Here is a 288,358-nt window from a genome sequence, read left to right as displayed (position 1 = left end):
ACCCAATACTACGTCATTATTATTTGTTTAAACAGTCTATTATCCTTTAAGAAAATTTAAATAATAAGAAAACACTCTTAAATATTTACCTGCATAGGCACCATTTCCAGTGATTTTCATGTCTATGTGTAGATTTGCCTTTCCATCTGGTATAATTTTCTTCTGCCTAAAGAGCTCCCTTTAACATTTATTAAAGTTTAGATAGAGATAAATTATTTCAATTTTTAATTCCTAAAAGTATTTATTTTGCCTTCATTTTTAAAATACATTTTAGCTGGGTATAGAATTCCAGGCTGACAGTATTCTTCATTTTCAGTGGTTTAAAGACTTAGCTCCTCTCTTTTCCTTTTAATTTTTTTTAATAAGAAATCTGCTGTCATTCCTGTTCTTCTTCTGCATCTAACAAGTCTTGTTTCTCTGGCTGCTTTTAGGGTCTTCTTTTTAACACTTGTTTTCAGCAATTCCATTATGATGTGCTTTGGTGTGATTTTCTTTATTTTTCATATGCTTAGCATTTGTTGAGATTATTGGATCTGTGGATTTATATTTTCCTTCAAATTGGGAAAAATTTTGCCCAAATGGCATCCCATATTTACTTCTGCTCCCCACTCCCATCTCCTTTTGGGACTCTAATTACATGTATATTAGGCTGCCCGAAGTTGTCTCACAGCTCAGTGATGGTCTTTTTCTCTTCATGTTTTGTTTTGGGTAGTTTCTATTGTTATGTCTTTAAATTCACTATTTTTCTTTCTGCAATGTCTAAACTGTGGTTTATCTCATCTAGTTTATTTTTCATTATGGTTTCCATCTCCAAAGTTTTGATTTTTGTCTTTTTTATATCTTCCATGTCTCTATTTAACTTTTTCAGCCTATAGAACACAGTTATAATATGTGTTTTGATGTTTTTGTAACTCTAACATCTCTGACAGTTCTGGGTCAGTTTCAATGAACTTATTTTTCTCCTTACCATGAGTTTTATCCAGCTTCTTTGCGCACCTGGTAATTTTTGATTAGATATCAAAAATCGTTAATTTTACATTTTTGGGTGTTGTAAATTTTATATTTCTATACAAATATTTTTGAATTTAGTCCTGGGATGCAATTAAGTTACTTTGAAACAGGTTGTCCTGTTGAGACTTTGGTTTTGATTTATTGAGTTGGGATCTGAGTGAGCTAATTATTTTGCATCACTGAGGCAAGACTTGATGAGTACTTTACCCAGTGCACTGTTAATTATGAGGTTTCCCAGTCTGGCTTGTGGGAAGTAGCACTATCTTCCACCCTGTGTGAGCACTGACTATTGTTACATTTAATCCCTTCGAGTGGTTTTCTCTGGAACTGGGTAGTTTCTTCACATGCATGCACTGAGTAGTTCTCTGCTGATCGCTTGAGGATATATCCTCTGCAGATCTCTGGGGTTCTTTCACTTTGCAGCTCTCTCTTCTCTGGCACTCTGTCCTGCAAACTCTAACCATTTTGGTCTTCCCAGACTCTCAGCCTGTTACCTCAACTCAGCAAGTTCACTTGCCTCCACCTAGGTTTCTGCTTTTAGAGCCGCCATCAGGAAACTCTCTTAAGGCTGTAAGCTGGGATAGTCATAGGCTTATCTTATTTTCACTTGTCAATAATCGCTGTTTTTTATGCCTGAATTCCAGTGTTATGAAAGCCATTATATTATTGTGTCTAGGTATTTTTTTTTTATATTTTCAGGCTAGAGGGTAAATTTGGTTATGATTTCTCCATCTTTGGCAGAAGTAGAAGTTCCTAAATTCAGTTTATTTTGAAAATTGGTTTGACTGGCTGCCACATCTGAAAAAGATACCTGCGAATATATAGAGATCCAAATGAATGAAGTCCATGCTTATTATATCAGATATTGATTTTTCTATTCCATCCATCAATTACACAAAGTTTTTTGTTGAAATGTAGCTATCATATTTCTATCTTCCAAGATATCAACATAGCTCTTAAAAATAAATATAAATGTTACATTTTTATATTTCAAAAAATGATTCAAGTCCATCAAAACTATTTATTTTGAAATATTTTGGAAGAACTTAAATGAACCTCTTGTCATATTTTTAAGTGTGCAAATATGAAAGCTTTCATAGATGACACATATCATTTTCAGCAACAAAATCACAGTTATGCAAATATTAGCAGATAGCGGTTCTCAAAGAGTACTCTGCATGAGTTCTTTTTAAAAGCAAGTAGGTTCTCATTCTTCATTAAAATCTCACCTTTGCCTTGAAGGAACAGGTTAAACCTGTTTATTTAGGGAAACATAACTTATGGGTAGCATATTCCTGAGAGTCACTTGTTTTCACTGAAAAGGTCAGCTAAATGGGTTTCTTGTGGCTTTAAACATCAGTGGAAAAGATTGTAAAGATTTGTCTGCATTTTCTGGATTCTTAGATTCTCAATGTCTTACTAATTGTGATGGCTCCACATTATCGTTAGCTAACATTTCAAGGCAGAAAACACACATACTGTGAGATTTGAAGAGCCTGGATAATTTTGAATTATTTTGGCTTCCCTCTTGTCATATCTGATTACATCTTCATTGTTTCTACCTCTTGATGTGCTTGATAAGGAGCTCAAAGTAGGAATGAAAGTATCTGCCAATTTTTATTGTTTGCCTATGAGTTATTGGTATTACGTTTAGATTGAGGTGTTTTTTTTATTTTACAGGATGGCATGAGGTCTCTGTCATGAAGCCATCCCTTTCACCTCCTATGCCCTTAGAACTTCTGCCCTCCCCCAAGGATGCCTCAGTTTCTGCATGTGGCACATGCCTGTCTTACATACAGAGTAAATTAGAGCACCTGCATCTATCGATATATATGTTAGCAAAAGCTTAATTTCCTATTTTTAAGTTTAAAATATATAATTAAAAATTTAATCCACCTCTCACAACCCAGAGAGGACTAGATTGGCTTTAGGATGTGGTGCTTATTCGGCTCTATTAGAGAGCTACAAGAAAGAAGAGAATTAGATTCCCAAGGCCATAGCGATGGAAGCAAAAACAGACCACTCAAGCAACTACTGCAACAATTAAGAGCCTGTAAAAAAAAACCTACCCAGGACTGAAGCAGTAATACTAGGGACATTTCTGGAAATGAACAGATGTACAGGGATCATACTGAAAAATGTAAGCTATGTAACTACTGGAAAATAAAAACAAATCCCTTGCCACTTCAAGAGGAAAAATCAGGTTGAGACCAAGATTATGTACTGTCTCACATCAGGAAACCCATAGACAAAGATATTAATTGATTTACTGATGAAGCTCAAGTTTGGCTATCAGCAGACCTTGTCATTCAATGAGGCATGCAGTGATGGATAAAAGCATCAAGTAGTACCTTTTTTAAAATAGGCTTTTATTTTGGAAAGAATTGAAGATTCAATAAAGCAGGAACTCTTTCACTCAGCCTACATGCATTCTCCTGACCTATAAGTGCTACATTTTCTGAATCTCTAATTTTAAACCTGTCCCATTAGGTTCAACATGTATGATTTTGGTAATTCCTGCAAATGTACAAAGCTTGCTTTTCAATACATACTGAACCTCAGACTTACATCCCTTCCATACTAGATTGTTTTAAAGCGAATGTGTGAAGGATGAACAATGGATGAAACCCATTATTCTGGAAACAAGATGGAAAATTCTGACCCAGAAGTATTTTGTTTACAACTGACTGATCACCTTCCACATTGAAATACTCTGTGTTCCTCAAAGGAGCCACTAGAAAGCCCAAGTCGATGCAGTCAAGATGGGAGAAGTCAGGAGGAACAGCCACCATCCTAGGCTCTGTGTATGTATATAAAGAGATCCATACGGCATGTCTCTCTTTGAAGATTGTATCCTTGAAATCAGCCTCCATCTGTGAGGATCATGATTCCAAACACACATTCTAACTGTATTGCCACAGCTCAGAGGAAAAGGTGTATAATGTCAACAGTCTGCACTGTGCTGCCCAGCAACTTGAGCAGATGGCCACCAATGCCTCTTCCTTCTTTGAGAAAAGCATCTGAGCTTCATGATGTCGGATAAATATTCTAGCAATTAAAGTGTCAAGATTCTAGAAGCTCTCATTTCCTTGCAAGTAAACTTCGATTTAATCATTAAGTGAGATGTTTTCATGTGACAGAAACATGTTGTCAGAGGATCCCAGAAAAATCCAAACATTGAAGATAGAATGTAGACACCAATGGATTTTTCACTTATTTCTGCTTTTTAAAAATTAGTACTTCTTTCCTTTTTTTACTTCGTGTCATAAGAAATCCCCATTAGAACTATTGGCAAGATAAGAGACTAAGAGAAAATTAAAAAGTACTTATTGAATTTTAAGAAATCAACAAGAATCTATCCTATATCCAATGTAAGCACGTCTCTGAAGTAGTGCTATAAAGCAATAAAAATAGAGTTTACAAATCAGACAGACATTCAATTTTCATTTTATTATGTTTTTAAAGATGAGTCTATGAGCATATGACACACGGTTGTTGATAAAATGATATTTAGATGAATATATATATTTTATTGTGTACTAAAATTTAAATTAGCATTTCAAACTCATGGCTTCAGAAATATTTTGGGGGGCAAGGTTAGTTTTTTTAAAAAAGGAGTTAGTTTGAAAACTATTTAAAAACAACTATTAGGTAAATAGTTGCGTAAGTAATACAAAAATATGGCAAAATAATGCAGGCGGTATGTGAAGAGCTGAAGTTTGAGAAACATTGCATTATACTGCTTATTTGCCATGTGCATAACTTACGGTCTTTGTCAACAAAGATCTTACAGGCTGTTTTAGGCTGGGTTCCCCAGAAGCAGAGCCTGAAGCAGGGATTTTTGTACAGGTGATTGATTGATAGGATACTTTCAGGTAAAACCTGCAGGGGAGCAAGGGAAGTGGGAGAGGGCAGGAGAAGAAGCTGGGCAAAATTGTGGTTTTAGGAGAATCTTAGCTTCAGACTGATCCCGCAAGGAGTTTTGGTGTATAGATGCAACAAATAAGTTGCCCTGCCCAGAGGCAAGGAGACTGAGCTGTTGTAACCCCACTTTAGTCTGTCATTGGCTATAGGCCACTTAGGGGAACAGCATAATTTCCCAGGCATCTCCTGGCAAGGTAATAATCCTCTGGAGAAGAAGGCAACAGCCATAGAAACTGGAAGATAAACACACTGCCCTGGTAGGGGGAATCTAAAGGGGACACCAAGAGTATCTGCCGTGCATTCTTACTCAGGAGAAAAAAGTATTCAAGATGATAGTAAACACCTAAAGTACACTGAGATAGCCAACTGATAGATTACAGTCCAGGCAAATCTTGAAGGCAACTGGCAACAATGACGACACATCATTTGTGGGAATTCCTAGCAGAAAAGGAAGCTCATCAATTCTCATGGTCATCTTGACCCTCTCCATATTGGTGGCATGTTTTCTGTGCCAGCCTTCCTGGGTCTAATGGCATCAGATGATTTTCGCAGTGTTGTAACATGCCGTACGTAGGGGACTGGCCTTTTCTCATGGGTACCTGGCCTGAGTACTCCATGGATGTGATCCTACTAGCTTCTATTCTGAATTTTTGTTCAGTCATCACAAGAAAGAAATATTTCCTCTTCATTAGAGAGTCTATTATATAGGGATAAAATGTGCAGAACCAATTAGATGGATGGCAGGCACTCAAGAGAGAAAGATTATGTTTCAACTTGCAAGAGACCTGGCTTCCGGCAATGGCTTGCTGACTTTAAGACGTCAATTCATTGCAGTTGACCACATATTTCCACCTAACATCTCATGAACACAAACCGGATGCATCTGATTAAGTGCTCTCAGCTCTGGTTGTAATAAGTGACTCACTGGCAGCGTGCCTCCTTAGAGCTATTCTGGGAGCTGGGCTTGGAGTTGCTGAGGTTTGGCATGCTCACCTCAGAGGATCTTTCAGCTGGGCCAGGTGGCTGGCAGCATTCCTCTGCATTCTTTCATTCTTCTCCTTTTAGCTCCTTTTTTCCCCTCCACTTTTTCCTCTGTGCCATGCCTTGCTCAGCAGACCTTGCCTCTCTTTGTTCTTCATGGATGCTACATATCTCCTTTTGGCCTGGCTGCCTAATTTAGAGCAGCATGGAGAGTTCCATGCCAGGATCAGCTGGAGCTCTTCTTCGAGTGAGAATGTTTAGTAAATTTGGTCAATGACAGTCTGTTTGTGTCCCTGACAATCAAGCCTGCACAAAGTATTTCCTGTTGGACATAATGATACACAGGTTAGTGATTAACCATATAGCTTCTTAAGCCAGACTCATTGCATCTTAGCCATGTCACTTATTGGCTGTGTTACTTTGAGCAAATTACTTACTTCCCTCTGCCTCAGAATGGTCATCTATAAAATGGGAATAACCTACTTCATAGTAGATTATTTCTTCTATGCATACAAATGGCTAGAAATAGTTCCTGGTACATAGAAAAGTGTTGATGAACTATTATCAATTTTCATTACTAACATTATTTATAGAGCTAATATAATTTATATTATTTGTAGAGCACTCCTATTCTAAGCAACTGAAGGCATGTAATATCTTAGCTGATGAATTCTCATCATAACCCTGAAATATTATGTTGTATCTTACCATTAACAAAAGTAGAGCATGAAGAAGTCTACCTTGTCTCACATTAAAGTATTAATTTTATGCAACAATTAAAAAGATGAGTTTGATTTTTTTCTAGTGACTTAGAAAGATGAACAAGAGACAAAATTGAGGAATAACTGAAAGTCACAAAACAATATGTATAACATGACTATATCATCCCATTTTATAAAACAAATTTATATATATAATTATGTATGCGATTATATTCATACAGGTATTATAATATGGAGAAAATTAGCAATCTTTCAATTATTGGTACAGGAATTATCCTGTGACAAGGGACAATCTTTGTTGAAAAGAAGCTTTGAGAAGATCTCTGTATATCACGAAAGGGTCAAAATTCTCAAAGAAGGGAGTAGAGGTGCAGCTTGATCAAGGTGGGAGAGTGCGCAGGTTCTGGGCCCAGAGTAGTGTGGGGGAAGGTCAAAGAGAAGTGAACCTCTAATTGGTGGTAGTGGTGGTGGAAGAAGACTTAAAAGAAATGCCTGATGGAGAAGAACCCATCAATAAATTTGACACAGCTCCCTAATAGTGGATAGAATGAATTTCCTTTGTGTAGACTATGGAAAAAGGCTACGTTCAGCTTTCAAGTTGGAAAGGGGAAGAGATGAGGTCTTTACTTGGAGACAACCAGCATCTGAGTTATATGTACAGATATATGGGGAGATGTACATATGGGGATACACACACAGAGAGAACCCAAAAGTTGGAAGAACTTGTCTCAAATTGTCTGTGGGAATCTCATCTCAATGTGTTACTCATCTCAATGTGTAGGAACACATCTCAATGTGTTACTATGGGAAAAGGGGCATCTGATTGTGGTGGAGGGAGGGTTTTCTGTTTAAACTCTCTTACTCTCTCTGCCTCTCTTTGTATCTATCTATCCCAAGGAGCATATATTCATGTTTATATTGGTAAAACAAGCAAACAAACAGCTTATTTCCATGCCTCGTTGTGTCTTTCTCATGCTCTCTGAGCCCAGGGTGTCACTGTTACCCTTACTACAGTTAAAAGAGCTGAGGAGGAGCTGGGGCGTGGGGTGAATGTGTGTCTGTTTTGGGTGCCTAGCATGGGGGTCTCTTGCGTTCCTTGCATTTTCTGCTAACTTTTATAAAAGATTTGACAGAGAGGTAAAGCAACTGATGTTCTGTAATCAACAATTATGTGCCAGGCACACTCACTTGTGTTTCACTGTTAACATTCTTATTAACCCCCTGAGTTAGTCCTTGCAGGCTCCATTGTACAGATGAGGACATTGAGCTCAGAAAGATTGGATTGACTGCTAAAAGTCATTCAGCCGGGCAGTCCTGGAGTCACTGTCGAAATCCAACTGTTCTGTTGTGCTTATGTTTTTTTGTTTTTCACCCTGGTCTCAGTCCTCTTCCTCTCACATTGGCTCCCAATTGCTTACAATCCTTAAATTCCCAACTCCACGTGGTGACTCCATTTTCTAGTCCTCTATCTGATTTCATAGTCCCCTTTTTCTTCTTGTTAATTCCTACCTGTTGCCCTCTTTATTCTTCACCTGCTTCAATCTGGTCAATTTCTTTCTCAATTGTTCTGTAGTTTGTTTTGTTTGTATTTTAGTCTAATTGTCATGTGGAGAGTTTCTTTTCCCCAGTCATCTCTAGATATAGTCTCAGAAACTAGCTCTTTGAGGTTAGTACCATGCCTTGTTCACCATTCCATTTCTGGGGACATCACACTGCCTAGTAAATCAAATGTTTTCTTAAAAAGATTGGATGGATAAAAGGATGAAAAAATGTGGCAGAGCTGTATCAGTGTCCATGGTTTTCTTCAGAGCAGAACCACTTCTTGGGCCACTTTTCACTCCCTCTAAGTGCAAACTCTCTTCCTCTCCCATAACCTTTTCCTTTAATTCTACCCTCAAAGTTTGCCTCCCTTCCTTTCTCCCCACATCGTCCTGTGAGAGCTGAAAAGCCATGTGTCCACAATGGCAGCATTACTTGCTCCTTCTGAGAAAGCCTTATCAAAGGAGAATAGCATCCAGGTGGTTCCCCAGACTTCATCCAATGAGAGAGTTGACAGATCCATTAATAAATAAAACTAGAGCATTTCCCATAGCTTTACATTTGTGGATGCCAACTATATTACGTGAATAGCTGACTCTTGACATTTTAAAACTATAAAACATACGTCCTTGTACCATATTTGTATTTCACTTAGGAGAATGTGAAATCTCTTGAGAACAGAGAATCAAGCCAAAATTATTACCATCCATTAACCCTGATAGGAAGAGAATGCCATCTATCTGCAGGAATACGCTGAAATCCTGCCATCTCGTGGGCAGTGGAGACATGACATTTGTTGATTTTCTAAATTCTAAAAACTTGGAGTGGGTAACAGCAAATTGCCACAAACTGCAGGTTTTAGAATCACTCTTCTTCACCACAATGCAGGGTAATCTGGCCTATTTACTGTCCTACTCCACCCTCGCTGCTCAACATCTCTGGGAAAAAAAAAAGATTTTACTCTTTCCAAAAATGTGTTTGTCCCATGAAAAGCTAGATCCTCAATCCACCTATTCAAAAGAATTTTGCTGCCAGAAGGTGCACAGTAGGCTTTTTCCAGAAACACGTGAGATATTTTGGTTTCTTTGAATCTTAGGAAACAAAAGCAGGCAATCGATTTCTTGTGTGTGGTTTCCTTCACTTTTCTTCCCTCTGTGCACTCTCCATTGAAACATATTTCTAAACACAGATATCAACCAGGATCCTAACGAGCCTTTCGTAGGCATGAAGGTAAACAATCGCTAGTCAAGTGATGAGACAGAGATTTTTCAATGAGACTACGGAAGGCTAGATGAAACGACCCTCCTGGATCTCAGCAGATGCAAAATCTAGGCTTAGTGCGAATCTCCCTGCTGTTTTAATCTCTTTGTTTGTCCTAGTAATGCCCCCAAACAGGAGGAACTTTTCGCTGAAAGCTGCTGCCACACACAGCCCCTGCAAATGTACAAAATGAAGGGACACAGAAATTACCGATTTGATGTCCGTGCCAGGAGGAAGGGGTACAGTGACCTGGTTGCCTGCAAATGCAGGGGGTCTGCTATACATTTTTCATAATTTAATTGGAGATTTAGTTCATAATTTGATTGGAGATTTGGTTCACTTATGCTGATACCCTAGAAATTGGGTTATTACTAATTCTTTAATATTACAATTGAATGAAAATGAGCTATTTACCCTTCTAATCTTTAAAACAATCCTAAATCAGGTCAGAGGAATCAAAATTTTTCTAGGTGTTTCATATGATTTAGTAGCAGTTATTCGCATCTCTTTTCCATGCTTATAAAAGCAAACTCTTAAGTACAATTATAGAAATTGTGAAACTGTTCTGAGGAAATTTGTTGTCTTTTTCTTCTATAATTTATAGCAGTAATGATGGGCAGAGGTTAGGCAAAATCAAGGCACCAGTGAAACATATTTTGTGCGTAGGATCATTTTTCTTGGTAAGAAGTCCAATTGCTGGTACTGGTTGTACTTTGCAATAATGACTCATTCTTGTGAATCATAATTCTGTAAACACCTGATTGATGCAGAACTTTCAAGAAAGAAAGTTTCTATGACATTAGAGAGGGTATACTTTGTTGTCTCTCAAGTGAGGTCCTAGGGTCCCTGTGTCAGGAGAGCTGGTGTGTTTATGTAGACTCCTGAGCCTGATGCCAGAAGATTCCTGGCCCCATGCCAGATCTATTGGACCTGACAGTTTGGGAATGTGGCCCTAGACTCTGCATTTTTGAGTCAGGTCAGTTGATTCTTATGCTCATCAATATTTGAGAACCCTTGCTCTAGAACAGCATTTCTCAACTTTCTAGAGATTTTTAAAAAATGATTTCTAAAAAATGAAACTTGGTCCTATCCTGAAATGCTGAAACAATCGGCCTGGAGTGTGGCTTGGACATTTAGATTTTTAAGAGCTTCCCCGGTGATTGTAATGTGTGTCCAACGTTGATAACCAATGCTCCAGGATAGGGATTGGCAATTTTTTTCTATAAAAGGCCAGATAATAAATATTTTAGGCTTTGTAGGCCAGATGGTCTCTGCCGCAGCTACTCCACTCTGCTGTTGTAGCTTGAAAGCAGCCATAGATCATATGTAAACAAATGAACGTGGACTGTGTTCCCAAAAAACATTATTTACAATAACAGGCAGTGGGCTGAATTTGGTCAGCAGGCTAGAATTTGCTGAGTATTGGTCCCCCACTTAAGCCAGATGCTTAAGACCCATCCCAGGCCTGCAGAGTCAAGAGTATGCATTTTACTATCTGTATGCACATTAAAGTTTGGGAGATGCTACTTCAGGAGACAGCATGGTGTAGTAGGGGTGGAGCAAGTATTTGTCATTCTTTATACCATATTCATGGCAAATATTCTAATAAGTCATGGTACCCTCTTCAGCAATATCTACAAATGACTTCAGAATCATTTTTAACACAGCATTTCATGCAGTATCACTTATTAGCTCTGTAACATGGGGCACAGCAGTTAACTTTCCTCTTTCCTCATCTATTAAATGAGATAGTCTAGAAGATTTCTAAGCTCTTCATTTTTTTCCTAATATTCCATAATTCTGACTAAAAGTGGCCTAAATAATTGACATATATTAGCAAAAAACTTAACTTATTGAAGTAGAAGCCAGAAAATATCATTTACTGTAGAAATCAAGGAAAATATTCTAGTGCCCAATCACTAGAGGAAATTAGACAGACTGATTTGAATAGAAGATGAGATGCAACTCCTGTCTCCCAGAAAACACCACGTAACTGTCAGGAGGGAAATAAAAAAGGATATTGGAGAGCCATGTTTTAAATATCAAAAATGAACTGTTACAATGGATCAAAGAGAAAAGGAAAATGCATACACAGGTGAAGGACACATTCCCCAGAAATGAGGATAGAATTTGAATATGTTAATTTAACTTAAAAAAAGGCTTTCTCCACAAATATGAAAGAAATTCGCTGCCTCCACATTAAAGGGTGGCTGTTACGAAGCTCACTGATTTATGGGTCAGTAAGCAAGCACATTCCCTTCTCTTCTGCTGTTTGCATTAGAAACCAGACTACACAACACTCCTTTCAGTTTTAGTTCACTTTGACCCAGGTCAAGGCTGTGTGGGGATTCCAGGCAGACTAAGCTTTGAAGAACCCACATGTTTGCTCCAACCTAAGTGCTAAATTTCCAGATTTAGTTGGGGCCAGTCTTAAAATCGCTGTTACTTTCATAGGATGGAGTGTTAGAAATTAAAGGACCTTTCAGTCAAAACAGAACTAAATTTGAATCCTCTCTGCCATTTACTATTGCTGGGACTTGAGCCAAATCTTTCATGACTTTGGACCTTCAGTTTCCTTAATTGTAAAACAATCAGGTGCCTTGGGATGTTGTGAGCATTAAAAGGGATGAAAAGGATTTTTTTGCCCAATCTGTAGTACACATCAATAATTATTAGTTTCCTTCCTGGGCTCTTTTTTTCAGCTTTTCAGAGAAATGAAACTTGTTTTCCCTGGTCATTACCTAGTGATGAACATATTATTTATACAAATTTATAAATCCAGCAATGATGTAAAGAGACCATAATGCCTATAAGTAACCGGTTTCATGAATGAGCAGAAATTTCAAGACCAACCTCAACATGGCTTTATGTGTATATGAATATATATATGAGCTAACATCTGCCACCAATCCTCCTCTTTTTGCTCAGGAAGATTGGCCCTGAGCTAACATCTGCGCCCGTCTTCCTCTATTTTATATGTGGGACGCTACCACAGCATGGCTTGATAAGTGGGCCTAGGTCTGCACCCAGTATCTGAACTCGAACTTAACCACTATGCCCTGGGCCAGCCCCATGGCTTTATTTTTCTATTCTAATCACTGCTTTCAGGTTTGCTCTGTCTTGTCTGTCTTCCCTATCCCTTAATCTGCCTTGGGTGATTCCACAGTTTTCCAGTCACTTGTAGGTATTATAAGAGCATCATTACTTTTCCTGCATGAAAATTTCCAATCAAATCCAAATAAAAACGCTAATCTCACCTTCAGTTCAAAGCTTGTCTCCTTCTCCCAATTCAACCGTGACTCGTGGCTTGGGGCCCCACAGTGGAGAAGGAGGTATGATTGAGGCCACACCTAGCACAAAAGGCACCTTAGCATGAATTTTTAAAGGTGACCCTCTTGAGTCAGTCCCCAGTCAAGGTGGGTTAAAAGAAGGGTTGTTTGGATTTCAGCCACTGTTGGGCCCCCTGACCTGGTACCTTTGTGCACAATCCATGTAACTGAATGGGGCGGTGTTGAGTGCATTTTCTTTTCATGTTATTTGTCCTGGCTCTTTCACTCCTCCTTCTCCATTTTCTCTTTTGCTTCTTGCCCCTCTGAGTAGAAGGAAAAGTGGATGACGTATTTCCAGAAAAATGCAACTGGTGTAATTCAGCTGATGGCGCCCTGTGTCTCATAAGTCTAAACACTGCCTCGCTGATGAATTTTTTGTGCTTCTCATGCACAATTCCAACTGAACTAGTCGCCTCTGAGGATTCTGACTGAGGTGATGCATATTGCGTAGGTCCTCAGCCTCCAGCACCCAACTCCCAGCAAGACACCCTCAGCCTCTCTATGCTATCATCTCATTCTAGCAGGATGAACTTCTACTGGGGTCCTATCTATCTTCCATCGGTCTATGGGAAAATATAATCTCCTTTTCTTGACAAATGGCTGGAGTGCAGTTTGACCACCTGTTGTCCCACTCACATTTCCCCATCATCACAGAGAGCCCATTTTAGACTTCCCTAGGTAAGAGGTAGGTGCCACTCTCTTTTTCCACCTATAGTCAAGGGGATACATCCTGTTTTTCCCAAGAACTCTCTCACTAAGCTCCACTCTGGTGTCAGACAGAAGCAAGCATGAAATTTCTGCAGCTAGGGACTTCTTTCATTTATCCTCATTTTCTGCAACAATTTTCCTCATTGACTTGTGATGGGATGCGGGGTGGGAAGGTGACCGTCTCCTCTCCTCACAGAGAAAAGAATGACAGTAACACTCTCTCAGTGTCTTTCTCTAGTGACTTTCCTCTAGGCCCATGTGACTGAGCTGACTCTACCCTGACTACAGGGAGATGTGAAACAGGCTGTCCAGTAAGGATCTCATATTTCCCATGGACACAGTGATTGCTTAAGGGGGAGAGGCACTATCCTAAACCAGGGCCATCAGAACTAATCCTGGGACTTGGACTGAAGCTCTATTTTTCTACTATGTTTGCTGAGAAGATAGAGCTATTGGTAGTCATCTCGCTACCATAAAGAGAAAGCTTACCTGAAAAGAAGGTCAATGAAGAAAAAAAACAGAAGTAAGAGATGAAGAGACTCTTGACAATATCATATCAGCACTTGGATCCATACACATAGTAGCTAAAACTCCTTATATTTTCCAGTAATATTAGTTGTGGCTCACATGGACCTCGATGGTAGCATTCACTGAATTTATTGGAGTTTTATCTAGGTATATGTTTATTTCCCTTACGAGACTGTAAGAAGGTCAAGGGGCTTGTCTAACTCATCTTTGTATTCTTCATTGACCAGCACAGTGCTTCTCACTTGTTACGTAATCAATGTATATTGAATAAAAATGTTTAAATTTTAAAATATTGATTTGAGTAGCACCAAATGTCCTCCTCTTTCAAAATTATCATATTTAGAGTCACTTTTCTGGAGTGAAGAAACTGATTACCTAAAAGGTGATGAAGATGTACAGGACAGCTATCTATGTTAAACTCACTTAAGGCAAACACATGGGACTATTACAGAGGGACATAGTCTGTCATCACTACTGTCACTCTTCCTCCTGCCAGGGGAGTGAGAGCTTCTTAAAGACAGTTTGATCTCTGTATCTTTTCCTGCTCATAAGTTGGTGAATAGCATGGAAGAACCTAATATTCTACTTCTTTGAATGCGTAGGACCGTCGATAAGTCTGAAAACTCTTCCTTCCCCACCCACAACACACACATCAATACTGATGAATGTAATCTAATATTGTTAACCATAGTCTAGAAAAGCATTTCAAATGGTGGAGTAGAGGAAGAGGCTCTGAATATGGAAGGGTAGCTTAAGACCCTGCATACTCGGGAGAGCAGCAAAAAGTATCAGGAAATTAGAATTGAGGGATGAATCCTAAAATTGGTCATAAATAACCAGAAAACTTCCTTTGGAAATCTTTGTGATAAGCACTTCCTGAATGGTTTCTAGAGATGCAGCTGGCATTCAATCCATAAACAACAATGAAAGGTGATAAAGAGAAAGAGAAACCAGAAGCTATGAGCTGCTCTTAGCTCTAGTATCTGTTTGGATATTGAGCTGTTGATGATGATGAAGAAATTAACTCCTCCATGTGAGGTGGAGTGGGGATTACCTTTGTTCAAAATAAGAACAGAAACTGGTCTTCAAAATGCTCTCAGCAGAATGTCAGCTCCACTGCCTGCCTGGCTAGCCTCCAGAACACACAAAACGTGAGCACTGCAGGCACTTATGGAAAATTCAACTACCAACTGACTGGTGGTTACAGCACACTCCAGTCACCAACTGGTGACATAACACGGTCCAAAAGCTCTAGGGAGACATTTCATAGAGACAAAGCTAAGGAAGAGATTATTTATCAATTTTGTTTCATTCTCCAAGATCTGTCCTTGTGTTTCACTAGATAATGACCAATCTTAGTTTCCAGTAGAGATGTCTTTACTTGCAATGCAATTTATGACCTCAGCTTTTATAGAATTTGAGATGCATTTGTTTTACATTTCTATCTCTTGCAACATCACCATTGAAGAATTCACCATTAATTTAGCCAGTAGGCCTTACACACTACTTTTTGCAATAAATCATTTGTAGACTTCAGTTACAAAAAAAAAAGCATTTCTCCAGAAAATTTTACTTAACTATAGTTATATAAACCTGAGAAGTATAACCCAATATGCTTTGTGTTTTACTATCTAGAAGCTAAGAGCTAAATGTAGTGCCGCCTTGACTTTAATTTCAGATGTCCAATCTGGAATACTTTCCTTCTTCCTTTTATTTTACTTCTTTCTCTCTCTTTTTCTTTTAATTTATTTTTATATTCTTAAAAAGTTAAATATTGGGGCCGGCCCAGTGGTGCAGCAGTTAAGTTCACATCTTCTGCTTTTGCAGCCCGGATTCGCCGGTTTGGATCCCGGGTGTGGACCTACGCATCGCTTGGCAAGCCACGCTCTGGAAGGTGTCCCACATATAAAATAGAGGAAGATGAGCACAGATATTAGCTCAGGGCCAGTATTCCTCAGCAAAAAGAGGAGGATTGGCAGCAGATATTAGCTCATGGCTAATGTTCTTCTTCAAAAAAGCTAAATATTGAATACTTTGTCCTATATGTATTTTAATACACTTTACTCAGAATTGAACAGAAAAAAAATGTGATTTAAACTTCTCTGCTCTTCTAAAAACAGTTCTTAACTATTTAACTCATTATTGAATGACTCATTCATTCACTATTTTCAGAGTACCGGCTCTGTGCCAGGCAGGGTTCTAGTTTATGAAAAGATAACAGTAAACAAAGTCCCTGCTCTCATTGAACTTAAATTCCAATAGAGTCATTTAGTATAGTAAATAAATAAGCATCCTATAGGATGATAAACACTCTTTCGTGTCAAGTCAGCCAATTCAGAACAAAAGTTTTGTTATTTTTGAAGATGGCATAATGACATAATGGGGGAGAATATAAGATAGAGCATTGAAGGATGAAGACGTCTTATTGATCTCTTTCTGGTTTGATCTCGGAGTAGCAGTAAAGGAGTGAAAGAAGTAAAAATGCGATGACAGTGGCTTTGGGCAATGGTGGTAACAGAAAGAGCAGAACCAACAGTTGTAGGACAGAGGTTGCTAAAGAGATGCTGGCTGTGTGAGTGGGAAGCCCAGTTGCAGAACTCGTGGATCATGAATACACTTGAGTTTTATTCCAGCCTCTAGCCACACGATTGAAGTGTAATATTAATATCCTCCTTTTCATTAGTAGAAGCAGCACTGCAAATCAGTTGAGCCTTTTAGAAGGTGCTGGAAGCCAGCATGACCATTCACACTGGGTAATAGAATGGTAGGTATCAAAGGTTCCATGAAACTTTAGAACTCCATAAATGGTGGTTTAATCATTTTGTATCATTTTAAAGGTAGGTAACTCAGGTGTTATCATTTCTGTTTTATAAAAGAACTGAGACCCAGTTATTTTTAACTTGCCCGAGGTCTTAAAGTTTGTTGATGTCAGAGCTGGGCTAAGTTCCTTTTTCCCAGTCCAGTGTTTTCTGTATGTCATCAAGATTTGGTAAGTAGGAGGTGGGAAGGTTGCCAGAATAAAAGCAACAAAAATGTGGCTAAAAGCTATTTTAAAGTAAAATTTAAGAAGATTTAAATTTGTAAATTTTGTGTCAGAAGAAGTGTTGTAATCAATCTATTTTTAATTTCCCCTATTCGTGTTATCCTCCGGTTAGGTTCATCAGTGAGAAATTCAATGCACAGCCACAATAAAAATAAATACTTGCTTTTCAAGGAGGGCTATCTAACTGGAAGGGGTAGCAAAAATATTTGGGTAGATTGTTGGGTGGGTTCCTTGATTTCAGGTCAGAATCACTTCTTTAGATGACTGAGCTAAAATAATCCTACAAGTCCTTCTTGCTCTTACTTCATTTCTTTCCATTTTAGTTCACCAAGGAGACTCTATGAATGATTGATAGTGGAGAGAAAATATAAACTCTTTCTACATTTGATGTGTAAGTGTATTTAAACGTGTACTTTGGACTTAAGGTGAAATCAATAACAACTCAAGTGTCCATAACACCATTGACTGATGATTAATCTTCCATCAGCTGTGCTATCAGAAGACTTTTTTATTAGAGGCCATAATGAATCAATTCTCTATCAAAGAAGTGATACAACTTATGTATTGAAATTGCCCCAAATTTGGTAAAGATATGAAATAAACAGAAGAAAACCTGTTTCTCCTGTGTCACACAACTATGTTCCAACACATCTGTCCTCGTAGCCTCCATCTAGAAGTATTATGTTTTACTTTTTGTTACAACAACTGAAAATAAGCTAAAATCTGACTCACTGCTATTGTAAAAATACTGACTGGTCTGACTTTTTCAGTTAGTTGATATAAGCGGCTACTTATGAGAGATAACAACAGAAGGGGAAATTAGTATTTATGAATACTTGCTCTATACCTTCATTAAGCCAAGTGTTTTATATATATATGATTTCATTTGACTCTCATAGGAAATGAGATCAGTAGTTGCTATTGTCTCTGTTTTACAGCAGTAGACCTGAACTGTCAGTGTAGGTTTACAGGACTGTTGACCTCATACCTTATTGCCTCCCTAAAAAGGGGGCCTGCCCTCTTCTGGACCTAATGCCTAAAATTTGCATTAGTTGTTAAGATGAAAGACCACCCAGAAGCACCAATGCATCCATTGGTTCTCAAAATGTAGTGTGCATCAGAATCATTTGGCGTGCTTGATAAAAATGCAGATTTCTGTGCATCTTACTATAGATTTGATGAATCATAATCATGGCATGTGGAATTCAGGCATCTGCTTTTTAAAATAAGCACACAGATGATTCTTATTAGCTGATTCACATGTGACATTTTGAGAAGTAGCCACATTATTTCAAATATAAATTACTTGTGCCTTAGAGGACATGGAACTTACATATATTTACTAGGAACATGTTTGGTCAAGGAGAAAGTAGAACTAACAAGAGGATATCAGAAGTGTGAGGAAGATGATGGAGAGAATTTACCACAGAGAGTAACAGAAACACATTGGAGAGCCAGCGCTGATGGCCTAGTGGTTAAAGTTCAGCATGCTCCACTTCTGCGGCCAGGGTTCAGTTCCACGGCTTAGAACCACACTGCTCATCTGTCACTAGCCATGCTGTGGTGGCAGCTCACAGAGAAGAACCAAAAGGACTTACAACTAGAATATACAACTATGCACTGGGACCTTGGGGAGGAAAAAAAAGAGAGAGAGACAGGAAGATTGGCAACAGATATTAGTTGAGGGTGAATCTCTCCCAGCAAAAAAAAAATAGAAACACATCTGAAAGGGGCTTGCTATTTTAGAGACAAAGTTAGTCCACTTTCTATCTTGCCTGGAGGTCAACTCTTCTATCAGAGAGTTGGCAATTTGCATTTTCCCATCCTTTTTTGTAACCATCGATATCTTTTATTTATTTTATTTATTTTTTAAAAAATTTTTGAAGGAAGATTAGCCCTGAGCTAACATCCACTGCCAATCCTCCTCTTTTTGCTGAGGAAGACTGGCCCTGATTTAACATCCGTGTCCATCCTCCTCTACTTTATATGTGGGATACCTGCCACAGCATGGCTTGACAAGTGGTGCATAGGTTTGCACCCGGGATCCGAACTGGCGAACCCTGGCCCACTGAAGTGGAACATGTGAACTTAACCGCTAAGCCACAGGGCTGGCCCTGCAACCATGGATATCTTGATAACCATGACCAAATTTCTACTGGAATAGCTAAGAGTTGTTTGATAATTATCTCAATTTTCCATATGACACTCTAGGTATTAAGGAAGTTTGTATGATGACAGGAGATTGCACTAAAGCAAAGGCAGCATCAACCTGGATTTGGACTCTATGAACAGGCAGGAGTTTTTCATTTTCCTCAGGCAGCCCCACCCAGGACATGGCCGTAATGCACGTGGCTGTGAGAATGAAATGGTTAAATGCTGCTACTCTTAAACTTCTGTATCCGGAGGGCATCCTTAATAGCTTCACACAGGAGATTATACAGCATTTATGTTTCTGGAAGAAATTTCTTTTTGTCTAGACCCTAATCAGGAAATTATTCTCTCCCCAAAAGAGCACACCATTAATATAATAGTGTGGGTATCATTTAGCTATGAAGCCCTCACTTAGTGTTAAGGGATTTATACATATACATTATCTCATTTAAACCTGACAACCACGCTGTGAGGTATGTATTAGCATCTCTCATTTTATAGATGAGGAAATAGAGAGGTATGGAGGATAAGAAAGTTTGTTCCTAGTCACATGCAAACATAAGTCTAAAGCGCATGCTCCTGACCTGACGTAATCTTGAAGGATTTAACTTGGCTCTCCTGACTTCATCATACGCACACATGGACACAGGACTCAAGCATAGACATCAGAACTCAGCACAGAGCTGCAGTACTGAGAAAGCTGATAGTGAAGTCCTTCTGGGATAATAGGCAAAGCAAGAAGCTGGCATTTTCCAGAGCCTACTGGAGGAAGAAAAGTTTTATAAAACTATTGATGATAAAATCGTGAAGCAATTAAAATGTTACATACTGAGAATCTTTTACAAATTGGTAAAGGGGCTGATACAAGAAAATGGTGTTGCAACGCAGACCAGATGAGAAGAGCACAGAAACCTGGAGAAAATTCAATACTACTTAGAAAGCACAGGAGAAAAAAACAAATGCAAATTGGACAATAACTAACTAAGCTCTTCTCTCTGCTTTTTATATTTGTACTCATTTCTGATTTATTAGGAAAGAGCAATTTATTTCAAAACCTCACTATGTATATATACTTAATGCTTAACATTCTTTTTTGCACACCTATTTAATTCCACATGCAGTTTTTTGAACACTGACTCTATTCAAAGCCTTTAGGAACGAAGCACTTTGAAGGAAACGAAGCTTGCAGGCAGTAGGAGAGTGAAGATATATATCCATGTCTATATCTATATGTATACAAGTGAGATTTTGAAATAAATCGATACCTATATCTAGATATCTACATCTATCTATCTTTCTATCTGTCTATGTATCTAAAGAAATGAATGTAACTCATCTTTCTTAATGGGGTTTTAAACTTCTCAATCTTCCCCAGTACATCACTATTTTTATGCTAGCAAATCCCAAGTTAATGAACTCCTCCAGATAATGCTATCAAATGGCTGGATTGTTTATTCCCTACTTGGCTATTGCAGTCTAATTCTAATACCAGCATAGACAAAATCAACATCTAATGAAATGTTCTTATAACAAAGTTTATATCATTCTTTGGTACGAGGATCTATGTATGAGTTTTGTCTTGCTGCTGTAACAAATTACCACAAATTTAGCGGCATGAAGCAATACAGATTTATTATCTTGCAGTTCTCTAGATTAGAAGTCTGACATGGGTCTCACTGGGCTAAAATCAAGGTGCCAGCAGGGCTGCTTTCCTTTCTGAGGGATGTTGGGGAGATTCGGTTTTGTTGCCTTTTCCAGCCTTTAGAGGCTGCCCTCGTTCCTGGACTCCCGGCCCTCTTCCTACACCTTCAAAGCCAGTGAAGTGAGCCTGAGCCCTTCTCATGCTGTAATCCCTTTGGTTCTCTCCTCTGATTCTCTCTTCCACTTGTAAGCAGATGTCCAATTATATTGGACCACTTGGATAATCCAGGATAATCTCTCTATTTTCAGGTCAGTTGATGAGCAAGCTTAATTTCATCTGCAACCTTAATTCTCTTTTGCCATGTAATACAACATATTCACAGACTCCAGGGGTTAGGGTGCAGACATTATTTTAGGAGCCAAAACACCATAATATGTTTTTATATTTTATACTTGCATGAGCTTCAAATATCTGAGAATTATACAGACTAGTTTCCTCATTGTGAATCTAGTTGAGATTGTATATATTTTTAAAAGACTAGTAAGAGAGATTCCTTAAAATGGCAGATATAGTATCAGGACTCTCAAGATCAAATAAAAGATTCTACTGTCTCTATATATCTACCCCAGCTCATCCAGTCAATTAACCTCTAAAAAACACTATCATTTCTTTTAATGAATGGTACACAAGGTAAGGATTCTTAAATGACATTTGCGAAAAATATGACATAACGTTTCTGGAACATGATGTTTGGTAAACATAGTACCCGAATACTTTTTCTTATCTGACACATAATATCTAGTAAATTATAGAATACAATACAGTAAAAAATTTGACTTAATTACTTTTTAAAAATCATAGATTTTAAAATTCTCTAGAATAGCATCATTCTCATATAAAGGAAGAGAAATTCCATTACCTTATCTCTTATTCTAGGCAGAAAGTATATGGTAGGGTAATTTCCAGCATAGAATAGAGGAACAGAACAATAGTTAATCAAAGATCCAAAGAAAAAAGCAACTCATTAAAACTATAAAATTAATTGATTTTTAAATTATGCTCAATATTCTTTTTTGCACTCCTATTTAATTCCACGTGCATTTTGAGCATGACTCTATGCAAAGCCTTTTAGTAATGAAGCACTTTGGAAGAAACAAAGGTCACAGGCAGGAGGAGAGATGGACATATGTAAATGATTCTGACATGAACCAACTGTTATAAATACCATGACAGAAATAAAAATTCCGCTAGAACACAAACTCTTTGAACGCAGCAGTTTTTCTAACCCCAAAGCCAAGAAATATGCTCAGAAATATGAATAGAATGTGCTATAGGACTATAAACAAGGAAACACAAAATTCCATAGAACAGTTCGGGGTGGGGGGGCACAGGGCTTTAGGTACCATGATTTCTGTAAGTTTCACACCTTAAACACTTAAGACTGATAACAGCATCCTTGAAATGGGTTTCAGTCCCCCACCCTTAACTTTTGAAAATGTTATTATCCTTTCCTAACACTAGGTGGCACTACGAATGCAGGCATTGGCATAAAACATTGTTTCAGAGGTTTGAGCCTACCTACTTAAAATGGAATTCATTTACCTCTTCTCTGAGACTCTCCCTGAGTTAGCCAAAGCCAGAGAAAGAAAAGTACTAAAGGCAGTAATACAGGTGGCGATGTTCAAGAAGAGGCATCCTATCTAATACTTGGGTTTTAATCACTCTTTTTTTGATTAAAGGTACCATTGGAAAATTAAGTTTTCTTAAGACTGTAAGTTCATCTTATAGACCTCATTTTATTTTTAACATACAGTAATTTGGAAAAAATCCTGTTTTGAACTTAACATATCAGATCAAATTTCTTTTTCAAACATCCAACATCATTATATATTTAATCAGATCGCCTTGGACATTTTAAACTACAAGGACAATTTTAATACATCTGGATTATCTCAAATGTTTAATTGCTTAAGTCACATACAGATTTTATTTTAAGTACCCAAATACAGATGTAACAACATCTTGCTGAGCACCGAACTTTTAAATCAAATAAATCAGTCTTACAAACATAGTAGATCAAATCTTCTAAGCATTCCAAATAGCCTGAGACTCAGACCACACACACGACATCAGAACGATTGTCTACTAACTGGACCAGGCCAGCGATGCTGCTGTGGGCTCTTTGGCATGGTCACATTTTTGACTTTCATGTGAGCAGGAACTTCCTAAAAGTCTGTCTTTGCCTCCGAAATTAACTAATTACTTACATTTATATGACTGTAACCCAGTGCCTCTCCCCCAAGTAACCAGTCCCTTAAATTCAAAGGGGATTTTCAGGCCCTTGAGTTTATAATCTCTTTTCTGTAATTATGATGTGGTATCTTCATTGAGGCCTGGTGTGTGCTGATGGAGTTCAGAACTCCTTCCTCACACTGGGGTTCCATCTCTTTTCGTTTTCATAATTTATGTGCTTCACTCACCCCTACTTTGTAGTCTTTTTGTTGACACCAACCTGAACTTCCTCTTTATCGTAAAGCAAGGGAAGCACCTTTGTCTAAAATAGTGTTCCTGACACCAGATACTGGAGTAGAGACATGCAAGTTTGATCAAAACTGTGCCAGGCATCAAGTCACAGCAGTCCGCCATGGAATATGGCGACAGCCAAATGAATTCCTCTCAATTTCAACTTGCCTCCACTTTTGCTTGCGTGTTGTTTGCCCACCATGAACAAAAGCATCAGAGAATTTTATTTGATGCCAACATTATCAGGGTCTATCAGACATCATATTCACTCAACTCCATAGTCTTACAAGAAGGAATTGCCAGTTCCTCCCTTGACTTGCCCAAGGTCAAATAGCTGGGCAATGGCGGAGCTGAGACTGGACCCCAGGGCTCATTCTCTTTCTCTGCAGCACCACCGTGTGTGACGTGGGTTTATAATGGGGGCAAACTTTGTCTTATTTAGTTATAGGATGTTATGGAATCATTGTGTCTGATCGACTTATTTTGTAGAAGAAGAATCAATGACCTCAAGATCAAATAACTAGTGACCTTAGAAAATGACTAGATCTTATGGACTTCAATGATAGTTATGACTGGTTGAACAAGTGCCATATACCAGGGCTGGACCTGCTGTTTTCCATGTATAAAGACAATTCTGTAAGGAAGATATTATTAGCTGATTTAACAAATGAGGTAACTGAGACTAAGATGTTAAGTAACTTCTTCAAGGTTAAAAAAAGAAAAAGATCAGGAATGAATTTCAGAAATGTCTACTCCCAAACCAGTATTATTTCTTCTGCACTGGAAGGTCTCTTCATTGCTAGCATTTTTGTTTAGTTTTAGTGTTTACCTGCTTTTTTAAAAATATGAGACTTACTAGGATTTTACAGTTCACTAAGAGTTTCAAAATAGCTTTTGAAGTTATCATCTTTTATCTAGGTATATTACTGATTTTAAATCGAATTTCAAGTGACTGTTGCTCAGTGATTTCTATGACATAGGCTTCTAGATGGGGCCCTACAACAATGGTTTCTGTTTGTCTCCCTGTAGGCAGAGTGAGAAAGAATTTTGGGGTTCTAATACTTCCAGAAAATACTTTATCTTAGGAATACAGCCTCTGCAATTAACAGTATGTGCTGTCGGGAGCCCAGAGGTGGGTGGTCCTGGGCAAATGCAGCAGGGCTGATATGGACTGGGGTTTGGTTCAAGTTTCTGCTTCACAATGTGTGGTATGTTTGCTTTAGTCTTCCAGCTTGCTGCTTCATATTGGAAGGATACACTTGCCAGCATCTCTACCACACTCCAAACAAGGAGAAGGTTCCTTTGTATCAAGAAAGCAGAAACTTTCCAAGGAAGCTCACCCAGCAGACTTCCACTTACATCTCTCTCCACTCCCATGAGGCCACCCTTGGACAGGTTACTAGAGAGAAGAGGATTGTGGGTAAGTGTTGGCTTAGACAAAACACCAAATGTAATTTACCAAAGATCTCTGGAATTTAGAAAAAGAGTAGGCAAGGGGTGAAAATTCAATGACAAATCCTGAAAAGTATAAGCCCATTTATATTCTCAGGATTTCAGCAGAGCCAGGAAATACTTCAGGGGCTGCCATCCTCCAGAGCACTATGCCAAGCTGGGGAAAAAGCTAAATCCACAAAGTGGGATCGTCTACGTCTGTCTCACACAGGGATTAGTTTTAAAGTATGCACTCTTTCTCTTGAAAATCCTTTAGAAATGAGTCAAATTAACCATTGACATTGATTCTCAGTAAGTCCAATGTAGCAAATTTCTACTCCAAGTTTTGGGACAGATCTCCTATTTTTTTCCCTTTGGTTGACCACCAGATGAAATAGTTGGCTTTTATTTATGCACATTTTTGTATGAAATAAAGTACATGCTTTTGATGAAATTATAATTGCACTCAAGAGTCTCAAAAGATGAATAGCACATGTGCAGCGACTCTGCTAACTCCTTACCAAATACCTGTTTTCTTCTTTCTCCTTAAACAAAATCTTACCGTTGCTATTGCTGTTGTTTTCATCCTCTCAAATTCTGTGCAATAAAGGGTAGCCAAGTGACTCATTTCTGCCTAAAGATTGCAGCTGTTGAGTGGTGTGTAGAAATTGATCGTTATTATTTTAATTTTCCTAATTACTAGTTTGATCACATTTTTCTAGATTTATTAATTACATATTAGTTTGCTAGGGCTGCTGTAACAAGGTTCCAAAAACTGGATGGCTTAAACAGAAATTTATTGCCTCGTGGTTCTGGAGGATAGAAGTCTGAGATCAAAGGGTCAGCAGGTTTGGTTCCTTCTGAGGGCTGTGAGGGAGAAACTGTTCCACGATTCTCTTCTCTTCAGGGGGTTTGCTGGCAAATCTTTGACATTCCTTGGCTTGTAGATGCATTACTCCATCCCTGCCTTGATGTTCACATGGCATTCTCCCTGTGTGTGGGTCTGTGTCTAAATTTCCCACCCTACTTCAGTATGACCTCTTCTTTTTTGGGGGGGCGGGTTGTGGGGAAGATTAGCCCTGAGCTAACATCTGTGCCCATCTTCCTCTACTTTATGTGTGGGACACCTGCCACAGCAAGTCTTGATAAACTGTGTATAGGTCGGTGCCTGGGATCCGAATAGGCGAATCCTGGGTCGTCCAGCAGAGCGTGCAAACTTACCTGCTACACCACAGGGCCAACACCCAATATGACCTCCTCTTAACTAATTACATATTCAACAACCTTATTTCCAAATAAGGTCACATTTTGAGGTACTAGAGGTTTGGGCTTCAACATAAAAATTTTGGAGAGACACAGTTCAACACATAATAGGCCACTTGGATTTCTACTTTTATAAAGAACACATTGAAGTCTATTTTGCCCATTTTTCTTTTGGGTGGTCTTATATTTAATATTGATTTGTAGGATTTGTGTATATATACCAGATCTTTGTTCAAATTGTGTTGCAAACATAACATCTCTTTCTATGGATTATCTTTTAACTCTCTTTAGAATTGCTTTTTTCTTAATGAATGGGATATCTTTAATTTGAATGTGGTTAAACTTATAGGTCTTTTCTTTATACTTAGTGACCTTTGTATATTGCTCAAGATAAATTCTCATAGCCTGACTTTGTGAAGAAATTTTTTTATATTATCTCCAAAGAATTTACAAATATGCCTTTCACTTTTAGGTTCTTTATCTACTTGGAAGTATAAAATTTTTTTTTATGTGGTCAGCTAACTGTCCTAGTTCCATTTATTGAAAAGCTTGTCAACTCCCCCATTGATATGTCTTGCTGTCTCCAACATGTATCACATCCATGTACGTGTGGGCCTGTTTTTGAACTCCTAACCTTTTCAGGAGTCTATGTTGCCTATCTCTGTGCTAAAAGAACACTGTCTTGATTACCATTGCTTCAAATAAATTGTGATATCTGATAGAGGATATTTTTTGTCTAATATTTTTCTTCTTTCAGAGCATCTTGCCTGTTCTTAGCTTTTTACATTTTCATACAAATTTTAGAATCATATAAAATTTAGAATAGAATTATGTGGAATGCATAGATGAATGATGGTAAAATTGATATCTGTATAATATTGTGTCCACAAACACAAGATATATCTCTCTTTTTATTTTAGTCTTTTTTAAACATCTGTCAATAAAACTATAATTTTCTCTACAGCAATTTTGTACATCTTTTATTTATTCCTAAAAATTTGATATTATTTAATACTACTGTAATTCCAGTTTTGTTATTATGAATAAATATTGCTCTGAACATTCCGCTCCCTGTTTTTGGTCAATATAACCATTCATTTTTGTCAGGTGTGTAGCCAGGAATACAATCCTCGGTCATGAGACATATGTGAATTTAGCCTTAGTAAATAGTACTGAATAGTTTTCCAAAATGATTGTAAAAATGTGCACTCAATAACAGAAATATATAAGTGTTTCAGTTGCTCCATAATTTTGTTAGCACTTGGTGTTATCTATTATTTCATTTTAGCAATTCTGGTGTAAATTAAAAGATGTCTCATTGGGTTGTAATTTTCATTTCCGTAATGACTAATGACCATCTTTTATGCACTTATTTGATATATCTATCTTTTCTTTGCTAAAGGAGCTGTTCAAATCTTTTGCCTATTTGGAGGGAAGATTGTTTCTTACTATTGAGCTTTAAGAATTCTTTATATATTCTATATAAAAGTCCTTTATCAGATAGATGTTTGAAAGTATTTTCTCACATTGTGAGGCTTGTTTTTTCATTTTATTGACCGTGTCTATCACAGAGGAGGAGTTTTTGACTTTGATGAAATTTATTTTCAAATTTTTTCAATGTTTTGGTCTTCTTATGTGCCAAGAAAACATTGCCTAATCCAAAGTTACAAAAATTTCCTCCTATATTTATTTCTAGAAATTTTATATTTTCAAGCCTCACACTTCAATCTATGATCCCTTTCAGGATAGTTTTTATATATCCAGCAATATATGTGTCAAAGTTAATATTTTTGGATTTGGATTTTCAGTTGACTCAACAACATTTGTTGAATTACCTTGACGCTTTTTTGAAAATCAATTGAACATATATGTGTTGGTATATTTCTAGGCTCTCTATTCTGTTCCATTTACCCACACATCTATCTTTTAAGCAATATCACATCTCTTGATTACAGTAGATTTATATTAAGCTTTGAAATCAGTTAGCAGAGGTTCTTCAAATATATTCCTTTTCAGAAATTGTTTAAACTATTCTAAGTCTTTTGCTTCCCAAATAAGTGTTTGAATCTGCTTGGATTTTGATTTTTTTTTTTGAGGAAGACTAACCCTGAGCTAACACCTGCCAATCCTCCTCTTTTTCTGAGGAAGACTGGCCCTGAGCTAACATCCATGCGCATCTTCTTCTATTTTATATGTGGGATGCCTACCACAGCATGGCTTGCCAAGCAGTGCCATGTCCGCACCTGGGATTCGAGCCAGCGAACCCCAGGCCACTGAATTGGAATGTGCACACTTAACACACTTAACTGCTACACCACCAGGCCAGCCCCAAGGATTTTTATTTGTTTATTTTTATTGTAGTAACATTGGTTTATAACCTTACATAAATTTCAGGTTTACGTCATTATATTTCGATTTCTGTGTAGATTATGTTCATCACCGAAGACTAATTACAATCCATCACCATATACACGTGCCTGAGCACCTCTTTTGCCCTCCTCCCTCCCTCCTTCCTCGCTGGTAACCACCAATCCAATCTCTGTCTCTCTGTGTTTGTTTGTCGTTGTTTTTATCTTCTATTTATGAGTGAGATTATACAGTATTTGACTTTCTCCCTCTGACTTGTTTTTCTTAGCATAATATCCTCAAAGTCCATCCATGTTGTCACAAATGGCCTGATTTCACCATTTTTAATGGCTGAATAGTATTCCATTGTGTATATATACCACATAGTCTTTATCCATTCATCCCTTGATGGGCAAGGGTTGCTTCTAAGTCTTGGCTATTGTAAATAATGCTGCAATGAATATAGGGGTGCATGCATCCTTATTCATTCATGTTTTCATGTTCTTTGGGTAAATACCCAGCAGTGGAATAGCTGGATTATACAATCCAGCTGTTAGTAGTAGTAGTTCTAGTATGAATTCTTTGAGAAATCTCCATACTGGTTTCCATAGTGGCTGCACCAGTTTGCACTCCCACCAGCAGTGTATGAGTGTTCCCTTTTCTCCACGTTCTCTCCAACACTTGTTTCCTGTCTTGTTAATTATAGCCATTCTGATGGACGTGAGGTGATATCTCATTGTAGTTTTGATTTGCATTCCCTGATAATTAGTGATGTTGAACATCTTTTCACGTGCCTCTTGGCCATCTGCATATCTTCTTTGAAGAAATATCTGTTCAGATCCTTTGCCCATTTTTTAATTGGATTGTTAGTTTTTTTTGTTGAGATGTATGAGCTCTTTGTATATATTGGATATTAACCCCTTCTCAGATATATGGTTTGCAAATGTCTTCTCCCAATTGTTAGGTTTTCTTTTTTTTTGATAGTTTCTTTTTCTGTGCAGAAGCTTTTTAGTTTGATGTAGTCCAATTTGTTTATTTAATTTTTCTATTGTTTCTCTTGCCTGGTCAGACATGGTACTTGAAAATATGCTGCTAGGACTGATGTCGAATAGCCTACTGCCTATGTTTTCTTCTAGAAGTTTCATGGTTTCAGATCTTACATTCAAGTCATTGGTCCATTTTGAGTTAACTTTTGTGTATGGTCTGAGATAATTGTCTACTTTCATTCTTTTTTCTTTCATTTTTTTAAATTGAGGTCATAATAGTTTATAACTTGTGACGTTTCAGTTGTACATTCTTATTTGTCAGTCATCACATGAGTGTGCCCCATCACCCCTTGTGCCCACCCCCGCAAAGCTCTTCCCCTGGTAACCACTAAACTGCTCTCTTTGTCCAGGTGTTTACCTTCTACATAAGAGTGAAATCATGTGGTGTTTGTCTTTCTCTGTCTGGCTTATCTTACTTAACATAATTCCCTCAAGGTCTACCCATGTTGTTGCAAATGGGACGATTTCGTCCTTTTTTATGCCTGATCTTTATTCCCTTGTATATATTATACCATATCTTCTTAATCCAATCACTGGTTGATGGGCACTTGGGTTGCTTCTACATCTTGGCTATTGTGAATACTCCTGCAATGAACATAGGGGTGCATAAATCTCTTTGAATTGTTGTTTTCAAGTTCTTTGGATTGATACCCAGTAATGAGATAGCTGGGTCATATGGTATTTCTATTTTTAGTTTTTTTGAGAAATCTCCATATTCTTTTCCATAGTGGCTGCACCAGTTTGAATTCCCACCAGTAGTGTATGAGGCTTCCCTTTTCTCCACAACCTCTCCACAACAACAATTTTTGCTTGTTGATTATAGCCATTCTAAGAGGGGTAAGGTAATATCTTCATGTAGTTTTGATTTGCATTTTCCTAATGATTGGTGATGTTGAACATCTTTTCTTGTGCCTATTGGCCATCTGTATATCTTCTTTGAAAAAATGTCTGTTCACATCCTTTGCCCATTTTTTGGTTAAGTTGTTTGTTTTTTTGTTGTTCACTTGTGTGAGTTCTTTATATATTTTAGAGATTAATCCCTTGTTGGGTATATGATTTGCAAATGTCTTCTCCCAGTTGGTGGGTTGTCTTTTCATTTTCATCCTGGTTTCCTTTGCCTTGCAGAAGCTCTTTAGTCTGATGAACTCCCATTTGTTTATTTTTTATTTTATTTCCCTTGTTCGAGTAGATATGGTATTCGAAAATATCCTTCTAAGACCAATGTCAAAGAGTATGCTGCCTAAATTTTCTTCTAGGCGTTTTATGGTTTCAGGCCTTGATCCATTTTGACTTTGTTTTTGTATATGGTATAAGGTAATGGTCTACTTTCATTCTTTAGCATGTGGCTGCCCAGTTTTCCCAACACCATTTATTGAAGAGACTTTCTTTTCTCCATGGTATATTCTTTATCTTGGCTCCCTTGTCAAAAATTAGCTGTCCATAGATGTGTGGGTTTATTTCAGGGCTCTCAATTCTGTTCCATTGATCTGTGTGTCTGCTTTTGTGCCAGCACCATGCTGTTTTGGTTACTATAGCTTTGTAGTATATTTTGAAAGCAGGGCATGTGATGTCTCCAGCGTTGTTCTTTTTTCTAAGGATTCCTTTGGCTACTCAGGGTCTTTTTTTCCATACAAATTTTAGGAATGTTTGTTCTATTTCTGTGAAATAGATGTGTGAAATGTGTCTCTGGAAAATGTTATTAGAACATTGACAGGGATTGCATTAAATCTCTAGATTGCTTTAGGAAGTGTGGACATTTTAACTATGTTAATTCTTCCCATCCAAGAGCACAGAATATCTTTCCATTTCTTCCTTTCTAATTTAGATCCCTTCTCTTTCCCCTAGTCTTCCTCATGAGTACCCAGTAGAGGGCCATGGAAAAGAACTAGCATATGTGTATAAATTCCCCCATTGTCTGAGTTCTCTGTTTATTTCAAGCTGATATGCTAGCAGAATTCAGCTTCATAAATAAGACTAGATTCCAATAATCAAAATTTACTTTCCAATCAGTGTAAAAGCATCTGTAACAAGAGTCATTTCTCTTCTCTCAAAATGTTATTTTCCTAGTATGGGAAATTATTAGGGCTGATTTTATATACAGGTTTAGTGATAACAATACTCATTCATTCATTCATTTAAAAATTATTCATTGTCTGCCTATTTTATGCCAGGCATCATTCTCACTACTCAGGCTACAGCAACACCAAAATGTACAAACAAACAAATCTATTTATTCCAGAAACACACATTCTAATGTGCAGATAGGCAATAGAAAAGTAATTACCCACATATTAAGTGATAGGGGATATAAAAAAAAATAAAACACGGAAGGGGAAGCAGGAATCAGGAGTAGGGTAATTTGCAATTTACAAAGAGTGGTTAGGGAATGTCTCACTGAGCAAGTGAAGTTTGAGTAAGGACTTGAAATAGCTGAAGAAGCAAGTCAAGACTGAATGGGAAGGAGGGAGCATCCCAAGGATAGAATGCAAAAACAAGTGCCCTGAGGCAGGAGGGAGCCACTGTTTTCAAGGAAAAGCACAGAGCCCATTGTACCTGGGGCAAAGTAAGTGAGGAGAAAATTAGTAAGAGATGATATCAGAGATAAGGGTGAGAGAGAGAGAGAGAGAGAGAGAGAGTGTCTTTATGTGTCATAGCTCCCATAAGACCTTGTAGTTCATTATAAAGGTCTTGGATTTCACCCTAGTTAGATGAGGAGTCATTGGATGATTTTGACAAAGAAGTGACTTGATCTGAGGTACATTTTAGGGGGATCACTCTGACTGCTTTACTGAGAATAAGCTGTAGAGGGTCAGGGAGAATGGTTAGGAGCTTAATGCAATAATCTAGGGAGAGAGATGATGGTGGTTTATACCAAAGTGCTGGTGATGGAAGAGGTAGGTAGATTTTGAAGTCAGTGCCAACAGGATTTGCTGTGGGGTATGGGATAAAGGAGTTGGTTATAGGACATAACAGAAAGAGAGGAGTCAAGGATAACTAAAATTTTGTCTAGTGCAAATGGAAAGATAGAGTTGCTATTAACTGAGATATGGAAGATTGTGGGTGGAGTAGATGTAGGGAAGAAGTTGAGCAGTTAGGTGTTGAACACATTTTTGTTAAGAATTTTATGAGATATTCCATTGGAGCTATAAGTAGAATATGAAAATCTAGAGTTTGCAAGGGAGGTCTGGACTGCTGTGGGAATAATCAAAATAGAGATAAAGTTTAAATTCAAGACCATAGCCTGTAGAGTTGAGCGTGTAGAGAGAAGAAAACAGGTGTAGAGAAGAGAAAAGCTTAAGAACCTTAGGGTAATCTAAGGATAAAAATTAGGAAGAAGAAGAAGAACCGCCAGAGATAATATGGCCAGTGATTTAGGGAGAAAAGCAAGAATGTGTGTCCTGGAAACCAAATGAAGAAAATGTTTCAAGCAAGATAGACTAATCTTAAATTGTGTTAAGCAGTGCTGATAGTTCAAGTAAGCTGAAAACTGAGAATTGGCCATTGTTTTGACTTAGCAATGTGGAGGTCATTGGAGAGAGGATTTAGGAGAAAAAGGGAGAGAGGAATTAGAGATCATGAGAGCAAACAACCTCTTGGGGAAGTCTTGAGAAAAACAATGAAGTAGAGAAATAATATTTTATGGTTGTAGAGTGTTTAATAATTTTCAAAGTAGTTTCCCACTTCTTGTTTCCTTTGAAACTCTCCATAAGACAGGGCAATGATTTTCCATTTTATAATCATAAAATTGAAACTCAGGAAGGTAAAGTCCCTTGGATATTATTATGGGGCTAAGAGGTGACAGAGCTGGGAACAGAATCCATTTGGATTTCTAGTCCAAACTGTTCTAGAATGCACAATGCAGATGCTATTCATGGTGAGAATAAATTCTGCTTACTTACTGGTTCTGCTTGGGGCCATGATCAGGTGGGTTCCTTGTACAGCTCAGGACATTAGTTGATGCTTTGCAGGTTGATGAAGTAATTTGTTTGTTCAGCTCTAGGAACCCTGTGGGTGTTCAATATGTGTTGATTCATTGATTGATTCTCAGAGGAAAGTTGCAAATCCCAGCATGTTTTCTTTATTGAAGAACATAATCACAATTCACACATAATCACTATAATCACATATTTACTCCTTAAACTAAGATTCTTTTGATTTTCTCAGTGACAACTGGGGACCTCATTTTAGCTGATGCTTGTAATGCAGAATCATCCAAAGGGCCATTCTTGTCATAATTAGCATATAAATTTAATTTAATGTTTACGGCAGGCAGAGGAGATTTTTCAAATACGTAATATTCTTCCTTGGCCTCATGAAATTTCTTTTTCTAGGAAACTACATAGTTAAGTCCAAATTAATAGCCATCAGATATGGAAAGGATATTTTGCCAGAGATATATGTAAATATGCATTTATGCTCCTCTGCAGTAAACAAGGCATTTAAGAGAGTTTATCAGATCACCAAGTGAAATTTCTGGCTAAGCTTTTGTGTTGCTACGCTCGAGCATGAAGAGAGGAAGCAATATATTCCTGGAATGGAGTGGTCAGTAACACAGGAAAAAATGTTTTAAAATGATAAATGATAATGCTATAGAAAAATAAATGGAATTATCCCCAATCAGACACACACACACACACATACACACACACACACTCGCGTGCGTGCTATTAAATAAGGGGAATAAAGAGTTAGAGAGAAATACATGTTGAAGTCCTGCCACAACCCTATAGCTTCACAGTTACTCAGATGTGAGGAACGTGAGACCCACAGTGTGGTACAGGCTTTTATTCTACTTCAGAGAATCAAGGTAGCAAATATTTCAGGTGGAATTGCACTATGAGTCAGGTCAAAGAACTCTTCTCAATTTCTAAGTAGTTGGAGAACCAGGAGCACAGATTTTGCAGGCACACAAGTTCAGGAAGAATTCCTGACCATGAGTGATGTTCATGACACATGACACTTAAAGGGGAGACAGATGTTTGCTTGAAAGGGTTGCTAATTTCCACATGGAATCTGCAGATGTAATGTTTATGATGATTATATAGTCATGTATATAAACATATCATATGATTATGTATTTTTCTGTTATATGTATCTCTTTATATTCACAATACTGGTAGAATGGGCATAAGTTTCATGTGCAAGAATTGTCACATTTTTCTTTTCCCGAAATTGATTTAAATCCAGCTCTAAACTGCTATGCCATCAATTTCTCTTGATAAACCCTGAACAGTCCTCCAGGGTTGTGCCAAGTTCCCACGGTTTTATGCAAAGCAAATATTAGAGAAGCTGCTTCCAGTATGGGGTCCACACCGGTCCCTACTCAGATGTCCATTGTTTATAAGCCCTCATGGTCCTTTGAAGTCCAGAGCTCTGTTGCTCCTGTGTAGTCTGTGGCACACAATCTTTGCTGGTACTGAAACTCAAGTACCTAGAGACACAGGGCGCTGCCACAATGCAGTGAGTTCCCATTCCTTTCATCTACTGTGCTCCATCCTCTTTCTTCCATGGGGAAAGCTGGGTTCTTTCTTCTCACCCTCACGCTTGCTCTCTTCATGCAAAGATACTTCTCCTTCTCCCCTCCACATTCTGGAAGCATATAATAATCTCTTTAATGAGTCTAGGCTTTTATAAAGCACAAATGGATTGGCCTCATACAGCTTCTATCATCTACTAGTTCAATTATAAACTACCAGCATGGGGGCAGAGGAGGATAAACTGGCACAATGGCAAGGTAGAGAAAGGAGAACGTTGCAAGTCCAGTACATTAAATGTTCCAGAAATGCTTGGTGAGATTACCAGAGATGAAAGGGATATCCTACAGGCCAGTTCTGGGCTATCTATGGCAATAATATTTGACTCAAAGGCCTTGTATTTTTGTTAATCCCCTCACAAGAACCTTCACTATAGCTTCCTCTTACTTCCTTAGTTTTTTGGTTTTAATTTTTAAGGGGGGAGTTAGAAGAAAAGGAAGAATTCCAAGGAGGTGGAAAGTGAGGTGGGAGAAGGAATGAGAAGGCTGCAGAGTTGATGGGTCCAGTTGCTTGCCCCTAGAATCCTAGAATGCTGCCGTTCCGGCGGGGAGATTGGAAAGTCAGCTTGTATTTCTTCCTTTGGCAATGCCTTTTCAGATGATAAGCGGTAAGGAGCAAAGGAGAAGTGGAGAAAATGAAAAATGTTATAAAATTAGAGGACTAGGAGATAAAGAATGTGTTAACCTCTCTAAATCTTTTGAAAAAAATTGCTGTGAGCTGTCTCTCTCTGTACCCTTTCTTTTCCTGCTCCTACTTCTCTTCCTCCTTCTCTCTCTTCTCCTCCACACTCACACACTCACACACACACACACACAATCTCTCTTTGCTATTATCCTCTCTGTTGCACTGCAATCTGCTTTTATTCTCCCTGCTTTCTAGAATATTTCAACTGTATTAAGTACTCACAGTTTTACTGTAATATATTTCTGAACATTAAACTATTAAAATAAAAATTTTTGTTAACCTGTAGAATTCAAAATATGTTCTCTATTTTCTATGCTTTTGTTTTAACCAAATCTTTAACCAAGTGGGTGAGAAACACAAGTATAAAAACCCAAATATTTCTGGATTTTGTTTTATTATCTTGTAGATAGATAAATTGGCATATTTTCTTCATGTGGAAAAGAAAACTAACCCCAAACTAACATTGACAAAAGGCCAAATGCAACTGAGGGAAAGGCAATCCAGTTGATCCTTAACAAAGCATTTTCTTGTTGGTATGTATTGGGCCACTACAATCAGAGATAAACCTGACTGACTTTAATTTATCTTTGTTTTTTAACTAGAAGGAGAGTTTCCAACACATTGCACTCAGAAAATTTTGTAACACCATTATATAAACATTTTATTCTTTGTTTTTCTTAGTACTTGCTTTTCCTACTGCAAACTGATTTATTAATTTCTCTAAACACTTTTTTAAAGAAAGAGACCTTATACAATGTGTGAAATGTTCAACATGAAAAGGTAGGAATGCAATTTTATGATAAACTATAAAGAAATGTAGGCCAAAGTCAATAGGGCATAAAAAATTTATTGACGATCATGATCCATTCTGGTACAGAAGGGCATTTTTATTTGGCAACCATAATGTATGTTCGTCTTAGTTTAAATAGCATTTTGAACAACACAATTGAATAAAACTGTGGTGGTTGGCAGTATGATGATGAGGAAATTGGCCAGGTAGGTGGGGAAAAGAGTAGGTGCAGATAGTTGGATGGGGTGGGAAAAAGAACATCAGTGGGAGGGAGGGTGAATTATCAGCTAAGAGAATCAAAGTTATGGAGTTGAGTGATTTTGTACTTGCTTTATCCTCTACCACTTATATAAGGAATTTCAGGCAGTTTACAGAGAATATATGACATATACTAGTGCAGCAATTCATAAAATATTTGTAGTAAAAAGCCAGCTTGCTTGCTTGCTGGCTTGCTTTCTCTCTCTCTCTCTCTGTCATTCCCCTCCACCCCCTTCCCTCTCTCCCTCCCTCTCACCCTTTCTTCCTTCTTTCTTTTCTTTTTTTTTTATTTTTTTATTTTTTTTAAAGATTTTATTTTTTCCTTTTTCTCCCCAAAGCCCCCCGGTACATAGTTGTATATTCTTCGTTGTGTGTCCATCTAGTTGTGGCATGTGGGACGCTGCCTCAGCGTGGTTTGACGAGCAGTGTCACGTCCGCGCCAGGATTCGAACCAACGAAACACTGGGCCGCCTGCAGCGGAGCGCACGAACTTAACCGCTCGGCCACGGGGCCAGCCCCCCTTCTTTCTTTTCTTTCTCTCTCTACCACAGGCTGCTACTTTGGAAGAAAAAACAAGAATGAATTATGAGGAAAATGAAATATAGAGAAAACCTCAAAGCTGGCTTATTCCTTTTTCAGTAAGATGAGTTCACCAATCACATGCTTAGATGTCATGGCAATGTCAAATTGCTCTCAATTCTAAATGCTTACTTTCAGTTTCTGTACTTATTTTGTCATAAACCATGGTTTTAGTAGCACTATACTATTTAAACATAAACTAAAACAAACAGAACAAAGCAAGCAAACAAACAATAACCTGCAGCACCTAGAAAGACATGTATTAGAACAGGAAGTACACCTGCTGAGTTTGTTCTTGTACTTGGTCCTTGGCTCTGTTTGCATTTATATGTAGTAGTAGTAGTCACTATTTTCTGGATTTTAATTGATAGAAACATAAACTAAACTGGCTTCAGTTGGAAATGTATTAGTTTACATGAATCCTGGGAAGAAAAGAGTTATAACTGATTTCAGAGATTCTTGGGACCTGACAACATGCTTATTACATAACCTCCACTTTCTTTTGCTCATCTTTCCTAAACAAGCCTCAGAGTTTATTAGGGGAGGGGAAGCAGGTGTAAGAATGAGAGCCTGACAATTAGGTCTTGCCCTGTGGTGTAATGGTTAACTTTGGTGCACTCTGCTTCTGCGGCCCAGGTTCATGGGTTTGGATCCCAAGCGTGGACCTACACCACTTGTCAGGCATGCTGGGGCAGTGACCCCCATACAAAATAGAGGAATACTGGCACAGATTTTGGTTCAGGGCAAGTCTTCTTCACCAAAAAAAGAAAAACACTGGGAAAAAAATGGACTTGATTAGATAGGAGCTTAGCCAGTGTTTGACTAGGCTTGTGCTACTAAATAAGGGTATAATGAATTAGAGTGAAGTGCATGTTGACAGCCTCTACTCCCCTATAGGTTCCTAGTTTCTGATATGAGAAGAACTAGCATCTCACATGTGTCTGTAGAGGTGCTAGAGGTTTTGGAGAAAGGATGGGATCGTAGGCTTGTCAGGGGTTCGGTGTGGAACAAGAGGTGTGCGTAGCATAAGAATACAGTGTTGGGCTGCTGTGGCATAGTGATAGCCAGAATACTTGGCTGAATGTTAAAAGGAACTGCCAATTTCCAGGAGAGTGCTACCACTGTCCACTGTAGGTCACAGACAAGGATCTAGAACAGCAGTTACCAAGCAAACAAGGAGATGACTATGGTCCTGCAAAGGTAGTCACAAAGAAGAGCACTCTGCCATCCTAATCTCTTCTCCTTACCCTAGATCCAGAGAGGTAACGAGTCAAGAAAAGCAAGAGCTCCTCTGCTCAGAGCTATGTGAACAGCAGATGCCAAGACAGCTGATGGGGTGGAGTGAACAGCTGAATTGGGTTTGAGGTTAAAGTGTTCAAGTAACAGCACTGAGTCTCAGAAGCTAAATGAGACCAACTGGTCAAAAGAGATTGATCAAAATAAATAAAATCTGAAATGAAAAAAGAGAGGTTATAACTCATATCACAGAAATAAAAAGGATCATAAAAGACTACTATGAAGAATTATATGCCAACAAAATGAACAACTTAGAAGAAAGAAGTTAATTCCTAGAAACATATGACCCACCAATACTGAAGCATGAAGAAATAGAAAATCTGAGGGTTGGCCCCATGGCCAAGCGGTTAAGTTTGTGTGCTCTGCTTTGGTGGCCCAGGTTTTCACTGGTTTGGATCCTGGGTGCAGACACGGCGTTGGTCACCAGGCCATGCTGAGGCAGCATCCCACATACCAAAACCAGAGGAACTCACAACTAGAATATACAACTATGTACTGGGGAGCGTTGGGGAGAAAAAGAAGAAGAAAAAAAAGAAGATTCTCAACAGATGTTAGCTCAGGTGCCAATAAAAAAAAAAAAGAAAGAGATGGAAAATCTGAATAGACTGATTACCAGTAAGGAGATTGAATCAGTAATCAAAAGCCTCCCAAACAAAAGCCCAGGACTAGAATCTTCACTTGTGAATTCTATGAAACATCCAAAGAAGATTTAATACCAATCCTTATCAAACTTCTCCAAAAAATAGAAGAGGAAGGAATGCTTCCAAATTCATTCTATGAGGGCCAGCATAACTGATACCAAAACTAGACAAGAAAAGAAAATTACAGGCCAATATCCCTGATGAACATAAATGCAAAAATCCTCAACAAAATATTAGCAAACCCAATTCAACAATAAGTTAAAAGGATCATATACGCCATGATCAAGTGAGATTTATTCCAGGGATGCAAGGATGGTTCAACAGCCATAAATTAATCAGTGTGGTACACCACATTAACAAAATGAAGACTAAAACTCATGTGACTATCTCAAAGGATGCAGAAAAGATATTTGACAAAATTCAACATTCATTTATGATAAAAAGTGGCTACAGAGGGAACATATTTCAACACAATAAAGGCCATATATGACAAACTCACAGCTAACATCATATTCAATGGTGAAAAAGTGAAAAGTTTTCCTCCAACATCAGAACCAAGACAAGGATGCCCACTCTTGTCATTTTTATTCAGCATAGTATTGGAAGTCATAGCCAGAGCAATTAGGTAAGAAAAAGAAATAAAAGGTATCCAAATTGAAAAGGAAGAAGTAAAACTGTCACTATTTGCAGATGACATAATATTGCATATAGAAAACCCTAAAGACTCCACCAAAATACTGTTACACCTAATAAATGAATTTAGTAAAGTTTCAGGAGACAAAATCAATATACAGAAACTTGTTGTTTTTTTTATGCACTAAAAACAAACTCTGAGAAAGAGAAATTAAGAAAACAATTCCATTTAAAGTTGCATCAAAAATAGTAAAATACCTAGGAATAAATTTAACCAAGGAGATGAGAGACATGGACACTGAAAACTATAACACATTGATGAAAGAAATTGAAGAAGATGCAAATAAATTAAAAGATATTCCATGCTTTTGGATTGGAACAATTAATATTGTTAAAATGTCCATACTAGCCAAAACGATCTACAGATTCAATACAATCTCTATCAGAATTCCAATGGCATTTTTCACAGAAATAGAAAAAACAATCCTAAAATTTGTATAGAACTACAAAAGACTCCAAATAACCAAAGCAATCTTGAGAAAGAAGAATAAAGCTGGAGGCATCACATTCCCTGATTTCAAACTATACTACAAAGGTATCATAAATAAAACAGCATGGCACTGGCATAAAAACAGACACACAGATCAATGGAACAGAATAGAGAGCCCAGAAAGAAACCCATGTATATATGATCCATTAATTTATGACAAAGGAGCCAGGAATATACAATGAGCAAAGGACAGTCTCTTTAATAATTGATGTTAAGTAAACAGGACAGCCACATATAAAAGAATGAAAGTAGACCACTATCTTATACCATACATATTAATTAAGTCAAAATGGATTCAAGACTTGAATGTAAGACGTAAAACCATAAAACTCCTAGAAGACAATACAGGCAGGAAGCTCCTTGACATCAGTCTTGGCAATGATTTTTTTGGATTTGACACCAAAAGCAAAGGCAAACAAAATAAAAAATAAGTGGAGCTACATCAAAATAAAAAGCTTCTGCACAACGAAGGAAACCATCAACAAAACAAAAAGACAACCTACTGAGTGGGAGAAAATATTTGCAAATCATATATTCACTAAAGGGTTAATATCCAAAATATATAAAGAGCTCATATAACTCAATAACAAAAAGCAATCCAATTAGAAAATGGGCAGAGGCTCTAAACAGATATTTTTTTTCAAAGAATACATACGGATGGCCAACAGGTACATGAAAAGATGCTCAACGTCCCTAATCATCAGAGAAATGCAAATCAAAACCACAATGAGATATCATTTCACACCTGTTAGAATGGCTATTATCAAAAAGAGAAGCAATAACAAATGCTGGCGAGGATGTGGAGAAAAGGGAATCCTTGTGCCCTGCTGGTGGGAATGTAAATTGGCGCAACCACTATGGAAAACAGTGTGGAGTTTCCTCAAAAATATTAAAAATAGAACTACCATATGATCCAGCAACTTCACTTATGGGTATTTATACAAAGAAAATGAAAACATTAACTGAAAAAGATATATGCACCCCCACGTTCATTGCAAGTTTGAAAATGAAAAAGACATTATAAAGAAGACATGGGAACAACCTAGGTGTCTACTGACTGATGAACGGATAAAGAAAATGTGGCATATATATATATATACACAATGGAATATTATTCAGCCATAAAAAATGAAATCTTGCAATTTGTGACAACATGGATGGACCCTGACAGCATTATGATAAGTGCAATAAATCAGGCAGAGAGAGACAAATACCATATGACCTCACTTATATGTGGAATCTTAAAAAAAACAGAAAAAGCCAAGATCATATATACAGAGAACAGATTGGCGGTTGCCAGAGGTGGAGGGTGGGGGATGCACCAAATGGGTGAAGGGAGTTAAAAGGCACAAATTTCTCCTTATAATATAAATACGTCCTGGGGATGTAATATATAGCTTGGTGGCTATAGTTAATAATACTACATTGCATATTTGAAAGTTGCTAAGAGAGTCGATCTTAAAAATTCTCATCACCAGAAACAAATTCTCTAAGTACGTACAGTGATGGATGTTAACGAGACTTATTGTGGCGATCATTCACAATATATACAAATATTGAATCATTATATTGTACATCTGAAACTAATGTAAGGTGGTATGTCAATTATACCTCAATTAAAAATATATATGTAAAAAAAAAAGTGACTGAAAACTTAGAGAATCAGGCTGAGATACTGCCCAGGAAGATGCTACCTAGCAGCAAACAGTGGCTCAGAAACTATTGGAAAAAGAAAAACTTGCTTTATATTTATAATGTACAGGTTCAGACACCTTAATAATATGGTTACATGGCCAATCACTGTGGCCGCTTGTTGAAAGACTGAGAAAGGGCAATCATAGACGTGGAGAGACAAGTTAAGGCACTATTTCAGTGTGGTCTGCATGAAAGATGATTGTGCCCTGGACAAGATTATAACAATAGTTATGAATCGGTGGAATGAGTTTGTATATTTTGCAGATAGAATCGATAGGACTTGCTAAATACTAGATGGGCATGGAGGAGGGACGGGAGGGATCCCTCTTGGTTTTCCAGCTTGAGAAAGTGGGTGGATGATGCAGCCTTGTCAGGAGGTTGGAAAGGCTGAGGAAGAATCAGGTCAGCGTTGAGCGGGGCTGCAATCAAGTCTTGGACCTGCTAAGTTAGAGATACCAACAAAGTATCTAAACGTGGATGTCAAGTGTTCAGCTAGATATTAAATTCTAGAGCTCAGAGGTCTTCACCTGTGGGTATAACATAAAACTGCAACCTTATCTGGAAGGAACTGCAGGTAGTAGTTTGAAAGTAGAAAGCAGCTTTATACTTCCCCCAACGTGTCTTTTTAACTCCTTTCTGTTAAATTGTTCTTTTTCTCTCCCTGAATGGAGACATCTCATGTTTTTTCAGGTCCGCATCAGACAACATAAAAATCCATTATATTTTCCAAACTATTGAAGCTCCAGATACTCATCCAATTTGAAATCTCTTCTCTCCCCTAGCTGTCCCATATTTGGACTCTGAGCCTCACAGCGGGGCATGCCTTCAACTCTCCAGTAGCCTATGATTGTTCTGGGTCTCTGCGGGATTCCAAGGGGCTTGGGGGACAGAGGAGAAATAACTGGTATGACTGAAATGTGGCATCGGTGCCCTCAGGGTGGGGTGGAAGTGAACAGCTGGTACACTCTGAGACAGTTCCTGCAAAGGTCACCTCACCCCTGGCAGGAAGACATCCTGAGAAGGATTTGTTTCAAGACAGCTCATAAAGTCCACATTTGACAACTGGAAAACATCAATCTTTATCCTGAGTCTATGAGCTTACAGGTCACCCTACCACAACCTTCTTTTCTCTGTCTCTGGAGCTCTTGTCCTTCAAGGGGGTCTCATACTAGTCTTTGCATGTTTCAAAACTTGTTTGCTGAACTCTAAATGGTCCTTACAAATCCTGACTCACGTATTTTAAATGACAGGGGAGTAGCCCCAACCTCAGGGCTGGGTGGAGAACATGGGGAGAAATGTATACACACTGACAATTTCCTCCAAAGAAATCCCTCCTATTGACCACTGCAAGCTCCCAGTGGATCTATGGATAGGTTCTGAAGGCCGACAACTGGCCAGTGCTGGTCGTGCTATTCCATAATCCCTCAGCTCAACCTCCCTGCATGGTTTAGCATCTTCTCTAGGAGGTGGAGGTCCTTGTGTCATATTGTGTTGTTATCAGTCTTTGGGGCCCCTGCACAGCGATCATGGTGTCATGTAAATGTAGGCATCATCTGCACAGAGATATCACTTAAACTATAGGACGGCCTGAAAAAATTTAGAAAGAGAGAGAAAAAATAGAGGGGCCCTTCTAAGGGCTCCAAGGAGCTCCAACATTCAGAGGTAAGTTAGAGTAGGAACTTGCAAGGAGTTTAGGAGAGAATGACTACAGAGATGAGGAGAAAAAGAGATGGTGCTATCCAACATGTTGAAGAGTAAAAGGCCAAGTGTTATTGCATAGATCCTTCTCTACCAGAGATGATGTTTGTTTTTGTTCCTGTTGTTCCTTGACAGACATAAGTCCATTAGTTAATGTTGAGAAGTACTGTAATTTATAACAAGATTAAAAGCATTGGCAAACCAAAATATCATGAAATGACCTTTTCAATAGAAGTAAATTGCTTTTAATTCATTTGGTCAGTAACAAAGTCTAAACAATGGAAAGCACCAAGGAGCCCATTTCAGTTTTAAAGCTTTTTGGGGCAAGGAGGAGAATTTAAATAAAAAGCAAAAATAAAAACAAAAACCAAAAACCAACCAACCAAACAAAAAACTATTAGGAAAGCAGCAAGTATTCATTTTCACTCTCATCTCTAAATACTAGAACATAACCACTGGCTCTTTCATTTGGTTTAAATAGTTGACATTTGAGCTGAGACTTCCATTTCTAGGCTAAAGTAGAATAAGTATATTGTATACAGACATTTTTTACTGTCCAAATACAATTAAAATGAATAATCTTAAAAAATGTTTGGCATGAGTGAATACAGAAATGAATTAAAGAACATGTGTAATATGTACCATACCCCAAACAAAATGAAAAGTTTGAGAATGTATGGAGAGCCAAATTAATATTTCTCCATTTGCACTCCAAACAGGATTTCATGTTCTAAGGAATGTGGTATAAATTATCCTAATATAGCCTATGCTCTACAAAGCTTTTAATCATAAATTTTGTTTTGATTTTATAGTTCAAATTATTTGAGCTTATAGTGGAGACAACTATTGTATATATAATTTTAAAGGGAGATTTAGCTGTTAAGATTAAGGATTAATTTCTACATTTGTTTAGTTGCATTCTCTCTCTAAAATCATAGTCTCAAAACTAAGACAAAAGGACTTGAACAATATTTTATTCATCACTGGAACAACAATTATTGCCTGTGAAGCCATTTGGACTGAAAGATAGTTCTTAGCATTTTCTAAACTCCAGTAAACAAATTTAAACATTGGAATCTAGAAATTTTAACTAATGCATCAACTCTTTTTTAATGAATAGTCATAATTAGGATTTTGCCTAGTAGAATGGGGCTTTCTGGCGCAAAGATCTGCTTTCTTTACCATGTAAAGTAGTAATTATTTCCATTCGAGGTTATTTTTAAGTTGTTTGCACCTGCTTTCATGTTTGTGAAAATCAGTTTTGGCCACAGAAAAGCGTGACCTAACTAGATAGCTGGCATAAAAATCACTAATGATTTGTTCCGATAAACATGAACAGAAAAAAGTGATTCCTGTTTTCTTTAAAATCCCTAATTGTAGAAATTCACATTTAAAACTTCCTTATCCTTTGTTCTCAAATCACTCATTTGCCAACCATACATCATGGTTTATTTCTGCAGATTTTCTACATGTGTGCTGCACTGGGACCAATCATCCAGAAAGGTTGGCTAGACTTTCAGTCTCGGCAGAGTAGATCCAGGCACAAGTGGTAAATTTGAGGAGGGTTTGCTTGGTGCTGAGTCAACCTGGATGGTTCAATTGCCAGGAAATGGGGAAGCAAAACCACGTCAAAGAGTTGTTTATTGGCAATGGGACCAGGGTCAATGTCCCCTAAAGTTGCCAGGAGACACTACAGTTTCAAGTCAAAGGGAGTCAGGAACAGTATATTGCAGGCTCCCATAGCAGCCAAAAGAGCGTGGGTGGAAGGTCAGCACTAAGGAGTTCTCTCCAGGAGAACTCTCAAAGGAGTTCTCTTTGAGAAAGAGCAGCGATTCTCAAAGGGTTATGGTATCTTCTGTTTACTTTTGGTAGTTTTAGATAAATTTTTAAATTTTCATAGGTAATTACATGGGCATAACAAATTACTCAAAAGGTATAAATGAGTATATCATGAAGGGTAATTACCTCTTCAAGCCTTCAGTTCCCTTCCCCCGAAGAAACCACTGTACAAGCAGCCTGTGTCCTCCTTTCAGAGAAAGTCTCTGTATGCATGAGTACACATGCATGTGCCTAAAGACAAATTTAAAATAGACAGATTGTATCATATTGGTTTGCTCTTTCTTTTCCATGTAACAACATGGGTTGGAAGTCATTCCTTATCAGTACATAAAGAGGTTATTCCTTTTAATGGCTTCTGCTGTCTTTTAATTCTAGTAGTTGGAGGCTGCCAGCTTAACTTTATTTCATCAAACTCATTTCTCTTAAAGAATCTTTGCCTTAAATCTAAGTTAAAATGTATGCATTAAGCATCTACAAAAGTGTCTGGCATGGTACAGGATCTTCCACTTCTCATTATGTGGCATTGAGGAAGTTACTCAATTTCTCTAAACCTCAGTTTTCTCAGCTACATGATGGGGATACTATCAACCTGGCTGATAAGGCCAGCATGGCTGGCTGTCTATCAAATGTGTGCTCTCTCTTTCAGAGTATAGATCTTCCTCACTTACTATGGGGTTACATCTCCATAAGCCCCATCGTAAGTTGAAAATATTGTAAGTTCAAAATGCGTTTAATACACTTAACCTGCCAAGCATCATAGTTTAGCCTAGGATACCTTAAACATGCTCAGAACACTTACATTAGCCTACAGTTGGGCAAAATCATCTAATACAAAGCTTATTTTATAATAAGGTGTCGAATATCTCATGTAATTTATTGACTACTGTACTGAGAGTGAAAAACAGAATGTGTGGATGGGTACAGAACGGTTGTAAGGGTATTGGTTGTTTACCCTTGTTGATTACGGGGCTGGCAGGGAGCTGCCACTCGCTGCTGCTGTCCAGCATCATGAGAGAGTATCGTACTGCATATCACTAGCTCAGGAAAAGATCAAAACTTAGAATTCAAAGTATAGTTTCTACTGAATGTGTATCACTTTTGGATTATCATAAAGTCTAAACATTGTGAGTCGAACCTTCGGTAAGTTGGGACCGTCTGTAGAGAGCTATTTCTGAGAAGAGGTTGTCCAGCCAGGACTGCGTTTCCCAGCTTCCTTTATATCTAGTGTTACCATGGAACTGAATGTTGCCAGTACAAGTTGAGAAGAAATAGGAATATGTGTCAATTCAAGGCCAGGGCAATTAAAACTGTAACTATACACTAAATCATATCACTGGGGTAAAGATTAAATTAAATAACATTAGGAAAATATTTAAGGCATAGTAGTGTTAAGTAATAGCATCTATTATTATTAATATTGTAACCCATATATGGCTCTCCATGTTTTGCCTGTACCAACTTTAATACTTGGTCATTGCTCCAGAGTCAAATGCACTTCACAGAAGCATCACAAAGCAATGAAAATTTTAACTGAGGGAAATAAAAGAGCGAATTTACTTGCAGACCTCATAGTAAACAACTTGATAATAATCTTCATTAGATTTTTTTCTCTGAGTGATTCCATAGATACCAGTCAATACATGTCTTTCTGTCTTGATGTTTTCTGCATAAATCTGTAAATTTTTCTCTATTATCCCAACAAATTCATATTCCACCCAGAACTTAAATACTCAGGATAACTGGACCCACCCTCCTTAAAAGGCAATTTATCAATAATCCGTTGTTACTCAACTTGCTTTTTGAGTTTCAGCTCTTAGCGAATCATATTACTAAAATATTCACCTAATAGAAGTGATTCTTTACCTAGAAGGGGATTTTTTCTGCTAAGAAAAACAAGATCCCGGCCTTCCCCCAATTTCATTGGAATTACAAAGGGATTTCTCCTTTGACTCCTAGTTGTCTCCAGGAGATGTTTTCTATTAGGAAATACTCTCCTCTCTCAGACTAGAGAACATAGCCCCAGTGAAGGCTCTCAAGGGAAGCCTTGAGTTACCCCCTTAAAGGCAGCATCTGCCAGGCAGCCTAACTTCTGTTCCAATACAGTCTTTTTGATATTCACTCTGACCTTTGCTTGTGACTCTGTCTTGGCTACTTTTTACCTTCTTCTATGAATACAGCTTATGGACTCTTCCCCTGCATATGCTGAATTTGGTCCCAAGAACACATTCCTCCTGCCTTTCCTGCCTTAGGAGATTCCACCAATGTATTCTTCCTCATCTTCACCTCTCTAGACTTCCATACTAGAATTCAGCCTCAGAGCCTACCCATTTCACTGAACCTCTGGAATACTTGACTTCAATCCCTGCCCCTTGAACATCACCAGCCACCTTTATGTGTAGTTGATGAGTCTTGATTCTTTCAGCAAAGTTACCACCCAACTAATAGCCAATGAATCTGGATCTATGTTGCGGAATACAAAAGGCAAGTGGAAAGATATACACTATATCTGTGACTCATCCAGTGCAAGTGTGAAGAAAACTCCTTGAAATTGTTTCATAAGACTCATAACTTGTTTAATAACTGTCTTCCCCAACATACTATAAATTCTATAGGAAATGAACCATGTCTGAATTATTCCTGGAAGTATCCTCCGAATACTTGGGTTATTAGGGCCTCAATAATGATTGCTAAATAAATAAATGATACAGATAACCTAGAAGTAAAAGATCAAATGCTCAAATATCTAATTTACAAAACAAAACCGATATTCTGTATTTAAGAAAATATAACTAAGTAGTATCCGATAATTACTAACTTTGGAAATTTAGATAAGATATTCTTTGGACCTCACTTTCCTGATCGCAAAAATGAAGCTAATGGTAGAGTGAAAGAAATTAGAACATCATAAAAGTGCTGTCTGAATGTTAGAGATTTTTGTTTTTACTCATTTTGTCAATATGAGGTTACTAATCTTGTTGTTACAGTCTGATATGAATCACCTGGAAGTCTATTGCACTATAACAAAAGGAATGTGTTTCAGTGACAACTTTATAGGAGCTCATTTCCTGGCTTGCTGTCCTTGACTTGCTGGGCACAAGAGGCAAATCACTTATTTCCTTATTTTAATCTTTAAAATGACAATAATGTGTATCTCCCTCCCAGTTAGGTTGCATATATTAATTCAAGTGCTTCTAATTACTGTGTATCAGTTCATCTATTCTAAGATTTTTCTTGTCTGTGGAGCAAGAGAGTGTCCATGGTTAAAAGAAACAGGTTAATTATTTTGATGTAATTGTTATCTATGTTTCAGATTTTAAGCCTGCTGTTTTAGATCAAAATGTAGAAACAAACAACTGTTAAAAACTATGGAGTTTATCTGATGCAGAGATGAAAACTCAGAATTAAATAGTTTCATATTCTGTTCTTGTTTTTTTAGGATATGCTTTTTGGTGAGGTTGATTGGTCCTAAGCTAACATTTGTTGCCAATCTTCCTCTTTTTGTTTTTTTTCTCCCCAAAGCCCCAGTACATAGTTGTGTATGCTTTTGTAAGTCCTTCTAGTTAATCTATGTGGGATGCCACCACAGCATAGCTTGATGAGTGGTGTGTGGGTCCATACCTAGGATCTGAACCAGTGAACCCCAGGCCCTCGAAGAGGAGGGTGCAAACTTCACCACCATATCACTGGGCTGGCCCCCTGTGCTTTGTTCTTGCTGTTAACAAATCCTTGCTATTAATCCCACAAATAACTATTCCCTAATCTAAAAATAACATATGTATGTTGTCACAATATATTTAAAGCAGAATCTTGTAAAGCAGCAAGTCATGATTTTTATCTATATAAGGTATGCCTGAGGATACTTCCAGAATTTAATAAGCAGCTCTAAAGTGAAGGTCATCTCACTATAAAGTGAAAGTTTAGATCAGTAATGGGCAATGTCTTCCAGGAAGCACTCAAACCTCAGGCCCTTCTTATCCCAGCAAGGTTGCTAGAGAAGTTCACATCAGAGGAGCGCCGCCCTCTCCAGGACAGCGGCAGCTTTGTGGAAAAGGGACCCCCTAGTCTCCTGAGACTAAAGGTTGTTCCTTCCGGAATGCTTCTAGGTAATGGAGAATAATGAAAGCCAAATTCTCAGAAGTGTTTCTGGAAAGCTGGAGATCCAGGAACATAGCTATGTGACAGCTGGAGGCAGAAAACTAGGCAGAAGCTTTGGACAAAGGTCAAGGGCATCGGAATCCCTGACTCCAACACAGGGGAGGAGGGTGGGCACCTCAACTCTGAGCTTATCTGCAGGACACGCAATTCTCATACTGTCCAGGGACTTAATGATTATTTAATATGTGCGGAGATTTTCTTAAATATGTCAGTAATCCCATGTGAATAGTCCTTCCCCATAAAAAAGAGATGCTTAGTGAAATATGCCACAGAAGGGCACCAATTTTGAAATTGGCATCCCAGGCTTTATGCCATGGAGTGACCACAACAAGGCTCCTACTCATGTAAGCAGCACTGAGGTGTCCCATGGAAAACTGGGGAATAAGGGAAATAATTTTACCTTCTGGGAGTTAAACTAGTAAAATCTTCACTGGTAAAATAATGGATATGAGAAGAAATCAATAGATTTTCCATAATTGGATGTTGGAAGGATTTTGAAAAGTATTTTATCTCCAAACTGGGTGTGGAATTTTGCTTGTAATTTAGTATCAAGCTGCCTAATCAAATTCATTGTATCCTCTCCAGGAAAAGGAAGAAAAGAGAATAAAGAAGAGGAAAACAGAAGTCAGATCTTCTTTTCTGGGTATATGGTGGATTTTAGATATACAGAGAAATCCCTCCCATTGCATAAGCACAACTGGTACATATTTCTCAATTTAATAACAAAATAATGTAAAAACATAACTACAAATTAAAAAGAATGAAGTACAATTTGCCATGACCTATTCCAGATGAAATGTTCTTTCGTGCCAATTTTATATTATTTAGAGTCCTAGAGAATATTACTTTGCTCTCCAGATATACAAGAAAGAGGGTGATCTGAATGGGGAACATAAAGTTTCTGGTCACAGGAAATAGATGTTTACCATGGAAATTTAATAGTTGTCTGATGTACGTACTTCAATCTCATTAAATTTGAGAAATGCAAGTCAGCTGAGCTCAAGCAATTCTAAGAACTGAAGCCTGAAAGTCAGACCATGGTTTACTATAAAGTCAAAAGGTATTGCTATCGTATCAGGCCTCTTTCTAAGCAGGTAACTAGAGTTCTTTTGGTAACACCCTCACCTCATTGCCCCTCCTCTTTTGTTTATTTATTTATTTATTTTTTAATTTTTTAAAAAATTGGCACCTGGGCTAACAACTGTTGCCAATCTTTCTTTCCTTTTTTTTTTTTTTCTGCTTTATCTCTCCCAACGACCCCTGTACACAGTTGCATATCCTAGTTGTATGTCCTTCCAGTTGTGGGATGTGGGACGCCACCTCAACGTGGCCTGACGAGCAGTGCCATGTCCGCACCCAAGATCCGAACCCTGGACTGCCGCAGCGCAGCGCGCGAACTTCACTACTCGGCCACGCAGCCACCCCGCCCCTCCTCTTTTTTCAACTTTATAAACGTACGAGTGGTATTCAGCTTCTACTACATGCACCAAATACCTGACACAAACGTTCAAGCTCACATATAAATCACCAAACTGAACTGAGACTCTTGCTCTATTCTCTTTCCTAGAGGAACCCAGTTTGGGAAATATTCTGATGGGGTTCAGGGCAGACTGCCCCAGAATGTTCCCCTTTAGCATGCAGATAATTTTGAACTGAAGACAATCAAGGCCCAAGAGACTCAAAAAGAGCTTTTTATCTCTCCCTTAACTGCCTAAAAGAATTTAGATATGAGGCTTGTACCAGGAAGAGAGCTGATACTAGAGATAACGCGGGTTTTTTACTTATTTATTTTTTAATTTTAATTTTAGTTAATTTTTATTTGTTTTATTAAGATAACATTCATTTATAAAATTATATAAATTTCAGATGTATATCATTATAATTTGATTTCTTTGTAGATTACATCATGTTCACCACCCAAAGACTGATTACCATCCATCACCACACACGTGTGCCTGATCATCCTTTTCCCTCTCCTCTCTCCCCCTTCCCCTCTGGTAATACCAATCCAACCTCTGTCTCTATGTGATTGTTTGTTGTTGTTTTTATCTTCTATTTATGAGTGAGATCATACAGTATTTGACTTTCTTCCTCTGACTTATCTCGCTTAGCATGATACTCTCAAGGTCCACCTATGTTGTCACAGATGGCAAGATTTCATCTTTTTTATGGCTGAGTAGTATTTCACTGTGTATATATACCAGATCGTCTTTATCCATTCACCCCTTGATTGGGCAATAGGTTGCTTCCAAGTCTTGGCTATTGTGAATAATGCTGCAATGAACATAGGAGTGCACGTATCTTTATGCATTCATGTTTTCATGTTCTTTAGATATATACCCAGCAGTGAAATAGCTGGATTGTATGGTAGTTCTATTATTAAGTTTTTGAGGAATTTCCATACTGTTTTCTACAGTGGCTGCACCAGTTTGCACTCCCACCATCAGTGTATGAGAGTTCCCTTTTCTCCATATCCTCTCCAACACTTGTTATTTCTTTTTTGTTAATTATAGCCATTCTGATGGGGGCATGAGGTGATATCTCACTGTAGTTTTGATTTGCATTTCCCTAATAATTAGTGATGTTGAACAACTTTTCATGTGTCTGTATATCTTCCTGGGAGAAATGTCTGTTTAAATATTTTGCCCATTTTTTAACTTGGTTGTTAGTTTTTTTGCTGTTGAAATGTATGAGTTCTTTATATATTTTGGATATTAACCCCCTATCAGATTTATGCTTTGCAAATATCTTCTCCCAATTGTTAGGTTGTCTTTTCATTTTGTTGATGCATTCCGTAGTCCCATTTGTTTATTTTTTTCTGTTGTCTCCCTTAGCTAGCCAACACATTATTTGAAAATATGATGCTAAGACTGATGTCAAAGAGCATACTGCCTATGTTTTCTTCTAGAAGTTTTATAGTTTCAGGACTTACATTCAATTCTCTAATCCATTTTGAGTTAAATTCCTGTATGGTGTAAGATAATGGTCTACTTTCATTCTCTGCATGTGGCTGTGCGGTTTTCCCAACACCATCTATTGAAGAGACTTTTCTTTCTCCGCTGTATGTTTTTGCTCCCTTGTCAAGAATTAGCTGCACATATACGTGTGGGTTTATTTCTGGGATCTCAGTTCTGTTCGATTGATCTATGTGTCTGTTTTTGTGCCAGTACCATGCTGTTTTGGTTACTATAACTTTGTAGTATATTTTGAAATCAGGGAGTGTGATGCCTCCAGATTTATTCTTTTTTCTTAGGATTCCTTTGGCTATTCAGGGTCTCTTGTTGTTCCATATAAATTTTAGGATTCTTTGTTCCATTTCTTTGAAAAATGTCATTGGAACTTTGATAGGGATTGCATTGAATCTGTAGATTGCATTGAATCTGTAGATTGCTTTAGGAAGTACGGACATTTTAACTTTCATTCTTCCAATCCAAGAGCATGGAATATCTTTCCACTTCTTTGTGTCTTTCTCTATTTCTTTCAACAGTGTCCTATAGTTTCAGTGTACAGGTCTTTCACTTCTTTGGTTAAATTTATTCCTGGGTATTTTATCCTTTTTGTTACAATTGTAAATGAGATTGTAGTCTTAATTTCTCTTTCTGCTACTTCATTGTTAGTGTATAGAAATGCAATTGAGTTTTCTATATTGATTTTTATCCTGCAACTTTATTCATTTATTATTTCTAAAAGGAACCATTGGCCTTAAATGACCAGATGTACTTAGTAGATATATATAGAACATTCCATCCAAAAACCACAGAATGCACATTCTTTTCTAAGGCACATGAAACATTCTCCAGGATAGATCACATATTAGGCCACAAAACAAGTCTCAACAAATTTAAGGAGATTGAAATAATACCAAGCATCTTTTCTGACTACAACAGTATGGAACTAGAGATCAACTACAGGAAGAAAACTGGAAAAGCCACAAATACATGGAGGTTAAACAAAATGCCACTGAACAACTATTGCATCAAAGGAGAAATCAAAAAATACTTGGAGACCAATGAAAATGAAAATACAACATGGCCAAATTTATGGGATACAGCAAAAGTGGTTCTAAGAGGCAAGTTTATAGCAATACCTCAACAAACTAGAAAAATCTCAAATAAACAATATACAGTGTACCTAAAGGAACTGGGAAAAAAAAGAACAAACAAAGCCCAAAATCAGTAGAAGGAAGGAAATAATGAAAATCAGAGCAGAAATCAAGGAAATAGAGACTAAAAAAAAATAGAAAAAATCAATGAAACTAAAAGCTTGTTCTTTGAAAATATAAACAAAATTGAAAAACTTTTAGCTAGACTCACCAAGAAAAAAGAGAGAAGGCTCAAATAAATAAAATCAGAAATGAAAGAGGAGAAATCATAACAGACACCTCAGAAATGCAAAAGATTAGAATACTACAAAAAGCTGTACACCAACAAATTGGATAATCTAGAAGAAATGGATAAATTCTTAGAATCATACAACCTGCCAAAACTGAATCAAGAAGAAATAGAGAATTTGAATAGACCAATCACTAGTAAGGAGATCCAAACAGTAATCAAAAATCTCCCCCAAGATAAAAGTCCAGGACCAGATGGCTTCCCTAGCAAATTCTACCAAACATTCAAAGAAGACTTAATACCTATCCTTCTCAAACTCTTCCAAAAAATTGAAGAGGAGGGGGAGCTTCCTAACTCAATCTACGAAGCTAATATTATCCTGGTATCAAAACCAGACAAGGACAACACAAAAAAGGAAAATTATAGGCCAATATCACTGATGAACATCCATGCAAAAATCCTCAACAAAATACTAGCAAATAGAATGCAACAACACATTAAAAAGATCATACACCATGATCAAGTGGGATTTATTCCAGGGATGAGGGAATGGTTCAACATTTGCAAATCAATCAATGTGATGCACCACATTAACAAAATGAAGAATAAAAATCACATGATCATCTCAATAGATGCAGAGAAAGCATTTGACAAGATACAGCATTCATTTATGATAAAAACTCTGAATAAAATGGGTGTAGAAGGAAAATACCTCAACAGAATAAAGGACCTGTATGACAAACCTTCAGCTAATATCATACTCAATAGAGAAAAGCTGAAAGCTATCCCTTGAAGCAAAGGAACTAGACAAGGATGCCCACTCACACCTCTCTTATTTAACATAGTATTGGAAGTCCTAGCCAGAGCAATCAGGCAAGAAAAAGAAATAAAACAGATTCAAATTGGAAAGGAAGAAGTGAAACTGTCACTATTTGTATATGACATGATTTTACATATAGAAAACCTTAAAGAATCTGCCAAAAAACTTTTAGAAATAATAAGGGAGTATGGTAAAGTTGCAGGATATAAAATCAACATACAAAAATCAGTTGTATTTCTATACACTAACAACAAAACAGCTGAAAGAGAAATTAAGAATACAATCCCATTTATAATTTCAATGAAAATAATAAAATATCTAGGAGTAAATTTAACCAAAGAGGTGAAAGATCTGTACACTGAAACTATAGAACACTACTGAAAGAAAGTGAGAAATACACAAAGAAATGGAAAGATATTCTATGCTCTTGGGTGGGAAGAACGAACATAGTTAAAATGTCCGTACTTCCTAAAGCAATTTACAGATTCAAAGCAATCTCTTTCAAAGTTCCAATGACATTTTTCACAGAAATAGAACAAAGAATCCTAAAATTTATATGGAACAACAAAAGACCATGAATAGGCAAAGGAATCCTGAGAAAAAAGAATAAATCTGGAGGCATCACACTCCCTGATTTCAAAATATATTGAACAAAGCTGTAGTAATCAAAACAGCATGGTACTGGCACAAAAACAGACACAAAGATGAGTGGAACAGAATCGAGAGCCCAGAAATAAACTCACACATCTAGAGATAACTTTTTACATCAGAAAGGTTTACCTGGGGGATGGCCCCGGGGCCGAGCGGTTAAGTTCGTGTGCTCTGCTTCGGAGGCCCAGGGTTTTGCAGGTTTGGATCCTAGGTGCAGACATGGCCCCACTTGTGGGCCATGCTGATGTGGCATCCCACATGCCACAACTGGAGGGACCCACAGCTAAAGATACACAACTACGTACCGGGGGGGGAGGGCTTTGGGGAGAAAAAGGAAAAATAAAATCGTTTTTTTTTTTAAAAAGAGAGGTTTACCTGTATGGCAGGGCAAACATTTGTTTACCAAACATTTGCTCTTCCATTCTTCCTGTGAATTGTCTTCCTCCCCTTTGAAGGCCCAGACCCCTACCCCCTTCTCCTTAGCTCAGGATGGTATATAAGCCTCCATTTCCTGTCTGTTGGGCAGGCTCTAATGTCTTTGAGGGACTCCCATATGTACAAAATTAAATTTGTTTGTTTCTCCTGTTAATCTGTCTTACGTCAATTTAATTATTAGAGCAGCCGAAGAATCTAGAAGGGAATAAGAGAAAAGTTTTCCTCCCCTTCAGTTCTCAACTTCTCTAGGGTTCATAAAGAGCTAGATGACAAGAAAAGGCTTCCAGTTTACATTCAAAATCTGCCCATGGAATATTGGATGACATAAAGCCACCTCTATTAATCCCTGCCTGATTCCATTGCTTTGCCCGCCTACTACCGGCTTATCAAGGTTGGGAACCTTGCTGTCATTGTTTGAGATTTCAATTCTAGTCCACTTCCCAATCTATTGGAATTTAGCACACTGTGCCCTTGAAGCAACTCCCCCATCTCACAACAGAGACACTGGTTTTAAGTTCGGGCAGTTAGTCCAGACTTTCTCATTCATTCCTCATGGTGCTTCCTCTCAAGAGCATGATTATCCTTACCAGCCTTTGCAGCTGGTAGCCTCAGTGAGGTCACGGCAACCCATCAGTCAGGCTTAATAACTTGGAACTTCAAAAAGAATGAGTCTACTTCATAATGCCATTCTTCCCTGAAGGCCCCATTTGCATCTATTTTCAATTCATGGATACAAAGAGCTATGCAGGAAGGAGGATCTTTTAGGTTCCCTCTTGACAGTAACTAAATCTCAGGCTGTTGATAAGCAAAAACAAACTTCACAACAAACAAATACATAAACCAACTCCTCCCCTTATAGTGTTTCCCTAAAACAATGCTTTGGTTTCTTGCTACATAATCCAAAAGGCCTCTCAAGTAATTCATCCTGGAACAGAGGGAATCTGCCCCACTGATGTCTCCACTCCTAGAAACAGAAAATGATGAGAAACTTTAAATGTTATCTCCAGCTTCTACCCCTCCAAAAAATAATTGAGTTCTGATCGCCATCCAGAACCCTATTTCATAACTTACCTAATGCAATCCTCACAAGAACTATATAAAACAAGCGTTATTATCCTCATCGTACGGGTATAACAACCTACAGTTCAGACACACAGCTATTAAGTGGCAAAACCTGGATTCCAACCTAAGCTGTTCCTGATCTTCTCTATGATGCTGATGCCTCAATTAACCCCTGGTAGGAATTAATTTTTCAAAGTGCTTCTCCTACCCAGCCAGGAGCTAAGAGAATGAGACATCAGACAGGTACATTAGATAGAGGTACAAAGTGAGGGAAGGGGCACAAATGGAGATGAGTCATGCAGGTTTTCCACCTGAAGAACACAGACTCAAGGTGTCTTTGTAGCTGAGAATATGGTGGGCTTGGGCATCTAGGAGGAGGTGCAAAAGAGGATGAAATTCCTAAATAAGCAACTGTCAGACAGATGTATTTATTTATTCAGCTCCTACCAGCTTTTTCTATTGCTTGTCTCCTGGTCCAAGATTCTTGCTTCTGTATTTTGACTTTAATAATACCTGCCTCTGTCCCTCTTTCATTGGACCACTCCCTAGGCTTTACCATCTACATATTTTCACCTTGGCTTGTCCCACCAGGTCTATGTAACCCCAATCCTTGCCAAGGTTCTCTGATTGGGGTAGGAAATCAGTTAACAACAGACACATATGTCCATAGCTCTTTGTAGAATGCTGTAAGGCTAGATTCATGCTATAATATAAGAGCTTCTTTTCAGGTGTCCATCCCTAGTCTCTCCCACAAGCCAGGATCAGCATACTCGAAACCCTCTAAATATCTAATTTGTCCTTTCTTGCTGTGCATTCATCAGACTACACAATACACAACAACACAAATTTTTTTATATGTTAAAAATGTTTTAAACTAGTTTTGATAACAGATCTTCTTACTTGGTTTGCAGAATCTTTTTTCCCCCCAAATCCCCCCAGTACATAGTTGTATATTTTAGTTGTGGGTCCTTCTAGTTGTGTGTGTGTTTTTTTGTTATTTCTATTTATTTATTTATTTTTTTGCAGAATCTTAACCAGGGTCTACTTAGTCTAGAACTTCTGAAGAGGTTCTTTAATTCGAGCCTTTGTGATGAAAACAAAAATATATAATCTGAGAAAGACCATCCTTTGTTGTGAACTCAGGAATAACTACATACATTTGCACATATTGCACAATGGTATTTTGACACTACTTTCCAATTCATCCTTGGTAGGGAAATAACAAAACCCTTAGTTTTTGGCAGATTGGCTGTGAGAAGCAGCTCTCTGCTCCTCGGTTCCAGATTATTTTATTACAGAATCCAGATTCTGTTGATGTTTTTCTGTCAGTCTCAGGTGAGTCTTTCCTGTTCTCAGCTGTGACAATCACTTCTTTGCATCCGAATTAAAGAATTCTCAATTCCTGTATTAGTTACAAGTTTACTTCAATTATAGATCTTTAAGCTCCTAAAATGTAAAGGAAATTGCTTTCTTCCAAGGGTTTTGGCAAACACCTAGAAATAACTTTTTATTTATTTGTTTGTTTTTCCCACTTCTGAAATTCTGAGCTCTGTGTATATTAAAAAGCAACATTTAAATTTTGGTGTTTGCTTTTCAGTAAGCTCCAGCAGTAATATCTCCTGATAATTATCATTAGCTAAAGAAAAAAAGAGAGAAAGGCAAAGTATGTGTGCAATGTAGAAAAGAGTACCTTCAGCAAGGCAAGCTAAAGGTGACTGCGTTGGCATCAGGCTTTTATAAAAATGAGCCCCTTGTGCAGTCAGCCCTGTGGTAGCACTAATGTGTCAGGGCACAGCAGGACTGACAGCAGCATGGCTCCTGTCCCCAGTCCCAGAGTTTGACAGAAATGACAGCATCCTTCAATTTACTTTCACGCCTTTCTGTCATCACTCTTCATGAGCAAGCTGGCTAAAATATTATTCACAACCACTGGAGAAAAATGTATATCTTGGCCACATTCATGTAAGAGATATAACTTTGTAGAGTTCAACCATTTATTCAATTTTGCACTGCTAATTTTGTTGCAGATGGACCAATTTTCCTTGACAAGCTTTTCCAACCATCCCCAGAATACATGTATTAGCTTTATGTTTTATTTTTTAAAGGACAATATAATTTTTATTTTCTAATTAATGCAATACATATATCTTTATTATAAGATAAACTAAATAAACTAAAACAGCAGAAATAATTCTACCAGCTGCTTTATCTACCAACAGTAAAGCTAAATACCTCCCCAGATGTAACTGCTTTCATTTGTTTGCTTTATATCCTTCATACATCTCCTACAAAATCATATGTATTTGTGTGTGTGTTCACATAGAAATTCTAGTGGTTGGCTTTTTACATAAATGATATCATATTTTGTGTATTGCACCTTATTTTTGTGTTGAAAATATTTTTATGTCAGTATACATGGATTTTTTGCAGTTTTAAAAGATGATGGATAATATTTCTTATTTTAAAATGTATTCTTTACATGGTCAAATAAATAAATTGTATTCGGTACATAGTTCCTTAATACCATGACACAGTTGGAATCACTGAGGCACATACACAGATAGTGACATGAAAAGATCTCTCAAGTATAGTGAGAAAAAGAACAATTTGTAGATTATAATTCAATGTATAAAATTTTTCTTAAAAGATGTTTTTGGGTGTCTGTGTTCATGTTTGAATACATTAAAATGGTGGAAGAATATATCCTAAACTGTTAAAGTGGTTGGTTTTATGTAAGTGTTGACCTTAGCTTTTGGCATTAGTGTGAGCTTTCATCCTTATCAATGTCTTATATTAAGTATTTTAGATAGAATTTTGGAGATACCTAGCCATGGACAGGTACCAGATAAAATATTAAACCAGAAATTACTATATATTTATTTTATGCATAATTATACACTTTCTTCTATTCTACTTACTTTGTTCAACAAGAATGAAAATAGAGCTCCATCTCAATGCCAGGCACTGTGCTAAAAGCTATGGAAAATGGTGAATAAAATTGCAATATTTTTCACCTTCTGCAGTCTTCCCTGAGTGAGCTCCCTATGTGAACACGTTGGTGGCTGTCACTAAACTTTAGAATTTCTAGTGGCTGGTGAAATATTTTTACACCTTCAACCTCTACTCACCCACTTTCCTACTTCACTATTTTCTCATTCTAGTCCACAGTAATAATATCAACTGGATTCACACAATTACCATTTCGTTTAAGAATGGTTTCTTCTTTCAATCCTGTATAGGAGACAGAACAGCTAGGAAAATGACCCTGGTGAATATGGTTTCTTAACATTTTTTTAACCACAGATCATATGTCTGCTTATTATCCTAGTTTGTGAATTTTAAAAAATTTTCCAGTTAAGAACTGTTTTCATGAATCATTAAGGGAAAGTTAGAAAGTGAAAAACCATGTGGACTTTCCTACATAAATAAATTTAGCTTTTCACATTGACTCTGGTAGGGTGATTTTTATTATTAATGTGTTATATCAGGTCCCATAAATTGTCAGAATTTGTGAATGTGTTTCTAATTTCCTGCTGGTTTATTGGGTAAAGATCATCTGATATCATCTGAACAGTATTAACTTCCAATAAAGTCTTTCACTAATCCTTTTGAATTTATTAATTTCTTCAACAAGCTTATATAACTACAGAGGTTAATATATTGCATTCACTGTGAACAGATAGTGTGTCTCTCTGTCTTGCAAACTACTCCTTACTCAGAAATAAGTAAAGGCAAAAGCAATAAGAACTCAACAAGAATTCCAATTCTACTAAGACAATTTAATCTCCAGTGATCTGGAAAAATAGTTTAAATAGAGATAGACTCTCGAAAACTAAATTTAGTTCACGGTTTATGGTTCAAAAATCCGCTCAATTAGAAACTTGCTTTTGTAGCCACATATGGACATTCACTATCTTCTCCTTTCCCTTATAAAGGGGGTTGTAATTACAACAACCCTGCCCACCGTGGCAGAGAGGGGGATTCAGGGTGAGACTCCTATGCAAAAGAGATACAGAATACTAGCCATAGCTTACTTTTCTCTAAACATGCTCATTCCTGATATTCTTGTCATCATGCTCAGAATAACATCGGCTGTAGAACTGAGAATGGGAAAGAAGAATGGAGGGAATCAACCTGGGTTAAGGCAGGGAAATCTTACTAAGAGAGATGAACTGAGCTGTGTTATAAAAGCAGTGGAGCATAATAATTAAGAACATGGGCTTTGGCTGACTTCAGGTGTGTAACAGTATGAAATGGCGCTCAACTGTAGAACTGCCCATTCCCTTTTATTAGTGTTTGCAAGGCATATCTTTTTCCATTTTCTTTATTCAGTCTATGTGTGTCTTTCTATTTAAGGTGTATTTTTTGTAACAAAAAAAAATATAGTCATATCATTTTAATCCAATCTGACAAATTTTGTCTTTTAATTGGAGTGTATAACACATTTACATTTAATGTAATTACTGAGATAGTTGGATTTAAGTCTGTTATCTCATTATTTGCTGCCAATTTGTACCATCTATTTGTTCCTTTATTCCTCCTTTCCTGCCTCCTTTTGTATTAATGAGGTGTTTCATTTAATTTTATCTTCTCTATTACTACACTTTTGGATTCTTTTAGTGTTTTCCTAGAAATTGCAAAACGCATCCTTAAATTATTAGTCTATCTTAAATTAGTAATTTTACCATATCTCAAAGTATGGAAGAAACTTGTAACAGCCTAATTTCATTTATACTCTCCCATCTGTTTATTATTATCATATATTTTACTTGCAGATATTTTCTATCTCCACAGGACATCTCAATGTTTTTAGTTTTTATTGGTCAATATTCATTTATTTTTACCTATATAGTTACCCTATCTGAAGTAGCTGATTGCTACTTGAATTTTTTTACTTCCACCTGGAATCATTTGCCTTTTTTAGAAAATTTTTCTGCTGGCAATGAACTCTCTAAAATTTTGTTTGTCCAAGAATCATTTATTTTGGTAAATACAGAATTCTGGTTTGGCACTTTAAAGATGTCATTCCATTGTCTTATGTTTTTGTTAGTTTATGTTCAAAGGTTACTGCTTATTCTTATTGTTTTTTTCCTTATGAATAATGTATCTTTTTTGTTTTCCTGGATGCTCTTAATATTCTCTCTGTACCTTGGTTTTCAGTGAATTGACTGTCATATGCCTAGGTGTAGTGTTCTTTTTATTTATCATGCTTGGGATTTATGGAGCTTCTTGATTTGGAGGATTACTATCTTTCATCAGATTTACAGAATTCTCAGCCATTATTTCTTCAGCTATTGCTTGTATCTCATTCTTCCTTTTTTTCTCTCTCTCTAGGACTCCAATTACATGTGTGTTAGACCATGTTCTACATTTCTCATGCTCTGTTTTGGTTTTTCCATTCTTTTTTTTTTTCCTCTGTGATTCATTCTAGATATTTTCTAATGGTATATCTTTGAATCTTAATCCTGTCTTCTGATCTTTCCATCTGCTGTTAAACACATCAAATGAGTTCTTAATTTCAGGTATTATATTGTATAATTTTAAAGGTTTTTTTGATAATTTTCATACATTCTTTTTCTCTGTTAAAATACACAAGTAGATAATCTGATAAATATTTTGTATTTTTATCTATTTTTGTCCATAATTTCCTCTACTGGTTTATCACAATAATCCTAGAAATTTTGAAGTCCTTGTCTACTTAATCCAATATCTGAGTCATCTGTTGGTCTACTTCCATCAACGTTTATTTCTTTATTATTGGTAATTTTTTCAGGCTTCTTGTCTATCTAGTAATTTTTATTGTATATGTTATAAACTGAATGTTGTGCCCCTGCAAAAATCATATGTTGAAGCCTTAACTCCAAGGTGACTGTGTTTGGAGATAGGGCCTTTACAGAAGTCATTAAGGTTAAATGAGGTCATAAGGGTGGGGCCCTGACCTCATAGGATTAGTGTCTTTGTACGAAGAGATACTAAAGAGCTCTTATCATCTCTCTGCAGGTGCAAAGAAGAGGTCATATGAATGAAATGACAGCCATCTACAAGCCAAGAGGAGAGCCCTCAGAATGAAACCTGCTTTGCCAGAACCCTGATCTTGGAATTCCCAGCTTTCAGAACTGTGAGAAATAAATTTCTGTTGTTTAAGTTACCCAGGCTGTGGTATTTCGTTATGGCAGCCCAAGCAGACTAATACAGTATGCTTGACATTATAGATGATAGTTATAGAGGCTCTGGATTATGTTATCTTTCTCAACATTGTTGAGTTTTATTTTGGCAGGCCGTTAATTTCCTGGTGGATTAGCCTGGCCCTGTCGAGGCCTCATTTTAGTCTCTGTTCAGGGGAGGAAGTGGATTTCAGATTTGCCGTTACTCCTTGATCATTGCCCTGTCTCCTAAAGCCTGGTCCTCACTCCTAGAATATGGCCTTTTGGAGGTCTCAGTCAAACGCCCAGGATGTCCACACAGTTCTTTGAACTCTGGCTGGGCTCAACTCCAGTGTCTCTCCGAGGACTCTGAGACTTCGAGGACTCTAGCTTGCAGACCCCGGGCAGCTGTTCTTTTACTAGGTCTCCCAGAGATGCACCAGAAAATATGCAGCCCAGGAAATGGCCAAGGTTCCAGGAGCATTTCTATGTAAATATCTGGAGTTTTCACTCTGTGGCTATCCTCTCATTTTAACTTCTGAACCCAGCTGCATTAGTAGCTCTGAACTCTCATCTCTTATTATTGTCTGGGCTCCACTTTCATGGACCAAGACCTTTAAAATGCCCCCAAGGAGAAAATTTGGGTGAATGTGGGGCTAAACCCAGTGCATTTCCTCTGTCGGGGATTGCTGCCCTGCCTTGGGTGTCTTGCAGGGCTTCCAAACAGCTATTTTGTATATTTGGCATATTTTGGCCAGCTTTTAGAGTTGTTCCTAGCCAGAGGGAAAGTCCAATCATGGCCAAAATCAGACTTGCCCTTGCCTAATATCCAATTAAATAAACAATAAGAATAATAAAATATCCTTCCAGCTCCAAGTCAAAAAGTAATCATTAGCAGCCACACATCGAGAAATGGGGTATGATATCTTGCCAGTAAGAAGTCAAATGATATTGACTAAAATAAATATATGGTTAAATATAAACCATATAAATATATAAATAGCCATATAAATATAAATATATGGTTAAACATAATGAATTCAAATCTGAGTTTACGTAATAAATTTAACTTTAGAGAGACTATTGGATAAAATACCTTGTGAAGTGAGCAAACATCTAAAGTTTAGCCATCTTTTACAGTTCACTTTAATTTCTTTATCTTCTGCTTGACTATTTTTTAATTAAAAATAGCATTTACTTATTTATTAAAAATGGTATGATAGCTTGCAGCCCAGCCCGGTGGTGCAGTGGTTAAGGTCGCAAGTTTCGCTTCGGCTTCCCAGGCTCGGATCTCGGGTGCAGACCTAGGCCCTGTTTGTCAAGCCCTACTGTGGCAGGTGTCCCATATATAAAGTAGAGGAAGATGGGCACAGATGTTAGCTCAGGGCCAGTCTTCCTCAGCAAAAAGAGGAGGATTGGTGGCAAATGTTAGCTAAATCTTCCTCAAAAAATAATAAATAAATAAAAATAATATGATAGCACTTAGCATAGTTATACACCATTTAACATACCTATTGATTCATCTATGTTCTACAACATCTGGAATGATGGTTTTATTATAATAACAATGGTTATTTCCGGATAGCGTGATTTTGGGGTGATTTTCTACTTCTTTGTATTTTTTCTACTACTTGAATTATTTACAGTGAACACTATTAGCAACTACAGACACACACACACAAAATTCCAGTTTTTAATGTGTTTGGGGTTATACTGATTCTTCATCTACTAGTTTTGTGTTAGAAGTTTTGGCTTAAGCCTGAAACCAGGCTAAGAGACTGGAGTATGACAGGATCTCTTTCCAGGAAAATTGATGCCCAGCAGGTAACTCGTGTGTCACTGTAAGTGCAAAGTGTCCTCTGTCCTTCCTACTGACCCATGAAGCAGGTGGCATAGGGCAGACTGGCTCCTTTTTGCTGCTCTTGGGACAAAGGAAACACTCCCATTGAATATAGGCTGTATCCAGAAGCCCTAGCACAATGGGGGTGAGGCTCTGATACAGCTACTGCATCTCTCTCGGTATATAGCACGTCAAGAACTGCAGGTGTGCATGCAAATGCTTCCCTAGTTGAGAGAGGGGTGCCAGCCTACATGCGCTAAGTAGGAAAATGGAAACAGATTCTGTAGACAAGATCCCAAATAACTGCCACAAAAGGGGACTGGCTTGGAAGTGGGCATTTCAACTTAGGTCTATGTAAATAGGATATATATATATATATACATATATATATATATACATATTTATAGATATTTTTATTCAAACCATCCATGAACACAGGATTTGCTAGGGAAAGGAGGTAACATGGGAGATCTGAACATCTTAATGCCCTAAAATTCAATAAAACTGGATTTCTCTAAAACTCTATATAATCAACCTCGGCAAGTCTTTCCACATCCCAGGCTTCAAAGACTTCTTGCATGTTGAGACACTAAATCTCTTCCCCAGACCTCTTTCCTGAGCTTCAGACCCATATGTTCAACTTCCTACTGGCTATTCTATCCCAAATTCAGCACATAAAAAAAATACCCTATCACAATTTGTTCTTTCTCTTCATTCATTCAATGACTGTGTTTTTTAATACCCACCATGTGTCAGGAATGATGGTAGAGGCTGGAAATACAGAGATACATATGCTATATCCCTACATTCAGGAAGTTCAGATTTAATAGAGAAGATTGAGAAATAAAAATGAGTACAAGGCAAACACGATGATAGATCAGGATGCCATCCGACATAGAACCAAATCATGTAATCCAGGTGTATGTCGGGGAAAGGAGATAGATTAGCGATGGGGAAAGTCATAGAGGATAAAACGTTTGACCTTTCCCAAAGACTTAGCACAGCGATTCCTGCACAGCTGGGCATTTCCTACCTCTGCCACACATCTAGCTACTGCATTTAGCCTGGCCCACGACTGAGGCTGCAGTGGCTCCCCAGGTCAGCACTGGCCCTGGAAACTGCTTCCCTGGTTACATCTCGTCCATCAGGGACACACTCACTGCAGACTGTCACTCAGCCCTAGCCCCTGTCTGCTCTATATTGCAATGGTTTTCTGAAGGTCACCTGGTATCTTGGTGAGAAGCCCCTGGTTTTGAAAGAAAAAAAAATAGTATAGGTATTTCCCACTCCTTTGATCAGAAGTGTCATAATCTTTGGGAAATCATTTAACCTCTCTGAAACTCAGTTCCTCATCTGTGAAAGGCTAATCATTATAATAAGAGTGCTTACCTCAAGGGAGGGTGTAAATATAAAACGAGATGAGAGACGAAAGCAGGTCTCACACAGCACCAATGTTAAGCATCTTTGTTAGGTTTTGAGGATGATGGAGCATGACTTCGATTCAAATATTTAAATGCTGATCCTGTAGGGAGAATGTGAGGCTTTTGGAACTCTCTCAAATATCTAACTATAAATTTCAATTGAACTTAATGTTTATGTCTCTCCTAGCATCTCTCAGCTTCCAGTCCGACCTGGGTTTCATTCCAACCATTTATTAGCTTTGGACAACTTATCTTCTCTTTCAGTTTTCTCTTGAGTATTATGGGGATAATTAAACACACCTCAAAAGGCATGTTGTGAGGATCATCTGAAGTAAGGAGTAAAAAGCACCATGTAGTGATGCTTTCACATGCAAGGTTTTAACCAAGGAAAGAGGTCTTTATGCGAGAACGTAGAGGCCGGGAACAGAGCAAGAGAAAAGGGAAGCCTGTCTCTCGGGTGCGACACCGAGAAGGCACATATTCCAGGCTCTTCTGGTGGAGAGGTAACATCGCTGGAGGAGCCGGGCCCGGGCCCCAGTAGGGGGCGCCGTAGCGCCGCACTGCAGCATCCTGGTGGCGGAGCGCAGCCGCCAGGGCCAGGCTGAGCTCGCGTCCTGCGGCAGTCCCTCGGCCGCTAGTCGGAGCGAGCGTGAGCGAGGACACCCCCGCCGGGCCGCCCCCACTTGCTGCGGGCACTGCAGCTCCCACAGCGACTGCAGCCCAGCGACTCGGATACGCAGCGTGCTCCCTGGGCTGCGCAGCGTGGGAGGGTTTAGCGGTCCCGGGGGACTGGTTCCGAACTTGCAGGGGACCGCGGCTCTCCCGGGCCTGGAGAGTGTGAACAGGTGAGTGTCACGCACGTGCCCAGGTGGCTCTTTCAGGATGACTTCCTGCAGAGCCTTCCGAGCCCCTGAACGCTCGGCCTCTGGGTCAGTCCTCCTGGTCCCTGGGTCCTCCCAGGGCAGCTTTGGGGTTCGCTGAGAGGGAAGTGTGAGCGCCCGCGCCCAGAGCTTGACAGCGTCCTCGGAGCTGAGACCGAGAATGCCCTTTTGACTTAGGCTGCATCTGCTCCCTGGGTGGAGGGCAAGTGACCTGCAGTCCACAATGGACTTGTTTGTTTACCATTCCAGGATACCTGTTGCTTTCAGAGCAACGTACAGCCGGAGGTCTTGTACAGTTACCCTCGTCACTGGGGATGCTACGTTGTGATAAGATGAGGAAGAATTCCTGGTAATGAGACAAGGAAAACTTGATTTCAGAGCTAGAGAAGGGGCGGCCCAAAAAGAATCTCATTCCCACGACCAGACTAGATTCTTCACTTCCTAAACAGCTGCACTTTATTTTGATGAGAGCATAAATACAGAAGTTAGAAAAAATATTCCCTTATAAAGATGCTTGCTACCCCCACCCAAGAGAAAGATTGAAAGCATGGACCTTGATAAGTATAATAGTGTTGGGGATGATTTATTATGAGCAAAAGCTTTCTTTAAATAAATTGAAAAAATCAGGTTATTAGTGATCTAAATGTCATAGATCTAACAGATTGTAAACTCGAAGGTAGCCGCTTTTTTGTTTGTATATGCTTAGCATAAGTGTAGAATGAATCCAGGAATGCATTAACAGTAACACAGGATTTGGAAGGTGTGTTCTTTGTTTCTTCTTCTTTCTTAGCTTTATTTTAGTTCCTTTATGTTTAGAAAAAAAAAAAATCACTGCACCGTCAATCTCTTAAATTTCTAGGTGTGATTTTAGCTTTAGGGGTAATAGGAACTCAGAAGTTTTTGTCCTGATAAAGCACTGTCTATACAAAAAGTGAATGTCAGCTTCTAGACCCAGGCAGAATATTTCTGCACAACAACATTAAAACAAATGTTTTCTTAGATCCATCTTATGGAATGTCTCAGATTATGAATTATTTTGAACGTCAGAAATTTGGCAACAGGTCACTTATTAAGACAATTTACATATTTTTCTTTCTTTGTCAAATGTAACTTTGCACATTTTCATGTGAGAAATAAAATGTTGAAGGATATGTGTCAGTTTTGTGTCTTCCTTTAAGTGATTTTTCTAAATATAACATGAGATTGACAATAACTCACTGTATCATTAGGTTGTAAATGAAAAAACTAACCCACACAATTTTTCTTTCTTGTGTGAAATTCCTATGCCTCTGAGGCCATTTGGGAGTTACTGAAATATTTGACTTAAATGTTTTTTAAAAATCACATTTGATAACTACTTTCATGAAGCATAAATCAGATACTAAATTACTTGGATTTTATGAGCATGGGAATGGACAGTTTTACGTGAAATAACAAATTATTGTTTATATAAGCTCTAGACACTTGCATGTTCAATGTTTCAAAGAAATTCTTGCCATTCTAATTTAGAATTTATATAGTTAATATATTTTCATATATTATGCTTCTATGATGAAGCACTGAACCTTAAACAGAGGCCTTTTCTTAATGAATGCATATAAAATGACAAGTAAGGAAATCCTTTTATCTTCAGCCAAATTATGGGACTGAACAAATTGCAGATGTTAAAGCTTCTGGTTTTTGTACTATTAATGATTACTAAGAAGTTTTTTCATTATTGGAGATGAAGTAAACAATAGCTCATGTTAATGTTGACCTTTTCATCCTTCAGAGGAAGCTCTGGCACTTTGGAAATCAGCAAATACGAAATTGGTTAGGTACAGGTCTATGACTTAGGTGCATAGTGAAAGAACAATGACATGCTAATGTCTTTGTAGAAATACTTTTTCAGAAAGATTTTTTAACTTTTTTTTCTTTCACTTGAGAGGCTCTTTTTGAAAATGTGTAGATGACAAAATGCTGGCAGGAGCAGTTTACACGTTTAGATCACAGATTTGTGTTTCAAAAATATCTTTATAGACTGGAAAAATGTATGAAATGAAGACCGATGTGGTTTAGTTAAAGAAGGATAAAAGTCAAATCTTGTATTGAGGTTTAAAACGTTGATTGCAGAAGTTCAGAATGGAAGAGTCTGCAGTTCATGTGAACCATATGAGCCGTAATAGGAGTGGCTGTGCTATAATATGACCACAGTACCTGGGTAAAGAATAGGGAAAATCTCATTGAACTTTGGCTGGCTCAGTTCGTCAGGTCACAACTCAAGTGGTGAATGTAGTGGCTGCCATGTTTTTAGAGTGATTAAATTGGCAAGGGCCAGAGGAGAGAGCTGCATGTGGTGAAGAGAGAAGGTGAGGGTCAAAAATCATAAACAAGAACATACATCCCATGAAGAACAAGGGAAGATGCTTGGCCTCGTTTTCCTAGAAAGTAGAGCCTAGGATGGGGCAAAGCTTCCTAAGAGCTGCTAGGTTACTTGAAGGCTTCTGAGTGAAAGAAAAGAAAAATCTGACTTAATGTCGTCGTCCCTGCCTCCCCCACTTTGCCCGCTGTACCTGGATGTGGTAAATTCAACACAGGATGATTGCTGGATGATTGTCTCATCATAAAGAAGGATTCTTGAGTTGGCTGGAGGATTCCATTGGTTAACCCCAAGGCTCTTTCCAGCTTCACATTTCCATGGTACTAAGAACTAGGTGGCATTCCTAAATAAATAAAATCTGCTTACATTGTATGTAATATAATTTCCCAAATGTTAGGACAATACTATAAGCTAATTTACTCGAGCTTGTCCTAGAAAAGGGATCAAAAGTCATGGCATGGCATTTGACTTTTGTGTACCCGAGCGTTGTGCCTAGAAAAATATAAAAATATATAATCTAGACCTTATATATCAATTCCTAGAACATGTGTATTTGTTGCATGACTTGATCATGTGATCTAGTGTGAGCTAAGATGAAATTTAACCTTGAAATGAAAATTCAATCGTGTTTCACTGGGGTTGATAAATATGAATGTGTATTATTCAGTTCAAAAGGAAATAAAGAGTTCTAAATGTGATTCTCCCCATCACGTGTGTTTGTCTATTGAATGTTTACAGACACATGGTAAATACATGTTTTCACAGACTATAAAGTATGTGTTATCAATTACTGACAAAAAAATGCCTTCATAAAAAATTCTTTGAGGAAGTACTTTATGAAATTCTATTGTATGTGAAAACGCCTATGTTTTAGAACAAAACAGATCTAAGTTTAAGTCCTGGATCTATCATTTGTTAGATGAATAGTTTACAGTAAATTGCTGCAGCTTTCTCACAAGATTGTGAAGATCAAAATGAAAAATAGTGATTAAGTAATGTTGGCTGGCAAGTAAGAGATGCTGAATAAATATTAATTCTTTTCTCCAGTCACTTATGAATTCCCAAATCTCTTTTGTTTAAGGATTGCAGACTCTTCCAAGATTTACAATGATATGGTGAATTCGAAGGCTGGGGCCAAGATAATTTTCTCAGCTCTTTAGTTTGAACAACAGTGAGTTGTCTACCAACACCCGGCATGGCTAAAAGTGCAGAGGTCAAACTGGCAATATTTGGGAGAGCAGGTGTGGGCAAGTCAGGTAAGTGTTTTGTTGTAGTTGTGCATGTGTGTGTGCGCGTGCCTGCATGTGTATCTTTGTTGTTGCCTCCTGGGATTGGGCGGGCGGGTAATTGGCATTTCTCATATTCTCATGTGTTGCTCTTTTAGGTGGTCTCTTTCTCTTTATCTAGAACTTTCGTTTTGCATAACTAAGTTTTATAGACTCTTTTGCTTATTTATGATAAAGTAACTCTGCTGATAATACACAAGGCAATAGATAGATCATAGGTCTTGGTATTCTGAGAAAGGATATTAAACAAACCTCCAAAGTGATCAGAATGTAGAAATTAAAAAATATATTTGCTCTTTTTTTCTATATGAGATCCTGAGGGGTCAATTTTATGTCTCATTCATCTTGATATTCTCAATAACCTGCCCAATGTCAAGCATGTGTTGGGTGCTTATTGAATGAACATGTCTTTATAAGAAACAGAATTGCATTATTGCCCAACACTTCTAAAATTGAGGAGTGAAAACTTAGTGTGCAAGACCTCAAGCAAGACAGCTGTTGCCAATACCTCTGGGGAGAATTGAAATGGTTAAATTGTGGCTCACATAAGTAATTCAGAGGCTGTTTTTCCCCTGCACCTGAGAAAAGGTTTGCAGACCTTTAAGATTAAGGGTGAGATGTTGGAAGTGAAAATGTATCTAATCCAATTTGAAAATATATCTTAGGTTTTATAATTAAAGAATGCTAAAGTAGATGTTGGTAAAATGTCAGAGCCACATGGTTTCAGATAATGTTGCTTTGATCTCTTGGTGGAGGAAAGACCTATAATTGACTTTGCACACTGAGCTTTGGGTTCTCAGGAAAGGACTCAAATAGATATCTAGGAGGTGTATGTTTGTAGAGTGAAACCCATGGAGATCATCCAATACAACGAGTAATCCACATAATCTTAAACAAGCACGCATGAGCAGCTTTTAATTCTGTGACCAACCTCTCTCTCCTAATCTGCTCTCTGGTTTAATTTCAGGAGTAAGTCTTCCCTATTCTAAGTCTTTTTTTTTTTTCTTTTAATTTTCTCAAGAGTCCTCTTTTTCACTGTCACCTTTTCCTTCTCCTTGCTGTTTGTTCTTGCCTCTGGCAGAAACCAAGCCTAGAAAACAGATAGTTGGCAAGGCTAAGAAACTGCCCACCTTCACAAGATTGAAGATTTAAACTCCTCCCCATTAATGTCCTCAGTGTTTCCTGATGGCGTGAGAACCTAATTTCTGTAGCTGGTGGAAAGATCTGGAGAATGAGGAAACTGTTCCAGTGAGTGGAGGATGAAGACAAGGGAGTGTGTGGGAAAGCCGGTGCTGGCAACAATAGCCTGTCTAAGTCCCTCGTGAGTGAAGGGTCTAGGCCTGGGGCTGGCTGTTTAGTATTCATTCATTCAAAACTTACCACAGGCAATAAAGGAAGGGGATTTTTTTAACCTTATATCATTTACTAAAATAAACTCCACATGGTTTGAAAAGTTAAACATAAAATTAAAAATTCAGTTGGGAGAACCACTTAGCTGTATGTATATCCATGCCTTTCTCCCCTGTGCTATCTCAGAGCAGGCTGTGTACCTCCTCCTCTCAAGGCTGATCCATCAGCTTGAGCTTAGACCCCAGTTCCCTTTGTCTCCCCCCAAATTGTTTCAATTATTCCTCTCATTCTCTACTGACAGTTTTCCCTTAAGCCTTTCTTTGTCCACTGCTCTTTTTCTTTTCTCCAAGCTTAGTGAATATGAGCTCTGCCGTACTATCTTAATTTGTTTTTTTTTAACTCCCATTCATTGCTTCAAACATGGCAATTTTCCATTGTAATCATGCTCCTGACACTACTTTTGCTATCAATAACCAACAAACTGAATGAACATTTCCCAGTTCAGGCCTTCTTAGAACTCTTTTCATCATTCAACACGACCACTTATTCTTTCCTGAAGTTCCTTCCTTCCCAGGCTCCTGTGATATCACACTTCTTGGCTTGCCTGCTATCTCTCCATTGCTCCCAACCAGCTACCTTCATGGGCTAATCTACACCAGCCAACTTCTCAAAACCCGGGGCTCCCAGGGTTCTACATACCATGCTCTGTCTTCTCACTCTGTACACTCTCCCTGGGGGTGATTCCTCACACCCAGAGCTGAAGATAACACCTGCACATGGAGTCCAAATTCTGCTGACCTTGGTTTTGTTTTGTGTAAAATGCAGACATTGAACCTGTTTACTAAGGTGCTTTCCAACTCTAAAATCTTATGATTTTTGATTAATGAATCCTCTTTGAACTGGTTTCTCTATCTACCTTACGTACATTCTACCATTTGTGTTTGTTTTCATTTAGGTGAAAATGACAATGATAAACTACATGCCTTTAAACAATTGCCTTTTTGTCTGTCATCTATACACTGACAATGTTTTCCTATTTCAACATTAGACTGTTTTCCTAAGACCTTGTAACCACACCTCACATTTAAAAAGTAGTACTAGTTTGCCTTTTGTGTGGGAGACAATTCATAGACCTTTTCCCACTTTCAGGGGGAAATGTTTTCCATGAAAATAACCACAGAGTACTTCACATCCACCAACTTTGAAGCCAGACTATAGCAATATCAAATTCATGTTTATTCTAATTCTTTCTTAACGTGGATATATGATGTCTCTGCCTAGTCATTGTGCTGTATGTTCACCTTCCTAGTCTACAGATTGTATCAGTCTTATAAGTAACTTTTGTTTTTGAAAATCTACAAGAAATTATACCTACTAGAATGCAACTGCAGCTCTTTGCTTATTCATATGCCTCCCGAAAATGGTCATGATCTTGCCATGGGCTCAAACACCCAGCAGGGCAAGCGTTCCTAGAGGAGCCAGTCTGAGATCTAGGAGTGGTGGAAACAGAGCATCGCTGATTTGCCTGTGAAGCAATTGAACAGAAGCAATTCAAATCTTACTTGTCCCACTGACTTTTCCCAACAGTAAATACCAAATTGGGATTTGGGGTGAAAAAGACCATATTGTCTGTTTGCTAATAGAGAGCAGTAAAGCCTGGAGGTAAGGGCATGAGCTCTGGATTTGCACAGTTAGGTTTGACTCCCAATTCTACACTTTGTTAGCTGTCTGAACTTGGCAACTTATAAGTTACTTATCTTCTCAACTTCCTCAATTATAAAAAAGGCTATAATAGTGCCTATCTCAAAGAGTTGTGGTTGAGATTGAATGATTTACTAATGTAAGTTTTTAGAGCAGCACCTGACACATAGTAGGTGTGCAAGTATTAACTTATGTTATTAGAACTTTTCAAGGTATGCTCATTTCAATTTGAGTGCTCTAGTGAAAACATACATTCAAAGATATATTTACATTCAATTGAGTATTTTGGTTTTCGGAATGCTTGTAAGACAAAAATTCTGTGTCACTACTCTGCACACCCTGAACACACAAACACACACTTTCTATCTCTCTCTCTTTCTCTTAAATCCAAAGTCTGGTTAATATCAATTACAGCTTGACAAGTAATGATCATAACAATACTTCTCATGGCTTATATCTTGGAAATCTTGGAAAAACGGCCAGAAATATGTTAGTGTCATCAATAAATTAACACCCTTAAATTTGAAAGTGCTTCTGGTATGTGGTAGATGGCTCCCTAAGCCCAGGTAAAAGATAGGCTTTCTATGTTAAAAACAGAATTTAACATTAACCAGAACTTTCTGGTTGACAGGTTGACCATAGAAGTGTCAGCACAGGCAAAGTTTAATAACGTGCTAGTTACTGAAGAGCACTGATAAAACATGTGAGGTGTTTGTGTGTATATATATATATAGCAGTATTTACATGGTCTTTGAAATTCAGAGGATTCTTCTTCCTTCTGTCTAATTTTACCTTGCGGTTCTGTCTTCAAGCAAGCTTGCTTGCTGGCTTAGGAAGCTTGCTGGCTCAGCATGGTTAGCACTGTGGTGATGCTGTGAGGTGTAGAGCCAGGATTTCCCAGCTCATTCCATCATCTCCTGCCCCAGCAGGGTAAACATTTACCGTCACTGGCTAATGTAGAGCATTAATAACATGGCATGTAGGTCATAAATTTCCTTACTTGTGTGCATCAGCCTGTAATTTGACAGGCTCCAAGTAATTAAAGCAATAAGACCTGCCGTAAAACCCAGAATGCACACCATATTTATTTAAATATTTCCTGAATTCATATTACTCAAACTTGTAGTAAGCGTGGGAGGGGCTGAGAGAACAACAACTGAAATTTTAGATTTAGTTTCACAGTTGACATTCTCATTTTAGAATGGAAATATTGTGTGCCATAGTGAAATGTGTTTCTTGAAACTTAATTGAATAATGCTATCCTCTGATTCAAAAGCCAATTGATGCATTCATCCGTGACGGCTTAAGTTCATAGACTCAGATTGTTGGGCCATAAATTGGGTGCCAAATACAAACAAGCTTTGATATTTTTCACCTTGGTGCAAAGAGCAGTGATGTATTTCTTCTCCTTTTTCTTGTTCTTCTTTGCTTCCTTGCCCCCCCCCCAATATAAAAAGTTTTGAAAAGCTTTTTTCATTTTATTTTCAAGTGGGACAGGGACAATTCTGATTTTAAATGTGACTTTTCCAATGAGCTCAAATACTGCTTTAACATAGACATGTACTTTATCACTGGAATATGTTTGTGAGACCTCATATACATTAAATAAAAACAACATTTATCAATAGCATCTTGGGTAGTCAGTTTCCTTATGCTGTGGAACTAACCTTTATGTTTTAGAGTTTTTTCTCTACTTTAGTAACTGTGCATCAGTTTGTTCCCTTCACTTATGCTTAATGATGTAGTATGATGCTGCTTGAACATTCTTTTCAAAGTACTTCTAAAAGAAGAGGAGAAAGATTAGGGGATTTGCGGCTTGAAAGCATCTCATTGTAATCACGTAATTATTTTTGCATGCTTTATTAATAATGTAAAGTATATGCAAATTTTAATATAAATCTATGATATATCTATGTTTGTTTGAATATAAAAATGACTTCCCCCAAAAATCAGTGACTGAAATGGAATTTTCAGGGAGATACAGCAAGTTGATCTGTGGCTTCAGTAAGTTTTCACCTAGGCTTCAGGTCCAGTTTCAGGACCACACGTATGGGAAAGAGCCTCGGCTGTGCACATCACATGACTCTGAGCACTGACAACAGTTGTCCACCTCACTTTTTACCAACTTATGGTCTCAATCAGCTCTTCAAATTCTTGGTCATTTTTTTCCTAAGATTATATAAATCTTAGTGGTAAATTTTCTTTAAAAAGTTGTCCAGGTAAGTAGAGGAACATATTGTGTTTCAGGTGGGTGCAGAATTTCCACACTTCCCAGATACAAGTGTGTGTGTGTGTGTGTGTGCGCGCGGGCGCATGTGCATATGTGTTTCAGAAGAAGCCTTTCCTAGATGGTTGTTGTTATTGAAGAATTACCAGAAATGAGGCCCATTGGTTCTTTGTGTAGTTGGTAGTTAGAGGAATAATTGTTTTTTAAAGAATTGGGCCAAAGGGAGGAAGGTGGCATTGAGACAAGCTGTTCTGTTGTCATAAAATATGGTGATATAGTTACCTGTGGCTTCCAAGCATTTATACCTTCCTTTATCTACAAAGATGGGAAAGCAAAATGAGGCAAGCAGCCCAGCTGAGTTGCTTTTCATTTGTTTCTTCCACCCCAAGAGGAATAAAAGGGTGTTTTCAAATTGCAGGTCTATACCTATGGGTATGTATAAAAGTCAGACCTCTGTGCAAGGCGTACGTCATGATGACCTTTTTGCATTCCCAGGAAGTAAAGCAAAGATGAGGAATGATGCTTATGAGGGCTTAGAAAAAGAAAAGAAAATGAAAGAAAGGAAAGGAAAGGAAAAATTAAAATAATCAAAATCAGTTGTTTATTGGTGGATAGTTAAACATTTTGTAGGTTGGCAATGACCAATTCTTAGCTTTTCTCTTAAGAAAAATATAATTAGGGAGGAAACAATACTGGAAAATAAAACAAAATAAAATCAAGAACTGTATTTCAAGGCCAAAAGAACATATCTTTGTCCCTCCTTTTTTCTATTGGAATATATTATTAAAATTCAATTGCCCTTTATTTTTAACTGACGGCTAATTTATTCATTGAAATATTTTCCTGTAGTTAATTATCAGTCATCAATCAGTCTCATTTTGATCTTGACATGTTTTCTTGGCAACTGACAAGGACTGTTTGAGGGAAGGGAGTGAAGAAAATTGCAAATAGTCCTTATAATTCCCCTTTTTATTCCTGGTATTTCTCCAACTTATGGGTTTGGGGAAATCAGCCAAATTTTCAAGGTGGTATCAGCCTTGAAGCCAAAATTCCATTGCAAACGCATCTCTGTTGCCACAGCTGCCTTTGAAAATTGCTGTGGTTTCAGAAAAACAGCCATAATTTCTTCCCTCCCATTAAAAATGAAAGTAGTTATATTATAAAGAAAAGACCGTCTGAGACAGGTAATTTCAGCATGGAATTAGCAAATATGTTAAGTTCATATATATATGTTAGAGAGATATGTAAGAGAGATCCTTCTGTAGATGACCTAGGCTATTGGTTCCACAGCCAAGTCTAGAATCCCTGTTTATGACTCTGTGAAGGCTCTTGCAACTTTGCTACTAAACGTTTTCATTTTGTTATCACTCTGTTCTTTTCCACATCCTTTCAAACACCTTATATTAGGAAATGAGATGATTATTAGAATTTTATGCTATGAACCTTGTAAAACTGATTGAGTTTTGTTTTTATAAAAAATTTTCGGTAACGATAAATAACCAGTACATAGCAAAGCTCCCAAACCTGGAACACTGGATGTGTTGTCAATCAATACAGCCAAGATTCTCGGCAACCTGTGTATAAAGAAAGCTCCCCCGTAACACACTATTACATTTTTTGTAGCTTTGGATCAGGTGTAAAGCTTTGGATCATCTTCTGCTAAAGAATAAATTTCGCATTGTTGTCAAAAGACAATATGTTGCGCTGTGTCCTGTCACTATGATCTAATAAAGAAAAAAGCACCCAACTGAACTGAATGAAAGGATTGGGGTTAAAACTCCAGCTTCATCCCATCCATGTGTCTTTTTGTTCATCTGTGAAATGATACATTCATTTGCTTTTTTTTCTTTTACAGTGATGCAGGTATGATAGGCTTTGACGAAACTTTGAAAAATTGCAAGTGTGATACAAATATGGTCTTAATACTGTTGTGCTCTTATAATTGAAATCTACGCAGTTCTTCTCCTGTGTTCCTTAACGTTTGTGCTTGGAGAAGCAGTGTGGTGAGTTCTCTTGCTGCCCATCACTGGAGGCTAGAGGAACACACTCAGCCCAGCAGTCGGCTAGTAGTGGTCCTCCACTGAGTACATAACGTTACAGAATATCCAAAGGTCTTAGATTCTATGTTGTAGGAATTTGCACTTTCAAATACGTGAAATGAATAGACATTGAGTCAGAATTTTTTCGTGATAACTGTGTAAGGGGGTCAAGAGAGGAGCATAGTTTAGGAAAATGATTTAGTCTTATGCCATATTGGAGAAGAAAGCATGGCATCTTGTAGAATTTATTGATAATCGACTCTTATCCTTATTAAAAATTAAAGCTTTAAAACATTTAAATATTTTGATAGGTTTCACAAATAATATATATGTATCTATATATTTCCCTATAACCTTAAAATATGTTTTTATTCATTCTTTCAGTTATTCATTTAACAGGTATCTAATGAGCACCAGCTTTGTGTTCTAGAATAGCTAGCCTGGTCCCTTGCACATAGTACAGGATTCATGTACATTCCAAAAGGCAGAACAGTAGCTATTTCTGCTCATCGCTATATCCCCAGAGCCTGAAATAGTATTTTATGCAGACTAGAATCTCAGTAAAATGAATAAACTGAGTTAAACTGTGTGGTGTATACATACTTTATAATTTTATTAAGGGCATATATTTTAAATGCTCTCCTTATTATGACCAAAGTGATCTCCTTGCTTGCACTTGAATATCTCCTGTGACAAGAACTCAGCATGGCTGGAAGTAGACCATTCCATCCTTGGACAACTGTATCAGTCACAGTCCTCCAGAGAAACAGAACCAATAGGACACAGACACACACAGACACACACAGACACACACACACACACACACACACACACACATTTTTTTTGTTTACTTATTTATTTTGAGGAATTTTCTTCCTTGATTGTGGGGGCCTGGCAAGACTGAAATCTATAAAGCAAGCTGGCAGGCTGGAAACTCGGGCAGGATTTAATATTTCAATCTTGAGGCAGAATTTCTTTAACTCTGGGAAACATCAGTTTTTTCACTAAAGGCCTTTTAGTAATTGGATGAAATCCACCCAAGTTATTAAAGCTAATCTCCCTTTCTTAAGATCAACTGATAGTAGATGTTAACCCTATTTGCAAATACATTCTCTGAAACCCCTACGTTAAGGTCTGGTTAAATAACTAGGTACTGTAGCCCAGCCAAATTGACAGATACAGCTCTCACAGCAATGCTTCCTGTTTGTTACTTGACCCTCTTTGGAACCAAAGGCTGTTCATGAGCTTCTACTCATTGACTTTAAATTTAACCCCTTAGAGTTTCATAGAGTACCCTAAATCCTCTTCCTTGTGAGAGCCCTTAACATGTCTGAAGATAGCTGGCATGCCTTGACCCACGCCTGAGTTTTCTCTTCCATAGTCTAGTTACTCATAGTGGCTTCATTTACCCCACACAGGTCATGGTTTCTAGTCACAGCACCGTCCTCACTGTTCTACTTCACCCAGGCGCTACATAAAATGTGGCAAATTGATGCAGACATTGCAGATGTGGGATGCGCAGGCCAGATCAGAGCACAACTATGGTTTTGCTTCTTGGTACTTTGCTTCTGCTAAGGCTTCCTAAGGTCACTGTTGTTTTCAGGTGACAGTTTTGGGTCATGGGGAGTTTACAGCCAATGAAGTCCTTTTTTTTTTTTTTTAAATATATGCTCTTGCTGAGTCATATCTTTCCAAACCTATACCTGAGTGTGTGTATGTTTAACCAAGGTGTGGAAGTTTATTTTTATCCTCTTAAATACTGTTTTGTTAGGTTTAATCTATTCCTCTGGCCTGTCAGGAGCCTTTTGGATCCAGAATATTTATCATTCCTCCCACTTTCTGTCATTTAGAAATATGTTGGTTTTGGAACATTATAGGGCCTTGATGCTCCTATTGAATCACAGAATTTTCCACTTTGCTATTATTTAGCTCATTGAAATGACGAAGAATCCCAGTGAGTTTTTTGGGTAATTTACAGCTAGTAAAGAAAAGCAAAGGTCTTTGGCTCTTGGTGTGGAGACATTAACACCATATCACGTTACTTCCATGTTCATTAAATAAGTTCTGTTTAGATTTGCCATAAAAAGGGTGATCTGGGAGGAAGCCTTACAGTTATAATCTCTTGTTTAATATTTTATTTAACATTTCTTGTTTCTATCTCACATTCTTGTCTTAGGACTCAAGGTACATTGCTATATAAAGTGCATAACAGTGATCAAATTTTATTGGTCCAAATATTTATTCTGTACAAAAAGTCATTTTCCAGAGACTCATTCCAATATATGTTATGTATACTTCTGTACTAAAATGGCTGAATTTATGTGATTTGGAACTGCTACTGCAAATCAGAGCTGAATGAGGGAATCGGTTTCCTTCAATGTGTTATATTGACAATATCAACCTTAGCATGCCTCAGAATCACTTGGAGAGCTTGTTAAAATATGCTTCAGGACCCCCTTCCGAGAGGTTCTGATTCAGTAGGGCTGTAGTAGGGCCAGAGAATTTGTATTTCTAACAGGTTCCCAGTTGATGCTGATGCTGCTAGTTTGGGTACTGCATTTTATGTTAAGTGTGGCGAATACTCAATTTCCATTTGAAATAGGTGTTTTCAGCTTTGAGAAAGCATGTAGCTTTTTGTGAGCTGCATGTAGTAAACCTTGACTTGCCAGGCACTGTCATAAGTACTGGGGATACAGTGGTAAATAAAACAGGCAAGCTCTCTGCCTTCATGAAGCTAACATTCTAGTGGGAGTAGACTAATGAGCCAAAAAGTACTCTATTGAGCAGATCAAATGTGAGACTTTTCTGTGGTTCCTTAAGACTAGAATTTTGCATTCACATCATAGTAGGGTAAGTTTTGTTTAAAAAAAAAATGTAAGCCTCAGCAACTGTGACATGCTGAGCTTTGGTTTTAAGATGATAACTTGAGCTGTTTGGCAATCGTGGGGGTGGTTGGAGTAAATTGTTCTGTTAAGTGTTTGAGAGTTAAACACAGTTTAGGACCATGGTACCAAATTTTCTACTGAGAGAAGCTAAGTAGACCACAGAGGAATTAAAACCATAAGCTTGAGCATATTAACATCATGCTTCATCAAGTTAAGGTTAATGTAGAATCAAATTAAGGTAAGACAGTTGTTCTTTTCCCGTCATTTGGAAAAAATGATTTTAAATTGCTCTTTGACAGTGGCATTTGTGAAACTTACGCAATGGTTGTGTAGACAGAATAGTATTGGGAAAAATTCATAAATTTCCACTGTTTTGGGGAGAAAGATAGCATCTTTTTCTCAATGATACATTTCCTGGTTGGGTTTTTTTAGTATTTTAAAAGGTTTTCTTTTGTTTTATGCCATTGGGCAGTAATTTAAGAGGTGAAGTCAAAAAATAAAAAAATAAAGATAAAAAATTGTGAATATTTATTGTCTGAAAAGTATTTGACTTCTTTTTGCATTAAGAACCCCATAAATTACAACTGAACCTAACAACTGAGCCAGCTTCCCAGTCATTTGGCAACAAATGTTGAGTTAGAAGTTTTAAAGGAAGACTCAACTGTGCACAGTAGGATGAGTAATGGTTATCTGTTCCAATGCCTGGGACTAGTTTTCCATTCAAATATTTCATATCTTGAATCTATTTTTCTAGCAGTGTTCCAAAAGAGGTGAAATTAGGAGCACGGTAACTATACATGTAAATCTTTGAGTCCCAAAATTTAACCCATGATTTCTTATGTCTCCCACTTATCAGTTTACAAATATTTATGAAATTCCTCCTGTGTTCCCAACTCTTCCACCCTCTCCATCCTCCCACCATTTGCTAAATAAAATGTCAGTATTTTTGGAGGAAATCAGGAGAACTATATGATTGTCCTCGTCTTCAGAGGTCTTCGTGTTTTGTTGGGCGTGTGTGACTTCCAGTTAGAAATCAGCTAGTGATAGTTTGTGTTCCAGCAGAATGATTAATTTTTTTCAAATTTTTATTTTGAAATATTTTTTAAAAATTGTCAGAGCTGCAAAAACAGTACAGAGAGTTCTTGCATAGCCCTCGCCTAGCTTCCCCCAATGCTAACATCTTACATAACCACAATATATTATCAAAACCAGGAAATTGACATGGATACAGTGCCAATTGTATGTCATGGATACAACTAAGCTATATAACATACAATGATTTTTGACTCAATTCAGACTCAAGGCATATTTGAAGAGACATTTGGGGAGGGAAACAGAAGGAGAGTCTTCAAGAAAGGATAGAGCTCATCACGCGTTTTCAAAATGTGAAATGTGATAAGCTACTTATTGTCAGAAATTTATATGTGGAGGTATGTGCAATGCAGCATTTTAGATCATACATAAGACAATGTTCTAACAGTTTAGTTCAGGCCATAAATGCCGCAGGAATCAATGAGAGGAAGAGAAATCAGTGGGAAATACTTGGGGAGGCCTTGAGGGAGGCAGCAAGACTAAAATACTGTAAGTTCAGTGGGATTTTTATTTGAGGAGTAGAACAACTTTCCCTCTTGTTTCTTATCTTTCAAAATTATAATGCTTTCTGTACCAATTCACATATGTCGTTAATGTTGGAATTAAAAGGCAGAAAAGGACAACCAAGTGATAAAAGAAAGAGATAGGAACTAAATGATGGCTAGGAAGGAAGAAGAGCTTTGGGGATGTTGCTGATTCAGCCACAGAAAAGGTCCTTTTAAAGCTTCCCAGGGCTAGATCATCAGTCCTCATTTCCCTTCAGTGGCAGGAGTGTGGGTTTGAAGTCCAGTCCAATAGACCATTTATTAATTGTGTGCGTGGTCAGCTTATGTAACTTTCATACACCCAACTTTCCTCTTCAGTAAACTGCAGGTGATAATAACCGTCTTATATTAGGGCTGTCGTGTACCAAAACCAAATGAGATATAATAATAATTAGCAATCATAATAATTAGCTAATGCTCATAGCATTTACTATAAGCCAACCACTGATATAGGACTTGACATGTGTGAACTCGTGTAATCGTCACAGCTACTCTATGAACTTGGCGCTATTGTTATGCCTTCTGTATAGATAAGGAGCTTGAGGTCCAGAGGAGTAAGGAAGTCACTTGCCCAGGGTCTTACAGATAGTGACTGGATTCCGGGTGGAGCTAGAATTCAAACCCAGCCAGTTTGTCTCCTGTGCCTGTGCTTTTATTCACAATACTCTGAAAATTTCTAACAAAATGCCATGTGCAGTTGTAGGTGCTCAACAAATGTTTTTTTCCCCTCTGCCTCTCTTGTTTTCTCTCCATTGTTATTTAGGAAAATTCATTTAGATTAATCCATATCTATGAAAAGTACTTTCTTCCCTTGAACCATTATTTGAGAAAAATGAGGACCCAGAACAGAGAAAACTGTAATTAAGCTCCTAAGAGATCTTATAGCCTTTTATTACATTTTTAGTCAACTCAGTTTTAAAATAGTATTTCTATTACAAACTCTGCCTATGATTTCATGCGGAAACCTCTTATTTGGCTTTTGAGGCCTAGCAGTATGCGAAGACGGTAAGGGAGGAGGTTGAAAATTGTAAAAGAAAGAGGGAAGAGCTTAGCGTTTAATCTGTGAAAAATGCGAAGTGTGTTAAATATCTTCAGTGGAAAGGGAGGATACATTAATAATTTGACCTGGAAGAGCCCCAAAAGCAAAACTCAGAAGCTTTGTAAAAACATAAAAGTCCTAGCATGTCAACATTAAGGAAAATAAATAGTCAAGTCAAAAATTTTAAGTGATTGTATGTGTTAACAGATATTGGATTGCAGAGATTTTCTTCATTATTTATCACAATAGGAGGGTGTTTTTTCCTCGCTAAAAGACAAGATGTTCTTGTGAACCAAGTATCTGGAAGAATCAGGCTCCTACACAGGGCAAAATGCCAGAAGGCTTCAAACATTTTATGAGGGCAGATTGGGTAGGATTGGATCCCATCAGATAACTACAGATCTTTTAACTGTTATGAATAATTCATGATTAATTATTGCTGGAGACTTCTAGGTCAATAAATATTTTTAAAGATTATGATACTTCTTATAAATGCAAGGTACCACTATCATCATTGTTGATGATTGGTTTTGATGCCATAATTTGTTATTCAGAATTACATTATGGTGGTGCTATTTTGGATGAATAATTGGCATAAACAACCTTGATGGAAAAATGGAGGCTTTACATATAGTGTCCCCAGGTCATTTTTTCAGATTCCGTAAAAAGGAGGTTTTGTTCAGCACAAATTAAGAAACCCCTCAAACCAACCATCACAAGAAACATGAGCTTTTGTAAATGTGTTTTATTTAAGGTATCATGAAACAAGACTATTTATTATCTTTTATTTATGCAGCGTGGCGTTGCCATAGTTAGTAAGTAAACACTTTTATCTTACTTGGTCACCTACAGTATATTCATTATAGTCTACCAATGCCTTTGTCTGCCTGCTATGCCAACTGTATTGTAAGTCCTGTGCAGCTTGCGCCAAGTTCCAATATCATTCACAATATTGATAGGATTTATTTCTAACATGTTCTGGTTTGAATGACCCAAAATATACTGTAGAATCATTTTATTATAGTGAAAAGGTTTCACTTTATTGAGGAAGAAATGCAAACAAAAAGAAAGAAATTGCCAAGGAATATCAAGTTCTTTTTTTTTTTTTTTCACTGAGGAAGATTTGCCCTAAGCTAATATCTGTGCCAATCTTCCTCTGTTTTGTATGCGGGTCACTGCCACAACATGGCCACCAATGAGTGGTGTAGGTCCACAGCTGGGAACCGAACCCAGGCTGTCAAAGCAGAACACACTGAACTTAACCATTAGGCCATGGGGCGAGCCCCAAGTTCACTTTAATCTTCGAATACTTTTTCTGTAAAGATGCCTCAATAAAGGTAGAAACAAAACAATTTCTTAAACCCCACATTTTAAAGATACTGGATTAGCAGTTAGATTAAGTTGGATAATTTTCAAACTTCCACTTGTATTTGATGAATGCATATATGTGAGAGTCTGTGTGCGTGTGTATGTGGTGTATGTGTCGACTGAGTGCTGCTTCAGAAAATCAGAACCTAACTCCAGTATAAATAGTAGTATTTTCTATATTTTAGACATGTGGAAAATTTTAAGATACTCATAAGCTTAATATTTAGTCTCTATTTAGTCTCACGTTTAGCTTTTTTCTCCATATGTGACAAACACTAGTCTAGAATATAGGAATATAAGAAAAACATATGACTGGCTCCTACCCCAGGAGTGGATAGTTGCAGTCAGAATGGGAAGATTAAAATGGCACACAGTAGACATATGGGACATGCAGAAAAAACACAAAACATTCATGGTCTTTTCAGTAAAAATGCCTCAGAATACCATCGCCAAATGGAAACATTTGATAAAATGTGTAAACTATAGAAAAAACAACAATTGAATTATTTCAAAACATTTGCATTGGGAAAAGGCCACCTCATGTTGCCAGCCAGAGCCTCACCCATACCTGATTTATGTGAGGTAGATAATGACATTTGGGACTTTTGAGCTGATGAGATTTAGATGAGATTTTGGACTTTGAGGAGATACTGTAATGGGTTGAAGAGTGTTGAGGACTTTAAGATGGCGTGGATATATTTGCAAGTGGAATTCCCTTTAAGGGCCAGAGAGAGGAATGTGATGGACAGAATAATGACCCCAAAGATATCCATGTCCTGATCTCCAGAACCTGCAAATATGTTACCTTACGTGGCAAAAGAGACTTTGCAGATGTGAGTGAAGTTATGAACCTTGAGATGAGGAGATTCTTCTAGATTACCCAAGTGAGACCAGCCTAATCACATGATTTCCTAACATTGAAGAACATTTCCAGGCTGAGGTCAGAGGCAAAGGTCAGAGGCTGAGGTCAGGAAAAATGTGACTAAGAAGCAATGGTCATAGAGACATAATGTTGCTGGCTTTGAGGATAGAGGAGGGAGACCATTAGCCAAGAATCGTGGGTGGACTCTGGAAGGTGGAGGAAGCAGGGAAATGGATTCTCCCCTGGAACCTCCAGGGAGGCCCTGAGGACCTGTGTCAGACTTCTATCCTACAGCAGTGTAATAGGCTAAATTTGTGTTGTTTCAGGGCACTAAATTTGTGATAATTTGAATTCTTCTGCGTGAAACTTGAGTGTGGCTCTCAGAAACTTTGATTTCATACAGTAAGAGATTGCTGAGAGTCAATATGCTCTTCAGAGAATAAGTCTCTGAATCTGTGCATACATTTGCCCCCTTACCCTGAAGTTCAAGACAGCCTAAGAAAACTCAGGAATGGAGTCCAAATAAGAATTAGGGGAGACCAAATGGATGGAGATTACCAATATCCTGAAGGATGATGGCTCGTCAATTTCAAAGTTTAGGGGATCACACTGAGTGATCCCTTGAGAGAGGCGTGGTCTGAGTGGACTTGAGTCCTGCACTTCTCTTGTTAAAGAAGGTGGGGTGCCTTTGAGAACTGTCTGCACAGGAGAGGAGGCTACTAACAGTAGGTCAGACCATATGGATTTATCAGTGGAAGCATCCTCACCAAGAGAGAAGATGGGAAAATAGTCATTAAAGAAAATGGAACCGGAGGTTATGAACTAAAGAGAATTGAGACATCAGACGTGAAGTGGCCAAGCCAAGTGACATCCTTGTGGACAAAGCAGTTTGTGATCTTTAGGCATCTTTGCTTACTATGGGCCCTGGATAACCTGGCCATTCTGAAGGCAGAGACCTAAAGGAAGCAAGCTGGTGACATAGGATAAAAGACCGAGGCTCCTTGATAAAGGGAGCTCCGTATCTGAGTCGGGCTAAATGGTGCCCCCAGGTATTGCAGGGCAGTCTGCCCTTCTTTCTTTCTGCCCTCCCTGCCCCCATGCACACATATACTGAAGACAGGTGGGCTGCAGGCCTCTGTTCTGCCTCAGTCTGTATAGTCAGGAATTTATAAGGTTCAGGGCTCACATTCCTAAAATGACTTAAATTAGCTTCTTGGTTTAAGAGCCCATAAACAGCACATAGTAAAAATAGTTTACTTTACATAACATCAGGCACTTTACAAAGTATTTTATTTATAATATTTCATTTAATAGCTCACCACAACACAGTGAATTAGATCTTGATATAATTTCTATCTTACCGATGAGGAAATTGAGGCTGAGAGAGGTTTAACAACTTGCTGAAAACATACATGCAATAAATGGCAGAGCTAGAACTTGAACCCAGGTGTGCTGATTCCAAATGCTAGCTCTTTTCAGTTTTAGGCCCTGTTCAAACTGTTCCAGTTGAGAATAGTCCAGTCTCAGCAATTCAGGAGTTATCAGTCACGGACTGCAAATATCTCTCAATTGTTTCACATTTAACTATTTGTGATTTATGAGATTCTCACTGATCTCCCAAAGAGGCTGCATTTTACGATACCTGCTAATGATAATAATTTTACAGACCAGAAGCCAGACTTCTTGGATTCAAATCCTGGCTGCACTGCTTCCTGACTGCTCTAGAAATGTATGTTACAGAATTCAGGCATTTTTGTGTGTTTCAATCGATGCAATAGCCCCAGCACCCAGACTAGTGTTTGACACATTGTAGGTGCTCGATAAATATTTGGAGAATAAAAGCCTGCCTCAGTTTTCATTGTAAGTATTAAGTGGAATAATCCATGAACATACTTAGAACAGTGCCTCACAATTAGTAAATACTCAGACAGTGCTAGCAATTGTTATGATACATGAGACTGACACCTTTGATCTGTGATTGAACAGGCCTGTGGTCCCTTGAGATGCCAGCCATGAGGAGGTTTGGTTCTTTTATGATTAGAACCTTTCTCCCTGGTTCCTGTACTTTCTCGCTTCTCTTCTCTTTCTCACCTAGGACTGTTTTGTTTCAGTGGCAGCAATGAAGAAGGATTAGACAGTATTTTTTAAATATAAACTGTGCTATGAATGCTTAAGAACACCCTCTCCTCTCCAGTATAATTATGTATAAAATACTTTTCTCTGAATGAATTACTGACAGTAATTGGGGAATCGCCACTTCTAAAGGTCTTTAAAAACAATTTCTCATTCCAGAGAGGTGGTACGAGTTTTGTTTTTAGTGTAAACTAAATGCTCACCAATCATCCAAAGCTTTCCCTTCACTCGTGTGTTGACTTGAGTTGACTCTCAGCATATTGTTGGTGCAAGGTCCACAGTCTTGGAAGCAGAGGAGACCTCACTGACCTTTACACCAGGCTTTAAACTTGAACACAGTTTCTAAGATGAAGCCCAAGCTTGGGGTTGCATCTGTTTGGGAAATACTTCCTCAGGGGAAAAGAACAATGAAGACAAGTTGTCATTTTCTAGCATGTTTATGCCAGCCTTGTAATGAGCTGATAATGTTAATTATCTCTGTCCAGGAAGCCAGGGTCATCGCTTCAGTCAGAAAAGCTCTGTCTGGGTAGAATGAAATGTTCTTCTTGTTTCCATAAATAAACAAAAGCTCTACATCCACACCATTTTGCTGGGATGGGCGGTGTGCTTATTCCCACATATCTCTATGCCTGGGCTGCTTTTTCATTTGACTTAAGATTCATTCTGTTCAACAAATCATTGACTAGACATCACTCATGCAGAGTTTAGTAAAGAAGTCGGGGGTGTGCCTTTGAGAATTGTCTGCGTAGGAGAGAATGCTACTAACAGTAGGTCAAACCATATGGATTTATCAGTGGAAGCATCCTCACTAAGAAAGAAGATGGGATAATGGGGATCAAAGAAAATAGAACCAGAGGTTATGAACTAAAGAGAACTGAGGCACCAGAGGTGGAGTGGCCAGGCCAAGTGACCTTGTGGACAAAGCAGTTTGTAACCTTAAGCATCTTTGGTTACTGTGGGCCCTGGATGACCTGGGCCATCTAGGTCACTCATGGAAACTTGTAGAGGAATAACTATCCCTTTCTCAGATTTTAAATGTCCTGAAAGGAGGAGGGAAGTAGGTAGTCAAAGATCATACACTCAGCTTTGGGGGTGTTGCTTTGGGCCACGCATGCAGCCCCTGGAGCATTATGGGTAGGTGGCTATGTCCCTTACACTTGCTTGTCCATTCAGCTTGTAAATATCTCAAGAGACACAAAACACAAAACTATCCAGCTGAGTGACTCTTCACCTTAAGTTACATCCAATTTAAACCGTGATTTTGGGACAGTAGCATAGGATGAGAATTGAAGCTAGGAGCCTTCTGGGGAGGAGGATGACATATTAATAGTGTGTTTATCATCAGTGATGCAACTTCTAGGTATTTGCTTGCCTCCATTTGGAGCCATATGGCAGCCAACACTGATTTCCTCCCACCTCCCTGAACTGATTTTCTATTGACCTCAGTTCAATATGAGAAAAATAAATGCTGGCAGATATGGGTAATTGACTAAACCAACATTTAAAAAACAAACAGACAAACCAACCCACAGCCAAGCTTGCTAAGTATTAACAAGGTCAGTGGAGAGTTTTCGTGGCATTTGGGGCAGTGCCACTTGTGTACAATGTGGGAAGGAGAGGTGAGGTGGTCCTATAGAGTTTGCATCTCCTTCCATCTCTGCCCACCTCAGGCTCATTCTCAGCCATGTTGGACCTTCCCCAAAGCAACACTCCTGAGGCAGTGAGGGAACCTCCTCAATTCTGCCACCATCTCTAGGTGGGTAATTAGAATCTTTCCATTTCAGCCATTATTTGTTCCTTAGCCGTGACTATAATTATGTTCAGAAGGGCTTTACTGGAGTCACTTTGCAAGCATTAATATGGTAAGCTCTCCAGCTTTCTAGGTATTACCTTAAACTGTTCCACAAGGGGTATGCTGGAAGATAATATATGTAGATGTTTTAAAAACAAAACAAAAACTCTCTCAACTTCTGATGGATGTAAAGGGGTGAATCCTTGACATAAGTTACCACATGCCATCTGGCAACCTGGAAATTGGTCTCACAGAGGTAATGGATATTGAGATGGTTGTGGAAATCATACCTAGAGAACCCAACACCATCAGTTAGATTTTCTCTGTGGGTTTCATCAAATTCTCAGCAGTCAGACCGTCAAGCCAGTATCCTGCAGCAACCAGAGGGTGAATAATGGACATAGCAAGAGATCGTGCTGTTGTTAACAGAATTGCTTTTTAACCGATAAAGCAAAATAGAACTCCTTTCTTGGCAACTGTGAACTGGACATCAATGTTAAGCATTCCTGGAAGAGATGGGCTCCAGGCTTTTAAACAACACCAAGACTATATATACAGTGCATGAATCTGAGATAATGGAATGCAAGTAAATGAGTGAGGCATTCCTAGTACAGATTTCACTGCATACCAGCCTTTTCCGGAAATCAAGCTGCTGCTTCTTTTTTTTTCTTAATTAAAAACATTCTGTCTAATAAAACCTATTTCAAAAGCATAGGTTCTGAGGGGAGAATGTAGGCATTTGGGACCTGGGAAGCAGCAGATAATATGTGAGAGAGTAAGAAAAGACTGTTTCAAGAGATCAGTTTCTCGTGACTTCTGAATGATCGTTTATTATCATACGTAAATGTCTTTTGCCTTTCTCCCTTAGCAGCAGGCCTGGAATGTGCTGCTGAAGGAAGTCAGTGTTTGTTATTTAGAGTTCAGCCTGGATCCTGTGAATGCGTGTCATGCAAGCGTAGATGTCCTCCAGCTGCACACTCTCTCCTTTCACCCTTCAGCATATGATTTAGCATAATCCCCTGAAGGTTCTCAAAACAGGGAAATAATCTTAAATCCTTGAACAGAGTTTGTGAGTCATTGTTTTGATTGTTCTTGTAAAGGTACTTACTTTTTATCCTGCTGGCAAAGTGAAATCTCAGACTCAAATCCTTTTTGGGGGAGGGGTGGGAAAGTAGAGAATAAGAAGCAAGCCTCCTTTTTGTAGTATAATAATGACCTGAATCATTTGCCTACCACTAAAATTTGCGAACATGAGAATGCGTGCAGGAAAAATAATAGCCAAGTCTTCTTAGGCAGATTTGTCTCATTTGCAATGATATTTATCCCTTACTTACAAATATCTTTCCATCCAAACCAGACCAGAGTCAAATGTCAGATGATCAGGATTGTCTCCCAGCTCTAAATTCAGCACTCTCTCCACTATATGGTATTGTTATGTGTCCATTATTATGTCATGGACCCATATGGGTTTCTAAGACTGTGATTTTAAGTTTGTCTTTCTTTGAGGGAAACAGGAGAGAGGACTCCAGTATGGGGAGCACGAGAATGGGCGTAGAGTTAAGACCATCACAGTGTTCAGAGAGGCAGGTATAATTCTCCAAAAGAAGGAACCAGAATTCCTTGGGGAAGTGATTGAGTGCAGGGCTGGGGCAGGCAAATGAAAGATGAGCATGGAACATCTTCTGGTGCCAGAAAGTAAAGAAGTACTGAAAAATAAGAGAGGATGGAGGTGTGGTTACCAACCTGAAAGGGCTCCCTATGGCCCAAGTTGGAACGATGTGAGCAAAATAAATGATGTAAATCCAATAACTGTATTGATTATAACCCAAGGGAGAAAATGAATATCCTTGAGTCCCTACTGATATAAAAAATAAGGGAAGAAATAAACAGGAAGAAATGACAAGTATTTCTTATAGAACAATTCCAATTTATAAATATAGAATGAATGAGGGAAATAGAACATCAGAACTCCTTAGTAATAAATGCCACAGGCAGCCATTGATGGAGTTAATGGGTAAAATGCAGGATATTTGTATAATATCAAAGTATCTCTCCAAAAATAAACATTTATTAATTACAGAGGGAAAAATAGTAACTTTACAGGGAAGAAATCCGGCAGATACCACCTTACCCAAGTACTAAAGTTTAGCATCACTAGGAATAAAGCATATTGACGTGGTGATGTGATGCACTGAGAAGGACTCATGACCTCTGTGGCATTCTTTCCATAAGGCACCACATCAGTCTAATCATGAATTAACATCAGACAATCCCAAATCGAAGGACATTCTACAAGATAGCTGGCCAATGCTCTTTAAAAGTGTCAAGGTCAAAAAAGATGAGGAAAGAAAACTGTCACAGATTGGAAGAGACTAAGGAGACATGACAATCAAATACAACACGGGGATCCTGGATTGTATCCTGGAAGTGGAAAAAAAAGGATGCTACTGGAAAAACTAGTGAAATACAAATAAAATCTGTAGTTTAGTTAATAGCATTATATCCACTTTTATTTCTTAGTTTTGATCATTGCGTTGTGGTTATATAAGATATTAACATTAAATGAAAGTGATTGAAGGGTATACGGAACTCTCTTTACTATTTTTACAACTATTTTGTAAGTCTAAAATTATCTCAAAATAAGAAGTTACTGCATAGGTGATATTTAGTTATCTCTCTCTGCTTTTCAGCACTGGAAAATGAATGAGCGTAAGACATCTGGGACAGTGGCAAGATAGTTGCTTACAATAAAGCTTGGCATTTGTTCCTTCAACAGCTATTCAGCAGCCACGAGGTTGAACGCTGTGTTAGTTTCAGGGATTTAGCAGCTAACAAGCCAGACAGAGCCTGACAAAGCAATAAGTGCCAGGGAAAAGGAAATGCATGGTTCTATGGAAAAACATAGAAGCAACACTTAACTTAGGCTTAGGGGATCAGACATCATAGAGCTGAAGATGAGTATGGATTGGATTAGCCAAGTCAGGACTGGGTGCAGTGGTCGGAGGGGGGGAGGCGTGTTCAGGATTGGGTGGAAGTAGGGATATGTTTCAGGAATAAGAAACTGCATAGCAAGAGTGGAGACAAGAGAAAACATGGAAAAACAAGGAAATAGTTAACTTGGCTGCATCATGGAGTTCCAGGGGAGTAAGAAAGGTAAGAGAAACCAGATCATGTTAAAAAGTTTGTAACTTAACCTGTGAAGGGCAGCTAGTAAAGAGCTCTAATCAGGGAGTGATGCTATCAGATTTATATTTGAGAAAAATTACTCGGGCTTCCCTGTGAGGAATAGATTATACAGGGGGAGGGAGAGGAGGGAGAGGAAGAGGAAGACCAATTAGGATAGTCCCCCGCAAGGGATGGCAATGGCCTTGACACAATGGCAAGTGCTTTAAAGAGAAAGGGGACAGGTTTAAGAGGTTTTAGGACGTTAGTGCTTGATGGTATAAGGGTGGTGAGGGAGAGAGAGTATTTACTGTTAAGAATGTTCAGTTCTACATCTAGAATCTGTGAGTCATTTCTTAGTCTATGCGTAGATCCATGCTGTCATGTATGGCAGTGGCCTGTGACTCAAACCTGATTGTCTGGAGAGGTATGATGATGCTTATGTGGGTATGACAGATGCAACTTAAGTGGACCCCTAATGAGTTACATCCCTTTCTCCTGAGTTTAGGCAGAAACTGTAATTTGCTTCTAATGAATAGAAAATGGCAAGGGTGATGGAATGTCACTTTTGTGAGTAAGTTACATTATATAAGACTCTATCTTAGCAGAGTGGAGCAAGGCCCTTGCTGGCCTTGAATGAGTAAGGTGCCATGTTGTGAGAAGGCTACATGGCAAGGAATTATGAGTAACCTCTAGGAGCTGAGGGTGGCCTGTGGCCGACAACCAGCAAAAGAGTGAACCTTAGTCCTACAATGTGAGCAAGTGAGTTCTACCAACAACCTGAAGAGGCTTGGAAGTTGACCTTTCCCAAGACAAGCCTCTGATGAGACCTCAGTTCCAACTGACACCTTATTTACAGCCTAGAGAGAGCCTGAGAAGCATGATGAGACACCTGACACAAGAAACTATAAGATAATAAAGGGTGTTTTGAGCCACTAAGTTTGTGGCGATTTGTTATGCAGCCACAGAAAATGAATATGCTTGCTCCAGATGCCTTTGTTCCTTTTATGCATTTCCTTTCTTTAGCCCTGTCCATTATCTGGTCTTAAATCAGGGATCTTTCTTCTTGCTTTTATCTATCCTTATGTTTTCAGCTATTTAACCTGGTTGTTCCAAATATCAAAAACTCTCTTTGGTTTTAGTACCAGAACTGGATTAACTTACAAATTAAGGGACATCTTACAACCTGTGAACAACCTTAGAACTTTGATGTGTCCAATACCCGTTACCAGTGACATTTGCTTTGAGGTATTAGAGCACCCCAAAGGTCCTCTCACTGTTTAAACCCTGAGGACCCACTGTAGATCCAGGCTGGCTTCCCATGTTCTCCTATGCCCCTTACCAGAGGCCCTGTGGACCTAAGGTGCTTTCAGGCTTTACTTAAACTACCATCAACTGCTTTAATTCTTGTAGTTCTTTGAACCCCTCTAATCTCATCCCTAACCTGGACTCTATATGGTGTACCCTCAACTCCTCCCTGTCTTACTGTTACTGAGAAAAGTGACATTTTAAATTACTCCTAGGAAATAGATAGATGATTATAAAAATAGCATGTTTGGGGATGTACAGAGTCTAAGAAACCATACAGATGTCTTAATGTCAAGTTCCCTGGTTTATTTCTTTGCTGAGATAGGTGATAACGAGGAGATTATGGCTTCCTACCTTTTCCATGAAGTTTTGAGGATGGGATTCACCAAGCTCTCCACTTCTTAGCCCTCACTTGTAGTGACGGTCATGCAAATTCCTCTCCCAGAAATCCCTTCTTCCTAACACTGTAGCTGTAGAACCGTTTATTCACCACCTACTGTATGCCAGTCACTGTCTTAGGCTCTGGGACTGTAGTAATAAAGAAAATAGTTAAAAACAATGGAATTTGTATTTTAAGGTGAAGGGCTATAACAAGAAAACAAATATTTACCAGGCACTTTATGTCAGATGAGGATAGCTGTAACGGTAAAAAATAAAAATGGGAATAGACACAGAGTGTTGAGGTTCCAGTTTTAAACAGAGTAGTCAAAGAAGATTTCAATGAGAAGAGTGCATCTAAGCAAAGACCTGAAGAAAGTGAGGGGGTGGGTCATGCGGTTATCTGAATAAAGAGCCTTCTAAGGGAAGGGAACAGCAAGTACAAAGGTCTTATGTCTGCAAGGACACCAAGGAAGAAGGCCAGTCTAGGTGGAGAGGAGAGAGTAGAGTGCAGTGGAGTGGAGTGGAGGAAAGGAAAGAGGTCAGAGAGATTCTTGGGGGAAAACATATGGGTTCTTAGAGGTCACTGTAAAGACTTTGACTTTTAGTGGAATGAGATGAAAAGCAATGGGAATATTTTAAGCAGGGGCATGACATAATATGGCTTACATTTTAATGGTACTACTTTTCTATACTAGGAATACAAGATGCTATGTGTTTGGGGAGGAGAGATTGAAAACAAAGGTAGGAACAGAGAGACCAGTTAGGAGGCTATTTCCATAATCTAGGTAGAACAGGGAAAATATAGAACATTTCCATCACCACAGAAAGTCCTGCTTGACTTATTGGGAAGAGGGACAATGTGGGGTAACTTAGCTTCCTTTGATGACTGATGTCAAGAGATCAAGGGATCTCTTTCTTTACTCTGAGAGAACATGGGAGTCTGGGGTGTTCTCTTAACTCCTGCCAATGGAGAATGGAAAGCCATGGAAGCGATAATAGTTTCCACCTTCTCTCAAGTAGAACATTATTTCTGTCTAAGAATTATAATTTTGGCTGGAAAAGCCCTTTTAAGGAAGAGCAAATAAAATCTTATTATTAAGCACGAATTTTAATATGGTATTGGTATAAGCACATATTATGTGCACCCATTATGTACTAAATACAATTTAAATGATATCTCATTTTTATTTTCACACTAAGTCTGTAAAATATATTGTATCTCCATTTTCTTTGGTAAAGCCAAAGTTCAGAGAAGATGAATGATATGCTCAGAGTTAGTGTTGGAGCAAGAACTAATCCCAAAAACGATACCTCTTTCATTGATACACTTTCTATTGCCTCCTTTTGGGCATTTCTTCATGCATGATGATCAAAGAAGACTGTTAATAGATTAGAAATCTTTGTATATGTGTTTCTGAAACTTCCTTAATGTATCTGTAGAGACACTGTGACCTTCTCCAAGTAACAGTGGTTACCCACGCTTGGATCTTTGAGCAGAGTGTGCTTTCTTATCCTTTGTCAAAAGCCTATTCTATTAACCATGAAAGATAAACATCTCTTCACCAAGAAGGCATTCAAGCTGACCATGTGAGAGAAAGAAAACACTGGTGGGAATGCATGAACATTGGATTGGGTGAGAGTGAGGGACAGAAGTTATGTTCTTGACTTTGCCACTAATTAACCTTGTGACCTTGTGCAAGTAAGTAATTCATCTTTCTGGGTATTTATTCCTCATCCTTAAAATAAGACTACTACCTGTCTAAGAACCCATGCTAGCTCTGGGGCTCTATAACCCGGCTTGATGTCCTCTCTCCTTATTTACTCTGGTGGGAAGAAATTTTCTAGGTCTTTGTGTCTTCGGTGTTTATTTCTTATTATAATAAAGTCCTACTTCAATGTAATTCTCCTAGTGCAACTCAAAAAAAGTTCTCAAAGTATTTAGTTTTGCTATTAAAAATAGCCAAAAATTGGGAGGTAAACATGATGTAATCCACACAGAAATCGAAATATAATGATGTACACCTGAAGTTTATATCATGTTATAAACCAATGTTACCTCAATTTAAAAAAACTAAAAACCTGAGTTCAAAATTAGGCCAATTTTAATATGTGATATAATGAATTCTTATAAAATGAGAAAAATAGATAATTATGAAAACCGTGTAACAACATGGAAAATGTTAAGAAAAAATAAGACAAACACTAATTGAGTCTAATTTATATTTACAGCTATATAAAAATTATGTGCTCAAATGAAAATAAACCAGAAGATTACAAATAAAAATGAAACCATTTAAAAAAAATAGCCAAATGACCAAGAAGCAGCAGTAAATATGTATGGCCTTAATTCCCATTTGTACCTAATATTGTCAAACTTAAGAGCTATCAGTGTTATGGTTTGTCACTGAAGCAGGAGAAAATTAGTGCTAAGACCTCAGACCTAAAGAACTTTCTGGCTGCCAGTCAAATTGTATGTAAATTTTGTATTAATATATTAATATTTAGCATTTAGTTGTGCTAAATACTGCATTTGTTCTCAGGTACACTGTAAGCTTTGCTCTCTGAAAAGATTATGAATCATCATTGTGCCTGAATCCTATTTGTTGACTTGAATGCTGGTTCTACCTCCTCTTGAAAGCTCAATCTTTATGAAATCTATTCTTCCTCCCTTCCCACCTCCTCAAAAATTATCTTGGTCGTATCTCCCAGTTTAGCCTGGGGTAGTGGAAAAGTTTTATCCATAGTTAAGAGACTTGAATAGTGAGGGATGAACTAGACAGTCTAATTATCTCTGTAGGAATCTTAATTGAAACCAAACTATCCCCTGTGTTAATTTTTTCTTTTAATAGGAAGAAAAAGAAGAAAGCAAACCAAACACCCAAGCCCTCCTCTGTTGTCTGCTTAATAGTGAAGTTAACAAGAGGCTTTTCCTGGGTGTTATTCATTGACTGGGATCATTTTGGCTGTCCCCAGGGCCATCAACTCCTCCCAGCTGCTCCATTAATCTCTGGGAAATCCCCAGTGCTGAAACTGTCACTGTATAATTAAATGCTTTGTTATTTTCTGCATGGTCCTGGACTTTGGCAGCTTATTTTCATTAACAGCTGAGGCTGTTCTTTGTCACTTATTCCATATGGCTGTGAAGAAGTAGCCTTCAAATCTTTCCTCCTTTTTATTTCTTCTTCTTCTGCATCAAGCGTTTTCCTCCTCCTCCTCCTCCTTTTTCTCCTCCTCCTTCCTCTCCCCTTCTTCTTTCTCATTTCTTTGACTCAAAGGCAGATTATCTAAATAATGTATCAGATTGATATCAACTATTTGTTATTTTTCCTTTTTTTTTTTTTGCTGAGGAAGATTCACCCTGAGCTAACATCTGTGCCAATCTTCCTCTATTTTGTATGTGAGTTGTTGCCACAGCACGGCCACGAACAAGTGGTGTAGGTCCATGCCCAGGATGCTGAACCCAGGCCTCTGAAGCAAAGTGCACTGAACTTAACCACTAGGCCATGGGGCCAGCCCCTAGTTTTACTTCTAACCTCTTCCTACTCAGAAGAAGATTTAAAACTTTAGAATGAAATGTGCATTGCTTTTTAATTTTTTCCTCAAAAGTTAATCATTGGCTTGAGCCCGTGATCCAGCAAACATCCAGAAAATATGGATTGCTATAAAAGCTGACTAGGAAAAAAATAATCACATTTCTTGATGTTGTCATCATGCTGGTAATTTCTTAATTGTAGTCTCAAGGACCATATCCTGATAATACAGCAAGGTATTTTAAAATCATTATTTTTCCCCAGAAAGTTCAACCTCAGAATTTTCCCTTGAGATTCCCTATTTTTGCTCAAAAATGCTGCGATTGCTTCATACAGGTTGGAGAGGTTTCTTGACACTAAGTGACGTGTCTTCCCCTGGGGAAGGTAGTGGCAGCCCAGAAGAGGTAGGGCAGTGAGGGGCACTAAGAGCAGGTGGTCACTGAATGGGATTGTAGTTGAAGTCCCTAAGGGGCTTCCCTACCCATTTCTTCATCCCGTGTCCGTTGGTTCACAGCCTTTGGGTGCACAGTAGAATGAGGGGGGGAAGCTTTAAAAATCTTGATTTCTAGGCCACACCCAAGACCCATGTGAGAGGCAATTGTTATGGGGAAAGAGCATTAATTTAGTAACTCCAAAGAAGAAATTGCTGAGAAGTGGCTAAGAGTTCCACAGGTATAAGTTTGGCAGCTGCCTAGCGATCTCATTTTCTCCTAGAAGGGAGGCAGTATAGCGGAGCAGGTAATGCGTGGGCTCTGGAGTATGACCTACATAAGAACTGATGCTGCTGCCTACAAACCTGGAGCAAGACTCTTGACCTCCCTGAGCCTCAGTTCTCTCATTGGTAAATGGGAATAATTATACCTAGTCTATATGTTTGCCATGAAGTTTAATAAGAAAACACTTATAAAGTGTGCAGAGAATGTGCAGCACTTCCTAAGCCCCCAGAAATTCATTCAGGTGTTGTTTAGTATGATGACTCTCCTCCACATGTCACTTCTGCTCCATGCTCTCTTTTCTCCCATAACCTCACAGGATGTGGTCCGTTATTCACAGTTCTCTTTCACGCCTCTGTAGTTTTCTACACGTTTTTCATTCTAACCACAAGAAGCTATCCCCTTTGACAGTTTACTTGCCAAACTAATACTTATACTTCAGGGCTTAGCTCGGTTTCTACCTGTGAAACTTAAGTTCTAATCAGACTTAGTACTCCTTTCATAACTTTCCTCCTGAACTTTGTACTTGCCTTGAAAAGGGCAAAAAGTATGATGATGGTTTGAAGTCCCATCTGTCTTCTCACTAGATTCTAGTTATTAAGGGCAGGAGTTCAATTCTTTTGTGTCCCAATACCTAGCACAATAACCAGCACAGAGTAAGTGTTCAATATATATTTTTCAAATAAATGAACAAAGGGTTCTTTTAATATATTTTTCAAAAAAAGGTTGGAGTTGCCCAGAACACTATCAGGAGTCAGAAAGGAGAGGAAGGCACTGAGAACTAGTCTTCCAAAGGTGGAGATTACCTAGTAGTCAGAAAAAAGAAGCTTGGGAGATGAAAAGAGGACGGTCGAATGCCATTAGCCTGTCAAGGAAAAGTGTTTTGATTGCTTATGGAGAGTTCAAATTTAATTAATTAAACTGAATTGAATTCAAAGTTCCTAAGGAGCTTCCATACCCATGTTGCTTCCCTTGTTCCCTGACTCTCAACCTGTGGGTGCACATAGGAATTACTTGTGCTTTTAAAAAACCTTCGGCAACATCCTAGACCAAGCATGAGCATTTTTTAAAGTTCTGCTAGTGACTTCAGTGAGAAGCCAAGGTTGAGAGCCATTGCCCAGCACAGAACCTAGCTTAGTTCCTTGCTCACATTAGAGGCTCAAAATCTGTTTTCTAATTGCATAACTGAACCTTTCACTCATTACCCGACTCCCTCTTCATAGCCAAGAATGAGAGCAAATAGCAGTGTTTTCCAAATACTGAATTTATCAGCTCTACAAGTCTTCAAAACAGACAGGAGCAACTAATTTGTAGCTTTAGGGAATGAGTCTTTGTTCTGACTATTTTTTGTATGCTCATCTTTGCTGTCAAACTAATATATTATGTTCTTTGAGTGGTAACACAACTCTGAAACTATTGTGCATAAAATGGCGTTTCAGGGAGGAAAACAGAGTAATGGGGCCTCTATTTCTGCCAGTTGATCATTCAGGTATCTTGTCACCCTTACCAAAGCAAACAGATGATTCGCCCATGTAGACACTGGCTGTTCAGCACGTAAAGGCTGCTAAGCATTCCCCAAAACTGTTGCTCTGAACTTAATTGCTGGTGTCAGTGTAGAATTGCACAGCATCGTATGGTAAAGGGAAGAATCCATGAGGATCAAGATAACCTTCGCTCCTAGAAGCCAGAGAATGTTTATTGCACATTTGAGGATAGGAGGTGAAAGAAGAAAGGAGATGCGGGGGAGAACCATTTTTAATTCTGACTTGCCTTACCATTTCAGAAGTCAAGGAATGCTAACTTCCAACTAAATTTCAGAGCCTATGGATTCATGTTGAAACATGAAATGCCAATATGCTGCTGATTGCTTCTGGAACACTTGCATGCCATAGAGAGAAACATTTAAAAGCTCCTCTTTCATCAGTATTCTTTGAGGGGGTGGAAAGGATGGTCCTTATAGATTGGCACAGATGAATATTATTAGGCTGATTGACTTTTCATTGTTCAGAAGTGCATTACGGTAGAGGAAGCAGTTTAACTCTTTAATCTCCAAAGATATTTAAGGTAATATCTTGAACCTTTTGTGGCTAAGACCCAATATTGTAAAGATTGATGATGCTTCTATTAGTTTTCTGTTGCTGCATAGCAAATTACCACGCATTTAGTGACTTAACACAATACCTACTTATTATCTCACAGTTTTCATGGGCCAGTAGCCCGGGATCATCTTAGGTGGGTCTCAGCTAAGGGTCTCAATGCAAGTGTCAGCTGAGGTGCATTCTCATCTAGAGAATTGACCAGGGAAAAATCTGCTTCCAAGCTCGTTTAGGATCTTGACAGAATTCATTTCTTTGCAGCTGTATGCCTGAGGTCCCTGTTTTCTTGTTGACTGTCAAACAGGGACCTCTCTCAGCTCTGAAGGTGTCAGTTCTTTGCCATGTGGCCTTCTCATAACATGGCAGCTTGCTTCTTCAAAGAAGTAAGGGAATCCCTCTCATTCCAGTCTGATGTAACATAGCATAATTACGGGAGTGACATCTCATCACTTTGCCATCTTCTATTGGTTAAAAGCCAGGTATAGGTTCCACACTCAAGAAGAGTTGTGAGGGGAGGGGTGTACACAAAGTTGTGATGAATTGCTGTGGCCCTAGGGTATGTGTTCACCACAGTATTCTAAATAGGCATTTTGCTAAAGTTGTTAATTTATTAGAACCAACTCTGTAAAGGTGGCATCGTGTGGAGTAAAAGAAAGAGCATTGGGATTAATGTGCTCTGCAATTATATGGCTCCATGGCCTTAGACTAGTTACTTAAGCTTTGACACTCAGTTTATCTCCAGTAAAATGGGAACAACTAACATTGCTATAAAGAGTTGTAAATATAAAATTACATATGTATTTGAAAGTTCTTGTAAGTTGTTTAATAAATCTTAGTTTCCATTAACTAGAGTGATCAATAGAGATTGTTTTAATATGTCTTGCCCTTAAAAACCCAAGATCAAGTCACCAAGACTAAAGCCTTCTTTATTTAACTCAATTTCTGGAATTTTATCTGTAACTTAGCTGAAAATAGTACTTTAATTTATTTTCTCTGGCAAATATGAACTCCTTTACACAAGATCAGCCTCCAGTTAAATCTCCCGGGGCCAGATCATATAGAGGGAAAATAATCAGACAAACAGAGGTACCTTAATTATCATAGGCTTTTTCTCTGCCTACAAAAAAAGATGAAAGAGGCACATTTTTTAACATGAAGAGATAATGAAGATCTTAGAATATCAAGCTGTAGGTCACAGAATTTCATCCCATCCTATTCCTTTTGGAGAAGTTGTTTGAGGTTTGGGTTGCTAAAGGACACTATTTTAGGAATGTAGACCATCTCTCAAGAGCAAAGAAACTAAATAGTTTGTCTTCTATATTCCGGTTATATATTGAAGCATTGAAGCATTTGGGTTCAATTTATGTGTATCTGGCAATTGTGGCAATCCACATAAGATCTAATGTTTTGGGGGGAAAATATTATATAAACTTAGCCATCAGAAAAAAAATCGTGGGCATACACTCTTCACTGAGACCTTGTCCACTTAGCAATGAAGGAAACTTTGGGGGAATCACAGGGAGGCTGTTATTGCAGGGTTTAATCTGTGTTTGACAAATTACTGGAACTGCTTTTCTGTCACTTTCCATCAGAGCCTTATATAAGGTTAAGGGAAAATAAAATTACATGTTAAACAGAGTGTCCTTTTTTGTGCCTGCGCCCACTCTTTCTTGTGGTACTTCGAGTCATGCCATCTAAGAGAGACGTTATAAGTACCTCAGTTCATATTCTGAAAGAACTCTTGAGAGTTGGCCCTCTTAAGAAGAAGTACAGGAAAATCCCGCGTTTGCCCTCAAACTGACTTGGTGAGATGCATTTTTCACAATTCACCTCTGACTGCTTTTATGACACATCTTTTGTCATTATGATTTGCTGTCACTGGATGCTATTAAATTCATCAGTTCAAACGCATTCTGTTCCCAGGTTTATGGCTTGTAATAATGATCTGGATCTCGACACACTCCTGATAAATTAGGTCTGGATGATCACGTAGCATGCATGAGGAAGAAGGTTTAGTGGATTAAAAAATTTCAGACATTCTGGTTTATTGTATCTTCTCTATAAAAAATTTTCATCTGTGATATTCCTTTTTTTTTTTTAAAGCAAGTGAGAGTTTAGAAAAGCAAATGACATCCATTTGAGGGTCAATAAGACCATCTTCCTGGAAAACTAGTCCTATCGGCAAAGGAACGCCTTTCCCTTTTGTTTGCAATTGGCTCATTTGTATTAACTACCTGTCACTATTGTACTACTATATTATTCACATTGTAGAAAATATATAAAAGTAGAAATTTTTAAAAGATGAAATTAAAATTAATAGAAACAGAAGTTTGAATATTTGCTTCCTGCATCCCTTTGGAGACTACGGGCATGGATGAGGAAATGGACTAAAAGGCATTATGTTATCACTCATTTCTTCCCTTCTCCCTTTTGTGCTCACTATCAGGTTCTGACTCATGAGTGTCATTGAGTTTGATGTGTGTCTATTGGTTGCAGGAACTGGAGAGTGATAGCAGTGTAGAGTGGGTTTCCATAAATTCACTTCACACATTTTACTTTTAGAAAAGTTACTTGGCTTCCTACAAAAATTTAATCAGGAAACAGAGACATTAAGTGTTTGCTTCCAGGCTCCTCATTATACTCTTCATAGAAGATGAAGAGATACATAGTTCTGATAAAAGTGGGCGTTGTTCCCATCTGGGTTCCTGGCAGGCTAAAGCTAAAATGTGGGAGCTTAGGGTGAATCAGATGAGCTTCTGCTTTCTACACTATTCATGGGCCTGTTGTAAGAGCTGTGCTTTTTATGGATTTAGAATAAACTGTCATAACATCGGTTTTCATAAATAATATATGAAGGCCAGTTATTTAAAGAAAAGAAAATATCTTAATAGCTTTCTAATTTTTTAACACCTCAGAATAACAGATTGTAGAATAAACATGCTATAGGCATAAAACTTTACATAACATCAGGAAAATATTCTTCCTGGGTTAGAAATTATACACCTGAACTAGAAGTTTGGATCGAATGCCATAATTTATGCCTTCACTGGTTTTCTTTCACTAAAAATTGAGATCGATGCCTATATTTCTTGACTGCCAAAAAGACTTTTCTTTATCGGTATGTATTTAAGAAAGATGATGCAAATTACTGAGTTGCAAAAATGGCATAGAATGAGTATGCCATTACATATATAAACTTGTAAATGAAATTATTTTTATTAAGCACTGACTTTTTAAAATTCTATGCTAAATAGATTAATCAGTTTTAATACTCTAGTGCTTTCTTGATCAAAGATTATGTTATGTTCTCCTGCCTGTCTCACAGGTTTATGTTAAAATTTAAATGATATCATGGCTGAAAAGACATTTCCTAAGCCATTAAAGATATGATAATGAATTATTATGATTACATTCTGTATGATTACATATTTTTATATTATTCTTAGATTTCATCTTATTATTATTACACTCATTGCAATTTAGGTCTTCTGTTCCACATATCATCTTCCATCCCACTTTTTCATAATGTTTGGACAGGAATCTCCCATTAATACCTTCTTAATGAGATAATGTCTGCAAAAATATTTTGAGATCATCAGGAAGTGAAAGATCATTATTGTTAAGTCAGAATGTAAAGATGAACAGTTTATATCACTTGATGTCATTCTAGAATCAACATGTATATGTAGAAAGCACGTGTTTTGCAATGTAGCAGTTGGCTCATCTTTCCTATAACTATGTGTATTTTTAATGCCTTTAGATGAAGAAAGAAGAACGTGCCCTTTATGATGTGATCTTATATCTCTGAGTCAATATTTGATTATTTTTTAACCTCTGAAACTCTTATTAGCCAACAGTTATCCTTTGATCTCCTTATGTTGAAGACTGGGGAGGAATTACTTGGTGTGGATAGATAGTTCTTTTAGCAAGAAGCCAGGAGACCCCTTTCAAGCTTAATCTGCCAGTTATTTTCTTCTTCTGAGATAAAATTGTCTCATGAACTGTAATTTAATTCTTCAAAGTACAAAAGGCAAAATGATTGAATTTCCTGATAGCTCCTGCCAGTGGTCATAATGACCACTCTGGTTCCAGAGTTTACTTTGCGAATAGCAAAGCTGTTCGGCCACACCATTGAGATGACCTCACAGGGCATTTTCCACCTGCCTGTCTGTGTGACATCACTTGTCACCTTTTCTCCATTCTCTGCTCTCTCGTCACTGACATAAGCTTAGACGGCCACCCCAGCAGGCTGTATCATTTCCTTTCTTCTGATATGGGGTGGAGAGTAGGTTCACCCAGACATAATAATAAAATCTAACATTTATTGAGCTCTTCTGATATTCAAGGAATTGTTCTAAACACTTTGTGTATATGAATTAGTTTCTTAACAACCCCGTGAAATAGCCAACATTATCCCTGCTTACAGATGGGGAAATTGAGGAGAAGAGGTTAAGTGAGTGGCCAGGATTTGAAGCCTAGCAGCCCTGGCTGCCAACACCCTACACTGTGTCCTTACAATAACTCATTGCTTACTCTTTAAGTCTGGAAAGCCCAGCTATTAGCAATCTTGATGAATGGGGTATCTGTGAACACAAACAAGGAAACAAACCTCATGCCAGCTTTTGAATTGGATGTGGAATTTCATAAAAGTATTCCAGCTTAATATTTCACATATTGTTTGGATTATTAAGATTTTTCAGGATGAAGAAGATTAGCTTGCTGGCTGTTGGGTTCCTGGGTTAAATCCACATGACTCAGGCATTATGGGACTCGCTCAGGGCCTCCTCTGTCCTGGGAGGGTTGAGGGTTTTATTTGGACTGCTACATGTGTGCTGGTTCTAAATGAAACCAGAGTCTCAGATGCAGAAGGTGAACCAAAAACAGATTTTCAAAGCTATTGATGTCTGTGTTCAGTTTCTTCCTGGCTAAAGGACGTTTCCCAAAGGGAAGAAAAAAAGTGGAAAAAATGAGTGTCTGGATGCAATAAAATTGTCACTGTTCATCATTTGTACATGTTAGAAGAATTGAGACTGAGAACATGTGAAATATCTTTATAACTCATGGTCTGCCTAACATCTAGAAGCAACCTGGCTATGTGGTCTTATTCCTCAGTTTGGATAAAGAATACTGGAAAATTCTGCTTTCCGCTCACAAAGCTGGGAGCCCTTCCATCTGCCCCTTACCACCTCAGAAGGGGAAGATACATCCCCATGGAGTCAGGAGTGAGGTTTCCATCCTGAGTGAGGCTGACAGATCCGCCTCAGAGATTTCGTAGTCAGGAGTGCAAGGGACGGATCGGGGTTCAGAATCCCCGAGTTCCTAGCAGATAGGAGGGCTCCACATCATTCCTATTGACTTAACCGTTGTGAGTTCAGGTTCAAAGCCTGTGCCTCCAGTTAGAGGGTGCCGTGGATGATTTATTAGGTTTTCCTGAAGGCCGTAGATTTTGCATTTGAACATTCTTGGCCCCAGTCTTCAGAGCTACTGCTTGCAGGAAGCTTGGCTCTCAGGCCTGTGCAGAGAGGCAGGGCCTCTCCTTATGCCAGAGCCAGAGCCAGTAGCTCAGGCCTCTCCACTCAGGGCTCCAGCTCTTCCACTTCTTAATCCATGACAAGAAGGAGTGGTTTGAAGGCTCTTGAGGGACTGAATGGCCCAGGGCAGGGGCTCCCAGGACCCACAATGGATGAACCTTGTGGTTTCTTTCCACCTGGAAATAGGGCTCCATCTTTTCTTGTTTTTTTTTTTTTTTAATATTGACATATTCTTTTTTTTTTTTTGAAGATATACAGTTTTTGGTGAGGGAGATTGGCCCTGAGCTAACATCTGTTGCCAATCTTCCTCTCTTTTTTTTTTCTCTCCTCAAAGCCCCAGTACATAGTTGTACATCCTAGTTGTAAGTCATTCTAGTTCTTCTATGTGGGATGCCACCACAGCGTGGCTTGATGAGCCATGCGTAGGTCCGTGCCTAGGATCCGGACCAGTGAACCCTGGACCAATGAAACGGGAGCACACAAACCTAACCACTTGGCCACAGGGCCGGCCCCAGGGCTCCATCTTTATTTTTGGTTTTATAATTCAAACCTTTGTTCACTTCCTGTGTGAGCCCTTTGCAGTAAAATTCCAAGGTCTCAAGTGCTTGTGGAATAATATTCCTCTCTGTTTGAAAAGACAATATTACGTTATATTTCTCGACTTTCCAGTTTAGGAAAAGCTAAACTTCTAGCTAAGGAATTCTGTTATCCTATCTTTTTTTCTTTCATTTTCTTCCACTGGAAACCTCTCCAAATCGGTTCATATGCGTGAATGTCATCTCTTCTTCTTCTGTCTTCTCAAAACCACTAAACTCAACCCACCTGCTTTTCATTATGACTTTGGCCTGACCACTGACCCTGATGATCTGGGTCCAAGCTTATGAAGTGCTGTTCTATGTGCTTCATGCAAAGTCCAGACACAAACTTTTGGAGCTCCCACTGTGCAGTGGATAAGCTGCAATAAAGCATGACTATAACTGGAGCTGCCCACACTATATCCCCTAGTGTCTCATTTTGCTTTCTCTGTTGATTGGTAATTTTCTCCATGAAAAGCAGTGAATCACTCTGTTGTGGCTTTCAGGGATGGCAATTGGAATAAGAAAACCCATAGACATTTTCTCACGTCTCTTAATGCCTTGATATTTTTGGATGTTACGTGGCAGCAAGCAAATGTTTCCAAACAATTTTTTGGAGAAAGATGCAACCTAACGTGGAAGATAATGCATTCAGGGGAATAAGCCAGATACTTCAAAAAATTTTAGTGGAAATTCAGAAAATTTATACATTTAATTGCAGCACTGTGGGCAGAAGACTGCTTTTGAGCAGGTATAGAACTCTCATTTGGACTTGAACAGTGATTGACGGCAGAGATCTAAATGCAGTTCTACAGTTCAATTTCGATAGATGAAAGCAGTGCAGTGTCCTAGCTTTTAGCCTTTCTCCAAACTGCATTGGCTTTTGAGACCTTTTGTTCCAAATTGCCTTTGAGATTGCAAAAAGTTATGGCTGATCATGTAAAGAGAAAATCACTGCTGTCTTTTAAAGCAATTGTATTAATTAAAGGACAATAGAGGGGTTTAACTTGGTCCCAGGATAGCTAAGAAGTAGCCGCTCCGCACCCGCCCAACACACACAAACACACACATTCCTAACACCCATTCTTCCCCACCCCCCATAAGCACACACTCTCTCTTGCTCTCTCCCTTCCCTTCCTTCTTTCTTTTACTTCTACATTTCTGATGTCCAAAGTCTTCACATAACTGGGCCACAGGGAAACAACTGTGTTTTAGGCAATACATCAGCAAGAGAAGTAATATTATAATTTCAACTCAAATTCTTAGTAATTAATTAAGTTTTACTGTACACATTCACTTCTTATAACTGAGATAAAAGAGTTGACCTCATTTTTAACACAGCTATCACTCCAGAAAAGAAAGCAGCTATTTGTTGATAGGGCTAACATTTTCAGGAAAGCATATTTTTTTCACAGTTCTAATGGGATGGTCCCTTTATGGAATCTCCATGTAAACTTGAGGAACTTGGAGAATGTTGCTGTGCACATGTCCAGGATGAATGTCTTGGAGGTTTGTAGGAGTCAAACTTTCCTTTCAATACAGTCCTTTAATTTATGTTTATGATTTGGTCCTCACGACAGGTATCATTATCCGTATTTTACAGATGAGGAAATTGAGGGTCAAATGTAATAACTAACTTGTATAAAGTCACACAGTTAGTTAGTAAAAGATGAACCTGGAACTTGAATCTAGGCCTCTATGAATCCAAAGCACATTCTCTCCCCAAATAAAACACTAGTCTATAAAATTAATGAAACAAACAAACAGATAGACATTGTGTTGAGTGTCTTTCTTGATACTGTATTGATCATTTCTGATACTTTAATTTTGCAGAGTATAGATCAAGTCCATTCATTAGTGCCAAGGTCCCAGTCTTTATATTTTTACTAGAGATCCAAAGAAATAATATACAAAAGAAATATTGCAGAAAACCTAATGATGTCAGTTTAAGTGGAGTGAGAAGTCAGGATGTTTCAGTCAGAAGAATGATTGAAATGAATAAGAAGAATGTAGTTAGCCATTTCTAGAGAGCTGCTCTTGGATTTATTTCGTTATAGAATCAAGTTCGTAATACGTAGTCAAAAGGAGAGAACTGCAGGGTATTCCTCCATTATACCATTTAGCTTCCGCCTTTCCTACTCCACTTCAGCAGTGAAAACATGAAATCTGTTCCTTCACTCATCCAGGGAAGGGTTTTAACCTATTTGGGAAAAAAGCTAAAAAGGGCAGATCTGGGGATTATAGCATTTAAATATCTAAATTATGCTTCCAAATCCCTTGTTCTATGTGCTCTGTGCTTCTGGTTAATACTACAAACAGCAAGGTGTAATATCATGGTTATAAGCAGCAAAAATAATTTAATAAATGATACAAGTTGAAAAGAAAGAGATGGAATGAGAGAGAACACAATTTTAGTCTTTCACTTTGTCTCTTCTTCATTCCTGATGTCCTTCATAGGCTCTATCTCTCCAAATATTTTCTTGGGCTTCGCTCTAGATTTTAATGTGTAACCTAGGTGTTTATAAGATAGAAGCTTGATAACAAATGTTTCTTTAAGCTCACAGCATAGGTTTCTTCAATTCTAAAATATACTGTGATCATTTTTGCTGCCTTTCATGTTCAAACATGGAGCCACTGCACTTAGAAATATTCTTTGAAGTATTCTGTTAAGCAGTGCTATGAATTTCAGAAAAAACTCATAAATAGATTACTTACTTATAGAGGGAGAATTTTTACGTATGAGTTTTAAAGTTTTTAAGAAATTAGAAGTTACCATGCCAACATATATTCTTAAATTTATTTGAAAGTAAACAAAGGATTATGCACACCTGTATATCATTTAGATATAGAAAATTGAGTGAGGATATTTTCAATAAAATCAACCATTTTCATACATTATGATAACATTTTAATAAGATGTCAGAAAGGTTTAGTGGCCAAATAAATTTGTTTACCCTTTTTGCATTCTTGGTATTTAGGGGGTGTATGTGTATGTTTGTGTGTGTGTGTGTGTGTGTGTGTGTGTGTGTGTGTGTGTGGTTAGTTAATGGTAATGAGTTCTTTTATTGAAAGATCAAATATTAGAAAGGTATTCTAAGGTAATGCATTTCCCAATGGAAGAAGAAATCTTAACATTAATCTAGTTTCTTTTGAAAAAATTAAGATATCTTTAAAGAATAATAAAATAACACATTAAATTTTGTGTGTGCTGGTAATTAAATCTTTATAATCATGAAAGATAGATGGATTTTTTCTTTTTTCATTGTTTTCTAAAGTCTTCACAGACATTGTGGTGTGCAGTTGGGAAAATGTTTTTCAGCAGACCAGTCTTCTGGTCATTTTAAAATTCCAATGTACCCAAGTACCTGACCTCCAATAGAGAAAAACTAACATTTCGGCATTTATTTTTACAATTTTCATTATCCAGTGTCCTACTTTAATCTGATATGAATCTGTGTAGATTCACATACTCAAACAGATTTGTACACTGATAAACAACAGCAATATAAGCATAATACCTATTACAGGGGAGATGGAAAAGCCTTCCTATGTTCTGCAAAGGTCTGATCACATAGGACTATTGTGTTCTGTTCTGGGTACCAATGGTAAAAAAGGCGTAACCAAAATAGGGAGAAATAAAGGAGATAGAATCTCTTTTATAATATGAGGAACTATGTGATATGAGGAAGGGGCTGGAAAAAAGTAGGAAAATTTAGGTTTCTGCCACATGTCATAAATTCATGAATGTTGAACTGAAATATATAATCACTTAAGTAAATTAAATGACAATAAAGATGAAGAATCATTGCTAATATATGAAAAATTTCAATCAAATTCCATTTCCCTTTAAGAATAAATAATGGTCAGGGACTTCTGGAATGGCAGAATGAGAACCTCTGTAAATTCACTCCTCCATAGTAATAATGAAAACACTGGCAAAATCATCAAAATCAACTTTTTAAAACTCTAGAAATTAACTAAAGTTTTATAACAATCTGAAAGGAGTTTATTCAGGAAAAACTACTGAACTTCATTAAGAACTATAGAGTTTGTGGCATTTTGACTTGATCTACTGTTAGCACTCTTTTCCCAGCTCTCTGGTAGCCTTGAAAACCAGCAGCCTCACAACCATGGTAGCTATAGAAAATGGCAGCCTTGCAATCCTGGAGGGGCAGGCAGATCAGGTGTGGAGCTCCACAAAAAGTTCTACCTACACAGCATTGTCACTATTTGACTTATCTCACAGCCTCTGGAAAAAAACCCATTCAGGGTGTTGTTGTTATTTGATCTGACACAGAACACCTGCTGGAGGAAAAGCCCTATCCCCAGGGCATTTGTCAAAAAAATTAGTGGTGATTATTTAATATCACAGACAAATACGAGCCTGACCAGAAACTTAAAAGTAAGACAAGGGAAATGTGATGTCCATAGAGGGTTTTGAAACTGTCACATATGCCTGGGGATCTAGAAGGCTGTGCTTATGTACAAGCCTGTATGCATACCCAGGAAAGACCTGAGGGGGACCCAGTCTCTCATCTTTGGCTGATCTTGAAGCTCTGCAAGCAGAAAATAAAGTATAAGGCGGAGTTGTAAACTGCCTGAGCATTGAAATCATGCCCCAACACTCACACAGAGTCTGACAGCAAAGGTTGGAAGTCTTTTTTTTTTTCCCAAGATATTTAAAGAAAATTCTGACCAATCATAGCTGATTGATACCTTAACTCAACAGAGACTTCAGCAGTTACACACTACAGAGAATACAAACTTTACAAGATTGATTCAGGAAAGTTACAAAACAAACAAGCAGCAGCAGCAGCAATAGCAAGAAAATAGCAACAACAACAACAGCAAACTTGGTTGGGAAAGAGTGATTTAATTCCAGAGTTTCCACATTATATTATTTAAAATGTCCGGTTTTCAACAAAAAATTATGAGACGTACAAAGTAATAAAGTATCATCCATTCACAGGAAAAAAAGCAGTCAATAGAAACTATCCCTGTGGGATCCCAGGTCATGGATTTGCTAGACAAAGATGACTTGGCATCAACTTTTAAAAATATGTTCCATGAACTAAAGGAAAATATTAGAATTAAGGGGAAAGAATTAAAGAAAAGTATGACAATGATGTCTCACCAAATAGAGAATATGAGTAAAGAGATAGACATTATAGGTGAAGAACCAAATAGAAATTCTGGTTGTTAAGTTATAAAAACTAAAATGAAAAATCACTAGCAGGTTCCAACAGCAGAGTTTAGCTGGCAGAAGAAACAATCAGTGAACTTGAATATAGATCAATTGAGATTATCTGGTGTAAGGAATAGAAAGGAAAAAGAAAGAAGAAAAATAAACAGAGCTTTAGAGACCTATGGGACACCATTAAGAATACTAATATATATATAATGGGAATCCCAGAGTAGAAGAGAGAAAGAAGCTGAAAGATTATTTAGAGAAATAATGGCCAAAGTCTCCCCAAATTTGATTTTTTTTAAAAAGTCATTAATCTACATATCCAAGAAGCTCAGAACTCCAAGTAGGAAAAACTCAAGGAGATCCACACCTATGCATATCATAGCCAAACTTTAAAAAGACAAAGACAAAGAGAGAATCTTGAAGGCAGCAAGAGAAAAATTATCCATCATATAGAATGACTCCTCAATAAGAGTAACAACTGACTTTTCATCAGAAACCAGGGAGGCCAGAAGACAGTGGAAAGACAACCAAAGTGTTGAAAGAAAAAACTGTCAACTGAGAATTCAATATTCAGCAAAACTATGCTTTCAAAATGAAGAGGTTAAGACACTCTCCAAAAAACAGAAGCTGAGAGAATTTGTCTCTAATGTATCTGCCTTACAAGACATACTAAAGGAACTCCTTCAGGCAGAATTGAAAAGACACAAGGCAGTACTTGACTCTACATGAAGAAATAAAGAGCATCAATAAAGGTAACTGCATAGATAAATATAAAAGGAAATATAAAAGTATCTTTTTAATAAAAGGCATCCAGCTTTGAAAGGAAGGAGTAAAACAATCTCTATTTACATACAGCATTATCATGTATATAGAAAATCCTAAGGAATTCACTAAAAAACTATTATAAATAATAACTTCATCAAGGTTTCAGAATACAAAATCAATTTACAAAAATTTGTTATATTTCTATACACTAACAATTAACAATTCAAAAATGAAATAAAGAAAATTCCATTTACAATAGCATAAAAAGAATAAAATGCTTAGTTTTAAATTTCACAAAATAAGTGCCATACTGTACTCTGAAAACTATGAAACATTACTGAAAGAACTTAAAGCATACTGAAGTAAGTGGAAATTCAACCCAGGTTTGTATGTTGGAAGAATTACTATTGCTAAGATGTCAAGATGTCAGTGTTCTCCAAATTGTTCTACAGATTCAGTGCAATGCCTATTAAAATTCATCTGGTGTTTTTGCTGAAATTCATAAGTTGATCCTAAAATTAGTATGGAAATTCAATGGATCCAGAGTAGCTAAACAATCTTGATAAAGAAGAATAAAGTTGGAGACTTATACCCCCTGATTTCAAAACTTACTACAAAACTACAATAATCAAGATAGTGGGCTACTGGAATAAGCATAGAAATATAGATCAATGGAATAGAATTGACAGCCCAAAAATAAACTCATATTTATGACCAGTTGATTTTTGAAAGAAGTACCAAGACAATTCAATGGAGAAAGAACAGTCTTTCCAACAAATGGTTCTGGGAGAACTGAATATCCAGATATTAAAAGAATGAATTTGGTCCTGTACCACACACTATATAAAAAATTTAACTCAAAATGGATCAAAAATCTAAATATAAGAGCTAAAACTTATAATTCTTAGAAGAGAAAAGAAAAACTAGGAGTAAGTATGACTTTGGATTAAGCAGTTGTTTGTTAGATATGATATGTAAACCAAGTGACAAAAGAAAAAATATATAAATTTGACTTCATAAAAATTAAAAACTTTTTGTGCATCAAAGCACATTATTAAGAAAATGAAAGAACAACTCACAGAATGTAAGAAATTACATTCAAATCAAATATCTAAGGGATTTGTATTCAGAATTTATAAAGAAAATTTACCCTAAATGATAAAAAGATGAATACCCCAGTTTTATAAATGGACAAAGGGTTTGAATGGACATTTCTCCATAGAAGCTATACAATGAACAATAAACACATAAAGAGATGCTCATCATTAGCCATTAGAGAAATGCAAATCAAAACCCCAATGAGATATCACTTTGTAGCCACTAGGATGGCTATAATGACAAATATAGACAATGATATAGACAAAGACAATGTTGACAAGGATGTAGAAAAATTCAGACTCTCAAACAATGCTGATAGGAATGGAAAATGATGTCGCCATTTTGGGAAAAAAAAGTGGCAGTTCCTCAAAATGTTAAACCTAGAATTACTATATGTCCAAGCACTTCTCCTTCTAGATAAATACCCATCCAAGAGAAAGAAAAGTTATGTCTACGCAGAATCTTGTACATGGATATTTATAGCAGCATTATTCATAATAGCCCCAAAATGAAAGCAACCCAAATGTCCATAACTGTTGAATGGATAAACAAAATGAAATATCCATATAGTGGAATATTTTCAGCAATAAAAAGGAATGAGTACTCATACATGCTGTAACATGGATGAACTTTGAAAACGTTATGTTAAGTGAAAGAAACCAGTTACAAAAGATCACATAATGCATCATACCATTTATATGAAATTTCGACAATAGGCAAATCTGTAGATACAGAAAGATTAATGGTTGCCTAGGGCTGGGAGTGGGTGAGATGGGATGGAGAGTGACTGCTAATGGGTATGAGGTTTCTCTTTGGGTGATTAAAATATTCCAAAATTAGACTGTGTTGATGCTTGTCCAACTCTGTGAATGCACTAAAAATCATTGTATACTTCAGGTGGGTGAATTTTGTGGTAGGTTAATTATATCTCTTGGGTAAAGCTGTTTTTAAAAAGCTATTATGTAGCTTAAAAAAGAATAAACAAAAAGTATTAGGTCTTCAACATGTTAAAATACTTTATTTCATGAAAATAAGACTACATATCATAATTATATTAATTATTAGCATAATTTTAATTATTAGGATGTTTAACCAATAACCCCTATTATTTTAGGTGGGTTGCACTCTTTGAATGCATTACTGTTCTTTTCCGTGGAACTACATCACTTACAAAATACTCATTTATATAAGCTCAAGGAAACTGAATAATTTAACTTTATTGAAATTCTAAGACCTTTTCAGGTTAATTTAAAACTCGTTTCAAAATAATTCAATAACAATATAAAATTAAAAGAGAGAACAATTGCTCTGTAAGTTTGAGTATTAGATATTTACTAGGACTCATCACTCTTAAACACATTCTCACTAAAGTGTGCCTTTACTGTGTTCCTGCCCCACTGAGTATCCTTCAATGCTCCTCTTCTCCCCTATGCTTCTCTGCTGGCCATGCTGGATCTTCCACAGTCTAACTCCAGTCCACAGTCCAGCTGCTGTTCTTACGTAAACCCTGTAAATCCTTTGAATTATTTGGCCTCTAAACCCACTGGGCATTCATTAATCATTTATTCCATTAGTCTTTCAATTAAAATGTTTGTTCAATGTCTACTATGTTTCATAAGTACTCTAAGCTCAAAGTCTTGATATATGGGGAGAAATCAGAAGACCACAAGATAGAGTAAAAATTAATGGTATTAATTAATTCCTACATATGCAGCAAGGAGGGTAAAAGTCAGCTCCAATCACCAGCTCTGACTACAGCTTCCCAGACAGGTGGATGCACGCATCCCAAAGCAAGATGGTGGATCACACTGCAGCGATCCAGTGCTAAACCAGAGAGACCCGAAAATCATCATTCATGTTACTGCAGTGATAAATCCAATAACTACATCAATTAAAGTCTCTGTGTTGGTAAATCAAAGAGAATAATAACCTATGAATATAGCTAAGATTTTCTAAAGCTTTCTTAAATTGTCTGCAGAGCTTTATGCTCCTAGTCAGGTAGTAAGAAAGAAAGATAATTTCTACTTCCCCTGGTTGTTAGGAAAGTGATTTAGATTTTTAAAAAGTGGTTGTTTAGAATCATTTTCTCCTTGGGAAGCTAAATAGTTAGGAGCCAGAGTGTAAGGGAAAGCGATGGTATCTTCAGTAAGAGCTGAAAATGTCATCTCGACCCAGGGTACCTTAACACTGCAGAATTCTGCAGGCTCCCTCATAATGTGGCTGCCCATCATATGTTCTACAAAATATGTTTGCTCAGAACAAAGGTCTGTGACTAAAAGTGGAACCAGAGTCTAGCCTTCAGACCACCATATTGTACTCAGAGATTGGAAGCCGTTGGCCCCTGCATGTCTGTAAAATGCACTTGATAGCAATGATCCTGAAGACTGCAACCCCAGAAAACGTGCCTTAAAAAATTATGAATATTTCTTTTTTAAAATAGACTTTATTTTTTAGAGCAGTTTTAGGTTCACAGCTAAATTGAGTGGATAGTACAGAGTTCCCATATAAACTCCTGCCCCACTACGGCCTCCCCAGTTCTCAAAATCCCCCACCAGATTGGTACATTTGTTACAATCGATGAACCTGCGTTGACACATCATTGTCAGCTAAGACCGTAGTTTACATTAGGGTTCACTCTTTTAATATTTGTTTTTAAATAATTTAGAATATTAATTTTGTTTAAATAAAATTGCATTTTTATGTTAATGTGGTCCTAAATCTTATCATCATTTGAGTAGTTCAGCTATGAGTGCCCTTTCTATGTATGTATTTCTCATTTACTTTAAATTTGGTGAGATTTACAACAATTAAAAATACAAAGCACTTTGCAAGCTGGGCCTTAACATCTGGTCTCCCCAGAATTCCTGCATTGTAGATCCTGATACACACACTCTCACACACACATTTAAGTGGATGAGGTGTTGATGGGTCCTTGTTTCATTGCTTGTGTGGTGTCTGGCTTCTGTTAATGTTCCCATCTCCTGCTCTCCATAAGAACTGTGGGTTAATCATTGAAAGGCAAAGTTTAGTACAGGCCAGGAATTAATGTCACATGAATGCCTGGCTAGAAACTCATAAAAATAAGACTCTGTGTACATTTGAGAGGGAGCCCTTATAGCTAGAAGGAACACTACAGATCTGTCTTTATAGGTTGGTTCTTATAGAACCTGTCTTGAGGTGAAACCGTTTAACCCTCACCACTTCAAACCTTGTAGGCTTAAGTTTGGGTTTATGGCTCATTTCACTGGCAAACCAGAGGTAACTCCCATTCTCTTGTTTTGTTTCCCTGCCTTGGGATTTGTAAATCAAAACAAACCTTTTGTTTGTAAATCACATCAAACCTTTTATTCCCCAAAGTCATTAAAATATGTTATTCTTATATGAAGAAGAAAGTTTTAGGGTATCAGCAGAACACATCCTTTGGTTGGCCATCTGTCTGTCCATCTGAATGTCCACCCATCATCTATCCATCTATCTATCCATCTGTCAACCTACCAACTATCTGCCTACCTGTATGTTTATTTATTTAAGGCTGGTTTCCCAGAAAAGAAGCTTCTTGGAGATGGAAAGACTGTGAACTTTGTGAGAGTGCTCGGTTCTTTCTCTTACTGTGTGCTTGGGAAGACCATAATAATTTGCCTCGTTGTTTCCTCATCTGTAAATTGTGGGAAATTTGGTTTTAAAGATTAAGAGAGCTCATGTATTTGGAAGTGACTTGATCACCTACACTGCAGCAGAGAAATGATAGCATTGTGGTGGAGGTGCATGGGTGTAGAGCCATCATCATGAGTCTCCAAGTGGAGCTAGCAGCACATATTTGAGAAACTGCTCCCTGGGAGCAGTAGCGCAGCCTGTGGATGCAGAGTAGGGTGAACTAACAATCCATCACTGAGAAGACACTGTGCCCACAACATGACAGCAAGAAGGAGAGCTTGCCTTTTTAAAGCTTAACAGTTTCCAAAGTGTTCTCACTCATGTTATCTCATTTTTATTTTGATCAGCAAAACAACCCTCTGAAGTAGTCCAGGCACAGATTATTGGCCCCATTTTACAATTGAAAATGTCTGGGGAGTCAAGGGCTTCCTGGAGGTTCTGGAACCAGTGAGCCTTAGAACTGGTTGGAGGTTGAGTCCATTCAGGAGCATCAGAACAGCACGCTCTCACTGCCTGATTGCTCAGTTGCTTACAGGGCAAGCAGAGTGAGCAAGGGCAGAGACTGGACCGTGCTTACACGTCACTTCTGGTTTGTGATGGATGATTGAAGCTACAGGGCACACATTGACCTCGTTAATATCAAACATGAAATAGCACATAAGTCAGGAAAATGTAATCTTTTTAGGAAAGTATGGAACTGTCCATGTTTCTGTGATGATGGGACGTACAATTAAAGTGGAGCCTTTGGAGCTCCGAGTGTGACAACAGAGAGACTAAGAACTTAATTGGTTTATTCGATGAGAAGTGATATTAAGTCAGACTTGCAGGTATAATGAAGGGAAAAACTGAGGGCTAAAATGGGCTGAACCTTCTCTTGGGCCATAATTTCTAATTATTATTCAACTTTCAAAGGACAAGTTGTAAATCTGTGTTGCCCATCTGAGAGCCTTTGCCTTGACTTGGGCAAAGAACCAATTAAAACTTTATTCACTTTTATAGCCAAAAGGGGGAAAAAAAGGTTAAACAAATAAAAAGATATCAGTTGATTTTGTATCTTTATAAAAATGTTAAACAGAAAAGTCTACGCAAAAAGAATGTTTATTTGGATGTAATTTATATAACAAGATGATCTATTTTTAAAGTTTTTACCCATTACCCACCTTTTTTTTCTTTTGGTAAGGAAGATTGGCCCTGAGTTAACATCTGTGCCAGTCTTCCTCCATTTTATGTGGGATGCCGCCACAGTGTGGCCTGACAAGTGGTGCTAGGTCTACGCCTGGGATCTGAACCCATGAACCCCAGGCCACCAAACCTGAGTGCACAAATTTAACCACTGCACCACCAGGCTGGCCCCCCATTACCCATCTTTTTAAAAGCATGTTTTTCTATTCCAGTTTCCATCAGGTCGAACTCATGAAATTGCTTGCTTTTGAGCCTCATTTAAAGAGTTATTTCAGATACTAACATACACAATGGCTCCTGCAGAACAGTGATTCTCAGTGTGTGGTCCTCAGACCACCAGTGTCACATCATCTTGGAAATGCAAGTCCTCAGGCCCCTCCCCTGACCTAACAAATCAAAAACTCTGGAGTTGGGGTACAGGGATCTCTGTGTTATGAGCCCTCCAGGTGAATCTGATGATTCTGAACTTTGAAAATGACTGCCCCAGAAGAGTCAGGTGTTGTTGTGGGGATGGGGTGGGTTTCTTCCACTGCAGATCCTGAATCCCCTCTGATTTCACTATGGAACAATCAGGAAGGGTGACTATAGAGACTGGACTCCTCTCAGGGCAACCCAGCAGAGAGATGCATTCAATCCAAGCTAGGTCTAGTCTGTGAAAAATTCTGGTGTGCTTAGGCCTCCAGGCAGGCTCGGTTGAGAAAGCCAAGTCAGGCTAATCCTCAGGAATCTTTACACATGCCCCACACTAGGTAAGAAAATGTATCTGCTGCACTTGCCAGAGGGCAAATCCAATTCTTGCTTATGCATTGTCTCCTTAATAAGACTTACCTTACTTGCAAGACGTTATATTTTCATTAGCGTTTTGGCCTTAGATGGTGAGAGAATGTGAACACGTAGGATAATAGAATCTTAGGATCAAGAGCATTCTTAAAGGTCGTCTAGTCCAGCCCTTTGTTAGGCAGCATAGTGGTTAATTACAAAATTATGAATAATAATAATAATAATACTTGCAAAGTACTATATCTTCTATAATTTCATATATGTTAATATGATTTTCAAATAACTTGTATATTAGGGAAGGTGAGTATCATCATCATCATCGCCATGATAAGGAGAATGAAGCTCAGAGAGGGTGAGTGACTTATCCAGAGTGCCACAGTGAAATAGGAGACAAGACTGAAATTCACATTTTCCCATCCTCTTTGCTTCACACCTGTATAGATTAAGGAATTAGATTAAATTGGATAGATTGTATGAATATGATGTTTTATTTCTAAAAATTCTTGCAAGCCCGTGAGAGTGGATATTCTTTTCAGTATTTTTCAGCCTATAAGAAATGCTGGGATCACTAGCTCTGTCTCTAATCCTCTGCCCTTGGCAGCCACTTTCCCTCATTGCCTCCACCACACATCCTTGCCCAGGCAGACAGCAGGGCAATCTCATGCTTTTAAGAGGTTGACAACAATGGAAATGTCTGTGGGATTCTTGCCCAATTTAGAAATGATGGGTTCTCATGGAACGAAGTCCTTCTTCACTCTGTGCATACAGAAATGAGTGTTTTCAATTATCTCCAGTAGTGGTAATGATTCTACACCACCTACATAGCCTCTCACAGTTCTCCTGTAACTAGTGACCTACACCTAGGAGATGATCAGGGCACTCAATATAGTCATGGGGCAGACTAGGATCCAAACACCTCCTTGCCTTTGTCCATCTTCTGTCTCTAAAAGATTGAGAAGGAGAGTTGGAGAGGAGAAGGTTCTAAGATTAGCAAATTGCACAGAAATCCTGGGGCATTGCAGTGAGTGGGTTAGGTGATCTTTGAGAGCAGAGTTAACTTTCAGGGAATCTAAAAATGTACTGTGCTGGGAGGGTTACAGTTATTATTATTATTTTTTAATCTTGGATCTCTCTGGTCTGAACCCCAGGGCACCACAACCCCAGTTAAAAAAAAAAAATTCTGCTCTGGAAAGCCTGCCCAAAACATCTTGGTAGGGCTGTTATTTAAAGCCTCTTCAGTCACTGCGTGCTGCAAAAGGAGGTAACGTGTACATGGTAGCTCTTACCACCACCCATGACAGTGAAATCGTTTGCCCAAGAGCTGGCACTTTATGAAATGAAGGAGCCCAGAATCCCACATCATCCATTCTGTGAGGTCCCTTAGGGAAGCACAGAGTGTATATTTTCTGGAAATACAGTTTATTATGTTGTTTGAAAATGTTACTCTGAGCAACAGATGTTATTTTTGGAGCCCGAGCAACTTTATTTTAGTGCAAAAAGCCTTGGCAGAAGTTAAAAGACTATTGGCTAGAAGTAGTTGGTATATGGGGTTCCAATCTAGCTTCTTAGTTGTGCTGTGACAGTTTACATGCAGAGGCAGAGGTCCATAATTTATAGTCTTCGAGTGGCCACCTCATGTCACTAATGCCCTGCTGTGTGACTAATGCCACCAGGACTCAGCAGGGAGGCAACGAGCCTTCCCCTCACCTTCAGCTTTAAAGTGCCATAGGAGGAAGGAAAATGGCCAAGCAGCTGATTGTGTCCTCAGAATCCATTGCGGTTTTGGTACACTTCATTCCTCTTTATTTAGCTTGGAGTCTGCTCTAGAGGAGCGGTTTGAAGCTGTGAAGAGAGAGCACAGTCCTCAGTGCCAAGAGGATTATTTACAATTTGCTCTTACATTTAAATTTTCTGAGTGGCACTCTGGCTTAATGAAGAGAGTATTTCAATGGAAAACTCCAATAACACCCTATGGGATTCTCTCCAGGGGCAAAAGATCAAGTTTCCAAAGGAAATTTAGTTTTATTTCTACGTTATTCTCATACACCTTTAACTATTTTGTGCTAATTAACATCTCTCATGGATGGCAAATTATCAAAGGAAAGATAAAGAAGGAAAACTCAATTCAGCTGCTTTACTGACCGGGGTGATCCAGACTGCTTTCCTGACCATGGGCAGGAAACTAAACAGTGCTCTGTTGCCCCCACGGCCGATAGCTCTATGATGGAGGCATAGTGCCACATGGGCAATTCTGCTGTTGACCATATCAAGGAGGGTCAATCTAGTGGATGGGGACACAGGGCCTGGGGACACTCTCTGTCAGTGATGGAGGACATGACATAGGTGGCAACACCAAGGTGACAGATGATCAATCTGTTGGGATCAGTATCCTGATCCAAATTTGAGGCTTCAGGCCTTACTTGTGTCCCTTGGGAGAGGGAATTCATAAGAGCTGCTTAAGCTGTCAGAGTCTCAGAAAAATGCAGCAGGTTCAGAGTAGACTCTTCTGGTGAGCTGTAGGTTAGCTTTATGATGGTCCAAACACTTTGGTTGCTTAGGGAAACTCTAAAGTTTGGCAAGTGGACAATGAGTGTGGAGCTTACTTCAGACTCCCTAGAGAGGAAGATGGGCAAGTTCAGACCTCATGGTAATGGACACCCTAGTGGAAAACTTGCCTTGGTCAGAATTGGCTCAGAGATCAATGGAAGAGGGTCTGCTGGGGTCAGACTTCATTAGCTGTGCCATGTGCTGGTCAAATACCTAAGTAATTTCAGATTCATTTCCACCCTTTTCCTGCTCTTCTCTGTTTCAAATGGAACTACATTTCTTAGGCTGGCTTCTCCTTTGCCTGCCTAGTATGTTTGGCCAACGTGAGGTAGTGGCAGATTAAAGGGTGGGAAGGAGGAAAATCCATGATATTTATCCCTTTTTCTCTCTCTGCTTCTTATTGTGTCTCCTGCAGTAACTACATTTCCTCCAGAGTTCTAATTACCTCAAAAAAGTCCCTCCCTCCGTGATCCCATCTCCCACAAGGCAGTCTCCACTGATGTCAGACCCTTCTGGAAGGCTCCAGATGCTAGGCCCTGGACATCCACTTGCTCCTCTTCTCCCATCAGCTTTAATCCTGATTTTAGCTTTCTGTAGTTGCCTCCCTGTCTCCTAACTGGCTTCTCAGTTCTTCCATCATTTTAGATAACAATTTTCCTCTATTAAGTGCCCTCTGTTTGAAGGACCTAGAGTGGTTTCTGTTTTCCTGGCTACACCCTGTAATAACAGTCCTACTGAACAGATCTGGAATTGCATCAGAGACCATCTGACTATTAAATTACTTCTTTTCCCTTATCCCAGATTTGTGTCCTATCCTCTGCTGGAAACATTTTCCCTTTCTAGCCCAATTCTTCACATCCATGTTGAGTTTTAGTTCTTTTGGATCATTGTCCCTTTTGTCTCAAATCTGTGTATTCACCTTAAAATTAACTGGCACCATTTGAAATATAATCTAGGAAAAATGGCTCTGTGAGTCACAAAATGAAATTATAAATGTCATTTCTTATCCCTTCCTCTAGCCTCCAGCCCAAGTCATCCACTTTTCCTGGTACGTTATTCCTTTCTCATTTTTAAATATCTGACCACCTGGCAGGGTGGTGTCTGCTCGGGTGTGTGTAGTGCTTCTGGCATTTTGGCTTACAGCAAAAGGAAAGTGCTCATGATCTCCACCTACATCTCTCATATTTCACCAAAAGGCAGAAATGCCTTGTCACCATGAAGCTAGGGATCCTCATTAACACAGCCAGAGGCTGAAGAGCAAACAATACTGGTATTGCTTCAGAAAGTTTATCAAAATTCTTACCAAAAATTTAGGCTTAACATGAATATCTCTCCATAAAGCTACTACTAATGGTAGGAATTTAAATTGTTCACAATGCAAACGTGTATGATAGGATTCCAAGATCTGTACTACAGTGTAAAGAGCTGGGTTCCATTCTTCACTATGCTAGTAATTAGCTGTGTGGCCAGATACAATACTTTTCTTTCTGGGTTCATTTTCACATTTGCAAAAAAAGGGAGTTGGACTAGATAATCTCTAAGGGCACAGAAATATAAGGTTATAACTATACAGCAAATTTGCTTGTATTTATTTTTATTCTTAATGCTTTGTTTTCCCTCCTTGAGAAAAAAGAGATCCTCATGAGCATAGAAGGAAAAACTTTTCTCTGTTCTCTTTTCCCACTGCAATACTAACTGGATTCCTAATTATCCCTTTGCTCCAGAAGGAGTTGGCTCTAAGAATTGGAGAAAAGACTCATGGGGTTTTTGATTCTGGATTTTCATTTGTGTAGTTAATACTCATATACCCAAGCTCTCTCTCCCACTTCTCTTAGCCAGAGGATGAATTTGCTATATTCAAACACTTGCTCTCCTGATGTTTTTCTTTATTCTGATTGACCTACCCCATGCTTTCTCCTGGTGGCAATGCCCTGTCAGGGCACAGTATCGACCTTGGTCCACTTCGGACATAATCAAAGAGGGAGCCATTTCAACAATGAGATTTTGGTTCTTCTGCCCTCAAATATTCCTCTTCGCATTACCCCACCCTTGTCCTATGCAAGGACCCCAAAAGCTTCATGAGAGACTATTATGATTAACTTAGCATTTCATTTTTCAAGTCTCAGCTTAGACAACACTTCCTCAGGAAAGCTTTTCATTTCTACCCTTAGTCTTGGTTAGAGTATATTTCTACAATGCCCTCAACTTTCCTTACCATAGAGTACAGATACTTGAGCCAGACTGGGTTTAAATTCTTCTCTGCCATGGCATAACTGTGTGAAAGCTATTTCAGCCTCACAAGACTTAATTTTTTAAATTGTGAAATGAGAATAATAACAGCATATAGGTCCACGTTTTGGGGGAGGATTTTTCATGTAAAACACTTTGAACGGTGCCTGGCAATTAGTAAGTGCTCAAGAATGTGATTTGTTATTATTATGATTGTTAATCACATTATTGTTTAATTGTTTGTCTCCACTACCAGACTGTAACTGCATGAGAGCAGAGACTGTGTGTCTCTTGTGCATGGTTAGAGTTCAAACTCCTAACATAGTGCCTAATACAGGATTGGTGCTTGATAATTGTCAAATGAATGAATGAATGAATGAATGAATCTCTAAAATCTCTTCCTAAAATGCACGTACTTCTAGGAGAGTTAACTGAGTACACTAGCCATTCACACTGAGTGAAGGGAATCTTGCTAGTCCCTGAACAGGCAAAATATAAATGGGAAGAAGCTGTAAGGGAGGTCCAGAGCATATGGAGAGCAAGTCTGTGCACTGTGTAAGGGGCTTTCAGTAACTAGCTTACCCCTGAGACAGGAGAGCGCTTAAAGGGAAGAGGAATGGGCTCCAACAGATGCACTTTCATCGACTCTGAGGTTTTAACCTTAGGCTGGTCCGTACATGGAGTTTTGCTGTGTGATGTAGTGGCATACTTTATTTATACCAGATCAACCTGAACATTCAGTGATGCCTCTGCTTGTAGGAAGCATTATTCCCTAAGGCATTAATGCTTGTTGAGCATCCCAAGATGTATTTTTCCAACCCAGTTCTTAAATTTCCATCTCTACTATGCTCCCATCCATGTGATGGGGGGAAACAAATTCTTAATTTCCAGCACTCAATGTAATGCCTTCAAAGGTCTTTGGACAAAGTGTGATTATAATTAATATGACTCTTAGTCACATACAAAGCATCTTATTGTGCAAATTTCTCCTTTGATTATTATGATGCCCTGTGGGATAGATAAGGTTCACATTATGATTGCCATGTTTTAGAGATGATGAAATTGCAATTAAAAGGGTAAATACCATGTCTGCGGTCATACTGCACATTCTGCATACCTTCTACTGTATGATTCTTTTATGTTTCCTTTATGGATGGAACTCTTAGAAAAGTTTTCCAGAATATGGGCCTTAAAAAGCCATATTTCAGCAGCATCTGCACATCTCTTGCATTTGCTTCCATCCCTGTGTCCTTCGTTCTTGCTCCTGAGGTGGCCTGGGCCAGACAGGGTTACTGTGCTGCCCAAAAAGGGTCACAGTGCTTTGTACTGAGAATCGGTAACATCAACACAATCTAACAACTGCTTTTTTCAGTACTGTATCGAGAAAAGAATTTAAAACAAAAGTGATCTAAATGTGCTGCTATATATATAGAACTCCACAAATAAAAACGGTTAACTACAGAAAAAGTATGTCAGCCATTATAATGAAACATACTCACAGTTTTATACAAAGAAAAATTTGTCGTAAATGCTAAGTAGTTATGGTCATTTTTCTCTCTCTTTTCCAAAATTAAAGGTAATCTCTGTTCTTTTCCTTCTTATATGAACTATGGAATATCACAATTTTCCACCATTGTCTTAGGTCAAGGTCCACCAAGTCTCTTTTTCCGTTCTCAGGAAGATAAACTTAGAATTTTTTGTTGTTTGTTTTGTTTTAAGTCTTATTTATTCTTGTATCAATAAATATAAAGAAGTATCTGAAATCAATAACTGACATAAAGAAAACTAAAAATCCAGAAAAGCCAAATACAAATTTAAAAATATATATAGTTAAATCAATCATTATTCTCCTTCCTGTAAAAGTTAAATGAATATTTATGTAAGAATTAAAGATTTATTTCTGTTCTAGCAAAGCAGCAAATTAAGCAAAAGAGGGAAATAGTGTCATAGTTGTGCTCAACAAATGATGGGAGGCTGTCAAAAGGACACGGAAGCTAGCTTGAAATGACTCTTAGTGGCCAATTCTGAGACAAAATAAATAGTGATAGTAATGGATTACAATCCATTGAATAAAATAAGATATGTGAGTCCATGTCAATATAAACAACTTATATTAGCATACCAACTAATAAGTGTAGAAAGAAGGACAAATGTAGAAAATGTAGAAATGTAGAAAACTACTATTTGGTAACCATCATAGTACTAATTGATTCAGGTGAGAGTCATCAATGGATGCTGAAACTAATGGGTGAAAGTGTAATGAGGATCAGGATATTTACATAGTCTCAGAGTATCTCCCACAAATTATTAGTTACAAATGGAAAAATAGCAACTTTGGAGTGGGGAAACCTGAAAAATGCCACCTTAATCAAGTGAATAAAGTTAACATCACCAGTGATGGGCCAAACCAAGAACGTATGCCTTCTGATATGATTTGCTGAAAAGGACACGATATCTCTTCCATGGCATTTCTGCCCCCAAATGCATAAGCTGAATCTAATCATGAGGAAATATTAGACAAACTCAATTGAGGGACATTTTAGTCTGTCCCTCTTCAAAAACTGTTTACTCTTCAAGATGCCCTTTAACCTTCAAAAATGTCAAAGACTTGAAATATTTTTTTAAAAAAAGACTGAGGAAATATTCTAATTTAAAAGAAAGTAAGGAGATATAACAACGAAATGCAATGTTTGCTGCTGGATTAGATCCTGGACCAGGATATGGACCAGGGCGTTATGGCGACAATTGAAGAAATTTGAATATGGACCGTGGATTAGGTAATATTATTGTATCAATGTTAAATTTTCTGATATCGATAATTGTATGTTGTTATATTATAAAACATCTTTATTACAAAGTGTACATATTGAAATATTTAGAGGTAAGGATGCACAATGTCTCCAATTTACTCTCAAAAGGTACAGAAAAATGAAGAGAGAGAGAGAGAAGAGAGTGAATGATAAAACAAATGAAGCAAAATGTAAACAATGGGTAGATCTGGAGAAAAAGTATATTAGAGTTATTTATTCTATCTTCATAGCTTTTTTTCTAAGTTTGAAAATACACTCCAAAAGAGTGACAAGAAAATATTAGAAAGCAAAATTTGCCTGTCAGTGGATGCAATCATTGTATTTCACTGGGATGAGAAAGAAAAGCCCAGTTTCCTAAAATCAGCAGTGAAAGCTCTCATTTCTTAGTCATCAGTTATCTTTATGTCTCTGTGTGTTTTTAAGTTAGAGTTCCGTTTTATTTTCTTGTTTGTTTTGTTTTTATTATTTGCATCTTTAAGTATACAGTGGGTGCCAAAAAGAGTAGAAACAAGACGCTCCTGGTACGTTTAACCCTACCACTTTAGCAACAGGAAGCAGTTTATCAGTATTAGCACCATATTTTCATGAAACAGGAATATGGTTATTTCCCAAGAATGGCCGTAAATTACATCCTTCAAGTCAGTTCCAACTGATGGGAATTCATATGAAAAATTACTTGTTAGTTCTCAAGCTTCTTGCACGTCCCTCATGACATTTTGGCAAAGCATAACTGTGGGTGGCTGGATTGTAAAATATTTTGCAAAATTACAAAATGTTTTAGAGCTGATACCAGACCTACAGTCTTATCTGCTCACTACAAATAGTTTTAAGCTATTCTGGTATGCCTGAGCATCTGCCTTTTATGCAATCTAAGTGGCCTCCTCTATTTTCTCCTGCTTTCTTGAACTGAAGAGACCTAGAGTCCAGAAAGAAAAAAAGAACTCTTCCACTAAAGGAGAGAATCTAGAGCAGGTCCAAGGAAAGAAACTGAAAGAGAAGACAGGCCGAGAGATGTCTAACAGGTCTGAAGCCCATCCTCATCTTCTCATTTCATAGCGATCAAGGGATACTTTATGACAGCCACCGATTTAGCACTGTATCATGTGTTATCTCATTTCATCTCTTCATATTTCTGAGATGGGCATTATTTTTATCTCCACCTGGCAGCTCAGATAACTCAAGTTTAGAGAAGTAAAATGACTTGACAAATCTGAGTAGCAGGGTTGAGATTTGAATGAAATTCTGCCTGACTTCAGAGTCTCATTAAGCTTTACCTTTCCTGTTTTATTAACTATATTAATCACCCCACTCAATTTTTTTCTCTGAGGATTCATGGTGCAATGATAATGCCATCCACTCTTGCCTAATTTGTTGCATATCCTGGTCTAGAAAGAAAATACCCACAACTCTTATGGATCTTTTGAACCCAGCAATTTCATTAACAAGCCTTCCTCCTATCTATAGGCCAGTAGTATTTGATGCTCACAACATGACCTCTTGGCAAACTGTAAGATTTTGAAGTGACTTCTGAATCATCAGAGATAAGAATAAATTAACACTTTTTTGAAGTGGGTAATCATAATACAATTACTTAAACACTGATGTGGTATTTGTGGTAAACTTCTGTATCAGGAAGGGGCAGAGTTCTTAACCTGAGGTCCAGACCCACCCAGCAGTCTGTGGGTAGGTTCAGAAGGTCTGTGAACTTGGATGGGAATACATTTCACCTTCATTTTCACTAACCTTTTAATTCCATTTAAGTGAAATTTAGCACTGCCTTCCATTATGAATGTAAATACAAATCATAGTGTTACTATCAATATTTCTGACTTTGTCACCAATAGAAATCACAAATATTTTCAATCATATCAGTTGTTGCTGATATATCAAAATGTCATTTATACCACAATTAACTTGAAATTATGATAATTACTAGATAATTATTAAGCTCATGATCTTATTTAAAATGTTAACAAAGAAGCATGCAATTGCTATATCACAAATTTGGCTTTTTAATATTTTTATAACAGTACATCAATATTTTTAAATATGTTAATAGTGGTATTTCAACCTAGTTGGTTTTATTTGTAATTATGTATTTTTTGTATTGTGTATTTTAAAATACTGTTCTGAGAATTGGTTTACAGCCTATGCCAAAATGGCCTACAGCACAAAAATGGTTAAAAATTCTCCTCTGGAGCATTAACCCCACCATAGGCCTAGTGGAGAATACCCTGGCTTAACAACTGGCTGTTTTAAGAGTCCACTGGGATATTGCAGTGACTCCAGGAATGGGGAAAGGCTCTAAATGCTAGGACGAGATAATTGTTAGGTACTACGGAGCACGTCCTACCCGGTGCTTCCGAGTCAGAAGAGAGAAAGCAACCCTCCCCCACCTCTGGCTTCAACCCCTCCCAGGTCCCAGAAAGTCAGGCAGTTATTCTGCCCAGCCCCACTGCTTCTTCTTTTTCCTACTCAATCTTAATGAAAGCAGCTCTTCTGGCAACAACTCCAGGGTGACCCCGGTACTCTGGGGAGTTGGGCCTGTGTTAGCAGGCCACAGGGGTGGATTGGAGCCAAGACTTTTGTGATTCTCTCCACCCTCATTTTCCTGTGAAAACACAGCCTGGGAGGACTATGCTGGAGGGTTGATCAACTTAGCTATATATATGTTTTGCTGGAAACTTAAGTTGTCCTTTTATGTGTCATTTTCTCTAATTTCATGTTTTTAATCTTTTATTTTCCGACAGATTCCGGTCACACCTATACAGGTGGCACCAGGTGTGTGCATATTTTTCTGATAGTTAAATGCATCATAGGCACTGGAAAATGAAAGAGGAAAAACTTAGTGGTGTTGGATTACTTTATATATTCTAACACTGCACCTACTTTTTTTCCTGTATTTTTAATTGCTTGCTTTATGTCCTTTATCTAGCTTTCCTTGTTTGATCTTTTTTTTCTTTCAGTCTGAATATCTCCTAGCTGAGTTTATTATCATAACTGATGATTTTATACATATGCTATTCAGTTTCTTTTCCAAGTCTCTTTGTGGAGCAAGGATCAAGACAGTGTGGCGTCAGTGTCTACAGCCCTAAGCATGTGTAACTTACATTTCAAAAACTGAAAATGTGTGACACCATAATCTCATTTAAATTAGCTTCTCTAAAGCTCCTTCATCAAATATCAGGACAGGCTCATTCTGAAGTTTAATATATTTTAAAAAATTGTAATTGTAAAAATTCTGTTTGCATGATGGTTTTTAAGTCTTCATCTTACCTAAATAATACACAGAGATAATGTTTATAAACATGATTGCTGAGTGTGACTGATCCAAGTTTAACCTACCTTGATTGCCCTGTTGGTCAGGGGACCAATGAGCTGCCGTGTAATGGAAGCACCAGAAGACTTGACATCAATGGATGTCCATGGTCACTTCTTGTAATACCAGTGTTTTTTACATTCTGCAAAATTCTCATTAATCAGACTACTCTAGCTATTTGGCCAAATTTTCCTGGAAGAAAATGAAATACGATCAGCCCTTGATTCTTTTCTGATTATTGGGGCCACTGTTTCCTTCAGGAGGAGCAATAATCAAAATAGAATTTGTTTGGCTTCAGAATGCAACATGTGAGTTTTTATAACTTCATCATTGCTTTGGTCTGGCAAATTTTAAAAGAGATTTGCCTTATGTAGATGGCAGTGTGAGATGGTTGAGAACCAGATCAGGTGGTTGAATCTAAAGGCAATCTGGACACAACTTCTGTGCTCTGTTGATTGCCAGGGAGACTCAGTGGCTAAAGGGCAAGCCAAAAGACAGAGATTAGGAATACATATCTGTATTTGTTTCCTGGGGCGGCCATAACTCATACCACAAACTGGGTGGTTCTAACAACAGAAATTTATTACCTGACGGTTCTGGAGCCTAGAAGTCTGAAATCAAGGTGTCAGCAGCACAGTTGGTTCCTTCTGAGGAAACAACTCCTCGTGAGGGTGAATCAGTTCCAGACCTCCCTCCCAGCTTCTGGTAGCCTCAGGCATTCCTGGGCTTAGAGATAGTGTTCTCCCTGTGTCTTCACATCATCTTTCCTCTTTACATGTCTGTCTCTGTGTCCAAATTTCCCCTTTTTATATGAACACAGTCATATTAATAGGAGGAGGACCCACCCTAGTAGCCTCTGCTTGACTTGATCATCTGCAAAGACCCTATTTCCAAGTAAGGTCACGTTCAAAGGCACTGGGGATTAGGACTTCAATATCAATATCAATTCAATCCATAACAATATCTATCTTGAAAAATCACCAGAGAGGATAATATGTAACCTTTAGTAAAATTTACGTGAATCATGTAATTTGCCTTCAGTGAATTTATTTATTCTAGTCATTTTATTTAGATGAAAGGATGCCAAAAGTAATGCACTGTGAATGGTTTTTTTCCTATAAATTATAAATGCTATTCAATTATTTCTACATTTTCCAGGGACTGTGGTTCTGTTATTTCCTCATAGACCTTGTTGGCGTACTTCTGAATTTCATTGCTTCCTCTTCATTTATAAACACTGGACTCTCCTCCTTTTATGCTAGATAAGCAAGTGCCTAAAGATTGGAGTAGAGGATCTCTTTTATAAGCAAAGTCCATGTCTGGGCCCTACTATTTCAGAAATTTAATTTAATTTCATTCATATCAGACATCCAAAGTTTATACCACTGGTTCGTATTTTTCACTATCCAGAACAGTAGGCTTCACAGTGTTAGCTGTGTTCTCTTAAAGTACCAGGCAATTCTAATCAAGTTTAAAATTAAGCGCCCATCACAACTCCCCCCATTCGTCCTTTCAAAAAACCTTACAGAAACTTTGGGTGACAATAGGGCTCTGTGGAATGGCTGGAAAAACAGTGACCCAGAAAATAAATGTGTAACAAGTCACATTTTCTCCATTACTTAAGGGAAATTGTGGTGTTAATTTTTTTCTTAATCTCTGGGCTAAGTGTAAATATGTGACTCACCCAAACTACCTCATTCTTAGACCATAAATATAAGGAGTGATGACTTATAAGGAGGTCATGTTGATGTGTGGAGAGCAAATGCTTGTCTGCACATATTAATTTAACAAGAAAATAGCATTTTCCTAAGTAGCATAAATTAGGAAACAGTAGAGAATTCAATATATGTAAAAAGCAGTGTTATTTTTGAAGAAAAATTATTATGACAAAAGAATTCTGTTTTTCAAATAAAAATGTAATTGTATTAGGCTTTAATACCTAAGAACATGTTTGCCAGATCTGGTTCCAATCAAAAACGTTCTATAACATTTCAAATGCTACGTGAAAATTAACTTTTAAAAAATTTCTTCACAGCAAATTTCTATTCTCAGGACATGGAAAACCACATGGAGGTGTTTCAGCTGGATTCGTTTCCTCAATTCAAGTTGTCAGTGCTAAACTTTACTCCTAGGGCTCTGTTACTTGACTTGAATTTTCAGTGGCACAAGTGGATGGTGCCATGTGTTCTCTGTTCTTAGATAAAACCCCTACTATGTTCACTATCAGGCAGGACAAGGTGAGGACCTCAGTCTCTAAGAGGTGGCTTGCTTCAGAGTCTACTCTGTTAGGGAGAAAAAGGAAACACCCACTATGGATAACAACTTCAGAAAATATGAAAAGCTCACCTATTACAGAAGGTGGGACAGAAATATCACTCAGTCTCTAAAGCAGATGAATTGGTGCATTTCAAAGTTTTCCTAATCAATGCAGATAGTCAGAAATATGAAATGAAAGGCATTAGTTTTCCTTAGTAATGAAATTTCTACTTCTATGACTTTGCTAATGGCGGTTTTTGCTTTCTTCCTACCTGCTCTACTCCCACATCCGTCTGTGCCTTCCTCGGGTGACTTTCCAAAATGACTGTGGCCAGTATTCCCCTCACTGAACAATAGTAGTTAGCAGTGCAAAACAAAACAACATTGACCTTCTGTATTTTATAGTTTCCGGATTATTCCATGTGCCTTGTAGTTATTTCAGAAGCTATTTATCTCCAACCTGCAGGCAAGAAGGAGGTCTTGCAGTTAATTTATACCATCATGGTGACAGGCTCTGTACTTAACACATGGGAAACACTCAACATTTATTGTAAAATAACCTTTTTGCAATCAAATGATTACGGGAATTTAAGAGTCATAACAGTAAGGGTAGTTCATAGTCCATTGATCCCTTTATAAGGAGGAAAGATCTTACCTGATTTATCCAGGAAAAGCATGAAAAATAAAAGTAGGATTCTCTTGACCTAATCACATTAGCTTTTTCTGCTTGGAATTGGGGGGTAAGAGGGGTATTCCACTTTTCCTGAGGAAGCTTTGTATATACTGGTAGCGCCCTCTGGTGGATGGTAACAATTCTCTTGCACCACTCAATTCCTGGACATTCCATTTCGCCTGAAGGATTTGTACCTTTGGCTATCACTTTTTTCCCCATCTCAGCATTAATAGGATTTTCTTTCAAAGTGACTTGGGATGCTACAGTCTACAACAAATGTCACTGGTGTGTGGTTTGTAAGAAATATCTAAGGTGCATTCAACTGAGGCGAATATCAGTTTTTACCACTGCCCTTTGAAGTCATTCAGTTGCCAATAGGGGTGCAATTTAACTGTTGCGTGCAAACAGTTGGCTTGGGTGAACTTATGTAAGTGGTTCAAAGATGTGGATTGGGTGTCTGGTAAGTTGCTTCTAAGAACCAAACAAGCAGTAAGCATGTTTTCCATTTAAAAGACATGTGGTTCTTATTGCCTTACAGAGATGGATTTTTGTTTTCTCTTTATTTTATTTTGAAAGTTAGTTTTCCATGGTGAAATAAAGTTTGCTCATTATAGAAAATGTTGAAAATACAGAGGAAAAAAATCACCCATAGTTCTACCAAATCCAAGACTGATTTTAGATATAGCCTACCAAGCTAGATGGTTTCTTTGGAGTTTATTATAAGGGAGCAGGCTCTAATGGACTAAGGGTGAACACATCATTAACCTTCCACACAGCTGTTTTCTCTCTTTATAAAGTGCAACGATAATATTGCATTGTGTACTTTCACTTTCTGTGTCAAATTAAGTGTGGTAATTGCATAATAGTAATAGCAGCCACTTCTTTAGCACAGAATTTCAAAGCCTAACCCCACAGTTGCCATTTGTCTCCTGGAGAATGGCAATTTAGCCCACACTGGATTCTTCCCTATAACCTCCCACATCTCTGCCGAGATTTGTTCTTGTAATAGTAATAACTGCGATTTATTAGGTCCTTGTTACACAGGAAAATGCAGTGGTTAAGTATGTAGCCTGATTGAATTTCAGTTCTGGCTTTTCCTCCTGATAGCTGTGTGATCTTGGGTGAGTAATTTAAAATCTGTGCTGCAGTTTCTTCCTTTGACAAATAAAAGCCCTGCCCCACAGGGTTTTTAGGAAAAAAATAAGTCCCTAGAACAGAGCTGTGGATGTGGGAAGCATCTATAAATATCAGCTGTTATTATTAATATATTACAATGACATCATAGACATTATACTAAGTTCTTTATATTCATTATGCCATTTAACTCTCTTATGAGTTATTAATCCTCCTAGGAGGATTTAACAATCCTGTGAGTTAGATATTCTCATCCCTGTTTCGGGTAAGGAGAACAAAACAGAGAACGCCAGTGCCCTGTCCAAGTCACATGGCAAGTTACCCCATAGAACCTAAATCCTAGCCCAGATCTGACTGCCTATAAAGCTTGAGCTCACCCACCTTCTTTTGGATGTGATGGGTTAACTGTTAGTTTATTTCTTTAATTTTTTTCGAAGTGTAAGATACATATAGAAAAGTGCACAAGTGATAACTTTAAAGCTGTGAAACTTTCACAAATAAGAAGTACCTAAGAAATCAGCAGTGCAACTTTACCAGACCCTTGAACATTCCCCCGTGCCTGCATCCAGTCACGAATGCCTCTAGTGGGAATCAGTAAGTTCACTTCCAACACATAGATTGACTTGCCTGCTTTTGAACTTTATATACATGGAAGTAGACAGTATAACCCTTTCTCTGTCTGACTCCTTTCACTCAGTTTTATGTTTGCAAGATTTATCCCAGTGGTTCATTCATTTTCATTACTATATAGTGTTCTATTGACTGACATATCACAATGCATCCATTCTATTCCTGGACATTTGGGAGACTTCCAGTTTGGGGCTATGATGAATATCGCTGCTGTGATGATGTTGGACATGACTTGCGGTCATCATGTGGATGACCTTCCATTGGGTAAACATTTAGGAGCAGATTGCTGGGTCATAGGATAAGCATACTTTTAGCTTTAGTATTTATTGCTATATAATTTTCCAAAATAGTTGTATGAATTTACACTCTGTAGAGAGTTAACTTTTAACCTATATGAGAGAATTATAGGCCACTTTCTATTTTTAAAACAGCTTAGAACAAAAGTAGTTTTATCTAAATAGGTTTTGGATTTTAAAAATAAAATCAGTTAATTATTTGCTCCTGCAAATCACTTGAATTTAAATTTACTTACACAGTAGAAATGACTCATTTTAACATAGTTCAATACTATAATGTGAACGAAATATCAAGAAATTTGAATTTAAAAGGATAAAATCAAGAGGAAGCTGGGATGTGGTACTTATGGCAGAGTAGTTCATGAGCAGAGTAGTTTGCTTGTGTGCTTGGTGGTGGATTGTATATTGATTATTATATAGTCATCCACAAACTACATGTCCACACAGAACAAGCTGTTCAATATCAGGAATCTTGTCCTTATTAGGGAGATTATAGAAAAACAGAAAGGGCCCATGTTAGAAAATCTTAATGGTTTTCAAATTCTTAGTAGCAAATCTATTGCCCAAAAGAAATCTTATTCTGATGTGCAAAATGTTAACCAGAGGAGCTGCTGTAGTAGAAGCAAGAGTGAGAAACCTCAGATTTCTCCTGGCTCTGCTTGCTCCTAGCAGGCCGCAAGGACTATCACAAATCCAAGAAGCACAGTATGCAATGAGTGCCTCCATCCTGGGTAGTAAAATGCACTCATCTTGTGTCGGCTCAATCAGTTGGGAGCAACTCTTAGGAACACTGTGTCAAGGAGGAAGGATTCTAAGGCCATGGTGAGAGCACAAAGGAAAGTGTGCCATGATGAATTAGTAAGGTCTGTCACAGGCACAAAAGGGGATAGTGAGAGTCTCTGGGCTGGCATTAGATATCATTTTATATATAGGCACTTTAAGTATTTTGTTTTCTGTTTCTCCAGTCCAGTATCAGAGTGATTGGCGTGTTGGCCCAATCAAACAGATGGCTAATTGTTCAGTACAGATAGGCTAAATATTGACAGAGGAATCATCCAGGTACATCCATCTTTCTGCATTTGTCTAGTAGACATTTTGGGATAAATTACTAAAAGTGGGATTCGCTGTTTAGAGTTAAATCTTCCAAAATCCTCTATAGAGTAGCACTCTGCTCCTCCAATGTGTAACACAGGGCACATTCTGCCATGTGCCATTGTTATTAGTGAACATCTGTCTCCCCATCAGAACCCTCAAGCCCTGGAGGATGACTTCTGTCTTGTGCTTCTATATGTCATCCCCTTCCCCAACCAACAGCGCCTAGCATGGTGTTTTCTTTTTCCATAGTAGGTATGGATACATATTTCTTGCTTTAAATATAATGATACATACATTTTAATATTTTTTAAGTGCTAAGAATAAAGTATCAAAATTCAGCTTACATAGGGGAAACCTGAGATGAAGTAATCAAGTAATAGGTGAAAATTTTCTTGATTTTAAGAAAGAATCAATACATGAGGCCCTGTTTTTCTCAGTCACTATTAGACACACCATTAACAGTTAAAGGACTGCTAATAAATTTGATGGACCTATTGTCCAAAGGATTGATGTTCATGTGGAGACCAAAGTTTTACTATTGAATAGACACATTCATATTGGAGTTGGAATATATGAGTATAAAAAAATCTCTAAATGCCTATGGAATGGGTAGTTTTAATAAATGTGATGTTCTCTAATTCACTTCGTGTTCTCTTGGTGCCTCTGCCCTTGATAGCAATGGCTGATTTCTCAAGTCGTCTCACAGAAAGTTTATTCCTTGATACTTAATTACAATAATTTAAGAATTATTTGGTAAATAAATAAAATAATTAAAATAGTTAATAAAATAATTGAAGTTGCTTGTGCTGACGTGTTTAGAAATATTTTCCCCTTGTCTTTAAGTTTGTTCTCGTGGCACTCAGCTCCACATTCTGTTAGAAACAGGAGCCTCACTAGAGCAGACCAGGACTGGCATTCTCCTTCGTTTGCTGTTTGTATTTAGTTTTTTTTTTCCATCTCTACATTCTTTATTCACTTCTTCTCGTTTTATTCCAATTAGCATTTCCAACAGTCCTTCTTGAAAATCCCTCAAAGTCCCCACCATGGCCTAGTCTTAGGGGTGTCTTTTGACTATTACTTACAATTCACTTATAATTTGCTTTAAATGCACCTGCAGCCTTCTTCTGGAAAACTTCTTCCTCTGGCTTTTTTCTCAGTTCACATTATCTAAGAAAGTGTTGTACTCATTCCCTGGGCTGTAAGTCTGCTTTCACCTTTTGCCTTATTTTTGTGGATCTAGCGAACCACTCTCTGTAAGTGAAGATCCCAGATCCAGACACTACTTCATGTTATTCTGAGGGAATATGATATAGTTTACATATGTTTACATGTTTTATGCGCACCGATTCCTATGCTCCATCAAAACTTGTAGACGTCCAATTCCTGAGATGCATTTTTGATCCTATAGAAATGGTAGAATGATTGGCCCCAACTTTATAAACATACATTTTCTCAAGGAGGAAACAATTCAGTGGTCTCTGTTTTTTTGTTCAGCATCTTAATACACGTGTTTCTCACAATCTACCTTATGATGCATTCAGATCTTATCTTCAGTTAATCATTCTGGGATAACACTTTGTTTGATATTGAATGTTCCTAAATAGTTCAACACATTTTGATAGAGGTGTTCTGGCTCAGTGGGCATAATTTCAGATACAGGTTCTACAGGTACAGGTATTTTAAAACAAAGTTTGTTTCTCCCACCTTTTGTCAGTATAAGAGGATTATAATTTATGCCCTCACTATTCTGAAAAATAAATATATCTGAACAATTACAGTTATAAAATGAGTGTACTTTTCTTCCATCTTTATTCAGATTATTTCAGCCTGATTTAACGAAAGACCATTCCCCCAAATATCCATCTCATTTGGCTTGTAAAGACACAGTTTTAGCTAAAGAATGTTACAAAATGCTTTGTTGCTTAGAGCAAATTTTACGATAGGAATGATATTCATTTTCAGACCCAGATTTTAATCTTTTTGATTTATAAAATTAAGGTCACGTAATTCTGTAAACCAAAGCCAGAGAGTCTTTCTGGTCACCAGTATAATTATAACTTTCATCCACTGTTTACCAGAGGATAGTGAATTCATTTTGTTAAAATGAGATCTGGCTTAAACCTTTACTCCAGGCTTAACTGAAGCAAACATAGCCTTTTTTTTTTTTTTTTTTTATGGTGGGGTTTCACTAAATTAGATTTAGAAGCAAGGCACAATTAAAAGCTTTAGAATGCCAAGAAAAAGGCAGATTTGAGGGAGCTGTAGATTTTTCTTCTAAGAATATTTGGCTAAAACCCAAATAAAAATAAAATAAAACTGGGAGAGGAGATGTTCGTGTGCTACTTCTAAGTTGATTTACTTAGAGCTAATCTGCATGCTTTTGAACTGTTTGCCAATCCACTGCAAAAGGCCAAATCACTAAAGGCAAACAGGATTTGGGAGGCTGCCTGCTCAGGAATTCAAGGACCAGCCTTCACTCTGCTCTTGACTTGCTGCTGTCAATCTAAATGGTTCCCCTCCTCTGTGCCTCAGAGAAAGTGCTTCCACTGACACACACATGGTTCTAATGCAAATCAAAAGATTAATCTTGTACCTTACATGACGGTGTAGTAGCTAGAACGGCCTGACCTTTCAAGATGGCAGACTTAGGTTTGATTTCCAATAAAGCAACATAATGAGCTGTGAGAGGTAGGTAAATAACTCAGCCACTTAAACTTTAGGTCCCTCACCTATGAAAAGAAAATAAAAATACCTACTTTATCTTGCAAGGATATTTTATGGAAAGTATATATACAGTGACTATGTAATTTATTGAGTACACCAAAAATACTTATGAGGGCGAAAGGGGCATTGTTAAAAATGATGCCAAGACAATTGCAGTAAAATAAGGCTATCCCAGGCAAATGAGGAATATGACATGACATAACATAAAGTGACATAACACAGTTACTGCATATTATATATTAAATATAAAAATATAAAATATGTATAATATTTACCATAATACACGGACATTTCAGCACCTAGTGTCAGTTTCTTTATCTTTTGTTTTGGAACATTTAGAGTTTATAAAATATTTTTACAAATATTATGGCATTGGATAATCATGACACAATTATAACATATATTTACTTGTCTTCGTTTTACAAATAAGGGCACTAGAGTTCAGAGAGCATAATTACCTTGCTTGAGATTCTAGAGAAAGTAGCAGAGCTGGGATTCAAGTCCAGTTTTTATCATTCCAAGTACAGTGGGTTGTTTTTTTTCCTGTACCACAATTTCTCCCGAAGAACTTGTAAACACATTTCCTGTGCAATTGTGGGCTCATGGAACTGGTGTAAATTTCTCTAAAACAACCTAATTTCAATATCAAGTCTTATTCTGTGTTCTGACATGAAACTTAAAATAGTTTTAGTGAGTTTAGTCTGAAACTTCCTATTTTTCTTGGTGAATTTATGATCAGTTCAGCCACTGTATGGCTTTGCTGCCATCTCTTTACTCCCTGGTGTGAGATATAAAATACATGGGCTTACATAGAGCATTGGAAGTTCTTCACCGTTTGCCCCCGCAGGTGTCTGCTGACATTGGTATTCAGGCACGGCCATCCCTCTGTCCTGCCACCCACTGATGAACTTGAGCGCATCTGCTGTTGAAATCCCCTTGTCAGACTATAGCACATGCTCAGGTCCACTGGCTTTTGACGGCACATCTGTGGCACCTTATGAGCCATGGAGCAAGTTTTTGGATGTGCCCTGGGTCCTATTTGGACAGTGGCTTGTGGCCCTGTTTGAGGTCCATCTGCCTGGTCATCCCAAGAGCTGACCCTACTGTTCCTCCTTAGCCAAAGCAGATTTGGTAAGGCCTCTCAGGACTGAAACAGGCTGTGGAGGAGAGGTTCCCCCTTAGTCTAAGTCCTCTAAACCTAACTAGGGATACCCCTGCCCCTTTCTTCTTCTCCAACTTCTCAGCCCTGGCTCAGCCTAAGAGGGAGAGGAGAGGATATAGATCCACTTCAAAATCTCTCTCGCTTGCCTTTCTCTCTGTTCTCTCTCTTCCTAGTCTAGAGTCTTTTATCTCAGGCAGCTGGGGATGAGGGCATTTGGGAGTTAGGGGTAAACAGGGGTTGTAGCTAGAACCTAATTGTTAATGCCAATATCTTGGCCTCTGGAATGCTAAAATCCAGGAATAAATATCTGGTTTCTCTTTGTATTTGTGCTCTTGCTTACCTTCTCTGTGAGGAGTGGAGGTCAAGGTCTAGTTAAAAAGGAAAAGAAAATGGGAAAAAATCCAAGAAATATCCTGCTAGAAAAAAACACAAGTAAATACATTATCCACATTCTCATTTTACAACTTTCTGTCATTTTGTTCTAGTCTTATTCTGTAGCATTGCCCATTTAAACTGTACTTGGTACACTACTAAATAGTAGCTGACTATATCGTTAAATTTGTGATTCACAATGGTATTTTCAAACAAAATGATGACTGATAAATGTGTGAAATGAGTACATTGCCATGAATTATGTGACACAGAATCATTTGATAATGGCTTAAAAGCCCAGATTTTTGGGGCTGGCCAGGTGGCGCAGCGGTTAAGTGCGCATGTTCTGCTTCGGCGGCCCGGGGTTTGCCGGTTCGGATCCTGGGTGCGGACATGGCACTGCTTGGCAAGCCAGGCTGTGGTAGGCATCCCACATATAAAGCAGAGGAAGATGGGCATGGAAGTTAGCTCAGGGCCAGTCTTCCTCAGCAAAAAGAGGAGGATTGGCAGCAGTTAGCTCAGGGCTAATCTTCCTCAAAAAAAAAAGCCTAGATTCACTTCTCGATTTCCTCTCCTCCATATTCTCTGGAGCCCACTCCAGTCAAGCTGTTATCCATACCACTCCATCGCCAGTGATTTCACACAGCTAAATCCACTTCTCAGTCCTCCTCTTACTTACGTGCAACATTTGAAACAACTGATCAATCTCTTCTCCATGAAAAACTATCTTTGCATAGCTTCCAGGATAAAAGCTTTCCTGGTTTTCCTCCTACTTCACTTTCCCAGTCACCTTCACTGACTTTTACCTCATCAATCCAGCTGCTAAAAGTTAGAGGTGCCCCAGAGTTCGGGGTGCTCCTAGATCTTTACTGTCTTCAGGTGACCTCATCCAGTGTGTGTCTTTGAATACCATCTTTACACTGACATGTATACAGATTTACATCTCTAGCCTGGATCTCTGCCCTCAACTCCAGACTCTGGCATCCCACTATCTCTTAATACCATACATTGCATGTCTAAAAGTTATCACAAACTTATCTTGTTCAAAACTGACTCCTGATCTTTCCTCTAAAATCTTCTCTTCCTACAGTCTTTCCTCATCTCAGGAAATGCCACTTCATCTTTCCAATTTCTTAGGCCATAAACCTTGGAGTCATCCTTCACCCCTCTTTTCCTCTCACATTCCACAGCCAGTCCAAAAGCAAATCTATTTGCCACCACCTCCACTGCTCCTCCCTGGTCTGAGCTGCTATGATCTCCGTTACCGCAATAACCTCATAGTTGCTCTCCTTACTTCTTCCTTTGCCTTACACCTGGTAGTCCATTATCCACAGAGCGATCAGATCACATAGCTTCTTTTCTAATAATGGTCTGATGTTTCTCTGCCTCGAATCAACATTCTTACACTCACCTACATGACTCTGCATGACCTCCTCCCCACCCTTCACTTCACTTTGCTCCTCTCCTTCCACTCTTCTCTTTGTTCTCTCTACTCTAGCCACATTGGCTGCCTCCTGTTGCTTAAACATGCCAAGAGCATTTCTGCCTCAGGGCCTGTGTACTTGCTCTTCCTTCCGCCTGAAATATTCTTTCCCCAGATATTTACATGGCTCAGTCCATTACCCACTTTGGGTCTCTGTCAAGATGACATCTTATGAGTGAAGCCTTCCTTAATCACTCTCTTTAAAAAAGAACACAATTCCAACTCCTGCATTCCTCTTTCTTTTCTCTGCTTTACTTTGCTCCATAGCACCTATCACTACATAATACACTACTTATATTTTATTTAATATCTGTCTTTCTGTACTGGAATCTGAGGACAATAAAGCTTGAAGGATGAGACTTTGGTCTGTTTCTTTATCTCTCTAAGTTCTAAAGGAACATGGCACATTATAATTGCTCAATACATGTTAAATGAATGAATGAACAAACTCAGGGGCGGTCCTTTTATCCAGCAACCAGCTCAGTGCCGTGCACATGTTATTAGTAATGATTTGTTGCATGCATGAATGAAATGAGTTAAACCTATGAGCATTTGTCTTGAACTTAAAACTCATAGGGAAAAAATTTTTTCATTTATCTTTTCTATAGTTTTTGTCTTTGTTATGAGATTTTCTATGGAAGGAACCATTAATAACTGTTGAATTATTCGTTAGTGGTGTCAAGAATAGCCTGGTACTTATATAGGGTAAATGCATTTGGTAATAGCTACCTACATGACCTACCACTGTAATGTACCGTCCCCCCCATCCCCAGCAGAGCTTTAGACAGCAGGTACTAAAGAAGATCATTGAGCAAAATCTCTTAGATTCAAAATCAGAGTTCTATTCTTCCTGTATCCAAATGTGCTCCCCACTATGGTGCAGATTGCTTTTCTACCCCACACTACAAAGAATGGGTTCAGAATAACTAGAAGGGAGTTGGTTAAGTTGTGTGCTTTTGCCAATATATACCTCATTTTTTTGGTGCCAGTTATTTCAAAATGAAAACACAATAGACGATTATATACTTTTAGAAAGTGTGTAGAAAGATATGCTGGTGAATTTTTAGGTGTTTTAACTTTATCTAATGAGAAGGACTGGAATTAAATTTTTTATTTCTTCTCTCCTATCCTTCCTCTCTTCTCTGCCCCTGGAGACTCAAATATTATTATTATCCAGAAAAAATGCTGGAAAACCAAAATAAAAAAGAGACCAATTAATAAATCACCACCAAATAATTCATAATTTACACTCAAATCACACCATTTGAGCCTTGTCAGCCATACATCCATATTAGGATCATGTATGTAATAAATGAACATAACAGTTATTCAATCAGCTTTTAAAATTAATTTATTTCAGAGAAAAGGGAACAAAACAAATGAAGTATAGTGAAATCTTCGTATAAAATACTCTAGTGAACTACATGGAAACATTGTTCTGTGTCCATAAATTTCTAGCTGTTAGATCTTGATTTTGCCTGACAATTTACTCTAAGAGAAATTGCTAGCAAGAGAACATGCTTGTGTCATTTGTGTTGAAAAGAAAATAAGATTAGCAAAGTGAATCTGAAGTGTAACTTTCTAATTTGACTAATGCAATGGCTCTGAAATTATTAAGGCTAAAAGATAACACATGTAAGTTTATGAATCTATGGAAAAATTTTAACACATTTTTATTCATTAATAGAGGATAATCAAGAGTTTGTGATTTTATAGATATATATGTACACATATATTATATATATATATATATTTACCAACTATATATTCTTGCACAATCTGTCAAGTTTGTGTATATAAGTAACTTGAAAAAGTTAGAAGCAAACTAAATAAAACTAATGGTGAAGTTTAAATACTTGTCAGCTAAGTTCTGTTTCCAGTCCTTTGGTGGTAATGTAGGTCAGGGAAATCTGTCTGCATTGCACACTTAAAAAATGCTAGAAAAAAATCTCAGCATCATGGCAGACGGAGCTCTTCCCTTAGTCTCTCCCCATTAAGACACAATGAAAATGATATTCATAAACTAACAGAGGACATTCACACAACACAATAGACATCTGAGAGAGCTACACAGCCATACATCTGAAGGTGTGGGTGCTGGTCACCCCCAGGACCAGAGGAAGGAGGTAAGGAGATTGTCTCTCCCTCCCGAATGGCAGTGTATGGGACCTCCCGTGGCAGCCAGTGCATGACACTGAGAGAAAGTAAAAAGGCAGCCCTCCATGGGAATGCTTTTCCTCTCAGAGTTGCCTCCCAACCTATGGGAACACCCTACACTGAGGCAGCTAAGCAATCAAGGGGGCATCCACATCAAGCCGAGCAGCCCAGGTGGGATGAGTACAGAGGGGGCCCATGCAGGATAGCAGATGTGAAAGAAAGCCCCCCTCCCCAGCCTGGTGCACCAGCTCAGCCGGTTGGCTGGAGCAGGGGATCTCAACCAGAGCACTTTTGTGTACATGTGTAAAGCAGCATCAGCCAGTGGGCAAAGGCATATAGGCCCTGTCGGCACAGCTTCCAACAGACAAGCACATCTGCCCAGGGGTCACAGAGGGCTCAGAAAACACAGCTCCTGCCCTACTCCCCAAGTGATGGCAAGTGAAATCTGTGACCAGATACTACTACTATGAAACAGCACAAATCCACCCCATCAAATAGGATGAGGAAGTATATTAACACTCCAGACCAAAAGGAAAATGACAAGTACCCAGAAATCAATCCTGAAGTCACAGAAATTTACAATCTAAATGACAGAGAATTCAAAATAGTTATCATAAACAAGCTCAACAAATTACAAGAAAACTTGGAAAGACAGTTTAATGATCTCAGGAATAAAATTAATGAACAGAGGGAATTCTTCACAGAAAAGAGTGAAACTAGTAAAAAAAAATCAGAAATGTTGGGGATGAAAAACCCAATGAATGAGATAAAGAAAAATCTGGAGTCCTTAAAAAAGAGAGCTGATATTATGGAGGACAGAATCAGAAATTTAGAGGACAGAAATATAGAAATGCTGCAGATGGAGGAGAGAGAACTAAGACTAAAAAGAAATGAAGAAATTCTCCAAGAAATATCTGACTCAATTAGGAATGCAAGAGGAGGATTATACATATTCCAGAGGGAGAAGAGATGGAGAAAGAGCGAAGAGCTTTTTCAAAGAAATAATAGCTGAGAACTTCCCAAACCTGAGGAAGGAGCTGGAATTACATGTAACCGAGCTAACAGAACTGTTAATTACCTCAATGTAAAAAGACCTCCAAGGCATATATTAGTAAAACTGGCAAAAATCAATGGCAAAGAAAAAATATGAAGAGCAGCAATGCAGAAGAAAATAACCTACAGGGGCTGGCCCAGTGGCATAGTGGTTACAGTTTGCATGCAGTGCTTTGACTGCCTGGGGTTTTTGGGTTCAAATCCCATGTGCAGACTTGCACACCTCTTGTCAAGCTGTGCTGTGGATGCATCCCACATATAAAGTAAAGGAAGATTGGCATGGATGTTAGCTCAAGGACAATCTTCCTCAAGTGAAAAAAGGAAGATTGGGAAGAGATCTTATCTCAGGGTCAATCTTCCTCACCAAAAAAAAAGAAAAGAACATATAAAGGAACATATAGATCAGGCTTTCAGCAGATTTCTGAGCATAAACCTTAGAGGTTAGGAGAGAGTGGAATGATGTATTTGAAAGTCAGAAAGATAAAATCTTTCAGCCATGAATATTCTATCCAGTGAAACTATCTTTCAGATATGATGGAGAAATGAAAACTTTCCCAGATAAGCAAAAGCTGACAGAGTTCATTGCCACAAGAAATCCCCTACAAAAAAAAATGTCAAGAAGGCCCTCATACCTGAAAAAAAAGAAAAGGAAGAAAGAGTTTACAAAGCCTAGAGCAAGGAGATAAACAGAGAGAAAAATTCAGAAATATGCAGCTTTCTATCAGAACAGGTTAGCAAACACTTAATTATAAGATTAAAGATAAAGGGAAGGATAGCATAAAAAAATAGCTCTAATCACAAACTCACAACACCAAAGGGAATAAGTTTTGACAATAATAACTTAGGGAAGAGGAAAGGGCTGGAACCTACTCAGAGTAAAGAAATAAGAGGTTATCAGAAAATGCACTATCTCCTCTACAAGAACATTTATACAAACCTCACAGTAACAACTAAACAAAAAATCAAAACAGAGACACAAATGATAAATATCGAAAAAACCATCATAGAGAAACAGCAAACTGAATGAGCAGTTAGAAATACACAGGATAAGAAACAAGGGAAATACAGACTAACTGGAAAACAAGTGATAAAACGGCAGTATTAAGCCCTCATGTATCAATAATCACTCTAAATGTAAGTGGATTGAATTCTCCAATCAAAAGACATAGAGTGGCTGCATGCATTAAAAAATTGACTCAACTATGTGCTGCCTCCAAGAAACATATCTCAGCTCTAAAGACAAACACAGGCTCAGAATGAAGGGATGAAAGATGATACTCCAAGCAAATGACAAACAAAAGGAAGTAGGTATTGCCATACTTATATCAGACAAAGTAGACTTCAAGATAAAAAAGGCAATGAGAGACAAAGAGGGGCAGTATATAATGATAAAAAGGACATTCCCCAGATAGGACATAACATTTATGAATAACACAGGAGCACCAAAGTATATAAAGCAACTATTAACAAACTTAAAAGAAGAAATTAATAGTGACACAATTATAATAGGGGATCTCAATACCCCTCTTACATCAATGGATAGTTCATCCAGACAGAAAGTCAACAAGGAAATAATGGAATTAAATGAAAAACTAGAGCAGATGGACTTAATAGATATATATAGAACACTATATCCAAAATAGCAGAATACACATTCTTCTCAAGTGAACATGGAACATTCTCAAAGATAGACCATATGTTGGGAAACAAGGCAGGCATAAATAAATTTAAGAAGATTGAAAACATATCAAGCATTTTTTCTGACCATAATGCTATGAAACTAGAAATCAACTACAAGAAAAAAGGTGGAAAAGTGACAAATATGTGGAGACTAAATAACATGCTACTGAACAACAGTGGATCAATGAAGAAATTAAAGAAGAAATCAAAAAATATCTGAAGACAAATGAAAATGAAAATACACCATACCAACTCATCTGGGATGCAGCAAAAGCAGTCCTAAGAGGGAAATTCATAGCAATAAAGGCCCACCTTAAGAAACAAGAAAATTCCCAGATAAATAACCTTAAACTACACCTAAAAGATGTAGAATAAGAAGAACAAACAAAGCCCCAAGTCAGCAGAATGAGGGAAGTAATAAAAATTAGAGCAGAAATAAATGGAATAGAAACCAAAAATACAGTAGAAAGGATCAATGAAACTAAGATCTGATTCTTTGTGAAGATAAACAAAATTGACTAACTCTTAGCCAGACTCACTAAGAAAAAAAGAGAGAAATCTCAAACAAATAAAATTAGAAATGAAAGAGGAAAAAATAGAATGGATACCACAGAAATACAAAGGATTATAAGAGAACAGTATCAAAAACTATATACCAACAAATTGGACATCTAGAAGAAATGGATAAATTCTTAGACTTGTACAACCTCCAAAAACAGAATCAAAAAGAACTAGAGAATCTAAATAGACCAATCACAAGTAAAGAGATTGAAATAGTAATCACAAACCTCCCAAAAAATAAAAGCTCAGGACCAGATGGCTTCTCAGGAGAATTCTACCCAACATGTAAAGAATGTTTAATACCTATCCTTCTCAAACTATATTCCAAAAAGTTGTAGAAGATGAAACACTTCCTAACTCATTCTATGAGGCCAACATCACCCTAATCCCCAAGCCAGACAAGGACAACACAAAGGAAAATTATGGCCAGTCTCACTGATGAGCATAGATACAAAATCCTCAAATAAATATTGGCAAACCAAATACACCAATACATTGAAAGGATCATACATCATGATCAAGTGGGATTTATACCAGGGATGCAGGGGTGGTTCAGCATCTACAAATCAATCAATGTGATACACCAAATTAACAAAATGAGGAAAAGTGAAAAATGTAAAAACCCACATAGTCATCTCAATAGATGCAGAGAAAGCATTTTACAAGATCCAATATCCATTCGTGACAAAAACTCTCAGTAAAATGGGTATAAAAGGAAAGTATCTCACCATAATAAAGGCTATATGTGAGAAACCAACAGCCATCATCATACTCACCAGGGAAAAACTGAAAGCCATTCCTCAGAGAATAGAAACAAGAGGAGGGTGCCCACTCTCTCCACTCTTATTCAGCGTAGTACTGGAGGTTTTGGCCAGAACAATTAGGCAAGAAAAAGAAACAAAAAGAATCCAAATTGGCAAGGAAGAAGTGAAACTCTCACTGTTTGCATATAACATGATTTTATACATAGAAAACCCTGAAGAATCCATTGGAAAACTACTAGAAATAATCAACAACTACAGCAAAGTTGCAGAGTACAAAATCAACTTAAAAAATCAGTTGCCTTTCTACACTCTAATAATGAACTAACAGAAAGAGAACTCAGGTACAATTGATTTACAATTGCAACAAAAAGAGTAAAATATCTAGGAATAAACTTAATCAAGGAGGTGAAAGACCTATGCAATGAAAACTGTAAGAGATTATTGAAAAAAGATCAATGATGACATAAAGAAATGGAAAGATATTTCATGCTCATGGATCGGAAGAATAAACATAGTTAAAATGTCCATATTACCTAAAGAAATCTACAGATTCAGTGCAATCCCAATCAGAATTCCAATGACATTTCTTCATGGAAATAGATCAAAGAATCCTAAAATTCATATGGGGCAATAAAAGACCCCAAATAGCTAAAGCAATCCTGATAAAAAAGAACAAAGCTGGAGGCATCACGATCCCTGACTTCAAAGTGTACTACAATGCTGTAGTAATCAAAACAGCATGGTACTGGTACAAAAACAGACACACAGATCAATGGAATTGAATTGAAAGTCCAGAAATGAAACCACACATCTGTGGACAGCTAATCTTTGACAAAGGAGCTGAGAACGTACAATGAAGAAAGGAAAGTCTCTTCAATAAATCGTGTTAAGAAACCTGGACAGCTACATAGAAAGGAATAAAATAGACCATTATCTTTCACCATACACAAAGTAACTTAAAAGGGATTAAAAACTTGAAGACAAGACGTGAAACCATAAAACTCCTAGAAGAAAATTTAGGCAGTATGCTCTTTGACATCAGTCTTAGAAGGATCTTTTTGAATACCATGTCTACTCAGGCAAAGGAAACAAAAGAAAAAATAAACAAATGGGACTTCATTAGACAAAGAACTTCTGCAAGTCAAAGAAAACCAGGAGCAAAATGAAAAGACAACCCACAAACTGGGAGAAAATATTTGTAAATCATATATCCAACAAGGCATTTATTTCCAAAATATTTAAAGAACACATACAACTCAACAACAGAAAAACTAAAAACCCGATCAAAAAATGGGCAGAGGATATGAACAGACATTTTTCCAAAGAAGATATATAGATGGCCAATAGGGACATGAAAAGATGTTCAACATCACTAATCATTAGGGAAATGGAAATCAAAACTACAATGAGATATCATCTTACACTCGTCAGAATGGCTGTAATTACTAAGACAAAAAATAAGTAGTGTTAGAAAGGATGTGGAGAAAAGGGAACCCACTGCTGGTGGGAATGCAAACTGGTGCAGTCACTATGGAAAACAGTATGGAGATTTCTCAAAAAATTAAAAACAGAAATACCATATGACCCAGCTATCCCACTACTGGATATCTATCCAAAGAACTTGAAATCAACAATTCAAAGAGACTTATGCACCCCTATGTTCATTGCTGTATTATTCACGATAGCTAAGATGTGGAAGCAACTCAAGTGTCCATCAACTGATAAAGGGATAAAGAAGAAGTGGTATGTATATACAATGGAATACTACTCAGCCCTAAAAAGGGACAAAATCATCCCATTTGCCCCAACATGGATGCTCCTGGAGGGTATCGTGTTAAGTGAAATAAGCCGGATAGAGAAAGACAAACACCTTATGATTTCACTCATATGTGTAAAATAAACAAACACGTGGACAAAGAGAACAGATTAGTAGTTACCAGAGAGGAAGGGCATTGGGGGGTGGGGCATAAGGGGTAAAGGGGTACATATATATGATGACTGACAAATAATAATATACAACTGAAGCTTCACAAGTTATAAACTATTATGACCTCAATAAAATAAAGTTAAAATGATATGTTATATATAATACATGGCTGAGTTGAAAGAAGAATGAGAGAATATTGAGGAGGCAGAAATAAGAGAGTGAGGGAGTTCTGGAAACTACTTGTCTTGTAAAAAAGCTGGACAACCTTCCAATTTCAGCCCTGAAATGTAGATAGCTTCTAAATCATCAGTCCTATCCTTGCTGCTAGAAAAAGGTGAACAAACAAAAATCATTACTTTTCTTGGACCAGTCAAAAAATTGAAGTTTCTGGGCAATCCATCATATCCTGAAATCTGGCGAGACTAGAGAATACAGAAAATCATAGCCAAGATTCGCTTACCTAGACAGAAGCTAATGGAACTGTGAACTGATTGAAAAAGGAGACAACGTGCAAGAATAGATAGGTAATGTAAGCAGAGAGATGGGAACTTTATGAAAGAATCAAAAGGATATGCTAGGAATTAAAAACATTGTAACAGAAATGAAGAATGCTTTTGATGAGCTCATCTATATACTGAACACAGCTAAGGAAAGAATCAGTAAGCTTTAAAATATGTCAATAGAAACTTCCCAAACTGAAATGTGAACAGAAAAAAGAATTAAAAATAAAAACATAGGGGGCTGGCCCCATGGTCTGGTGGTTTAGTTCAGTGCACTCTGCTTTGGCAGCCTGAGTTCAGGTCCCAGGTGTGGACCACACCACTTGTCAGTGGTCATGTTGTGGCAGCAACCCACATACAAAATAGAGGAAGATTGGCAACAGATGTTAGCTCAGGGCTCATCTTCATCAAGCAAAAAGAGGAAGATTGGGTACAGATATTAGTTCAGGGCGAATATTCCTAAGCAAAAAAAAAAAATGAAAACATAAAAAGAAATAAAAACACAGAATGTCCAAGAAATGTGGGATAGTTCCAAAAGATATAAAATGCACGTGGTTGTAATGCCATAAGGAAAAGAAAGAGAATGAAGTAGAAGAAATATTTGAGATAATAATGACTAAGATTATTCCAGAACTAATGACAGACAACAAAACCATAGTTCCAAAAAGCTCAGAGAACACTGACCATGATTAATACCAAAAGATCTACACATAGGTGTATCGTATTCAAACTGCAAAAAACCAGACAAAGAATATCTTGGGTGTGTGGTTTGGTCATCTTACCTATAGAGGAACAAGGATAAGAATTATACAGTGGACTTCTCATCAGAAACCAACCAAAAAGAGAGTGTAGGGAAATATTTAAAGTGTTGAAAGAAAAAATCACCAACCTAGAATTTTATATCAGTGAAATTATCCTTCAAAAAAGATTTTCTCAAAGAAAAACTGACAGAATTCATCACTAGCAGAACTGCCCTGCTAGAAATGTTCAAAGCAGTTTTTCATGAAGAAAAAAAATGATATAGGTCAGAAACTCAGATTTACTTAAAAAAAGTAAAGACATTAGGAGCCATCCCAGTGGCATAGCAGCTAAGTTCACACACTCTGCTTCAGCGGCCCAGGGTTTGCCAGTCTGGATCCCAGACATGGACCTACATACCACCTACCAAGCCATGCTGTGGTGGCAACCCACATATAAAATAGAAGAGGATGGGCACAGATGTTAGCTCAGGGCTAATCTTCCTCAGCAAAAAAAAGTTGAGGTTTGGCAGTGGAAGTAATCTCAGGGCTGAGCTTACTCAAAGAAAAAAGTAAATAAAACCATTAGAGAAGGAATAAATGAAGGTAAAATACATTTTTTTCTGTTGGTTATTCTTAATTGATCTAATAGATAACTATTGTTTAAAGTAATAATATTAACCATGTATTGGGTGATTATGCCATATAGTTAAGTGAAATGAATGACAATAATGTTATAAAAGATTGGAGAGAGAAATTGGGAATATCCTATTATAAAGTAACTTGCACTAGCTGTGAACCAGTATAGTATTATTTTAAAGTGGACTTAGTTGTAAATTTATATCGCAAACTCTAGAACAATCACTAAAATTTTCTTAAAAAGAAGTGTAATTGATATGTTAAGAGAGGAGCAAAAATGAAGTAATATAAAATGCTCAATAACATCCAGAGAAGCCACAGAAAGAGGGAAGGAGAAAAAGGAAACAATAATTGTAACAGATAGAAAATTATTAGAAATATGGTAGATATTAATTCAACTATATCAATAATCACTTTAAATGTGAATATCTCCTACACCAGTTAAGAGAAATTATCAGAATGGATAAAAAGAGCAAGAATCAATCATATGTTGTCTCCCAAAAAACCCCAACAACTTTAATGACACAGGTTAAAAGTAATATTAGCAAACCAAATCCAAACCAAATGTTGTATGTTTCCATACAACAATGTATAGAAATAATTATATACCACAACCAAGTGGGATTTATCCCAAGTATGCAAGGCTAGTTCAACATTCAAAAATCAATTAATGTATTCATTCTATCACATGAACAAGCAAGAGAAGAAAAATCACATATCCTAATAATAGATGCAAGTAAAAGCATTTGACAAAATCCAACATCCATTCATAATGAAAACTCTCAGCAAACTAAGAATAGAGACGAGCTTCCTCAACTTGATAAAAAATATCAACAAAAACCTACAGTTAACATTATAATTAGCAATAAGAAACTAGAAGTTTCCTTACTAAGATCAGGAACAAGGAAAGGATGACCCTTTAACCACTCCTTTTCAACATTGCACTGATGTCTGACCTAAGGCAGTAAGACAAAACAAGAAAATAAAAGTTATACAGATTAGAAATAAATGAATAAAACTGTCTTTGTTCACAATGGCATCATCACCTATGTAGAACATCCAGAAGAATAGATAAAAACACTCTGGACCTAATAAATAATTATAGCAAGGTTGCAGGATACAAGGTTGGTATACAAAAATCATTTGCTTTCCTATATATCAGCAATGAACAAGTGGAATTCGAAACTACAAACACAATAGCATTTTTACTAGCACCCCAAAAATGAAATAATTAGTATAAACTAAGAAAATATGTATAAGATGTATATAAGGAAAACTACAAAACTCTGCTAAAATAAATCACAGAACTAAATAAATTCCATGTTTATTGGTAGGAAGACTCAATGTTATCAAGATAACAGTTCTTCCCAACTTGGTGTATAGATTCAATGCAATCCCAATCCGAACCTCAGCAAGTTATTTTGTGGATATAGACAAACTGACCTAAAGTTTATATGGAGAGGCAAAAGACCCAGAATAGCCAACACAATATTGAAAGAGAAGAATGAAAGTGGAGGACTGAAGTACTTGACTTCGAGATTTACTATAAGCTACAGTAATCAAGACAGTGTGGTATTGGCAAAAGAACAGAGAAGTAGATCAATGGAACAATGTAGAGAGGCCTAAAATAGACCCACATAAATAATATCAACTATTTTTGACAAAGAAGCAAAGGCAATACAATGGAGCAAAGACAGTCTTTTCAACAAGTGGTGCTGAAACAACTGGACATCCACATGTAAAAAAGTGAATCTAGATATAGACTGTATACCCTTCATGAAAATTGTCAAAATAGATCATAGACCTAAATATAAAACACAAAATTATAAAACTAGAGGATAATATAGGAGAAAATCTAGGTGACCTTGCGTATGATAATGATTTTTTATATACAACACCAAAGGCAGGATCCATGAAAGAAATAATTGAGAAAGTGAACTTCTTCCAAATTAAAAACTTCTGCTCTACAGAAGACACTGTCAAGAGAATGAGAAGACAAGCCATAAAATAGGAGAAAATATTTTCAAAAGACATTTTGATAAAGGACTGCTATCCAAAATATACAAAAAACACTTAAAACTCAAAAATAAGAAAACAAACAATCCAGTTTAAAAATGGGCAAAAGATCTGAACATATACTTCAAAGAGTATATGTAGATGATGCCAAGTAAGTATCTAAAAAGATGCTACACATCATATATCATTATGGAATTAAAAATGAAAACAACGATGAGATACCATTACATGTCTATTAGAATGGCCAGATCAAAACACTGACAACATCAAGTGCTGACAAGGATGTGGAGCAACAGGAACCTTCATTCATTGCTAGTGGGAATAAAAAATCGCATAGCCACTTTGGAAGACAGTTGATGGTTTCTTAGAAAACTAAACCTACTCTTACAATACAACCCAGCAATCATGCTCCTTGGTATTTACCTATATGAGTTGAAAAGTTATGTCCATACAAAAGCTGGACATGGATGTTTATAGCAGCTTTACTAGTAATTGCCAAAACTTGTAAGCAATCAAGATGTCCCTAAGTACTGAATAGATAAATAAACTGTGATATATCCAGACAATGGAATGTTATTCAGTACTGAAAAGAAATGATCCCTAAAGCCATTAAAAGACATGGTAGAACCTTAAATGCGTTTGCTAAGTGAAAAACGTCATCTGAGAAGGCTACATACTATGTATATGATTTCAACTATATGACCTTCTGGAAAAAGGCAAAACTGTGGGAACAGTAAAAAGAACAGTGGTTGCCAGGAGTTATGAGGGAGGGAGGGAGGAATAGGCAGAACACCTAAAATGACTCTAAAAAATAAAGTGTATTTTTAAAAAATGGGCAAAAGATCTAAACAGACACCTCACCAAAGAAGATATATGGACGGTAAATAATCATATGAATAGATTCCCAACATCATATGTCATTAAAAAATTATAAGAAAACAATAATGAGATAATACACACCTAGTAGAATAGCAAACAAATAAAAAAAAATCAAAACAAAATTGAGAGTACTAAATTCTGACAAGGATACAGAGCCACAGAAACTCTCATTCATTAATGGTGGAAATGCAAAAAGGTACAGTCAATTTGGAAAACAGTTTTGCAGTTTCTTATAAAGCTAAACATAATCTTACCATAATCCAGCAATTGTGCTCCTAAATATTTACCCAATCTATCTGATAACTTACGTCTACATAAATACCTTCATGCAAATGTTTGTAACTAAAACATAGTTGCCAAAAATTGGAAGCATCCAAAATGTTCTTCAATTGGTGACTGGATAAACAACCTGTGGTATATCCATACAATGGAATATTCAGCAATAAATAGAAATAAGGTCTCAAACCAAGACATAACATGGAAGAACCTTAAACCCATACTGCTAAGTGAAAGAAGTCAGGCTGAAAAGGCCACATAATGTATAATTCCAATTATGACTTGACACATTTACTGGAGGATAGGAGTGAAGGAACAGCCATTCTATCTTTTTTGGCTTTCTTCCTTCAGTAGTACTGGAATAGCTCCTTAATTATTCCTCCTGTCTCCAGCCTTCCCTGCTTCCCCCTAATTCATCTTGGCACTGAAATAGCAGTGACCTTTATAAAACAAAAAGATGGTCATGTCATCTTTGTGTTTAAAATACTTTAATGGCTTCCTGTCATCTTAAGCATAATTAGAAATTTCTTAGCTTGGCTTATAAGCTCTTTATAATGTGGGTCCTTTTCCAGCCCAATTTCCCACAACTTCTCTCACTTAACACTCTTATTTTGCCAGACTCTAGTTCTCCATACACACTGTGACCTTTAAAGTCTCCATGGTTTTAAATATAAAAGATGGCTAAACATAGCAGTAGGAGTGATGATGGGGCCGCAAATGGAGAAGCTCTATTTCTAGAGGTAACCTCCCTGGACTAGAGTCATAGCTACAGCCTGTTAAATCTGTATGTGCCCATATAGTCAGGAAGCAAAAGGAGTCTGGAGCAGAGGGCATGCATGAGGAGAGTAACTTGTAAGATTCTTGGCTGTTTATAAAAGAATGCGTTCAATGGGGCAATACAAGAGATTCCTCTGCTTCTCTGGGATACTCAGTCACTCTGAATCACTTTTACACTCCAACAAAGTCCAAGTGTTTCCGGTTTCCAATTTCCTATTTGCTCCAGTAATATAAGCATAGGAAAAAAAATCAGATGTCAACACCATATGTATTTCCTCTCCTAGAAAAAGAAGTACAAATTAAAAATCCAAATTTTATACCCAAATCCTTGAAAATTTAAAAAAATATTTAGTACAATACAGATAATTATATTTAAAGATGATGCCTTGGTATGAAATATTATTTTTAATAAAAATAACAAATTATAAATTATTAAATTTAAAACTCGTTTAGGAAATTTAGTAATTTATTTCTTAAGCATCACTCATAATTAAAGTGAATAATTTCCAATTTATATAGAAGTGGTTTCAGTTTTTAGGCACAGAACCATAGCTTTTGATTTATTAATCTTAAAAATGCAAACAAAAATGCAAAATTAAATCAATTGATTACATATTCCAAGTTTAATTCTTCTTGTTTCTACTTTCAATTTAAATTCAGGAAGAATTTATTGTTATTCAATCATACAAGTTAATGTTTTAATCTAACCTCTACTCTCTATCAGACATGTTAGGAAATACAAGTCACGCTTCCACCATTTTCCCCATTCTCATTTGTCACCCTAAAATCCAGTTGTCCGTTTCAAATTAACCCTTACCTTACCAACTTTCAAGACTTGGAATGCACTGAAGCTAGGCTAGGTTTTCAGAGATGAAGGAGTTTTCCTAATAATTCTTAGAGATTACACCATTTATCCTGAAGAAATTCTTTGTGCAGATAACTTACATTTACTCTGTAACTCTTTCTCAGAGTTTTTTGTCATAATGCAGAACAAGTCAAAATTTTAAGGCCCAAACAAACGCAATAATTTAAAAGCAATCCCTTGACCTCCACCTGGAACTAATTTACTTCTCATTTTAAGTTCTGGTATTATAAAGCCTTCACTTTTATATTGCATTAATTTTAAATCTCCATTAAATTGCTCAATTTCTATGTTTTTGTAGGGCTTAAGGGTTTTTTATGTTAGTTTGTGTGGCCCTTTCATAGGGAGTAGAGCAAGGGGGGAGGTGTTGTAGGAGTTGGGGTATGGAGCTGCTTCAGAAACTACAACTTTATGAACAAATTTCTGTCCCCTGGTTTGATATGTTCACTTTTTTAGTTCAGCTAAAAATTTTGAGGAATTGAGTTGAGGGAGAATATAGGAAGCAAGAACGTTCACATGAGATGAGGCTGAAAATAAAATTCTGTGCTAAGTCCTCTTCTCTTACTTTAAACTGTCTACCTGAGACATCTTTATCACATCTATTGCAGTTACCAGTCACCAGAAAGTGTCACTCTGACAATGATCACTCCTTCCAGCTTCAGGCTGTGGTGTCAGCTGCCTATGGGGCAGTGCTTAGCAGTGCCTGTGGCATGATAGATGTTTAACAAATATATGTTGAATCTATAATGGATGGATGAATGGAAGGATAGAGGACAGATGGATAGATGGATAGATGGATGGATGGATAGATGGATAGATGGTACTTCTCTACCTGGATGTTTTTATTAATGTCTCATGTTCATCATGTTCAAGTCCAGCCTCACTTGCTCATAACTCATTTCCCCATTATATTCTACCTCAGAGAATAATGCTACCCCAAGACTTTTATTCCATATAGACTAATCCCTCTCCCTCACTCTATCTAATCAATGAACAATTTCTATAGGTAACCAGATCAAACTGAGTCATCCCCCTACTCGGAACTGCTCTGTGCCCATAGACTTCAGAGTCTAAAATCCATGCTCCTCAATGTGACATATAAGCCCCTTCCTAGTATGGGCTCCAGAGAACCTCACAACCTACCCCTGACATAGCTCCTCCCACACACCACTCAACCTACGCTGAACCACTTGTGATTCCCAGCTGAACCAGGCTCTTCCACGTCTTCCATGCCCTTGAACATGATGCTCTTTGCTTGGAATGCTCCTCCTAAATTAGCAAGCTTCAACTCATCCAAGACTCAGGTCTTAGTTCAGCTCTAGTATGAAGTCATTTCTAATATCTTGCTTAAGGAATCCTCTCAGTCTTGCTTTCTTTGGTGCCTAGCACAATGCTCAATAAATATTTATTGATTAAATGAATGTGTGTGAAACTCATTTGTGTGGGGAGGAGAGAAAGAGAGAACCAAATGGATAAGCATTTAAAACTTATTAAATTTAGTTATCAGTAAATCTATCTGAATCTGATTTCTCTGCACACATCTTTGTTCTGAGCCCCTCTCCTTAAGATCTGACATTTCAAATCATACAGTTTGCTGGGGGGTGGGGGGTGACGTCTCATTTCCAGTCCAGGCTATTTCTGTCCCCTTTCTTTCCAGCTCCTCAGTTCAGAAAGGGCTTTTAGCCCTCTTCGAGTGGGAGTCTTGAGATTCCAAACTGGCACATTCTTGGTTTCAGTAATCACAGCTGTTAAGCCAAAACTTTAAAGAGCTGTCCTGGCACCCACATGGCCTACTAAAGCAGGGCTCAGGGCTGAGATCTCCATAATTCACTCTGATTTGAGGCACAATGGCCCATGCTCCTTGGAGGAGGCTAGAGTAGTCACAGAAGGAAAGCACTGCTAAAAGGCAGAACATGAACGTGGGGGTTGATGGTTGAGGAAAGACCCAGGAATAAGGTACGCAGGACAAGCAGTGTTAGACCAGGTGTGGGAGGATAGGGAAATTTGGAGGCTGCATTTGACAGGAGGATGATAGAGGTCCAGGAAAGGGAAAGAAGAAAATATTATATTATGTTTATATATTTCCTCATATTTTATATTACAATATTCTATTTTAGGTAAACTGTCTGGTTTGCTGTCTCTAAGATGAAACAGAAGCAATCATAAGATTGACAGTTTATACCTCTTGCTCTGATTTTGTCTATTACATTTTCTCTTCCAGAAAGCAAGTTTTTCTGCCTCTGAGGTACTAACGTCAGTTAGACTCACCTCAGTCCAGCCTTCCTTCTTTTGCGCAGGCATCATAACAGAACTTATGTTGGATAATATCCTAAATTATCTGCATATCTTTTTATTTTTTCCAGAACATGCAAAGGTTCAAACTCTCAACTCCTTAAGAATAGAAACTGTATCTTATTTTCTTTGCTGTCTTCCTCATTGCCTAAAATGGTTCCCGATGTTCTATTTTTTTGTTGTTTGAAGGAAATGGTTGCTTATCACGTACTACTTTATGTCTGCATCATTATATACTTGTTTTCCTCCTTGGCTGCATTCTTAAAGACCTTTTCAAGAGAAAAACAAAAATCTTATTTATATCAAAGTTTCCTTCTTGCTTCTTGAAATTCATATTCTCTTTCTGTGTTGCCATGGTTTCTGGTCATGGATATTCCCTCCACTAGGGATGAAGAAATCTAGTCATGAGCAAAAAATGCACTTTTCAAAGTGTGCCTCTCTGTAAGATGTATGCTCATGTAGAAAAGAATTTCAACCATTCAGAGTTAAATCGTAATCATGGAAATGTTAAAATATAGTGGTATTAAATATTGGAAAAAGCATCAGTTTGAAATAAACATACCTGGGTTCAATCTCAGTTCTGTCACTTACCTGCTCTGTAAAATAGACAAGTTTATTTTCTTTTCAGTTTAAATTTCTTACGTGTAAAATAGGAACATTTATTCCTACTTTTAAGAGTGTTTATCAGAAACAAGCTTGTAGTAAGTATTCAGTACACTCCCTTTTTGATATTTAGCGTTCTAAAAGTCACATTAGTGTTTTTATTTAAAACATGACTAAAACCTACCCAATGGTATGTCTAAGAATATTTACACTTTAATCCAATGGCTAATATGATTACTAAGTTGCATGAAATAAATTTATTCAGCAATAAACTATCTCCACAGATGTAGGGTACGATTCCCTCTATATTTGTCAGTATGCTCATTTTTACTTCTCTGAAACTTTTTGACCACTGAAGGGTTGGAGTTAAACTTAGGGTTGATAGTAATGTGAGGTCAGAGGTAGTAGTTCCCCTCGGGCCTAAGAGAAATGGCGTGGTGTGTCCTTCCCTACACGGTCCATAGGTTTGCAATGTAGGTTGACCCATCAGGTTTTCAGTGGACATATGAACTAGGCATTGACCCTGAGAAGTGGTGATAACATATTCAATGGAAGTTCCACTTTAAAGGACATATTTTTCAAATAATAAAAATACACTAGAGTACAGAGCTAAGTATGATAGTAACATGGAAGCCAAGTAATTTATCCAAATTTTAATTGCTTCCTCATTCATTACTCAAATATTTATTGAGCATATATCATGTATCAGGGAGTATGCCAGCCTCTGGAGATAAAGAGGAAAAAGGCTTAATCTATGACCTCAGATCATTCACAGTTTGTAAAACATCGAGGAATATAAATGAACATTTACTAGGCAGTTGTACACGTTCTTTAATAGAGAAGATACAAATGACAATTTCATGTTACTCTGGGAGTAATTAATGGTTTGGGAAGGCAGAGAAGACTTTGAAGAGGAGATGATCCTTCACTAGTTACCACAGGTAGAAATGCTATCTGGAGAATAGTAACATTATCCATGAGTCTGTTGCATTCTAAATATGTCCTTCTTTTCTCCTTTCTTTGATTTAGTTTCATTCTGGGTTAATTCCATCCAACTTAATATACTAACTAGTTTTTAGCTTGTTTGGACTTTCAAGGGTGCGAAGTTAAAAAAGAAATCAGCCTGAAAATATTTACGGAGCACCCAAAATAAGAAGGATCTCTGCATTATATCTAAAATAATAATAAACCCTGAAAGAAAGCTTAAAGAAACATACAAGCAATTACATTAAGAAGATGAAGCAAAACTGTGTCATGAGGATGATTCCATTGTCTGTATATGGGTCGGTACACCACAGATTACAGAATGAAAGGAGCAGTGTTCGTGCTCTGCACTGAGACAATAAAAGAAGCTTATGAATATTCAGAAGCTTATGTCTAGAAAGTCAGTTTTTTTCTAGAGACATTTCAGGCTTTATTTTCACCAGGGTTTCAGTTCTTTTCTTTTGTGATGAAAGCAATGTTGAGTAACTAGACAATATGTTTTCTTCAAGATGGACTCTATCTGTAAAATACGTACAACATTCTCCCCAAATTTTTCAAATTAAGAGTTAGTAACAATAGAAGAGTACACCGTAAGACTCTTAAGCTCTCTGGTGGCAAATTGCTCAGCTGTAAAAAGAGGGGATTCCACGAAATGAGTCAGGTTCCTGGGGTCGGACAAGAGTGGGCACATATTTCAGAAAGAAATGTAAGTAATCTGAGCTTCAATTTCTTCATTGATGTATATGCACACATATATATATATATATATATATGCATATGTTCCTTACTACAGGGCAGTGAGGAGTAAAGATATATATGTAAAGATCTGGCACAGTGCCTGACCTAATAGTGCACACTCCATAAATGAAGGTGGAAAACAATACTAACAATGTTGCATTATTTTTAAACCTTTTTCCCATTATAATTTTTATGATGTTGTTTAAATTGATGTTGTGCTTAGTGAAGTGAGAAAAAAATTCCCAAGTGGTATTAAACTTGTCCTTCTCTTTTTTCATTATTTTTCAAATATGTACTATATTTATTGTGGTATTTTAACTATAGATCATTAAATTCAAACTGAAGCCCATTTAGTGTTGATTTTGCCACTCATGTAGGCTTGCTGATACACACCATTGCACCATGCATTTTTCTGGCCAAGTAAAGACATTGTAGGTACATTGAAGGGGAAAGAGAGGAAGGGAGAGAGACTCTATCTCTTAGCTGTGTCCTGATTTTGAGAAGTTTCACACTTGGGATACTGTGTAAGTTTATTATAATATCTTCATTATAGTTTTTAAGCTTTAAAATTTCTATTAAACATTGAAAAATTTGTTGTAAAAGAAATAGGGAAAATAATTCAGATAACAAGTGTTGAATATACATACAACACAGAGTGGACTATAATTGTGCTAGTATTATCCACATTTGCCTTATTTGCCTTTAATAAATATTTTTCTTTGTTTGTAACAGAATGCTTAAAACCCTTTGTGACATAATTGTCATAAACATAGTAAACTCTTGTGAAAGGCCATTAAGAAATATTTCAAAGTTAACCTAGTCCTATCATTTTAAAGTAATTGTATATATTTTTATGACAGTCCTGCAGGCCAAATTAAAACCATGTAAATTACCTAATACATATTCACAATAACTTTTCATTATGATATGTATGCAGGAGGTAATAAGCTCCATGGAATCAAGGGTTTTCATCGAGTGTGTTACAGGCAAAATTCAAAAGGTTTTCATAATGTGCAGGTAAAGAATAGTGTTCCTTGAAGTACTCTTAATTGAAGCAGAAATTCTTTCCCTAGCCTAAAACATCTGACCTGTCCATTTGAAACACTTTTAGCTGGATTTTTCCAAAACAATCAATTGACCACAGTTCTATTAGCACATGATCATTTTTCCATGATAAATGCTTATGATTGTATGCTACTGAGTTTTAGGATACATTTGTTACACAGCAATAGCTAACTAATACAGAAAAATAAGAAAAGTTTCACAAAGGAGGTTATATTTTAACTAGATTTTGAAGGATGATTAGGATTTTATTAGTTGGATAAGGACTTTCAAGGCAGCAGTAACAACATGATTAGAAGCACTAAGAGATGAATGTGCATGATGTTATTAATAGGATAGTCAGTCTGGTGGGCTGATGTAAGCATAAGGAGTGATTAAAACTGAGGTTGCAAAGGTATTTGAGGATCCTCGGGAAGCAAAGGAATGAACTCTGAGCTGCAGGGTGAAATTGCTATCCAGATATTATAGATGAGAAAGCCAAAATTTGAAAAGGAGAGGTGACTGGAAACTGCTTTAACTGATAGAGAATTCAGTACATGTCAGTGAAGAGATGAAAATTTCTTTCAGACAATAGGACTAGATTTTTATATTAAGGATAATTCTTTAAAAGACCTACAGAGATGAACAATAATCACAAATGTTTAGGGGGTCATATATGCTGAAGTATCTTACAAAACAATTGTATTAAATATACATTGTTAAGCACATTATTTCATGAATTGTATAAGTGAAAAACAATGACATAACAGGATTTTTTTAAGAATATGAACCTAAAAAGTAATATTCGAAAGCTCTGTCTGAATCTCTCCTGAGTATATCTCTTAATTTTTTTTAGAGTATAAGAATATCATGTATGGTAATCATTTACCTTGAAAATTCATTTACCTTCATTTCTTTCTAAAAGTTGATTTATTGTACAGCTCATATCCAGTCAATTTTCGTGTGAAAATATTATTCTGATCATTAAAGTTAGTACTTCTGATGTCTGCCTCATCTTGGTAATGATGTCAGGAATTATTTTGAATAACTAGCCCAGACGCATTAATCTTTGGAAATAGCCTGACTATTTTAATGTAGAAATTTTGCCTTTTAGCCCTTGCTTATAAATGGAATACTATCCTATTGAATTATTACATTGGTGTCACTTTAAATAATATTTCCTTGGATTAAATTCTACTTAGTGAATTTTCCATTTTGTTAGAAACCAATTTTCATTCATAATAATGAAATTCAGTGCTAGTAATATGAAAAATAAACCACATGTGATGAAGAATTATTCAAGTAGCTTATAAATTAGGCAAAATGAGGAGAATGTTCTTCTCTAGATTATCCATTAGACACGTTTGGCTTAGTTAGTGGAAAAGTTTGGGTTTTCAAGGCAATGAGAAGAAAATAAGATATTTCAGAATACAGAAGCTTAACTGTAACTAATCAAATATGTCAAACCTTAACACTTCTGGAAAAATAAAACCTTATATCAGACTCCTAGTGGAAGCAAAGGTGATCAATACCACCATTTTATTTCAAAAGACTCTTTTGCTCAGAATAGTTGGGATGAAAAGGACAGGGTATTCAAAATAAAATTAGATCAACTTTATAGGAACCATTTTAATAAACTACAGAAGTATAGTTTGCGTCAGGATCATAAAATAGCCATTCTAAGGCAATTCAGATTGTATAATTACATAATCTTTTAAGAAAAAGCTATAAAAGATGGCAAGGTTCTGTTGTGAATTCTCTTGAGTTAATTTTTCTGCTTATTCTCTCCATGCCTGGGTATTATTTAACTGTAAAGAAGGGTGAGATATGACATGGATTGATATATCTTTTTCGTCTATTCAGCAAGTATTTTTTAGTCTACAGTGTGCCAGACACTGTTCCAGACACTAGAAAACAGTGTTGGATAAAACAAATTACATGCTCTCATGGAATATACATGCTGAAGAAGGAATCAAGTAACGTAATAATAATAATGAGCATTTCAGTAGCTGTTATTGTTACTATTATTACTAGTAGTGGTGGTAGTAGTAGTAGTAGGTGATTTATGGAACACGTGACTAGGAGACTGGCAGGCAATGACCTCATCTCCTACTCCACCCACTCTTGCTCATTCTGCTTAGCTGCACTGGTCGGCTTAATGTTCCTTGAGCATGTCGAGCCAGCATTCCTACTTTAGGGCCTTCGCACTGACTGTTCCTTCTTTCTGGAACACTATTTGTTCCAGATAGCTTCCCCCATCTCTTTCTTACATCACCTTCTCAATGGGGATTACCCTGGTCACCCCATCTTAACAACTCTCAGGCCCTCATCTCTGAATGCTGAATCCCCCTTACCTTCCTCTGCTTCTTTTATCCCATAATACTTATCACCTCTAACATACTATGTAATTTATTTATTATTTTTATTTTTCATCTGTCTCCTCCTGGTGGAATATAAGCTCTGTAAGTTCAGAGATCTTTGTCTGAATTGTTTACAGGATTATTCCAAACACCTAGAATACAACCTGGTACAGAGTAGGCACTCAGTAAATATTTATTCAATGAGGTCAGGGAGCGATTGAGAAAAAGATGCGACATAAGAGGGTTTACATTTTAGCAGAATCACTGGCTGAGTGTGGAGAGTAGTTTAAGGGGGTTCTGGGGATACAGATAAAGTAGAGACACCACTGAGGAAGTAACTGTATTATCATTAACAGGTAAAACATTGTTATGAGAGGTAGTGGTGCAAGAGGTGAGAAGTGGTAAGATATATCACATATGAACATTACATTCTATTATGAAGCTATAATAAAATTTGGGGCTAAATAATACTAATGAAGTTTTATAATTATGTCAGTAAATGGTGAATGTCACCTAAGCATCTCAGACATGATTTAAATAACAATAGAGCCTTTAGCAGGTATCACTTCCACAGATATAAAATTATTTTCATTCTTTAGACTAGAAATTTTAAATTAAAATATTATCAAAAAGTTAAAAATATAGAAAATTCATTTGTCTTTTCCCTGAAGAATCTATGAGAGAGAGAGATTAAAAAACGTCTTCAAAGGATGAACATATGACATGTCAATTTTTAAAGCAGTTTTTGATGTTTTTTACTACATTTGAAGTAGATTGAATTCTTAAATTTATGATTCTATTGTTAAAATAACTGTCAAATAATGATGTGTGTCTCTTTAAAAAGTGAACATAAAGAAGTTGAGATTGATTTCTTTGATTAAGCCCAGCAACACTGCCCTGTTGGAAGGAGGGTAGCTGAAACTGAGCCAGTAACCCAGAAGTCAGCAGGAATCACTCATCAACAACAAACACCGTGTCTCAGACAGGCACAGGAACCATGTCTATAGTAATAGAATAGGTTCCTTATAAATGAACCCCAGAGGTAATTTACTCCAGTATTAGACAAAATTCTAACAAGCCTGTTCATATGGCTTATCAGTCTTTAGAATGAGAAAGGTAACAAAGTAGACATACAGATGCATAATAAAGGTAGTCTCAGTGACTGTGGCCAAAACAAAGCCCTGGTATTTGAGGGAAGAAGAAATTATATATGTGTGTATGAATACATGTATTCATACTAAAAATACTCAAAAGCCCTGGCATTCTAGAGTTGTTTTGACTCAACTACTCTGCAGCTTCTAAAAGTATTGCCACGTAACTGCACAGGGCACAAATCAAGGTTCTTAATGAAGATCCAAACATTTAAACATGATTCCGTTATGTTTAGTGTACATGGTTTTGAAAGGCAATGGAATGTCTAATACATTTTAGAAAGATTTCTTCAAGAAATGACTAAAGTTTAAATGGTCTTGGAATTGGGGTACTTCAAATTTTCCTTATGTAAAAAATTTCTTTAATAGGTCATTGCTTGAAGATGCCAGATAAATGAATTTTTCTAGGTTGTAAACTTTAGAGTTAAAACTATTTATTCTAACAAAAGATGAAACTCTTTGAATAATGCAGGCAATTATGTTTACTAATACTGCTGATTTAAAAATGGAAAAATATCTGTCTAGTGCTTACTACTTCTTGCATGCAACAAAAAGCCTTGATCTCAAGAGAGTGAACAGTGACAGACTGAAAATTGCAGATAAAACCACAAGTTCGCTCACTGTGGGAAGTATTATAGGGTCAGTGGCCTTGCTACTTTAGGCACTGCAAATATTTTGGCTGAAAGCCAGCCTCACACTCTGTAATTAGAAAGAACATTGCTACTTTCAGTCTCCAGCCAAGCCACATATGCTTGTGGTCTGTTTTATTAGGTTCTCATTGCAATTTGCACTGCGATCTCTCATACAAGATGCTACGGTAGGGGGTATATACCTCTGTTAATCCTAACAGAGGCAATGGACAAATGAGATAATGACAGTAACTTTCAACTAACTAGTCTTATTTTTTCAAGGAGTATCTTTAGACTACTACAGCCACAGCATTTCAGAAAAAATAGAAATACCCTAATAATAGATATTTTTAAACTATAAAATATGATAGACATTGATTCTTTAGTTAGATCCAGTGGGATCCCAGAAAGACCATCAAGGGTCTTCAGAGGGCTCATGAGTCAACTGAAATTATATGCCAAATTGTGTGTATATACATTCTCCCAGGGAAAGGATCCAAAGCTTTCATTCCATTTTTGAAGTGTCTGTGACACTACCAAAAAAATTTTTTTGAAGAGATTAAAAACCATTCTTTTAGGGGCCAGCCCCATGGCCGAGTAGTTAAGCTCGTGCACTCCACTTTGGCAGCCTGGGGTTCGGATCCTGGGCGTGGACCTAGCACTGTTCATCAGGCCATACTGAGGCGGCGTCCCACATAGCAGAGCCAGAAGGACCTGCAACTAGAATATACAACTGTGTAGTGGGGGGCTTCAGGGAGAAGAAGAAGGAAAAATAGAAAATTAACAACAGATGTTAGATCAGGTGCCAACCTTTTGAAAAAGAACCCACTCTTTTCAACTATAATACAAGTATAAGAAGTGGTGAGTATGTCTTCCACCAGTTTTAAGGACAAGAGTCCACATACCTCAGCACTTCTCTTTCTCCGACCCATCTTCTAGTTAAATATTATCCAGATGGCCTAGGCCTTAACTTCAGTTTAGGACAATGGATAAATTATAGACTTTAGAAACAGACTTCTTGGATTCAAATCCTGACTCAGCCACTAACTAGCTAGGTGAGCTCAGTTAAATTAGTTACCATCTCAGAGCCTCAGTTTCCTCATCTGAACAATGGGACCAATCCTAGTACCTGCCTCATAGGGATGAACTGAGGGTTGAGGAGATCATGCACACGGACGGTATGCTTAGCACAGGTCCGGGTCCTGACACTGACTGTGAGTATTTCATCAACATCACTTTTGATGAGCTTTAATGAATTACTAATAAAATCCTTAATTTTGAATATTTTTTATAATACAAATTGCCAGCTAGCAATCTGTAAAAATTAACACATTTTAACTCACCATTATCAATCATTACCAATATTCAAACTTCAGAGACCTGTATTGTGATACTTTATGTCTGAATTCATGGTTTTGCTAAAAATTTTGTATGTGAACATTTTCACATTGTGATATTGTTTGTTTTTAATTCTATGACTAAAGGAACAAATCTAAACTATTGGTTAATGCACAATAAATTCATTAAAACCTTACACCAGTTTTTAAGCCACAATATGAAATTGAGAAAGTATTTGAATAAACATAAATAAATGTATTGGGTTTATATGCCAAGAAATGTTAAACACATGTAATAGTCTGAGATATTTCTCTTTCCTTACAGCAAGGACTATAAGAGAATTAATATATTTGTTTGAAATGTTGCTCTTTTTTCCCACAGCTCTTGTAGTGAGATTTCTGACCAAACGGTTCATCTGGGAATACGATCCAACCCTCGGTAGGTCGAATTTTCTTTCCTTCTCCTTTTGCATCAAAGTTTATGACCCAAAAGAAAAATGACATTTTCTGTTGCAACATTTTTAAGCACCTTGCAGCTGCTTTATTGAAGCATGCAAAGAAGACCTCTAGGAAGCTAGATGTTGTTGCATGCTGTCTTTGCTCAGAACCATGCAATTTTAATGCATAGATGAAGAAATCAGGTCAAACTGGAGACAAGAAGGAAGTGGATACAATGTGATGTTCTTCCATCAGGAAATGTAGCATCATTCTAATGAGAGAAAGAGGATACAGTGGACATGGCTAATCTGGTGTGGGAGAGAATGGCATGCTGGGGAGAGTGTAACAGTAAAATAAAACTTGTGAATACTGATTTTGAAAAAATGTATAAATAAACTATGTTTTCCCCCTCTTCTCTCCGATGAATCTGATTTAAGCCTATTTAAAAAATAAAAAAAGAAGCAAAAATTGATGTCTGTGGATCTTGAAAGTGGCAATAATGTTGATGTATGAAGTGTTCGTTACATGTATTTTTCATAGTCCATAACGGAGTACTTACTAGAAATCTATTTATTTATCAACTTCAAAATAAAACTGAAAATCCATGGGTTCTAAATTAAGCTTAACATTTTACTCTGAATTAAGCCTTTGAATTCTTGTTTGTTATGCTTCAGGACCCCAGGTGGTTTTGTAAAGGGCAACAACTTTGAAATCCAGCCACAGAGGGAAAGACATACATCATTTTATTACCAGGCATGGGGTGCCCCAGGCTGAGTGGGCCTTACTCAGAATGGTGAAATGGGCAACGATTATTCCTGGGTTTGTTTATTTGTTTGTTTTTAGATTATCACTCCAAGGTTACATAGGTTGAGTTTAAAAGGGAGCTTTCTTTCCCCTGTGCCTCATTTCATTGCTTTTACTTATTCATTCAGCAAATGTGTATTAAATTCCTCCTATATGTCAGATTATTCTAGGTTCTGAAGACAAATCGATAGGCAGAAAGAGAAAGCCTCTGCTTTTCTTGAGCTTACCATCTAGTAAAGAGAGAAGAGTCAACAAATAAATATATGTCAAATAATGATAAGTTCTATGAAGGAAAACTGAACAGGGAAGGGGACAAAGAGTGGTCTTATAGTTTATTTATTTAATTTTTAATATTTTAATCTGTCCAGAACTTATTTTAGTGAGAAGTACAAGGTGAAGACCCAACGTTTTTTCCACACAATTGACCCAATTGTCCCTCTAGTATTTATCAAACAGTCCCCACCTTTCCCCACCACTCCCCATGTTGCATTTTTTTGCATTTTGGACCATTTACACTAGGATGCAGTTCTAGACTTGCTCTTCATATCTAACCTGGACTTTTGATAATTGTACGCTTTTTAGAACTTGTTGATACTCAGTAGAGAAAGGCTTCCTTCTTTCCTTTTTTTTTTTTTTACAAAATTATCTTGGCTACTATCTCCAGTTTATTCTTCCAGGTCAATTTTAAAAACTGTATCATAACATGCCATGATTTTGATTGGAATTGCATTAAGACTATAAATTACTTTGAGAAGAATCACATCCTGATGATGTGGAATCTTTTAATTTAAAAGTATAACATGTTTTTACGTTTATTAATCTTTACTTCTCTTTTTTTGCTTTTAAATAAATTATTTAACATCAATAATTTTAACATGTTTTTCATATAGCCAAAATCTAATCTTAAAATGATATATTTGGATCTAAAAATGCACTTGGTTTAAGAAAAAAACATTCATCATCTATTGTCTGTAAATACTTTTCTGTTTTTTTTTCTTAGGATTGGCTCTGAGCTAACATCTGTTGCCAATCTTTTTGTTTTCTTTATTCCTCTCCCCAAAGCCCCCCAGTACATAGCTGTGTATTCTAGTTGTAGGTCCTTCTAGTTCTATCGTGTGTGACGCTCCCCAGCATGGCCTGATGAGCAGTACTAGGTCCGCGCCCAGGATCTGAACCAGCGAAACCCCAGGCTGCAGAAGTGGAGCGCGGGAACTTAACCACTCGGCCATGAGGCCAGCCTCATCTTCTCTTATACTTTTATTACTTACATAAGGTTCACAAAGATTATAGTTCCTGAGAATCTTAAGGATTTATTGTTATTTATTATAGTTCAGTAGAAAAATATTAATTTTATTAAGTTATAATAATACATCTCAACAAAAGATGAAGCTTATAAAAAATGGTCTCATAAAACTTTTTAACTCTCTCTGAATATGTTCTAGTAACTAACATTACTATTTTTAATTAGTCTTAAGTGAACCATTTTCCCTTTTGTTTTTTTCATTCTGAAAAACAACTGCTATTAATAGAGATCTGCCTGCATCAGTAATGTGTAATGCAGGCTTCCTTCACTAAGAATAATGAAACTTTACTCAGTGACCTTGTACTGTACTGTTCAAAGAGGACTGCAGCTGCTAAGCAACAAGAGCATTGATCAGACTTCAGGAGTATCAGATACATGACTCTCTCCCAGGGGAGGGCTTCATTAACTCATCCTGGAAACTGGATTTGTGTGTGTGTGTGTGTGTATACACGTGTGTGTGTACACGTGTGTGTGTGCTAGAAGTTGCTAATGTTCTAGCCTACAGGAGTTCCCAATCTGTTTGATTCAAGAGCAGTCAGCATTTCCTGGGCTTAACTTCCTACCATCATAGAGTTTCAAATCCACCACTCAAAGGGAAAGCTACATTTAAAAAAAGAAGTGGAATATTTTCACAAAACAGTCTTTAATTCTAAATTCAGTGCCTTCCTTAGAAACATGAGGCAGTTTTTCAACCTGTAACAGAATTGTTGCTCCATGAGAAGCTGAACACCATGAACAGCATTCAACATATTAACAAATTGGAATATTTACTGCTCTGAAATGATTCTAGGAAGGAAATGCTTTCTACTATAATAGCAAGTGATTTCCAAACTCTTAAATTTCAAGACCCAATGTTTTAGTTTTGGGGTGTTTTTTTTTTTGTTTTTTTGTTTTTTTATGGAGAGGAACTATCATCGGAATTCCAGTTAGGGATGTTAGCAAGGGTGTAAGGTGAGGCAGAACTAAATATACGTGCTACTGGCACTCGCATTTTATAAGAGAAGGAAATATTTTTAACTTCTAAGTGCTTTGAAGGATATAATCTAAGATAAAAGATCTATCCTTTACATTGAACAATTTTTGTTTTTCTTAAATTTTTCTCATTTCAATGTGGACCAGTGAAATCTTTGTCAGAGGCCAGAGCTGGTCTGTGAATAACGTTTGAAAACCAGCACTGAAGCCTATAAGATTTGGGACTTGGACTGTCTAACCAGGAAAACCTGCTGCTGCTGCTGATGGCAGCCATGTTCTGGTTGGAGAACAACAGGATCCATGTTCTGATTAGATTCTAAAAAAGAATTTATACTTCCAAGAGTCATATTACCTTCTGGAAATGCTGATCGTGGCAGAGAATATAGTCAAAACCTTAGATCATGAGCAATTGTGTGTGTGTGTGTGTGTGTGTGTTGGGGGCATTTGGAGAGAAAAAGAGAGACTATATTCTAGCACCTTCCACTACTACTGCTGTATAGGAGGCACTCTACTCTGTTTGAATGGATTATGGTGTCTCTATCCGGTGGGACAGGAGTGAGGGTAGGAAATGGAAGACATACTGGACCCACTGGTGCTTTGATTTTGCGATTGGTTCTTCCTGCCTGCGTTACAGTTCCCTCTGTACAAACTTGGGAAGTCTTGTACAGAGAGAGACACATTCAGAACAAATTCTCTCAGCTGGATGCTAAAGCAGAAGTGCTTGGCCAACTCATAGAACTATTTAATATTGACACAGCAAGGAAATTTTGAGATTGTCATTTGACAAATAAGGAAACAAGTCCAACAAAGTAAATTTATCCAAGATTACGTGGATAGTTTGTGGTTAGACCAGCAATAGAACTCAAGTCGCTACAATTTCCATTCTAGCATAAATCAGCATTACTAGCTGCTCTTGTTACTGTACTGGCCAAATGTCTGTATTAATATGTTGAAATTTGCAAATAAAATTAAATTAGGATTAACCATATACAATATCCCTTTGAGCATCAACTTCTCTTAAAGTAAAAAAATATACTTCTATTTATAAAAATGTTACTGAATGCAGATTTAAATCACATATCTCTCATATATAGTGACATTCAGATATAATTTTTAATATGCCTATTCCATCTTGAAACTAATATTGGTCTTACAGTATACAACATTTTGGTTCATTTAGAAGCATCTCTTAAACAATCATCCCCCTATCTTTAAAAAAAAAAAAGACTCAAATGATCATGTTGTGTTAGGATGAACAAAATGAAAAATGTGTCCACCCTCTAAACACATACATATTTTCCCTTATCTTTTAAAATTAATACAGTTTAATTCCAAGGAGTACTTAAATACATTTTTTAGAATTATCTTTAGAAAGGCTAGCACATGGATATACAACATTTTGCCTTTGTAGGCAATACTTCCACTGCCTCACATGTAGTTTGGGTTTCTCATGAGAGAGAGAGAAGAGGCTTTAAGAAAAAAAAATGCTTGAAATGGTGTTAAACCAGTACAGAGCTTCGATGACATCACTGCTGCCACCCACTGCTACATCTGTGGCGGACATTCCCTCATTTCCTGCATTTTATCATTTTCATTTCAGTTAACACACAACTTCATACAATTTTCATTATATTCTGTTTCCCCCCTACTGTGGCCTTCTGTGGTTGAAATACATATCCTATTTATCATGGAAGCAACAGAGAAAAATATCCCTGTCTGTCAGACAACTTTTGGTGCAAAGAGATGGAATAGAGCCCAGAACTCTGTTTTCCAGGCTCCAGGGCTGATGCCAGTCCTTTTTAAAAAGGAAAGGGTACAAAGGCCACTACAGAACAGTGGAGGGAGAAAGAAAAAGAGCATGGATCTAGCATGTGTGCTGCCGTCTGGGCCTGTCCTCCTCAAGCTGGAGCACTGAAGATGAAAAAGGAAGTTGAGAGAACACTCATAGATAAGCAGTTGCTATAAATGGTATTTTAGAGCTTTAAATCATGTAAAACAATAATCTATTTAACATAAAAAAGTAGGGGGATGGAACATTCTAGAATTGGCAAGCATTACACACACCACCTATGGGTTAGATATTCTAGGGGAATGACAATAATGGAAAATACACTTATTAAAGTACATTGAATTAATATACTCTCATTAATCAAATAATGAGATTAATATAATCTCATTTTCTAATTTCATTTTTCAGAAAGTACTTCAGCAATGTGCCATGCATGTGGCAATGACCATTACACGGGGCTGATGGCAGGTAGAAGGCGAGGTTACACTACTCAGTTAAGCCTCCTTTCTGCAGTTTGTATTGTGAGTAGGAGATTATATTTACAGCAAAGTAACATAAAACTGTGGTCGAAAAAGACCTGTAAGGTAGTTTATGAGATGAAGAAATGAAAATCAGAAACATGAGATAGACAGAAAAAAAATAAGTAGAAGGGCTGGCTTATTCCCTACCCTGATGGGAGAGAAATGTCTAGGTTTACTTGCTCAGGCGGTCGATTGGTTAGTTGGTTGCTTGGTTGGTAATTTGTGTAGTTTAGGTGTAAATAATTGAGTCAATCATACTGCTCTACCCATGGCACCATGTCGTGTGCATGCAAAGCCTTTATATTATTTGTGTTATATTTATATTGTTTATATTATTATTTTATTTTATTATTTATAATATTTATATTATTTCAATTTATTTTTCCCTCATCCCTATTCTGACATTATTGCCGTCCTCTTTCCCTTAGATGTATAATCTAATGTGTTTGATACTTAGCAGAGTAGTTAGAATTCCTAAAGCCAGTCTTCCTGAGTTCCAATCTCAACCCTACCACTTACCACTTAACCTGTGTGACCTTTGGCAAGTTATTATATGTTGTTGTGCCTCAGTTTCCTCATGTGAAATGGAGCTCATAGTAATAATTACTATGTGAGGTATTTGTGAAGATCAATGAGTTAATATGAGTAAAGCATTTAGAGCAATTCTTATTCAAATGGTAAGCAATATGTGCTAGCTATTACATATTTTTTTAAAAAATATTTTTTCTGTGCTTGTGTATAATTTAAATTTATATAAATTTATCATGCTATAGGTCTATCTATAGAGGTAATCCTATGATTTCTTTTCCTTTAGTCCTTAATGTGTTAAATTGCATCAATAGATTTTAAACACTGCATTCCTGAAATAAAGTCTATTTGATCATGATATACTTTCCTTATTGCACTGTTTGATTCAACTGGGTAATATTTTGTTTAGAATTTTTGAATCTATGTTCAAGGATGAAATGAGCCTGCAATTTTCTTTTCTTTTTTCTCTTATTACTCTTATAATACTTCTTATAAGAGTTAGCATAATGCCCCATAAAAGGAATTGGGTAGCCACCCTTTTTCTATTTTCTAGAGCAACTTGTTTAATGTTTAATAGAAATATCCTATAAAGCCAATTGGATGCAGTTGCTTTTTATGATTAGGAGAAATCTACAATTAGCATTTAAGTTTATTTACTGGCGATTGATCAAGTTAAGTGTTCTATTTCTCATTGCGCCAATCTGTGCATTTTTTTCTCCCAGAATTTATCGGGGTTTGAAATTTGTTGGTATATAATTCCTAATATTATTTTATTTTTATTTCATCAGAATGTGTAGTTATTTTCTTTTTATGTCAAATTTCGTTTGATTGCACATTCTCTCTTAAATTACTGGTCAATATTGCCAGATTTTTACCTCGCCCTGCCATCTCTTTTTTCTTAAATCTTTTCAAGCACCATGCGTGGGTTTTGTTAATCTTATCTAATTTTTTTATGCTGTTTTCTCTTTTACTTCTTTCCTCATTTCTTCTTGGATTTATTCTGTTTTCCTTTTCTCATTTGCTGAGTTGACTACTTAGCTGTCTTTCCTCTATTCTTTCTTTTCACCTTCTGGAATAAGACAAGAACATTAGCTCACTCAAACCTGCCTCTGGCCTCTTCTCCCACCTCTGCCCTGATATATTAGGATCACCTAGAATTGTAATTCTGGATTGCTTTTGATGTAGTTTCATTGCTTTGTTTTACTCCCTTGGGATTTTGAGTTCAGTTTTGTTGGTGAGAAGTCCATTGTCAATCTGAGTCGGGAGTCGTGTCCTTTTGTAGGTGCTTTTTTTCTCTAGATCCTTTAAAATTTTTCTCTTTGTCATTGATATCCTTAAATTTTGCTGTAATGGGTTGAGATATGGGACGTTTTTTCCTTCCTGTGTCTTGTTAGCCCTTTTGATCTGAAGTCTTTCAATGCCTCTCATCCTGGGAAATTCTCAGTCATTACAACCTCAAATGTTTTCATCCCTCTATGTATTTTATTCTCTCTGTGATGTTCATTTTACGAGAGATAGGAACATGTCTATTTCTAATATCCATGTCTCTTATATTTTACTCTTACATTTTCCTTCTTATTTACTGATACCTTCTGGAAGAGTTCCTCAACCTGACCTTCATCAGCTCAATCATTTATTGAGTTCTTTATTTCACTTGTTCTAGTTTTCATTTAAGGCAGTACCAGTTGGTATTTATTTTAACCTCTGGTTTCCATTTCATGCTGGAGGGGCATACTAAGAGCCACCTAGTGCTCTTGCACCTGCAATCTTCTGCTGACCCCAGCAGAGCTAGGAGGCTCCTCTCATGTTAACCTACCAGCCTCCAGTGGTCACTGAGCTGCTATCATTTTTCTGCCTTGAAGAGGCAAAAATGAACAAGCAAACTCTGCTTTGTTCCATCTCCCCTCCCTGCTGCCTATCCCTCCTCTACTTTGGGTAGCTGTTCCTCACCAACCCCTAAACTCTGACGTCCAACAACCTTCTACTGCCCCAAGGTTTTCTCAGAGCTTTACCTGGTCATTTTTTACATGAATGGCTGTCCACTTCCCTCTAGTGTTTCTTACATTTCTAGCGTTGAGATCTGGAAAGAAATGAGTAGCTCCTGCTTGTATGTCATCTTCTCAGGAACATGAATTAACAGCGATGTCCAGAAATGGAATTTTTAGGAGTATCAAAGTAGAATGCATTTTTTGGGAACCACTTTCTCACTTTAGGATGCGGAGGCCTCATTTTAAAAGGCAGAGAGCATCAAGAAGCTGGTCTCACAGGAGAATAAAATGAGCAGAGGCAAAGAGACTCTCCCATGCTGTATCCTGAATGCCTCTGGCTCCCACATTAGCACCTGTTACTTCCAGGAGCTCTAAGAGGTGGCACATTCCTGCACGTTCATCTTTTCCTTCCTAGGATGCACATTCCCTTATTCTATAAAAACAGACACACTCCTGTGACTAATTTGTAATTTTAAGGATCAAATTAAATTATGCACTTATTTACCTTTTTACCTTCTTTTTTTGTTCATTCCCTCAGAATCAACTTACCGACACCAAGCAACCATTGATGATGAAGTTGTCACCATGGAGATACTAGATACGGCTGGTCAGGTGAATAAAGAGTTCAGCTAAAATATTGTCTGGGTCAAATAAAAATCAGAGATGCATAATATGAACAAAATTAAGACACTTTCCTACAATTAAGTAATAACACCTACAGTCTTTTTTCTTTAATTATCCAGTTATTTTATACATTAACATATTTGCAACAGCCTGTGTATACATCCTTATGTAAATTACCCAGTACTTCAAGGTGGTTTTGAAAATACCATAACGTTCACATGATATTATCTAGAATAGAATTACCCACCTATATATGTTTGGAATCACAAGTTATTATTAATAGTTTTTTCATGGATAAATGTGTTTTGAAATGCTCTGATAAAGTTAAACTGATATGTTTACTGGAGAAGTTCTCAGAGCCTTTAATATGCTTATGTATAAGGTGAATCTTTAAGGAATTTAGTATATATTATTCTTCAAACTTGTATGACCTCAGAATCTTTTTTCAGAATACTTCGTTTTAGGAATCTCTCCTGTAATATTCTTTCCAAACCTCACCACATCCTATAGAAAATTTGAGCCACATCATTGAACAACAACAACTTTAAAAAGGAAACTAACATAAGTTTACTGTGAGGTCAGTCACTTCCGAGATTACAAACAGGTGCATGGATAGATTTAGTTCCCAAGGATAGGAGTGACCACTAGAAATGAGAGTTAGGAAGCTGAAGGATTCCATAATGTTTTTCAGTCACCAAGGACCCAGGAATACTTGAATTAAAGTATTTAATCCAAGCAATATTCTTGCGATTAATTATACCCTTGGCCTTCTCATCCCACTTCCTTCCTGTGTACGCTCTCACCTTCCCCCCAGCACTGATTCTAAGAGGGGCGACCAGGAAGTAGATGCCTGTAGAAGTCATCTGACCCTAGGAAGGCAGTGCATTTTCAAATCATACATGTTAGCTTCCTACGAAGGAGTGACTACCTCCTAAGAGAATCACTTTCAATGCGCTTCTATTGTAATATTTTGGGGCGTATGGGTGTAGGGAAAAACAACCAAAACTCCTGAGCTTGAGTTTAACTCTCACAATTTTTCACTGTTTTTCTGCCCCTGGTGGACAATTGTCTATAATCTAAAGAGAGAGGAGATTAAAGCAAAAAACAAAAAAAAAAAATGAAAACAAAACCATTTCACTAAACCATGCCTCTAATTCTGATCTCTGAATGGTGTAGGAAGGGCTACTTGTCTGTTACCTATTCACCAATTCTTTAATTGTGATGAAAACTCTCCGAGGCAATGTGCTCAACTAAGATGATAATTTCTTTAAAGTTCTTGTAATTATAGATTTAATGATGTGGCAAGAAAAAATTAGAAGCAGAAAGTAAAGTTTATTCACTTAGAACATTTTTAGTTCCCTGAAACATCATGCTATGAGTAATGTTTCTATTCCAAACTGATTGAAAAGGTAAGCTTGAATAGGCAGACTGTCAAGAAATTTTAATGACACTGAATATAAAGAAGAGTAATTAAGGGATTACCGTTAGCATTAGCAGCATCTATATGTTGCAGTTACTTCCAGGACTCCTGACTGCCATCTTTTCCTTGCCCACAGGAAGACACCATTCAGAGGGAAGGACACATGCGATGGGGGGAAGGCTTTGTGCTGGTCTATGACATTACTGACCGAGGAAGTTTTGAGGAAGTGCTGCCACTTAAGAACATCCTGGATGAGATCAAAAAGCCCAAGAATGTGACTCTCATCTTGGTTGGAAACAAAGCTGACTTGGACCACTCCAGACAGGTTAGTACAGAAGAAGGGGAGAAGCTGGCCACAGAATTGGCATGTGCTTTTTATGAGTGTTCTGCCTGCACCGGAGAAGGGAACATCACCGAGATATTCTACGAGCTTTGTCGAGAGGTGCGTCGCCGGAGAATGGTCCAGGGCAAGACGAGGCGACGCAGTTCCACCACGCATGTCAAGCAAGCCATTAACAAGATGCTCACCAAAATCAGTAGTTAAGCAGCTCTCTTCTTGCAAAATCCCCTCTGAGACGGGCCGGGTAATTGGAAATTCTCTCTTGCCCTTTCCCTCCCTTTTTTTTTTACTTCCAAAAATAAAACAAAATAGTCCATTTCTTGTTCTGACTCTGGGAAATGTCTGGGCTTCCCATTATTCCCAGGTTCTCATACGTTGAGAAGTTAGAGTGTTTTATACAGCGTCAGTGCGGACGATTTCTCCCTTTGCTGCTTGAATAGGGTACACTCTATTGCAGTTTGAACATGTAATCACCAGAGATTCTGAAATGGCTAGGTTCATATTAAGCTATTTTTAGGCATCTTCACCTTGCTTAAATAGGTTAAAGTCTTTTCAAAGTCATTTTTTCAGTTCTATTCCTTGTCAAAGACTGCAAATGATCATCTTAAAAGTCTGAGATAATACAAAATATCTTAAAAGCCCAAGAGGAGTAGCTTGAGATATTGGAGCAGGGCTTAGAACCCTAGTTCTTATTTGAAGTAAGAGTTTTCAGAATTATCTTAAATCACCTAGTTTTTCTTGAACCTTATTCTGCTCTTCAAGTCAAACATGTTCTCACAAAGTTTTCCATTGTCACAGAGAGTTCCATTTCATTTTGAGTTGGTTCTCTCAATGATCTATTGAACATTGCACCCTAATTCTTCCTCTGTGGCTCCAACAAGATTTAATTATAACAGAGGCAACAGGACCCCTCAATTCAGATCCTGCTAGGCCATTTCTCATCAAGCCTAGGGTGATGCAGACATTAGGAAGCTTTTGACCAAACCCTGACTTTACTGAATGATAATAGAGGATTTAGAATTAGAGATTCTGATTGATTTTTCTCCCTGCTTGTCATCTTAGCAGAAAGACAGCAGTCCAAAACACAGGGAAATTAAGAATGCAGCTTAACTGTCCTTCCATTGGGGAGCCAAGGCTCTGTTCCAAGCTCATTAAGAACAACTAGTCTCTGATTCATTGTTGGCTACGTGGCTTCTAGTATTTTGGATAAATTAATTCACTTAGGAGAATTCAGAAAAGAGTGGGTGATTAAAGTTCACTATACCTGAATAAATGTGTATAAAACAGATTCCTATGTTGTGAAAGTACAGTCTATAACTGATAAAACTTTATGATTTTTTCCCCTTCTTATGCCCCCATATATCAAGATTTGGGCACTTTATTTTAGAATAAAATATATATCTTTTACATATGTGTGTATTTATAAATGCATAGATATATGTATAAAAATTTGTAAGAGTTGGAGGCTTTAATTCACCAATGCATTTGAACAACTTGGTGTAACTGACTATTTTATGTGAATATAATAAAAAGCATACTTTTCACATTCTGTCACATTCAGGCAGTCTTTCTTGTGATACCATGAACAGTTTGTAATTTTAGGAAGGCTTGGGACAATCAAATTGTAGCATTGATGAATCAGTGGACATGATATTAAACATAATTTCCTTGTTCATAATAATAGCTACTATTTGAGGCGTAATTAGGTACTATTTTAGGTCCTTTATGTATTTCTCATCAAATCTTCACAATAACCCTAGGCAAGAGGTAGTACTATGACACAATTATGGGGATGAAGATACTAAACCACACGGGAAAACAAGTTTGCATAGCTAATTAGTAGGTAGAGCCAGGATTGAATTCACAGTCAGAAAGTCACTCTGGAGCCTATACTATGATCCACTAGAGTGTATTAGCAGAGTGAGACATGGCTCTTCTTGAGCTGTGGGGATGAAAACACAGGATCCAGAAAATTTATGGAAGACTTGCTTCATTCATGCTTTCATTCATTCATTAACACATATTTATATATAAGTTGGATGTATAAATTGACTTAAGTTAGTCCATTTGATGGTGTCTGTGCTAAACCTTGAAGAATATATACAAGTTATCCAGGAAAGAAAGATGGTTAAAATATTCTAGGCAAAAGGAATATGGACACAAAAGAGGTGATGGTGAGTGTAGTAATTAAAAGCAATTTAGAGAACCATAGATATCATTCTTCAGGGAAAGAAAGGGATACCAGAGGGAATGAATTAAAAGAAGAAAAAGAATAATGGGGGTAGAAAATAAGAAAAAATGTCAAAAATTTATATAACTGCAAGTTTAGGTAACTACATGTTATTAAAGGACTAAGTAGGTAAACTTAGCTGTGATTCATTTTCAGTTATGTCCGTTTAGACAGTGTATGGAAAATGAAAGTAGAATAAAATTATTTTTTAAATGTTGCCATTTAGTATCACAGTGGTTTTCATCCTCTCATGTCTTTACTTGGGGAGGAAACTCAGCTAGTTCCTATTAAGAGCGTGCTCCTAAGGAGACATAATGAAATACCTGAGTGCCATCTTGGGTCAAAGACTAAGGAAGTGAAATTCACAGTCACCAACACCACAACTTCCCTCAACACATTCATACAAATCCAGACCTGTTAAAAAATCATAGAACCACTGGCATAAGTCCCAACTTGTAATTACAGAAGAACATGAGATTGCGCAAATATAAATTGGTTATTTCTCTCATGCCCCAGGCTTGTTCACAAATGAAGGTTATAAACAAGTTGGTTTTTTTAAGTAGTATTTTAATGATGGAAACCTGTATGTTCTTGAATAATGATGGGTTGTTATCACCGCACTACCGTTTCCAACATTTGCTGTTTGTAGTTGCTTTTCTTTTAAGATTCAAAAGACTTCACTATTTCTGAGTACTGTGTTTGTACTCATATGTCTCACAGCACTGAGAGGAGGAACCCATAATTCAGGACCTTCCTTTTAAATAGCATGTGTAATACTTACATATACATAGATAAACACAACATCTTGGGTTCTAAGTATGGTACCAACCAAGCTTTCTTATTGAAACAGCCTCTGCCCACTTTGAGGATAATAAGAAGGTAACCAGTTCATTGGTCCAAATTTAATCAAAGTAAAGTGGAATTCAATTGTCCTGAGTTAATAACTTATTGAGAGATTCTGAGGAAAAAGAAAATGACATCAAAATCTTTATTCCATAGGTTTGAAATGCTACATTTTGCAAATTCTGTATTCCCATGTATATGAGTCTATTTTTGGACTGTCTGTACTGTTCCCCCATTGGTCTCTTTGTCTATTCATGCTCTAGAACCATAGTATTTTAAGAATTGAGACTGATAATATGTTATAATAGCTGATATTATAACATGGTGTCTTTTTTTTTTCAGAGAATTATTTGCTGTTTATTTTCACAAAAATTTTATGTCCACCCTGCATTACCATATAGCAACAGTGGTAAACTTGCTTCTTTGTGACTAAAACAGTGATACTCACCGTGTTGATCAAAATTAAAAATAAATTTTTTGGTTCGGGTATTACTGTGCTCTGGTACTATACAATTGTTTGGTCTAAAAGTGGAATTAGAAGGAAGATTTCCTGTTTGTGCTTGGAAACTAGTGCCCATTTTTTCCCCAGCTTTATTGAGATACAATTGACATATAATGTGGTGTAAGATTAAGGTGTACAACGTGATGATTTGATATATGTATATTGCAAAATGATTACCACAATAAGGTTTAACACATCCATCACCTCATATAATTACCTCGTCTTTTTTGTAGTGAAAGTATTTAAGATTTACTCTCTTAGCAACTTTCAAGTATATAATACAGTATTGTTAACTACAGTCACCATGCTGAAGATTAGATCCTCAGAACTTCATCTTATAACCAGAAGTTTGTACACTTTGATTAACATCTCCCCATTTCCCCCACTCTCCACCTTTGCCAACCTCCATTCTACAGTTTGTTTCCATGAGTTTGGCCTTTTTAAATAGTCACATATGAGTGAGATCATATAATATTTGTCTTTCTCTATCTGACATTTCTCTTAGCCTAATACCCCTCAAAGTCGATCCATGTTGTCACAAATGGCAGAATTTCCTTCTTTTTTCTGGCTGAATAATATTCAATTGTGTGTGTGTGTTTGTATTATATATCATAATTTCTTTATCCATTCATCCGTCAGTGGAACCTTAGGTTATTTCCATGTCTTAACTACTGTGAATACCACAATGATGAATATGGGGGTGCAGCTGTCTCTTCCAGATAGTCATTTCAATTTCTTCAAATACATATCCAGAAGTGGGATTGCTGGATCATATGGTAGCTCTATTTTTAATTTATTGGGGAAGCTCCATACTGTTTTCTATATTGGTTGTATTTATTTGCATTCCCACCAACAGTGTATCAGGTTTTTTTTTTTTTTCCTCCACATCTTCACCAACGTGTTCTCTCTTGTCTTTTTAATAATAGCCGTTCTAACAGGTGTGAGGTGATATCTCATTTTGGCTTTCATTTGTATTTTCCTGATGATTAGTGATGCTGAGCATCTTTTCATGTACCTGTTGGTCATTTGTATGTCTTCTGTAGAATAATGTCTATTCAGGTCCTTTTTTTATTTTTTTAATTGTATTTTTTTCTTTGCTGTTGAGTTATATGAGTTCCTTGCATATTTTGGATGTTATCCCCTTGTCAGATATATAGTTTGCAAATATTTTATTCTATTTCATAGGTTGCTCCTCCATTCTGTTGTTTCTTTTGCTGTGCAGAAGCTTTTTAGTTTGCTGTAGTTCCACTTGTTTATTTTTGCTTTTCTTGCTTGTGCTTTTGGTGTTATATCCAAAAATTTGTTGTCAAGATCAATGTCGAGGAGATTTTCCCTATATTTTTTTCAAGGAGTTTAATGGTTTCAGATCTTACATTTAAGTCTTTAGTCCATTTCAAGTTAATTTTATGAGTGGTGTAAAATAGGGGTCCAATTTCATTCTTTTGCATGTGAATGTCCAGTTTTCCCAACACCATTTATTGAAAAGACTGTCTTTTCCCCATGGAGTATTCTTGGCTCCCTTGTCAAATATTAGTTGTGTATATATGCATGGGTTTACTTCTGCTCTGTATTCTATTCCATTTGTCTATGTGTCTGTTTTTATGCCAGTACCACACTGTTTTGATTATGATAGCTTTGCAATATGTTTGAAATCAGGAAGTGTGATACCTCTAATTTTGTTCTTCTTTCTCAAGATTACTTTGGCCATTTGAGGTCTTTTTGGTTCCATACCAATTTTAGCAATTTTTTTCTGTCTTTCTGAAAAATGCTATTGGAATTTTGATAGAGTTTACATTGAATCTATAAGTGGCTTTGGGTAATATGGTCATTTTAACAATATTAATGCTTCCAATCCATAAACATGGGGTATCTTTGCATTTATTTGCGTCTTCAACTTCTTTCATTGATGTCTTATAGTTTTCAGTGTATAGATCTTTCACCTCCTTGATTAAATTTATTCCTAAGTATTTTATTGTTTTTAATACTGTTACAACGGGGGTCATCTTCTTTGTCTTTCAGATATTTCATTGTTAGTCTATAGAAACACAGCTGATTTTTGTATGTTGATTTTGTATCCTGCAACTTTACTGAATTCCTTTAATAGTCCTACCACTTCTTTCGTGAAGTCTTTAGGATTTTACATACAAATATAAAATTATATCATCTGCAAACAGACAATTTTACTTATTCCTTTCCAGTTTGGATGCCTTGAATTTATTTTTGTTGCCTAATCACTCTGGTTAGGACTTCCTATACTAGGTTAAATAGAAATGGTGAGAGTGAGAACCCTTGTCTTGTTCCCGATTTTAGAGGAAAAGATTTCAGCTTTTTACTGTTGAGTATGTTGTTAGCTATGGGCTTTACATAAAGGGCCTTTATTATATTGAGGTATGTTTCTTCTATGGCCAATTTCTTGAAAGCTTTTATCATGAAAGGATATTGGATTTTGTTAAATGTTTTTCCTCCATCTTTTGAGAGAATCGTATGATTTTTATTCTTCGTTGGGTGTTCAGGAGTGTGTTGTTTAATTTCCATCTATTTGTGAATTTTTTAGTTTTCTTCCTGTTATTGATTTCTAGTTTAATACCACTTTGGTCAGAAAAGATACCAGATATGATTTAAATCTTCTTAAATTTATTAAGGGTTGCTTTGTGATCAACGTATGATCTATCTTAGAGAATATTCCATGTATGCTTGAGAAGAATGTGTATTTGGTACTGTTGGATGGAATGTTCTGTCTATTTTTGTTACTTTCATTGGATCCATTGTGTTTTTCGGGTCTGCTGTTTCTTTATTAATTTTCTATCTGAGTGATCTATTCAGTGTGGAAAGTTGTATATTGAAGTCCTTTACTATTATTGTATTGCCATCTATTTCTCCCTTCAGTTTTGTTAATTATTTATTTTTTTGAGGAAGATTATCCCTCAGCTAACGTCTGTGCCCATCTTCCTCTGTTTTATATGCGGGATGCCTGCCTCAGCATTGCTTGATAAGCGGTGTGTAGGTCCGCGCCCGGGATCCGAACCAGCGAAGCCTGGGCTGCTGAAACAGAGAGTGCGAACTTAACTGCTAAACCACTGGGCTGGCTCCTGGTTTGGTTAATATTTGCTTTAAATATTTAGGTGTTGGAATGTTGAGTGCATATATATTTACAATTGTTATATCTTCCTGATGAATTGACCCGTTTATTACTATATAGTGACCTTCTTTGTCTCTCATGACTGATTTTGACTGGAAGTCTATTTACTCTGGTATAGGTATAGCACACTCCTGCTCTCTTTTGGTTACAATTTGCACGAAATATCTTTTTCACTTTTTTTATCACCATTTCACTTTCAACCTTTGTGTGTCCTTAAAACTAAAGTGAATCTCTTGTAGACAGCATATTGTTGGGTCTTAGGTTTTTATCCATTCAGCCACTTTGTGTGTTTTGATTTGCAAATTTAGTCCATTTACACTTAAAGTAATTATTGATAGATAAGAACTTACTATTGCCATTTTGTTCATTGTTTTCTGACTATCTTTTTTGTTCGTTTTTACCTTTCTTCCTCTCCTACTGTTTTCCTTTGTGATTTTTTTTCTTTTTTTGGTAGTGGTATGCTTTAATTCCTTTCTCTTTTTCTTTTGTGTATCTACTATAGGTTTTTGTTTTATGGTTACCATGAGGTTTACATAAAACATAGATATAACAGTCTATTTCAAGTTGAGAAAAATTTACCTTTAATCTCATAGAAAAACTACACTTTTTACTTCTCCTACCTCTACATTTTATGCTATTGACATCATTTAAACTATTTTTATATTATGCATCTATAACAAATTTTTGTAGCTATAGTTATTTTTAGTATTATTATTTTTTAACTTTTATACTAGAAATAAGGGTGATTTGCATACCATCATTACAGTATTATGGTATTCTGTATTTGACTATACATTTTTATACTTTTATATGTTTTCATATTGTTATTTGGCATCCTTTCATTTCAACTTGAAAAACTCTTTTTAGCATTTCATATTTTTCTTTTTTTTTTTTTTTTTGCTGAGAAATATTCACCCTAAGCTAACATCCACTGCCAATCTTCCTCTTTTTGTATGTGAGCTGCCACCAAGGCACGGCCATTGGCAGATGAGTGGTGTACGTCTGCACCCAGGAGCTGAACCCAGGCCGCTGATGTGGAGCACACCTAACTTAATCACTAGGCCACCAGGGTTCATTTTTATGGTTATTATTTCTTTATTAAACTTCTCATTTTGTTCATGCATTGTTTTCCTGATTTTGTTTAATTGTCTCTCTGTGATCTCTTGCAATTCACTCAGCTTCTTTAAGATGATTAGTTTGAATTTTGTCATGCAAATTGTAAATTTCCATTTATTTGGGTCTGTTACTGGTGCTTTATTAGTTTCCTTTGGTGGTGTCATATTAACCTGATGCTTTGTGACTCCTATAGCCTTCCATTGGTGTCTGTGCATTTGAGGGATCAAAAACCTCTTTCAGTCTTTAGTCACTGATTTTGGCAGCTAAAGACCTTTTCCTGTCTGTGTCCCTAGGATGATGGAATTACCTCTGGAATCCAGTCATGTTGGATTGGAGCTGGTTACTAGGCTGTTGCTAGGTCCGCAGTGGTGTCCACAGTTGGTAGGTTGTTACCAAGGGCTTGAGTGGGCATGGATCCCGTCTGTTCCCTGGATGGATGGGACTGCTTCCAGTACCTTGTTCAATAGGTTGTCAGTGGAACAAGTTCCACTTCAGGGTCCACAGCTGAGTCCTCGGACAGTGGACCTATTACCAGGTGCATGGAGGGTCTGTTCCCACCAGTTTTCTGGGAGGGCTGCTTCCTGGCCACTGAATATGCCCCTGGGTGAGTAGGACTGGTTCTGAACCATAACTTAGAGGGGATGGAACTGAGCCTCAGAGATGTTTCATGTTCCACAGCCAACACTGATGTCTGCAGATCTAGCTCTGAAGGTATACATGAGTATACCACCTACCAGGTCCCTGGGTGGGCTGGACTGGTCCGTGACTATGGCTGGAGGGGCTAAAGCCAAGTATTGGCCCTTTCTGGAAATACTAAGGCATAGACATAAGTGTTTCCTGCCTGGTCCCTGTGCTGATAGGACTGCTCACACTATGGCTGAGAGGGGCTGGAATCAGGTATTGGGCCCTTTTAGGATCTCCAGGGGGAAGATGAGGGTATCTCCCATTGGTTCCCTTGGCTAGCAGTACTGCTCATGGACTGTGGCTAGGAAGTGCTGGAGCTGAGTATGGGTCTCCAGGAGTGAAGACAAGAGTGTCTCCTACTGGGACCCTGGGCTGGCAGGTCTGCTGGCAGATGGTAGCTGTGATGGGATTAGAGCTGAGTATCGGGCCCCTTAAGATATCCAGGGGCATAGCTGGAATGCCTCCTGATGGGTCGTGTGCCAGCAGGACTGCTCATGGACTGCAGTTGGGACGTGCTGGAGCCAAGTATAGTGCCCTTTCAGAATCTCTGGGTTGCAGATAGGAATGTATATTACTGGGACCCAGACCCTTCAAGACTGCTGGCAGACAATTATGAGGAGGCTGGAACCCAGTATAGGGCCTTTCCATGATCTCTGGGGGCACAGAAGGAAATGTATCCTGCCTGTTCCTTGTGCCAGCAGACCTTCTCACTACAATGCAGCTGTAAGGGAGCTGATGCCTAGTATAGGGCCCTTTCAGGATCTCCAGGAGTACAAATGGGAGTGTCTCTTATAGGGTCCCTACGCCAGAAAGACTGTTCATGGACTCTAGCTGGGATGGGTGGGAGTCCCCCCACTTACAGGGCCCTTTCAGAATCTACAGTCTGACTGAGTTTGGCAGGCTTACCTCCAGGCGCTCCCAGACTATAGCTGAGAGGGGCTAGAGCTGGTTCACAGGCCACTTTAGGGTCCATAGCTGGCACCAAGGTCTGTATGTCTATTACCCAATGCACAGTTAGGCATGACTCCTCCTGGATTCCTTAGCATATGGTGCTGGTGACAGATCCAAAACCAATAAGAGCTGTAGCTGAGTTTCCATGGAAATGCGTGGAGCTGTTTCCATGTCTGTAGCCAGGACCACAGTTGGCAAGTCAGGTACCTGGTTGTGAGCCTGCCTTCTCAAAATGGTTCTCCTTCGTCTTGGAGGGCACCATGGTTTCACAGTCTCTTACCTGGCTCCCAAAGCTCCCTCAAAGGTACTTATGTCCATAGATGAATGCCAAATTATTGTTGTTGAGGGGAGCATACATGTGAGGGATGTCTTCTTTGGCCATTTTTCTAACACAACTCCTAAACAAGTTAATACTACTACTACTTGTTCGGAAGCTGGGTTTCATTTTATCAATGTCAGTGAAGCAAGATTCACTTTTCTTCAGTAAGGATAGAGTTTTATTTTCAGTGTTAAAAGTATGTCAGTCATCTGACCATGATGGAGTACTAGGAACCAGATTTGCTCTTAAATATTAAATAACTAGAGACAACCAGACAAAACATATAAAACAATGGTTATCAGATATTGAACAACAATCAGTATGGTACTATGACCCCTGACAGAAGGGAAAGAAATGAGGTAAACCCTATAATTGTGCCTGCTTACTGCCAAATGGCAGGTTCCAGGAGGCAGTATATACCTACAGAGCTTAGCAGTTTCATTGAGTTGAGGAGACAAAAATTAGTTTGAGGAAGCCAACTTGATAAGAATCTGAGAGATAGAATGCCTGGATGAAGGGAGTTTCACAGAGAGAAAGCTCTAGAGATCTTCAAAAGGGTTCCCTTTAGTCTTTGGCTGAGTACAGATCTTTGCATGGTGAGAGAAAATTATGCAATGTTGGAGAAAACTCTAAATCAATAGGCCAAAAATTGGGGGGGAAGTACATGGGTCTGAGAATAGTTTGTATTTCCACCAGCTGGAGTGGAAAGACCTTGTTATACACAGGGCATCAGATAATACACAGGACTTCAATAGGACGTTGTGTCAGTTGTGAGTGTAAACTAGCCTGAGACCAGATTGCTAAGTATATGCCTAACAAAGCTTAAAAGCAAGCCTTAAATTTTTTTAGCTGAGTCCAGGTAACTTGATTTTGTGCTAGAAAAATGCCCAACACACTATACAAACGTATACAACAAAATCCTGCACCAAACAAGATTTTACAATGTCTAGCATCCAGTGAAAAATTACCACGAATGCTAAGAAATAGTAAAATATGACCCATAAATAGAAGAAAAATCAACCAATAGAAACAGACCAAGAAATGACAGATGATAACATCAACAAATAAGGAATTTAAGATTGCTGTTATAAATATGCTTCATATGCTCAAGAAGGTAGAGAAAGACATGAACATAATGAGGACAGATGTGAAAGATATAAACAAGGCCCAAATGTAACTTCTAGAGATGGAAAATTCAACATCTGAAATAATAAGAAACTGAGTAGGATTGCCATCAGATTAGAATTTAGGGAAATGACCAGTGAACTTGATGACATAGCACTAGGAAAGATCCAAATGAAGCAAAGAGAGGGAAAAAGACTAAAAAGACCAAAATGAAGAAATAATCAATGACCTCTGAGTTAAAATCAAACAATCTAACATAGACACAATTGGATTCCAAGAAATAAAAGAGAGGAATGGTGGGACAGAAAAACTATTTGAACAAATAGTGTCTGAATTTTTTCCAAATTATAAACCCACAGCTCCAAGAAACACAATAGACCTCAAGGAATAAAACGCAGAGAAAACAACGCGATGGAACAACAAAATCAAATTCCTGAAGAGCAATGACAAAAAGAAAATTGTAAAAGCAGCCAAGGGTAGGGAAGATGGAAACACATGTACAGGGGAACAAAGATAAGAATGATAAATATAATTATATAATTTTAAAGGTATGCTGTGATAAATTGAATGTGTATATTGTAAATCTTAGAACAACCACTAAAAACTAAAAAAAAAAAGAGATGTAGCTAATAAGTCAATATAAGAGGGAAGCATAAGAAATAATCCAAAAGAAAACATGAAAGGAAAAATAAAGGAACCAAGGACAAGTGAGATAAATAGAAAACAAAGATCAGGATGGCAACTATAAACTTAATCATATCTATAACTACATGAATTGTAAATGGTCTAAATACTCCAATTAGAAAGCAGAGATTTTCCGATGGGCTAAAGCAAGAGCCACCTATATGCTGTCTATGAGAACTCACATTAAAAATAGAGATACAGATAGGTTAAAAGTAAAACAATCTGAAATATATACCATGCAAACACTAACAAAAGAAAGTTCAAAGGGCTACATTAATATCAGACAAGGCTGATTTCAGAGCAAGGAAATTAACAGGAATAAAGAGAGTGTTTTCATTAAGATAAAGGGGTCAATTCAAGAGGACATAACAGTTCTGTATGTCTATGTACATAATAATAGAACCTTAAAATACATAAAGAAAAAATGATAGAAATGAAAGAAGAAATAGATAAATATATATAGTGGGATATTTCAACTCTTCTTCCTCAACAAGTGATAGAATGAATATACAAAAAAAATCAGTAAGGATATAGAAGATGTAAACAACGCTATCAACCAACTTAACCTAATTGATATTTACAAAACACTTCACTGAACAAAAGCAGAATAGACATTCTTTTCAAGTATACACAGAACATTCATCAAGCTAGAGCACGTTTAGCCATAATATAAGCTTAAGCAAATTTAAAAGAATTTATGCAGAATATTCTCTGACTTTAACAGAATTAAAATACAAATTATTCCCAGAAAGATGATTGAGAAAAGGCCAAATATTTGAAAATTAAACAACACACTTCTAAATAATCCGTAGATCAAAGAAGAAATCAAATGACAGATTAGAAAATGTTTTGAAAAGAATAAAAATGGAAACATATCAAAATTTGGGGGTGCAGCTACAGCAGTCCTTAAAGAAAAATTGATTGCACGAACCTCTTATATTAGAGAAGGAAAAAAATCCAAATCAACATTATTCTGATACCAGTAATACTCTGATAATAAACCCTGAAATGTAAGATTACAAGGAAAGAAAAATACAGACCACTATCCCCTATGAACATAGAAACAAAAGTCCTTAAAATTTTAGCAAGTCAAAACCACATTTACATACACATATACTGTGACCAAAAGGGATTTATACCAGTAATTGCAAGTTTGGCTTAACACTCAAAAATCAATTAATACAATTCACAATTTTAACAAATGAAGATATAACAACCTTATAATAATCCCAATGGATTCATAAAAATAATTTTATAAAAATTCAATACCAATTCATGATGTTAAAAGCCAGAAAGTCTCCCAGCAAACTAGGAATAGAGGAGACCTTCCTCATTCTGAGAAAGCGTATCTTCAAAACTTCTAAAGCTAACATCAGACTTAAGTTGAAAGATTCAAAGCTATCCGCCTAAGAGAGGGAATGAGGCAAGGACGTATGCTCTTATCACTTCTATTCAAGATTATACTGGAGGTTCTAGACAGTGCAATAAGGTAAGTGAATGGAGAAGTAAATTGTTCTTATTTGCAATTGACACAATCATCTGTATAGGAAATCCTAAGGAATCTACAAAAACTAAACACTATTAGAACCAATAAATGAATTTAGCAAGATCAGAGGACATAAATTCAGTGTATAAAAATCAGTTGCATTTCTATATACTATCAAAGCAAAATTGGAAAATGATTTTTACATCCACTTACAATAGCGTCAATAAACATGAAATATTTAGGACTAAATGTCACAAAATAAGAGTGAGACCTGTATCCTGAAAACTATAAAACATTATTGAGAGAAATTAAAGAAGATCTAAATGAATGGAGAGCTATGCCATGTCTTTGAGTTGGAAGACTCAATATTGTTAAGATATTAGTTCTCCTCAACTTGATTTATAGATTCAACAAAATCTCAATCAAAATTCTAGCAGGCTATTTTGTAAAATTGACAAACTGATTCTAAAACTGATATTGAAATGCAAAAGGACCTAGAATAGCCAAAATAATAGCCCCCAAAAAATAATTTTTGAAAAGAAACTTATACTACTTGCTTTTAAAAGCTTATTATAAAGTTATGCTAATCAAGATAGTATGTTATTAGTGTAAGGATAGACTTAGAGATGTATGGGACAGAATAGAAAAACCAGACTTAGAACCACACTTATATACTTGATTGATTTTTGACAAAAGTACCAAGATAATCCAATGGAAAGAATATTCTTTTCAACAAATAATGCTGGAACAATTGCATATCCCTCTGAAAAATAAATAAACATCAACCTATATTTCATATCATATACGAAAGTTAATTCTAAGTTGATCATTGACCTAAACATAAGAGCTAAAACTATAAAACCTCCAAAAGGAAACAGGAAAAAATCTTAGTAACTTTTAGTTAGGCAAGGATCTCTTAGCTAGAATACAAAAGCACAAATAAAAGCAAAATTAAACATTTTTCATTTTAAAAGACTAAGAAAATACAACAGCAAGTCAGACTTGGAGAAAAATATGTGGAAAACATATATCTCACCAAAAATGTATATCCAGAATGTTTAAAGAACTCTTAGATCTCAATAACAACAAATAATCTGGGTAAAATAGTGGGCAAAAGTTGTGAATAGGTAAACTCACCAAAGAAGATATACAAATGGCAAGTAATAATTACATGAAAAGATGGTCATCATTAGACATTAGGGAAATGCAAATTAAAACTGAAATGTATTATCAGTACACACCTAGGAGAATGGCTGAAATTCAAAAAAACTGACAATATACATGTTGGTGAGAATGTCCACAGCCTGGAACTCTCACACGTTGCCAGTGGGAATGCAAAACAGTACAGACATTTTGGGAAACAGTCTGGCAGTTAATTATAAAGTTAAAGATATATTTAGGATACATCTCAGCAATTCTATTCATATGTCCCAAGACAAATGGAAATCTATGTCCACATAAAGACTTTTCTGCTAACGTTTATAGTTGCCAAAAACTGGCGACAACTCAATTTTCCATCAATAGATGAATGAATAAACAAATTATGGTATGTGTACACCATGAAATACCACTAATCAATAAAAAAGGCAAACTACTGAATGATTCTCAAAGCTTATACTAAGTGAAAGAAGCCAGACACAAGATATCACATATGATAAGATTCCATCTATACAAAATTCCAGAAAAGGAAAAAGATAGTAGAAGATCTGTGGTCACCAGAGTCTGAAGGTAGCAAGTGGGAATAGACCACAGAGGAACTTAAGGGAAATTTCTAGAGTTATAGAAATATCCTATATCATGATTGTTGTGGTAGTTATATGACTACCTAGGTTTTCTAGAACTCATAAATTTGTAAACATAAAATTGGTTTATTTGTATGTAAATTATATTTCAAAAATGCTTATTAGAAAAGGAAACATATCTTTCATTCGGGCATTCACAAGGAGAGCAAGTCAAAGAAAGCCTTTCTGAAATCTGTATAAACAAATTAATATTGCAGAATAGGCCTTTAATTTGCATCTTTTCCACTCTTAATAAAGTATCAATATTTTATTTTAAAATAATAATTTCATTTCAACTCTCCATGTTCCTATACCTTTTCAGGATTACTGACCTGAAGTAACCCCAGTCAACAGAGACCCATTACAAGTGAATGTGTCATTATATTTTCTTGTGAAGCCAAAAACCACTTTATTTTTCCCTAGGAATCATGAATGAGTGTTTGGACTGCTGAGTTTGGGAGTGTGTATACGTGTATGTGTCTGTCCAATATTTATATGTTTTATGAGAGAATAAAATAATTTGGTTTGTTCTATAACGAGCATTTTTAAGAATAAAAACCTCACTGTTTAGTAACCTAGGGGAGTGCTTGATGATGCCTTCTTGATGTTCCTTTATGATTTATGAGAGACCCTATAAACATTTTCATAAAAACTCCCACTCTATCGTCATCTCCATCGTCTCACTGTTTGGGGAAGCATGGGGCTTATTGAGAAAAGCCAGGTAGGGCATTGAAACAAATAGAGGATACTGATTGCTTCTATTCCCTGAGCTTCTGAGTCAATCTATACACTGGCAGTGTCCAACTACAATTTATGGTCCTAACATTTGCTTGTAAATTGGCTTTTTGGAATGCTGGATGCAATTTCCCTGGAAAACAAAGTTATAAATCATATTTAGGTCTCACAGCTAGTCCATAGCAGCCTGTTTAACCCATAATGTAGCACTTTTCTTGGTGAGGAATACATTAAACATAACATTCCAAAAGGGGCAAATATCTTTTCAGTAACCTCTCATCTCTTCCACACGTTCTGGTATCCCCCTGTCCCTTGAACCCTTCACTATACACCTTCCTTGGTGAGTGGGGCAAATTAGGAAGTTTTTTAAAAGGATGATTAATAACACTAACACATTGAACAAGTGATATTTCAAATACCCTAGGAAAGTGAAAAGAAACATTTTATATAGAATAGAGGAAGGATTCTTTAGAAAAGAAGCATGCAGACACAGAAGCAAGTACAATTTATTGGAGATGAGCGCCTGTCAACTGTCTATAAACACACAACAGACAAAAGGATCTTGGTGATTATCTAACCTGCCAGCATTTCCGAAAATAATGTTCTTGAGTCTATAGACTGCTACTAGTTGTCCCTTTAAAAAAAAAAAAAAGGAGGATTCCATTTCGAATGAATTTGAAAAACAGCATGTTAATAAAAGAAAAGCAAGTTTCATTATAGCAAGACTATGGTGAGCTGTCATTATGCTAAAGAATGTTGTGACTCAGTAGTTGTCGCCTAGACTCACACAGTGATGGTGATGCACCTCACGGGACTAGTGTTCTGTGAACTACTTTAGGAAATAATATTTTCATCTTATCTTCAAAGAACCCCTTCTACATCATCAAGGCTTGCCATCGGAAAGGGAGAGTTGTCTGCTCTTCAGGAGGGTTCCTTTGTAGGATATCCTGTCCATTTAGTGTGGTGCTGCCCAATAAAAATATAGTGTAAGCCATATATGGGAGTTAACAGTTTCTATTTTAAATTTATTAGATTGTTATTAATTGCCCCAATTTAAATTAAAAGGTTTACATTTAAAGTAAAAAAGAAACACACGGAATTTATTTTAATATATTTTATTTAACTCCATGTAGCTAATATATTATCATTGCAACATATAATCAATATAAAATTATTAATTCATGAGATATTTCACAACTTTTTGTACTAAGTCTTTCAAATCCGCTGTGTACTTTACACTTACAGCACACCTCAATTTGGGCCAACCATATTTTAAGAGCTCAATAGCCAAAATGGCTAGTGGCTACTATATTGGATGGTGTAGCTTTAGAATATTTTAAAATCTGTTGAGTTTTAACCCTCCTTGATTTTGAATAAATCTAGTCACTAAAAAATTGAAATTAGAATCCTAAAATTTTAAACATGGATGTGTTCTTAGAAATCACATAATGCAATCCTCTTCATTCTACAGCAAAGTAATGACATAGTGCTGGGATTAGAACTCAGGTCCGCTTGATGGCTAGGTTACGTTCTCCTGACACCTGATATATTATACTGTTTTAAAACGGAAACACTAGGATTTGAATTTATAAACAGAATTGCTGACTTTACCTTAAGAAGGAATCTCTACAGAATTCCCTTTAAAAATTGTCCACCTCCAAAAAATTTAATAAATGATTTTTTTTACTAAAAATTCCATTTGCAAATGCATTGTCCGGATTTCGTCTACTACGTAAAATGATACCACCTGTTCACTTTTAGTACCAAGCTAAAAACAGGGCATATTTTGTAGATTAAGGAGTAACTCTTGTCTATTACTACATTTTCATTGTATGAAGTAGTTAAGTCAGCAGTACAAACGATAACAAACTCAGCTACCACAGCCAAATTAGTAATATGCTAGTCCTCCTCCATTTCCCTCAGGAGAAGGGGCATCCAGCTTCCATTTATCTGCTCAGCTTTTGTCCCTAAGCCAAATGACATCACTTACAACTTGAATTTTAAAATTCACTTTGCTAGCTTTTCGAGCCGACTTATTCCACCAGACCTTGGGAAAAAATAGAAATATAAAAAACAAGATATTTAATAGGCAAATTGAGATTTAATTATTATACAACCTTTGTCAAACTATTTTTCTATGGAAAATTAAGACATTTCACATCCATATTAACTTTCTGGAAAAAGGGGGTCTCTAGTTTGCTAACTCAGCTTTGTTACTCTAGTCTCTAGTTAATAGTAAATATGATGCCTCCAAGCCAACCAAGGTACCAAATGAAAGCTTTTACAGGAGAAAAGCAGTACAATCAAAGGATATGTAAGAACAAAGCATGCCAAGCACTATCCATCCAGGTTTCTCAGGGACAACGACAAAACAAACAAACAAACAAGTTATGCTGCTGTGGTTGTCTTCCCAGTTGAAATTATTAATAGTGAATCAACATCCTGTCTCCAGCTACCAACTTGGCCAGAAACAATCCATTAAAATCTCGAGTCAGAGTGAAGAACAGAAATTATGCTGGACAGATATATGATGCTGATAAATGAACTGATCATGACCATAAAACATCATGAGCAATTAAAGCATATTGGAACCCTTCTCACCAACTGTAATTACTGGGCACTGGCCAACAAACCATATTGCTACATCTGAATTCTGCTTAAACTGAAACTAAGCTACACTCTGGACTGCCAACCCACCAAATGTTACTTCCATATTGCAACTCATGTCCTTTCTAAAGAGACAAGGCTAAATCATGGAGGAAAAAAATCTGAACCCAAAAGAAAGTAGTCCTTTCTCTTGGTACCATCTTGGTCAAAACCTGTTGGGAGCACACTAATAGTGAAGCATCAGATCCCATCTCTACACAGCTTGAGGGGGACTGTAGGAATCCTGGGCTATCCCGACACAGCTGAGCACTCTATTCCCCATGACAATGTTTCTCAAAATATGGCCCAAGGAACACTCTTAATAGAGTCATCTGGGAAGCCTGTTTAAAATTTAAATCTTAGACCCACTCAAGACCTACCAAACCAGAATATATGGGAGCAGAGCCCAGAAATTTGCATTTTAACCAACTCCCTAAGTGATGATTGTATACATCAATGTACACAATGTACAATGACCAGCTTTTCTGTAGGGCCAATGAGGCAGAACGAGAATCTTACATTACATATATCAAGTATCTATTTTCTAAAGAATCTATGAATTTTTTGGAGTGGTGGAGTATCTTTAAATTATTACCTTTTTCTGTTGCCCTACAAAAGGATGTGCCATATCTTCACATGACTATGCAAGAGCCAGAGTTCTCCAATGATTTTAGAGTTGTAAGAGCTTTGTCAAAAGCACCTGGGTAATTTGTATAGCTTCCGGAGATGGAATAAAACTGAGTTTCCAATGAAGCATCTCATCTGCAACTTTATAATGATACTTGTTTAACTAAAATGGTATAAAGAATTCAGGCCACCGTCATGCACCTGAATACTACAGTCTCTGTAATCATCTTGTTTGTATCCAGAGTAGATATTGTCTTAAAATAGCCTTGGCATCATTTTATCAGGCTCCTTTCATGGGCAGTCCTCACTTAAACTGAGCAGGAATTCATCTAAGGCATGGAGAAAAGGAGATAGATACATTAATTTCAGATGCCTCCAAGACAGCATCCCAGAAGGTCAGTTTCTCCCACCATCCTGTAGATAGCTAAACTGCTAAATAACCTTAGTGACATCAGAACAAGAATAGGAGCTTCTGCAATTTATCCTGCAGTGAGGAAAAAGCAGCGCACTCCAGAGCTTGTGAGGAGGTGCCGAGGCTGAATCTTACCTAGAGAGGTTGGTGATTTGTGCTATAGCCTAAAGTTATCTAGGGAAGAGTGAAAATTGTTCAACCTGGGTGTTGGGAAAGACATGGGGAAATAATTACAAAATTTATCTGGGAGGCCAGCCTGGTGGCATAGTGGTTATGTTCTCATCCTCTCCTTCAGCAGCCCAGGGTTCACAGGTTCAGATCCCGGGTGTGGACCTACACACCACTCATCAACCCATGCTGTGGTGGCATCCCACATACAAAATAGAGGAAGATTGCCATAGATGTTAGCTCAGGGCCAATCTTCCTCAGCAAAAAGAAAGAAAGAAAGTTCTCTGAAGCTTTTTCCATCTCAAGCATTCAAATTATGATGCATCATTGGAAGGAGTTTGGATCTAGGCACTGATGACTCAAAGTCATAAAATCTAGAAGTCTCGACCATTTGGAAGGAGGCTTAGACTTAATACTTTTAGTATGCAATAAAGCAAGGCAAATTTACAACCACTTTATTGGAAGTACAGAGGAGCAATAAACCTAAAAATTTCTAGCAAGCAAAGAATAGTATATAGAAATTAATTAAAATATCCATTACGCTAAAGCTTAGTTTAAAAATCAATAGCATTATGTTTATTCAATGTTAAATTTGATTTTTTACGAACTTAATACTTATAAGTGTATTTGACCATCTAGTCTTGTTTTCATCACACAAACAAGGTCCCTGAACTTTTTCAGGGCAAGTTTGTCTAGCATGAGGACTTTCAGAAACTTGAGCCTAATGGCTCAAGACGGAGTACAATATATTTTATTTTCTCCCTTCATCAGAGAGTCCTCCAAATAAATACTGCCTCTTTAACAAACTCCTCTCTGTGGCACATAAGGAATACACGACCTGTATTAGTCAGTACATTTTTAGTCATAGCTCACAGAAACTATGCAGTCTGGCTTAAGCATGAATGTAAAGGTCAGGGATAAGGGCTTCCGGCATGAATGGATTCAGGGAATTAAGCACGATTCTGTCTCTCCCTTCTCTGTCCACAAAACAGAAAAAAACAACAACAAAAACCAGGTACTTGTCAGCCCAGGGGAAAAGGAGAATTTGGGGTGTTATTTTCTGCTGGAAAAAAACCCCCACAAACCTTGATTGTCCTGATGTGGGTATTAGATTCATCCTTAAACGATTCACAGTATTCAGTAGGCTGGTGCTGCCAACCTCTCTGGCTGGTGTCAAGATCGCCTCCACCTAGCTAGCTGGTTTCTCTATCAGAAACAGTGGTTCTAGTTCTAGGAGAATGGGGATCCAGCACTGGGTGTTTTTTGCTCCTAAACCAGTGAAGTGAACAAAATAAAGCTCCATGTGAAACAACCAGTGTGCTGGTAGATGTGCTTCTCTTTGCTGCTGTCACCCAGGGGTAAAGGAGCATCATTTCTGGCTAAAGAACATAGCCTGGCCTGGTGTTTTCCACTCTTTACAGCTTCTACCAGGTAAGGACTCTCGGCTCTCCATTCTTTGTGGATGGGTTGTGACACACTGGTATTTCCTGACCTAGGAAGACATATCCCTATTAGATTTGATGTGGTTTCGTGTCACTCAGCAGCCAAGCTTCAGCTCCCTATAAAAGCACTTCAGAAATTCTCCCCAAGGTCTTTCCCATAATCCCTCTGTTCTAACCCAAAGAAACTGCCTTGAGGGTCCATTCCTGGTTGTTCCAGTCTATATATCCTCTTCTATTCCTATTTTGTCCCTAAAAAAATAAGATCTTTTCAGGTTCTCTGTGTGAATTTTATTTGTCCCATGCCTCAACATTAGCTCTTCCCTTTTTATGGTTTTTGAATCAGAACCTCTGGATACTCTGTGTAGCTATCTGGATTCTCTCTATTAGCAAGTAATACAAATAACAGCTTCCCCCATCCCATCTTAAAATCACGTTTTACTTATAATTCATAACTCTCTGCACACCCAGACTAGCTGTAAATTCCTCTTTCTCCCATTCGGAGGCGTCTTATCTCCGTAAAATACTATATTTGGGGACTCACAATGTCGTTTGTCATATAAAACATGCTCACAGACTTCTGCTTCATTTTTGTTTTCGTATATAGAGAACTCTGGGTTCACATATTAACATAGGACCCCTGTGGAAAATCATTTCTACATCCACAGTCATCTTTCTAGATGAAGGTATTTTTCCACAGTTATTTTCACAAAATAGCCTGCCTGTGATTATGCTGTTACCTGTGCCTGGAACACTTTTTCTGTATCTGCCCCTTTATACTTTCAAGTGCTTACACACCAGACTCCATTTCCAGAAAACTATTTTAAGGAAATAAAAAAATGCAGCAAAGACTTAATCCCAAAGGTATTAAGGTAATTGCACCGTTAAATCTCATAACAACAACAAAAAACAAACGAGCAAACAAAAACAAAGGAAGCCACATATCCAATAATTAGGGATTTGTTTAAAATTATAGTATAGGCAAATAAATTTTATATAGACATTGCAATATTACGGACAAAATCTTTCAAAACATGGGAAAGTGCTTATGACGTTTTTTAAAAGAGACAAATTATACAGACAAATCTCAACCAAGTGAAACTATGCATAAAAAGAAAAAATGACTAATAAAATACTAGTGTGGTTGTCTTTTACTGGATTATGCAGGACTAGTTTTGGTGTTTCCCAGATAACCTGCACATGCATAACTTTTGGATAAGACAAATAAGCCATAGGCAGTATTAAAAATAAATGTCATGTAATCTTAAAGATTCAGCTTAAATAACACTTTTTCAACGAACATTTCACTGAGCTGTCTCCTTTTCCTTCTTTGTATTCACAAATTACTCAGCTTATAATGACCACTTTTTAATTTGCATTGTGGTGATTTATGTTTTGTCAGCTTCGTGAGCCAGATCATTATTCATTTAATTGTAGGAGTCATGCCTTGTTTTGATTGTGGTTTCCATAGCCCTGAGAACACGGTACTCTTGGCACTCATTTGCAGTATGTTGCCTTAAATTGAAAGCGTAATAATTGTAGTTCTCCCAATTTTTAGTTCCTATAACATTTACCTTCTATATTAATGAGTTTCTGAGGATGCAGCTTCCAAAAAATCAAACTACCGTCTGATTCATAAATAAGAGACAACAGACGCCAGCTACTTTGACACAAGATCAGTCTTTGGATGAAAATTGCCAGTTTCCAGAAAAGAGTGAAAAAAAGGGACAACGTACCAGATCTAGAATTATAGCCCAGTGATAAAGCCAAAATTTAAAACTCAGGAACGTATAATCTGCGATCTTTGTCCAAGATGAAAATGTCACATTTTATTTGACATGTCTGTATTCACTCAGTCACAATCAAGGCTTAGTTTTGAGCCCTGATTCTAACCAAACCACAAGCTTAAAAATGTCCTGTTAGTAAAGCCAGTTGTTCGTCTCCATGAGACCCAAAATAAACCAGTTGTTAAGACTTTTTAGAATCTGAGGTTAGCAAATTGATCTGTGGTCTTGCCCTGCCTAAAGGGTGACCTTCAATTGAACTCTGAGTCGTCGAATATGGATACAACCAATTCACATTGCAGGGTTCAGCCTCAGTCACAATTTTGTAATGAGCAGTTTGTCTTACGTCTCCCTCCCTTTCCCAATTCAAATCTAGACTTTCCTTCAGTCTCTCTTTTCCTCTCTCTCTCAGTCTCTCTCAATATTTGCTGTTTCATGACCTGAGCCTACCACAATTTGCTATATAGCAAATGAATAGGTTCACAACTAAAACCTAATTTCAAAATAATAACTTCTTAATTGTATTTCTTAACATCTTGAAGTGAATATGTAATTCACAATAATACTTTTTCAATGCCATTTCTTCTTTTTATTTCTACTATTGCTCCTCTGGCACATTTCTGCTTAAATCCTCCAAAAAAAACCCCCACCTCCCCCACTCTATCTCTTTCTCCCATTCACCCATTTCTCCAGAAACTGAAAGGACAAATCTAAAAGTGATAGACATTTCCTTTGATGGGCAGTAAAAAGAAAGAAACGGAGAAAAGCTGAAACTATCATTGGTGGGGAGGAAAAAGGTAGACACCTGGAGACTGTTAAAAGTTTTTAACTTGCTCACCATGTCTGCCTCCTATAAATGTCTTTGGGTCTTCACATAAAAAAAGAAAAACTCATTTTCACTAATTATTATCAATCTAAATTATTCTTCTTTTCCATTTTCTTCGTATCAGCCATTTGGAAACCTGAAGGCAAAATATAGAAACAAAAGTTAATAAATATTGAGTGCTTCATGTCTGCTAGACATTGTGATAAATATATTTCATGCATTATTTTATTTAATCCCAAATCAAACCTACAAGTTAGATATTACCACCATTTAACAGGTGAGGAAATAAAGGTTTACATAAGGTAAAACTTTCCCAAGATCATTTAGCTACTAAATAATAGCTTACCACAGGTTAAACCCCAATATCTTTGACCCTAAAATCCAAATTCTGAAGTACTATTTTATATTGTATTGTAGGGGAGGAAGACATTTCCTCTATCCAAAGTGGGTTCGTCTGGCCAGAGAACGAATTAAATTCACATGAGACAGAATAGCAAGAGAAAATTAAACAAAGCTTTATGAGGACCATGGCCCGGGGCCTTTCCTCCCGAAGGAAGAAAGGGCACCGAAGAAGTTGGGTGCACAGAGTGGTTATATACCCCCAAACAGGGTGTTTCACATGTGATTGAAATGTCCCTCCCACAATAGTCACAGGATTGCCCTGTCGGCACAGCACTTGATGGACACAGCAGGTAGTGGGTCTGCTATCTCAGTGGGCGTAGCAGGAAGCAACTCTTGCCTTGAGCTGGGTGGTCACAGGTGAGCACAGCAATCAGTTCCTAACCTAAGGAAAGATGCTTAATCCTTAAAGAAATACCAACGTTGGGAGAGGGAGTCGATCATGAGAGATTACCACACAAGTACAGTAAACAAAATGCAGATTTAAGTCCTTGCCTTCCCCATTGATTAAGAGTTTCTAGAGACAAGGTCATCTCTTTTCTTCTTCCTGGTGCAGAAAGGCAGGCACGTTTACATATAGAGATTTCCTTTACAATGTAAATGTCTCCTAACAAAGGGCAAGCAAGTTCTACTTTTCAGAGCCTCCTTCCCTGTCCTGGTTTATCAAAAGCAATCAGCCTCAAATAATCCTCATGCCAAAGAGACATATCTTGGGGTGGCCAATTCCAATCCCCACAGTATGAATATATCAGATTAAAGTATAAGATGTATTAGTTCTTGCTTTATTTCTCAAGCACTTACCTCTACATGTTTATTGGAGAAGAGTAACATACCAAGAAAAAAATTCATGTGTCCTCCCAAATTATATCCTCAGTTGATCTTAGAACCAGCTCCATAAACTCCAGTTTTCAGGAATCTTAGAATATGGCATTAATCTCAGGATCAAGTTTAGTATCTAATAGATAAGGACCATGTCCAAATTGCAGAGTTTTTTTTTAAGAACAATTGGAGAAGGAGGTATTTTGATTAATTAAAAGATGTGGTAGTCATTGTGGTACATTTCCAAAGTCAGATCAGGAACTTGAACTCAGAAAATAGAGACAGCTATCACTAGAGTAAAAGGGAATCAATGAGGTAGCAGCCAGGTATAAGAGAAAAGAAAGGAAAAAAGAAAAGGTAAGAATTTTACCACAACGTAAGGAGAATTGATAGAATTCTTGTTTATGGCTTTGAGAATCAGTCCGTGTTTCTTACATGTCTGTAGAATAAAGATAAGAGATTTTATTCATTGAAGTATTGTTACTCTCAACTAGAAAATCATATATTAAATTTTTACAACAAACCTCTCAAGATAAGGGCAGTGACAGTAATGTCTCCATTTTATTGTTAAAGAATTGGCTCAGAGAAGATGTGTCCAAGGATACCGTGGTAGGCAGAATAATGGCTCCCATTATTGTGAACCTGTGACTATGTCACCTTACTTAGCAAAGGAGATTTGGCAGATGTGATTAAGTAGAGGACCTTGAGATGGGGAAATTATCCTGGATGTCCAATTGAATCCAATCTAATCACATGGATCCTTAAAAGCAGAGAATCTTCTCTGACTAAAGTCAGAGAAACGTGTGACAACAACAGAGGAGGCTCAGAGAGATACTCATTAGACCCACCATTGCTGGTTTTGAGGATGGAGGAAGGGGCCATGAGCCAAGAAATACAGGCATCGTCTGGAAACCAGAAAGGACGAGGAAATATATTCTCCCCTAGATCTTCCAGAAAGGAACAGGGCCCTGCCAACCCCTTGATTTTAGCCCAATTGTAACTGAAAGTTCGGTCCCTGAGGCCGATGCCAATCCAAATAACAAGAACAGAGTCCTCAGTGGAAGAGGAAAGTTTTTTACTATGCCAGGCACAGAGAGCAAAGCAAGGGCTCATGACTCAAAAATTGCTAGCTCCCCGATGAGGAATGGGTAGGGATTTTTATTTGGGGTTTTGGATAGGGGAGGGGGAATATGTAGCTTGTGCAGGTTGGTGCTTTTCCACCAGCCTGCGTTTGGCCTTGAGAGGCTGCTTGCTGAGATAGTAGGAGGATGGCAGGCGGTGGGCGTCCTTCGCCGTTGTCTCGTCTTCCTGTTTGAGGCGGATTCGAGCGCCAGGAGTCGGAGGAGTTGAGGTCTGGGAAGCCTCCGCTCCTTGATATTCTTGAGACAGCGGCTTTCCTGGCAAACTTCAAGGACACATGATTAGCTAAACTTTAGTGTGCCTCCAACTCCAGGCCACCTGGGCTTTTAACAATTTGTAACTCCCATTTAGTTGTAAAGCTCAAGGAGTCAAAGTTTAAAGAAACAGGTATTTACATATGAGTGGAGCTAGAGAGGCAGGAAAGGGGGTGGTGGGTTTTAGTTTTAACCCCATATACGCTGGGTTCAATGTGGGGGAACTGATATCAGGGCTGATGTTAAGAGCCTGTAACACAATGAGACCCATGTTAGACTTCTGACCTCCAAAACTGTAAGATAATAAAGTGTTGTTTAAGCCACCAAGTTCGTGGCCATTTGTTATAACAGCGATAGAAAATTAATACAGGTGTACAGTTAATAAGTGGCAGAGGCAGGACTAGACTCCTATTTTAAGTAATATTCGAGTACTACTTTCTGTCAGTCACTATATTAATCAGTTCAAATATTACCATAATTAGTCTATAAAATAATCTATGAGATAGATATTATCCCTATTTTTCACGTAAGAAAAGTAAGACTTGACACAGTTAAATTACTCATCTAAGTTCATATAGCTACCAGTCAAAGAGCTGCCTTTGCCATTGACAGATCCTGTATATTTCCAGCATCCCATGCTGCTTTGCAGCTCAGGGCTCCTGACTTCCAATAGAAGCTGCCTTCAAGACTCAGCCTGTTATCAGCAAAATTATGAAGTTTGTTTCAAACACTCCCAGGTATGCAGTACCTTTAAGCAGCCTGGAGATCCTCTGAAGTAGAACTTCGAAGCCATGCATGCTGTCATCAGCCAAATTGTGTCCTCTCAAATTCATATGTTATAGTCTAAACCCCAGCACGTCAGAATATGACTGTGTTTGGAAGCAGGGCCTTTAAAGAGTAATAAAGGTAAAAAGAGGTTATTAGGGTGGGCCCTAATCCAAGATGGCTCGTGTCCTTATAAGAAGAGGACATTAGGACGCAGAAAACACAGACAGAAGGATGACCATGTGAAGACATGGCAAGAAGACTGCCATCGGCAAGCCGAGGAGAGAGACCTCAGAAGCAGCTGAGCTGAAGACATCTTGATCTCAGACTTCCAGCCTCCAGAACTCTGGGAAAATAAATTTCTGTGGTCTAAGCCCCAGTCTGTGATACTTTGTTACAGCTGCCCTGACAAACTGGTACACATAACCTCCCAGGAACAAGGCCGCATCCCCCTCCTTCAGAGATGGATTTAATTGGTGTGGGTGGGGCTCTTGTATGAAGTTTTTGTATGTTTGTTTGAATTTAGATGAATTTTGTTTGTGGAGAATGCAGAACTGGTCCTTTATAGATGAATAAGATTTTAACAGATGGAGAAGAATCATCTCCAGTAATTCACATGTATTCACAAAATGCTCATTTGAATATTACGCAGAGTAACCTTGGCTTTTGAAATAGTTGGAAACTCACTTTACCTAGTTTCCATGCAAATATTTCTACTGAGAATGTTTGTGGATCTGAGCTATGGAAGGTACTTACGTAGAGGAAAGTTTGCTGGCTTAAATGTTGAGAGCCCAGTTTGGGATCTGACTTTGCTCCCAGCTGGGTGAGCTTGAGTCTGCCTAACTTTTCTTGCTCTCCGTTTCCTCCAGTCTTACACCCTCCCCTTTCCCTGAGAGTTCAGACAAAAAGGGCTTTAGTGGTAGACTTCTATGGTGGTCCTAAAATCATTGAACACAACCTCAAAGTTTCCTATCTTGAATTTCACATGAGAAAAGCTTGCTTCCTTCAATGAAGAAACAAAATTTTTCTAGTTCTCCTTCTAGCCTAAAATTCTGCAGTTGGAATCCCTTTGCTCAGTGAATATCTCCAGAATGCTTCAAGAAAAATCATTATTTTAGTAGCTTTCTATGACAATTGTGTGTGTAAAAAGTTCTACTTGCTACTCTGACCTGGATAAATGGAAAAAGAAAAATTACTACGTCTAGGAAGAGAGGATAAGGAAACTAGAGGCCGCCACTCAGCTGATGCCAAGTTCTTTGGCTGGTCAAGGTTAGCTACCTTCATCCTGCCAGGAACATGGAGGGCAAAGATTCTAGTATTTCCATGCTTCTCTCTGTTTTAATATATTCCTGAGGGAAAAGGGGGGTCTTAAAATTCCCAGCATGTACTTACTTGTTCTCCAATTGAATATTTAGCCTTAAGAAAGACAGTTATAAAATTGGTAGCTATTTAGATTTTTTGAAATGGTGTTATTTAATGCCAGTTGTATCAATCATAATTTCTTCTAATGTTCTCAGAGCATTAGTTACTTCAATTTCTTCTCTCTCTGTCTCTCTGCCCAGAATTTCCAGAGAACAGCTTTATGCCATGAAGAGCAAAATGGCCCCTAAGTCTGAATAATAGGCTCATAAATAAAAAGGAGGCTCTTTATTGTGCCATTTGTTTAATTTCACTGCAAATTTGGCAGTGTTCTGTTCAGGCAACGGGCATGATAGCTGCTAAAGGGTTGACATCTGGCACATGAGCACTGAGCACAGGGATTTCGCCCATCGTTTAAAGGCCCAAATAGCAGGAAAATTCTAGTTGCCACCTCTTAAATACCTTTAAAACTTAACAAGATATACGTTCTGCAACCTAATCACACAGCGTATTTGTTGTGAATCTCCACTTGTATAATTATCTTGTGCTTGTTTACTGAACTTTAAATTATTTCCTTATATATTCTAAGTACTAAAAACACAGTTGGTGCTAAATATTTCATATACTTGAAACCAGGAAAGAATTTGCCAGAATGTTACCGCACAAAGGGCATGATCTGCTCGCCTGGAGACAAAAGCCAATCGTCAAGAGGCAGGATGATGGTAGAGAAAGGGCATTTTATTACAGCTTGCTAGCAAGAGGGAAGATGGCCAACTAATGTCCAAAAGAATCATCTTAAGGGGGGCACAGAATCTTGAAGCAGTTATATAGGCCAGTGGGTTATAGGGGAGGGGTTAGGAATGTTGACCCTCTGGTGTTACAGACTGGGAGTTGCCACACCAGATCTTTCAGTTTCATTGATGATGCCTATCAGCATAGACTGTATTTGGAGGGTCATCACATTCCTAAAGAACTCAAAAGAACAAAGTTATAGTCTTATCGCAGCTGGAAGGTATATGCACTAGCAAGGGTCATAAAATCTACAGAGCGGGTGGGTCTCCTGGGGGGTGCAAATCCAGCTGGGTTAGTTAGTCAGAGGTCATTCAAAGTTACGACATAGTCTCTTTCCTACAATATGGCTTCCCTTATGTCAACCTTGTGTTGAGCTGGTTTCAAGAATATAATTTTTATGACAAACTTACAAAGTTTATTGATACTGTGAGGTAGTATCTATGACTTAAATAGATAATGAACCAAATTAGATAATATCAACATAAATAGATAATGAACAGCAGAGGGATGACCCCTTTCACAAGGAAACTTTCTGTTCTTCCATACATAATGGACCCCCTCATCTGTAAATATCAACCATAACAATTCCTTCCTTTTTCCTGAATAATTCAAAAATATTTGCTGGAATTTATTTGCACTATAGACAGCAATAATAATAATTCAAAATGTATTTAGTTTGGGGCCAGCCAGGTGGCATAGCAGTTAAGTTCTCATGCTCTGCTTCAACCGCCCAGGTTCTCCAGTTTGGATCTCGGGTGCGGACATGGCACTGCTTATCAAGCCATGCTGTGGCAGGTGTCCCACATATAAAGTAGAGGAAGATGGGGACGGATGTTAGCTCAGGGTCAGTCTTCCTCAGCAAAAACGAGGAGGATTGGCATCAGATGTTAGCTCAGGGCTAATTTTCCTCGAAAAAAAGAAATGTATTTAGTATGATGTCACGTCATTTTTGTTCAGATATATAAACAATCAGTTATAAATTTTCAGTCATCACTGAAGAAAGGACTGGTGTCACCTAGATGCCATGTCTCATGTTTCACAGCCATTATACCTTCAGTGTGTCTAGTGGGAACCCTCTTTGAATCAGAGGCTAATTATTTGCTGAAGTAAATTCTTGTTGTGTCTCAATGTTTCAGAAACTATAAGCTTACGAGGAATTGGAAAATGTTTACAACTTACTTCTTTAATAAACATACAAAAAAGTAGTTTTTTTGTGTATGATTTATACTTGCTAATAAATATAGTGACCATGTTAAGCATCCAAAATGAGGCATTGTGGAGCAAAAGAGAGCATTATTAATAAGTTTGTCAAGAAAATAGGCATAAAACAAGACTGTCCCAGACAAAATGGCACCTAGGGTCATCCAACTCATAAACACACTTCTGCCATAATACCAAGGAAAGGTACCAAGTACATTATTGCTCTAAGAGTACCATGATTTTTATTAAAATTTTGCAGTCTGTTGTCTGCATCATTTTCTCATGCCTGCCAGAGTCCAAATGCCAGTTCAATGCTTAGAACTTACAAGGGTGCAGAGCAGAAAACTCAAAATCAGAGCTGTCCAACAGCAAATGCGACTCCCTGGTACTGCTTGAGTCCCTCCTGCAAGGCATGCAGTAGTTCATAGACGAAGGGCGCCAAACCCAGAACCCAGCCTCTTTCAAAGCTCCATCTATCCCACACCTAACAACAGAGTAAGAAACATAATCAATTGTTTTGTCTAGACAGTATCAATCAGCATCAGCCATTAAAAAATGAACAAGTATGGAAACTAATGGTGAGAAAATGAACTTCAAGTGCTCACAATTAACTAAATTGCATACTTATCACCATATAGAGAAGCTCAAAATTAATATTTGGCCTTGATTTCACCTTCAAATTATGAGACTGTTATAAATCCACAAGATTAACCCTTGCATATACAGAGTCCCCACATTCTGATTCTAGAAAATTTGAATCTTTTGGAGAAGGAATAGAATAAAAATATCTTTATCCCACATGGCTGAATTTAAAACATGAATCTTGTTTTGTAACAGAAAAAAGATACTGAGTTGGAAATGCCTTTGCTTCGAGGCTTTGGGCTAGGAAGAAGTTATTTCATTCATTTTGGATGACCGTTCTATCCAAATTAACGTGCGCAGGCCCCAAGAGCTAAGGTCCTCCTGGGGCACAGACAAAGAAGGCAGACAGACAAAGCAACTGCTCCATTCTCCTATGCAGCCTGCCCTCGTGTGATGTGGAAGGAGAGAGACTAAGCCCCATCTAAATCAGACACATTCAATATCTTTGTACTAGAGAAGGCAAAAAAGATTGATCAAGGTCAATTTCTAGTTTTAGTTATACTCAGTATTAGCGTGTTCCTTTCCAGGGTCTCGCTGATGATAGAATCTTGTAACAAAAGCTTCTAGAGAAAAACCGTAACTGAATCACTAGAGCTTAGTCAGTGTTCTTCATAAAAGGGTTACATACTTTCAATTCTGCAGTCAGAGTTTTCATTTTCGAAAAACTGGACAGAGCTCTCAGAATATGAAAGTTGCCATGTACCCTTTCAGAAGAAGCAGCTTAAGTACAAATAGATTTCATGGTTTACCTAAGGTCACCCTGAGTGGATGACAGAGTTAAGGATGCACAATATGGGTACCTTCTGCTTGTTATGCAACAGGGCACTGAAGGATACTTTAGGCGTTTCAAGAACAAAGTGTCCCTGCAATATTGTCTGTGAAGATCACTTAATGTATCACCTTGATCAGTGGTTCGCAAAGTGTGGTCTCTAGATCAGCAGCATCAGCATCTCCTTAGAACTTGTTAGAAATGCAAAAGTCGTGGGCCCCACCACGGCTCTACTGAAGCAGAAACTGTGTGGAGCTCCCAACATCTGCTTCAACAAACACTCCAGCGCATTCTGAAGCAGGCTAAAATCTAAACACCACTGATCTAGTCGTTTCCCAGAATCTATATGATTAGCATTTAGAAGATTTAGAAGATCCCCTCCTTGTCCCAAATTTTTAAACAAGTACTTTGAAAACAGGATAATTTGATCGTTTTTTGGCTCTAAAGGTGAGGAAATAGCTTAAATTCATTAATTTGTTCATTTCATTAATTCAAACTGATCAAAGTGATTATAAGTCACTTGTCTGTGTTTTAGAGATGGGAGAAGAAGAAACAAAAAAGTATAAGGTATGATTCTATCCTTAAGGAGCTCAAATATACCAAGAAAATAAGAAAGTACACTTAACAATACTTTTAAAGTGGTATATAGTAAATGCTATTATCGTCTAGCAATTAACTGAGACCTCCCCTGCCATCAGATCCAGGTAAAATATTTTAGAATTCCCATAGTCTGTGGAAGTCTACAGCTCTTCCCAAGATTCCTGCAAATTGTTCTGTGGCCACATCTGTCTCCTGATACCTGATCTCTCTGGCCCTTGATCTTTCAATCTACGTGAGAAACACAGACTTCTTTAGATTTTGAAGATTAAAGTAAAACAAAATACAGAACACTTGCCCAAATTATTCATGAATGCAGTCAGTTCCAACTGGAGATTTTAGGGCTATGAGAAAGGCTTCTATACCAAAGCAGAGCAAATGGATTCCAGTCATAGAAAGGATTTTCCTGTTACCTAAACAGTCTTTACAGTTTTCCTCTGACTTAATCCCTCACAGCACCCCACCCTCCAATCTCCTGACTCCTCTCACCCCATTCACCACTTCTTTTGCAGATCAAAAGGTCCCCTTTGTTGCTCACCTTTCTTCTTGCTGCCAGGAGTTCCAATTCCTAACCCTGAGCAAGGTTTTCATTTTTCTGTAAACAAATAAATCTTCTCTAAGAGATATATTTGTGCTAGATGTTTATAATAAAATATTCACCTCTTATAACCATAAAAGGGCACACTCAAAATCTAGTTGATGACTAACAGAACAATTGTACTTGAGATATTAATAGGACTTTCAATTGGACATGATTGATAAACATTTACTCAAGAAAATCTTCATCAGCCATGTCCAGAGCACTGTGAAGTCTATGCAGATGAATAAGACTCTATCTTTGCTTTTATGGAGCTTATGAACTAGTATGCAGTTGTTGGGGAAGGATTTGGGAGGAAGAGAGAGGTTCCTGCAGACGTTGGGTAAATTGCTCTCAATTGTTTACAAAATAACAGCAGAAATGCTCAGCCCAACAGTATTTCAAGAATTCCATGGGTTCAAAGAAGTTAATATTTGAGGCATAACCCAGAGAGAAAGTTTTGAACTACAACTCCAGACTAAAGAAGTCATTTGCTTAGTGGTGATGCGTGAAACCATGGGAGTCAATTAGAGTGAGTAGAGAGAAGACAGAAAGAATATGTTCTGAGAAGAGAAACTGTAAATATCTGCAGGGTATTTGAAGTAGAGGAGTCAGTGTAATATTATTAGAACTATAAATACAAAATAATACAAGGAGGAAAATAGTAAGAATAGCATGGCTGTTACTAGTGACAGGTGCTGCCGAGGTTAAGGACGTTGAAAGTCAAGATAAACCTATTATCTCAAATGAACTGAAAATCACTTTTTACAGAAGATACCACAGAGCAGAGGTCAAAAATCATACTGGCAGGGCTAATGTGTTGGAAATAAAAACTCAAACACAGTAAGTTTAAAATATTCTGCCCACTCCCCACTTCAACATTCTTGGGAGAGAAGGTGATCATTTGATGGAGTAGTATCATAAAGATAATGAATTTCACTTGAAAAGGACTTTTTTGATAAATAATTTTGAAAGAATTTATATTATCAAAAGTTAAGAGGGATTAGCTGATATAGGTCTTGTCATAAATAGTTCAGCTAGACAAAACACATAAACAACTTTTTGTAGGCACTGAACAGCAACTGGAGCATATCTCCAATCCTTGAAAGAAGAAGAAAAGACAAGGTGAGCCCCATATTCTTCCTGGCTCTCACTGAGGGCATCTTCCAAACCTCAATGCATAGAAAGAGAATCCAAGCAAAGAGCAATGGTTCTTGCTGGCAATTAGATATGAGTCAGTGTTTGGAGTTCCCAAGGCAGGTGGCATTTGAGAGGAGAGTCCTGTAAACGAGAACAACAGAGTAGGAGCTCCAAAAATTTGTGTTAAAAATTCCTATCAGGTGCTTGGCTGATCCCTAAGCTGTATAAGCACAGGGCAAAATTCTGAAAGGCGCTGTAGAGAACACCACACAGTTCTGGTGAGATAGAAATTGGAGTTTAGGCTAAGCCAGAGTGCAAAGACCTTGGTCTACTCTTTGGGTTCCAAGCTCAAAAATGTGACATCCTAGAAGTAGGGGTAAAACTATAGCCCTGCTGTAACAAAGTCTAACGTCAAGTTCCCACATGATCAAAGTGATCTACCAATAATTTAACTGACAGTCAGAACAAAACTCAGCACTCTAGTGGAAAACAATATAATGTCAAGGCTGACAATATATCATCCAAAATGTGATTAAGCAGGAAAAGGTGATATAAGAGATTAAGTAATTAACAAGATCCAGAGAATATTTACACGTAGGAGTTAATATGCAACACAATAAATGTAGTAAAGAAAATAGGAACAAAAAGGAGGAAAAGGTGGACAAATTGGATGAAAAAATGGAGTATTTAAATGCAGAATTAGAATCTTAAAAAAAATCAAATGTGCATTCTAGAACTGCAACTTGTAATATCTGAAATGAAGAACTCATTGGATAGCTTTAACAGTAGACCAGTACAGAAGATAGGATTAGTGAACGCAAAGGCAGTTTGGTAAGAAGTGTCAAAACTGAACCACAGAGAGAAAAAGAATGGGCAGGATAGAACATGCAGGACATTCTCTAAAAGTCTAGCACCTTTAATTGGAGATCCAAAAGGAGATATGAAAGAATGAGACAGAAGGAATCTTTGAGAAATATTGGCAGAGAATTTTTCAAATCTGATTAGTGATATCAACCTACAAATCTGAGCTCATAGAACTCTAATACAGAACAAATACAAACAAAATCACACCTATAAACACTTTGTAATCAATTGCTGAGAACCAAAGACAAATAGAAAACCTTGAAAGCAACCAGCAAGAGAGGCTCAGTACTTTCAAAGGAGCTATGAAAAGACTGACTTTCCCCACCTTCTCTTATTTCCTTCCTGCCTCCTCACGTGCTGGACAGACCAGCAATCCCCACTCCTTCAAGAGCAAATGATTTTCTAGTATTATTTGTCTTGAAAGGCCTCAAATTTTAAAGATTTTGTTAAAGACAGATAGAAGGATGACAAGAACAAAGAAATATTTCTGGGCTAGAAAGTTTCAGTCCAGATTGTTGCAAACTCCACAAAAGCAAGCCTCATATCTCCCTTGTCCATGCAATTTACATATGGCTTAGGACAGTGTGTGCCACAGAGGAGCCATTCCATCACATTTTGAGTTATGAATAAATAATAAAATATTGAAATGTATGTCTAATATACCATGGACCAAAAAATATGGGAGTAAACTTCACTATAAATTAGGAGTATATAATTAAACATTATTCAACATTATAAACCTTGTTTAAACATTACATAAATAGTATAAAGTGATATTTATAAATATCATAAATCCATTCAGAAAAACTTATTTGAGAAAGAAATCATGATTCCTAATAAGATTCCACCTGATATGGAAATTTGTCTGACTTTATTTCAGGCACTTGCAAATATTTTTCAGTAAATTGTTTTTTTAAAGGTCTCTCTCCATTCTCTTGTCTTTTTTTTTCTTCTTCTTTTTGCAGGGGAAGATTTGCCCTAAGCTAACATCTGTTGCCAGTCTTCCACCTTTTTTCTCTCAGGCCCCCCCGCCCCACCATACACAGGGGCTTTTTCAAAGCCCCAGTACATAGCTGTGTATAGTAGGTTCTTCTGGTTCTTCTGTGTGAGCTGCCATCACAGCATAGCTACTGACAGACAGGTGGCATTGTTCTGTGACCAGGAACCAAACCCGGGCCAATGAAGCAAAGCAGCCAAGTTTTAACCAGTAGGCCCTCAGGGTTGGCTCATTTTTTTTTTCCTAAATCAAATTTTTATAATTTATCCTTCTAGACAATCAAATTTCAAGCAAGAGAAACTGGTTTCTAGATAGCTTGTCATACACTTGGAATTGCCTTAAAATTTTCTTTTATCATAAGCTAAATCACTTGACAAGCCACGTTCTTTAAAGCTAAAAAATGGGAGGCGGGGGCAAATGGCAAATATTTTTAAATTGAAGTTCTAACCAAGGTATTATAATGCCCTTTGACCTTGCTCTCAAACAGTAGAGATTGAGGAAGCAGACCTAGAAAACATAATCTGGAAGCTTAATCTTAAAAGAATATAGTTGATCACAAATGGAATGAACGTGAGAAAAAAGAAGATCGTTCACCATCTCCCGTTACTAGTATCTAGTAGCAGGGGTGTGATTAGCAAGCAAAGCGTCTCTCAAAGCAATTTCTATTATACGCACTAAACTTTGGGCTACTAAACAGCGTACATTGGTTCAAACTTCTGAAGGTGACCTTGCTTTAGCTATTGTGTAATAGTTTAGGAGTTAGCCCAGGATTCTCTTTTATTTAAAGCTAAGATGGCATTCCTCCTCCCACAAATTGCACAATCAGATACAAAAAATTGAAAACTTATGTTACAGTAACTCATTGTTAGTTTTTAATTATATTGTCTCTTTGATAATTCTAGACAAGTTATTTGAACCAGATGTGTCTGTTTGAAGACATTTAAAGTACTTCTGTGGTACCACAGCTATACACATAAAGAAATAAGCAGTATGAAAATTTGACTTTCCCACAATTTCATCATTCAATGTTCCCTCTGGGAAAGAGTCTTATTTCTGGTATTTTTATTCATTTTGTTTATAGATCTCTTACTATGTGTTATGTTGGCCACAGTGCTATACACAGTACAAAGATAAATGAGACAAATCTCTGCCCTCAGAGTTCAAAGTCTACTGGAGGAGAAAGACAAACTATAACATTATATTGATCTTGATACAATGCTGTGCTCTGATAGAAGCAATTACAGATAGAGGACCTGATCCAGAAAGCAGGATGGGTGTGAGGGGGACTCAGCTTTGCGACAGAGAATAAACATTGGAACCGCATCTTGAAGGCTGAACAAAAGCTAGCTCAGTAAGGATGTTTGGGGAATGATAAAAAGGGCAACTGTTTCACAAAGAAGGATCATGCAAAAACTGTGCAGAATGAGAATGGCAGGCCATCTATCATATTGTATGAGTTGAGACCAAATAATAGGTACATATAGGTAAAACTGATTTAGCATAGAATTTTTTCATTGCTAAATATGAATAATCACGAAATGATGTAGACACATATGTCCCTATTGGCCAACAAAATTTTAAGTCTCGTATAACTGATTATACTGGTATAATCAGTATAAGTGATTATAGTATTAGATCTTTAAAATTAATAAAATTTGAAGATGCTTTGGAAATTTTTTCCAATCTATCTTCTTTAAAAAACCTGTGATAGAGTTTTTGTCCTTAAATCATGCCAAATATTCCTTTCATCTAGTTACATATTGTAACTACATCTCTTCGTAAATTAAGAGGAACGTGGGGATCCTACCCACTCTTGTAAATTGAGACACAAATTTTGAAGACTGTAAATGTATGGAAGGAAGTACTTAGCACTATTATTTCTCTACAGTCATTAGGATTGTACCTCTTGGGAGCCAAGGAGACATCAGTTTCCTCTGCAGTCTTCCTGAGTGATCCAGACACAGCTCCATTTGGACTTGGCTAATAACAGAAGACTATATAAATCCCACAGACTCTTCCTATGTCCCAAACCACCTTATTTTAGGGTCACATATGTATGTTTGTATTTGAAAGAAAGCTGTTCTATTCCTAAACATTGTGGAGAAGATAAAACACTGCTTTCTTGAAATAGTAGGAAACAGTACAACCTACCAGCCATTTTTATTCATGATGACTTAGACACAAGTCCCTTCACATTCCTACTTCAATTTCAATTTACTTGTTAGTCAAATAAAAAAGTTAACATGCCAGAATAGATGAATAACAGAGGGGCACTGGAGTGAGAGGCATTTTACACTTTAAAATGATCAAGTTCTTCTGTTTAATCCTAGCCATCACTGCTGGAGTTTAGGATAGTGTTTTCTTTCTCTGTAAATTCCACCTCTATCATCACCAGCTCCGGACAGAACCAGGCTCTTAGTTACATTTTCTATCTGTAATTAACTGCATCTAACAGAAAAATGATAAGAAAAAAATGACTTTCGGGATTGGTAAATTTTGCCATTCTGGTTTTAAAAGTTTTTGTTTTAAACAATGTTATGAAAGAGATAGTCTAACATATTTATTAAAAGTCTAAAATATTTATTAAAATGTTCTTGAGATTTCTGAAGCCAATCGTCATGAAGACCTGTGTACATTCGAATGATCATAGCTGTGACCAGAAGGGTAATAGACAGCATATCAATGAAACTCAAAATATAAGATTAAATATCAGAAAGAATCATAGATCACCTACCTCGACATCCTTGGTTGTAAGGAAACTGAGACCGGAAAGGATATGTGACATTCCTAAAGGTCACAGTGGTTGAGTCAAAACGCTCGGTGATTCCATAACCTAACCTTTGAGCTAGTGTGCTCTGGTATACACATAATAGACTAGCACTCGTTTACAAATATTGATGATTAGAAGTAATATTTAACACTGAATTTATTCATTTATCATTTCCTTTTCAATCCTTCAGAAGGGTCCAGTGACATATACAGGCATTTTATGAAAGAAGAAATTAACACACACAGAAAATAAAAGTCATAAATTATATGAAGGCAGTCATACCAAGTGTTTCTCACTTCTTTTGGTACCAATACCACCTAAACCAACTCTACTCCAATCATTCTTTCAGTGTTTATAAGAGTTATATTGTATTATAGTATATCTCATTTTAGTGAATTAATTTCACATCTTTCCCCGGGAGGCTCAAAAGGTTCCAATACGTTTTTTTAAGTACCTCACAGGACTCCGTATAGGAGAGTAGAAGTATTAAGTAGTCAAAATATTGTGAAAAAAGATTGTGTATGTCTCATTGCCAAAAGCATTGTTTTCAGTATAAAGATTTTTGACATCAGAACAAAAATGAATAGCTACTACAATCTTACCTCAAACTTAACTTGAGAGGGTTTCTTTTAGCAATAAGTAGAATGCATCTGGATATTGCTAACTGATTTGATTGAATTCATTTCAAGGAATATACAAAATCCCATATGTGAGTGGGAGCAATGTCAGTATCATACACTCATCAGCAGGCTGTAATTTCCATAGAAAAGAAACTTCTGTTTCCACTGTAGGCAGTCAATTATCTTTTATGAGTCCTTGTGATACTAATAAACCCTATGACTCTACCCCTGAGATCTCACATAACAAGATTGAGTATAATCAATCCAAAACAAATAACTTTGATAACCAAGGAAACATAAAACAGTCTTTTCAAATAGAAAAAGAATACATGAAGTTATAATCTTACTTAGCAATTCAAAATGAAAGGTCAAATCATGTCCCTGGGCCAGGAACTAGGAATGACTATTGTTAGACAGTAATTTAATAAGTGAATGAATGGCCAACTGGTCTCACAGTCATGGTAACTGATTTCTCTGTGACGATACTGAAAACAGATTCGCCTGAGAAAGTAGAAGCTCTCACTTTATTCCTACAGCCTGGATTTCATATAAGAAAACATTGAGGCATAAACAAGAACTTGCTGCTAACATTTTCAATATTTTCTGTTAAAAACATGATACTTAGGATGTCTGTAGCAATGGTGAACACTTGATTAAATATTGTACACTCTGGTTATTTTTATCAAAGCAGTAAATAGACCTATACTAAACTACAAAGCATAAAATTTTCAAACAAGGATTCCAAGCTATGCTTTTGAGCTGATATTAGAAGCAAATTTGTATGAAAACATATCTACCTATAAAATAAAGTCTTCCAATTAGATTTATAAAACGTAAAAGATAAAAGGTAGATTTTGACATGTGGACAGGCCACATAGAAAAAGCAATATACTTCCCACATTTTAATGGCATCTAAACATATGCTACATTAAAAAATATATATATATCCTTAAATTAAATATGTAAAATATATATTAAATTAAATATACTTATCATATACACATATATCTCCTTACCAGTAATAAAGGTGAGAACTGATAAATGCCATAGCAGTGCATGAAATTCTGAGGCTGTGAGGTTAATAGAGGGATATTAAATATACAATTTAGAACAAACTTAGGATTTATTAGGATTCATGATAAGATTTACACTTTAGATTCAAAGATTCCCATCCGTTCCTCTTTGAAGTAAGTTTTAACTGAAAGCTTAGTAGGACTAAGATTTTTTTAACCTGATAAATGAGCTACTTCTTGGAGTGGTGGGGAGATACAAGGTTTAAAAAAAAAGAAGGAAAAATCAGAAACATTGAAAAATCTGAAGGGTCACAGGAATATTCCAGTCAAGAAGGAGAAATTTAAGATGCAGAAGCGAGAATAAAGCTGCAAGAAAACTGAGAGTAAAGAGCTTTCAAATAGAAGGACCCAAAACATCATGTTTATTTTACAGACAATGAAACTGAGGTTTAATAGGTTCTATAACTTCTCCATAGTAAGTTGGCTTCATGCCAGAAATGGACCTAGAACCCTCACCGCACAATCCTTCTTTGAATGTGCTTTCACTTTTACTGAGCAAAAATTTCTTTCTTTCTTGGTCCCTGGGACACTATGGTGCTATGAGGCTACCTCTATGATGGGAAAACAACCAAGTACATCCTGAAGCATTCTTTTCTCCATCAGGGCCTGGTCTCACTGTAAAACTGAACTGATAAGGCTCCTGAAGGCAGAATTCCTTTGAAAGAGAACTTTTTCCCCTGACTGCTCCAACCTAAAAGGAGTAATCAAATTTAAAACTACAAAGATAATGCTTCTTTAAATAGGTTTACTCTATGAATAAATTATCAGATTTTTTAGTCAGTTTTTTCCTCCCTGAAGGAAAAGGTATGATAATCCCATGAAATGAAACCAACTAGAGTCATTAAAAAACACAGTTTTTTCATGTTCAAACAAACCTTGGGAGAAACTATATGGGCAAACCTCGGGAGAAAACATACGGGCTCTTTGGAATATAAGAGAAAGAAATCATGCTAAGAAATGGGGACAAAGCATGTGACCAACGATAGCATATGTATTCAAAGTTTTTGTCAAACATGAATTTTGAAATCAGGTAAATGTTAGACACACTTCCTATTTTCATTGAACTTAGGAGGAAGCTAAGCAATCCATCAAGCAATCAGAATAAAGGATGCTATATGGAGACATATAGAAGAACACCAACAGGGTAGTCACTATACTTCACTGCACATCAGAATCACTGAGAGTTTGTTAAGAAAACACAGACAGATGGCCCCCAAATCCAGTTTTTTATTTAGCAGGTCTTGGATGAAGCCACTAAATTTTTATTTCTAACAATTCCCCAAAGGATTCTGATGCAGCTCATCTACACCTTGAGAACCAACTTCTAGGGAAGCAAGAAAATTCTCTTAGAAGTTTAAGCTTATTTAAGTTATGCAATATGGGAAAGATGAGTAGAAAGCATGACTAAACACATATTTTAAGCTATTAATATCTAATAGAAACAAAGTAGCTCAAAAATAGTCAATGAGTAAAACTTCTGTTCCTGGTCATGAGGGATTTCTACTTCTGCCCATGATAAAGTAACTAGTATCCAACTGAGGTTTTTAAAGTCAGCAACTGTAAAATGGGACAAAATATATGAAGAAGCAATTTTCAGATGATGGACAACAGGCAGCATAGGACTGTGCTCCCTCAGAGAGAAAAATCCCTCAGAGAGAAAAATACATGAGATAAGCTCAACAATGACCTTGGCTTTTTGACTGAGGGCACTTGCCTGACAGAGGTACAGGGAAGGAAGACCTCAAGAAGGCCCCATGGGTCTCAATAAGCTGATAAGGCAGATATCAGACTTTGATGTTTCCACAGTGGCTGGAATTTGTAAGGTAGGCTACCAGAGAGAAGGGACCTAAGAAAGAAAGAAGGGCAAACAGATAGACAGAAAGACAAGAAAGAAAGAAAGAGAGGCTTCATACAGCTCCTCTTAATTTTATCCAAATACTAATATGCACATGCATAGGAAAAAGATAAGTGAGGTGTTCCAGAGAAGAGGTGCTAGGGATCTATGAGCTGAATGGAGATTCTAGAGCTATACAGAGACGTAGAAATTCTGACCAGCCGGAACGGAGAGACCTTGCTGAATATATAGGGCTAAAGTAGTAGCTACTCTGAAGCACTCTTGAAAAGCTTAAAAATAAACTTTAAAAAGATCATGTTGCTCTACTAGTAAATTAATTGCCTGCCAGAATAATATGAAGGGTGATCAAATCCAGATACAACGACATAGCATCCAGAATGGGCAATATATAATCAAAAATTACTAGACAGGCGAATGAGCAAGAAAATGTGACCAATAACCAGGGAGAATAAAGTCACATATAACAAATGAAACAAGGTATTGAAAACAGCAGACAGTGACTTTAAAACATTTATTATTTCTAGGACATAAAGAAAAAATTTAGTCCATTCTGAACAAAAATGAACTTTCAGCAGAAAAAGAATGAAAACTATTTTTAAAAGAGGAAAAAGAAAAGAACCAGAAGAAATTCTAAAACTGAAATTGAAAACATTTGAAAAGAAATAGTCACTCAAAACTTAGCATAAAAACAGACTGTAGGAAACCAAAGAAAAGGTTAGTGATTTTGAGGAGAGACAAATAGAAATCTGAAAAACCGATTAAAAAGGGATTAAAAAATAGAGCCTCGGTGACCTGAGAGACAATGGCAACTAGTCTAGCATACGTGTAATTCAAATCCCAGAACAGGAGAGTGTTGGGGAGGAAAACGTATTTGAAAACATAAAGGCTGCAAATTTCCCAAATTTGATGAAGAACAGTAACACAGAGATCCAAGAATCTCAATCAGCTCCAAAGAGGATAAATACAAACAAAACCCTAGCAAGGTACATAATTGACAAACTGCTTAGAGTAAAGAATAAAGAGAAAATATTGAAAACAACCAGAGAGAAATATTACATGCAGGAAAACAATAATGAATTACAGAAGACTTCTCATAAGAAACAATGAAGTCTAGATGACAATGCACTTTTGAAAGTGCTGAGAGAGTGGGAAAAGGTGGGGGGAGGCAATCCCATATTGTACACCCAGTGAAAATATTTCACCCTCTGAAGAAAGTAGTATTTATATAGAAAGAATGGAAAGAATTCATTAACAGCAGAACAATAAATTCTGAAAGAACTTCTGGATATATGGTATTAACATTGAATACAAACTTGAATCTACAGGAAAAATAAAGAGTACCAAAGGTGGCAAATATGTGTGTAAATATAAAAGATTATAGCTTTCCTATAATTTTTTATAAAGACAAACAACTGTTTAAAACAAAGAAGTTTCTATTGTGGGGTTGATAACGTATGTCTATAAAACATGATAACAGTAGTAAAATGGAGGTGGCAAATGCTATTAAAGCTAACCATATTAATAATTATGTTATATGTAATAGTCTAAACTCTCCAACTGAAAAAGGAAAGGTTGTCAGACTGAATAAAAAAGCTGGACTCTGCTCCATGCTGTCTACAAGACACACGCTTTAAATATAAGGACACTGACAGGTTGAAAGTCATAGATGGAAACAATGCACTGTGAAAAGAGTCAACATAAGAAGTCTGGAGTAGCTATATTAGTAGCAGATGAAGTAGACTTACTTCAAGACAAAGAATACTACCGAAAATAATGCTTTTTCACAATGATAAAAGGGCCAATTGAATAGAAATCATAATAAATGAGAAACCCACGTGTACCTAATAACACAGCTTCAAAATACGTGAAGCAATACATTGACAGAATTAAAGAAAGAGAAATCCACAGAAATTGTTTAATATCAACACCTCCCTCTCAGCAATTTACAGAAAATTCATACAAGACCAAGCAGTAAAGAAAGAAAAGATTTAAACACCATAACCAACTTGACCTAATTCATATTTATGATCACTATACAGAACTGAATTATACATACACTCTTTAAGTGCATATGAAATATTTACCAAGATGGACCATATGTTGTACCATAGAATAAACTTAAATAAATTTTAAAGATTGAAATCTCATGGAGTACATTCTCTAAACACAACAGAATTAAATTAGAACTCAATAAAAAGAAGATCTTTCAATATCCTTTGGGTTTAATTTATTCATCTAGGAAGTAGAAGGAAGGAAATAGAAAGCTGAAATCAATAATATAAAAAAGGCAGACAATATAAAAACTGAAGCCAAATTGTTTCTCTGGAAAGATCAATAAAATCAGGAAGCCCCTAGGAGGGGTTATCAAGGTGCAGGGGAGGGGAGGAAGGAGCAAGGGGGGGGGGGGAAGGAGGAGGAGGAAGAGGAGAAACAGCAGCAGGAGCAGGAGGAAGGAAGGGAGGGAGAAAGCAAAATTTATTAAAACCATAAATGAGAGAAAAATAACTGCAGAGGCTACAGCCATTAAAAGATAATAAGGGAGGCCGGCCCCATGGCCAAGTGGTCAAGTTCACGTACTCAGCTTCCACGGCCCAGGGTTTCACTAGTTCCGATCCTGAGCATGGATGTGGCACCACTCATCAGGTCATGTTGAGGTGGCATCCCATATAGCACATCAGAGGCTCTCACAACTAGAACATACAACTATGTACAGGAGGGCTTTGGGGAGAAGAAGAAGAAAACAGAAAATTGGCAACAGATGTTAGAGCAGGTGCCATTCTTTAAAAAAAAATTTTTTTTCAAAGGAAAAAAAGGGTAATAAAGGCATATTATGGATAACTTTATGCCAATAAATCCAACTTAGATGAAATAGCTGAATTCTTTGAAAGACAAAGCTTATCAAAATTGATGGGCCAGCCCTGGTTGCCTAATGGTTAAGTTTGGCATGCTCGCTTTGGTGGCCTGGATTCTGTTCCTGGGTTCAGACCTACACCACCCATCTGTCAGTGACCATGCCATGGCAGTGGCTCACATACAAAAAGAGGAAGATTGAGAATGGATGTTAGTTCAGGGTGGATCTTCCTCAGCAAAAAAAAGAAAAAAAGACATCAAAGTTGAGAAAATATGAAATAGAAAACCTGAATAGACTTATTTCTATTAAGGTAACTGTAATAAAAAAAAGATTCCACAAAGAAAACCACACCTAGATGATTTCCCCAGTAAATTGTATCAAATATTTAAGAAATAAATAATACAATTTTGCATATTGTCCTTCAGTAGAAGGGATGAGGATAGAATACTCCCCAGATTGTTTAGAGGCCGGCATAATTTTGATATCAAAACTAGACAAAAATATTACAAAGAAGAGAAAACTGCAGACCAATATGCGTCATAAACATAGATGCAAAAATCCTTAACAAATTTAAGGTATTGAATTTGGCAATATATGAAAAGAATAAAACTCAATGGCCAAATGGTGTTTATCCCAGGCATGCAAAGTTGGCTTAGCATTTGAAAACCAACTAAGTCAGCACAACAACAGGTTAAAGGAAAAAAGCCGTATAATCATTTCATGGATACAAAAAGTATTTGGCAAAATTATGCACTAGTCATGATAAAAGTTCATAGCATATTAGGAATAGAACGGAATTTACTCAATCTGATAAGGGCATCTATTTAAAAATCTACAGCTTTCTTGGTGGTGCAACATTGAACACCTTTTCTCTTAAGATCCTATGCAAAAGGTCTTATACAGTGCAATAAGGCAGGAAAAATATAAATTCCGTAAAAATTAGAAAAGTTGTTTCTATTTACACAAAACATGATTATTTATGTAAAAATATCTGAGGTAATTTATGAAACAACTATTTAGTGAATTTCGCAAGTTCTCATTATGCAAAATCAATTTATTTCTATATACTTACACCATACAATTAAAAAATAAAATTTAAAAATTCTATTCACAATAACATCAAAACAACATAAATTCAACAAAATATCTGAAGGCCTATATAATGAAAACTTCAAAGAAATGCACAGAGAAATTAAAGACCTAGGTAAATGAAAGCTATATTAAATGCATGGATTGAAACATTCAATATTGTTAAGTTGTCAATTCTCCCCAAATTAACCTATAGATTGGAATACAGACTAATTATCATCCCAGCAGGATTTCACTAAAATTAACAAGTTGTTTCTAAAATTTAAATGGAAATGGACAGAGTCTACATTACTCAAAATCATCTTGACACTGTCATTTCAAGATTTACTAGTAAGTTACAGTAATTAAGATATTGTGGTGTTGGCATAAGGATTGCCAGCTAGATTGACTGAACAAAAGAGAAGATCCAGAAATAAACATACTTAAACAGTCAATTGATTTGAAAGGGATACAAATATTCAATAAGGAAATAAAGATTTTTTCAACGAAACATGCTGACACAACTTGCTACCCATATGGAAAAAAATCAACTTCAACATGTGTCTTATACCATACAGAAAAATGATCACAAAATGCACACACTGAAAATGCTAAACTAATAGACCAAAATGTAGAATCTAAATCTAAAACATTTAGGAGAAAATATATCTTTGCAACTTGATGTAAGGCAAATATTTCTTAGGCGGAATGCAGAAAGCAATAACTACAAAGAAAAAAAAAAGATTTCTGTTCATTAAGACAGCATTAGAAAATAAATCGCCAAGCTACCAACTAAGAGAATATGTTGCAATATGTATCTGACAAAAGAGGTGTATCCAGAATATATAAAGAATGCCTATGGGGCCAGCCCAGTGGCCTAATGGTTAAATTTGTGTGCTCTGCTTCAGTGGCCCAGGGTTAGTGGGTTTGGATCCTGGGCATGGACCTGTATACTGCTCATCAAGCCATGCCATGGCAGCATCCCACATACAAAATAGAGGAAGATTGGCATCGATGTTAGCTCGGGGACAATCTTCCTCACCAAAAAAGAAGAATGCCTACAACTCAGTGAAAAAGAGACAATCTTATTTTAAAATGGGGGAAATTTTGGATACTTGACTAAGAAAGTTACATGAATGACAGCAAACACAAGAAAAAAGCTCAGCACATTAACTACAGAAGTGCAAATTAAACCACGATAAGATCTGCTACATATCCACTACAATGGACAAGATTTAAAACTCACAACACTAAAAATCAAAAAGAATGTGGAATAAATAGAATATTCATATATTATCAGTGGGAATATAAAGTGGTTCAATTACTTTAGGAAAAGGCTTGGCAATTTCTTACATTTCCTGTCATCTAACCTATAATCTAGCAATTCTCCAACAAAAATGAAAATTTATATCCAAAAAGGAAATTGTACACAAATGCTTATAGCAGTTTGACTTATAATAGCTAAATATTAGGAACAACTCAAATGCTCATCGACAGGAGAACAGATGAACAAATTGTGGTATATTCATATAATGGAATATCACTCAGCAATAAAAAGGAGTAAACTACTTATACATGCAACAATGTGGGTAAATCTCAGACATTATGCTTGGTGAAAGAACTGGGACACCAAAGAAATCTACTATGTGATCCACTTTATAAGAAGGTTTAGACCAGACAAAACTAAACTATGGTGGGAAAAAAATCAGAACAGTGCTTGCCAAGGGTTGGAGTTATGGGAAAGGTCCTCAGGGAATGTTGCAGAAATGGAAATATTCAATGTCTTGACTGGTGTGTTGGTTGTACAGGTGAATGCGTTTCCCAAAACTCAAATTGTACACTTAATATCTGAACGTTTCATTCTATGTAAATTTCACCTTAATAACAACAATAGTTAAAAACCCTAAAGCCACAAGTATGATCAGTGTGGGATGATATGGTAGAAAGAACTTTGCCCTGTGATGTAGAAAAGGTGAAAATGAGGCCAAAATATACCAAGCGACCTTAGAAAATCACTTTAACTTCTCAGTGCTTCAGAGACATATTTTAAAAAATAGACATTAATATCTACATTTCATTTAGTCAATATTTAAGAATCTACTACATGCCAGGCATTCAATAAGGGATTGTACTACTTCACAGGCTTATTATAAAGTTCAAAGGAGAATATGAAAGTGAGTTACAAACGATGAGACTGTATACAAATGTTATGATTTGTTACTGAGTCAAGTAACAGAAACCACTTCACAGGGAAAAAAAATGATATGCTCATGGCTTCAAATTAGAGGGACATCCTGTGTAGCAGTGACTAATTTCTGCTTTTTAAACATGAAAGAACACAAGAGATCTTAGATGAGAGGAAATATTTTTAAAAAGCAAACTACAAACAGCCCTTTTAGTTTATGATCACAGAAAGGGCTCTTATTTGTGCAATTAAAGCTGGTTGCCAAGGGACGTAGCAACCGAAAAGCCTTTAATATCAAAAGCCTAAAGATCAAGAATTGAAGCCCCTGGAGTAGAGCAGTTGACCCAGAATGAGTCAGAGGGAAACGTTGTAAACAAATGAACGGAGGTAAAACCAGGATTGGAATAGATAGTCCTATTCTTACTCATTTTAAAGTTGTTCCATATGTGCAATAAATTAAAATATGCAACTCTTTAAACAAGAATAACCATTTATTTGCAACAATTTTTTTCAGTTATAAAATACGTAGTTTAAGTCTATAGCTGTCTGTCTATAGGCAGACAGTCCATTATGGTAGCTGCTTCCACTTCATTCTGACTCTTAATTGGAATATCAACTCATGCACCTAAAATGCAAAACAGGGGCTGGCCCCGTGGCCGAGTGGTTAAGTTCACCCGCTCCGCTGCAGGCGGCCCAGTGTTTCTTGGGTTCGAATCTTGGGTGTGGACATGGCACTGCTCGCCAAACCACTCTGAGGCATCGTCCAGCATGCCACAACTAGAAGGACCCACAACGAAGAATATACAACTATGTACTGGGGGGCTTTGGGGAGAAAAAGGAAAAAAATAAAATCTTTATAAAATGCAAAACACAACTCTTGCTAAAGATGTTTTAATAAATTCCCCCAAACCTGGTTCCTTGGGATGTAAATTAAATTTATGAAATAGTTTTATCACTCAAATTAATTTAGTCCATTTTATTTTAACAAACACTGTTCCTTTTTAATTCCAATTCTGACAAATACATTGCATAATTTTAATAGGACATGAGGTAGCAGTGGAGACAGAAACTGTTTCAAAATAGAGACTGGAATTATTGAGTACTACTCCCTTTGCTGACCTTTCCTTGCTTTCTTCTTGCAGTAAATATTTCTAAAGCAATTGCAAGTGAAAACTCTATTAAAAAGTACATTATTTATATCTATATGCATCTAGCTGAGGTTTAAATCTTGTTTTCCAAAAGTGTGGCAGTGCCAGTCATGGGATGTCCTGTGAACTTAGGATACCAAGAGCCATCAAATAAAGATTTCAAAAGAAATATCAGCCAACTTATTAAGTAAAAGTAAGATAAATTACTAGAAAATACCCAAAGTCAATGAGACAATACCCCCAATGAATGTCTTACAGAGCAATGTATTTTGGAGAATTCTATTTGAATATTAAATATCCTTATGATGGCAACATAACACAACTTACCAAAAAAATAAAGTTGACAAAAACAAGCTAGAGTCTACTTTTATACATTTTCAGAATAGCGATAAGGCATAGGTATGTGTTCTGTCAATAAAGAAATATGAGTATAGGTTCTTCTTCCAAAACAAAAAACGGCTGAAAACATCCTTTGTAGCATGAAGAGTTTCATTACACCCATGAAAACTCTTGAGGAATATTGCCTTGCCTTATGGGCTCATTAAAATGCATTTGACATTGTGGGGGATCAACTGCTATCAGGATTACTACAAATTCTCAAGATCTCATTCATCAAGTGCATGGGTAAAAGCAAGTGGAGCATGTATGGAATCATCATAATGGTGATAGTAAGTGGATTCAAGAAAATTTAGAAATCTAAACCTTAACATTAGTACCTACTATTTCCTGATAGTCTACAACCATTTACATTGCACATGCTTTATTTTATGACCTCCTTACACTGACCCTCAAGGATTTTCATATCCCCATTTAAGGAAAAGAAACCAGCATTCAAAGTTTAAGTAACTTGCCCAGAGTTACATAACTACTAATGGCAGAGGCAAGATTTAAACCCAAGACAGCCAACTTCAAGACCTATGGTTTGCTATTTGTGTTTTTTACCACATCCACAACTAACCTGTAGTGTTTACGGTCTACCATTTCTCCATTCCATAAACAATTTATAGCCCCACAGCAAAGCCAACCTGTAACACCTTGGCTTAACCAGCCCTAATGGAGTCAGTCACCTATGTATGTATTATTTCTCCAGGTGGCTGAAGGATCACGTGCAGCCAGATGACTCAAATCTATTCCACCTGCGTATGAACATAATGATTCAGAAATACGTTACCCTATCTTTCAAAACAGCACAGCCTTAGCTTAAAGTTTAAAAAAAAGTCCTAAGACCTCAAAAGACTGGTTAATGCGGAGATAAGACTAGCGGATACATTGCAAATTAACAGTTATACCAAAATACTGATGCTCTCCAAAGGCTAAACTGAAACAAGAAAAATTTTAATCTGTTGCGATTCTTAATTTTAGCACAAGTGAGAGTAAATAGAAATAAAACATTTTGAATAATGAGATTTGGTTGGGTCAGTCTCTCATAGCTGGATATGAATTGGGGCCTCAAGGGGTTTGCAAATGCTTTGTTAATTTCCCTCTGTATGTGCACTTATCTGGCGGCAACATGAGATAGAAATGTATGGCATCACTTTTGAAAAAACAAAGAGATAAGCTTAAACAGTGAGTACTTACTCTACTCTTATCTTCCTTTAAGTGAATATTTTTTTTTCATTTCAGTAACATGGACATCAAGCATCAGATCATTTCTCAAAGGAAAACACTGCTGTCCTTGCTTATATTAGAATAGTCTTTGGATCTAGCTAATGTTTGGTTCTTAGCGGTCTTGTTGGTTTCATTTTCTAAAAGGTAACCGTTAGTTACTCAATAACATAGGCCTGTACAGAAGCAATCTGCCTTCAAAGAATTTTAGAAATAAGTGAAAACAGAGACTCTTTAAGCAAGAGAATCATATGGGCAAAGATTAATTCAGGGCCCTATCTCTTCCCCACCCAACCCCCCATCATCTTTCCTCTCACTCAATTGAAGTGTTTCAATATACTGGCTATTTTCGTGCTTCGTAATCCTCCCTGGACAGAAAGCAATCTAACTTGCTTTAGCAGGCAAGTCTTTGTCATTTTCCCCAAAAATAAATAGTAAAGGAAGAGACATTGAGAACAGGAGGGCAAAAGGGGATATTCTTTGGACAGAGGAAAAAGGCTGTCTGGTGCCCTTCAAGTCATATGACATAAAACTCCACTGTGTGAGTCCAGCTCTGAAGAAATAGGGAATTTTGTACTGCAGATCTAAAGTTTGCAGCTTATGTTTGAATATTAGACATCTAACTACTTGGCTGACATTTAAACATATGGTTAACATATGCCAAATTTGTTTAAAGTTGTGTCCAAAAGTTCAAATGTAGATGACTAAAAGTCCTTATTCGTGTTTTCTTATTATATTCTCCTGAAGATAAATCAATGCCAATATGTCTGCGTGTGTGGCGGGGTGAGGGGGAGGGGGGAATGAAGGATGGTTAGAGGGAGGGGAGAAAAATCCTTCTTTGTTTTTCCTTCTCCTTCCTTAGCAAATGGGGAAGCAAGATAGAATACCAAAAGTCTCGCAGCAAAGCAAGTCTTTGTGACCGATAGAACATACATTTTAGACGAGAGATGAAAATAAGGGCACAGCTTATCCAGAGTAATGTAAAACTATCACAATTCCATAAAGAGGTGACTATAATAGGGTAGATTTTTTTTTTAATGAGCAGATATGTAAAAGCCAGTCAAAGTTTATTTGAAATTTTGGCAATTATGTTTAGCCTGTATAATAAATTTTCAGCGGTAGAAAAAATATTAGAAAACTAAAATAGGTAACTTTATAATTATACAACAATTTGTATTGTTACTTTGTGGCCCAGTACTTTTTAAATGGCATGCTTTGATTATTTGAATCTCTCAGAACAGTCCAAGAAAGTAGATATTTATTATCATCTCCATTTTATCGATGTACTAAGAAACTGAATATTTTGGCCAAGTCAACAGTGCTAGAAGATAGTGGAGCCAGGCTTCAAACTAAGGCATTTTGGGCCCAGAATTCATACCCTTAACCACAATGCCATATTGATTGATGCTTTGTGCTGGAAGAAGAGCTGAACTGATCAAGTCACTGTTACTATTACATTGAGAGGGCAAGAAGTAGAGCCCATCCTCAGAAATCTAAGGATTATTTTAAATTCTTCTTATACCCATCTATCCATCCACCTTCACCCAGTCATTAGAAGTAGAAAGAGCTAAAAAAAAAAAGACCCCAAACAAACAACACCCCCCCACAAGATGCCACATTTGACTTCCTATAAGACAACCTCAGCAAAGGGAAGTAACCAGCCTTGTGTGGAAGAAAGAGTGCACTCTCCAGTGTCATTAATGTGACAAACACACAAAAGTGGGTTAAAGGTAAACAAACAGCGGCTACTGAAAATGTAGTGCTCAGCCTTCTACCATTACCAGAAAAGGATGATCCCGGATATCATGCTAACTAGTTCTCTAACGTTAGGTGACAGAAGTTAGAATAAGAGAGATGCTTTTGAAGTACATTCGAGAAGCAGTTTCAAAATGACTTTTGTGTTAGTGAATAAGATTTCATCAGAAGGGCAAGCAAATTTATAAATGTGTTTTTCTGAAATGGATCTGACATTGAACACAAATCCTTCCTTCAGCTGACATATCTACCTTCTGTTTGTGGTCATGCCTAACATATTCCTGTAGTAATACCTTTGTTCAGGTCATTCCCATATAACAAAAATCTTGCCAAACCCATAAAACCTTCTTCAAGGTCAAGCCATTCCTTTTCCTTGAAGCCTTATTTGATCATATGCCTTGTCTTGCATTGAATCCTTACATTGCCCTGTATGTTGTCCATATTTGATGTTATCTTGTTATCTAAACTGTAAACTCATGTTGGCCAGATATTTTTATCTACTCAAACACTGAAATAAATTTATACATAAGAGATACTCAGCATACTGAGTAATTTATATTTCTATAATCACCATGTCATCTTTAAAAGGGTGACAGGGGGCCAGCCCTGTGTTCAAGTGGTTACATTCACGCACCCCACTTCAGCAGCTCAGGGTCCTCCGGTTTGGATCCCGGGCGTGGACCTACACACCACTCAACTAGCCATGCTGTGGCTGCATCCCACGTAGAAGAACTAGAATGATCTACAACTAGGATATACAACTATGTACTGGGGCTTTGGGGAGGAAAAAAAAAGTGGAAGATTGGCGACAGATGTTAGCTCAGGGCCAATCTTCCTCACAAAAAGCACACTTTAAAACAAAAGGACAGAATATATAAAAATTGATTATAAATTAATAGCTAGGAACACAGGTAATGACATTGCTGCATCAAAGCAGATAAGAAGAATAATTTTACAAATCACAGGTAAACATTGGTACTCATGCCGAGATAAATTTAAAGTACTCTTTCTCACAATGGTCCAGACTCAAAAGGAATTCACAGGGTTCTATGCGACAAGTTTCAAACCCACACTTTTCAAACCAGCACAACATGCAAGCTACAATACTTGTAACCAGCACAGCATATTAGCCACTTATTTACTTATTTTGCAGTCAGCTGCTGGAGTCATGAAGCTGGCCAACAGAGGTTCTGTAGACTTTCAAAGACTGCACCTCAAAGGACTGGCATGTGGCCATCTTTACAGGTTTCCAGTTTCCTAGCCACAATCCTACCCAAGGGGCAGAGTCACAAACATTCCGCTTACTCCACACACAGCAAGAATTTGCTCATTCAGCCAAGGCGCACGAGTTTTAACACCTGCAGTCAAACAAGGTTTGGTTTATGTAACACCATAAAGCAAAAATATTTGGGTAGCTAACAACACATTAAGACTAGCAAACTGTATTTAGGATACTAAGCTTTAACAGCTGTTGCCAGAGGGGATAAAAATGAGGAACGGGAGCAGGGCAAAAGATGGGAGCACAGGCAGATGAGTGGGAAAACCTTAGTATGCAATACCTAAAATCAATAGTCCTGTACAAATCAATAACGCTAACACTTAAACAAATGTGAAAAAGAAACTATGTAAGTGATTCTTCTCTAAATCTTTTAAATATTATAGTGTGCAAGAACATTTCCTTAACTACACAATTGGGAAATAATATCTCCTAGAGTTGTTGTAGGGGCTAAAAGAATGATACCAGCACTTAATACAGTGTCAGACATGTGGCAAATGCTCAAGAAAGTTAAAATTCCTTATAAGTCTTTCAATGAACAAATCCTTTCAAGTGGGGTCTAGAATCAACCTATCTTATGGCGTCTTCTATTCTGGTGAAAACTTTGTTAGTAAAGAACCATTATGGCAACACAGCACTTTCACTAGTTCAGATATTACCCACCAACACCAAGATAGTAGCTGACTTTTGATTAATTATGATGCCATTCTCAGCACTTAATTTATATTAATGTACAGGCATGCCTCGTTTTATTGCATTTCACTTTATTGTACTTCACAAATAATTGCGTTGTTTTTTTTACAGACTGGCACCTGAGTTAACATCAGTTACCAATCTTTTTTTTTCTTCTTCTCCCCAAAGCTCCCCAGTATGTACTTGTATATTCTAGTTGCAGGTCCTTCTGGTTGTTCTATGTGGGACTCCACCTCAACACAGCCGGATGAGCTGTGTTGTGTCCACGCCCAGGATCCAAACCGGTGAAACCCTGGGCCGCCGAAGCAGAGCAAGCAAACTAAACCACTCGGCCGCATGGACGGCCCCCAATAATTGCGTTTTTATAAGACCTTCCACCAGTGAAAAGATTACGACTTACTGAAGGCTGAGATGATGGAAGCGTTTTTTAGCAATAAAGCATGTTTTACTTAAGGTATGTAGATTGTTGTTTTAGGCATAATGCTATTGCACACTTCATAGACTACAGTACGGTGTAAACATAACTTTTATACATGCTGGGAAACTAAAAAATTTGTGTCACTCACTTTACTGCAATATTTGCTTTATTGTAGTCATCTGGAATTGAATCCATAATATCTCTGAGGTATGCCTGTATTTAATCCTCAAAACAAAGCAAAAAATAACAACCCCACTTATCAGATGGGGAAATTGAGGCACAGAGGCATTCAGTAAACTGCTCAGGTTACACAGATAACAGGGCTGAGATTTCAACCAATGGCTCCAAAACCCATGCCATTTTAACCACTAAGCTATACCGCCTCCAGCATTTGGGGAACTAGAGTCATAATCAAGGTGGCATTGCATACTTGACTCATAAATCAAAGGAGTTGAGTAAAGGCATTTTTACTCTATTCCTCTCTCTTAAAACAGCTGCAAATAAGAAGAATTTAAATAAAGATAGAACAACCTTAAAACACGAACTCTAAGTACTATTTCCCAAATAAGTTTGAAACAAAATAAGGGAGTAATTCAAAGTGATCAGTGTTTTAATCCTATTTTCCACTTAACAGTGTGGCCTTCGGAAAATGACTCTACTCTTAGCTTTTGATTCTTCAATTAGATGAAAATACAACTACTGTGGTGAGGATTAATCACCTGAAACTACACCCTTTAAGGCTCTTAGAACATGTAAAGTCCATAAATTATTAACGATACTTCTTCCCCTCTCCCCTGAGGACACTAGGGTGAAGGAATGGGAGAAGAAAAAAAGAACCTTAAGTGAAGTGGCATTCTTATTCCTGAAAGCCTTGTTCCTTGCCTATTTCGGGTGGACTAAAAGTATTTGTTGCTCAGCTTCTAATTTTATGTAGGTCTCAGCTCTGACTGCCTTTTAGAAACTCTTAGAGCTTTACAAAAATTGATGCTGGGGGGCCTGCCCCATGGACAAGTGGTTAAGTTTGTGTGCTCCGCTTTGGTGGCCCAGGGTTCACTGGTTCAGATCCTGGGCACGGATCTACGCACCACTCATCAAGCCATGCTGTGGCAGCATCCCACATAGAAGAACTAGAAGGACTTACAACTAGGATATACAATTATGTACTGGGGCTTTGGGGAGGAAAAAAAAAGAGGAAGATTGGCAACAAATGTTAGCTCAGGGCCAACCTTTCTCACCAAAAAAAAAAAAAAAGAAGAAGAAAATTGTCATTGGATCCCCAACTCAGTCCAATTAAATCAAATCGCTGGAAAGTAGGGCCAGGTGTTATAATTTTTTTAAATGGCCTAAGTAGGTGATTCTAATTCAGGATTTAGACCCACTTTGCCAAAGGCTCTTTGGGTTGGCCTATTGAAATGCCTCCAGATGTGGTGGTATCATTGGCAGCTACAGGTGCGACAGCTCAAGTTACTTCACAATCACTCAACAGGCTGGGAAGTTTCACAAGGAAGGAATGGGAAGACACCTTCCCGTAAGTAAAGGAGAACAGGTAGAAGGAGATTACAACTAATGAGACTCAAAATGTCGGTATATTTATGGTCGGTCAGGGGCTCATTTCTCTCCTAAAGCACAGCGTTCTTTGCCAAGATTGACTTTAACAACATGGTAGGCCATTTTTTCCCCAAATGCAATCTGAAGACGTCAAAAATAGACAGGGCTGATATGATTCACTCACCCAGTTACAGCCTAAGAAGCTGGACTAGAGAGAGCAGAGGCTTAGCTGGGCCTTCCAAGGAAAAGCCCCATCTTTCTCTTTCCTCAAGGGGACTGGAAGAACAAGGTAAGTTAACTGCCATTTTGGCTGAGTGGTGCCATTTTCCTAGTTTTAAAGCAAAGGCCGCTAATAAAACGTCATGACCCAATGAATGCACAGACTGATTGTTTGCCCTCCATCTGAACAGAGGAGCAAGTAAGGGTGTGAAGTAGGAAATTAACACTCTCTCCAATTTCCCAAGTGCAATGGAAAATGGAAATATCCTCATCTCTGGGCCAAAACAGCAATGTCGGGTCATGCAATGTCATCAAGATTCCACAAACTTTTGTTCCGTCACAGCCAGTAGACTTAACAACCAAGCTTCCGGTCAATCAGGAGTGTGAATTGGCCTCATGGCTGTCCTTTATGATTCCGTGTCACACTGCCTCCAATGTTCTGATACATTCTCCTGAAATTCATGAAATGGCCACTTCAGTGGCTGCCCCCAAAATACTTTGACATGGATCAGAACGGAATATTAACTAATTCAAAGTTATGCTGTCTATATGAAAAGCTGCTTTATTCTACTTCTCATTTCAAACTATGCCTAGTGACTTTATCCACTATAACTCATCCAAGATTATATGTGAGAACATAAATATCTCCAAATAGTACAATGCCCTAAAAATTAGTAATATATACATCCTCCAAATATGAAGTTGCCAGAGAGGGTTAAATTCCTAGATGAAATATGTTTATTTTGCATTAAAAACATTCAAGTTCAAAATCAATTTTCTCTCTAGCCCAACTCAGAGGATGCTTACTTAATCTGGGTTTCTCCAGCAGCTGCCAAATCTTGTGCTGTCTTCCCCTGGCACCTTCCAAGTTGTTGTTATTTCAACTGTAAAATTCATGTGTACCACTTATCCAGTCATATAGGATAAAGGCTATCACAACACTGGTCTCATACCCATAAAACTTTTAAACAAATCTTTGGCCCTTATGGCCAAATTCCTTGGAAAAAAATTATGTGCTCAAGACTGCCCATGGCTACAAAAGTGTACCAAGGCCAAAGGTCGGTATTATCTTGGAGAGAAGGGTAGACAGGAAGTATAAGAGATAAAGGGAAAAAAATGTCTTGCCTTCAGAGGACCAGGACGCCAGTCAGTCTGTGAACAGTAGTCTGAAGCTCACAATCTGTGAACTGAAACTCATTTCCAAGAAATTTCCCACTGGGTAGTAAATTGTTACACTAGGCTTTCCCCACCTTGGGGGAAAATCTTTCTGTATGCATTGCCTTATCTCTCAGACTGACGTTTGAGACATTCCAGTCTCCAGGAGCCTTCTTTTTGCCCCCTGATCCCACATATTTAAAAAGTCTTAATTTCCATTTTCCCTTTGAGCTTTATGTACTTAGAACCCCAGGCATGAACTTAGTGTAAATTATTTCGCATGTAACCACTGGTACTTCTTATAACCCTCATTTTTGACATGCAACTTCTCCAGGCAACATGTAGTGCCCTTCTTTCTCTGCAGTCTTCTCGTCTATTTTTGCATCCCAGTAAGACCCCAAGGCATTTTCGTCCTATGCCACACACTGCCTGTGAATCCTGCCTCCTAGGAGCAGTGTCTGCATTAACCCCACTTACATCCCAGCTAGAGAACTACTCTCAGCCAGTTCCTGAAAGGAAGCTGCTGTTGATGCTTCTAAATCCCATATCCCCAGGAACACAGTGAGGTTCAATGATCCCCCTCAGCTTCTGAAGTTTCCAGATATATGGGAAACTAAGATAATGAAAGAAAAAAATTGTTAACTCCAGGAGCAATTAAAAATTATACAAGAAAAAATGTAATCGTAGTTTACTAAGTGCCTCAATGAACAGCACGTGCATAGTCCTAATAGTCTAAACTTAATGCTGATTTAACCAAAATTCGTTAAATACATATATTGGAATGATGGAGAAGTGGAAGTGCATGGGAGCAGAGTATAATGTAAAAAAGGATTAAATCTCTATCCTTCAAAGTAGGAAGCCATCAGATGATATCCTCATTTGAAATGTCAAGAGATATCCCACAGCATACTGCTCTGAAAGATGGAAGTAAATACTAGAAGGAGTAGCTGAAAATATTGAAAACCAATTCCCCTTCCAAGTAGAACTCAGGGATGAAAAGGTGGGCCATGTGACTGCTCTCCACACGTATGTGTGTTTACTACAAGTCTCCAGGGCTATCTAAATTTCTAAACCATATACAGGTACTAAAATAAAAATTTAAACTTAATGTATAATATCACACATACCGAACTGAGGGAGTCCATTGTTCTAATTTTTCCTTTTGTCAAGTCATATCACCTTGGTTGCATAAATGCACTAGAGATGGAGTGCTGGGAGTTTAATGGCTAAGAACACACCTACAAATATTTAACATAGCCTATATCTTAATTCTAAACAAAATAAGGACAGACTGGTTACTTGGGTTTCCCCCTCTCCATTTTTTCTTCTCTGCTATATGTAATTACTCATTCTTAAGCCCAGGAAAGCTATACATAATTTTCCATTGCCATGAAGCAAAGAAATAAGAACCATCTGGAAAACCATGTCTATCAGCCTTCCTTCTTCAAAGAAGCTTTATTTGCTTAGGCTTCATAGTACCTTGATGTTAAAAAGAGGCAGAGAAAAGAGATCAAGATGGGTAAGCAAACACTCCATGGAGGAAGAAGTTTCTGGATTTGAGACAATGGAAAGATAAAAAGTCATGTCTTGGAGATGAAGGCGGAGCCTCCACATTTGGAAGGAGTATTCTCACAGGCAAATCCAGCTGACAAACCCTGTTGAGCCTGACAAAGACTTCACACAAGCAAAAATTTTCCTCTTCAGACTTGTAACTGTGTTCTATTTTTCAAAAGAGAAAAGATCGTTTGCACTTCTGGTTGCAGGACATAGCATTATACCCTCTTTAAAGACAGCTTTGCTTTGTTGAAAATGCCAGTGTAATTTGAGCCACTATCTTTAGTTACAGGCCAATTTCGTGCCCCATCAGTCCATGAGACTCCCATGACTTCTGTTTAACGTGCAGAATTCTTGCTCTTCATTGAGTCCCTGTACCTTTCCTTTACTTACTGATATTTATATGGTATTTTGATGTTCTCTGTAATTAACATTTAGAAGCTGAGGCTTGAAAAGGAAAAGAAAAATAATGAAAAGATTGGGGGGAAAAATAAGAAAAGGCTAATGGAATTCTAATTTTTGAATTTGAGCAGAAGGTTCAGAAGTAAATTCATCATGTATTTCAATATAAAGAAATTATTATAAGGCAATAGCAATCATAAAATTTATTTCTGTTTCATTGAATAAATGCCAGAAACAATTGTAACTTGCTTCAATTATGAATTGAATATATAACTATTTGTTGATTTTATTTAATCCTGAAATAATCAAACAAGGACCAAACCTCATATTAAGTTTAGCAACATTATCATCCTGCCTCCAATTATCTGTCTGTGGAGACCAGCTTTGGCTGGTTTCCAGTGATGACTTCTTTCTGGAGCGTTGATATTTCTCTGTATCTCACTGCCTCTTGGGCAGCTGGTCCCCTTCATGTTCTCACCAGGGGAGGTGGCCAGCCTCAGCTGTCTCTGGGATTGGTGGCCCGCACGGCGTGCCGTCCCCTGGCCTGGCAGCACCCTGAACTTGTGGTCAGGATCTCCCTCTGCTCCCCAGCTTCCTGCCGGCCTCCCCGATTCCTCCTCAGTTCTGGCCAGATCTTACAGGGTGATATCTATTTTAGAGAAAGTTTCAAGCACAAAAATGCAGGGTACAACAAAAATAGAGAGTCAAAGCATCCGGGTTTGACACTGTTCAACACTTAGCCATAACTGTTTCCCTTGTGCCCGCTCTTATTAAGAGGTTTTTTTAAAGTAAATCCAAGACCTCATGAGGTTTGATCTTTATCTACTTTAGAATGAATCTCAAAATAATAATAATAGTCACGATAACATGAATGACATTTTCTTACAAAAAATACTATTTTTATATCTAACAAAAAAACAATATTTTCTTAATATTATCTAATACCCAGCCTATTTTCAAATGGGTCCAATTGTTTCAAAGTCATAAATTCAGAATTTTTTGTTTTTCTCAGATGCAAAGTAGGCTTAGTCAATATATTTGATTCAGAATATTTGATTGTTACCTCGAAAGTCTCTTATAAGTCTCTTAATTTAGAACAATCTCAACCTTATTATCATTATTTTTAATGCCAGTGACTTGTTTGGTCATTTTTCTTATAAAATACCCCACATTCTCGATTTGGCTGATCGCTTCTTCATGATATTTAATGTGTCCTTCTTTCCCCATATTTCCACTAGATTAGAAGTTAGATGTAAAAGCTCAATTCAGGTTCAATGTTTCTTTTTACTTTTTTAGGGGATGGACAAGAAAACTTCATAAGTGGTTCTGTGTAATTCATATAACATTACCTCGGGAGGCACATTATTTTTCCTCTTAATTTTAAGATTGATCAGTAAATTCAAGCAGTAAAGTTCCTTTCCTTCTTTCACCTAATGGTCCCACCATTATGATAACCATTGCCTGAATCAGTTGCTGTCTTCATTTATTTATTTATTTTGAGCAAGATTAGCCCTGAGCTGACTGCTACCAATCCTCGTCTTTTTGCTGAGGAAGGCTGGCCCTGAGCTAACATCCATGCCCATCTTCCTCTACTTTATATGTGGGACACCTACCACAGCATGGCGCGCCAAGTGGTGCCATATCCGCGCCGGGGATCCAAACCAGCAAACCCCTGGCCACCGAAGAGGAACGTGCGCACTTAACTGCTGTACCACCGGGCCAGCCCCTAGTTGTTGTCTTTTAATTACAGATCACAAAATTGTGTTTTACCAACTTCACCATTCCTTCTGCATTTATCATATGGAATTCTTCGGTTGAGAGTTCTCCTTCATTCACTTAGGCTATTTGATTCCTCTGAAACAGATTTCAAACTGGAAAGGATACTTAATTCTTTCCCTTAAATTATTGGTTTTCAGTATTAAGAGGTGTTAACCTCACAACCCCCAGTAGTGGCCAATGAGTTTTCTTTTCTGTTTTGTCTTTTGTTTCATTGCCATCTTAGTCTTCATGGTTCATATCATGTACAAATTCATGACATTCACATATTTAATACGTTTTAATCCGTTGCAGTGATTTTCGGGGGGGCCATGTTAAAATGGTCTTATTTTGGCCAGCGGGAGCCCCTTCAAGCTGGTTTCTGCATCCTTTTGATATAACCTCATCAAGATTTGATGGCTTTCTTTCTTTCTGGCATAAGATACACAGATTTATTTTGTATATCTCCTTTCCCAGAGCTGGAATCAGTCATTTTCCTAAAGAACCCTGACCCTTTGTAGTGGAAAATATTATTTAGAAACCACAATCTGGGTGTTATGTATGTTCCTTGTTCCTGAGTTATCATTGTTTTTAGGTCTTTTTTATCAAGTGGACTTAAGAAATAATATTTAGAAAGGAAAACATACAAATTTCACTGGTATTTCCACTTCAAATTTAATATTAACCTCCTTGATTTTATGCTGATATATCTTATTCTAAATATCTAAATATCTCCTAACAATATTAATACAATTCTGTACTTTACAGTAAACATATAATAGTTTCAAATTAATAATACGGTCTTTTAAATTAACAATAAAACTACTAAATGAAGTTTAAGATCCTTGGCAGTTTTAAGTCCCTAGGTTATATATGGTTGAGGATTTATGCTTATAGTACTGTGTTCTAAGGTCAGGTGGAATAAATCTTTTCTTTGTCACGTTTCCACTCAGTTAATATATGGCAATGTTCACTTGTTTCCATTATTTTCAATTTTCAGCAATACCAAAGAGTTATTCTTCTTCATTATTTAATTTTTTTATTATGTAAAATATTTACATAGTTCCAAATCGAAAACTCAATGAGGTCTATCTAAGAATTCTTCCATCACCTCTTCATTTCCCTCCATTGTTTCCTTTTGCAAACATATATATTTTGCAAATAAATATGCATATTTTTCCCTGTCTCCCTTTCTTGTTCAAATGCTAGCATTTTATATATACTTTTCGGTACCTTTCTCTTTTCACTTGAAATATATTTTAGAGATGACCGCACTTCAATATATGGAGATTCTTCCTGTATTCTTGTTCCTTTTTACAACTGCATAGTATTAAATTGTGTGATTGTAGTATAATTATTCAATCGGGTGCCTATTTATAATCACGCGAGTTGTTCTGAGTCTTTTGCTATTACAATTAACACCCAATGAATAATCTTGTATGTGTGTCACTTTTTATTTTTTCAGATTTGTGGTTGTGACAGATTTCCAGAAGTGAGATTCCTAACTCAAAGGAGAAATTTTAGTGGGAATTTTACTAGCTGCAGTCAAATTCTCCTCTGAGTTTTGCACTCTCACTAGCAAGGTATGGGAGTGCCTGGCTTCCTAGAGCCACCGAACAGAATATGCAGCAACTGATGGCAAGAAATGCTATCTCAGTGTGGTTTTCATTTGTATTTCTTTTGTTATGAGTATGGTGGAACAGAACTTTTTCATATTCATCATTCATCAAGGGTCATTGTCATTCTTTTTAAAGAATGGTCTGTATTTTTGCCCATTTAAAAAATCAAGTTGTTCTTTTTCATATCGATATATTTAGGAAGTTTTTACGTATTAGGGTTATTAGCCCTTTTCTGTGATAGAAGTTGGGACAATTTTTCCCCAGTGTGTCCATTTGTCTTTTGGTTTTTGCCATGCAGAAGTTCAGTTTTGTTTTAATATGATCAAATTTATCAACATTTGTTGCTTCTAAATTGAATCATTAACAAGAAGTTTTTCCCTATATTTAGTGAAAAAAAGAATTTACACATGATTTCTTCCAGACCTTGTACAATTCCATTTTTATGGTGCTAATCTTTTTGGAATTTTTCTTAGTTTATAGTGTATGATCTGCATAGAAACTCACCTTTTTCTAAATGGCTAACCAGTTGTTCCAATACCTTTTGTTAAAAAGTCTGTCTTTTCATCTAGGAATTTGAATTTCTAAATTTATCATATACAGAATTACCATATCATGGGCAATTTCTGAATTTTTTTATCCTATTCCTTCAGTTTTCCTATTAATTTATTAATATTACACTCTCTTTATCATAGAGGCTTTATATTATGTTTTAACGCACAATGGAACTAATCTCTCTCATTCTTTTCTATTATAAAATTTTTCTTGTTATTCTTATTTACTCTTCCATATGGATTTTCAAGTCAATTTCTGCAGTTCAAGAAAATAGAAACTTGTTGGTATAATTATTTGAAGTACATTACATACACAAATTAAAAAGAGTTGGTAACTAAGTGATATCAAATCTTCTTAAACAGGAACTTGGTCTATCTCTCCATTTGTTTGTCAACTTTTATGTTCTTCAGGAATATTTTAAAAATTTCATTAAGAGAGTGTGCATTTTATCTTTCGTATTATAATTGTAAATGGAGTCTTCTGTTTTATTGTGTCTTCTAACTAGTAATTGTTTGCATATGCAAAAGCTGTTTGGATAGATAGATATAGAGATATTAATTTTACGTTCTTCTACTTTATTAAAGACTTATTTTTATAGTAGTTTTTCTATTGATTTGGATTTTTTAGATATACAATTATCTTGTCTGTAAATATAGTTTTACTCTTTCTTTTTCAAGTCTTACATTGTCAATAACATTTACCCGTCTACTTTTGTTAGCAGCACTTCTGGTACAATTTTAAATGGTAGCAATGATACAGGAAATTCTGTCTTGTTTCTGACTTTAGAAGGAATATGTTGGGTGTTTTACGCATTCTGTTAAATAAAATGCTGACATTGGAGTATACGTGTTATATTATTTATTCTTATATTATTTATTTTAATCAGGAATAGGCATTGATTTTTGTCAAATGCATTTTCAGAATCTACGAAGACAACTATGTAATTCTTCTCCTCAGAGGTATCAATATACAATTTAGATTAACGGAATCCATAATGTTAAGTCATTTTTGCATTGCTGAAATAAATCACACTGACCCCAAAGGTAGTGTATATTGAATTCTGTGTGCTTTATGATTTTATAATTGATAACTTTGCATCAGTATACATAAGCAAAAGTAGTCATTCTTTAGTGCAGTTTTTATCTGATATTGGTATTAATGTTATATCTACATCATGAAAGAATTTGCTAAGTTCTTTTTCTATGTACTGGAATAGCCTAAATGGCATTGGGGCTATCTGGATCTATAAAGGTTTAGTAGAATTTCCCAATGAACTCACCCAGAACAGTGATTCTGTGCAGGGGAGTTATTAGACAACTTTCTCTACTATTTCCATGGAAATTGGCCTGCTAGGATCTACTGTCTCAACTGCAGTCATTTTTAATAAATTATATTTTCTTAGAGACATTCATTTCATTTAGGGTTACAAATTTATTTCCAAAAGATGTATATAGCAGTCACACGATGTTTCACAACTCTTCAGCTTTGCTATTTATTTCGCTTTGTCAACTTTTTATTGTATATTTGTGCATCAGTGCCTGCGTTTTTAACTAGACTAGAAAAATGCCTTCCATTTTGTTGATAATTTCAAAATAGGTTTGATATATTCTTTAACTTATAATTTTTGTTTTCTAACGCAATTTTTTTTGGTTTTTATCTTTATTAATTACTTCCTTCTGCTTTTTTGTATAGTTAAGTTTGATGCTTTTTCTCTAACTTTTTGAGTTAGAGATTTGATTCACATGTTCCCCATGAGCCCTTGCTATCTACTGCCCCAGGCTGTGTGGGAAAAGTGCTCCGGCAAAAGGCTGTACCTTTGCAGATCTTACCTGTTGCGTTTTCCTCCTCTACGCTAGATTCCCTTCAGCCTGTACTTAGTCACTTGCTAGTGTCTTCAAATACAAGTTTTTTATGTAGTGTCTAGATTTTACTCTTATCTTAGAAGAGTTCATTGGACCCAGCAATTCTGCCATTACCAGAAGTTAGGATGTCAATCTGTTTGTAGAAAAAAGTTTGGAACGATTTAAAAAAACTGCCCTGTTTTCTTTATCTTACCTCCACAAATCTCACAGCTTCTGCCTTAAATAGAAGCAAAAAGAGGGACGCATTCTCTATCTAATGAGCTTTTCATAGGATTTCAAAAGCACATGTGAAATAAAGATAGGCTGAGCTCAGGGAAATAAGAATGGTCTCTGAGCCTTAAAAAATAAAGTAAACCTATAGTATATTAGAGATTAAATAACCAAAATTATTTTTCAGAGAATGAAGGGCCCTGAAAAAGAAGTGACTGATGATATTAACATAGGTGAAGAAAAATCACCTGGGTGCCAAACTCTTAAATAAAATATTTTCTCTCTTATTGAACTAGTTATTATTTAAATTTTTTGTTTAAATTTTAAAATTTTATTATGAACATTTCAAACATACAGAAAAATAGAGGTACCACTAGAATCAATCCCCTATACCTCAAAGTTTCTTTTCTTTTTAAATGCCTGATGGTAATGTAGTGTATGACTCAGAAATATGAGGAGGATAAACACCAGAAAATCTGTCATAGTGTTTCACCAAGTTACTAAGTGAAAGAGAAAAGTATCAATAGATGAAGAAAAAGCCTGTTACAATGTTCAAAATCTATTAGTAATAAAAATTATTAGAAAACTATGAATAGAAGAGGACTGCTTTAAACTCAGGACTTTCTTGCAGTCAACCTTAGTATAAAATTTTTAGACAAACTTTATATAAGTTTAGGAAGCTGACAAGAATTTTTGCCATGACAGTGACTCCTCAACAAAGCATTGTAGGTCTTGCTAGTGAAATAAGACCAAAAAAAGCTATAACGACAAGTAGATATTATTTATTAAGGATTTCATTTAGAATGAAATCCCAAGAGAATTACGATATAAACTATTAGAATTATAAGGAGTTAAAAAAAATTTACTCAATAAAAGAACTATATATAAGAATTAATACTGTTCCTCTATTGCAGCAATCAACTATAAAAAATTGATATTCCACAAAATTTATGATGTTGCTAGGAATTAACGTAAGAAAGAGAGTACAAGACCTTTATAGAGAAAATTTTAAAATTCTATCAGAGGACATAAAAGATTATGTGTATGTGTGTGCGTGTATGTGGGGGGGTGTTAACAATAGTTTGCCTCTAAAATAATTTATAAATTACATACTCCATGAAATTACAATTAAAATCTCAGAAAGTTTTGAAATAAGAGAGCTTAACAAATTGATTCAAATTTATATTAATGAATAAAAATCTCTTCATAGCTAATACATTTTGGAAAAAGAAGAGTAAAGATGTTTGCATACAAGCAACATTACAAAGCCAAATAATTAAAATAGTGTGCCATAAAACAAGAACAGATAAATAGGACAATATAACAAGTAGGAAATTCATAATAGATTTCTATAAATATTTGACAATATATGATATCTGGGAAAGAATGAAGTGATTTTGTATGTGCTTTTAGGATAGTTGGTCATTGTATGGAGAAAAATAAGGTTGGATATCTACCTCACATCATGTATTAAAATAAAATCTAGATAGGTAAAATCTAAATGTAAAATAATAAAGAGACACAGGAGAATGTCTTTGTGACTTTATAGGGGGAAAATTTCTTAAATACCATCCTAAAGTACAAGCCATAAGAGGAAAAATATATACATTTGACTACATCAAAATTAAGATTTCTCTTCAATAAATGACACCTTACACAAAAATGGATAAAAGACAGACTGGGGAAATTATTTGTAATATTTATAACTGATGAGGGTTAATATTGAGAATACACAAGGAACTTCTGAAATGAGCAAGAAAAATATTGGAAAGCCAATAGAAAATGTAAGGTGCATATACCTTTTAATCTATCATTTTCACTCTTGGATGTATACACCAAAAAGCTCAATCAGAAGGTTGAGTGCACCTGAGCATTCACACCATATGGCTTGTGGTGGCACAGGTGGACGTAACTAACACAACCATCGCTAGTGGAATGGCTAAGTAGCACGTGATGTATACATAGAGTGGAACTATCATTGCAGCAGTCAGGAGCCATGAACTAGACTTCCCAACACTGATGGTCATCAGGAATATAATGTTGTGTGAAAATAGTAAGAAAGAGAATGCAGGGGCTGGCCCTGCGGCCTAGTGGTTCAGTTCAGCACACTCTGCTTCAGGAGCCTGGGTTCGGTTCCCAAGCGTGGACCTACATCACTCGTCAGTGATCATGCTGTGGCAGCAACCCACATACAAAATAGAGGAAGATGGGACAGACGTTGGCACAGATGTTAGCTCAGGGCAAATCTTCCGCAGCAAAAAAAAGAGAGAGAGAGAATGCAATTATAACTTTTATTTTATGGAATTAAGTTTTGTATGTATTAAACTGACAAATTCACACCTTACATTTTTCAAAGATTAAAATTTTTATGGCAGGTGGATTGGAGGGACATATATTACAAATACTAAAGTGGGTACCTATTGAGGGGAGAAGGAAATGGAATTGGGCATGGGAGCTGGTAAAGGACAAGATAATAAATATCACAAAATAAACATGAAGTATTGGACAGGATGCTGACCATAATTAGCCATAACTGAGGAGTATGATCAATTCTGTTCTATTCTCCCAAAGGGAAAGAAAAGTAGTATTCAGTGTGTTTTTAGGAAGAGACGCTGTGGTGGTCAGCAATAAAAGTATAAAACAAGAAACACTGACTTTATCATCCACTGTCTGGAGATTACTGTGTCCTGACAGACTGACTCAAATGTACCATCCACCTTGCACATGGGGCTGCTATTCAGCAAGCATGCACCATTTTGGTAGATTATGGCCAGAGTCCTAATTGGTGACAATAGCTGTTCCAGTGGGTTGGAGCACGTGTTGACCCCTTGTAGAGGCAACTACATGGTGGAGACTGAAGCGTCAAACTATCTGAATTTGACGATATTAAGCATTTAGATCATATAATTAATTCTTCTGTTCTGAGCCCAATCCTCCGGGTAACATCATCATTATTTTGCCTATAGGAAACAACTGTTGTACCTGACAGCTTTATATTTTAGTGTAAATTAAGAACATTGATACTGTGGCTAACTTTTTATAATACAATGTCTTGAACATACAAAGTTGAAGATGAGATCCTGCATCTTGATAAATTCATCAAACTGAGATTGCTTTTTACGTGTACTTGATTTAAAAAATAGAATTTCTGTGGATTTTAAAAAATATTTCCTAGCCCCATTTCAATATTTGTACGAAGTCTGAATTTGAATCATTAAACATGAAATTTCTCAGTAAATTTTTTATTGTTGAGAGAGTCTTCCAATAAAAAAGGAATTTTATTATTCCGTTAATATTATTTTATTGTTCTGGGCCGTTGTCTGAAATCGTTCTAAACTGTTACAAGATAATAATCAAGTTGCCCTATGCACGGACATGAAAAATAAACCATGACTCCCAGAATGTCTTATAAAAACAAGAAATGGTATTTGATTAGCTACCTTCTTTCTTGTAATGCCTTCTTGGAGTTGACATTTTAATTACGCATTCAACCATTTATATTTTAGTCCTGCAAGAAATAATTTACGCTTCTTTGGCCATTTGAAATACCTACAAGCGAAGGGGTCTCTGAGCTGAAATTGTCTTTCTCTTTTCCAAGAAAGAACCTCCTTCACAGTGTGTGACCTGCTGTCTCAAAGAGAAGAAGACATAAAGGAGGTATGAACACTTCTACCTAAAGAGTGGTGCTCCTGCTCCAAGCCACAGCCTCTGCATCCCTCGGGAGCTCCTCAGAACTGCGGAGTCTCGGCCCCCACCTCAGGTCTACTGAATTGAAATCTCCGTGTTAACAAGAGCCATGGGTGAATCACAAGCCCTTAGAGTTCAAAAAGCACTGCTGGTCTCCCCGAATCTAGCCAATCATCAAAATCACAGTGGAGAGCTTTTAAAACTATCAAGTCTTGGATCTTGCCTGTGGAAATTCTGATTCACTTAAATTGGGATGGGTCTAAATCCGTTTTTAAAATTTCCAATGTTTCATCAAATTCAGGAACTACTGTGTAAGATGTTTTCATCAGTAATGTCCAAAGATTAATTCCATCAAGGTTAAACAACTGTTTGGTTACATACAGGAAATTGCTCCCATCCAAGATGACAGATGCAGATGCAACTTTGAAGCATTTAACGACGTACCCTCTTGAGATAAATATTCTGTTCTATGGAAAAGAAAATTGCGTATGGAGATAAGAAGTGATTTGTTTAAAAATTACGTTGTTAGTAATTCCAGGACCAGGGATTGAACACAAACATCCTGCCTCAAAAATAAAGGAATCTTTCCACTATGCCAGAACTATCCTTTCCTTCTTTGTCTTTTACAATCATTGAGTCTAGATTGACAATTTCCTTATTGCTGCCTGTTAGGGGAGGAGAGTGAGGATGTGGGCAGAAGAGCCCACTTTCACTGTAAGTCTTGTGTTCCCTTCTCTCTGGAAGACAGTAAATTAGGCTAACTGAAATCCAAGTTACATCTATTTTTTTCCTATCAAAGCTATAAGGTATACAATTTACTAAGCTCCAAACTCTAAATTTGAATATTATTTTCACATTTCATAGGGAAAGAAAATCCCACAACCTCACCACACTACTACAACTTCTATTTTTGTATTGTCACGTCTGGGTTTTATATTACATGTATTGTATAGACGTAGTCTATATAGAGATAGTGAAAATTACTAAAGCCTTAGCTTCAAGAATTCCTCAAAATCTCCCCTCCAAAATCCAATGGTGGTGACATGAAAGTCACTGGATTCAGTCTGGTACAGAAGGACAGCAGCAAAGGTAGGGAAAGGGAGAGTCTTGGGGCTCACAAAGAATGCTTCCTGTTTGCAGTCAAAACTTGGATTTGGAGCATGTCTTTGACACGGTGATATCAGCATAATTTCTGCATAGACTTTCTCCTTCTCCAGTGTCGTACATCATTCTGTTTACTTTGGTTCTGAAGGTAATCAGAAAGAGTGACATTAGCAGTGACTTTGATTAGCCTCCCATATCCAGACTTCAAAAACTGTGTAATTTTAACAAAAAAGACATTGGCTTGCTTGAATATTTTCTCTCCCCTCAAGCAATTGTCCTACATATTTTTCAGAGGAACATGGGTTAGGACAATGGTTTTTAAACTGTTGGCCAAGAAAAATGGGTTGGGCTTGAGTCTCCTCCCCAGCTGTCTCACTTCTACCAGAACCACTCAGATCTATATGTTTTATTTCTGTTATATATCCACGTTTAAATCTAAAAAAAAACAAGTTCCTTTGATTTTACAGATTTTAAAGATTGGTCTGGCAATGGGGCTTCAATGTACGATGTTAATAAAGAGTGGAAGATAGGGATGCAGGGGGAAAGGGTGGCAAGAGGAGTCGCAAATGCCCAGCATTTCTATGTTTTGCTACTCATAGTGGCCACAATTAGAGATGTCTGTATCACTACTTTCCCCAAGGTGAAATTTATTTTCCCATAGGTGTTTTGCATTTCAACCTGTTTATTTCTGACTGAATAAGATAATTTGGTCCCTCAAAATTTTTCAGTCATCTTCAAGCATGAGAACATCTACGGTGGGACCCTTTCCAGTATTCACACAAGTAAGACAGACACAGCCTGGAAGAAAAAATAAAATCTGTTTGTCATAGCTTCCACATATTTAAAACTCTCAGATCCTAGTGAGAGCAGAATTCTGGGAACTCAACAAAATTTTAGCAAATATAATGAAACATCATATAAAAAAGGAATAACAATACATACCAACTGAGTAGCACTTATTCCATGTGTGTACGCTGGTTCAATATTCAAAATTTAATCTATCTAATTCACATAACAACCAGTTAAAGAAGAAAAATCATATGATCATATCAATTAACACAGAAAAAACATTTGACATAATTCAACTTCTATTCATGATAAAAAAAAATCTCAGTACACTAAGAATAGAGGAGGACTTTTCAAACCTCACAAAGAGCGTCTGCAAATAACCGACAGCTACTGTCATATTTGATAGTGAAAGATAGAATTCTTTTCCTCTAAGATCAGAAACAAGGCAAAAATTTCCATTCTCACCACTTTTATTTAACATAGAAATGAAAGTTCTAGCCACTGCAATAATAAGGCATGAGAAGAAGCAAAAGGCATACAACTTGAAAAGAAAGAACTAAAACTACCTCTATTTGCAAATGACATCCTGGAGATAAATAAAATTCCAAGGAATCTACAAAACAAAACAAAACCTCCTAGGACAGTTTAGTAGAGTCACAGGATCCATGATTAGTACAAAAAGTCAATTGTATTTCTATAAGTTAACAATGAACAAGTAGAAACCAAAATAAAACATGCAATACCATTTACAATTTCTTAAAACAAAATGAAATAGATATTAATGTAACAAAATATGTACTGGATCTGTATGTGAAAATTATAAAATGCTGAGAAAAAAACTCACAGAAGACTTAAATACTTGGAGAGAACATACCATGTTCATGGATTAGAAAACTCCAGACAGTAAATGTGTCAATTCTCCCTAAATTTATCTATATGTTTATCAAAACTCCAATCAAAATATCAGAAATTTTCAAATAGACATAGACAAAGTTACTCTAAAATTTAGAGAAAGGCTCTAGATCTTTATTTTTCAAAGTAATTTTGAAAATTAAAGTGGGAGGAATCACTCTTCCTGATGTTCAGGCTTACTACGTAGCTGAAATAATCAAGAGAGGCTAGTACTGACAGAGGGATAGAAATAAAGATCAATGGAATAGAATAGAGAATGCAGAAACTGACCCTCGCAAATATAAAGATCAATGGAATAGAATAGAGAATGCAGAAACTGACCCTCACAAATACGTCTAATTAATTTTTGACAAATGAGCAAAAGCAATTCAATGGAGGAAGGACTGTGTTTTCAATAAATGGTGCTGGAGAAATTGAGTATTCGTTGGCAAAAAATGAAATTCAACCTATATCTCACACCGTATACAAAAATTAACCTACACAAAATTTAACTTATACAAAAATGGGTCATGGACTTAAATGTAAAATCATAAAATTTCTAGAAAAGAACATAGGATAAAATATTTGAGACTTAGGACTTGCCAAAGGGTTCTTTGACTTAACACCAAAAGCACAATTTATAAGAGAAAAAAATTAATAAATTGGATCTAATTGAAATTAAAAAGTTTGATATGCAAAATATCCTGTTAATAGACAGAGAAGACAAAATCAACACTCAGAAAATATTTGTAAATCACATATCCAACAAAGGCCTTATATTCAGAAGCACATGTAAATATGTTCAACATCATTAGCAATTAGTGAAATGAAAATTAAAATCATAATGAGATAAAACGACATACCTACCAGAACGGCTAAAATAAAAAACAATGACAATGCCAAATGCTAGTGAGGATTCAAAGAAACTCATCACTCATACACTGCTCAGGCAGATGCAAATTGGTATAGCCATTCTGGAAGACAAACTGGCAATTAACTAAAAAGTAAATATGAAACTACCATGTAGCCCAAGAGTTTATCCCAGAGAAATGAAACCTCACGTTCACACACAAACCCATTGTTCATAACAGCTTTATTCACAATACCAAGAAAGGAGCAAAATCGCAGATGTCTTTCAGCAGCTGAATGGTTAGACAAACTGTGTTACATCCATACCATAGAATACTACTTAGCAATTACAAAAAAGAACTAGGGGCTGGCCAGGTTGCCTAGTGGTTAAGTTTGCACGCTCCACTTCGGCAGCCAGGGGCTTGCAGGTTTGGATCCCAGGCATGGACCTATGCACCACTTATCAAGCCGTGTTGTGGCAGTGTCCCACATACAAAATAGGGGAAGATTGCCACGGATGTTAGCTCAGTGACAATATTCCTCAAGCAAAAAGAGGAAGATTGGCAACAGATGTTAGCTCGGGGCCAATCTTCCTCAGGATAAAAAAAAAGAACATTGGTACATACAACAACTTGAATTAATTTCCAGAGAATTGTGCTAATTAAAAAAATCCAATACCAAAAGGTTCATACTATATGATTATATTTGTGTAACATTCTTAAAACAAGAAAATTATAGAAAGGGAGAACAGATCAGTGGTTGCCAGGGGTTAAGGAGGAGGGAGAAGGGAGGTTAATTTCAACAAACCTTTCAACAAAGGTTAATTAAAAATTTTTAAAAGAGGTCTGATATGACCTCTGATGCTAAGAAACTCCATCAATTATGATGCTTCTCCCTCCAAGAATAAGAATTTTCTGTGCCTCCTCTCCCAGTCCTTCTCTCCCACTCTTGACCTTTGCTGGAGACACTATGACGTAGACACTGTCAGTACCCACCCACACCCCATATGATCTTGTCATTGCAGTGAAAACTACCCAATTTTCAACTGTCTGAGGGCTTTCTCTGCAAGCTGGAACCTGCAAAAACCTTGTTATGTGTGCTAGGAAATCAACATTCCCCCTTTACACCCGTCTCTGCAGCATCCCTTAACTCTCACCCCTTGAGCAAACTATGAAGTGCATTTTGTACAATAGGATTAAGCTCTGGCTAGTAACAAACAATGATAACTGGCTTGATCATGCACCCTTTATTGACTGACTTCCCTTTCCTTTCTCAATTCCTCACTCTCCAACTGATTTTTCCTGGAATCATCACATCCCAATCAAACTTCTTGCATTGAAATCCTTGTATTAGGGTCTGTTTCTGAAGAGCCCAAAGGAAGACACTTAACTCCACAAACCTAGGAGGTGGAATGGTCTCTTCCCCTCTGCACGTTTCTGCACTTCGCATACCCTTACCCAGACCTTGGAAGCATGAAATCCAAGGACCCATTCTTTTCTCCTATTTGCTTTCACCTAATGAACAACGAGTAGAGTCTGAGCATTCCTAGTTCTAGTACAATTCCCTCTCCTTGTTAACTCCCTGAATTCAACAGAGACAAACAACCTCACCGAGTCTGGTTTTTTTCTTGGATAAATAGGAACAACAGCACCGGCCTTGCTCCATCACAAATTTGTCGTGAGGATAAAGTAGGAAAGTGATTGGGAAAGAAAAAAGCATGATGAAATGTGAAGTCAGAACATTTGTCCCTTTCTTTTCACAGGGAAAATTCTCTCTGAAATCCCACTGCTCTGGTGTGACCGGTGGCAGGGGGGGGGAGAGGCTCTGAGTCATCCATTTAACCTTCCCCTTCAAGGCTTTCTCTGCATTCCACCAGCACCACATGGCTTTCGTAAGCAGTGTAAATCTGGTTGTGTTCCGTCTTGTTAGGAACATCAGGATATCTTATTCCCTTTTCACAAACCCTGCCCCAACGTCACTTCGTGTTCAGTCTAAGCCAGCAAAGGAGCTTCGGTTCTGTAAAAAAAAGTCTCCTGTTCACTTTGTTGTTCTGTGTGAATCTCTAACAAAGCATCTGAGTTTTAGGAATTTTCCCCTCCCCACATTCATAACAGAGATATGCTATTTCCCCCTGCTTTTTAATTCAAAGGGAAGATGTTGCCCAAGGCAGAGACTACTTATTATCAGATATTCATTTTTCATGTAACTTTCCCGCTGCTGTGGCTTACTGTAGAGATGATGAAGCTAAAGATCTCAGATAATTTGTGTTTTCAGTAAGTATGACAAAGGTCTTTCTTATACTTCTTGGCTGAACAGATGCAGATCTCTTGAAATGAGGCAAACTTTAGGAGTAAAGAAGTGAGAAATGCTTGATGTGCCAGGTTCTAAGAAGTTAGGCCTCCAAAGTCTTCTCCAACTTCCAAATTCTCTGTTTCTACATTCTCTTAGAGGCAGTAACAACTGTAATGCCAAAGAGGCCTTTACAGTGTCTCTTATTTAATAGCTGTGTGGCCTTCAATGAGACACTTAACCTTTGGGAAGCTTCATCTGGAAAACGGGGATAATAATCATGATTTCTACCTTATGGGTAAAAATGCTTAGTTCCTGGGGCTGGCCCTGTGGCCGAGTGGTTAAGTTCACGCGCTCCGCTGCAGGCGGCCCAGTGTTTCGTTGGTTCGAATCCTGGGCGCGGACATGGCACTGCTCATCAGACCACGCTGAGGCAGCGTCCCACATGCCACAACTAGAAGAACCCACAACGAAGAATACACAACTATGTACCGGGGGGCTTTGGGGAGAAAAAGGAAAAAATAAAATCTTTAAAAAAAAAAAATGCTTAGTTCCTGGCACAAAGTAGGCTTTCAAAAAATGTTCACTGCTGCTGTCATTATCAGGGTCATCAGTAGCATTAATACTATTTTTTTCAAGATTAATGTTATGGTCATTAGGACTTTCTTTTTAGAGATGTAGAGCTGTTGACAAATACCTTTTAGTCAACATTTTCCCTTTCTTTAAAAAGTGTTAATCAACAGCTCTACACCTTCTAAGGAGAAAGTCCTAATGACCATAACATTAACCTTGAAAAAATAGTATTAATGCTACCAATGATACTGACTTTCTTTAAATAGCAGCTTATTCATTTGCTTCCAATGGTATGGCGATCCTGGCTCCTTTGAGAATCTATCCCACTCCACAGAAAGACAAAATTTTCATGAGTACCCTGAGAATCACCAGTTTTTCCCCTGTAATGCTTGGCAGTAACCATCAATGCCAAGAAAGAAATGTCTGCCTGTGTTTCACAAATGTCATCTTTACTTTAGCTTCTTAATGTTCCTGCATTCAGTACCATCAGGGAAGGCGCGTAATAAAGCAGATATAGATGGTAAGTAAACTAATTACTTGCCTGTTTTCAGGAATTGGGGTGTACTTTTTAAATATACAATTAATAGAGTTAACTTTTTTGAGTAGTTTAGGTATATGGAATATTGAGCAGAAAGTACAGTGTCCCCATGTACCCCTTTAGTGCCTCACTCCCCAGTTTCCCCAATTACTAACATCTTGCATTATAGTGGTCCATTTGTTGCAACTGATGAGCCAATATTGATATATTATTGTTAACTAAAGCCCATAGTTTTTATCAGGGTTCACTTTTTGTGTTGGGTACGTCATATTGGTTTTGACAAACATATAATGACATGTACCCACAATGAAAGTGTCATTCAAAATAGTTTCACTGCCATAAAATTCCCTTGTGCTCCACCTACTCATCTCTCCCTCCTTCTCTCTCTCCTCCCAAACCCCTCGCAACCACTGCTCATTTCACTGTCACCATAGTTTTGCCTTCACCAGAATGTCATTTGGTTGGACTCATACAGTATGCAGCTTTTTTCAGATTGGCTTCATTCACGTAACAATATGCATTTAAATTCCTCCACGTCTTTCCATGGCTGATAACTCATATCTTTTTATTACTTAACAGAATTCCATTGTATGAATGGACACAGTTTGTTTATCCATTCACCTATTGGAAGACTTCTTAGTTGCTTCCAGGTTTTAGCATTTATAAATAAAACTGCTATAAACATTCATGTGCAGGTTTTTCTGTGGACATATTTTCAACCCTTTTGAGTAAAGGAATGTGATTGCTGGATCATATAGTAAGAGTATGTTCAGTTTTATAAGAAGCTGTCAAACTATCTTCCAAAGTGGCTGTACCATTTTGCATTCCCACCAACAATGAATGAGGGTTCTTGTTAGTCTATATCCTTGCTGGCATGTGGTGTTGTCAGTGTTTTGGATTTTAGTCATTCTAATATGTTTGTAGCGGTATTTCTTTGCTGTTTTAATTTGCAATTCCCTAATGAGATATGATATTGAGCATATTTTCACTAGCTTATTTGTCATCTGTACATCTTCTTTGGTGAGGTGTCTGTTTAGATGATGTGTACTTTAAAATCAATAAACTAATAATTTAAAAAGTCATGAATCACCTACAAGTAAGACTCTATATGGCTAAGAAAAGGGCATTCTCTTTATGAAAGAGCTCACCAGGCAAGCTTTGCAGGAGAGTATTCCAGTTAAAGGAAATAGTGTGCAATGGTACAGAAGTGAAAGCAAGCCTAGTGTGTCCTCAAATAAAGAGTTCAATTTTGCTTGCGAATAGGATGAAAAGGTAATATAAGTAAGGGATGGTGCTTGAGAAGATGGCCAAGAAAGAACTCAAAAGACATTGAAAACTATAGAGATTTAATCTTATAGGTAACAGGGGGCCACTAAAGAATTTTGCACAGAGAAACGTACATACTCAGATTTGTGTGTTAATGTCACTCTGAGAGCAATGTGTCAGATGGATTAAGGACGGTCAAGGCTCGGTGGATAGAAACTAATGAATCTATTAGAATAATTCAAGTGAGATCATTCAAATGAGAACTCAGGCAGTGGCAGTAAGATGAAGGAAAGGATGTCATATCTAAAAAGTGTTAAGAGATGAAATTAACAGACTATGTTGGGTCTTTCTAGGTGAGGAAGGAATATAGAATGACTCCCAGTTTCTGACTTGAGCAATTAAACTGATTATACAATTTTCTGAGACATAGCACGTAAGAAGAGATGAAGATCAGAAAAGGGGATAAATTGAGTTTTAAATACGCTGAGTTTGGGGCATTCAGGTAGAACTGTCTAGTAATATATAAGATGTAATTATTCTGGAGTCCAGAAAAAGCAGTTTGAACTGGAGATAAGATTTGAGGTCAATAGCTAATTGACGAGATTTCCTAGGGAGTATGTGTTGAGAAGAAGGGCAGCTTAGGATCGAACACTGACAAATACCAATATTTATGGAGCAGGCACACAAAGCAGCTCTAGTGGCAAAAGAACCACGTGAAGGTAATGTTCTGGAAGCCAATAGAGAAGAAAGTTTTAAGAGGGAGGAAATAGTCGATGAGGCTCTATAAAACATGCTTCTAATGTATGTAGTTACTAGAAGGTCATTGCCAACCTCAGCAAGGGGGAATTTACAAGAGATGCGGTAGGAAATGGAAATCAGTTTTATTCATTGCTGAATTCCCACCACCCAGCACAATGATTGGTCCCTCCTAGCTGTTCAGTAAATATTTATTGAATGATTGCATGATATATCTTTTTCTAGGTCACATAACAGACAGTGTGCAGCAGAATTGTTGTTCTTTCCTCTCAGCGTGCTCAAAATTTAGTGATTCTCATTCTCTGATCTGAAAGTTTACCTGAGAGACTAACGTAATCACCTTCACTCAGCTACACCCCATACATTCTGTGCTCCTACTCAATTAGTCTTGCCAGGATTTTGAAACAAAGTCTTTTTCTTTGCCAAATAGTTTAAAAGAAATTTTAATACTTCTTTATTTTTAATTGTGGTAAAAAAAAACATAAAATTTACCATCTTAACAATTTTTGTGTGCAGTTCCCTAGTGTTAAGTATATGCGTATTGTTATGCAACAGAACTTTTTCATCTTGCAAAATTGAAACTCTAAACCCACTGAACAACTTCCTATTTCCGCCTCCCTCCCCAGCCCCTGGCAGCCACCATTATACTTCCTGTTTCTATGAGTTTGACTACTTTAGATAACTCATATAAATGGAATCATACAGTATTTTGTGTGTGTGTGTGACTGGCTTATTGTCCTCAAGATTCATCCACGTTATAGCATATAAAATGGACCTGTTTTTTAACAAGCTTTCAGCGTTTTTCTCACAAAAGTTCTAAGCATCCAACAACACATATAAATCATACAATTTCAAGTTACAGGAGGAATCATATGGGTTTGCTCACCTATTTTGTGAGTTTCCTTAACGTGGAAGAAATCGTTCTTCCTATTAGAAATCATTCAGTGATAGAGAACCCACTAAGTTTGGGGGTACCTACTCCATTTTTCAATACACTTCACCATTAAAAGCTAAGACCAATCTGTTCTCTGTAGTTTTCTGGAGATGCATTTATTGGAATCCTAGCATTTGACAGAAATAAAGCAAATATCTAAAGCCAGTTGAGAGCACTTATTTTCCTTAAAACCTTATAACGTTCTTCAACTTGTCTTGAACTTTCCAGCAGCCAGCCCATTCTATTCCTTGTATCATTAAACTGCAGTTACTTATTAATTATCCCCCAACAGATGACTGTAGTAACAATGTTTTGCAAATACATTAACTCTGTGGTTTTGGGGGTGAAAAGAGGGAGAAGTATAGAAGAGGAGGGTTAGAATCCATCCCCAAAGACCAGAAACAAAGGAAAAACAGTCTGGTATCTCAGCTGCTGATGGCTACCTCCTACACTACTAGATTTTACTATAATTAAGCTCTCAGTTTCCAACTTGGTAAGATTGCAGTCTCCAACAGCATTTCAGAAATAGAAAGCCTAAAGCAGATTTCCACACATTTTTATTTGTAGTTTGGTCACCAGAAAATTCAAAAATAAGAAAGGATGATGTCTAACTTTCCTTGTAAACAGAAGATGAGGATAACCCAGTCGTTGTGTTTATAGCTTCACTTCTCAATTCGGCCACATATGTAGTCCAGTAAAAACTGGGTTAATTTTAGCTGAGGTGGTTCTTCCTTTCGGCCAGGTACAAAAGTCTAGGCTCCCGAGGGTAAACATGTTTAGTTATCTTTACTAGACTTGAGCAAATAAGCACCAAATCTTTCCTTAAAACTTGAACTGATTCTCAACATAACCTTTTAGAAAGTTCCAAAAGGTTTTATGGCCTTAGGTTTTCAACCTGGTGTGTTCACTTGTTCTTCTCTTGTCTAATAGCCAATCTTAGTCTTAAAGAAAATGCTTTGAGAAAGATTTTATCAGGTCTCCATACAGGATATGAAAAAAATTTCTCTGTACAGTTACCTAAAATACCTTTCTAGGTTTGTGTCGTGTAAGTATTCTTTCCACCATAGAACACAAGCAGTATAGACAGTACCATGGCCTTATTACTAAGATTTACTAAGAATCTTTTTCTTTGGGAGGACCCATAAGTATAAGTTGAGATTCACAGAAATTCCTTTATATGGAAGATGATAATAGTTGAATTTTACTCTCCTATCTACTCAAATAAAGCTTTACACTCTTGGAAGCCCTTCATAAATGTTCCTGAAGCCCAGAAATTCAGGGTTAGATTATGAAGGATGACCTAGGTTTTTATTAAACTACATGAGTCTGCTCTGCGATGGAGCTGACTCTCTCTATCCCAGGCCCTCCACAGTTTTGAGTTACATCCTCTTAGCCTTCCAACTTATGTATGAGACACAGCTGTACAAAAATAGTAATTCTTGACACTTTTATAGAGAACACAATTATAAAATATGTTCTCATATATTTCCTTAACACAACAATCTGAGATAATCAGGTATGGAAACATAGCTACATTTTATAGATAAGAAAACTAAGAATAACCCATGATCTAAAGACCAAGAAGGGAGTCGAGGGGAAACCAGATCTTTGGTTTTCTGACTGTCCATTGTGTTTTCTTCCTTCTGGTTATCTATGTAAGCCCTATAGAGAAGGCCACATTGTTCTCAATGTTTCCTCGTCCGTTCAGTTGTCTTTCTTTATCCCTCATCCCTGACTTGCCCTCATCCAGTCTTCTTGTGGCTTTTTAGAAGTTATCTCTGTCTCCTAATAGCCAGTTCATATCTACACTCTGTAGCCACTTCCTGAGACTTTCTGAGCTTCTAATTTTCCTGTGCTCCAGAAACTTCTCATCTGAACGTCCTGCTACACTATTGGAGCCAATTCACAAGGAACTAATGAGACGTAATAGTTTAGTACTGTAGTTCTCAACCAGGGTGATTTTAACCCCCAGGGGACCTTTGGTAGTGTCTGGAGACATTTTGTGCTACTGGCATCTAATGAGTAGAGAGCAAGGATGCTGCTAAACATCCTAAAATGCACAGGACATCCCCCCAAGACAAAGAATTACCTGGCACTAAATGTCAATAGTGCCCCAAAATGTCAAGGTTGAGAAACCTTGGCTTAGAGCAATAATCCATGCCACAATGTTTATTACAAGCATTTAACAAAAAGAATGACCAATGTCAGGGCTTTTTGTCACCATGATGGTCAGAGAAGATAATAGGTTTCAACAGAGGGGGAGGGTGACAGAGGGGTGGGGGTGGTGTGGTTTTCAATCAGGCCACAGAAGCAATAACCTACTTGGATTGAGTGAACTGATAATTCTTGTGGAATTATGGCAGCAGAGCAGAGACTTGCTGTGAGAGGAAAGCAGAAAAGTGAATGTAACCACAGAGTTCTCCATCACAGAGACACTAAAGGTTTGTTAATGAGTGTGTCCGACAATGAGCCTCCTGCTTCCAGAGGTGAGCTCTGGGCAAATGAGTTACACACAACAACATGAGATGATTATGTGATGGACAACAACCTTGAGGATTAAAAGACAAAAAAATATTTTTGATGTGGTATCCCACGATGAGGAACACATTGCAGAGGTGAGAACTTGAATGTGAGATCCATGGTCTACTCTTGCTGGATCTATCAGAGCCATGAGCCATCTAAATCCACTCCATCTACGGAATAAAATATTTTAAAAAATTCATTCTGGGACCTGTGCCATGTAACTTTCTAACCAATGGTGCAAAATTCCATTTCATCTCAAGGGCAAAGAATAATTTGCTCTCAGCTATGAGCTTCCTTCTTTTCTTCTCTGACATCATCAATTCTGTTCTTCTTGGTTCCTCCTGCCTACCCTCGCGTAAAACAAAGATGTCCCTTCTCCCCATTGTCTTTCCACTTTCATTTTCATGACATGCATTTTCAATATTTGAATGAGCTATCATCACTTAATTCTAAATTGTTTTTTGAAAGAACATTTTTCTCAAACTGCTTACTTTCCAACTTGAATTCTCTCAATCCAAAGACATCTCTCCTCTCCAACTTAGCTAAATCCAGGGACCACTCTTTTTTATCTACCTTCTGGACCTCTTTTGCATTTGACATTCTTTTATACTCTCCACTTTCCAGATGTAGCTGCAGAGGCATTTGATTTTTATCTTTCTTCTCTTATTGCTTATTTATATTACAAGAGCATTACATGTGCTTACATCCCTCTTTTCCTTCCTTTCGTCCTATAGGATTGGAAATATATGAGGACATAAGTTCTAGTTGCTGCCACACCTGGAAGAATGTATTTATTTTGAGCTTTCATCCCAATTAACTGTAACCCACCAGTTAGAGTCTAATTCATCTCCTGAGATAAATGGGCTTGAGTTCTCCTAAAATTTCTCCATTCCGTAAGCAATTTTGAGCAAAACTCCATGTGGGGTGTGTGCGTGTGTGTGTGTGTGACTATTGGACTATCACAAAAAGAGAGAAAGTAGGAAATTATTTTCAGGTATTTAAAGGTGATAGAAGTTTTTTTCCTTAAATTAGGATCTATCTATGACATTGGCTAGTATAAGTATGCAGAACATAACACAGTTTCCCCTTGTTCTTCCATTTCAAGGTTCAAAGCTTAAGGGTCATACTAAGAAAAGAGGGATTTAGGGCTGGATTAGTTTCAATTCACTATTGGAGTCTCTTCCAATGGGTGACACTTTTTTCATCCTTTGGCAAGGGGAAATTTTTGTTTTGCTTAGAAAATCCTTGGCAGTAAGAGAAATTTCAAAAGAGGGTAGAATGAAGAAAGCAGAGACAACTATGTGACAGAACATTTTTCTTGATCTTTTTTCCTCAAAGTGGAAGAATGGAGGTCATTTAGAATGAGAAAAATAAGGTATACTTTGACTGCCATGAAGCAAACACTGTCTCTATTTTACCTTCACACTGAGCCTAGTTAAACTTCTACACCAAGTGAGTATGAGTAAGTATTATTATCTGACTGTTTTTGTCCTGAAAGTCTAATTAGAATACTCAGATAAGGACTTCTTCATGTGAAAGTACACATTGTACCTTTCTAAGAAATCAGTTTAGAAGGTTAAACGAATCCACTCAGTGAAAGGGTACACAATGCCTTTAAAGTCTTCAATGTGCTGCTCTCTAGTGAGCATTTGTTAAAAAGACAGCACTGCCTGAACTCTTTGTACCATAAGCCAACAGCAGGGCTACAGCCTGTGGGGCCAAATGGGTGGTGATGGTGGTGGCAATGTGTGGAGGGGATCAGAAGAGGCAAGAAATTCACCAAGGAGCCTGAGACAGAAGGTCAGACATCTGAAATATGGAGAACAAAACTGGGAGGGGGGGCAATGACTGCTTATCAGAAGTATCTCTGACACATTAATAGATTTTGTGGATTAAACCAAGCCCAGGCGTAGGCATGGCAAATTCCAATGATTACCTAGACACTGTATTTTGGAAACCAGGGACTAATGTGAGTAACTGGGAGGTTGGCCTACCAGTTGGTGGTAAAAAAACAAAGAAATAAACCTGAGCTTCAGGTATATCATCAGAATCCTATCTGACAGAGCTGGCTGGCTGTGTAGAAATACTCCAGCTTCCACACATCACCTTCTCTTTGTAAGTGGCATCTTCTTACCTCCTTTTATCCTTTAAAGTTACCCTTCCTACACACCAAAATTACTGTGGGAAAGGGAAGGCCACAGTGTGGACTTCGTGCCATATTGGGAAGTGGCTGAGGCTGGGCCCTGGGAGTCAGCAGGTCCAGAGTTGACATTCTGCCGAAGGTGCAATGCAGGAAACTGAACCACACAACTAACAAAGGATGAGGAGTCTGGAGGTTTGACCACCCCTATAAATGCTGAATTTTTTATTTCAGCATTCTAAGGTAGCTTACTGTCCTCTTCTTGGGGATGGAATAAAGGATTAACTTCCTCAAAAGTATAAAAAGGTAAAATATATTTTAGATGCCATCTTTTTATATAGCAACTTTATTCCCTTTTGCAGCCTTATTATTATTAATGTAGGAAACATATGAGCCATTATTTTTGAATACCTACTGTGTCTTTCTTTAATCCTAAAGCTAACTAACTCTGGATGTAAATTTAATTGCCCCAGGGATTGCTGCTAAGAGAGTTGCTCATGATTTGGACACTAGTACATGGTAGTACTAAAAACTGAACTGTTTCGTCTGACACTAAAGACAAGTCTTTTCACTATGCTCAAGTTGCCTTCATTCCTGTTTAACAACCACTTCCTTTCGAGACAGACCTAATTCTGTTTGCTCTTCAGGAAGATAATTAGTGAAGTTGATGGATTAATCTGACCAAAGGGAACCCTCCCTCTTCTCCTGAGTAATGTGGGCATCTGTCACCACGGCTTTTTGAGATGGTGTCAGATCCAAGGAGGTCATTGGACATTTCCAATCAGGCATAAAGGGAGACTAAAACTATGACAAAATAGTAGAAGCAATTCTGGGCAGATGAGACCTTACAATTCCTCTCAAATTAAACCAGCATTAGTTTGGACGAGCAGACTTTCCCCCCGCTTTCTCTTATCAATCCATTGTACTGTGTTGAATAGTATCCCCCACGATTCATGTGCATCTGGAACCTCAAAATGTGTCCTTATTTAGAAATAGGGTTTTTGCAGAAGTAAGTAGTTAATATGAGGTCATAATAGATGAGAGTGGGCCCTAAATTTAATGACTAGTGTCCGTATAAGAGAAGGGAGAAGGAGATTTATTATTTTTTGTTTTTTTAAGATTGGCCCTGAGCTATCTGTGACCAATCTTTTTTTCCTTCTTCTTCTCCCCAAAGGTCCCCAGTACGTAGTTGTATATTCTAGTCGTAGGTCCTTCTGGTTGTGCTATGTGGGATGCCGCCTCAGCGTGGCTTGAAGAGTGGTGCTAGGTCTGCACCCAGGATCTGAACTGGTAAAACCCTGGGCCACCAAAGCGGAGTGCACGAACTTAACCACTTGGCCATGGGGCCGGCCCAGGGAGAAGGAGACTTAGACACAGAGACATAGAGGAGACGTAAGGATCAAGGGACAAAAGGAACAGAGACTGGAGTAATACAGCTACAAGCCCAGGAACACCAAGGATTGCAGGGAGCCAACAGAAGCTAGGAAGAAACAAGGAAGTTTTTGTCTCTTAGAGCTTTCAGAGGGAGTACCATCCTACTGACACCTTGACTTTGGACTTGTAGCATCCTGAATAGTGAGAGAACGAACTTCTGCTGTCTTAAGCCACCATCTTGTGGTACTTTGTTACGACAGCCCTAGGTAACTCGCACACCCATCACCGCTAACTGAATTAGCCACGTAGTTATCTCCTTGGACACTGAAAAAGCATAGACTCTGAGAGAATGAAACAGAGAATAGTGAAGTTTCAGTGGCTGCCAAAAGCAAAGGAGCAAGACATCCCAAGTGGCTGGAGGACAAACACAGCAATCTAGGAACGGAGGAGAAAGAAGACGAGATGAAGGGGATAGGTCAAAAGTGTGATATTGAAGGGAGACTACTTTTGTCGAAGGGTCCAGTGGAGGGCAACCAGCCCCACCGATGTCCTAAATATCATTTAGGAAAGTTAACTTAGAGGATGTTTTTAAAACCAGCATATTTCTTTCAAGTTATGCTTTTGATATGTTATATAAATAAAACCAATTTTCCCAATAAAAACATTATTTAACAAACTTTGATTCTGATACGCTAAAGCAAAACACACATTTTTAAATAAATGAGTGATTTTTTTCAACATAAATAAACTTCAAAAACTGATATTCATATGAAGGCCTTCCTAAAGTCAACAGTAAATGTACGTTTATATTAGTTCTAGCCAGAAAAACCTTTCAAAATGGTATTTGTACAAACAGTTCTTTGTTTCAGGTTTCTTAAAACCCTTAGTGAATACTTTTTGAGGCCCTTTAGAAAAACAAAGTTGGAGTTAAGTTGATTGCTTTCTCAGAATAAGCAAGCAAGAGTCTTGGATGGAGTGTGGAGATCCCTTCTAGTCCCATTCATTATTAAGAAAAAGACCAAAAGACTTCATAGTTTAATAAAAGGAGCCTTGTGCTAAGAGTCAGGGACTCCAGTGAAGTTACAGCCCAGGCTCTGACGTTGATTTACTCTATGACTTTAAGGCAAATATTTCATCTTCTGCTGTCTCGAGTTTCAACTTACTTTTTGCTGTGTAACATTGGACAAGTTATATAATAATGCTCTACCTCAGTTTCCTCATCTATTAAATGAACAATGACATCTTCTTGGGTTGCTGTATTAAATGAGTTAATATGTCCAAAGCACAGAGAACAATGCCTGGCACAGAGTAGCTAGTATTAGTAATTACAGTATTACAAGTCTTCTCTCTCCTTCTCAATCTTAAGCTTCTTGAGGACAGAGATCATACCTTACTCATCTTGGTGTCTCTCAAAATAACTTGAAAAAGTATCTTGCATATAGTAGTTGCTCAATAAATATTTACTGGCCTAAATTGAAACTTCACAGACAAAGGCTGTATATTATCTAGCTTGTTGGGATTGTATTCATTTAAAAAAAAATTTAAGAAGTTGTCTGGAAAAATAAGAGAAAGCATCTTTTGGGAAAACATCTGTGAGTGAAACATTCCCACGAGAAAGTTTCTATCAGGTTGGAAAAATACTTAGAAAAATCTTCCTCCAGTGAGAGCATGAGAGTTTTGGTCTCTCTAGGCACCAGTCTCTGCCTTCTTAGAACAGCCTGGAATATACCCGCTGTCTGGAAGAGCTTAGTTTCTCTCTTGATCCCCTTCTCTTCTTTCTACTTCCCCCTTTCCAGCCCCACACCTCACCCCAGTTTCTTTCCCATTCTGCTGGAGGTCTCCTCCTTCTGGGAGAACTAACAGTAAATTCTTTATTGCTTTAGCTTTATTGCTTTTAGCTCTGGAAACAGTGTGCTTTCAGGCGGTAATTATATTTCATTTATAAACGTTATCTCTAAGAAAATAGCTAATAGCTTTTTGGTAATACTATCTATAATTCTGTAGCTGCTAAATTTCTGTCAACTAGAATCTTGAAGTAAACAAAGTTTATAAATTGATTCCTGCAGAATGATGTAAGATCTTGCTAGACTCTAAAACTTCTCAGATCAGAAGAACTGAGTTCGTCAGCTAAGCTAGCAGTGAAATTAAAAATACAATTGAACATTCTGAGGAGTCTTCAAGAACCCTGACAAATTAACAATAAAACCCAAGATGTGAATGTCAGTTGCCTTGTGAAGAAGTCCGGTTACTGGTTACTCAGCCTCCAGAGGTTCATGTGGTTTTTCCCAAGTTGCTCCAAGCTAGCTTTTCCCATAAAAACAATTCAGATAGAAGGAGCCTTTAACCTTCACAGCAAAGAGTTCAAGGAATTGTAAAGAAGAATATAAATCACAGGTAGCTCTACTGACCTCTATATAGGGTCAGTAGATGAAAGCGCTTCTCAAATAGAAATTAATGTCTACTCTAATGTAGCTGTAATGACAGCGTCATGACCAGGATAGGATGGTGGTTGGATCCCATCTTCACACAGAGAGGCTTCTAAGGAAAACTACGTGCCTTCCCAACACTAAGGAGCATTGTGTTAGCAAACATCTGGATACTTTGATGGGATTCACTTTCTCTCTAAGAGGCAGCATTATGAAATGATAAACTGCATAAGCTCTGAGGGCAGAACTTCACGGGTTTATGTCAAAAAACTCTTTGAGTTAGACAAGCTGTGTCAGTTTTTTTCATTTGTAAAATGGACAGTAGTGGCCAAGACTAAATGAGTTAATAACAACTGAGGGACTTGGCACACCATAAGATACCAATAAGTGTTTGCAATTATTATGTTACTATTATTATTATTTAGAATATTTTTATTTAGAATAATTATTATGATTATTTTATTCTGAATTACTATATTATTTAGACTCACTATTTCGCTCTTTCTTAGCTCTTGCTACCTGAATTTTAGTTCAGGAACTGCCAAGCTGCTGCCACCAACTTTACTGTCCTGAAAAGGCATTCTGACATCCTTCTCTCTATGACCCCAGTAAAGACAATTCTATTAGTCCTAGGAAGGAACACCTCTCTCACTCTCTCTCTCTTTCTTTTAATTAAAGGACCAAACAAGAATAAAAATAATTACAATCTGGAAAGAAAGATAATACACAACACACCATTCCAAAGTGACTTGTTTTTACTTGTAAGGGAACTGAGGTCCCCCAGGGATCCTTTATAGTCCCTGGGGGGCCCGCTATTCCTGGAAGCACAAGGAATTTAGACAGTTTTCCCTCCTCCTCTGAGCTGTGGCTTCTGTTTTCATCTACTGCAATTGCTTTTTCCTCAAAACTGGTTTCCGAGTAGACTGAAATCCTCCTGGACTTTTCCCTCTTCGTGCTGTCTCCCCAAATTAACAAACAACAATTTTTCATCCAAGAATTTTATTAGTGATTACTATAGAGTTAAAGAATGGTGCTAAAAATTTTTTTTTAAACAAAAAATAAAGTTGGGAATCTACAGAGTTCCCAAAGTTCTATGGAACTCTGGGATTTTGACCCTGCATGCCTTTCCCAGATGGAGCACAGACCCCATTGTCCTCCAGCTCTTCTGTCAGTCTTAAAGGTGGCATTTACCAAAATATCATCCATTATTAAACCCTCTCCAAGTCCTTTCCTTTGTGAAGACTCTCCAAAATAAAGATAAGGACATAATTAAGGTGGATTAATTAGGCTCTTCTCAAATGAGTGACTTGTACCTTAGATGAATTCCTGATATACGTTTCTCATTTGGGGCCCTCTCCGTGTTCCTCCACTTCTGTACATGTAAGGTCACTAGGTGAAACCTGTTAATTTCAGGACTCAATTTTCATGCTTAATCCAGTGGTTCTCAAATTTGACTGTGCATCACAATCATCTGGAGGGCTCGTTAAAGCGCAGATTACTGGTCCTACTATCAGAGTTTCTTATTCAAAAGTTCTGGGATAGTGCCTGAGAATTTGCATTTCCCAAAGCTTCCAGGTGATGCTGATTCTGCTGGGAACATTCTATGAGAACCATTGACCTATGGTTCTCCTATCCTGGCCACCCTGTTTCTTCAAATGGGGAGAGCCTTTCTGCAGAATGAAGCCAGAGTGAGACGCACAAAATAAAGAGAAAGGAAGGGACACATGAAGAGAAACTTAAACAAGACTGTTCAACTCTGGGATCCATCAGGTCTGAAGCCAGCTTCCACACTCCATCTCCAAGTTATATATAGTTTTTGCTAAGCTAGGGCTTGTTGGGTCTATGCCACATGCAACAAAAGAAGACACAGCCAATATAATCTCAGTAAAATGTATAATTATAAAAGCGTCTACTCAAGCGCATTTCTCATTGCTCCTGTAGGTAATCAGAAGTAACTTCTCCACTTCAGTTTATCAGCTTCATCAACAACAAATATCCATGACCAACTTGACAGCAACCCGGTGTTTATTCATGGAGATCTGATGGTGGTTGAAGCAGATGGAAATTCCCGCAGGTAGATATAGGCACAGAAGGTGAAGTTGAGCACATGTTTGGTGAGCCAAGAATCATTCATCCATTTATTCAATAAATATTTGTTAAATTCCAACTACATGCTCCTCAGTATGCCAAGTACTGGAATGAAACAGTGAAAAACACCCTTCCTGTCAAGTTGGGGTGACAAGTAAACAATGAGTTACAAAGGAGTTAGATGAGTGCTCTGCAGGCATCAACACGGTACCATTGGCTCTGGAGTGAACAAACGGGCACCAGAGCAGCAGGCATGTGCTCTGTAAACCATCACTCTGAGACAGTTTTGGGTGATGCTGAGAACGCAGTGGACGTCAAGGGTGGATAGATTTCAGTATTTCAGGGGACAGCTCTTGGGCTTTGAATAGACTTGGGTTTGGGGCATGGCTCCACTATCTTCTAGTCTAGTTAGTTATATCAAGTAATTACTCCTAAGCCTTAGTTTCTCTTATTTACAAATTGGGCTATTCATTTTACCTATTTTAGGTAAATATTTCAGTAAAAAGTGCACACTAGTGTCAAACCTATAATGAATGTTCTATCAACATTTGCTAAAGAAAATACCCCCAAATTGCATAATTTTAGAAAAACAGTAAAGGGAGCCCCCGTCTTCCACTAGAAAGCTACTTACAAGGGAACCGGGAAACCTGAAGTTCCAAGGACCAAAGTGACACTAAAATTAAATAAAGGAGGAATTTTGAGTGATCAATAGCTTCAGCCCTGAAACCTGAGGGGTTCTTCTTTAAGAATCAAAGAATCCACAGAATTTGTTGAAAACATATAAGAAATGGCATCATACTGTTTTTGAAAACGGAAAACTAGGGGCCGGCCTGGTGGTGCAGCGGTTAAGTTCGCACATTCCGATTACCGCTGGCCTGGGGTTCGCCGGTTCGGATCCCAGGTGCGGACATGGCACTGCTTGGCACACCATGCTGTGCTAGGCGTCCCACATATAAAGTAGAGGAAGATGGACACGGATGGCAGCTCAGGGCCAGTCTTCCTCAGCAAAAAGAGGAGGATTGGCAGTAGTTACCTCAGGGCTAATCTTCCTCCAAAAAAGAAAGAAAGAAAGAAAGAAAATGGAAAACTAATGCGAATAAAATGAAGCCATGAGAGACCCGGGAGATCAGGAACAGTGAAAAATGTAAATCCTCTGTGGCCCTGATTAATGGAAAACAGGAAAATTGCCCCTGCAAGATTATGCATGAGTGCACATCATATTTTATAGTGGAAGGAGTGGGGAGAGAGGCAAAACATCAGGCTTTAGACTTAGATTTGACCAAGAACCAACTCCACCACCTTCTAGTTGTGGGCATTAAATTCTGGGATCATGGCTCATGATAAATGCTGTCGTCGTAACACCTACAACACCGGTGTGGGGAGAATCAAGCAAGCTAATGAGCTTAAAGGGCCTAGGGTAATGCTTTGCACCCAAGAGGCACTCAAAGGATGGGAGCTACAATAATTGTGAGAGGGAGAGGAATGAATTTATTGCCTCTCCATAGGTCAAGCAACACTCTATCCTGATGGCCTGAACCTTCCCTGTCTATCACTTTTTCATCTTTTGCAGAACACAAGAAAATGCTGTTTTTAGCAACGTCAAGTTGGTTCCTGGATCTTAGGTCAACAATTTCAACAATTCTGAGGCAGAAAGCCTACTGGGGACATAATGGCGAAATTACAAAGAATTTCCGCAATCTTAGATGGCAATTTCTAGCCCTGGGCTGGCCTCCGCCAGGTGTTCCTAATGAACAATCAGCTGTTGGAAAGCTTCTCTGACTCTGACCCAGGAGGAAATATAGTTTCTTAAAATGTGGGTCTCAAACTCTAGGCACCTGCATCCTCTCGTTCCATGAGCAGACTGGCAGGAATAAGCAAGGGGTCTGTCGGATTGGGCCCTCCTGAAAACTACTCCAATTATTCCATATGAAAGATAATTACCTTGCTGGGGATAGGATTTTAAACCCATAGGAAGTTTTTCTTGGCTCCAATATCATAGAAAGGGCTGATCTCAGAATTCATGGACTACTGAGTTTTCATGTTGCATTTTTAAAAAGAGGTGCTTTTAAAAGTGAGCGAACATTGATCCAGCTGAAATGTGTTAAAATTGATAAATTGGACCATGGCATTTATATTCTGCACGTTTATTTTATGTATTTAAATACCCACCATCGGAAAAACATTTTTAAATTAAAAGAAATCCTGCAATTTAAATTAAAGGAAGTCCTGCAAGTCTATGGTGAATTGTTGGAGCTTTGAAATATGGAATTTGTAGAAACACACACAACTGTAGGATAAAGAAGAAGGTGAGAATCTTTATCCATCCGAGTCCAGTTCAGGAAACTAGAAAGCACACTAATTACTTTAGTAGAGGGACTTTATTATAAATTAAATATAAGAAATTGCCTAAATAGGTGTTAGAGGGCTGAAAATGCAAAAAGAAGACATTGAGTTAGTACAGAGGTAACTTCCAGAAGCAGGAGCCACCGTAGGGAAGGTGGAATAGAGGGAAGGAGTTGGGGGTTCAGAAGGGGTCCTTCCGAGCCCGACCAGACCTCTGAGGAGACAGCACTGCCTGGCTGCTGTTGACTCCTCCGCAGACAGTAGGGGGAGCTTAGAAAGAACTGGAGAATAGAACCCGAACAGCTGCTACCAAGAGAGCGGAGCTGTTGCTGGGGGATGCTGCTGACAGCAACAGGAACTTCTCCCTCCTTCCCTCGGCCTCACAGCATGCCCCCAGCGCCGCCTCCTCCTCCAGGGAAACAAACTACATTTCCGAGCCTTCCAGCCCAGGGTCACAAAGATGAATATAGAAAGGTGAGTTTGGATTGGAGACAGTAGCTTCACAAATCAGCACAGTATCTTCTTAACCCCTTCAGGTAAACTGAGGGAGAGTCAAATCACAGCAGGTGCTTCCACTGGCACCTGCAGTTGGCAAACTACGAACAGCATTGCTGTCTCTAGAAGAGGTAAGCCTCTGTTTATGCCATATTGATCTTTGCAACCATCCGTGCACACAGATAATCGTCTTATTCATTTATTCATGTATTTGTTCACTCGAGAAGTATTTATTGACATCCTTCTATTTCCAGGCATTTTCTAGGTTATAGGGTTATATAGGTTATATGGGGTGGTTATAACAATAAGGCAGACAAATTCCCTGTCCTCGTGGAGCTTGCATTCTAACGGGGTAGACAGACAACAAACAAACACACAAGCAATGGCCAGTACTGCTAGGTCCACGGGGGCAGGGAGTAGTCAATCTACTTCCTTTTCCTAAAGTGACGGACACAGAACATTTTATAAAAGTAACTAAGTGCTCTAGTTCACCTAGACTGACATTTCCCTTTAACTTTCTATCTTTTGTAAGCCACCATTTCAGCTGTCAGTGGCTCATATGAAGCAGCCTTGCCGACACCGTGTTCCTGCTACAAGTCCTAAGATTTACTGCTTCCTGGGAAGAGGAAAGCACAGATCCGTCACCTGCAGCCCAGCACACTGAGGCGGGGGCTGCAGGACGCACTCTGTGAGGATGTTTTTGCGTCCCAGACTTTTCTGTGGGTGTCTGAAATGATCCTGTCAAAGAAATTTAGTGATGAGCTGCAGGCGCAGATTTTGTAGGAGGAATTAAAACCCAAAGGAGATGTCCCAGGGACCGGTCCTTCTTTCAAAGCTTCAGTGGCAAATCACTTATTTGTAGCTTAGTGTAGAGTTAGTTGCCTAGATAGAATAATATTGTAAGATGATTATTATTCTAATTTGCTTTTTTTTTTTTACTTTGGACAAAATATATATTATAGATGCCTTGACTCGAATTTGTTTTGTTTCTCCTAGGCACCACAACTATTGAAATATGGAGAATATGAATCAAATCTGTGTGTGTGTGTGTGTTGTAGTAACCTATGTTAGAAAAAGTAACATGTTTTAGCATATATTTACTGATTCTTAACTAATTTAAACTCTATGTAACATCTACAGATTAGGTATACTAACTTTTTAAAATGCCATGAATATAAACTTTATTTTCAGGGGGATTAAAAAAAATTCTTCTCACCATATTCTTTCTCATACCTAACATTAAAACCCATATTCTGACTCCTCTTCTGACAATCTAGTAATACAGGGCATCAATTCCCAGCGGCCACCCCTTGTAGATGTCCCGTAAAGTGAAGCCTACACTCTCCAGTATGTCATCTCTGGTTCTGCTCAGCCAGCTTCACCCAGTTTCATTACCTACTCGCCTCTGGAGGCATTCGAGTTTCGCAGACTCTGTGTTCTACTGAATGGCTCAAAAGAGATATTAAAAACATTTAATAACAATAAGGCACGGGCAATAGAGTGAGGTCCCAGAGGTCTCATGCCTTGTAAGGCATTAACCCATGGTTTCTGAGTGTGTGGAGAAGAGGCTAGAGTGCAGGGGTGTGGGAGACACTCAGGGGACCCAGGACAGTAGTTACTTACTTATGTTATGGAAATATCAATATTTGAGCAACCCATATGGTCTTATCAACTGAATATCAGAACTAGGTGCATACGCTTTGGGCGAAGGAGTCATGAAACTCCTTCATGAGTTTACGGTGACTATTGCAGAAAGGAAAGATATAGATGGGAAAGAAGAGTTGGAGTGAAGAAAGAGGATGTGGGGTCTTCAGGTGCCTAGAACTTGAGGGTAGAAGAAAGTGTGCACGTGTGCGTTTCTGCCAGGAAACCTAACTAAGGAAAGCCTGTAGAGATTAGATGGAAGAACTAAGAAAACAGGAAGCTCTAACAGATGCTGTATCCAGCTTACCTGTCTCCTTCCACAGGACTAAGAGTTTCTTGTGCCTTTGTATTCCCCAAACAGAAGACAGTGCCTGGCACATCATATTCCTCCTCCCACTCCCTTCCAGCTTCAAGCTGATTTAGGTGTTCTCCCTTTGTTCTAGTTTATGTATCTCATCTGGAAGATCCCTGAGGGAACACACTATGTCCTGTCAACATTGTGCATAGTGCCTGACTCAGAGTAAGGCTTCATATATTTGTTGACTGGATAAGTGTATGAATATCAATCAATAAACCATCTTGGCAAATACTTGTGGGGAAAATCTGTGAGATTAAGAATTTATTTGTTCAAAGTATGCTGCTGATTTATGGAATAAGGGGACAGACACTGGTCATTGGCTACCCCAACATCATTCCCAGCCCCTTCATCCTTGTGGTCTCTTTGCATAGCAGCTGGGAATCTTTGTGGCTTCATTTGCTTAAGGATATCCACGTCATACAGTTCTGATCTGTAAGCAGAAGTTGACTGGTGTGGGGATAGGAGTAGGTGTGGTATTCTCTGGCTATTTTGGATCTTTCTCCTATTTTCTTCATCCTACCTTATGGATGTGATGGCTGGTGCTGAAGCAGCCATCTTGCAGTCATGAAAATCCAGGCCATGACATCTTTAAGCAGCCCTCACATCTTTGAGCGACTACACTGTCTCTAGCATCTGCATACCTTCAGTCTCTGTCTTTATGATTAAAAAAAAGTAAATGTTTAAAAAAAAAAGGTTTAAACTAACAGACAGATTTCCTGTTACTTGTAGCTGAACACATTCCTAATCAACAAATATCAAATGATAAATTTATCTGGAATAGAGCCTCTCTGATAAGCACATTGTGGGGATAGGGAATGTAGATGAACATCAGGGAATCTTGGATCTGAAAGGGTGAGGTGTTGGAAACCAAGGTATATATATTCTGAATTTTCCTTACAGTCTTCAGATAATTTCCCTTTTAGACACACACTAAGAATTAACCTACCCTGCTGGAAAATGACAAGACGAACTTAGAGATTTAACTCCCCCCTTCTCTGGAATGAGACACTGAAGCCTCTACTGAAGATTTTCACTGTGGAAAATGTTGGTAAACTTCTGGGTATGATCTCCATCCCTTTCCCATTTCCCCAGTGGCCTCTGCACCTCTGTGATTGGCTAAGAATAGTCCGCTTAGCCCTGTCCAAATCCGTCTGGATTTTCACAATAAGACTGTCTCAGTAAAAAGTGCTTTAACACCCTGTTACAATGTTACAAAACCAATTACAGTGGGAAAAGATTAATCATTATATTGCTACCCAGTAATATGTATCATTGAAAGACTAATGAATATTGATGAATTCAGCTCTGCCTGTCCTTATCATTCCATTCATTTCCAGCAATTTGAAGGCTTCTAGACCCAAAATAGAATAGGCTGGCAACTTTAAGAACTTCTAACTGTGATTATCAAATAATAAGCTGCAGTCATTGAAGGGAAGCTTAGAGACTCTATCACCTAATCTAACCTCCTTATTTTACAAATGCAGAAAATGAGAGACCTAAAATGGGAGTTGTCTTTACATATATTTTCATGCTTCCATCAACTGTGTCTGCTTACATAAACTGATAAAGAACAGAGGTTTCTTTCACACATCTTTTTCCCTGTCCTGCCCATCTAGTGCCTGACATAACACCTTGTACGTAGGAGATGCTCAATTAGTGTTTATTGGAAGTGAATCCACCCATCTGATTGGGCTTTTTCTCATTCATTGGACCATAGTAGGCTGGCCTCCTTAGGGTCCTCATGGGCCTCTGAATTTACCTTGATCATTCTCATCTGCCCACCTTCTCTCAGTCCTCCCTCCTGCCAGCTCGGCTTTCTCTCTTCCACGGAGCCATCCACACAGTCTGCAGTCCTCCTGGCTCTCAGTCTGCTAAAAGAGCTTAAAGGATAATCAGTCTATTTTCTGCAATTTAGGATTTAATTATATAGTCTTTTACTGATTCTTGTTTTTCTTGAATAATTTTGTCCCTCTTACTATCATTTAAACTCCAAGAAGGCAACAACAAAATAGATGGATTTATTGAAAATATAAACAGAGAAGAGTATGCCAGTTGAATTCTCTTCTCTCCACCTCCCTCATTGCTGACATTTTCAAGTCATCTGGGGAACTAATGCTTCTAGTGGGATGTTGGCACCCACAGTTAAATCCCCTTACTCTGACTTTTGGGGGAACCCCACCTGACAGTGGGAACCCCACATCTTCTCATTGTAAAGCTAAGCTTGCCATTCCACAAGCTCTGCCTGTGTAAAGAGAACTGCCTCCAAGAATTTCGATTCAGTGCAGCAGCCTATTTGGAACCAATATTGGAAACCAATATTGGAAACCAACAGCAGGGGAGATGCCTGTACTGGATCCCATCCTTTGTTCTTAAATACGAAGAGACAAACCAAAGATGACCAGACATGTGAGGAAAATCAGCAGAATAAAGAATAAAAAGAAGATAAACAAAAAGAAAAAAAAAACACAGGGGAAGAAAGAGAACTCAGGTATAGAAAAAGATTTTTACATCCATGAACAGGATGAAAAGAAAAAGGAGCAAGCAGAGAATAGTAAAGAGGTTAAGAATAGGATAACAACAGCCAAAAAATAAAATGACAGAAAAATAAAGGACAGAAATATCCAAAAATGTAAGCAAAATGATAAAGAACAATATAATACAAGAGAAAATATAAGAGAAATAAAGAACCCGTCTTTTGACTCAGAATCCAAGGGAGACAAAACAGAGAAAATGGCGGAAAGGATATTATCAAAGAAACAGTAGAAAAAAATCCCCAAAACTGAGAATGACAAAAATTTTCAGCAGAGAAGTGTCCCTTGATTGCTGAGTAGGATGAGTGAAAAATCCTTGTAAATTTTAGAGCACCAATGATGAAAGATAAACATTTCCAGAAAGAAAAACACAAATATGATCCAGAAAAGAGTGTACCTGAGATGGCATGGCTCTGCCACAACCATGGGAAACAACCAGTCCAGAGGAACCCAGTAGGATAGAGACTTTGGTCTCCCCCAAAACAGTTAGAGGACTTGGTGGCGATAGACAAAAGAACTATGAAGATAGATAAACTTAAGAGTATGACGAAGACATATCATTCTTTTGCCAGAAAAGAAAAAAAAAGACAATTTGAAAAACAAGAGGGAAATAAACAAGTAAACAAAACAAAATCTTCACAGGACTTTAAGTAATTGATGACGTGTAAGGCAAGAGATTCCTTTTGATCTTGATGCCAGAAAAATATTCCACTGAGCAGCCCGGAAGTGTAGACATCGAATGGATAGAGAAGGAAATGTCTTCTAAGCATATTTGGCCCTTCTTTGAAAAAAAAATTATATAGTCATAATAATGTAACTGCTGTGGATTAGTTTTGCCTCTGGAATCAACTTACAGGAAAAGTATAGAAAGTTCGTGTAAGGCTAGTAAACGGAATTGTTAATGCTGAAAACCCTAGAATGTAAAAGAAAAGTTGCGCCTGACAGAATGGTGACAAGAGACAGAAAAGTTAGAGGGAGAGGTAAAGGCACTAGGAGACTCATCCTGAATGAGCCAAGATGCAAGATAATGACTAAAGCTGACGGAAGAAGAAATATCACTTGAACTATGTTAGTGAAATTATGGTGATGATCAACAGGAGCTCTAAAGATAGTAAGTATTGAATTCAGAGAATGAGAATGGATAGGGAAAGTAGCCAACGGTATGACTTAATACCTTTTATAGCAGGGAGTCTATAAATATTGTTTAACTAAATAAAGGTATAAGCCTATTATTTAAAGTTATCGTGGTAACTATGAGAAGATAAAAAATAGAAACAGATAAAGAGCTGCCTCTAGGAAGTGGAGAACAGAAAGGATATAATGAGTGTTTGCTATGTACAATAAGCTCTCTAGCTTATTAAACCTGTATTTTTCCACTACCTTTATAACTCTAACTTTGTAATAAAATAATATATTAAGAACCATCTTCAGTCTCACCCCATTTCTGAACCTCATCCTATCTTTGTTCTCATCCCAAATCCCATATCTTTCCAACCTGTGACTTATGCCATCTGACTCCATTGCTGGGCTAGAAAGGAGAGCATAGCTGACGGATCAAAATGACATATACGCTTGGCCAAAGGAAAATATCTTGAGTGACCAGTCATCGCATTCTCTGGGCATCAAGTTTTTTATTCTGTAAAATGAGGGCACACAGTGAATAATCTACAGTCTCTTCCAGTTTCAACATTTCTCAAGAATGTATGTGTACACATTTTGTCTTTTTGTCAGTACTAGAAAATGAAGCCAAATATCCACAAGATGGCAGTCTAAGTCCAGTTCTAGAAAGATTCTGCTTTTGTGTGTGTGTTCTTTTCTTTTCGGCTTTTTAATTTTCCTAGTGCTGCTGGTAGAAATTACACAGCATAAAGAACTAAGAAAAATATTTTGAGAAGAAGTTTAAAAGGGCCATAAGTAATACCCAGAGACCAGGCTTACTCCCCCATCCTCAGCCTTCAAGCACTTACTAAACCTCTCCAACAGCATGTGAATTGCATTGCCACAAGTCACAGCAGCCTGAGTGTTAACATATTTTCAAAATAACAATCACAAAACCATATTTCTCCAGTTGGGACCTCCACTGCCTCTGTGGGTAATTCAGTCTGCTGCCCACTACCCTAGCCCTTCCAGCTATTTCTGAGATCCTGGCAGGTGCTTCATCAACCAAACCTCTTAGCACCTTCATTTCTGTGTCAGTCAGCATTCCACCAGAGAAACAGACCGAATAGTATGTAAACACATTACGAAATTTATTCAAGAAATTGACGTGTGCGATTACAGGGCTGGCTGGGCAAGTCTGAAATCTTTGGGGCAGGCTGTCGAAAGGGCAGGCTGTCGAAAGGGCAGGCTGGAAACTCTCAGGTAGGAGCCGACACTGCAGACCGCAAGACAAATTTCTTCTTCATGGAAACCTCAGTGCTGCTCTTAAAGTCCACCCAGATCATTAGGATAATTTCCTTTGTTTAAGACAACTCACGGTAGATGTTAAGCACACCTACAAAAATACCTTCACAGCCAAACCTAGCTCGTGTTTGGTTGGATAACTAGATTCCATCACTTCACCAAGTTGATACATAAAAGTGACTGCCACAATTTATTTGTCATTTTCCTTTCCTCTTTATCGGGCACTTTGGGGCAAATGTTGGCTCCCAAAGATGCTGCTGTTGCTGGTGCTGTTTAAGTGCAGTGTTTCTGGGACACTCCCTGAGTTACTGAAGCTGCAGCCACCTTATCCTCTTAACATTTCCCCTAGATTTCGGCAACGTGGACTTTGATGACAGCCTCCCTTCCCTGGGCCGTAGAACATGGGATAATCTGAGTGGGAAGAATCCAGTACACGCTCATGTGAAAACACACCCTCAGCCACTAGCTGTTTACTTTGGACTAAACTTATACACCATGACTTTCTCTTCCATCCTCTTAGACTGGACAAATAAAGGTCTAATTCTTGGCATGGCCTCTGAGGCACACATTGTCTGACCCCTCCGTCTCTCCAATCTCATCTTGCAATGTGTTCCCTCTGCCTCCCTACACTCCTGCTTCAATGGTCTTTCTGCAACTCCTTGAACTTGCCAGGCTCCCTCCTGCCTCGAGCCTTTGTACTTGCTCTTCCCTCTGCCTGGTATAGCCCCATCAACACCATCCTTTTCTTACCCCATCGTCTAGATAATTACATTTTTCCTTCAGATGTCACTTTAATTGTCATTTCTTCAAGGATCTTACCTGGTTATTTCCCCATAATGCACACTTATAGTTTTATGTACCACAAATAATTATGAACCTTAGCAAAGCTGGAATTTTATTTTTCTATATGTCATTTTTGTTTACTATATTTCTTCCCAACTACAGTGTAAGTGCCACAAAGGCAGGGACCGTGTCTGTTTTTGTTCTTTTTTATGTCTGCTGTACCTAGACAAATTGGTACTCAAAAAATTGGGGGAATGAATAAATAATAAGCTTCAGTATCCCTTTCAGGACCTAACCCAGTGTATTAGTTTCTTAATAAACTGCCATGACAAAGGCAAATAGGGCTGCTGTAACAAACCACAAACCAGGTGACTTACAACAGAAATTTGGTGTCTCACAGTTCTGAAGGCTAGAGGCTGAAATGAAGGTGTTGGCTGGGCCACGCTCCCTCCAAACCTCTAGGGAAGGATTTTCCCTCTCCTCATCCAGCTTCTGGTGGTACCAGGTGTTTCTTGGGCATGGCAGCACACCTTCAATCTCTGCCTTCATCTTCGCATGACTGTCTTCCCTGTGTGAATCTATGTCTGTGTCCAAATTTCCCTCTTTTCATAAGGACAATTGTCATATTGGATTACGGCCCCACTCAACTCCACTATAACCTCATCTTAACTTGATTATGTCTACGAAGATCCTATTTCCAAATAAGGTCACGTTCAGAGGTCCCAGGGGTTAGGACTTCAACACAGCTTTAGGGGAAGGATGCAATTTAACTTATCACACACAGAGGTTTAAAACTAGTTGATGATAAAAAGTTTATTAAATTTATATAAATTTCTCTAAACTTCAAGGAGAAAAGTCATCACACAATTGAATATGTTTTAACTGAGGCCATATATATGTTATTCCCAGAATATCTTAAAACAGTACCACTTTTTCCATTTCCGCGGAACTAATCATTTACTCTTTACTGTTTAAAATACTTTAAGTCCTTTTTAATCTTGTGCAAATAGATGTAATGAAAATAAATTTTCAATTGGTGTTCAGAAACCAGCATAATCAAAGTTCTGCTACTTTAACCTCACTGTCTTATTCTCCCATAGTGTAAAATGGTATTAATAATGTATATATTGGATTGTTATTCTCAGGACTAAATTGGATTAATCTAAATCATCAAGTACATAGGTGGGAGGTGTTAAATAAATATTAATTTCTTCTTTCCCTTGTTCAACAATTTTTCTACTGCTTCATCTGAGATCACACACACACACACACACACATACTCATGCATACTATATATACATATGTATATATACATGTATGTGTTTGTACATATATACAGATTTATATATATTTGAGGGGTTGCTCTGTCCACGTTTGCTATGAAGAATGGGAAAATCCATAACAGGAGCTGAAGCTTTAAGCCAGGAGTTGGTCATCTCCCAGGTTCTCATTCATGTCCCACCCCTAGCTTTCTCTGTAATTCTAGAGGATGTCACTCACTCCCTCTGGGCATTGTCTATAAAATAAGACTGTCCCACTTCAAAGGGTGGATATGTATTCAACATAATTAAAAATAAGATTGATTACAGCATCAAGGAACTTAGCTATATCAGACTCTGAAGTGTGAGACAAAATTTGCCACCACAATGTTTCCCTAAGCATGTTCAAGGGTATTAATAGAAAGGTTGAACAATAGAAATATAAAGAACAAAACCAGAAGCTTTGTAAATTAACCCCACAACTAATTATCTCTAACGGCCTTCTCTATACTGCTAGACAGTGTATGTTATATAATAGAGCTAAAAACGGGAGCTAATATGCCTAAATCTTTGCAGCCTCTAATAGAAAACAAAAGATTTAGTTACTAGATGGTGATTCCTAAAAAACATGGAGCAAAAGAATTCTGCTAAACCAGTGAAGAATGTGCAAGTAGGGTTCTGGTACATATGTCTTTAACTGAAATTTCACATGAAGGTTCTTGACTTTCAGGAAGAAAAGAGTGTATGTGGAAGTTTCAGATGAGCTTGCAAATGCTGAGCCTACGAACATCTAGGGTTTTGTCAATTTTGCCAAATGAGCACTCATGAATACAAGGCCAGTATGAAGGAGGATGCCTTTAGACTGATAGGAAGGCTACAGCCAGAGCCTTTTAATTCATTATTTATTAATTCATTCAACAGATATCTACTGAGTGCTTACTATCTGCCTGGCTCCATGCCGGACACTGAGTACACAGCCAAGAATAATAGTACAAGGTCTCTGTTCTCACAGAGTTTGTGTTCTAACTTCTGGGGAGACAGACACTGTGCTGCAATCTGGAGGACGTATTGGAGGGCAAGGGTGAGAACAGGGGGATTATTTAGAGGTTGTAAACCTTCATCCATGAAACGATGGAAATGGAGAGGAGTGGACAGATTCACTCATGTTATTACTCTTCCTGACTTTACTCCTCATCACTCCCTAGACACAACCACAACATCTACCAGTGCCATCGTGTAGCTGATGATTCCCTTCTCCTAGCAAACTGCAACCCTGTGCTAGGCTATACACACCTTGAAAGCAAGAGATTCAGAATAATAATAATAATAGAAATCATAATGTGATCATTGAGTATTTACTATGAGCCAGGCATTACCTTCTTATCTCATGTAACCTTCAAAATACACTCCCCTGAAATAGTTGCTATTTCCTCCACTTTACAGATGTGAAAATGCATTTGGAAAAATCTTTACTTATTCATCTCTGTAGCTCCAGAGCCTTGTAAAACTATCCACAATAGGCCTCCATAATGTCCCGTGGAAGATTTATTGAATTAATACAGCCAGAGCATCCTATTTGCTTCTTTTTCCTATTCTGATCCTTACCTTCATGCTTGCATCTCACACCTTCCACCATGACATCAGGCAGGCCATGGAGAAGATCTCAAGTTGAGAAGACTGAAAAATGGCAAGATATGTAATTTTTTCTCTTGGCAAATGTCAGCTTATTTGGAAAAAAAAGAATTTATTCTGCCCAATGTCAGCATTTTATTTGATTCAATATTTGTAGACAGACATTATACTTTTCAATTCATCAGTCTCATGTGATAACATATTATTGATATAAAAAATACATTAAGCCTTAAATGACACCTTTTTTGGTTTTCGATTCAATTTCTCTTCAAATGGTATGACAGTATAGCAAAAGAAAAAGAAGTGATTAATATATATCTGGAAACCCCAAAGTTATCAAATAAAAAATGATTTAAAATAATCTAAGAACTTATTAAATTAGTTAAGTATGCAGTTGATCTATAAATGTCTATAGCTTTTCTATATGAAAATAATAACCAATTATGAAAGATAGTACTACTTATAACGGAAATTAATTAATAAGAAACATAGAAGTTCTATATGACCAAAACTTTAAAAGACTTTTAAAGTATTTAAAAGAATACTTGGATAACTACATATATTCAAGTGTATGATACTTGAATAATTTCCTGTTATTGAATAAGAAACTTTGATAACATAAAGGTATCAATTCTTTCCTAATTATGTACTAAATACATTTCTAATAAAAATACCAATAGAGGAGATGACATCACCAAGATGGTAGAATAGAAAATCTAGCCTTTGTTCCCCACAAACACTTATTTAACAGAATGCCTTTATGAGATTTCCAGAATCAAATTAAGAAGCTGCAGTACCCCAGGCAAGCACAAAGCTGAGAACAGCTGCATTGAAATGAGTAAGATGAGTAATTTCACTTTATCTGTGTTAGCCTATTCCCCAGGCTGGCATAGCTCAGCACTGGGAGGGAAATACTCAGGCTGCAAATTTCCCCTTGGAGGAAAAGAGAATACTGGATCATGCTCCAAACATTCTAGCTTTTCAGAGGGCTCCCAAAGGGCTGGTTTCTGTGTCATCTCACTTGGAACACTGACAGAACTGGCATAGTTTGGATGCTTAGAGGCCACTGAGAACAAAGAGAAGGAGGCAGCTTTCTGCAGGTTGCATGGCTTCGTGCAATCAAAAGCTGCACAACTTGAGGCTTTTCCATCAAGAAGGAGGGAGAGGAGTAAACTTTTCAATTAATCAGTCTAATTAATTCAAAGTTTCCAGCTTTTTGGAGGGCCACCCAAGAGACTAGCATCAGCCTCATCTGACGATGGGTGCTGATGAGGAGCCTGGATACTTCAGATGCCTGGTGGCTGATGACAACAAGCGAAAGCAGGGCAGATTGCTGCTATAGAACCAGAGAACTTTCAGAACCACAGACATCAGAGGGAGCAAGAGATTACAAGCACCTGAAAAGAAACTGGCAAGCCTTTCTAATTAAAAAATTGTATGCACAGGCCAAGAGAAATTGCATCCCCCCCCCCCAAGAAGAAAGCTGCCAGAGACCCCAGAATCTCTAGGAAGGCTGATTGGTGAGGGTCTCCCCAACTATGAAGCCAGTCCAAAAAGATTGGTAGAAGTGATTGTTTTTTCAAATGTGAAGATCCAACATAAAGTTGTGAGACACATGAGGAAACAAGGAAACATAGCCCAAAAACGGAAAAAAAAATCTTCAGGAACTGATCCTAAAGAAACAGAGGTATATGGATTACAAGAGGGGTTCAACAGCAAACTTGATGAAACAAAAGAATCAGCAAGCTCAAAGACAAGTCATTTGAAATTATCAAGTCAGAGGAATAAAAAGAAAAAATAATAAAAAAGAGTCAGGAAACTCTAAAGGATTTATGGGACACTATAAATGAGACCAATATGCATATTATGGGGGTCCCAGAAGAAGAAGAGAGAAAGGGGCGGAAAATTTATTTTTAAAAAATGACTGAAAACTTCCCAAATCCAGAAAGGAAAGGGACGTACTGATTCAAGAAGCCCAACAGCTTCAACCAGGATGAACTGAAGAAATCCACACTGAGACACTTCATAATCAAATTGTCAAAAGTCAAAGACAGAATTTTGAAAGTAGCAAGAGAAAAATGACTTGTCAAGTACAAGAGAAGCTCCATAATATGACAGCATCTTATATAGAGAAAACCCTAACAATTCCACACAAAAGACTTTTAGAACTAATAAATTCAAGAAAGTTGCACAATACCAAATCAATATACAAATATCAGTTGTGTTTTTATACACTAACAACAAATCCACCAAGAGGATTTAAAGCAAACAATCCCATATACAATAGTATCAAAAAGAATAAAATATTGAGGTGTAAATTTAACCAAATAGATGAAAGATTTGTACACTGAAAACTCAAGACATTGCTGAAAGAACTTAAAGAAGACACAAATAAATGGAAAGATACTCTGTGCTCGTGGACTGGAAGACTTAGTATTCTTAAAATGTACGTACTACCCAAAGCAATCTACAAATTCAAAGCAATTCCTATCAAAATCCCAACAACGTTGTTTACAGATAGAGAAAAAGCAATCCTAATAGCCAAAATGGTCTTGACAAAGAACAACAAAGCTGGTTGCCTTAGACTTCCTGATTTCAAACATATTGTAAAGCTACAATAATCAAAACAGTGTGGTATTGGCAATATGACAGACATACAGACCAATGAAACAGAATAGAATGCCCAGAAATAAATCCATGTATATACAGTCAAATGATCCTCAACTAGGGTGCCAAGACTGCACAATGGAGGAAGGAAATTCTCTTTAACAAATGGTAATGGGAAAACTGCACATCCACATGCAAAAGAATGAAATGGGACCCTTATCCTACACCACAGATAAAATCAACTCTAAATGGATTAAAGACTTAAATGTAAGACCTGAAACTATAAAACTCTTAGAAGAAAAATATCATAACATTGGTCTTGGCAATGATTTCATGAATGTGACATCGAAAACACAGGAAACAAAAATGAAAATAAAGTGGGACTACATTAAACTAAAAAGCTTCTGCACAGCAAAGGAAACAAGCAACAGAGTGGAAAGGCAACCTACAGAATAGGAGAAAATATTTTTAACCATATATCTAGTAAGAGATTACTAAACAAAATATGTCATGAACTCATACAACTCAACAAACAACAAATAACCTAATTAAAAAGTGAGTAAAAGACTTGAATAGACATTTCTTCAAAGAAGACATACAGATGGCCAACAGGTATATGAAAAGATGCTCAGCATCACTTATCATCAGGGAAATGCAAATCAAAACCACAATGACATATCACCTCACACCTGTTATAATGGCCATTATAAAAAAAAAGGAAATAACAAGTGTTGGCAAGGATGTGGAGAAATTGGAATCCTTGTGCACTGTTGGTGGAATATAAAATGGTGCAGCTGCTACAGAAAACAGTATGGAAGTTCCTCAAAATATTTAAAATGGACCTACCATATGATCCAGCAATTCCACTTCTGGGTATATACCCAAAATAATTGAAATGAGGATCTTGAAGAGATTTTGCAGTCCTGTGTTCATTACAGCATTATTCTCAATAGCCAGGAGGTGAAAACAAACTAAATGTCTATTGACAGACGAATGGATAAAGAAAATATTGTATATACATATAGGGGAATATTATTCAGCCATAAAAAGAAGGAGATACTATCATGTACTACAACATGAACGTACCTCGAGGATATTGTACTAGGTGAAAAAGCTAATTACAGAAAGACAAATACTGCACAATTCCACTTACATGAAGGATCTAAAGTATTGAAGTTCTTAAAAACAGAAAGTAGAACAGTATTTGCCATGGGCTGGGGTGGGGGGAGACAGAATTACTATTTATTGGGTATAAAGTTTCAGTCATGCAAAATGAAAAAGTTCTAGTGATCTATTGTGCAACATTGTGCTTACAGTTAACAATATTGTGCACTCAAAAATGTTGAGAGGGTAGATTTCATGTTACGTGTTTTCTAGCACAATAAAAAAAGAGTACCAAGAGAATTTTGGGTGAGGGTGTGTGTACAGGATGGGAGTAGGAAGACTTAGACGAGCTGATTCTAATTATAAATTAAAAAAACACATGCGATAATATCCTGAAATGTATGAAAAAGAAGCACAACGAGATGATGAAAGTTCTCTTAGACCTAATACTCTGAAGTTGGTAGCTATTTAAACGTGGATAGATCAGTGTAACAACAGAAAGCACAGAAAAAGAGCCACATAATAAGCATAGCAATTCAATAGTGTGGAACTGTATTACTCAATAAACAAATTCTATTAGAATACTTCACTACTTACCTGGGGAAAATACTTTCTGCAAAGATAATTTTCAGATGGATCAAAGATTTAAAGTAAAATATGTAAGATTTTTTAAAATTTGGAATAGGAAAAACCTAAGTAAAATAAAATATACAGAAGTCCTTAAAATTGATAAATATGACTATATAAAATTTGAAATGTCTACATAGTGAAAAGTGATATTAATGAAAGTTAAAAAAAGAAAATGGGAAAAATATTTTTATCGCAGATAAAAGGCAGATATTTCCTTTGACAGAGAGACAGAGACAGAGGTAGATAGATGATAGATAGATAGATAAGTGGATAGATAGATAGACAGATAGACAGGTGATAGAGATTAACATCTTACAATTCAATACAAAGATCAGTCATCTCGTAGGAAAACAGGCAAAGAACATAAGCAGACAATTCACAAAGACACAAAAGTGGCTTTTAAACTTATGAAAATCTGTTCAATCTCAGGTAAAATAAAATTTAATAGTATTCTGTGTAGGTGAGAGTATTAGAAAAAATACATATTAATTGTATATTTTCTGTTAACAGTTACAAAATCTTTGGTGGCTAATTTGGCAATATCTTTCCTTCAAAATACCTCCATTCTACTACTAGGAATTTATCCTAGAGATAAATCTGTGCGAATGTGTCATCCATGTGCAGACATTTGAGGAAAGATATAAAAGCCTGAAAACGTCCAAAATGTCCATCAGTATAAGACTGCATAGACAAATTAAATTCCAATCATACAAATGGAACTGTGAGGTAGATAAAAACGTACAGCCATGGAGTAATGCCCAAGATTAAAAAAGTGAAAAAGCCAGGCATAGAAGAGGGAATATAGTATATCATTGTGCAAAGAAAAACTGTATATACACAAGTATGTCTATGCACAGATTGTCCCTGGAACCGTTCACAGCATTCTGATAA

The 288,358-nt window shown here is 37.4% G+C and overlaps 1 protein-coding gene across 2 annotated transcripts; it reads left to right on the top strand.

Annotated features, from left to right (window-relative positions):
- The first annotated feature begins 67,061 nt into the window (after window positions 1-67,061).
- Window positions 67,062-180,991, top strand: RERG (RAS like estrogen regulated growth inhibitor). 2 transcript variants are annotated; one of them, XM_014834254.3, is made up of 5 exons: window positions 67,062-67,347; window positions 70,824-70,998; window positions 169,103-169,159; window positions 177,602-177,675; window positions 179,244-180,991. In XM_014834254.3, the coding sequence occupies exons 2-5, from the start codon at window positions 70,938-70,940 to the stop codon at window positions 179,649-179,651; spliced, it is 600 nt and encodes a 199-aa protein (XP_014689740.1). In that variant the 5' UTR covers window positions 67,062-67,347; window positions 70,824-70,937; the 3' UTR covers window positions 179,652-180,991. The 2 variants fall into 2 exon arrangements, with proteins under 2 accessions (XP_014689740.1, XP_070350416.1); XM_070494315.1 differs by having other exon boundaries at window positions 67,124-67,347; window positions 70,832-70,998.
- Window positions 180,992-288,358: the final 107,367 nt, after the last annotated feature.

Source organism: Equus asinus, chromosome 22, assembly GCF_041296235.1.
Source record: "Equus asinus isolate D_3611 breed Donkey chromosome 22, EquAss-T2T_v2, whole genome shotgun sequence".
NCBI lineage: Eukaryota > Metazoa > Chordata > Mammalia > Perissodactyla > Equidae > Equus > Equus asinus.
This window is presented reverse-complemented; position numbering and strand designations above follow the sequence as displayed.

Excerpts from the sequence above, each read along its gene's own strand:
- RERG (XM_014834254.3), top strand. The coding sequence starts at position 70,938 with ATGGCTAAAAGTGCAGAGGTCAAACTGGCAATATTTGGGAGAGCAGGT. Across the intron at positions 70,999-169,102 it reads AGCAGGTGTGGGCAAGTCAG|CTCTTGTAGTGAGATTTCTG; the intron begins GTAAGTGTTTTG and ends TTTTTCCCACAG. Across the intron at positions 177,676-179,243 it reads TACTAGATACGGCTGGTCAG|GAAGACACCATTCAGAGGGA; the intron begins GTGAATAAAGAG and ends CCTTGCCCACAG.